This window comes from Anolis carolinensis, chromosome 6 (assembly GCF_035594765.1).
Source record: "Anolis carolinensis isolate JA03-04 chromosome 6, rAnoCar3.1.pri, whole genome shotgun sequence".
In the NCBI taxonomy this organism is placed as follows: domain Eukaryota; kingdom Metazoa; phylum Chordata; class Lepidosauria; order Squamata; family Dactyloidae; genus Anolis; species Anolis carolinensis.
Window position 1 is genome coordinate 22915220 of NC_085846.1, and position 227922 is coordinate 23143141.

The window sequence follows — 227922 nt, forward strand, 5'->3', positions numbered from 1 at the left end:
GAGTATTTTAGGTCTAGGCAGGCATGTTGTATGTGAGAGAGGGAGGGAAGGAAGGAAGGAAGGAAGGAAGGAAGGAAGGAAGGAAGGAAGGAAGGAAGGAAGGAAGGAAGGAAGGAAGGAAGGAAGGAAGGAAGGCAAGCTTAAAAATAGCTATACATTTAAGGCACAGATCAAGAGCATACTTCTGATATCAAAACTGAACTTATATGTCTTGTTCTCCAAATACCTCCTCCTACTTTTTTCATTTCAACTACCCCATATATAGTTGAAGTGGGAGGAGAAGTTTGTTGTTGTTAATGTCCAGTGCCCACCTTCCTATTAGGACTAATAGGTTGGGAACCTATTAGTGGTTCCCAACCTTTTTTTTTTTGACAAAGGGCCACTTGACCAAGAACCACTTGACAAGGCACTGCTTTGACCAGGGATCACTCTCCAACATTAGTACCAAAAGGGTTACGAATCAGTTTTTGGTCAACTTTAGATTCTGTTTGGTTATTTGGGGTGCTGGTTCAGAAAATTGCATTGGATAGACCACATCAGCTCTAGTTTCTGATACAGAACCCAGTAGTCGCCATCTGCTCACCCACAGAAAACCATATTTAATAATCTAGAGCTGATGTGGTCTACCCAATGCAGTTTTCTGAATCAGCGCTCCAAATAACTCCAGGAACAGGCCTAAAAATTAAGACACCAAGGCGCCCCTGCTTCTGGGTGCCACATGGAATGGCTCCACACAGGGGAAGGGGGGGAGGAAGAGAAACAGCAGTCAGGAGGCTTGTTGTCACGCCTTTCATGGGTAGTGAGTCTCTCCCCTCTTGACATTCCCGTTGCCTCGACACTATAAGAGGGTTTCGCAAGACCAGTCACTCTTGTTGCAACAGTGTAGTAATGGTGAGGCCACGGACCATATTTTAGTTCTTGGGGACCACTGGTGGTCCATGGACCACAGGTTGGGAACCACTATATTAGGCAGAGTGGTCACCCTAAATGGCAGCAAACGTTGCTCTAAATCAATGGTTCTCAACCTGTGGGTCCCAAGATGTTTTGGCCTACAACTCCAAGAAATCCCAGCCAGTTTACCAGCTGTTAGAATTTCTGGGGGTTGAAGGCCAAAACAACTTGGGATCCACAGGTTGAGAACCACTGCCCTAAATGACAAGTGGGGTTGTTTGTATATGCGAATGTGACTTCAAGTTACTGTTTGACCTATGTCAACCCCATGAAATTCAGAGTTTTCTTAGACAATAAATACTTAAAGATGATTTTGCCAGTTCTTTCTTCTGAAAGATAGCCTACAACACTCGGTATTCCTTTGTGGCCTCCCATCCAATTTAATTTATTATTGGATTTTCACTACCAGGAAGTAGGAAATTCAGCAAGTTCTTCTCTGGGATTTTTTTTTTTTTTTTTGCCTCTAGGTTCCTTGTTTACGAGAGCAGAAGAACATTATTTGCTGCTTTGCCTAGGCAGCAAATTGCTTTGACCAACATTGTTACTGATGTTGGCAATCTTTTCAGGAAAGGCGGGATATAAATATAGTCAGATATAGATAGATTTTTATTTTTTAAAGGAACTAGAATTCCTTGCTAATCTGGAATAGGTCACCTGTAAATATACTGGTACGTCTCGATTTACAGTTCATAACAGTTGGGAAAGTTATTTTTAGAACCCGGTACTTATCGTTAACCATGTTGGCAAAGGGATGCTGGGAATTGTAGCCCAAAAGCAACTTCTCAGCTCTATACCAGACTTCGTTTTTACAATAAGCTCCAGCAAAAAAATGTTGATAATACATCTTGAAATTTTGAGGCAGCGAGATTAATGAATAGGAAACAGAGCAAAGCAGTTAAGCATATGTGACCTAGCAATAAAAACCTAGTGTTTTCTAAGTGGAATAAGTGGATATGTGATCTGCTAAATGAATATATCCTGTTAGAAGATAGAGAGTGCCAGCCATGGCTTCGTTATAGGAAATGTTTAATTTAATTCAATGTATGCCAGACCTTCCCAACCTGGTGCCCTCCAGATGTGTTGGCTACTATGCAGGCTGAGGATGCTAGGTTTGTAGTTTAGCACATTTGGGAGGATTAAGTTTCAAAAGACTGATGTAAACGAGACTCTTAGACTGTACCAGTATGTCCAAATACAAAACAGGACATTTGTAATATTACCAGCTGCAGCATATCTTTTATCAGTTGTAAAGTCATCTCTTGTATCAGACTCGGGAGCTGTCTTTCCTTCTGCTGCCACTTCTGAAACGGTTGCTTCAAGCAGTCTTGGCCTCTTCCAATGTATTGAAATGGATTTCTAGATCCCAGAATCTAGACAATTGGAGACATTGTGCCTTCTGGATATCTTTGGAATATAGTAAAAAAGCACAATACAGCCAACAGTGTGAATAGTCAGCTTCAATTCTACTTGTAAATTATAGTAGCAAAGGTAATGAAAAGTATTACTAGGGGGAAAGGGGAAATGATGTTCATACAATTATTTAGTTTTTTTAAAATTAATATCAGAATATACAGTTAACAATTTTTTCAAAGATGCGATAATAAAAAAACCAATGGCTATGATGGAAAAGTACATGGTATTTTGGAAAAATATATACATATATTTAACATCTTAATACAACTTATACATACTGTCACTGAGCATATTAGCATCTTGCATACTCTAAACCAGGGGTCCCCAAACTAAGGCCCGGGGGCCAGATGCGGCCCTCTGAGGTCATTTACCTGGCCCCCGCCCTCAGTTTTATAATATAATATATTGTATATACATATAATATTGATAATAATATTATAATGTAATACAAAATAACACTAATAATAATACCATATAACAATATTAATTATATATTCTATATTACATATAATATTACTAATAATATTACAGTATAGTGGTATAGTTCAATATAGTAATATATAATGCTAATATTGTGCTATGCTAATAATATAATATATTGCATGTACATATAATTTGTAAGCCACTCTGAGTCCCCTTTGGGGTGAGAAGGGTGTGATACAAATGTAGTAAATAAATAAATATTAAATAAATAAATTTTAGACTTAGGTTCGCCCAAAGTCTGAAAGGCACACAACAACAACAACAACAACAACAACAACAGCAATCCTAATTAACTTGACTATCTCATTGGCCAGAAGCAGGACCACACTTCCCATTGAAATCCTGATAAATGTATGTTGGTTAAAATTGTTTTTATTTTTAAATATTGTATTGTTCTTTCATTGTTCTTGTTGTTGTTGTTGTTGTTGTTGTTGTTGTTTTTGCACCACAAGACATGTGCAGTGTGCATCGGAATTTGTTTGTTTGTTTTTTTTCAAATGATAATCCGGCCCCTCAACAGTCTGAAGGATTGTGGACCGGCCCTCAGCTTAAAAAGTTTGAGGACCCCTGCTCTAAACTAAAGTAACAATGAACATAATCATAACCTGCTACCCATCTAGTTTTCACTTTTCCCCTCTTTAAACATATTATGCTTATAGTTATTGCAATTTTTATCCAATTATGCATATTCTATTTTATTTTTATGAAATTTGAGGGAATGATAATTCAAAGAGATAGTAAGGAAGAAAATTAAATAATAAAAGGTACAATAAGTGATATTTATACATTATTATTGGATGAAGAATAGAAACAAGATCATCTTACAGAACTATGGGAACAAGACTTTGGAAAAATTTCAAATATTCAAGAATGGAAAAGAATATGGAATGTGCATATCTTTAAACATATGTCTATAAGAATTAAGGAAAACTATTATGAAATAATTTGGAGGTGGCATTTATTTAACCCCAGTTAGACTAAATCAAATAGACAAGAAATATGCTAATCAGTGCTGGAGAGGCTGCCAGGAAGTAGGCTCTGGGAAATAGTTTTTAAAGAAATAAGGGCAATAATAAAAATAGAAATAAAAATGTACCAGAAATAGCATTGTTATCAATATATGACAAGACAATACTTACACAAGAAGAAAAAGAATTGACCTCTAGTTTATTAATGACTGCAAGATTGATAGTGCAAAGAACTGGAAAGATAAAAGGGAATTTTATTTTAGAATAATGGTATAGAGAAATTTGGAATATAGCGATCAATGACAAACTGACTTGTGACATTAAAGTAAAAAGGGGTATTTGGAAACAAACAGATTTTTGGGACATATGGGTTGAATTTATTGAATATATATTAATTAATGGAAAGGGGAAGAAACTGTAACAGAAATACGAGAATAAAATTTTAGGAAAACTAAATAAGACGAGTTGGTCCAGGTGAAGGTGGCACAAATAGAAAGGGGAGATATGGGAATAACAGTAAAATAGTGTTCCTACAGATATGGCATATTAAGGCAGCAGCCAAGCAGGGAAGGGTAAAATGTACTCATATTGCCCTTTAAAAAATCTGCATGGTTTGTTTATTTTCTTAAATGGTTACGTATTTAAGAAAATAATAATTTCAGTTCTAGTGTTACTGCCAGAATGTATACTAGCAGGGTTGTGGCATTGGGCCCTCTATATATATATGAAGACAGCCAGTCATATATATATATGAAGCCAGCCACACACATACATAGAGTCTCGCTTATCCAACCTTTGCTTATCCAACATTCTGTATTATCCAACACAGTCTGCCTTTCAGTAGTCAATGTTTTTGTAGTCAATGTTTTCAGTAGATTGCAATGTTTTGGTGCTAAAGTTGTAAATACAGAAATTATTACTTAACGTTACCGTGTATTAAACTGCTTTTGCTATCATTTTGTTGTAAAACATAGCGTTTTGGTTCTTAATTTGTAAAATCATAATGTAATTTGATGTTTAATAGGCTTTTCCTTAATCCCTCCTTATTATCCAACATTTTCGCTTATCCAACGTTCTGCCAACCCATTTATGTTGGATAAGTGAGACTCTACTGTATATACATACACATGCACAGGTATATTCCAACACCTGCATATGAAATGTAGAACCATAAGCCAGAAACGGAGAGATCAAACCAACTCTGAAGTCATTATAAATACTGACTGGTGGTACGTGTTGATTTATATTACACATTTATTTTGACTTCTTGATGTTTCTGTTACCATTTCTTGTTGCATTTCCATTCAAATACTGTCTTAACTTTAAAAAATTCATTTGTTACATAATGTACATAATGTCCAAATTCAACTAATCCAACAGTTTGTATCCATATTTCTTTTTGTAAAAAGTTCTTGCCTTTCAAGTAGAAACAACAAACTTCAAGGTCCTGCAAAAAAGGAAAGAAGTAGCCTGAAAGAACATGGGCTTGGCAAAATGTCACTTGGTGGTTATTTTCAAAGTAGAACATATGTCAACAAATACTGCCACCTCCTGACATCTTTGCCCCATTCAACTAGGAAATGCTTTCCAAGGAAATTATAATTGTGCGCATGAATATAGAGCGCCAGTAATTGTGTGAATGTTCACCTGGGATTCCAGAAGACCAGGGTTTGAGTCCCCTCTTGGCCATGGAAGCCCATGGGCAAGTTTCATTCTCTCAGCTTTGAAGGAAGGCAATGGCAAATCTCCTTTGAACAAATCTTGCCAAGAAAACCCAATGACAGATTTGTCTTATGGTCACCATATGTCGGAAATGACTTGGAGGCATACAATAGCACAATGAAGTTGAGTTACCATGTTGGTGAGTCAGTGAATGTTAAATCACAGGGCAGAGAGCTAAAAGACAGTAATTCTAGGCAAGCAGTTAATTAAGATGAAGAAATCCCATCTACCACAATAGGAACAAAATCAACTAAAAATAGATGTCCCGGAACAGATGGTTCACATTTTAGTTGGGCACAGAACTGGGCATCCTATGTTCTCCAAAATCCCCAAAGCAACATATGTACACTTCACGACTAGTAAATATGTCTGAATACTCTTTATTTCTCTAATTCTTTGTCTTTCTCCTTTTAGTTTCCTACATGTTGCTACTAGCATGATATACTGGTTTGAGTGTTTGAATAGGATTCTGGAGATGAGGGTTTGAATCCCACTCAGTCATTGAAACCAGCTGAGTGACCTTGGGCAAGTCACACTCGCTCAGCCTCAGAGGGTCATGAAGCCAACCCCATTCTGTCCAAATCTGCCAAGGAAACCTTGCGATAAGTTCACACAAGGATCACCATAAGTTGGAAATGGTGTGAAGACATGAAACAACGGCTTTACTAAAGCCTGTCCTAGCCCTCCCCTCCAATTTTGCTTCTCTTTAATTCATTTCTTCTAATACATAGAACTTGAAAGCATCAAATGACACTGTCACTTGTTCCCTGATAGTGGTGGAGGAGATCATGAGGATGCAACAAAGCCACAGTTCAAAAGTGTCTACTTTTTAATGATTTTCAAAGGTTACTTTTAAAGAACAGTTTTTTAAGCATATTCACAGGAATGTTTCAGTTTTATGTCATTCTCATCAATCTATAGAGTTTTTGGCCTTCAAAAAGGGAAAAAGCAATGGGAAAAGGAACTAGGTTGCTGTGAGTTTTCTGGGCTGTATGGCCATGTTCTCTCTTGATGTTTTGCCCACATCTATGGTAGGCATACACTTTGTGAGGTCTGTTGGAAACTACGCAAGTGGGTATCTGTGGAATGTCCAGGGTGGGAGAAAGAACTCTTATCTGAGGCAAGTGTGAATGTTGCAATTGGCCACTTTGATTAGCATTGAATATTCTTGCAGATTCAAAGCCTGGCTGTTTCCTGCCTGGGTGAATCCTTTGTTGGGAGGTGTTAGCTGGCCCTGATTGGCCCTGCAAAGGAACTGTTAGTAAAATACATAATGTGATTAAATTCCTTGTTTTCATTAGTAGCTGGTTATGTGGTGGAAAAAACTGCAATCAGTAATATAATAAATTACTTTGAATAATAAGAATAATAAATTCTATTTGTTAGCTATCTCTTTTCCACCTGCACTATCTAGGTTTACGTTCTTGCCAGAGAGAAAATGAGAAAGGAAGAAATAGGGAGGGACAGGAAAAAGGGTAGTGGAGAGAGAGAATGGCAGAGAGAGAAAGAAAAAAACATCAGAGAGTGTGAGGTGAAGTGAGAAGAGATCTTAAAATGCAATCTGTAAAAGCTGTCTTTCTACCTTTCATTCTGGATTAACCCATCAGTGGCTTTGCCCCCAATTTTTCTTATGCGGTTTTACTTTACTCTAGGCTTAAGCCTCCAATCTCCATGAAACATATTAATCATAAATAAGCCCCACTGAGTTCCATAACAGCCACTTTCTCATATGTGATAACATATAGCATGATACGATATGGATGTAATTTCCTAGTAGAATGGTCCCCCTTTTCATGCCCCAGGGAGGGAGCTCTGTTTGGATTTTCCGCCTCGTGGGCTGACGGATGTTGGGCTGGCCCTGGCTTGAAAGTTATTGCACAGGAATGGCAATGAGGCAATGTTAGTCATGGCAGTGGCCAAAAGTGCCTCATATCCTCCCTTGCAAAGACATTTCCTAGGGTTGCCACGTTTAGGGTGATATAGAGAATATCTGTCCCTTTCTGGGTCTCTAAGCAGAAAGACAAATCCATGAACAAATGGCACCAAAGAAAAAGTTAGATTTTCATATTGAATTTGAGATTAAAGAATGAGCATACTGTTGTCGAAAGCTTTCATGGCTGGAATCACTGGGTTGCTGTGAGTTTTCCAGGCCTTATGGCCATGTTCCAGAAACATTCTCTCCTGACATTTCTCCCACATCTATGGCAGGCATCCTCAGAGGTTGTGAGGTCTATTGCAAACTAGGCAAGAGTGAATGTTGCAATTGGCCACCTTGATTAGCATTGAATGGCCCTTCAGCTTCAAAGCCTGGTTGCTTCCTGCCTGGGGGAATCCTTTGTTGGGAGGTGTTAGCTGGACAGTAAAATCAGGACAGTAAATAAAGAACAACACTCAGAAAACAGGGGAATTCCAGGCATAAAACAATGAGGGCCAGCTAACACCTCCCAACGAAGGATTCCCCCAACCCAATGAGCATACTATTAGTTTTATCACATCATATGAATAGGAACAATTCCCAAGTCTAATCTCTAGACAAAGCTCTTCTTTAAATCTGGGGTGGCGTTAGCCAGTACCACTAGTAGAATCAAGTTGTTGGTTGGCATGCAGTTCATGTGCTTCTGTGGTGCATAAATTACCAAGAAATTCCTAATGCCCCAAATTGCCTGGAACAGAGCCTCACTTTGTCTAATCCTGCCCCCAAAAGGACAGTGGTATCACCAGCACTACTACTTGATTTCTTGGACCTTGTAAGAAAGCCTGGACATTTAAAAAATGCCGGGACAGAAATTTCAAATCTCAAAACGAAGACACACCCTGGAATATAGTGGTTCTCAATCTGGGGTCCCCAGATGTTTTTGGCCTACAACTCCTAGAAATCCCAACCAGTTTACCAGCTGTTAGGATTTCTGGGAGTTGAACACCAAAAACATCTGGGGACCCCAGGTTGAGAACCACTGCTGGAATAGAACAATGATGCCATGTTGCTTGGCCTGCGCATCCTGAACAACTACCTTTCTGCTCTCAGTTGTAGTAAAGGATGTTGGTCTGTTGCCAATATGGAAGGTTCAGTTTTCCATCCAACTGGCTCCAAACATGGAATTTTAAATGGTGATAGTGCTGAAGAGTGTCTTCATGTCCTTTTTGTTTCAAACAGCAAAGGGCAAGAAGGTGGGTGGACAGCCTTGTTTCTTTTGACTAAAGTTCAACTTGATAGCCCTTAAGTTTCCTCCATCTCGGTGAATCTACCCATTGAAACATGGCCCTGTCTTGCCCTTGGCTGTTACAGAGTTCTTTTCACAAACTTCTTTGTGTGGAATGGTCCAAGTTTTTTGTACCTATACAGCTGCTTCAAAGGAAAGCATCCCATGTGCCCCCCACCCACCCCCCTTTGAAGGCTTTTACCCTTCTTTCTGGTCGGTTTTGTTTCCACCTGGAATGAGACCATTCTGAAAGAAACGCAAGGAGGAGAGGAATATGTCTCTTTCTCTCGTCAATATTTTTTTCCTGGGGAAACTGGAGAAGGCCATCTTTGTTAATTGCTTATGTCTCTGTCCCTCTTTGAGGCAGACAAGGCCGCCCATTCATGCTAACAAAAGCCAAGGGGAGATAGGTCTGGGATTTGCGCTGTCGCGGCCCACCGTTTGATGTCAGGTGCTGAAAAGAGGCAGCTGGCTTTGTTGTCAGGAAATAATAATAATAAAAAGACGCACCATAGGTGCCAGGACTCAACCCAGAAAAGAGATACTGTTATGGGGAGGGAGGGAATGCCTCTGCTTTCCAAAAAGGTGAGGAAAAAATGGGCCCTGATATCACATAGAGAGAAAAATGCAAAATCAGCTGTGTTCCAACGGAGACTTCTCCGTCTAGTAATTGTTCTGGAGATAAAGAAAGATAAAGAGTGGGCTTCATGGTACACAGTGGCTCAAACCAGTAATGAATGCACACATATAACAGGTATCAGTTTGTATATTATATATGCTAATTTAGAACTATATATGCACAAACTTGGAATCAAACTACTACAATAGACACCAAAATCTGTGGATGCTCATGTCCCATTATATAAAATGGCGAAATTGATGTTTAATTTTTGGAATTAAAAAACATTAAGCCATTGATGGTTAACTCTATGGATACACAATCTGTGGATATGATTGTACAAGACATCTCTGCAGAGTGGAGATTGTGACCAGCTGGGCTGTGAGCCAAAGTTTGCTGTTCAGAGCTCAGCATCAAAGGGATGACTTCAAGGCCACAGCTTTCCCTCCTTTTGGATGGTTCGTTGTCTTTAAATCAGATATGGAGTGGACAGCGATTCAAACAAGGCCATCTTCCAGTAACTGCGTAGACTAGGACACTTGTAGTCTCTTTGTTATGGAAGCTCAGAAATGAAAGGTCTTCCCTTGTATTTTATTTTTAGCACCCAATAATTCAGTGGTTCTCAGCCCTGGGGTCCCCAGATATTTTTGGCCTACAACTCCCAAAAATCCCAGCCAGCTTACCAGTTGTTAGGATTTCTGGGAGGTGAAGGCCAAAACCACTCCAATAATTAGAGTCATCTCCTCAGACCGGCCTTACCATTGGGGAGAATGAGGAGATCATTTCAGATGCTGAATAACAGATAATGATAGTAGGGGTAAGAAAAAATATTATACGAACTGTCCAGCCTGCCCTACATGCCCTAAGCTAGTTTCCTGCCCCCAGGTGCAATTTGCTCTCCCATCAGTTGTGTGGAAGTAAGGTCCAACTGACAGGTTGGTTCCTGTATGTTAAATGGAAGGTGTATTTTGTCTTCCATCCCAGGCAGGAAAGTGACTAGGGTTTCCAGAGTGGAAACTGGAAATCTTTCCTGTCTCCTGGAGACATGCAAGCAGCATATCCTAAAATTATCTCATCTACATAGCCATTAGGACCCTTCTCCAGTTTTCAAATGGCAACCTGGCTTGATGAAAATATTGATATTCCTTTAGGAGGCACAAAGTAATAATCAACCATGGCCAAAAATATTCTCCATTTTCTTTTTCAAACTGTAGCAAGAGAGAGTCATTTCGGGGATTTTCTGGAGGAAGCGAAGAAAGGAATCAGAAAGATATTAAGCCACTAAATCTCTACCTTTAGACCTCCATTTCATCAGAAACAGGTCAACAGCTTTGCAATAAATCAAAGTGTTAAGCCTGTTTGAAGTTGTTGACTATATTGGCTTGTTGTGAAGCTGGTAACCAGCTTCTTGATTTGCACGATGCAGGAAATTATAGTTAATTAGAAACTTCTTATGTTAATTGTGACTTGGAAAAGGGAAGATTAATACGCTCGTTCATATTTTAACATATTAAACTAAAATAAGATTGCCAAGTGCCCCTGTGGTGCAGTGGATTAAACCTCTGAAATGCTGAACTTGCTGACTGAAAAGTTGATGGTTAGAATCTAGGGAGCGGGGTGAGCTCCTGCTGTTAGCCCCAGCTTCTGTAAACTTAGCAGTTTGAAAACATGCACATATGAGTAGATCAATAGGTATCACTCCGGCAGGAAGGTAACAGCGCTCCATACAGTCATGCTGGCCACATGACCTTGGAAGTATCTACGGACAATGCTGGCTCTTCAGCTTAGGAATGGAGATGAACACCAACCGCCAGGGTCAGACATGACTAGACTTAATGTCAGGGAAAAACCTTGAACATTACCTTAATATTGCCAAAACAGACCAGGTGTGATAAAACAACAAGTATACACACACGCATAGCATTTACATTATTACTAATCACTAAATAATGTTCACAAATTAGAAGTCCCTGTGCAAACAAGTGCTTGCTGATTAGTAATCATTTGTTTGCTTAAAACCATTCACCATCAGCAAATAAATGTCTCAAGTATTTTTTTTAAAAATCAAACAAACAGAAGGGATAGTCACAGAAACGTGCTTTTGCATCCATTGTGCAGGAGACTTGTGGGTCTGTGAAGGCAGACAGGAAGCAAGGAGAATTTGGGCTGTCTTTTACATCTGTATAAATAAAAGGACTAACTAGACAATGTTCTTTTTCTCTAAGTAAAAGCAGACCTTTGAATGTTCTTGCCCCTGCAGGCCTGCTTCAGATTGTGGCCATGCTGGAACAAGAAGGAAAGCTAATGAATTAGGGAAGGTTTGACCAAGTTGGATGGGAATGGCGGAAGGGCACCAGGTTGTGTTAAAACATAGGGCAGTGTTCTTCAAAATTCCCATATTAAGCTTGAGCAGTGATCTAAAGTCTTAATAGAGACCTCTGCCCACTGATGGTATCATCATCCTGGACTTCAGAACAGCTGTCCTTGAACACAAAAAACTTACAAAAGAAGATTGAAAATGTAAAGGCAGAATTGGAATATATCCACAAACTCCGGCCCATTGAGAGTGGGTTGAAAAAGGACAATGGTTTCTTTGCACATTACACATATAACACATTTGTCAAATCTCCTTTCTGGTTCCCAGCAACATCACACTACATTTCAGAAACTCCCTCCACCAATATGATAATCTTGCCATACATCAAGGGAACCACGAACCGCATAGGGAAGCTGATGAAGAAACACAACCTATAAACTATATACAGATCCAATACAAAAATCCAACAAATGCTACGTTCAGTGAAGGGCAAGAGGAATCTTCTCACCTCTGCAGGAATCTACCGTATACCATGCAGCTGTGGACAAGTCTACATAGGGACCACTAAACGCAGCATTGCCCAAACACGAATCAAGAAACATGAAAGGCACTGCAGACTAATTCAACCAGGGAAGTCAGCCATAGCAGAGCCCTTGATGAACCAACCTGGACACAGCATATTATTTGAGAACACAGAAATGCTGGACCACTCTTAACAACCATCATGTCAGACTACACAGAAAAGCCATTGAAATCCACAAGCATGTGGACAATTTCAACAGAAAGGATGAAACCATAAAAATGAACAAAATCTGGCTACCAGTATTAAAAAAACTCTAAAGTCAGAACAGTAAATAAAGCACAACACTCAGAAAACAGGGGAAATCCAGACAGGAAACAAGCAGGGTCAGCTAACACCTCCCAACAAAAGATTCCCCCAGGCAGGAAGCAGACCAGGCTTTGAAGCTGCAAGGCTATTCAATGCTAATCAAGCTTGCTTATTGAAACATTCTCACCTGCTTTAAACAGACAGGAGTTCTTTCTCCCATCCTGGACATTCCACAGATATATAAACCCCTCTTGCCTAATTTCCAACAGGCCTCAAAACCTCTGAGGATGCCTGCCATAGATGTGGGTGAAACATCAGGAGAGAATGCTTCTGGACCATGGCCATACAGCCCGGAAAACTCATAGCAACCCAATATGGCAATCTGTTCATCTTGCCCTTAGGCAATATCTTGTCTCCTGTCTTTGTGACCCAATGACCATCATGAATATCCCAACAATGTATACCAGGTTTTGCATTGTTATGGCTATTCACACACACAGTCTGCCTATAAAGGTCTGTTTGTGGGCACTTTGCTCTATGAATTTGAAGAAGTAGACAGACACTGTAGAATTATTACAGTTTGACACCATTTTAATTGTCATCGTTCACTGCTATAGAATCATGGGAATTGGAAAAGGAAACCATTTTGAAGACCACTGGTTCCCCCACCTTATAGATCTAAAGCAGAACAGGAGTCATACTACTGTATCCTCAAAGTGTGGTTGGACAACAGCTCCCAACATTCCTCACTGTTGCCTATGATGGTTCAAATTTTCCAACTACTGTATATTTGAAGGCTGCATGATTCCCACTCCTGCTCTAAATGTTGATTTTACATTGGAGAGCATTAAAATGTGCCTTCCCCCATCAGCATCTAAAGTGCTATCTCTGTTCTAGCATCTCATTCCCATTTCATGCTTTTAGATTCCATTTTAAATCACAGCTGCTTTCCACTTTTTCCACTACTAGTTACAAACAAGCCAAGTGAAGCTTGGTTTTATTTGAAATAGATCATCTCCTCTCTGGTTTTAAGTTTTTCTCCTGCTTTTAATTTTATAACATGTGATGTTTCATGGCTTGTAAACTGTTTCAAAGTTTCAAATTTTACAATGCTTCGGGGATCCTTGAAGATGACTCAGAAATAATTTTATAAATAATTAACAGCTGTAGATGGGACAAAGTGAATACAAATATGTCAATACTAGCAAGGCTAACAAAATGTTTTATTTTCTTTTATCTGGGTAGAGTTACATTCAGTTGGAAAGTTAAGTCTTTCAGATGGTTTTTCAATTATAGTTTGTGCATGCCTTTCAATGAATTACATCCAATGAATTACATAAGCTGTTTTTTATCGTGTCAAAAGCAACTTGAGAACATACTGCAAGTCGCTTCTGATGTTTTTTAAGGCGATGAATACCTAGATGTGGTTTGGGACCATCCAAAAGTTGTAAACAGAATGGTACGTGGGTTAAAATTGAGGGAACTGTGACAAAGTGGAGAGAGAATGTGAAAAGGGTGACATGCGACTCTACTGACAATCTGCAAGTCACTTGAAAAAACTATTTTGTTGCGTTATTTATTTTGAAGCCGGGCCAATATCCATCCAGATTAATTCTCATAGCTTCTGTGAAAGCACCCTTTCACAGGGCACTACAATCAATTTGAATGTTTTTACAAGAAGCAAGAAGAGCCAAGTTCAAATCAAATTGTGCATGGAAGCCCATGTTGGGCTTTTTATTTGCATAACAAAAGCTGAGAAACATCTTTAGGTGTCAAATTCCGGGAAAGGGGCGGTGGGGGGGGGGGAGTAGACATATTACCCTCTTACAGCAGAAGACAAGAGTTTTCTGGCAGCTTAACAAGGTGAGTGGTGGCTACAGTCTTAAATGCACTTTATTTGGGATAACTACCGTGTTTCCCCAAAAATAAGACAGTGTCTTATATTAATTTTTGCTCCTAAAGATGTGCTAGGTCTTATTTTCAGGGGATGTCTTATTTTTCCATGAAGAAGAATTCACATTTATTGTTGAACAAAAAATGAACATTTATTATATACTGTACAGTAGTTGTCATCACAAACCAACATAACCAGACAAACTCTGAATCCTATCATGAATTTCTTATTACTACCATTATTTCCATGTACAACTGGTATGTACATTTACCAATCCTGCATGCTCTGGTGTTCTGTTTTGCAGGCGCTGGGCATGCTTCCAAACAAAAATGTTACTAGGTCTTACTTTTGGGGGAGGCCTTATATTTAGCAATTCAGCAAAACTTCTACTAGGTCTTATTTTTCAGGGATGTCTTATTTTCGGGGAAACAGGGTAGGTTTGGAAGTACAGTATGTTGCAAATCTTTGCGAGACCAAAGAGCAAATGCCACCATGTCCTTTGAGCCACTTTGAGTCCCATCTTGTGGGAGAAAAGTAAAATAATAATAATAATAATAATAATAATAATAATAATAATAATAATATCATCCTCCAACAGATAAAACTGGGACACGGATGGCAAAGCAACATCAGCATGTGGTTGATGTAGAACACACAAACTGGCGGAGGCCCTACTCCTACCATTTGCTTTCACAGAAACCAACTAGGAAGAACAAGAGCTTCTCGTGGAGTGAAACCATCTTTTGCAATCTCAACTCAGTTTACATCAATTGAAGTAAGCAGAAGGCAAAGGGCAGATCTATACTGATCCACTATACTGGGGCCTATGTGACATATGCCAGATTGGTTCCAATATGGATCAGACAAGTATTCCCCCAGTCGATGGATGGCCACACTTACCGCCCCCTCCCATCCCATCCTCTATGTCACAGTGGTCTCCGGTCACAATAAGGTTTGGCTGTTGCCTACGGTGACATTGGCATAAGTGATGGGGTGATGACGGAAGGAGAGAGGGGAAATAGCATTTCCTTCCCCCCTCCAAGATTTCCCCATTCCCCTGCTCAATGATACTGCGGTGACAGTCAACAAATATGACTCATATCATGGCTGGAGTCTTCCTGCAACATGGAGGATAGAAGGGAAAAATAAATGTCATCCTGTGTGTCCCCCACCTGCCCAAGCACAGGAAACACAGGATGGTATTAGGCACATTTGTCGCTTGTTCCATTTCTAAACTGTTCACATTACCCCAAAATCAGGGGACACTCTGAATTTTGGGCCAGCATTTTAGACGATCCTTTGATTTTAGTTAACAAAGGATAAAAGTGTATTAAGGTGGCCTTACTCCGTGTTACCCCAGATTGGCTCTATGCAGTGTTCCGATGTGCTTTTGAAAATGGTTATTCCTTGTTCATGAATGCCCACCCCTATTTACCGATAAAGTTGTACTCAGCACTTTAATCTAGCCCTGGTCCTATAGTTCGCTCTTGCGCAAGTCTATGCCCAACCCTCTCTAGTCTAATCATGCCCTAGTCCTGGTTCTGGTTGTTGAGTTTGTTTTACTTTCAATTATGTTTTTATACCCTGCTGTGTTTTTAATTGTTTTAATTAGATTGTTTATATGCTATTATGTTTTTAACTGTGGTTTAGTTGCTGTATTTTGTTGTATGTTCTGGGCTTGGTCCTGATTGTAAGCCACCACTAGTCCCTTCGGGGAAATGGTTGGTAGGGTATAAAAATAAAGTTGTTGTTGTTATTGTTGTTGTTATTATTATTATTATTATTATCCACCTAAGTGATCCGTATATAGGCAGTCCCAAAGTTATAAACAAGATAGGTTCAGTAGGTTTATTCTTAAGCTAAATTTGTTTCTAAGTCAGAACAGGTATATTTTTAAGTGTAACTCCAGACAAATCTTTCTATATACAGTATATAAAAATGTAATGTGCATAATTAGGACTGAGTTAACAACAAAACCACTGGGCCAAATCACACCAAATTTGGCCACAATACTCATCACTTTCCAAGGAGTGACCTTGCAGCTTCAAAGGCTGGCCGCTTCATACCTAGGGGATTCCATTGTTCCCCAACTTGAATACCATTGAATAGCCTCGCAGCTTCATACCTAGGGGAATCCTCTCTAGGCCACCTTGAATGCCACGAAGAAAACCCCCCTTAGGACAACGTCACAGCAATGCGTGGCCAGGCACAGCTAGTATAGATAAATATTAGCTTTGGATAGCATTGAAAAGGGTTAACACCCCTGTGATGCTTTGTTTGCTGTCTGTGCCCCTGTTCAGAAGATTTCACCTCACTTTCTGTCCCTGTGATAATTGGATTCTGAAAAATTTGGCTTCTTGCAAAAACAAAGTTGGTGATAAAGCTTCAGTGGAGACACCTTTTCCTCATGATAACTCTTTCAGGAGTGAATTACCCTTCTTAGGGGTAGGTTTTTCTCACTTCCTGTTGTCTCACCCCCATTCTTATCTATGACTCGTTTGTAAGTCGGAAGTTTGTAACTCAGGGACTGCCTGTAGGTGTGCCCACTTCTTGGAGGGCAAAGTGTAAGTATAATAAATAATAAGCAATGTTGCTGCCCTTCTCTAAGGCTCAAAGATAGCTGGCTGGGGACGCCTCTCGGTCTGCTTAATAAAAGATGTGCCAAGTGAAGGGGAGGAATTTGTTCAGTGGGGTCAAGGGGCTGTAATGTACACATGTCACCCTCTCAGGTGGTTTCCTGTAACATATCCATGTTCACTGTTATCAGTATAAACGTTCCACCGAACTGTGAGATAATATTGTATTACTCATATTTCAAGGCCAGTCCGTTGGCAATCTATATTTCCCACCCAGCCCACCAAGGTGAAGATAACATACTTCACACTACAGGGGAAGTGAACACCATAAATCATTGTGCCAAAATGCACCAGTTAGCCTTTCAGGTGTGGTGTGTTTGGGCCAAGCTTCCGTTTTCAGTCCCATGTGTTGGCAGCATTCACAAGTGATGTATTTGGTACCACATGGAAAATTCTCCCCCCTCTATTTCCCCCTTGGCTTCTATGGCATGCCAACATAGCAGGACTTTCCTCAAACTATTCTCTTGCCTTGCCCTTAGGCTGATTTCCTTCAGTAGTAGTTGTTTTTACTTATACCCCATTTTCCTCTCTTAAACAAGACTCAAAGTGGCTCAACATTAAAAACAACACTTAAAAATGGAACACACGAGAATGATAACCCTCAAGCCGAAAGCAGTGCAAAGCAACCTCAATAAGAGATGGTTTATGACTGTGTTGGAAATGCAGCTATTACAATAAAGGTTATCTGTTCATACCTCACTGCCTTACATAGTTTTGGGCTGGATTTGCTGAAGGAATTGCTGCATTCAGGTCTACAACAGTGAAATTGTATCTAGATGGGATTGATATGGTTCTTTAACTTGTTAGCTTGCAAAGCTTTATCCAAACTATTACAATAACTGCTCTCCCTCCCTATAAAAAAGAAAGTTACTGGAAAGCTGAGCCAAAATGTGACTTGACCTTAGGTTGCCTTCTTGGGCTGGATCTACACTGCACAGCATTACAGGCAGTCCCCAAGTTCCAGACAAAATAGGTTCTGTTGGTTTGTTCATAAGTTGCATCTCTATGTAAGTCAGAACAGATACATTTTCTAACTACATTTTGGAGTGATGACTTTCCTAGTCAACAAAGCTTTTAATTGATTTCGATTTAACCAGTAAAAATTCATGAGTAATCCATGTTTTTTTTTACCTGAAATATTTCAGAGGTGGTTTGAACGCCTAATAAGTCCCGGTGGCGCAGTGGGTTAAAGCGCTGAGCTGCTGAACTTGCTGACTGAAAGATCGGCGGTTCAGATCTGGGGAGCAGGGTGAGCTCTTGCTGTTAGCCCCAGTTTCTGCCAACCTAGCAGTTTGAAAACATGCAAATGTGAGTACAGTAGAGTCTCACTTATACAACATAAACAGGCTGGCGGAACATTGGATAAGCGAATATGTTGGATAAGAAGGGATTAAGGAAAAGCCTCTTAAACATCAAATTAGGTTTTGATTTTAAAATTAAGCACCAAAACATCATGTTATACAACAAATTTGACAGAAAAGGTACTTCAATACGTAGTAATGCTATGTAGTAATTACAGTACTTACGAATTTAGCACCAAAATATCACCATGTATTGAAAACATTGACTACAAAAACATTAACTACTAAAAGGCAGACTGTGTTGGATAATCCAGAATGAAAGCTCTTCGGCTTAGAAAGGGAGATGAGACCAACCCTCAGAGTCAGACATGACTGGACTTAATGTCAAGGGGAAACCTTTACCTTTTACAGTAGAGTCTCACTTATCCAACATTTGCTTATCCAGCGTTCTGGATTATCCAACACAGTCTGCCTTTTAGCAGTCAATGTTTTTGTTGTCAGTCTTTTCAATACATTGTGATGTTTTGGTGCTAAATTCGTAAATACAGTAATTACTACATAACATAGCTGTGTATTGAACTGCTTTTTCTATCAAATTTGTTGTCAAACATGATGTTTTGTGGCTTAATTTGTAAAAACTTAATGTAATTTGATGTTTAATGTTTAATGTTCCTTAATCTCTCCTTATTATCCAACATATTCACTTATCCAACATTCTGCCGGCCCGTTTATGTTGGATAAGTGAGACTCTACTGTACTTTCAAAGAGGGACATATATTTGCAAAAAAACAAACAAACAATCCATAGATTTTCATACAAAGGCTTCCCCCAGGCAGGAAGAAGCCAGGCCTTGAAGCTGGGAATGCCATTAATTCTAAGTAATTCATAGAATCATAGAATCATAGAATAGTAGAGTTGGAAGAGACCTCATGGGCCATCCAGTCCAACCCCCTGCTAAGAAGCAGGAAATCGCATTCAAAGCACCCCCGACAGATGGCCATCCAGCCTCTGCTTAAAAGTCTCCAAAGAAGGAGCCTCCACCACGGCCTGGGGTGATTACTTACAACATTCACACTGGCTCCAACAGACAAGAGTTCTTTCTCCCGCCCTGGACAGTAGAGTCTCGCTTATCCAACATTCTGGATTATCCAACACATTTTTGTAGTCAATGTTTTCAATACATCGTGATATTTTGGTGCTAAATTCGTAAATACAGTAATTACTACATAGCATTACTGTGTATTGAACTACTTTTTCTGTCAAATTTGTTGTATAACATGATGTTTTGGTGCTTAATTTGTAAAATCATAACCTAATTTGATTTAATTTCATACAAAGGCTTCCCCCAGGCAGGAAGAAGCCAGGCCTTGAAGCTGGCCATTAATTCTAATCTAGGTGATTACTTACAACATTCACACTGGCTCCAACAGACAAGAGTTTTTTCTCCCGCCCTAGACCTTCCACAGATATATAAAATTCCCTTGCTTAGTTTCCAATATACTTCACAATCTCTGAGGATGCCTGAAACGTCGGGAGAGAATGCTTCTGGAACACAGCCATTCAGCCTGCAAAACTCACAACAACCCAGAAAGGAATTTCTGCCAATTGTGGAAACTACCCTGTTTCCCTGAAAATAAGACATCCCCAGAAAATAAGACCTAGTAGAGGTTTTGCTGAATTGCTAAATATAAGGCCTCCCTGGAAAGTAAGACCTAGCAAAGTTTTTGTTTGGAAGCATGCACGCCAAACAGAACACCAGAGTATGCGGTATTGGTAAATGTACATACCATAGAGTGTTGCACATGGAAATAATGGCAATAACAAGAAATTCTTGATAGGATTCACAATTTGTCTGGTTATGCTGGTTTGTGATGACAACTACTGTACAGTATATAATGTTCATTTTTTGTTCAACAATAAATGTGAATTTTTCTTCATGGAAAAATAAGACATCCCCTGAAAATAAGGCCTAGCGCATCTTTGGGAGCAAAAATTAATATAAGACACTGTCTTATTTCAAGAAAACACGGTATTATCCTTGGTGGCCAAAATATTTTTTTTTTTTTGTGTCAGGAGCAACTTGAGAAACTGAAAGTCGCTTCTGGTGTGAGAGAATTGGCCGTCTGCAAGGACGTTGCCCAGGGGACGCCCGGATGTTTTGATGTTTTTATCATCCTTCTCTCATGTCCCCGCATGGAGCTGGAGCTGATAGAGGGAGCTCATCCGCGCTCTCCCCGGGTGGGATTATTTATTTATTTATTTACAGCATTTATATTCCGCCCTTCTCATCCCGAAGGGGACTCAGGGCGGGTCACATTACACATATAGGCAAACATTCAATGCCTTTTAACATAGAACAAAGACAAGACAAACATAGGCTCCGAGCGGGCCTCGAACTCATAATTCATTGCAGCTGGTTGCAGTTGTCCTGCTCTCCAGCCTGTGCCACAGCCCGGGCCCAACCTGGCAGGATTCGAACCTGGCAGCTTTCAGATCAGCAACCCAACCTTCAAGTCGCAAGGCTTTAATCCACTACGCCACCAGGGGCTCAAAAGAATGATTCAGGACCTATGGCCTGTGAAGAACCTTTGCACAATGAGGGGAATTTCAGGGCTTTGTGGAGATCAGGAGACACTGGCCTGAAAAGTCCCAAACACCTGGAGGGCTGAAGTTTGCGGATCTCTAGACTAGGAGTTGAGGTCCCTAGGCTGCTTCCTTGCACCAGAGGGGAGGAGAGGTGGGGCCGGGAGGCGTGGGGCGTGGGCTGGGAGGCTTGGCGTCAGGTATGGGCTTCGGCGGGACCTTCCCGCCGCTAGGAAAACCTCCTTTTCCCAGGCAAGCCGGGAAGAAGGCGCAAGGAGGAAGCTTCTTTCTCCCTCCTTTCTCCTTTGCTTCCGTCCACCTTTCCACCTCTCCCTGGGATTCGCCTCCTCCTTTCCTCCCTTCAAACCTGTTCCTCCGGTCCTGGGTCTTTCTCCCTTTCTCTGCTTCTTCAGCTACCCGCCCACCGCTTAGTCTTCGGGCAACGGGAGACGCCAGGGACACCTTTCGGATATGTTAAACTCACAACAACAATAAGGACAACAACAACAACAAGAAGAAGAGCCTTTGCGCTTTCTGGAATGGCAGCGCGGGGAAAAGACAGCCCTAGGCGAGGGAGCCCCCTTTTGTGCGCGGAGGGGAACTGAACAAGCAGCAGAAAGAAGAAGAGGAGGAAGAAGAGGAGGAGGAAGCCTTCTTCTCCTCACCTTCAGGGGCAGCGAAGTGCCCTCCAGGTAGGAAGCCAAGGACTGAAGGCGGGAGGGAGGTATGAGGGGGTCTCTACACTGCAGGATTGGTGCAGTTTGACACCGCTTGAACTGCAATGTGCTCCAAATGCTATGGACTCATAGTACTGTAGGGAAATGGGAACAACTAAGAACACTAATTTAGTATAAGCTTGCTAAACTCTGGGTGAGTCTACTCCAGGCATGGGCAAACTTGGGCCCTCCAGGTGTTTTGGACTTCAACTCCCACCATTCCTAACAGCCGTTAGGCTGTTAGGAATGGTGGGAGTTGAAGTCCAAAACACCTGGAGGGCCCAAGTTTGCCCATGCCTGGTCTTCTCTGTTACAGTTCGACACCCCTTGGTTCAATGCTAATGCAAGTTTTACAAGGTCTCCTCTCTGGCAAATAGTGCTGATGCTTCACCAAACTCTCATTCCTTTGATTCCAATGCTGTAGACTCATGGGCACTGGAATGCAAAAGTATCTTGTAGCTACCTCTAAGGTACTGTGTGGTGGTTTTTAATTGTTTTGATAGTTTTTTAATGGTTGTAGGTGCTTCTAAATTGTTGGTTTGGAGCAATTTGAGGATTAATTTTGTTGGAATGTTTATGTGCTGTAGATTGTTGCATAGGACGAGGACAAATAGGCTGAGCGATAGGGTTTATCCTAGAGCTGTGACTATATTGAACAGTGTGGTTTCACACTGATGTGGCATTAGGGGCTATGCCGTCGTCATTCGAATGTGGATGGATGGGTGTTTTGGATTGCTGTGAGTTTTCTGGGCTATATGGTATGAAGCATTCTTTCCTGACGTTTTTCATAATAATAATAATAATAATAATAATAATAATAATAATAATAATAATAATAATAATAATAATAATAATAATAATAATTTGCCAACTGCAAAAGGCCACCCTGCTGGGATCTGCATGCATCATCTGAAAATACATCACACAGTCCTAGACACTTGGGAAGTGGTCAACTTGTGATTTTGTGATACGAAATCCAGCATATCTATCTTGTTTGCTGTGTCATATAATAATAATAATAATAATAATAATAATAATAATAATAATACATCTATAGCAGGCATATTCAGAGGTAATGAGGTGTGTTGGAAACTAGTCAAGTGGGGTTTATATATCTGTGGAATGCTCAGGGTGGGAGAAAGACCTCTTGTCTGTTGGAGGCAGGTGTGAATGTTTGACACCTTGATTAGCAATGAATAGCCTTTCAGCTTCAAGGTCTGGCTGCTTCCTGCCTGGGGGAATCCTTTGTTGGGAGGTGTTAGCTGGCCCAGATTGATTCATAGCTGGGATTCCCCTGTTTTCTGAGTGCTGTTCTTTATTTACTGTCCTGATTTTATTTACTGTCCTGATTTTTTAAAAAATAATGGTAGCCAGATTTTGTCCATTTTCATGGTTTCCTCCTTTCTGTTGCTTATAAATTGTTGGTTTGGAACAATCCAAGGCTTAATTCTGCTTGAATGTGTATATGTTGTAGATTGTTGTATAGGATGGTAAAAACAAGGACTGAGAGATAGTGTTTATCCTAGAGCTGTGACTATATTGAACTATGGCTTCACACTAATGTGGTATTAGGGGCACTGCAATAGTGATTCGAATGTGGAAGGATGGCTGTTTTGTTTTTGTCATTCTACATATATAATGCATATTCGGGATGGCATTTAGTTTCGTTGTAGAATGTACCGTGATGATAAAGCTGTTCTATTTTAAATTGTAACCTGTGTCTAGTGTCAAAAGCTGCTTTGAGGCTTGCTTGAAGAGAGGAAAATGAGATATAAATTGTTTCCTGACAGGAAACTATCAGGGCCAGCTAACACCTCCTCACAAAGGATTCTCCCAGGCAGGAAGAAGCCAGACTTTGAAGCTGCAAGGCCATTTCATGCTAATCAAAGTGGTCATTGCACCATTCACACTTGCCTCCAACAGACAAGATCTCTTTCTCCCACCCTGGACTTTCCACAGATATATAAACCCCACTTGCCTAGTTTCCAACAGACCTCACAACCCCTGAGGATGCCTGCCATAGATGTGGGTGAAACGTCAGGAGAAAATGCTTCTGGAACATGGCCATAAAGCCCAGAAGACTCACAGCAATCCAGGGATATAAATAAATAAATAAATAAAAATTAATTAAAAACTAACTGTGAAAATTATATTGGTCGGATAATCTTTTGTAGGTTGGGGGTGCGTCACCACTGTAGAATTAATGCAGTTCAATACTATTTTACATGCAGTGGTTCCATGCTATGGAATCCTAGGGGTTGTAAATTTTGCAAGATCTTCTGCCTTCTCTGCCAAAGATTGATGGTGTCTCACCAAAGTACAACTCCTAGGATTCTTTAGCATTGAGCCGTGGCAGCTAAAGTGGTGTCAAACTGCATTATTTCTACAGTTTAGATGCACCCCATGTCAGCTCCTTGTTACTGGCGCTGAGATAAGAAATCTAGTTATCTTCACAGAGCGCACCCGCTGCACCCGAAGGACCTCGGCTTGCTTCCCCTAACACTCCCCACTTTTTTTGCCTGATCATAAAACTGTACTCTTTTAGATTTCAGCAACCTTAGGTACAACTGTCTGCCTAAATATCCTAAAGGCACCAGATCCTGTCTGATCTTGGATCTTGGAAGCTCAGCAGAGCCAGACTTGGGGTGCATCCAAACTGTGGAATGAATGCTGTTTGACATGACTTTAACTGCTGTAAATCCTGGAATTTATAGCTTGGTAAGGAACTAGCACTTCTTTTTGGTAGACAAGGCTAAAATCTTGGTAAAATTCCCATGATTCCGTAGCATTGCGCCATGGCGGTTAAAATGGTGTCAAACTGTATTCATTCAATAGTGTAGATGTACCACTGATTAGTACTTGGGTGGCAGTGCTGTGTGGAGGGTGGCAAAACCACCCCTTAATATTCCTTGTGTAAGAAAATGCCATAAGTCGGCAGGCCACTTGAAGGCGCATACGCACAAACAGGTATGGCAGCATGTGCTCTGAAATAGCCCAGGTGCGCAGGCGATAATCCCCTTCTGAAGCACCCAGGCGCCCAGGATTCCATCACGCTTTCTTCCCTTTCCCGGACAGATCTAAAGAACCTGGGGTTTGATTCCAATAAACCCCTCCCTTCCCCAGCCACATACATATAGAGAGAATGAGATTTTACTCCCCTTCTCCCCCCAAAAGCAGTGCAGTTGGAATTCCAGGAAGCCTTTTTTCAGAGGCAAGCTCCATTCAGTTCTCTTTAGGTCAGCCCAGCTCTTGCCTCTCCTGGCAAGTACATGGGTTGTGTTTGTGAGAGGGATCTAGGGTCATGGTCAAGAGAGTAACCCCCTGTCTCTTTCTTTCCACATGCACACACGCACACGCATGCCTTTTGCCTGGGAGGAAGGCTAGATGGAAACCAGCTGGAAAGAGACGAAGAGGAAAAGCGGAAATATCCCTGCCTTGCTCGCTCTTTCATCCGCCTGGTTTGGATTACCTGCTGCTGATGGAAAGCAGCATGCCTGGGCTCCCTGGAAGGGAGGACAAGGCAACTACAAGGGGAAAGCCAGGGTTGCCCACCGCCCACGCGCCCGGCTGGGGTCGAGACCCTTTCGCTTGCCTTTGTAGACAGGGAATCCAAACCAGCAGCAGCCTACCTGCCCTTTGAAGAAGGAAGATTAGGAATCTCAGCCTTAGAAGAAAACAAAGGCACTTTTCTTGTACTTCTGAACCACATGGATTGCTAGGAGGAGAGAGGGGGCAAGCTTATTTTCCGCTGCTCTAGAGATCAGGATACGGAGCAATGGTTTCAATTTGCAAGAAAAGGGATTCCACCTAACCTTTAGGAAGAATTTCCTGACAGTAAGAGTTGTTTGGCAGTGGAGTATGCTGACTCAGTATGTGGTGGTCTCTTTTAAGCAGAGGCTGGATGGCCATCTGTTGTGAGTGCTTTGATTGTATTTTCCTGTATCACAAGAGGCCCTTGGGGGGTCTCTTCCAACTATATGGTTTTGTTATTTTAAGTCCAATAAGATAGAGTCTTGGAGCCCCAGTGGCGAAGTGTGTTAAAGCACTGAGCTGCTGAACTTGTAGACCGAAAGGTCCCAGGTTCAAACCCGGGAGTGGCGTGACCGGCCACTGTTAGTTCCAGCTTCTGCCAACCTAGCAGTTCGAAAACATGCCAATGTGAGTAGATCAATAGGTACTGCTCCGGTGGGAAGGTAACGGCGCTTCATGCAGTCATGCCGGCCACATGACCTTGGAGGTGTCTACAGACAACGCCAGCTCTTCGGCTTAGAAATGGAGATGAGCACCACCCCCCAGAGTCAGACATGACTGGACTTAACGTCAGGGGAAACCTTTACCTTTAAGATAGAGTCTTACCCCAAAGAGCCCTGGTGGCGAAGTGTGTTAAAGCACTGAGCTGCTGAACTTGCAGACCAAAAGGTCCCAGGTTCAAATCCCGGGAGCGGAATGAGCGCCCGCTGTTGCTCCAGCTTCTGCCAACCTAGCAGTTCGAAAACATGCCAATGTGAGTAGATCCCCTCCGGCGGGAAGGTAATGGCACTCCATGCAGTCATGCTGGCCACATGACCTTGGAGGTATCTACGGACAACGCCGGCTCTTCGGCTTAGAAATGGAGATGAGCACCAACCCCCAGAGTCAGACATGACTGGACTTAACATCAGGGGAAACTTTTACCTTTACCTTTTTACTTACCCCAAATAGAAGGCTTAGATGCAAATATGCTGCTGCACTGCAACTCCCAGCATCTTTTACCACATAGTATGATGGTTAGATGTAAATAAGTAAGTAAACTTTTATTACGGTCAATGACCAGCTCAAGATGGTTAGATGGAGTGGTGCAATGGGTTAAACCCTTGTGCTGGCTGAACTACTGACCTCAAGGTCGGGTTACTGACCTGAAGGTTGCCGGTTCAAATCCGTGAGACAGGGTGAGCTCCTATCTGTCAGCTCTAGCTTGCATCTGTCAGCTCTAGCCTCCCAGCTAACACATCTGGGCATCCCCTGGCCAGCCAATTCTCTCATACCAGAAGCGACTTGCAGTATATTAAATGGTTAAATGAAATCTAAAATCCAACAACTCCACAGCAGTCTGTGTTCGTACTGTATATATGTGTGTGTGCCTTCAAGTCATCTGACTTATGGTGAGCTCTTGAATTGCAAAGGGTTTTCTTAGCAAAGAATATAGAGAGCTTGTTTTGCCAATGCCTTCCTCAGAAATATAGCCATCAGACTAGCCCTGGCTTAATGTGGTGGGATTCTGTGTAGATAAGATCCAAAATCCAGTGTAATAGGAAACACAGAATGTATACCCAGCAAACTAAGGAAGAATTATTTGCCAAGGATTGCTGTGATCGGGGTGGAGGCCCTCTGGTCTTCTATGTGTTTTTGAACTCCAGTCCCATCATCCCAGTTTGTTTGGTATCTTGGCTGAGGATAATCAGGAAGAGTTGAATCACACCTGCAAGGCCCTACCCTTGGGGCCCTATGAAGGATGCTGAAGATCACAACAGTCTCTTTCCCCCTTCTCTCCACCCCAAACACCACTCTTTCCCTTCTTCCCATGCCTCAGAGTTTGTGCGTAAGGGTGCCATTTCGACATACATTCAAAACGATAGGCTAGTTTGTAGCAAGATTGAGAAGATATATTCAAGACTGAACAGAAACCAACCAAAGTTTGCGAATTTAGTATTATGAAGAAGTTATATAATATGACAAAGCCGTCTATACCTGGGACCCAGAGCATCTTCCTATCTCTGATCAGTTATGAACAGCTTCTGCATGACATTATATCCATTTATTTTCTCCAAATTAACTCTCCAGGCTTTGTAAGAAAGCGAGCTGATTTGAAGTCCCCTTCATAATGTGTTGTTTGTACAGTAAGCCAAGACAGAAGCTTTTAATAATAAGATAGAAATTAAACCAGATGTAAAATTAAGTTAGTGTTCACAGGTCAACCAGTGACCCTTTCCTTCTAAAACAAAGCTCTTGCGTTTTTCTGAATATGTTTTGTCTTCCAGCTTCCCATTTTCAACCAAAACATGCTTCTCAGGAGACTCCATGCACCCTTCCCTCAATTGCAACCTAGGGCCCTTCCACACAGCCATAAAACCCAAAGGCAAATAATCCACAATATCTGCTTTGAACTGGGTTATCTGAGTCCACACTGCCATATAAACCAGTTCAAAGCAGATTATATGGGATTTTATACAGCTGTGTGCAAAGAGCCCCAGTGTTCTCTGGATGTTAGATTATAGCTTTTATTAACCTTGGGGATGGTTAGAAGCCATATTTAGTTGGGGCCCAGACTGGCAAAGGAAGATAAGAATTTGCTAATTCTTAGCTGGTCGCGCAATGGATTAAACAGATGAGCTGCTGAACTTGCTTACTAAAATGTTGGCAGTTCGAATTCAGGGAGTGGGGGTGAGCACCTGCTGTTAGCCCCAGCTTCTGCCAACCTAGCAATTTGAAAACATGTAAATGTGAGTAGATCAATAGGTACCGCTCCGGCGGGAAGATAACGATGCTCTGGAGGTGTCTTTGGACAATGCCGGCTCTTCAGTTTAGAAATGGAGATGAGCACCAACCCCCAGAGTCGGACACGACTAGACTTAATGTCAAGGGAAAACCTTTACCTTTACCTAGTATAACAGTGTTTGCAGTGCTGTAGTCTGAACCCAGTTTAAAGCTAATAGTGAATAGGATGAATTGTAGTATGTCTTGTGTTTGTTGTAGGGTCACAATTTGGGAGACATTAATGTTTGGATTATAACTTCAGAATCTCTCAACTAGTATTAGGAATATATCCATAACCTGTTAGGATTATGATACCAATATGGTTAGATATCGGTACAGAATAACAAAAATACAGAAACAATCCCACATTGAAAATGCATGTATGATTGCTGGATAACCCAACAACTAGCCTAACCAGTAGCTAAGATGCTTGACGGATTCTGAGATTATAGTGGTGGTAGTGATGATGATCAAGGTGGCTTTAAGCCTACTCCACAAAGTTGTTTTTCAGGCTCTGAATGGGGAGGTGCCCAAGTCCCCATTCAGTCACTGCTTTTCATGGTCACCAGGTCAATTTTGTTTGGGTGGCTTGTAAAACTAGAAACCCAAGAGTCAGAATTTGTTTTCAATGGGGGAACTGAATTGTAATATAAAACACAACCCTGTATCCATGGGGGGGGGGGGGGGGGGAAGCATTCCTGGACTTTGCATGGATAGACGAAACTGTGGATAATAAGGATCCCTATTGAAACAAGGGACTTTGAGCTCAAGAATACCATGAGATGTGTTGGTGGACCTATCAAGTGCCTAGAGAGGGCATTGTTTATCATGCTTGGATACAGGAATTGTGCTGTAATTTTCAAAGAATACTGTTAGTCTGTATTAGGACAAATATGAATAGGAATAGGAATGGGCAAACTTGGGTCGTCTAGGTGTTTTGGACTTCAACTCCCACAATTCCTAACAGCCTCAGGCCCTTTCCTTTTCCCCCTCAGCCGCTTAAGCGGCTGAGGGGGAAAAGGAAGGGGCCTGAGGCTGTTAGGAATTGTGAGTCGAAGTCCAAAACACCTGGACGACCCAAGTTTGTCCATGCCTTTGTAGAACATGGAAGGAATTCTTGTGGTTTCTTTAAAACTAATTAATTTTTGCAGAAATTTTGATGGATTGCAATCCCAAAACTCATACTGAAACTCCCCCAGAATAAATTAGTGTAAAGATGCCACAAGGCTCTTCCCCATTCCACCTACTTTCTCTATTTTTTTGGCACGAAAGTCCATTCCTGGCAACTCCAAGCATAAAGGTGGAATTTCATTATTTTGTTATAGCTACATTTAAATGACTGGGAACCAAAAGCATTTGCAGATGATCCAGATATCTGCTGGCACAACCCGATTTACCTTTTGCCCAACTTGGCAAGAAAAATGCCTGGATTTCTCTCTGGGGGCATTGTTAGCAAGGATATGACTCTAGAAGCAACTGGGTTTCATTTTAGCCCAAATCTCTTCCATATTCTTTAGACCTGTGCTTTAAATGCTAGTCCCTTTTCTTCACTTCTAACCCTTCCTCAAGTATCTGTACTACATTATGCTCTACCATCAAGTCTTCTCTCTTGGTTTCCTGAACAGGACCAATGCCAGGCATTTCTCTTCCAAAGATAAAGGACAAGATAGCAGCCCTTCTCTAGACCATGTTCTAAAAGGGATCGTATTTGAACGGTGGCTATAAAGCAGTTCTCAGTTCTCCCGTCACCACACCTGAGGAAGCAGGCTAGTTTAGTGTGCCCAGGATTGGCCATGTGATGTACACAGCTCTATCCGCCAATTAAAATAAATCATTTTTGAGTTCATGAAGAATAGCCGGGAGGAGGAGGCCAATGCTTCCTTACCCCAGCATCTGTTGCCTGAGGCATTTGCCTCACTCTGACTAATGAGAGTGTTGGTCTTCTTCCAAGGAGTACAGTCACACCAAGGTTCATCACAAGGTAAACATGAGTTGAAAGTGTGATGTGGCAGCTAAAAAAGCCAATGCGATGCTAGGCAGCATCAATAGGAGTATGGTCTCTAGATTGAGAAGTAGTAGCACCACTCTTCTGCTTTGATCAGCTGTCACCTTGAATACTATGTTCAGTTCTTGGTACCAACATTCAAGAAGGATATGGATAAGCTAGAATGTGGAACCCCCGATAGCACAATAAGTTAAGACCTTGTACCGACAGGACTGCTGATAGACATTTCGGCGGTTCAAATCCAGGGAGAGTGGGTGAGCTCCCTCTGTCAACTCCAGCTCATGCTGTGGTCTTCTCAAGTGTTTTTGGACTCCAGTCCCATCATCCCAGTTTGCTTGGTAAGGAGCCGTGGTGGCGCAATGGGTTAAACCCTTGTGTTGGCTGAACTGCTGACCTGAGGGTTGGGTTGCTGACCTGAAGGTTGCAGGTTCGAATCCACAAGACAGGGTAAGCGAGATGGGGTGAGCTCTTGTCTGTCAGTTCTAGCTTGTGGGGACATGAGAGAAGCCTCCCACAGGATGGTAAAACATCAAACATCTGGGCGTCCCCTGGGCAACGTCTTTGCATGCAGCCAATTCTCTCATACCAGAAGTGACCTGCAGTTTCTCAAGTTGCTCCTGACACAAAAAAAGCTAGAATGTGTCTAGAGAAGGGCAACTAAATGTCTGGTTGTCAAACCCTATGAGAAGTGGCTTAGGAAACTGGGTATGTTTAGCCTGGAGAAGAGAATATTAAAATGTGACTTAATAGCCTTGTTTGAAAGGAGCAGGCTTGTTTTCTGCTGCTCCAAAAACTAGGATATAGAGCAATGGAGCCAAACTACAATAAAAGAAAATCCACCTAAACATTAGGAACAACTTTCTGACAATAAGAACTGTCCAGCAGTAGACTGTACTGTCTCCGAGGACAGTACAGTCTCCGGTTTTTACGCAGAGACTGGGTGGCCATCTGTCAGGAATGCTTTAGTTATATATTCCTGCATGGTCACTGTGGTCTCTGCTAACTCTTATGAACTTTCAGGGTAATTTCAGTTGGCACAGTGAGGTAGTCAAACTATTACGAATGTAGAACTCTATCCCTTTTGGAGCAGAAGAACGAAACAGTAGTATTATTTCATTTGGAAGTCCTAGTACTTGTAATTCATGGCTTGCATGTCTAGCAAACATACAAGATGCTCTGAAGAGGATAAGCAATCAATTAATTAAGCAAGAAAGCTGGGTGAAGTATATAGGATTCTATGGAAAGAGAGATTTTCCAGACTCAAGTGGAAGAATTAAAGAAAATAGATATTTAATTCGCACTATCTATAGGATACACATCTAAAATGTCAACTCAGAAAATTTGGAGGCCTGAGAATCTCAGCTTTCTGGCCTTTGTGAAAAATGCACAAGTGCAATCTCAAAGGTTGGAATGGGGCTTGAGGTGAAGGGAGTATTTGTTTAACCTGTGATGCTTCAGTACTTCGCCTGGATATACACAGCCAAATAATGCCACTTGAACTGTATCATGTGATCAGTGTAAACCCATACTATGCAGTTCAAACCGTATAACATGGGTTTAAACCAGACATTCTCAAACTGCTCATCCAGATGTTTTGGATTTCAGCTCCCACAATTCCTAGTTTGAGAAAGACTGGTCTGTACCAACCATATAATGCAGTTCAAATCGCATTATTTGGTAGTGAAGATGGGTCCCTAATTGCTTCCCACTGTCTTGCCCCTTCCCTCTTTTCTGTCCCCACAACATCTGTTATGATTGAGCCTCATGGCTCTGTTACTGACAGACGTGGGCGTAAGACTCCTCGAGAGTCAGATACTCTCGAGGAGCGAGAGAGAAAAAGACTGCGAGACATATTTGCAGCACCATCTGACGAGGAGTCTTTCGAAGGGTTTACGGAGAGAATGGAGGAGGGGCTGGTTAGCTCAGAGGAGGATGAGATGGATTGGACTCGGGTAAGGGAGGAAGTGGGTGCCACTGGCCATGATGGGACAGAAGATGAATGGGGACCTTCAGGATTAGACCCATGGTTTAGCTGGAGGGATGGGACGGGATCCACAGCTGGAGATGCTGTTGGGCGTAGTCAGAGGTGCTCCAGCTCTGACGAGGAAAGTGATGAGGAAACGCCCGGGTTAAGGAGGACAGCTGACAGTGATGAAGATTTGTAACTGGCATAAAATGGGGCTTGAGAGCAATTGCAAATTGCGTTGGGCAAGGTAATCTGGGCAAACGCTTGGGATCCGTGTGTGTGTGGGACGCTTCCCTGAAGACTTGTGTGCTTTCCTGTGCTGTGACGTAAGTTAATTGGAATCCAGGGTCAGACGGCGGGAGGGATTGTGTGGGCATTTGTTTGTGCAAACCTGTGCTTACTCTTATTAGCTTGACCTTCCGTCGTCTTCTTGACGGACGCCATCTCCTGCTTTGAGAACTCGGACTGAACTGACCACGGCTTGTCTTCCCCCCTTCTTGGACTTGGAAAAACTACAAACGTCTGCTTCTGGCTTTGATCTACGGAACGGAACTGGTCTACTCAACTGCTACAATCCTTGGCTGATTTACTCGTGTTGGAGATCCTGTCTGCTGTGTGTGTGGGGGAGCGACGCAAGTTACTCTAAGCACAGTGTTGGCAGCAGAGAGGAATCTGCTGCCAATTAGTTGCATTCTTTGTATCTTTTGTTCCTTGGCTTTCGTTTCGTTTATACCCAGGCTGAAGCAAGCAGTTTGTTTTTACCCGGATTAAACTCCGGTTTAATCCGGTTTATCTTTTGAACATTTACTTTTGCCCCTTTTTGCTCCTAAAGGCAAAAACTGCCTGGCCCTTGTGTTTTACGGGCATTTTTGAGTTCTGTAATCTAATAAACTCTGTTACTTTGAATCTTGTGGCGTTCTGTCCTTGACAGATTGCCCAACGCCCATAAAAAGTTTATTGCAGCAATAAACCCGTCAGGAAGACGATGGATGAGTTAAGGGCCAAAGTAGACCAATTGCAAACGGCTTTTACCGTTAGCCAAACAGCTCAGGCTGTGAAAGGACATATTTTGACTCCTGAACGCTTTGACGGAACCAGGTGCAAGTTGCCAACCTTTTTGGCACAAGTGGAGCTTTATTTTTCTCAGCTCAGTGCTCATGCTTTTCCTACAGACACTAGCAAGGTGGCCTTTATTTTGAGTTTGTTGACCGGTCCCGCAGGACAATGGGCCACTAATTTAATTTTGGGAAATGACCCAGTCAAGGACAATTTGAATAATTTCAAAAAGTTGTTAACTGATACTTTTGGGGATCCTCTCCGCACGGAGAACGCTGGGTGGGCTCTGTATCGGTTGAAACAGGGAAAGGGGACTGTTTTGGATTACTTAAATAAGTTTAACCTGTATCGCCACCAGCTGGATTGGGGGGAAAATGCATTCATGCTTTTATTTACTGCCGGGTTAAGTGATATGCTCCAGGATGAATTAGCACGCTTGGAGCCGGCTGAAAGCTGGGACGCCTTAGTAGCTAAGGTGCTGCGTTTAGACGCAAGGTTCGAGGCTCGTAAACACTCAAAAGCAATGTGTGCGCCACCCATGCATGTAACCAGGGCACCTGTGGTGATGGGGGAAGAGCCCATGGAGCTTGGGGTCTTTAAAAAGCTGTCTACAGAGGAAAAGAGCCGTAGGAGGCAGCTGGGCTTGTGTTTGTACTGTGGGAATGCTGGGCATTTTGCCAAAAATTGTAATGTGAAACCTTCCCAGCTTTCGGGAAAAGGTCAGCCCTAGTGCGACGTGAGTCCAACGCACTAGGGCTCCTCAAGCAGTCAACTGAGGGGAGGAAGCATGTTTTCGTACCCATTACATTATCTGTTGGGGGAAGGGAACTTGTTTCTACTTTGGCACTGCTGGACTCAGGGGCTACGGTCTCCTATGTAGATATCGAGTTTGCTAAGAAGCATGGCATTCCTAGAGTGCGCAAGGCATGCGACGTGTGGGTGGAAGGAGCAGATGGGAGACTGCTGGAGACTGGGGTGGTTAACCATGAAACCTCAGCAGTAACGTGGGAGGTGCAGGGAGTAACGGGAACGTTTGTGTGGGATATTACGAGCTTGCCTAGATATGATGTGATCCTGGGGATGGATTGGCTAGCTGTAGTAAACCCACAAGTAGATTGGGCAACACGTAAAGTGATCTTAAAGAGGCAGGACTGTTGCACTCTAAATGTTACTCATTCTGATATGGAGGGAGTGCCTGCTGAGTATGGGGAGTTCTCTGATGTATTTTGTAAAAGAGAAGCGGACAAATTACCACCGCACAGGCCATATGATTGCGCCATCAAGTTAGCAGAAGGTGCGAAACTGCCAGCAGGGAGGCTGTATGCCTTGACTGTACCGGAAAGGCAAGCTTTGCGGGAGTTTCTAGATGAAAATTTAGCCAAGGGGTTTATTCGCCCATCTAGTTCTCCAACTGCGGCACCAGTATTCTTTGTAGCCAAAAAGACTGGGGAACTTAGGCTGGTCTGTGACTATCGGATCCTAAACAAATACACCATTCGGGATAGGTACCCGCTCCCTTTAATCTCGGAACTGTTATCAAGGGTGCAAGGGGCTAAGGTCTTTACCAAGCTTGACCTGCGGGGGGCCTATAACTTAATCCGTATACGGGAAGGGGATGAATGGAAGACGGCATTTAACACGTGTTTCGGATGCCACGAGTTCCGAGTCATGCCTTTTGGGCTTTGTAATGCTCCTGCGGTATTCCAGAGGTTCATGAACGATGTGTTCAGGGACCTAATTGACCAATTTTTAGTGATTTATTTGGATGATATCTTGATTTTTTCTAAGGACGAGAAAGAACATCGTCAACATGTCAAGCAGGTTCTGCACCGACTGCGGGCTAATGGGCTTTTCGCCAAGGCTTCCAAGTGCGTCTTTCATGTGCCTGAAGTGGAGTTCCTAGGTCATGTAGTGTCAGGTAGGGAACTTAAAATGGACCCACATAAGGTTGACGCCGTCAACTCATGGCAGGAGCTGAAGTCTAAGAAGGATGTACAAAGGTTCTTGGGTTTCGCTAATTACTACCGGGAGTTTATTCCGAATTTTGCAAAGCTCACGGTACCTTTGACGCAGCTTCTGCGCAAGAAACAGCCATTTGTGTGGGGGCGGGAAGCTCACGAGGCGTTTCTACAACTAAAGTCTAGTTTTCAATCGGACAACATACTAACCCATCCTGATGTTGACAGACCGTTCGTGGTAGAAGCGGACGCTTCTAGCTACGCGCTGGGGGCTGTATTGTCTCAGAAGGATTCCTCAGGGACCTTGCGTCCCTGTGGATTTTACTCGCGGCAACTAACACCCTTCGAGCAGAACTATACCATATGGGAGAAGGAGTTGTTGGCGATTAAGGTGGCGTTTGAGGTGTGGCGGCACTGGCTTGAAGGGGCACGGCACCAGATCGTGGTCAGATCTGATCACAAGAACTTAGAGCACTTGCAAACAGCAAAGAAGTTAAACCAGCGTCAAATCCGCTGGGCTTTGTTTTTCTCCAGGTTTAACTTCAAGGTGCAGTTCGTGGAGGGGAAGGCAAACTTGCGGGCCGATGCTTTATCCCGCAAGCCGGAATTTAAGACCAATGAGCAGGTAGTATGTCAGACCATCTTGCCTACTGCCTCTCTGTGTGTTGTAGATAATGAGCTTGGGTTACATGACCAGATCCTTGAGGCTCAGAAGGATGATGTGTGGACTCAGGAGCAACTGATGCTGCTCTCTGCAGGTAACCGTACCATACTGCCACATCTCCAGGATCAAGACGGGGTATTGGTGCGTAGGGGGCAGGTTTACGTACCAGTGGGGACCCTCAGGTTGGAGGTGATTAGAGCCCACCATGACGAACCCATGGCTGGGCACTTTGGCAGGTTCAAGACCGTACAGCTTATCACCAGGAGCTACTGGTGGCCAAAGATGCGGCAAGACATTCTGCGCTTTTGTGACAGCTGCGCCGTTTGTCAGCAGAGTAAGACGCCTGTTGGGCGCCCTAGAGGGTTGTTATCGTCTTTACCTGTTCCGGAGAGGCCATGGCAAATCATTTCCATGGATTTTATTTCAGATTTGCCTAAGTCTGGGGGTTATACTTGTATTTGGGTGGTGGTGGATTTATTTAGTAAACTGGCTCATTTTATTCCTTGTTCAACCATTCCGGCGGCCCCTACGTTGGCCTTACTATTTACAAAGCACATCTATCGTTTGCACGGAGCACCCGAGGTGATTATTTCAGATAGGGCTCCGCAATTTGTGTCACGCTTTTGGAAACACTTCCATGAGTGTTTGGGGACTAAGTTAAACGTGTCTTCAGCTTTCCATCCGCAAACGGATGGACAGTCGGAACGGGTTAATGGGCTCTTAGAGCAGTATCTGCGTTGTTTTTGTTTAGATCAACCCACGGCTTGGGTAAAGTGGTTACCGGTGGCGGAATTTGCTTACAACAATGCGGTGCACACGTCTAGTCAGCATACGCCATTTGAGCTAACTTATGGTTTTCACCCACGGGGAGGTGTGGCGCCGTCGACCAATGTGGTCTCTTCGGACCCTGTGTACCGCTCTTCGGAAATGGCTGCATTGCATGATGTTGCCCGTCGCTTACTGTTGGAAGCTAAGGCAACGCAGAAGACTCAGGCTGACCGCCACAGGCAGGCAGGGGAGGAGTTGGAAGAAGGGGATTTGGTGTGGTTATCTTCCAAACATATTAAACAGGCTGGGGGAAAGTTTGCGCCTCGGTATTTGGGTCCCTTTCCTATCGTTAAAAAGATTTCTTCTGTTGCGTTTCGTTTGCGTTTACCGTCTAGTTTAAAAGTCCATCCAGTCTTTCATCGTTCGCTGTTGAAACTTGATACCTCTAGTCGTCGTGGTGCTATAGCGGAGGGTATCACTGCCACTTCTCCGCCATCGGGGGAGGAGGCCTTTGTGAGAGGGGATAGTGTTATGATTGAGCCTCATGGCTCTGTTACTGACAGACGTGGGCGTAAGACTCCTCGAGAGTCAGATACTCTCGAGGAGCGAGAGAGAAAAAGACTGCGAGACATATTTGCAGCACCATCTGACGAGGAGTCTTTCGAAGGGTTTACGGAGAGAATGGAGGAGGGGCTGGTTAGCTCAGAGGAGGATGAGATGGATTGGACTCGGGTAAGGGAGGAAGTGGGTGCCACTGGCCATGATGGGACAGAAGATGAATGGGGACCTTCAGGATTAGACCCATGGTTTAGCTGGAGGGATGGGACGGGATCCACAGCTGGAGATGCTGTTGGGCGTAGTCAGAGGTGCTCCAGCTCTGACGAGGAAAGTGATGAGGAAACGCCCGGGTTAAGGAGGACAGCTGACAGTGATGAAGATTTGTAACTGGCATAAAATGGGGCTTGAGAGCAATTGCAAATTGCGTTGGGCAAGGTAATCTGGGCAAACGCTTGGGATCCGTGTGTGTGTGGGACGCTTCCCTGAAGACTTGTGTGCTTTCCTGTGCTGTGACGTAAGTTAATTGGAATCCAGGGTCAGACGGCGGGAGGGATTGTGTGGGCATTTGTTTGTGCAAACCTGTGCTTACTCTTATTAGCTTGACCTTCCGTCGTCTTCTTGACGGACGCCATCTCCTGCTTTGAGAACTCGGACTGAACTGACCACGGCTTGTCTTCCCCCCTTCTTGGACTTGGAAAAACTACAAACGTCTGCTTCTGGCTTTGATCTACGGAACGGAACTGGTCTACTCAACTGCTACAATCCTTGGCTGATTTACTCGTGTTGGAGATCCTGTCTGCTGTGTGTGTGGGGGAGCGACGCAAGTTACTCTAAGCACAGTGTTGGCAGCAGAGAGGAATCTGCTGCCAATTAGTTGCATTCTTTGTATCTTTTGTTCCTTGGCTTTCGTTTCGTTTATACCCAGGCTGAAGCAAGCAGTTTGTTTTTACCCGGATTAAACTCCGGTTTAATCCGGTTTATCTTTTGAACATTTACTTTTGCCCCTTTTTGCTCCTAAAGGCAAAAACTGCCTGGCCCTTGTGTTTTACGGGCATTTTTGAGTTCTGTAATCTAATAAACTCTGTTACTTTGAATCTTGTGGCGTTCTGTCCTTGACAACATCCTTTTTTTTCTCCTCTTTTCTCCCACAACTGCATATGCTTCTTGGTATGTATGTACAGTAGAGTCTCGCTTATCCAACGTAAACGGGCCAGCAGAACGTTGGATAAGCGAATATGTTGGATAATAAGGAGAGATTAAGGAAAAGCCTATTAAACATCAAATTAGGTTATGATTTTACAAATTAAGCACCAAAACATCATGTTATACAACAAATTTGACAGAAAATGTAGTTCAATACGCAGAAATGCTATGTAGTAATTACTGTATTTACAGAGCAGGCCCTAGGTATTTTTTCAAGTGTAGGCAAACAGAATTTTGCCCCCCCCCCCCCCAAACCAATCACTGCAAAATAAATCGTTGGATAAGCGAAAATGTTGGATAATAAGAAGGGATTAAGGAAAAGCCTATTAAACATCAAATTACATTAAGATTTTACAAATTAAGCACCAAAACATCATGTTTTACAAGAAATCAACAGAAAAAGCAGTCTCGACTGCGCCCCCGTATGTTTTGCGCCCAAAGCGACCGCTTAATTCGCCTCATTGTTTGACCGGCTCTGTGTATTTACGAATTTAGCACCAAAATATCCCGATATATTGAAAACATTGACTACAAAAATGCATTGGGTAATCCAGAACGTTGCATAAGCGAGTGTTGGATAAGTGAGACTCTACTGTATGTGTTAGTGACACTTTAGTCTTGAAACCAGTTGCACAAACTAAGGTTTTTTTTTCTATGTCAGGAGTGACTTGAGAAATTGCATGTCAATTTTAGTTGAGAGAATTGGCTGTCTGCAAGGATATTGCCCAGGAGACACCTTGATGTTTTATTATCCTTTGGGAGGCTTCTCTCATGTCCCTGCAGGGGAAGCTGGAGCTGACAGACAGAAGCTCACCCCACTCCCTGGATTTGAACCCAGTCCTGCTGGCACAAGGGTTTAACCCATTGCGCCAAAGAAGTCACACCAAAGTGTGTGAAAGTTGGCGTTAAGAAAAAGAAAAATACATAACAACATAGGCCCCATCTACACTGCTATATAAAACCCAGATTATTTGCTTTGATAATCTGAATTATATGGCAGTGTAGTTCCAGCCCTAGTTTGTGGCCATGCTTGTGGGGGAATTCCCTGTTCAGATCCAAGAAGGGAATTTTTTCAATTTGATGTCATGTAATTTGGCTGCAGGATCTCGATTGCTTTGCACAGCGCAAGGGGCTCCTTTAATACAGACCTTGATACAATAGTTTGCAAAAATTGCTGCATGTTTTTTTCAGGTGGGGAGGAACAGAAATGAAGGGAACACCAGGAGCCAGAACGGTGGCCATCCTTGACAAAGCCAGGGCTTCCTGCTTGTTGATGATCAGCATCGAGGCTGGGAGGCGACAGGTCGGAGCCTGCCCGGTGCTAAGCTACGCATACCTCCTCGGAGCAGGGGCTGGTTCCCTTGTGTGGAATGCCTGCCGTTTCGCACCACACAACTCCTGCGCTCACCCCCCCCCAACCCTTCCTCATGGGAGGGAGCAAGGTCATGGGCGCCAGGCATTTATTTTGGGGTGGGGGGGGGGGATGATGCTTATGCAAATAGCCTACAGGTCAGGCTTAACTATCTCTTAAGACTTGTTTGCTTAGCCACTAGGCACCACTCCCCTGCCGAAGAACCCAGGAGTCCATGCCTCACCCTGTTTCAAAGCCAGCGAACAAAAGATGACCGGGGTCCACCCTGGGTTGTCCTTATTGATAGGAAGGGGGATTTGGGAAGGGTAGTTCTCATCCCAAGGCTGGGATCCCGATTGTTCTGCAGTCCTATGAACTCACAACCCTCTCTCCTCCCATCTGCTAATCAACACACTTTGTTGGGTTACTGTGAGTCTTCCAGGCTGTATGGCCATGTTCCAGAAGCATTTTCTCCTGACGTTTTGCCCACATCTATGGCAGGCATCCTCAGAGGTTGTGAGGTATATTGGAAACTAGGCAAGGGAGGTTTATATATCTGTGGAAGGTCCAGGGTGGGAAAAAGAACTCTTGTCTGTTGGAGGCAACTGTGAATGTTGCAATTAATCAGCTTGATTAGCATTCAAAAGCCTTGCAGCTTCAAGTCCTGGCTGATTCCTGCCTGGGGGAATCCTTTGTTGGCAGCTGTTATCTGGCCCGGATTGCTTCATGTCTGGAATTCCCCTGTTTTCTGAGTGTTGCTTTTATTTACTGTCCTGATTTTAGAGTTTTTAAATACTGGTAGTCAGGTTTTGTTCATATTCATGGTTTCCTCCTTTCTGTTGAAATTGTCCACATGCTTGTAGATTTCAATGGCTTCTCTGTATAGTCTAACATGGTGGTTGTTAAGAGTGGTCCAGCATTTCTGTGTTCTTAAATAACATCATCAAGTGCTCTCCTATGGCTGAATTCTCTGCTTGAGTTAGTTTGCAGTGCCTTTTATGTTCCTTGATTCGTGTTTGGGCAACGTTGCGTTTGATGGTCCCTATGTAGACTTGTCCACATCTGCATGGTATACGGCAGACTCCTGCAGAGGTGAGAGAATCCCTCTTGTCCTTTGCCGAATGTAGCATTTGTTGGATTTTCTTACTGGGTCTGTAGATAGTTTGCAGGTTGTGTTTCTTCATCAGCTTCCCTATGTGGTCAATGGTTCCCTTGATGTATGGCAAGAACACTTCTCCTCTGGGTGGATCTTTGTCTTTACTCTCATGGCTTGTTCCTGGTCTTGCAGCTCATCTGATGTCTGTGGTGGAGTATCCATTGGCCTATAGAGCCCAATTTAGGTGGTTCAGTTCATTTTGGAGGAGGTGGGGAAACAGGGGAATTCCAAACATAAAACAATCAGGGCCAGCTAACACCTCCCAACAAAGGATTCCCCCAGGCAGGAAGCAGCCGGACTTTGAAGCTGCAAGGCCATTCAATGCTAATCAAGGTGGCTAATTGTAACATTCACACCTACATCAAGAGTTTTTTTCTCCTGCTCTGGACAAACCCCACTTGCCTAGTTTCCAATAGACCTCACAACCTCTAAGGATGCCTGCCATAGATGTGGGTGAAACGTCAGGAGAGAATGTTTCTGGAATACGGCCATAGAGCCCAGAAAACTCACAGCAACCCAGTGGTTCCAGCCAACACATCAACACACTTTGCTAAATAGCTTAGAATGGCTGGATAGTGGCTCTTTGCCTTTCACTAGTTCTTTCTGCTTTGCCTTATTCATTTTTTATCCAGAACCTTTTGGAACTACAAATCCCAGACTCTCCAGCTAGCATTGGTCAATAGGAGCAGCTATCATTCTTCTTGTAGTTAGCATTGGACAGGTATTTATATTGTAGTAGTCCATAAGCAGCATGACCTAGTAAAGTTGATTCTACTTATTGTATCATGGCTTCAGAAGTCAAGAAAAACCAACAGCATAAGAAGGGATGCATGTGTACATGCTCAGAGGGGCACATGGATGGTCAAATCCTGTACCCTTTCCCAGACATTCAAATGAGGGGATGAGGTTTATTTCTCTGCCACACAGACATTGTTTCCTATAGAAATGTGTCTATCATTGGAGTTGGCATAGGTAATGAGTGCAAAAGAAGGCATCAGAGGAAAGGGATTAAATACTCCATCAGTGTCAGTTTTCAAAGGCAAGAGGGATTAGCCCCCTTCCCAAGCCCGTTCTCCCCATAACAGCTTTCCCCAGATGTTTCTCCATCTGGATCCCATTCCCTCGGCTCCTGTCGGCAGCTGTAGAATGCTTAGCTTCACCTGATGTTTCCCAGCTGCCCCCGGGATGGGTCAGGGGCAACATTTGGGTTCAGAACGTATTTGGAAACCGCATTTTCCTTCCACAAGGGGGTCAACGGGAGAAGAACATGGGGATTTTTATGGATTATGACTTCCTGAATCATAAAGATTCTACATTGCATTAATTCTAGTGTAGGTCAGGCATGGGCAAACTTGAGCCCTCCAGGTGTTTTGGACTTCAACTCCCACAAGTCCTAACAGCCTCAGGCCCCTTCCTTTTCCCCCTCAGCCGCTTAAGCGGCTGAGGGGGAAAAGGAAGGGGCCTGAGGCTGTTAGGACTTGTGGGAGTTGAAGTCCAAAACACCTGGAGGGCTCAAGTTTGCCCATGCCTGGTATAGATGAACTCTAAGTCCCATCATCATCACAGGAGAAGAACTGGGGAAGGCCTGGGAGAGTCGAATTTTCTTCTGCAGGGAGGGTAACTTCTTACTGCTTTCTTTTTTGCTGGCAGGCAAAGGCCTTTTTATTCAAAGCAGGCATTTAATGATTAATTGGTTTGAGGGAATGTGTTTTATGGAGTGTTTGTACTGTATTTTTAACTTTATTGTTTTGAACCATCTTCCACTTTTAATGGTTTATACTTAATAGTTTAATATGATAATTTGTTTAATATGTTTTAACTTTTTTATTACCAAGGGGTGGGGTTAGCTTTTTTTTTTTTTTGCTCTGGCTTTTTTTTTGTAAGCTGCCTTCTCTGGGAGAAAGGCAGCATTAAAATAAATAAAATAATAACGCAAAATGTAATTGGTTTTAATGTAATGGGTTATTTTATTGTATGTTTGTTCGTGGCATCAAATTGCTGCCTATTTTGTAATGCCATGCTGAGTCCCCTTCAGGGTGAGAAGGGTGGGATATAAGTGAAGTAAATAAATAAAAATACAGTAGAGTCTCGCTTATCCAACCTTTGCTTATCCAACGTTCTGTATTATCCAACAGTAGTCAATGTTTTTGTAGTCAATGTTTTCAATACATTGCAATGTTTCGGTGCTAAATTCTTAAATAATTACTAAATGACGTTACCATGTATTGAACTGCTTTTTCTGTCAATTTGTTGTAAAACATGATGTTTTGGTGCTTAATTTGTGAAATCATAACGTAATTTGATGTTTAATAAGCTTTTCCTTAATCCCTTTTTATTATCCAACATTTTTGCTTATCCAACGTTCTGCCAGCCCGTTTATGTTGGATAAGTGAGATACTACTGTAGAATACATTTGGTGCCCTTCATATAGGTTGGATTAGAGCCACTCCATCATCCCCAGACCACAGTTGGCTGTCTGAATCCATAGATTCTGCACCCACAATTTAACTATCCACAACTTGAAATTTTTTTAAATTCCAAAAGGGAAGCCTTGAATTTGCCATTTTATATAAGAGATGCCATTTTACTATACTATTATGTAATCCTAGTGGTGCAGTGGGTTAAACCGCTGAGCTGCTGAACTTGCTGGACATAAGGTCAATGGTTCGAGTCCGGGGAGCAGGGTGAACTCCCCGTCAGCCCCAGCTTCTGCCAAACTAGCAGTTCAAAAACATGCAAATGTGAGTAGATCAGTAGGTACTGCTCTGGCAGGAAGATACAGCGCTCCATGCAGTCATGCCAGCTACATGACCTTGGAGGCGTCTACGCACAACACCGGCTTTTCAGCTTAGAAAGGGAGATGAGCATCAACCCCCAGAGTCGGACATGACTAGACGTAATGTCAGGGGAAAATCTTTACCTTACCTTTACCTTTATCTTTACCTTTACCTTTATTGTGTATAATGAGCATCCATGGATGTGATAGCCAACTTTCACATGCTTTGCTGTGACTTCTTAGGGTGGACTACACTACCCTGTATTTCAGGATCTGATCACAGATTATCTGGCAGTGTAGGACCGGACTCTAGCACAGCAGGTTAAACCACCAGGTGCAGTAAATCTTGTTAATCAAGAGTTTGACATTTTGAAGCCCGGGTCAGGGTGAGTTCCTGGCCTTTAGCCCAGCTTCTACCTACCTAGTGGTTTGAAAGCAAAATATTAATAGATAAATAGGTACCGCTTAAAAGTGGGGAGGTATTTTAAAGGCCCCCATAATGAAATGCTAGAAAAATGCCGGTGATTTGATCAAAGGAGGGAGTTTACAAACAAAGCTCTTTGGCAGGGAGATGGAGCAACAGCACACACCCCCCCCCCCCTTGGCCAGAACCGAGCACAAGCTTCCAAGATGCCGAAGATGGGGAAAGCCTATATACCTGTTTCTATGTACAACTGTCTGTCTTGTCTTTATATTAAAAGGCATTGAATATTTTCCGCATATGTATGTTCTGCGATCTGCCCTGAGTCCCTTTTGGGGTGAGAAGGGTGGAATATAAATGCTGCAAATAAATACATAAATGAATAAATATAATCTAGTTCAAAGCAGATAATCTGGGATCGGATTCTGGAATATAGGGCAGTGTAGATCCACCCTTAGTAGGTTGAAACAAAGTGAATAGTAACCTTCAACTCCTAGGTCCTATTCACTGAACATTTGTCTCTTTTGCCAGGTTGGATGAGTGACATCAAGCCGTCAGTCCAGTCTGCATTTCTTGATATCCAATTGTTTCCTGAGCCAGAACTCTTCGCCAAGAGTGAGGGAAAAAAATACTTACCTCTCGGCAAAGGCCTGCTCTGCTTGCTCATCCCATGGAGAAACCAAGATGTCTGAGATTTGCCGAGACTTTCAGGAGTCCAGACTTTCCGGCACATGAACTGCGAAGAGACACCAGCATCTGTTAAGGATAAGGCAGCAGAAAGTTATCGTCTCAGTGTTCCCAGATTTCCTCGCATCAAGGAGTATCCAAACAAGGTCATACTCTGGAGGGTCATGAATAAAGTTGAGGACTTGCTTGGCTGTGATATAAGGAAGCACTGATTGTACAGGTAATAGCCTCACCTGTCCCAGTCCATAAACCTTCTCGCAACTGCCTTCGCTTTCTTTTTCCTTGTCATCCATTTTTCTTTCTCTTTCTCCTAAATTCATCTGCTTCTATGATTATCTGAAACCATGAATATGACCAAACACCATTACATTGGGTTGCTATGAGTTTTCTGGGCTGTATGGCCATGTTCCAGAAGCATTCTCTCATGACGTTTTGCCCACATCTATGGCAGGCATCCTCAGAGGTTGTGAGGCCTGTTGGAAACTAGGCAAGTGAGGTTTATATATCTGTAGAATGTCTTAGAAAACAGCGAAATTCCAGACAGGAAGCAATCAGGGCCAGCTAACACCTCCCAAGGCCATTAAATGCTAATCAAGGTGGCTAATTGCAACATTCACACTTGCCTCAAACACATTCACATTTTTCTCCCACCCTGGACATTCCACAAATACAGGGTGTTTGAAAAAGAACTCCCTAGTTTTAAGTACAAATACATTTAAACTAGGGAGTTCTTTTTCTTTTCTTTCTTTTTAAATAATTTTTATTGAAGAATTTCTTTACAAACACATAGACTGAGACAGGGGAGAGAGGATGGGATAGGCGGGGGAGGGGGAGTGACTTGGGGTGGGGTACCGTAAAGGGTGGGATGGGTTAGAAAGGGGTGGAGGAGACATGTAGGAAAAGGGGTTTTTAGGTTGGGTTAAACAATCGGGGGAGAGGGGTAGGGTTGACTTCCGGATAGTTTCGTCATGGTTCAAACACCCTGTATATAAACCTCACTTGCCTAGTTTCCAACAGATCTCACAACCCCTGAGGATGGTTGCCATAGATGTGGGCAAAACATCAGGAGAGAATGCTTCTGGAACATGGCCATACAGCCTGGAATATTCACAGCAAACCAGTGATTCCACCCATGAAAGCCATTACATTCTCTGGCTTGTATTACCTGTGGTTTTGAGTATCCACATGCAGTCTTGGAATGTATCCTCCATGGATACGGAGGTTGCACTGTATACCCCTGCACCCTTGCAAACAAGCATTTAAAACATAATGTATTTCTTTCCACCCAGGTTCCCGCCGTGCAGGGAGGGATGCTTATTCTGCTCCATGCCATGATCACCCCACTGCTCTCTATCATCCGTGCTGCCCCCGTTCCCAATGCCAGTGCCCTTCCTAACACCACAGACATCCTTTGGGCTGAGACTCCTGTACAGGACTGGGACCTCTTCTCTCCCCGCGTCACTCTTTCCCACCATGAACCTGAAGGGCCACCATTGCTTTTCCTCATGGAGGACTCCAATGCCCAGCAAGGGCAGGCTGCTAACCAAACGCTCAAGTCCAAACGCTCCGTGGACAGTTCTGTACGCCGGGGAGAGATGTCAGTGTGTGACAGCGTCAACGTCTGGGTGACAGACAAGCGCACAGCTGTGGACATCCGTGGAAGAACTGTTACAGTGCTTTCTGAAGTCCAGACGCTTACGGGCCCGCTGAAGCAGTACTTCTTTGAGACCAAATGTAATCCAGCTGGGGGTACAGTGGGTGGATGCCGAGGTGTTGACCGTCGCCACTGGATCTCAGAGTGCAAGGCTAAGCAGTCGTACGTGAGGGCTCTCACCATAGATTCCGACAAGATTGTGGCCTGGCGCTGGATCCGGATTGACACCTCGTGTGTCTGCACCCTACTCACTCGCATGGGACGGACGTAGGGAGGGATGTATCATGTGGTTGTCACATTGGTTCATCAAGACACGGCCAACTCTTCGGCCCAGGTTGTGCTTGGTGTGTTTCCCTGGTCAACATGGTCTCTCATTGGCCAAGGGGTGTGTGCAGTATTCCCATTGGGCAAGAGGAAGTGGCTTTGGCCCTGATTGACAGGCACTTGCTGCAGTGTCTGTCTCTGTTTCAGCAAAATTTAGGAGCTTGTATTGACAGAATACAGCACCATGACTACAAGTTGTAGCCATCGTAAGGATGCCACTGTGGTGTATCATTCTTTGGGAATGGAGACACAAAGGTTGAACTTCGCTGGTATAGCTGGACACCTTTTGTGGACCAGAAGGCACCAATGTTTCTTATTAGATGGGAGATAGCTACAAAGACATTTATGGGTCCAACATGGTCAAAAGATGTCTGTGGACACTTGCTGTAAGTCTTTCACCCCTCTTGGCTTTCACTGCCGGTTCTCACCAACTCTCCTTTTTACTGGCCCCCAATTTTTGCTCCTTGCTCTTTAGGCTCAAGACTAAGGTCTTACAGATCATCTATTCTAGGATAATCTTTTCCATCTCAAAAAAGCTACCAGATTCCCAATGCATAATGTGGAAAGTGGGGGTCTAGAGCATGTCTTGGGGTGCATTGTCTGTATGTGTGTGGACCACCAGCCACATCTACTAGGCTTCACTATTGCTTCATGCACACCAAAGTTGCCTGAGACTCCCTCCTGGCTATGCAGTAAAGTGGAAATTCACTCATTGCGAAAGGTTTGTCCATCATGAACAACCTTTTCATCATGTAATAAACTCATGAAAAGCCCTTGAAATCTTTCGGAACTCACTTTTGGAAATCAGTGTGCAAGGTGGTGTACGTTTACTTCTGGAATTTAACTTGTTTTCCTCTCTTCATATTTATTGCCTCCCTTCCCTCCTGATGCAGTTCTGTGTCTTTGCCCTTGTTCTGTCATTTTAATTATTAACTTATTTGTGTATTCTCTTTCTGTGTGGGTAATTTCTAGGAAAACTGTATGTTTGAAGGTAGGGAGTGGGGTGGAGATTAAAAACAAAAGAGGTGCCTGCAATTTTGTTTCCAGTGTCCTGATGTGTTACTTTGGGAGTGGTGGGAATATGGGAAACAAGGATCTTGGAAGGGAAAAAAGGATGACAACCAGAGTTCATGTTTGCCGCCTTCCAACTGTGCTGCTGCTTGGAGATCCAGTAGAGAAGCTCTACCCCTCCCCTGAGTTCCACCTGATGATCGGAAGTATGACAGCAAAGCCTTGTTTTAAGAGATATTGCAGGCAGAAGATAAACTAGGTCTTTCCTTTAGAGAGCTCTGGGTGATTTGTAATACATGAGGCTTGTTACATGAGGACATTTTAAGGCCTGAATATTATTTGACTGGCTTAGGTTTTTATGCCTTCACATATTGGTGATAAGCCTTTGCATCAGGCTGCAGGAATCAAATATAAAACAAAGTAGATCCTATAATCTGCACAGCTCTGGTAGGAATCCTGGTTTGGTTGTGTGTGATAACTCTTAACACCACCACTTTTCTTCTGATCTTGGAAGCTAAACAGGATCAACTCTGGTTGGTACCTGGAAGGGAGACTTCCAATGAATTCCAGGTACTGTCGGATATAATTTAGAACAGTGGTTCCCAACTTTTTTTTGGCCAGGGACCCCTGACACGGGACCACTCTCCAACATTAGTACCAAAAGGGATATGAATCAGTTTTTGGTCAACTTTAGATTTGGTTTGGTTATTTAGTGTGCTGATTTAGAAAATTGCACTGGATAGACCACATCAGCTCTAGTTTCTGATACAGAACATATGCCATCCAGTAGTCGCCATCTGCTCGCCCACAGAAAACTATATTTAATAATCTAGAACTGATGTGGTAGTAGTAATCTTTTGTGGGTAGTCGGCCTCTCCTCTTCTGACATCCCAATTTCCTCGGCACTATAAGACGGTTTTGCGAGACCAGTCGCTCTCATTGCTGCATGTTTTCGAGGTAATAGTGAGGCCGTGGACCATATTTTCATTCTTGTGGACCACAAGGGACTATCGTGCATTCAGTTATACAGAATGAGAGAGATACTGAAACAATGTGATGTTGCTATCTGGGAGCAGGTGTTCTTGCACAATTTTAAAGGACTACAGCTGTGAACACCCTGAATAAATTGACTTGCAGATTTTAATTTCAGTTTATGGATTCATTTATTGGTGAAGAAAGATTAAACTGTTGTTGACCCCTTTCAAGCACCTGGTGTATATTGTGAGTGTATATACATATTTAATATCCTTTTAAAATATCTCTAGGTATGGTGTTAGTGGAAGGAATGCCAAGTGTGCATTCTCCATGTGCATTGTTTCATAGGGAAGACAGAGTATCAGGCATTCTTAAAAGGAACCGCTATAAAGGACTTTTTTGCTTCTTCCCCATGCCTTTTGAAGCTGTTATCTCACTACTTTATGCAGAGAACTTAAATGGTGGCCCTCCAGATGCTCTTGGACTACAGCTTCCATCAGTCATAGCTACCTTGGCCAGTGACATGGGACATCTGGTAGACAGCTATGCATTCCCTGTCCCTGCTCCACAGTTAACCTGCAGTCATTCTTAACAAACTAAAACCAGTATGCAATGATGTCACTAGTTGGCCAGAAAATAATTACTTATTTTTAGCTGCCATGAGATCGACAGAATGCATGTTTATGACCAGACTTCAAAGAAGCTGGTCAGTATTTGGCATATTATCAAAAGAATTGTTATCTGGTGTTAGCCAACTAGTAACTTCAGAAGATCCTGATTTTAGATAGGGACAATTGAAAGTTTAACTTTAGAGTCCTATCTGCAGCACCAGTGTAGAATCGCTAATATATCTCTACTGTAATTAAAGGCAGTTACATTTGTGTTGTGCTATTCAAATCAAAGACACCAAAACTGTTGTGTTATCTAGTGGGACAAACAGAAAAGTTTTGGAATGGATTCATCAAAGAAACACTTCAAATTTATGTAACTTTTGATTACATTTTAATTCACATTTACAAACAGATTTTTACAAAACTTGATTTAGATATATATTCTGAACACTTCGGAGCAAGTTTGGGACTGACTGACAAACTTTGTGTGGACTCCCCTCCCACCACCCCCTGCCCAGAAAATTGCTGAGTTTAGTCCATTGGGTATGATGCAAATTTTGAGGATTATGCATACTGTCATTAGACATTTTGTTTCATTGAAATATTAAACAAAACAACGCTGATTTGGATACAATTCCAAGTCTTGAATGCATTTCTGTGCCATTAGATTCTTGTTTAGAGCTCTCAGATGCATCAAGTTGAGAGCCCATGTGGTGTGAGAACACTATGTAACATGATCCCCCCCCAGATTATAAATATCATGTCCCAATTGTTTCTATCATTAAAATATAGAAAAGTTTTATTAAACTGCAAAACTTTGTTTTTGTGGGACACTCTGCAGCACACTTTGCTATAATTTTCAATTCATGTCTCATAGGGGCCCTTCCACACAGCCCTATATCCCAGAATATCAAGGCAGAAAATCCCACAATATCTGTTTTGAACTGGGTTATCTGAGTCCACACTCAGATAATGTGGGATTTTCTGCCTTGATATTCTGGGATATAGGGCTGGGTAGAAAGGGCCTATAAAGTCGCAACCAATTCAACATAGTTTGAAGCAACCACAAAAATAAAGTTTCTGGAGTATAATAACTGCACAAATAAACAAGAAATAACACTTTCAAACCAGGAACAGATTTTTTTTCAAATGTTATATTGTATAATGTGAACATTTGACTACCACTGTGGTGACCAGGGTTCGAATTCCTGCTCAGCTATGGAAATCCATTATAAAATGACAAAGTGTTGTAACAAAGACAGCAGTGTGTCTTCTGGTACTGTAAAGACTAACACATCTATTATAGTTTTTGGAGACTACAGACTACTTCATCAAAGGTATGAAGCAGTCTCCAAGTTGGTATACATAAATACAGAGACAATTGTGTGTGCTGGAGCTGGATGGGAAATAGAAGAGCCTTATGTCTGGCTATATACATGCCAGCATAGGACAACACTTCTTGCATCTGAGGAAATAGACTCCTGGTCATGCAAGCTTGTTGTTGTACGCCTTCAAGTTGTTTCTGACATGGCAGTCCTAAAGCAAGTCACTGGGTTTTCTTGGCAAGATTTCTTCAGAGGGGCTTGCTTTTGCCTCCGCCTGAAACCAAGAGTGTGATAGGCCCAAGGTCATCCAATGGGTTTCTCTGGTTGAGTGGGGATTTGAACCATGGTCCAACACTCAAAGGCTAAAAGTCCAACACTCAAACCACTATACCACATTAGCTCACATGTGTCAGTCTTTAGAACATGTCCTTTAAGACTTTAACGATCTCCAGCTGGAACATCTGTTTGGTATAGCAAAGTAAGGACAGGTTCAAACAATGGATCCAATAAACGAGTGCATTATTTACTATCTGGTGTGGGAGTCTGGCAGATTTTCTCCTAATGGCAAAGAACCAGCATCACATTTGTGGCCATTGACTACAATTTTATTTTCTTGCGAATTTACTATGGAGAGGCAGCTGATGCCTCATAGATGGTTGTTTGTCCATTGGCTACCACTTTGGGTTTAAAGAAGATAAGACATGATGGAGAAGCTGCAAAAACTCCTGAAGCCCGTTGACCATAATCTTTTCCTTCTGAATCACATGACAACATGTGGTACTGCCATACAGTCTTGAATGCATTACAAGTGACTATGAAGATTTGGATAGGAAGTGGAAGGAGCATGGGACACAACTTGTTATATGACCCATCGTTCATGATCCCAAAAAAGGCAACAATATATAAGAAAACAATTTGCTGCTCAGACAATGTTGTCAGGAAAGATTTGACTTCTTGGGCCATTGTCTGCATGAAAAAGTGTCTCTGGCAAGATACGAGTTGCATCTCACAGCAGCTGATAGGAAATAATGTATTTCTATGAGTCTTGGCGTCAGAATGGCTTTAACATGAATGGCTTTAACATGTTCTAATCTCCAGAGCAGCAGAAAACAAGCTTGCCCTCTCCTCAATGTAATATCCTTTCAAGTATTTAAACATGTGTATAATGGCCTCCTTCAGCCTTCTTTTCTCCAAGCTAAACATATCCAGCCATTCCCTAACCCATTCCTCATGGGGCTTGGTTTTCAAATATTTGATTACTTCGGTTGCCCTTCTTTGGTCACATAGCAGCATGTCAATATCCTTGTGGTGCCCACAACTTACTTCTTAGGCGATCCCTCATAGCCTGAGGATGATGGTCCTCCAAGTGTCTTGGTGGTGGATGCATAAGTGGTTGTGGAGACCTATTTTTGACCCACATGTTCTTCCATTGGTTTCCAGGTGGAAGGCAGTCCCAGTCAGGATTGGCTTGATGTGCCTTCCTCTTGGCACGTCTCTCCCTTAATCCCTCCATTCGTGCCTCTTTGACTTCTGTAGCACTGCTGGTCACAGCTGATCTCCAGTTAGAGTGCTCAAGGGCCAGGGCTTCCCAGTTCTCAGTGTTTATGCCACAGTTTTTAAGGTTGGCTTTAAGCCCATCTTTAAATCTCTTTTCCTGTCCACCAACATTACGTTTTCCGTTCTTGAGTTTGGAGTATAGTAACTGCTTTAGGAGACAGTGATCAGGCATTCGGACAACGAGCCCAGTCCAGTGGAGTTGATGGCATAGGAGCATCGCTTAAATGCTGGTGATCTTTGCTTCTTCCAGCACACTGACATTTGTCCACCTGTCTTCCCAAGAGATTTGCAGGATTTTTTGGAGGCAACGCTGATAGAATCTTTCCAGGAGTTGAGTGTCACATCTGTAGACAGTCCACATTTTGCAGGCGTATAGCAGGGTTGGGAGGACAATAGCTTTATAGACAAGCACCTTGGTATCTCTATGGATGTCCTGATCCTCAAACACTCTCTGCTTAATTCGGAGAAATTCTACACAACTGGATACAGTATTCCAGGTGAGGTCTGACCACAGCAAAATAGAAGGGCACCATTTCTTCCCTTGATCCGGACACTGTACTCTTTTTGACACAGCCTAGAATTGCATTGGCTTTTTTTAGTTGCCATATCACACTGTTGATTCATGTTCCACGTATGGTCCCTTCCACACAGCTGAATAAAATCCCATATTTTCTGTTTTGAATTGGAATATATGGCAGTATGGACTCAGATAACCTGGTTCAAAGCAGATATTGTGGGATTTTCTGCCTTGATATTCTGGGTTATATGGCTGTGTGGAAGGGTCCGAAGACTCCTATATCTCTTTCAAATGCAACAGGCATGTGTGTGTGTGTGTGTCTACACACACACACATACACACACACACACACACACACTCATATACATACAGACTTAGCAGGAAGAAAGGGAGAGTAGTATTACATGTAAAAAGATGTGTATTCCTCTAAGGTGACCCATGGAACATTGAAGAAATACAAGCATTTGAGTAAAAATTGCAGGAAAGAAAATACTGACATCAGTCTTGGGATCTACAACAGACTTCCAAGCCAGACTGAATACTCGGATGGTGTTTTTCTGGAACATAATGCCAAATGTTAAAAAATGCAGAAAGAAAGAGAGAATATTAATGGGAAATTACTCTTATACCTTTTGGTATAAGAGTAATTTCCCATTAATATTCTCTCTTTCTTTCTGCATTTTCTTTCTGCAAACTATGTTAAGAATGTATACTTCTATAAATTCCTTGTTTTCATTTTCCAGGAGAGGGGAAAAAAATAAGAAGGAATGGCTGTCTTTGATCTTCAATAACAGGGAGAACATGTCAATGAGAAGGAATAGTGGAAGCGGCCATGTCCTCCTGGAAAGGTTAAATAAATGTGCAACCTGAACTTTGAGAAAGTAACTCTCAATAGGCTTCAGGAATACTATGGTCAAAAATATTTAAAGAAAAGGGAGCACATGATGGATGTCAGGTCTTAAAGGTGAGAGGCTGAAGGCACAGCTGCAAACAATTCCAGTAAGAGGGCAAAATGGGAAATGTCTGAACAAAAGGAGGTGGCTCCATAAAGAGCTTTCAGATGAGCTGAGCTTAAAAGAGGGCATTTATAAGACCGAGAGGAAGAAACAAAGCACCAAGGAGGAGGAAACAAGCTAGTATATTTAGCCAGGAGGCTGAAGTTAAGTATGAGTGCAGGCTTACAAGCAAGGTTAAAAATAATACAAGTGTAAAAACAAAAGATGGCAAGATGCTAATAAGTAACAGAAAGAAAGCAGGACTGCTGAATATCAGTTTTCTCCTGTCCTCTCTCAAAAAGAAAAGTGTTTAACCTGTTCCTGTATTCACACTATGTGCCTAGGTAGAAGTTAACTATCACTTGGCATTTTTCTCCTAAACCTGAAATTGTTTTGTCATTTTTTTTATCCAGTCAAGTTAGAAAAACAATCCTGTTTTGAAGTAGTCTGATATTCATCTTTCAATTATAACAGAAAGTCCTGACACCTTAAAATAACTAAAGTAAACTAGTTTACTTTAAAAAATAACTAAAGTAAAATAACTAAAGTAAGTAGAGGTTTTATATTTTTATCATCCTTTCGTTCTGTCTACCAAAACTATATCCATCATCGAATCATCACAGGCTATCACTCAGGGCTGAGCTTGAATGTCTTCCAAGGGTAGAGTCTTGGCGGTGGGTCCATAAATGACAACAGAGATCTATTCTTTACAGTCTGTAAATTTCTTTTGCTGTCCAATGACATTCCATTTTCCCTTCTTGAGTTGAGAATAAAATAGTAGCTTTAGGAGATGTTGATTGGCTGGTTTAGTGAAGTTGATGGTGTAGGATCATTGCTTCAGTGCTGGTGATCTTTGCTCCTTCCAGCATGTTGACATTTGTCCACCTGTCTTCCCAAGAGATTTGCAGGATTTTTCAAAGGCAATGCTGATGGAATTCTTCCAAAAGTTGAGAATGAATATTGTACGTAGATAGTCCATATTTCACAGGCGTATATCAGAGTTGGGTGGACAATAGCTTTATAAACAAGCATCTTGGTATCCCTACGAATGCCCTGAGCTTCAACACTCTCTGCCTCATTTGGGAAAATGCTACACTCACAAAGCTCAGACTGTTTTATTTTTGGTGTCAATGTCAACTTTTATAGAGAGGCTGCTGCCATGGTCAACATTTCCTAGTGTTACACCGTGTAGTTATATTTCTGCCATTGCAGAGGGATTGTCTGGTGCCTGCTGAAAGAGCACTTTGATTTTTTTCCTTATGTTCAGTGGGAGGCCGAGCTTCTCATATGCTTCTACAAATGTGTTTAGAGTGGCTTGTGAGTCTTCTTCTGAATGAGCACAGACTACATTATCATCAGCATATTGGAGTTCTATAACAAGTTCTATAACAGATGTTGCTGTGACCTTGGTTTTGGCTTTCAGTCTGCTGAGGTTAAAATGCTTGTCATCTGTCCGATAGGTGATTTCCACATTGATGGAAAGCTTCCCAACAACAAGGTACAGAATCATAGCAATGAAGATGGAAAATAAGGTTGGGGCAATAATGCATCCCTGTTTGACACCTAATCCCAATTTAAATGAGTCACTTTGGGAGCCATTGCTGTGCGAGACTGTTGCCATCATGTTGAAACTGCAGGATTTACCAGGGCACCCAATTTAGTCCAGAGAGCATTGCAATTCACTGTGCCAAAGGCCTTTGCAAGGGCAGTGAATGCCATGTACAGAGGCTGATTTACTCAGGCCCCTTCTACACTTCCATATAATTCAGATTATCAAAGCAGACAATCCACATTATCTGCTTTGAACCAGATTATATGGGTCTACACTGCCATATAATCCAGTTCAAAGCAGATAATCTGAATTTTATATGGAAGTGTAGAAGGGGCCCAGGAACTTGAAAAGCACTGCAGACTATTTCAGCCAGAAAAGTCATCCATAGCAGAGCACTTGATGAGCCAACCTGGACACAGCATATTATTTGAGAACACAGAAATGCTGGATCACTCTCACAACTATCATGTCAGACTACACAAATAAGCTACTGAAATCCACAAGCCTGTGGACAATTTCAACAGAAAGGAGAAAAGCATGAAATGAACAAAATCTGGTTACCAGTATTAAAAAAACCCTCTAAAATCAGGTCAGTAAATAAAGAGCAACACTAAAAAAAACAAGGGACTTCCAGACAAGAAATAACCAAGTAACAATAACACCTCCCAGCAAAGGATTCCCACAGGCAGGAAGAAGCCAGGCTTTGAAGCTGCAAGGGTATTCAATGCTAAGGTAAAGGTTTCCCCTGACGTTAAGTCCACTCATGTCTGACTCTGGGGGTTGGTGCTCATCTCCATTTCTAAGCAGAAGAGCCGGCGTTGTCCGTAGACACCTCCAAGGTCATGTGGCCGGCATGACTGCATGGAGAGCCGTTACCTTCCCGCCAGAGCGGTACTTATTGATCTACTCACATTGGCATGTTTTCGAACTGCTAGGTTGGCAGGAGCTGGAGCTAACAGCGGGCGCTCACGCCGCTCCCGGGGTTTGAACCTGGGACTTTTCGGTCTCCAGCTCAGTGCTTTAACGCACTCCGCCACCGGGGTTCCATTCAATGCTAATCATGGTCATTAATTGCAACATTCACGCTTGCCTCAAGCAGCCAAGAGATCTTTCTCCCACCCTGGACATTCCACAGATACATAAACCCCACTTGCCTAGTTTCCCACAGACCTCACAACCTCTGAGGATGCCTGCCATCGATGTGGGCGAAACGTCTGGAGAGAATACTTCTGGTACATGGCCATACAGCCCGGAAAACTCACAAAATCCAGTGATTCTGTCCATGAAAGTCTTCGACAACACAGTGTAGGCTCAGATAACCCAGTTCAAAGCAGATGTTATGGGATTTTTTTGCCTTTATATTTTGATTATATGGCTGTGTGGAAGGGCCCTCAGTCCTCCCATGGAGGCTCAGTGGGTCCCATTGCTTTTACTGGGACAACATAATGGATAGCATGCTCTGGCCTTGAGTGCCACCTAATGGCCCAAATGTGTAATTGCACTGCGTTGTTGATCAGGCAAAAAAATTCCGAAGTTACTGTAATTTTTATTATTATTTATTAATTTGCTTGAGAGTTTTAGTTGCTTGAGTTCCGGCGCATTGAGAGTCTACTGCCTTGCCTTTGACTAGTGTCAATAGCACCGACTGGGCTCTACACGCCTCTCTTGTCTACCAATGAATGCAGGCATCCCGGCTGCTGTTTCTAAGGCTCCGCCCCTTTTCCCGGGCTCACAAAGGACGGGATGAGGCGCTGGGCTGCTGAGCGTTCCTGTCCCCATGGCAACGATTGTCACCAAGGCTCCACGGCCACGCCCCTTTGCCCGGGCCCTCCCTTCTCGGTGCCTTGACTAGTAGCAGCCCGCAACCATGGCCCAAAAGCAGGCGGCGCCATGGCGGACGCCATCCCCGTCCACTGGGAAGCCGAGCCCGGGGCCCTGGTGCCCTTCCAGGGACGCCGGCAGGACTGGAAGCTGACCAGCAGCGGAGTGGGCCTCAACTATATCCCCCCGTTGCCTTTGCTGCCGCCTTATGCACGTGTGAGCAGATGGGAGGAGGAGAGGGTGCCTCAACACTGCAGGATTAATGCAGTTTCATACCACTTTAACTTCCAAGACTTAAGGCTATGGAATCATAGTTTTGTGTACAGTAGAGTCTCACGGCGCTCCATGTAGTCATGCCGGCCACATGACCTTGGAGGTGTCTACGGACAACGCCGGCTCTTCGGCTTAGAAATGGAGATGAGCACCAACCCCCAGAGTCGGTCACGACTGGATTTAACGTCAGGGGAAAACCTTTACCTAGATCAGGGGTTCTCAAACTTTTAAATCAGAGGGCCGGTCCACAATCCTTCAGACTGTGGAGGGGCCGAATTATCATTTGGAGGGAAAAAAACGAACAAATTCCTATGCACACTGCACATGTCTTATTTGTAGTGCAAAACAACAACAACAATGAAAGTACAATGCAATATTTAAAAATGAAAACAATTGTAACCAACATAAATCTATCAGGATTTCAATGGGAAGTGTGGGCCTGCTTCTGGTCAATGAGATAGTCAAGTTAATTAGGATTGTTGTTGTTGTGTGCCTTCAAGTCATTTCAGACTTTGGGCGAGCCTAAGTCTAAAATTATTTATTTATTCATTTATTACATTTATTTATTACATTTATATCCCGCCCTTCTCACCCCAAAGGGGACTCAGAGAAGCTGTATGCACATACAATATATTATATTATTAGCATAGCACAATATTAGCATTATATATTACTATATTGAACTATACCACGATACTGTAATATTATATGTAATTTATAACATATAATTAATATTATTATATGGTATTATTAGTATTATATTGTATAACATTATATTATTATCAATATTATATGTATATACAATATATTATTTAAAATGATATAAAATATTATATTATAAAACTGAGGGCGGGGGCCAGGTAAATGACCTTGGAGGGCCGCATCCGGCCCCCGGGCCTTAGTTTGGGGACCCCTGACCTAGAGTCTCACTTATCCAACATAAACGGGCCAGGAGAACGTGGGATAAGCGGATATGTTGGATAATAAGGAGGGATTAAGGAAAAGCCTATTAAATATCAAATTAGGCTATGATTTTACAAATTAAGCACCAAAACATCATGTTACACAACAAATTTGACAGAAAAAGTAGTTCAATATGCAGTAATGCTATGTGGTAATTACTGTATTTATGAATTTAGCACCAAAATATCATGATGTATTGAAAACATTGACTACAAAAATGCGTTGGATAATCCAGAACGTTGGATAAGCAAGTGTTGGATAAGTGAGACTCTACTGTACTTTGAAAATCATTGTTATCCTCCAGAAACGTAACTTTTGTGGCTGCCACAAACTATGTTGAATTGGTTGAGATGCTGCAAGATATTCATTAAAAATCTGTAGCAAAATGTACTGCAGAATGTCCTGCAAAAACAATTTTTTTGCAGTTTAATAAACCTTTTCCATGTTTTTATGATAGAACCAATCAGGAAATGACATATATAGCCCAGGAACAAATGCCATGTTACATATCGGTATTATTATTATTACATTTATTTATCTCCCTGTTTTGAATGTAAGACTCAAGATGGCTTACTAAACACGTAGATAAAAATTAACAGCATACACATGTTTGAATAAGAGAACTAGGATGTTGGGTCATTTCTTCAGAATACCTTTGTTAGACTTGTAACTTCTCTCGACACACTTTTAGACCATCATTGCTCTTTTGTGTGTTTGTGTGTGTGTCCCCATTGTCAGTCTACAGTCCAGGAGCCCTTGCCCCCTGGCTCTGAGAAAGGCTACCGAGATGAGATTATTCCCCGCTTGACAACCACCTCGCAGCTTGCCTATTGTCCCAAGAACCACAGCCGGGTCCTGGCTCATGACCGGCACTTTGTTGCTGACGCACACAACAGTGTCCACTATATTAAAGATTTGAAAGAGAAGGTAAGAGACTCTTTTGAGGGATGGTGAGTAGTAAGGCCTGGGTATGGAAAATGTAATGTTTACATTGTGCGAAAATAAAAAAGGAGGTGGGATCCTTGTCTCCAGAGAAATAGAATACAGGCAGTCCCCAAATTACAAACATCCGATTTACATAGTTAAGTCAGTCAACACAAAATGAGATAAATCTTCCCCTAGGAAGGGAAATTCACTCCTGGAAGAGTTATCATGGGGAAAAGGTGTCTCCACTGAAGCTTTGTCAGCAATCCTTCTTTCCACAACAAGCCAAATTTGGCAAAATCCAATTCTCACAGTGACAGAAAGTGAGGTGAAATTTTCCGACCGGGCACAGACAGCGAAACAAACACCACAGAGGTGTTTATCCTTCCCTGTGTAACTTGGGGACTGCCTGTATAGGCAAGCCCTATGAGGAGCAGGTTGTCCTTACCTTGGAGAAGAAAAGGTTAAGAGGATACATGATAGCTACGTGTAAATATTTGAAAGGGTGCCGCATTGAGGAGGGAGCAGGCTTGTTTTCTGCTGTTCTAGAGACTAGGTCACAGAGCAATGGATTCAAGTTGCAGGAAATTACTACTTTCCCGCTATCCAGTGAAAGAGTTGGTATGCTCTGTAACCACATGAGATTGGGAAAGGGTCAGAGAAGACTAAGTATGTCTGAATTTCCTAAGCTTTTTGTCTGGTTTTACTTGCCCAGATCAGCTTCCTCTAGTTGTACCAAGAGCAGGAAAATGAAAAACAAGGGGGTGAGAGAGGCAGGAGTCCCAATATCTCTGATTCCATACCCTCCAAAGTTGGGGGTCATAGTCTTAGTGGGTTGGACAACTGCAGTGGGCTTAGGAGCATTTTTCTGCTCCTAATGCTCCTTTAACACTGCCATGTAATCTGGATTATGAAAGCAGATAATCCACATTACAGTAGAGTCTCACTTATCCAACGTAAACAGGCCGGCAGAACGTTGGATAAGCGAATATGTTGGATAATAAGGAGATATTAAGGAAAAGCCTATTAAACATCAAATTAGGTTATGATTTTACAAATTAAGCACCAAAACATCATGTTATACAACAAATTTGGCAGAAAAAGTAGTTCAATACACAGTAATGCTATGTAGAAATTACTGTATTTACGAATTTAGCACCAAAATATCATGATGTATTGAAAACATTGACTACAAAAATGTGTTGGATAATCCAGAACGTTGGATAAGCGAGTGTTGGATAAGTGAGACTCTACTGTATCTCCTTTGAAGTGGATTATATGAGTCTACACTGCCATATAATCCAGTTCAAAGCAGATAAACTGGATTTTGCATGGCAGTGTAGAAGGGGGCTGACACTTTTGAGGACCTTAAGAACTGCCAAAATGACTTCCCCTGCCCAAGAAAAGCCAAGAAAAGTGGAAGTTGGTACAAGTCCACTTCTGGTTTGGAAAAAATAAGTATTTGTTGATATTATGTAGTGCATGGAAGCTTTGCTACCTTTTTTAAAAGTCTAAATTATATACTTGCAAGCTTCCATATGAATTATTTCACTCTTTGGATCACAGAAATATGATTCTAGTGAGACTAGAGGAGCTGCAGACTGCAAAAACAACATGGGAGGTTGCTCTTTGACAAACCCTTATCTAAAGATCTCAAATGACAACATGCTGAACTTTATTAGAAGTTCTCAGCACTTTTGCACAGGCTCCAAAAATTCTTGCCACTTTTTTTGTTTTCCAGTCCATTGGGCTAAAGAGAGCTAGGAGAAGTCTTTGTTGACATTTTGGGCTGAAGCGAGAAGCCCTTTGCATACCAGGGGCCCTTCTTTTATACAGGTCTCTGGCCTTTAGACTTTACAACAGCCTGAAGAGTGTTGTTTACCAAGGTACTAGTGTCGTTGGCCCTTCATCTGACATCAAGGAAAATACATATTTGCTGTTATCTTGATGATCACCTAATCCATTCTCTATCTCTCAGTGAGGATTCAAGGATGTTCAAGCCATCGTTTAGCATTACACAGCTTTCTAGCAAACACTCAAAAGCGTCATTTTACTCTGGCAGCTGCTGGGGTCATCATCAGTAACTGTGTGGAAAACAAGATAGAAAAGATAAAGTACTGGCAAGGTTGTTGATCAACAGGAAGTTGTTAGACTGATACTGTTGGCATTATAATCTCTTGGTGGCTTCATACTGTGTGTTTTGTGAGCCAAAGGTGACCAGAGAACACAATCATGCTTAATTCTGGCATTTCAGAAGGAAAGTGCAGAAACACCTATCCGTTCAATATCCTTGGCATCAAGGAAGTCATTCAACTCCATCATAGTGCCAAAAATGATTCAAAACACAGCAGATGTAGCCTGAAAGTGACTGCTAAGAGTTCAAAAATAACTTCCCCTGAGACTAAGATACTGCAAAGTAGCTTGTCTCTAGGTCACTAAATAAACCCACGCAGAGAGGTGATCCTCGTAGTTCTTAGCAGAAGATGCCTTCACTTGCTTCAAGGAAAGTAACCCTTGGTATTTACTGAAAATTACACTATGTGACAAACTTTGGAAAAAAATCTGTTCCCAATTTGAAAGTGTTATTTCCTGTTTAATTGTGTAGTACTTACTTTGAAAGTAGTTGTTATACCCCAGAAACTTTGTTTTTGTTGCTGCCACAAACTATGTTGAATTGGTTGAGATTAAAAAAACTATAGCAAAACGTGTTGCAGGATGTTCTGCAAAAACAAAGTTTTTTCAGTTTAATAAACTTTTCTGTGTTTTTATGATAGAACCAATTTATAAATGATATGTATAACCCAGGAACAAAAATCGTGTTACATAATGTTATTTTTCTCCAGAAAACTGAGTGTAGACCACTCTTCCCTATATGACCAATTGTGGGATTCCATGGGATGGAACTATGGCTCTCGGTATGGTTTTTCGTTGCTTTAATTGTGCAACAAGAAAGGGCTTCTGGAGTGGGATAAACCACCCAAATATTTGCATAATTGAAATAAGGATAAATGTTACATGGCACCCCGAGTTTATTTATTTATTTATTTATTTACAGTATTTATATTCCGCCCTTCTCACCCCGAAGGGGACTCAGGGTGGATCACATTATACACATATAGGGCAAACATTCAATGCCCATAAACACATCAAACAGACCGAGACAGACAGACGCAGAGGCAATTTAACCTTCTCCTGAGGGAATCTTCGATTCTGGCCACAGGGGGGAGCAGCTGCTTCATCATCCACTCTGACGGCATTTCCTCATTCCAGGTCGTAAATTAGTTAAACTTGCCTCCCCACTTTTTTTTATAAATGGTACCTTATTTCCTACTTGATAGATGCAACTATCTTTTGGGTTGCTAGGTCAGCAACGAGCAGAGGCTTTATATTTTTTAATTGACGGGTGCTCACCCCGCCACGGGCTGGCCTCGGACTCATGACCTCATGGTCAGAGTGATTTATTGCAGCTGTTCAACAGCCTGCGCCACAGCCCGGCCCCCAGAGATATTCTCTGATCTCTTATTATCTTAAATTTAAAGAGGCTAAGCAGTTAAGGAGTATGAAGCTTTTCTAAACACATTCCTGTTACATCCTGTATTGACTACTGCAACACGTTCTACCTGGGGTTGAGTTTGAAGACTGTTTGGAAGCTCAAATTGGTCCAACAGGAGGCAGCATACATGGAGCATACAACTCTCCAGTTGTGTCAGTTCCACTGGCTGCCAGTCTGCTGCAGAGCACAGTTAAAAGTGCTGGCTTTAGCTTATAAAGCCCTAAACAGTTCCAGCCCAGTTTGCCTATCCGAATGCATCTCCCCTGTGAACCATCTCAGTGGTTAAGATATTCCGGGGAGGCCCTGTTCTTGGTCCCGCCTCCTTCGCAGGTACGGTTGGTGGGGACGAGAGACAGGGCCTTTTCAGTGGTGGCCCCTCCCCAGAAACTCCCTCCCCGGTGAAATCAGATCAGCGCCCCCTCCTCTTGGCCTTCAGAAAGAAAGTGAAGACATGGTTATGGGACCAAGTCTTTGGTCAGTAAAGTAATGCCATACTAGAAATGGATATGGAATATGTGCAATTGACAACTGGAATGGCTCTGGATTACAATTTTGGACTGTTTGGTTTTTAAATGTTGTTGCTAAGATGTTTTAATTTTATGATTTTAATGTTGTTTGATTGTTGATTGTTTGTTTTATATGGCACTGAATTGTTGCCTATCTGCAAGGCTGCTTTGAGTGAGAAGGGCGGGATATAAATATGGTAAATAAATAAACAAACAAACATTAGTGTTTGCCAAATGTAATATACAGAATATCAGTGAATGTTTAAAAGTGTGGATTGAACTAAATGCTCCTTATCCGTTCCAGCTTTCAGATTATATGATTGTATGTCTTATTCAGTATTTTTTTTTCACACATAGTGGCAAGCGAATGTAATTTATGATGGTAGATTATTTTGGTTTCTTCACATCTGTTTCTCATCTAGAGCTTGTTGCTTGAAAGTGGAGTAAGAGAACAGCATAGCATTTGGGAAAAATTTAGTCAAAATACCTTTTAAAGTACCCTTTAAAGGCAACTTGTAGAATAAGTACTTCTACCTGTAAAGAAACCTCATTCCCACTTGGAAAAATAACTTCATAATGTTCCCATTACTAATCTTCACCTGCAGGAACTTGTTTCATATACAGTAGAATCTCACTTATCCAACATAAACGGGCCAGCAGAACGTTGGATAAGCGAATATGTTGGATAATAAGGAGGGATTAAGGAAAAGCCTATTAAACATCAAATTAGGTTATGATTTTACAAATTAAGCACCAAAACATCATGTTTTACAACAAATTTAACAGAAAAAGTAGTTCAATACGCAGTAATGCTATGTAGTAATTACTGTATTTACGAATTTAGCACCAAAATATCACGATGTATTGAAAACATTGACTACAAAAATGTGTTGCATAATCCAGAACGTTGGATAAGTGAGTGCTGGATAAGTGAGACTCTACTGTATCTTGTTTCTTCCCAGTGCTGGGCTTGCAGTGTAGAACTGGTAACTCCTGAGCCTTACTATTGCCAACCTGACCATTTTGTAGTGAACCCACCCCCAGCTCTCCCAGTGGTTTTTCTTCTCAACAGCTGAAGCAGAGAGCATGGAGGTTCCCACTGACTCCGGGCAACCAGAAAAGTGAGATGAAGGACCGCTTCCCAGGCTGGCCCAACCTGCCACAAGAGCCCACCTTTCATGCTGGACCTCAGCCCTTTGGACTGGCTGCGCATCATACAGATGGAGCATCCAAGGTAACACTGGTATTCCATTAGGCAGCATTCGCTTGGAGTCAGCCACCTTCCCAACTGTTTCCTCTAATGTGGTGGGAATGCCAGCACCCAGATTCTTCCTGCAATAGTGGCGCTTTGTTCTCTTGCAGTCCATTGTGGCCAGCACACGGAATGAAGAGATGGCCGGCAAACCCTTCTATGTCCGGGACAAGGCAGTTTTGCGGCTCAATGAACCATATATGTCTGTCACCACTCGAGACTTCCATCCCTTTACAAAGTAAGTAGCATTTCCATCACTCTCTGCCCTTGGCCTGTTCCGTTTTATACATTATGTTTTTCTAACATCACCTGCTGAGCTCAGTTGATTATACACACCTATACAGAATATCCTCCTGTAACAGCGCTCCATGCAGTCATGCTGGCCACATGACCTTGGAGGTGTCTACGGACAACGCCGGCTCTTCGGCTTAGAAATGGAGATGAGCACCAACCCCCAGAGTCAGACACGACTAGACTTAACGTCAGGGGAAACCTTTACCTTATACAGAATATCATTTCAAATCCTACATAAAGGTTTTCCTTATTTGTGTAATGAGAAGATCCGGATCGGGTTCTTGTAGTGAACCAGGCAAATGAGTGTTAGAGGCCTTGTTAGCATCACGCCCAGATATTAACATCAGTCCATTTGCATAAAAGAGTTAACTTATACAAATCACGTCATTAGGTGCCTTTGTCATTGGCTTTGCAGTGTCAGGATTGAAGATTTGTATGAAGGGTGAAAACCAGCTGACTGAGCTAATTTTTCTCCAATGCTAAACTGCTTGCATAGTTTTCATATCTTTTATGGGGGGAAAAGCTCATTCTGGTTTTCTTTATGTGCTTCTGCACTATATAACCCTTCGGATCCCATCTTTACTTGGGTTCACCTTGGGGAAGAGAGTACTCAAACCTAGGATCTTCTCGTGTATCCTGTATTGTTGCCCAAAAGATGGGTAGAATTTCTGGTGCCAAGTACTACAAAACGACTGAAGGGACACTATATTTCAATATTTGATAAGAATCATAGAATCATAGAATTGGAAGAGACTTCATGGGCCATCCAGTCCAACCCCCTGCCAAGAAGCAGGAAATCGCATTCAAAGCACCCCTGACAGATGGCCAGCCAGCCTCTGCTTAAAAGTCTCCAAAGAAGGAGCCTCCACCACACTCCACGGCAGAGAGTTCCACTGCTGAACAGCTCTCACAGTTAGAAAGTTCTTCCTAATGTTCAGGTGGAATCTCCTTTTCTGTAGTTTGAAGCCATTGTTCCGCTTCCTAGTCTCCAAGGCAGCAAAACACAAGCTTTCTCCCTCCTTCCTGTGAGTTCCCTTCACATATCTATACATGGCCTTCATCATGTCTCCTCTCAGCCTTCTCTTGTGCAGGCTGAACATGCCCAGTTCTTTAAGCCTCTCCTCATAGGGCTTGTTCTTCAGACCCTTGATCATTTTAGTTGCCCTCCTCTGGACACATTCCAGTTTGTCAACATCTCCCTTCAATTATGGTGCCTGGAACTGGACACAGTATTCCAGGTTTGGTCTGACCAAGGCAGAATAGAGGGGTAGCATGTGTTCCTGGATCTAGGCACTATACTCCTATTTTTGCAGGCTTTTTTGCTGCCATGTCGCATTGTTAGCTCATGTTTAGCTAGAATGCTAGAGCAATCCCCTGTGAAGAAAAGTTTACAAAATCCGTGGGTGTTGAGTTATGAAAAGAAAGAGACAAAGTGGAGTCTGAATAAACATGATTGAGATTATAAAACTTGTGCATAGTTCAGAAGACACAAATAGAGATACATTTCTGACACTTGCAGTTTCAACAACATTTGGAGGAACACACGATTTTCAACCCTGGATCTAATCCACCAACTGCTCAGAGTTCTGTGATTTTGGAAGGCATAGCCCACACATTTTCGAGGTTAGAACAGGCATTGGCAAACTTGGGCCCTCCAGGTGTTTTGGACTTCAGCTCCCACAATTCCTAACAGCCTACCGGCTGTTAGGAATTGTGGGTGCTGAAGTCCAAAACACCTGGAGGGCCCAAGTTTGCCCATGCTTGGGTTAGAACCTTTAAACAAATTAAGAAGCACATCTGCAATGCTCCTTTGTTTCCCAAGAAGTATCTTTGAGGTTTATTTGTTAAGCAGCCGCATGTCTCCCTCTAGGCATTCATAATCCTAGGCTACTCTGGTTTAATCCTCTTTGGGAGGAAGCAAGAGCTCTGGTTCTACCCCTCCTCCCTTTTCCCTCTCCTGCAGGCACGAAGTACTTGACTACAATAAGGAGAACCCACCGGCATGGTATTCCCACCCTTTGATCCGTCAACCTGGGCCAATGCGAGACATCCAACTGTTTCGCAAATCCACCCGGGTACCCCGCCTGCCCCCCAATATTCCTGCGGTTCCCCACCTTGGCCTGCTCAGCCTGACCAAAGCCTCCTACCAGCCTCCCAATGATCACAAGCGCTCCTGGGACCGCTACTGCCCGGTGGAGAAGCCACCCACCGTCTCCTGCCGGGTGCCGGTGGTGGAGATCATGTGTGTGCCCCGCATGTACGAGACGGAGTACAAGTGCTACGGAAGTGGCAAATTCATGCCAGTGTGAGAGAGCTTTCTTTGCAGCTGTTCAGCAAACATTTAGGTTTGCTTCTTTTCTCTTACTCAAAGAAACAAGCAGAATTTTGCTATTCGTTATTTGCCTCTGTGTTCATTTTGCTAAGGACAACCAACTGTCTTCTGTTTTAGAGCAGAGCCTCCAAGTGATATTGTTTGCCTTACAAATCCCAGAATCCCTCACTGACCATTCTAGTTCAGAAAATTAAACTCCAGAAATTAAACTCTGGTTTAGAGTAGGGATGAGGACTGTTGGAAACTAGGCAAGTGGGGTTTATATATCTGTCCAGGGTGGGAGAAAGAACTCTTGATGGTTTGAGGCATGTGTGAATGTTGCAATTGGCAAGCTTGATTAGCACTGAATAGCCTTGCAGCTGCTTTCTGCCTGAGGGAATCCTTGGTGTGTTAGCTGGACCTATCCAGGACAGTAAATAAAGAACAACACTCAGAAAACGGGAATTTCAGGCATGAAACTATCGGCCAGCTAACACCTCCCAACAAAGAATTTCCCCATGCAGCAAGCAGCCATACTTCAAGGCCATTCAGTGTTAATCAAGGTGGTCAATTGCAACATTCACCCCTGCCTCGAGCAGACAAGTTCTTTCTCCCACCCTGGACATTCCACAGATATATAAAGCTCACTTGCCTAGTTTCCAACAGACCTCATAACCTCTGAGGATACGTGCCATAGATGTGGGCAAAATGTCAGGAGAGAATGCTTCTGAAACCTGGCCATACAGCCTGGAAAACTCACAGCAACTCAGTGTGCATTCAGCTCAGCAGGGAGGAGAGGAAAATATGAAATCTTCCTCTGTCCTGTAATCTCAGGCAAAAGCAAATTGCTGCAGTCTCTTTTGACTCGTGTTCTTCCTCATAATTATAATTCTTGCTATATTGACTAATAATTTGCTGGTACCACACGTCTCATTTTTCATCTGTGAAAGGTGGTGTGATCTAAAAATCTATTACAAACTCAAGTTCTTTGTAACACGCTCTTGCTCAGAGGTGTTTCACTGAGTGCGTTTTACTGGAAGCATGTGAAACCTATTTGTATCGATTGATCTTTATTTTATAGACTTCCTATAAAACATACATACGCCCTACAAGCTTTACTGCAACTTTCAAAAATGGCTTATTATTAAGGCTTTTAAAACAAGGTTTTTAAACAAGACTGCTGTGTCTCAACCAATAGCAGAGTATTTAACATCTTCTAGTACAGGCCAAAAAAGGGTATTGAAGGTAGATATAATTAAGGTTGGATATAATTAAGGGCAATGGGAAGTTAATAAAAAAATTAAAAATATTTCAGTTTTCATTTGATTCCTCTTCTAAATGGGAGGGAAGAGGGAGGCTCTTCCAAAGAGACTGGAGACTCATCTTTCACAAAGAGCTTTTCTTATCACCATCCTTCCATCAAAAAGCTTCAGGTAGCACGCATAGGATTATCCCACATTATCCTCTCAATAGCCCTGTGAGGTAGGTTAGGTAGGTAGAGCGGCTTGCCCAAGGCCAAGCTGTAAGCTTCATGGCTGATAGACTACTTCCCCCTCCCATGTATATTAGAGATGGATGACCCTGGTACAAATATATTACCTTCTCCCACCCACAACTGGCAATACCTTTTTAAAAAACCCTCTTCATCAAAAATCTGCCCACTTCCATCCCTGTTACACCATGAAGGCCAGATGTGGTAGTGGGTGGATTTGCTTCTAGTAGGACCTTTATCCTGTTTGTGAGCCCTGGAAGATTTGCAAGCCTGGGTGGGCAGATAGTCTCACTTATGAGCAGGGCAGCTAGACCTGGCTACACATTTTAATTTCCTGTAATTCCTGAGAGCAACATATCGGGCACTGTGGAGAATTAAAGGGTTATTGGGGCAGGGCAGATTTTCCAGTACTTTCTAGCCAAATTGTTGAAGGGATTCTAGGAACTGTAATAAAGAAAAACAAAAGAGTAACTTTCTCAAGATTCTTCACATATTATAGCTGCTGAAGTATACCAACCTGTTGGTAGTGTATTGTAGGACCACTATGCTTTTTTAGAGCAATACTACTCAAATCTGTGATCCATGGGTACCAGTGTCATATGCTTGCTTATCCCTGCAATACTTTCAGGAAAGAAAGAAAACAATTGGCCTTGAAGTCAAAAATTCAGCTAGCTGCTTGAGGAACGGTGTGGATCCATTGTCCGACACACCCTGCTACCTTGACTGCCAGATGATAAAACGCAGATTGGGTTTGAAGGCAACAAACAGAGATTTATTAGCTTGCAGGCCTGAAAGAATGTCTGATACTTGGGGCCCTTCCAGACAGGCCCCATATCTCAGCATCTGATCCCAGGCTTTCTGCTTTAAACTGGATTATATGAGTCTATTGCCAGATAATCTGGGATAAACAGAAAACCTGGGATCAGATCCTGGGATATAGGAACTGTCTAGAAGGACCCAGAGTTGCAACTCAAAAACAATTGGACATACACTTGCAACAGAGTGCAAGACATTTAACCCCCTTTGACAGCCATTAAAAATACCTGCTCCATCCTCTGATTGGCTGAAAAGCTGTCAAGCTAGGATTCGGGCTTTAGCTGGCTGGGGACTCTTGTTGACATCAGAGATTGATAAGAGTTTTCCTCATGGCGGGAAGAATGTAGAGCTGTCACTTGTCCGCTTAAAGTTGCAGCCATTCAGATAGTCTGCCCAGTCTGGACTAACATATGGTTTGAGGCAATGTAAAGAATTCATGATAGGATTATAGGCAAAGTCCAGAATACACAAAAAGAGCCAGCCTCTAAAACAATGAAGAGCAGCAGTTCTCAACCGGTGGGCCCTCATGTGTTTTTGGTCTACAACTCCCAGAAATCCCAGCCAGTTTACCTGCTGTTACAATTTCTGACAGTTGAAAGCCAAAACATCTGGGGACTCACAGGTTGAGAACCACTGATAAAGAGGCAAATAAAGACAGTTGAATTGAAAGCATACAGAACAATACAGGTTTCATCAAAGCGCTGTTTGTGTCTGACCTTTCCCACCACCTGGATATCCTCAAGAGTCCAATCCCCTTTGTGTTTTTAAATGAGGTCTTTCCTGCTTGCTCTATTCACCTGGATGAATTCACCTCTTAGCACAGTAGCACTGTGGGTCCCCAGGTGTTTTGGCCTACAACTCCCAGGAATCCCGGCCAGTTTACCAGCTATTAGAATTTCTGGGAGTTGAAGGCAAAAAAATCTGGAGACCCACAGGTTAAGAACTACTGTCTTAGCAGGACATAGAACCAGTTTCACAACACCAACATATTGCTATATTATAAAGCTCTTTCAAGGTGCTCTGGATCATATCTGCCCATGTCCCACTTAATATAATACATAGATGTAAGAATCCCACCTTGTTTATATCCATCAGTAGATCATAAACATGAATTCAAAAGGGGAAACGCAAGATGCGTAGTATCTGGGGTTTAGGGCGTAACTTTTTGGGTGTGAGGCTTTGGGATTAATGTATTGTCCAGGAACATTTCCCTCCCACCTCCCCTGGGGCTTTTCAGTTTGGCAGATGATTGATTTAATCCTTCTTGGAATGTTCAGGCTCCAGGCGGCTGTGGGAATGAACTCCTACCAAGGATCAGAACAGAGAGCTTTTGCAACAGCAGAACTTGTATCAATTTAATAAAAAAATATTAACTAGAATAAAATGTTTAATAGAATATTCTTTTGGGGAAGGGATTCGACAACAGTCCCATTTGGCACAGTTGAGTAAAGTTACTTTTTGGCAATCTCTTGTGGCTGAGTATGACTGACTTTTTGGACTACAAATCCCACAATTCCCCTGCTAGAACAGCTGCAGTGTTCCAGGAAATGTACTCCAAAAATGCAACATTTGTAGTTTCTTATAGCAAAGCAGAAGTGGGGAAGGAGATGAATTCTCCCAGATCCTCCTTGGAAAAGTCAGCTCTAGAGTGTTGTACGTTCTCCTGAAGCCTTGTGCTTGCAACTCCACAAACTCCTGCTTTTCATAGCAAGCCCACTTGGGCTATTGTTACAAGTGGGACCAGGGTAAAAAATAAACACCAAGCAGTTCGGGTGGGACGCGACAAAGGTAAACAGGGATTTCTCACCTAGCGACACACCTGCGCTAGCCCAGAGCTAACAGCCTTGTAAACCCCAAGGCCTCATGGAAAATCTCTGCTTCATTTGTCACTACTGCCCTGGGTGGGAAAGCTCTTCCCATCTGGCAATAGCTGCTCAGGATTAATTCAGTCCATAGCCGAGGTTTTAAAAAAATATATTTGAAGCCAGCTGAGTCCTTGAACACTGCAGTGAGAAATGAAGACAAGAATACCCAGAAGCGTGCCGAGTTGCTTTCCTGCCAGTGGATCAGCACTTTCTGTATCTTCACCCAGGATCATGTATGAAAAGGAAGGCATTTCAGGGAAAATGATATTTCCTGTCTGGGTTGAGAGGTTCAGAAAGTTTATTTCACCTAGCACACATTTGTCATTTTACATTACCCGCAAGGCTTTCAATGCCAGGGCAACATGGTTACATTCATACAGTCTTACAATTACAAGCAGCCCTTTGAAGGTAACCATAAAACTAATGTGGCCCTAGGTGAAAATGAGTTTGTCAGCCCTGACCTAGCATTATTATCTTTGATATCCCACCAGGCTAAGGCCTGTGATTCAACATTTCTTCATATGAATATCTTCCACTTGATATCTAACACGCTATAGCTTAATTATGCTATCTTCTTTTACTAGAACTCCTAAATCGCCAATCTGCATGGCTGCTAACCATGCCGACTGAAAAATTCTCCGAGTTGTATTCCCCAAAATAAAGTTTTTCAAACTCTAGCACAGTGGGCTGTTGTGCATTTTCCGGGCTGTATGGCCAAGTTCCAGGAGCATTGTCTCCTGACGTTTCACCCAAATCTATGACAGGCATCCATTACCTCACAACCTCTGTGTATGCTTGCCATAGATATAGGTGAAACGTCAGGAGAGAATGCCTCTGGAAAATGGCCATACAGCCCGGAAAATGCACAACAACTCCGTTATTCCAGCCACGAAAGCACAGTGGTCCTCAACCTGGGGTCCCCAGATGTTTTTGGCCTTGAACTCCCAGAAATCCTAACAGTTGGCAAACTGGCTGGGATTTCTGGGAGTTGTAGGCCAAAAACTTCTGGGGACCCCTGGTTGAGAACCACTGTATCAGATCCCTCAAAAGGCCCTCCAGCATGTGATCCCATTCAGAGAACCCAAACATTCTTGCACTCATGTCTTAATCCAGTTTTCTCTCTGGCTAGCAACTCTTATGTCTCCTTTTCTCAAATACAATTTTCCAAGAATCTAGAATGCACCAAATTATAATTTCATCACAAATTCCTCAGGCTTCTAGTTTTCTGCATGAAGATGTCACATAGTGTTAAAAAAGAATGCTTCCTGTGTGTTGGCTAAAGTCCATGTCAAAGAACCTTGACTTTGGTTAAAGTTAGGTCATACAGGCCAAGGTATATTGTATCATACACTTGTGCCTTATGTTTTCTACTTAAGGGTTATTGGACTATTTGGTGGCAGCAACTACACTATGTAACAATTTGGGGGGGGGGGAGATCTGTTCCTGGTTTGAAAGTGTTATTTCTTCTTTAATTATGTGGTATGTACTTCAAAAGTAGTGGTTATCCTCCAGAGACTTTGTTTTTGTGGCTGCCATAAACTATATTGAATTGGTTAAGACTCTATGAGATACTCATTGAAAAAACATAGCAAAATGTGCTGCAGGATGTCCCACAAAAACAATGTTTTTGCAGTTTAATAAACTTTCCCCATATTTTGATGATAGAACCAATTAGGAAATGACATTTATAACCCAGGAACAAAGTTTGTGTTACATAGTGTAATCTAGGGTATAGGGCTATCGTGATGAGAAAATTTTGGAATGAAACAGCTTATGAGACACATGGACCATGTTGAGTTCCTTGCAAGAAAGGAAAGAAATCCTAACAATAAACAGGAGGGTATATGCAACATTGCCACAGCCTTTGATTATTCAACACTGGCTGAAACAGAATTTAAGAACAAAAGCCAGGGCTTCCAACAACAGCAAGGCTCTGTTAGCATCTTTGAAGCTGCAGCATGGTTGGGTCACGAGAGATGATATCCCTCTTTTGCTCGTCCTTGAGGCTCCTGATGGTTGGGTGACTCGGAGGAGGGGGAAGATATATATATAAAAGAAGATGGAAAATAGGACGGTAGAGCTCTTCCACAGCTCAGGAGACGGAATGAAGTTGATACAGGTAAGTGCAAATGCACAAGCTGAATGTGAGGTAGATGTATGGCTCACACTGTCACACATAGTTGTAGGCATGCTTGGAAGATAGTGTGAGCTACTGAGATTACACGTCAATGGACGTGCCTTGTTCTTCTGAATGTGAGATGTGTGCAGCACTAAAGCTAATGAACTGGGAACAGCAAAAAAGCCAGTTTTTGGCTATATAATAGGGCAACCATTCTAACTGTGACAGGTATTTAACAGACTTGTTTTGGGAGGTGGTGGACTTTCCTTTATTCCAGTTGATAGCTTTCTATCTGAGACTGCTTAAGTAAAGGATTGAATTAGATGACTTCTAAGATTCCTTTCAAATCTACCACAATAGTTTCAAGTGTTTTAGCTCAGAAGAAAAGCAACATCCAGTGAAGTGTTCAGCCTTCGGTAGACATCTGTAAAATAAGGCCTGTCGAATATGATTGCGCAGTATTGATCAAGCATGCAAAGCACAGAGTGTGAAGAACTTTATAGAGGAAGTTATCTGGCTGTCCGTCCAAACAAAACGTATATATTTTATCATGCATTCAACAAATGTTCACAAGAAATTTAAATATATATAATCTTTGATCTGGGAGCATCCAGTGGCAAAGCAGGTTAAACAGCTTAGCTGCTGAACTTCCTAATTGAATTTGCATGATGAGCTCCCACCATTAGCCCCAGTTTCTGCCAACCTAGCAGTTCAAAAACATACAAATCATCATCATCATCATCATCATTTAATTACTTATTAATTGCCCTCCATCCAAGATGCTCTAGGCGATTTACAAGATAAAATTGTAAAGGATAAAAATATGAGTAGATCAACAGAGTAGATCCCTACTCTGGAGGGAAAGTAAAGGTGCTCCATGCAGTCATGCTGGACACATGATCTTGGAGGTGTCTATGGAAAACACCAGCTCTTTGGCTTAGAAATGGAGATGAGCATCAACTCCCAGAGTTGGACACAACTAGACTTAATATCAGGGAAAAACCTTTACCTTTATCTGATCTTTGGTCTATTCATGCATGGGAACCATACAATATTGTACTGGGAGCTGCAAGTATCCATGTGTCTTCAAGTTGCTTCTCAAATTAAGGTAACTGTGTGCAGAATCACAAAACTGGAATAGACTATAAGAGTCATCCAATTCATATTTCATAGGATTTTCTTAAGCGAGGAATACAAAGAGGTGGTTCAATCATTGCTTTCCACTGAAATATATTCTATAGTACTTGGCATTCCTTTGGCAGTCTCCCATCAAAATATTAACCAAACTTGAGTGGGATCTGGTATTTTCAGAGTCTTTAGATCTCTACAGTGTGAGAATTAGAATGTTTAAATCTCTTCGTCCACTAACACTGAAATGGAGCAAGTTCGCAGTCCGAAGCTGTAGGATGCCCCCAAACAAGGATAGTACCATTTCAAAACAGGGAAGTCCCATTTCCCCATAAATAGTTAGCAGTAGTCGTTGCTTCTAGCTTTTTTTCTGCACAACACCAGTGTTTTAACATAGTTGTTTTTTTGTTGTTGTGTGCTTTTGAGTTGTTTCTGACTTATGGAGAACCATACACATTGTTTTCTTGGTAAGATTTGCTGAGAGGGGATTACCTTTGCCTTCCTCTGAGATCAAGACTGTGACTTGTCCAAGGATACCCAGGGCTCTTCCACACAGCCATATAACCCAGAATATCAAGGCAGAAAATCCCACAATATCTGCTCTGAACTGGGTTATCTGAGTCCACGCTGCCATATATTCCAGTTCAAAGTAGATAACGTGGGATTTTATTCAGCTGTGTGGAAGGGTTCCCATCGGTTTCCATAATCGAGCACAGATCCAAATCCTAATCTCCAGAGTTGCAGTCCAAAACTCAAAGAGCTACACCATGCTGGCTCTTTAAATATACATGAGTGAAACTGTTATTGATAAAATATTAGATAAGAATCTATATGCATGAAATGCTTTCCAGTCATTTCAGTGATTTTGCACTCAGTGTGCTAAAAATTGTAAGGAGGTTAATACATTTCATTCTTATTGGAAAACTGAGTAAATCAGTGTTTGCATTGCCTTTATGTTATTATTATTTTCTTTTAAATTGGTGGGGGTGGGGAGGTACAATGACAGTAATTAAAATTTCAGGTATTTAATAGACCAAGAAGACAAGGCCCATCTAGCTGCTACCATAAATCTGGCAACCTGAAGATTTACCGGACTACCATTAGATAGCAATAGACTTTGGATGGAGAAAATTCAGTAGATGCTGAAGCTAACAGAATGTGATATTGGGCTATTTTTCTTTCCAATAAGAGATTATGCCCCAAAATATTTTTTCCAAGCATTAAGTTCAGAACTTTTCCTCCTTCAGAATATTTTTGACCTACAACTTCCATCATTCCCTCCCAGCCAATGATCACAGTTGTAGAAGTTGTAGCATAAAACAGATGCAGCAGTGAGATTTCTTTCAAGAACTCTGACGAACAAAATATGTTATTCTATCCTGGAATCTCTTTAAAACTTTCAATGAAATCCTTGGCTCAGCTCTCCACATTCATTTTTGTAAGGGGCACAGAACCCCTGTGAAAGGGAAAATCTTTGAATTAAAAATGCTAATTCTTTTAATGGCGAGAATACTTCTCTAGGAATTTCTAGGCTCTACAGCAGGCCTGCATGACCTGTGGCCCTCCAGGTGTTTTTGACTTCAGCTCCCAAAATTCCTGGCAAGATATAAAAATTGCGCAATGGGGAAAAATGGAAGAGAAGAATGAAGTACATGGCATGTCAAAACCTAAAAGAAAACGTCTACAAAATGCACCTGCGATGGAGTCTCCCTCCAGAGAGATAGCAAAGATGTACAATTGCACCGACAAATGTGGGAAAGAAAAAGGCATTTTTTACCACATGTGGTGGTCATGCAACAAAGTACACAACTATTAGAAACAGATCCATGTATATCTCAAAAAAATATTAAACACAAAATTCCTGGTTATTGGAACACTTGGCTAGAGCTTCTGTGAGTTGAAGACCCAAACATCTGGAGGGAGCTGGTTGTACAGGCCTGCTCTACGGTCAACTTCTGCTAAAGAGGTGTGCTCTGGGTTCTCGAGCATGATAGACGTTGACAAAAATCCCACTAGAGGACCTAGAGGTTCCTAAAGAGAATGTCTTAATAAAATTAGTTAAAAATCAAATTTGCAAAAGCTAAATCTACAAATGTGGAAGGTTGAATGTAATTCTCATCCAGAAATCTCTAGTGCCTCACCAAACTATAAACTCCAGGATTCCATAGTGCTACAACTAAATGGTGTGAAAGTCAGTATAGCCTTGTTTTCCAAATTCCTCAACACTTATTTCTGGTCTCTTCCTGCCTAGGGAAAGAAGCCTTTGGTTGTAGCATGCTTTCTCTTGGCGGCCACTCTCTGTGCCAGCCGCAGGAGCAACAGCCTGGCCTGCCACCCTGTCAATGCCACCATAGCAGCTGAGAAAGATGACTGCCCTGTCTGCATGACCATCACCACCTCCATCTGCAGTGGTTACTGTGAGACTAAGGTGTGTATGTCTGCATCAGGGGCAGGGAGGAAGACTGGGTGAGAGAAGATCCTATCATCTCACCCAGACACAGGGAAATGATACAATGAGCCTCTACAAGCTAGGACTGACACCTTTTAAAAAAAACTATCGGTATTTCCCTTCCCATCAGACATTACCAAGGTGAAGCTATTCACATATACTACCCGCTTCCTTATATTTGCCCAACTTTTACAGGAGTTGTTATGGAAGACTATCCACTCAACCTTCAACCAAAGAGTCTGCACCTACAAGGAAGTACGCTATGAGACCATGCTCCTGCAGGGATGCCCATCGGGTGTCAACCCGTCCTTCACGTACCCCGTGGCAATCAGTTGCCACTGTGACCTTTGCAAGATGGATTCCAGTGACTGCACCGTTCAGAGCACTGGGCCCAACTCCTGCAGTAACCAAGCCATCTTTGCTTAATAAAAAGTGATGATGTTGGACAAATAAACATCGGCAAGATTGATTGCTGGAGTGTTTCTATCGATGAACATCAAGAACACAGGCGTCCTGACTTACAAACCTCTTTACATGCTCTAGCCCCCCTGCTCCCTTTCCGTTATTCAACCAGGCACATAATATCGTCCTGAATGAGCTTTGGTTACCTCTGTTCTAAATCTATTCCTCTTCTGTTTCAGCCCACATGGACCAATTGTTCTTATATTTCATCAAGACTTACAGAAACCCTATTATAGTTTCTTGTGGCAAGATTTATTCAGGGGATTTAATCAATGTCTTCCTCTGAGGCTGAGAGAGAGTCAGTTGCCACGCAGTGGGGTTTCATGTATGAGCAGGGATTCAAGCCCTGGTCTCCTGATGTCTGACCCTAAAAGTCATACTATTAAACAATGTTGGCTGCCTTTGTTGGGAGGTGTTAGCTGGCCCTGATTTATTCACATCTGGAATTCCTGTTTTTTGAGTGTTGTTCCTTATTTAATGTTCTGATTTTAGAGGTTTTTTAAATACTGGTAGCCAGATTTTGTTCATTTTCATTGTTTCCTCCTTTCTGTTGAAATTGTCCACATGTTTGTGGATTTCAATGGCTTCTCTGTGTAGTCTGACACTGTGGTTGTTTGTGAGAGTATTAGCCAGGAGAGTGGCGCAGTTTGAGGAAGATAGGCTCAAGGATAAATTCTAGAATGATACTGCCACCTGAAGCGCCAGCCACCCAGGTTGGGATCCACTGACTGACAGGAACAATATAATGATTCTTGGGGGAAGGGGCAGTTGAGTTGAATTTTATATAAAATTAAATATTATTTAAGAACACAGCATTTCTGTGTTCTAAAATAATATGCTGTGTTCAGGTTGGTTCATCAGGTTGGATTCCCCCAGACAGTAAGCAGCCAGACCTTGAAGCTGAAAGGCTATTCAATGCTAATCAAGGTGGCCAATTGCAACATTCACACCTGCCTCTAATAGACAAGAGTTCTTTCTCCCACACTGAACATTCCACAGATATATAAACCCCAATTGCTTAGTTTCCAACAGGCCTCACAACCTGAAAATGCTTGCCAGAGATGCAGGTGAAATGCCAGTAAACAGGATCATACACCCAAAAAACTCATAGTAACCCAATGATTCCAGGCGTGAAAGCCTTCAACAACATAGAGGCTATCACTATTACAGAAATGGATAAAGAGAAGGATAGACAGAGGAGTTACTGCAACTGCAGAGGAGCAGAGAACTCTTTCATGAAGCACCAGGACACAGAGGGGTGTGGATGATAATTTTTTAACAAGTGGGAAAATATATTACACACAACAAAGAACAAATCAGTAACATTCTCCAGAAGGGAAGCATCTCAGCACTAAACAGCGTTGGTACAGGGACTCTTGTCCGCCATCAGATGAGGTCTCTAAGAATGTCGTCCTCCATGATGCTGGGAGCTGGGACTTGCTGAAGACCTGGCTGTGGTACAGGTCCCCGGGGCCCTGGGTTCATCAGCATCTGACCTGGGAGAGATACCAAGAGGAATGGCACAGGTAAAAAGGAGAAAGTACTTCTCTCAGATTAAGAGTTAAGAGAACTCAATAATGTCACAAACATTGTATCTAAGTATGTGTAATACAGGCATGGGCAAACTTCAGCCCTCCATGTGTTTTAGACTTCAACTCCCACAATTCCTAACAGCTTACCGGCTGATAGGAATTGTGGAAGTTGAAGTCAAAAACACATGGAGGGCTAAAGTTTGCCCATGCCTGTTGTAATACATGCTTTATATACTCAAATATATTTAATTTTATATAAAATTCAACTCAACTGCCCCTTCCTCTAAGAGGCTAGATGGCCATCTGTCGGGGGTGCTTTGAATGCGATTTCCTGCTTCTTGGCAGGGGGTTGGACTGGATGGCCCATGAGGTCTCTTCCAACTCTACTATTCTATGATTCTATGAATTATTATATTGTTCATGTCAGTCAGTGGATTCCAACCTGGGTGGCTGGAGCTTCAGGTGGCAGTATCACTCTAGAATTTATCCTTGAGCCAATCTTTCTCAAACCGAGCCACTTTCCTGGCTAAGACACTTATAATCCCCAGCAAACATAGAGGGCACCACATGTTCAGAAAGGCCTCACCTAGGCATTATGTTCATTTATATATAGCATAACTATCTCAAGTTATGGCACAGCAGGCTTAACTGCTGAGCTGCTGAACTTGCTGACTGAAAGGTCAGCCGTTCGAATCCGGAGAGCAGGTTGAACTTCCACTGTTAGCCCCAGCTTCTGCCAACTTAGCAGTTTGAAAACATGCAAATGTGAGTAGATCAATAGCTACCACTCTGGCAGGAAGGTAACTGAGCTCCATGGAGTTATGCTGGCCACATGACCTTGGAGGTGTCTTTAGACAACGCCAGCTCTTCAGCTTAGAAATGGAGATGAGCACCAACGCCCAGAGTCAGATATGATTAGACTTATTATCTCAAGTAAGAAGGTATGAATACCCTGTAATTGCTCAATTAAGATGCATACATGCTCATATGTGGCTCCCCACTTGAGTTTTTCTTTCCTGAAAGTTAATGACTTTTGATAGTTGTGACAGAGAGATCCCTAGCCTTTTAATAAAACTAGAGATCCTTCCCTAACTCCCAGATTCAGGTAGTTATGAGGTAGTTCTTTTTTGCAGTCTTCTACTATTTTACACAAATATGGCATATTGTACCTTGCAATGGTGCCCGGGGTGCCATCTGTCCCGGCCACTGTTGTCCGGGGGCTTGGTGCATGAGGGGCTGTCCAGGGAGTTGGAGCTGCTGCTGTCCTGGAGGCTGGTGCCCTAGAGCCTGCCCCATGTTTTGGTGTGGTAACATTCCCGGAGAACCTTGCTGGAGGTGGTGGAGGGGCTGCTGGGACTGAGGAACTCCAGGTTGGGGCTGTACATGAGGGACAAAAGAAAGGAATAGCAGATAAGACCCGAAAAGTCCACTTTTTTCACCCATATGACCAACCTGATTGGCACATTGCCATTCCTTACCTGAGAAACGGATACATCAGATATATAAAGAGGATGAAGAACTTAGTACACAGTGACCTTGGAAATTACACTAGAGGTTTCAATTAGATCTGTTATCCTGATGGGCAGGGTGTGAGAAGAAATGTGTCGTATAATCTCCACTAGAAAGGGATAGAGTCATTTTCAAAATCTATCCCCTGGATTTATGGAAGGATGTGCCCTCTCAGTGAAACTCATCCTCCACTAAGAGAAGTAATGAAATTTCCACTAACTATATTTTAGAAACGAAACACCAACGCCCCCTAATTTTGTAATGACTTTTGAAACATATTTTTTATTGCTCGCACATGCCTAATAAGCACTTACCGGCTGCTGGCTAAGGAGGAGACTTCGAAGTTGAGGATTGGCGCCTGGGTTTTGGGGTCTGAGCATGGCACCTCCTTGTGTAGCCTGTGGCCCAGCTTGTGGAGGGACCTGCGCTTGTGGGGGCTGGCTGGTGGGAGGAGCAGTGGGCTGAGGTTGCTGAACTCGGAGCTGTAACTGAGAGGGAAAAGAAAGAAAACAAACTAACACATAATCCAGCTTTGCCAGAGTTCTTTCAGCAGGTCACATGGACCTTGAGAGTCACATGGAGAACCTTTGTATGGAGCAAAGAAGAGCTCCATATGAAGTTGTTGCAGACATAGCCATTAAAGAAGAGCTGGCATCAAAAAGGTGTGTGCTACATGCTGGACAGAGACCGATTGCTTCCCACCATGGTTTGTAACTATATTTACAGAACCTTCTGCAATGACCAGATTACTGAAAGGGTAATCGATATTTCTGCAGAAGGGCAAGATAAATTTATAAAATCCTCTTCCATGATAATAAGAATCTTAATTTTAAAAATCTATAATACTAGTTCACTTTGCAGCCTATCTCATCACTTGACAACAGGAGGAAAGGAGAACAGCATCGGAGAACCCATCCCAAAGTGATGCAACTCAAATGCAAGCTGCAGAAGTGAATGTTGGCCTTCCTTCTAGATTTAGGACTCAACATGGGGAGGGAGAGGCTTCTTAATCAAAGCAGCATAAACCAGAGGACTCCAGAAACAAGATAAGTTCACCTGTAACCTGAACAACCTTATCATTTAACAGAATAATATTTTAAAAGGCCAGCAAATTATTAACCTATTTGTTTTTATTGTACTTTTCCTCAGATGCTCAGATGTCAAAGTAACTTGAGAGGTTTGGGATATTATGCACCTCAAATAAAAACCAAACCAACAAATAAAAAAGATCGCAATTGTGCCATTTTCTACTCTGCAATTTTTTTTTTCGTGTCAGGAGCAACCGGAGTTGCTTCTGGAGTGAGAGAATTGGCCGTCTGCAAGGACGTTGCCCAGGGGACGCCCGGATGTTTTAGATGTTTTACCATCCTTGTGGGAGGCTTCTCTCATGTCCCCGCATGGAGCTGGAGCTGAAAGAGGGAGCTCATCCGCACTCTCCCCGGGTGGGATTCGAACCTGGAAGCTTTCAGGTCAGCAACCCAACCTTCAAGTCACGAGGCTTTTGTCCCCTAGGCCACCGGAGGCTCCTACTCTGCAAATATCTTGGGTAGTAAGCACGCTCCAACCTCTGCTAAAAGACTCACCAAGCCTTGCTGCCGCTGCTGTTCTTCCATAATCCCGACCTGAGGCATACCAGGGCTCACCTGCTGCCCTCCCATCTGGAAGAAAAAAGGGGGAAGATATCAGGCCTGGCAGAATGAGGAGAAACCAGTGATGCAACTCCAAACCAAAACTAGCTCCCACTAAGTAGCTTCCCTTCTTTGTGTATCTGTTCCCCTGCATTCCTCTCAATCCATCTTCTCACCTGCTGCTGGACTCCCTGTGTCACTGGTAAAGTGACAGCCTGTTTTGTCAGGAAAGGTTGGGCATTGGGTGTTGACCCCAAAGGCTGAGGGCCCCCCATCTGCTGTAAAGAAAGGAAACATAGCAGGAAGCAAACAAAGGGGGGGGGGAGTCAAGGAGAAAAGATAGTGAAGATGCAAAGCCAGGAAAAGGGGCCACTGCAGAAGTGGTGGCTGACATCATGTCAGCAAAAAAGGCAGCCCAAGTTTCTCCACCATTAAGTCCTCAGTGGAGCAGAATTAGTCTAAGATAGTGCTACTAAATGCAGTGGTCTATGGATCGGTGCTGGTCCATGAGTCATCAGCTGCTCGTCCCGGGAGAGTTTCAGGACTCTCCAATGGGCAGAAATATGGTATCCTGGAATCCTCAGGAAAAAAAATCCTGCCATTCCTCTACATCAGATAACTTATAGAACACTGATCTGGTTAGGGAAGATAGCACCCTTGAGATGTTGTTGGACTGTAAGCTAGTGGTGAGGAATGATGGGAGCTGCAGTTCAAAAATATAGGGATCCACATTTGTATACCCCTGGTCTAAAAGCCAACTGGCACAGAAAACTGGATCAGGACTTTAAAATTGCTGAATTCCAGTCTATGACTAATCCAAAATCTATACACATAATGTGTGTATGTGGTGGAGGTGTTCATTTACACAGACAGCTTCCTGCCTCCACAAACTGCTTTAATCCACAGTGCTGAGGAGCCAATAAAACCTTCCCTCCAAGGGCACTGTAGGTTATAGCAAGGTACATCCCACCGTTGCTTTCTCTCTCCATTGGTGTGGAATTTGCATAACCCTGCCCACTACCTCTCCCTTAACCCTTTCCTATTCTTTTCTATGGCACATAGCAACTGAACATACTAGAGAGAGGTTTGGGGAGAATTCACCATGATTTATAGGAGTTATAGGGACTGGGATGTATAGTTCACCTGCAATCTAAGAGCACTCTGAACCCCACCAATGATGGACCTGGAACTAACTTGGCACACAGACCCAACCTAGTCAACTTTGCATACTGGTGGGGTTTGGGGGTGATTGACCTTGACATCCAGGAGTTATAGTTTACTTGTATTCAGAGAAAAATGAACCCATCTGATGATGGATCTGGACCAAACTTTGCACGCAAATTCAACATTGCCAACTGGGAATACTGGTGGACTATGGGGGTGATTAATCTTTAACTCTGGGACTTATGGTTCACCTGCATTCTGTGAGCTCCCTGAACCCCACCAGTGATGGATTTGGACCTAACTTGGTACACAGACCCAACGTTGCCAACTCTGTATATTGGTGGACTTTGAGGGTGATTGACTTAAAAATCTGGGGGTTCTAGTTCACCCTTTTCCAGAGAGCACTGAACCCAGCCAACGTCGGATCTGGTCCACACTTGGTACACAGACCCAACATGGCCAGCTATGCATACAGGGAGGATTGACCCATGATTCTGGGAACTGTAGTTCACCCACATCATTATGTATTTTCTAATGGGAGAATTTATAAAAAACAAAATCAAAGTATTTTTTTCTAATAAATAGTGTTACTCATTAACTAAATGATATTATCTAACACCCCAAAACAAACAATGCCGTTTTCAAATAACCCGGGTACCACCGGGTACCCAAGCTAGTAATAATAAGAGACGGGGAGCTATTGTTGATTTTTCCAAATGTAAATGCATACAAAATAGCTTATATCTGACTATCTCTCACCTATTCTTATTAAGGGATGAGAATAAATGCTTCAAACATGAGTGATATGTGGTGTTGGGAATTGATGTGCCATTATTGTTTTGGCACAAACTTGAGATGGAAGACGGTGTGTTAGAAAGGTAAAGAGAGTTAAAAGATTCAGCAAGATCCAGTGCATCTGGTTAAATGGTCCCCAAGACCCTTCTCTCAAGATGTCTTGCGTGTCAGCCGCCTACCTTTTGTTGCTGAACTTGCTTGTGATTGGTGATGACCTGCCGGATGCCATTGACGAAGCCACTCTGGTCATAGGGAATGAGCCCCATGAAGATTTTCTTCTTTGAAGAATACAGCAGCATCAGCACCCGCACCTCACAAGGCGTAGTGTGAGGGAAGTGAACACAGCCCGCCTGCTCGTATGACAAGAACGAAACATCTGCTAAAGAATCTGGTTTGACAGATTCTTACCCCTCACAATTACCTAGTCCAACCTGAAAGAGTTTTAAGAAATCTGTTTTATAAGATTAAAGCTTTGCTCCATAGCTAAGAAGCCCTACCCATAAGAAAGACACTATTCGCTGAAGTCAAATATCACTGGCCACAATGCCAAGACTTAACCCTGAGCAAATGTCGCCATCATCAATGCCCAAGTAAAAGAGCAAAGTTTCTCAGTGGAACTGGAATAATTGAATTGGAAGAGACCACAAGGGCTATCCAGTCCAACCCGCTGCCATGCAGGAAAAGCACAATCAAAGCTCCCCTGACAGATGGCCATCTAGCCTCTGTTGAAAAGCATCCAAAGAAGGAGCTTCCACCATACTCCGAGGCAGTGAGTTCCACTGCTAAAACAGCTCTTATGGTAGGAAGTTATTCTTAATGTTCAGGTGGAATTCCCTTTCTGTAATCTGAACCCGTTGCTCTGAGTCCTAGCCTCCAGGGCAGCTGAAAACAAACCTGCTCCCTCTCTTCCTTTCAATTATTTAAACATGATTATCATGTCTCCTCCCGCCCTTCAATAGAGTACCATTAATTGTTTGACTGGTTTAGTGATCAAAGAGGTTTTAAATCTGAAAGAAGGCTGACTGACTTGACTTGATCATCTGGGGAGATCTGATCTTCTCCTGGAGGAAGTCAACTCTCACAACCCGCCCCACACCAACTATAGTGCCTTACAAATCCATTGCCCATGATGCGGTAGAGTCCCTTCAGTGATTCCAGGTCCTTGTTGGTGAAGTGAAATTGAACCATGCGTGAGTTTCGGAACAGATGGCCCAGTGTTGTCTGTAAGAGACCAACAGAAGTTAGCTAAATAGAATCCAGAGCCTGCATAACTCCCAAGCCATAAATGATTATAAATAGACAAGGATAATGAATTTAAGCAGTATTCTGTAACACAGGATGTTTCCAGAAGCAAATCTGAATTGTTAAGAGTAATCTAACCATACAAACCTCTACAAAACTTCTAGGAATTACTGTATAATATGTAAGAAAATTCAATATCAGGTTAATGATATTGAACTGGTTAACCCACTTGTATTTTATGGGTGCTAGGATACATCTTAAATGAATACTGCTGTTAGCTATTTAAAAGCCATTTTAATGTAATTGTATCTTAATTGCTTTTAGGGTATATGTTGTAATGTTTACTCATGTTTTAGTTTACTGTGTCTTATTTCAGTGGTTTTCAATCTGTGTGTCCCTAGGTGTTTTAGCCTACAACTTCCAGAAATCCCAGCCAGCTTACCTCCTGTTAGGATTTCTGAGAGTTGAAGGCTAAAACATCTGGGGACCCACAAGTTGAGAACCACTGTCTTATTGGATTGTCTTTGATTATTTTAATCTCAGTGCTTAATTTTTTGTTGTAAGTTTACTGTTGTTACGGTACATTATCTTGTATTATTTTGATGTGTTTGTACTCATTTGAGGCATTGAATGTTTGCCTTTTTGTTTTGTGTCTAAGATAATTTTTTTAAGCAGTGCTTTTACTGGGATGGTTGGTTTTTCCTTTAAAACTTTTGTTTGTTTTAAAAATGATTTTTTAACTATTTATGTGGTGAATTTTTTATTGCAAATATTTTTAATCAGCTATTTCTCAGAACTTCCTTGGATCCCATTATGGAAGAAAGGTAATACAGAAATAACATAAATACATTCCAAACCCATAGGCCTATCTGGTTTGATAGAAAAAGATTTATGCAATCAGTCCTCCATATCCATAGATTCTGCATCCATGAATTTAATCACACATGGCTTAACTTTTTTTTGAAAATCCTAAAAGTAGACCTTGATTTTGTCACACCATTTTACTATGCTATTGGATATAATGGGACTTGAGCATATACATATTGGGAAACTCCAGTGGATAGTAAGGGCCAACTGTACTGCATCTTCTAAGTATCCATGGTTAAGAAATATATGATTCTTTAGAGAGAAACTATTAGATCAGACCATACTCATAGCCAGCACAAACACTTTATTTACCAAGAGCTGCTGTGGGATCAGCTGCATGATGAGCTTCTGGGGCCACTGCTCAGCCTTCCTGGAATGGAGCAAAATAGAGACAGTCAGCTCTTCTTCAGTGTCAAGATTACATTATCATATTACAAATGCTGAAATCTGTGTAACTTATGCAGCAAAAACAGCACCATCTCGCCCATGGCAAAGATAGCAGCAATCTCAGGGAAGCTCCCAACACTTACAGAAATGTAAAAATAATATTTCAGGAAGGGAAAACACAAGTGGAGAGGATCCACACAAAGAGCCTAATGAGGAATGAGCATGCTCAGAGGCTACAGGATGCTGACTGGTTGCTGGTGACATAAACAGAGAACCGAATGAGAGAAAAAAATTGAATCGAATGCCCAAATAGTTGGCTGGCTGAAGTGCCAAATATGTTACACAGTGCAAGGTTTTTTTTGCAGATGTTACTTGCTTTAAGAAAACTGCCTGTTGAAATTTATTCAAAATTTATTTTAAAAAATAATTCAATTATGAAATTAACTAATTTAAACAATAATTATAAAAACAATACATTACTTTAAATAAAGAACAACAATGGAAATACAATATAATTCAGGTATCCATATTTGGGGGTGACCATGTTGAAAATCGGCCCAAACAGTGGATTTTGCTGGGGAACAACAGCAGCAATCACTGAAAAGACCCTGCTCCAAAAATTACACAAAGTCTAATTTCTTGAACAATAAAGCACTTTCTCCAATCAGCTTTCAGTGCTTAGATGTGGGAAATCTTTGGCTTTTTAGCTGTTGCTAGAATATTATTATTATTATTATTATTATTATTATTATTATTATTATTATTATTACATGCATTTATACCCCGCCCTTCTCCCCGAGGGGACTCAGAGCGGCTTACATTCTGCCACGAATATAACTTCCATTATCTGTACATATAGCTATGCTGGTTAGGACTGATCGGACAATATCTGGAAGGCCACAGTTCTCCATTCCTAGTTTAGTGGCTCTCTCAGAGTACAACAACATACACTTCATGAACCAAACAGAAGAGGTAGCAATTGTACTACTACCTTAAACATGGGACATGTGTTATTGCACCCCAAGACGCATTTCTTTACATACATAAAAAACCCAAAACCTTACAGTGATCGTACTGATGTGCTGGAGTCAAGAGTTTCATTTCCACTACAGTTCTTATAGTGTCTCCCCTTACTTGACCATACTTCACTGTCTCTCATTGTCCCACCAATTTACTTCTATACTCAAAAGAACAGGATTTCTGTCTGAAACCTTTATGCTTCCCTTGTCCTGCAATAATGCTTCTTCTTGACAGCTGTGCCCTCCCCTCCACACCTTTTTAATGACAAAAGACAGACACTCACAAGTTTTCTCCTTGATTGACGTACACTTGACAGGGCAGGGAACGAGTAAGTTTGGTGTTGGAATCCACAGAAGCTGGCTTGGGCTTCTGAGGGAAGAGGCACGGCGACAGACGGTCAAAACATGTCAGGCGAAGAATTCCCTATTCTTAGTGTGCTCCCACCCGCCCTGGTTCAGCTCTCACCTCCTGCCATTCCAGCACACCGCTCCATGCCATCACCTTGTTGGTAACTGATTGCTGTGTTGCGCCTATCTGTGGCTGTGAGGGCTGATTCACCGTCATAGGTGGAACAACACTGGGCTGGATAGAAGCAGAGGAAGAGGTAGGGGATGCTTACAAGGGCATCAGCAACTAGAAGGCTGGCAAAGTTACTATTTGGGATGAAACTCCCCCAATTCCTATCAGCATGACTCTTTTTTTAAAAAAACACATCTCCAATCTTTGAAAGTGAAAAACCAATACACATACAACAAAATTTTCCTCTTTGAAATGTCAGCGCCTATACAAACCATGGTTGAGGCACCAGACTGTGGAGGGGCTTGTACAGGTGGCTGGACAAGAAGGCCGGAGCCTGTGGTTACTGTGGAGACCAGGCTGGATGGAGAAGACACAGGGAGCTTTTGAGGCATGGCTGGGACAGAGCCTGTTTGGAGCGTCTGTGGGGGAGCTTGGTTGAAGGCCGGCTGCATGGGGTTCATGGGGGTGACTATGGACAAGAAAGAGAAAGCATGGGAAACCAACATCCTTAACTTCACCCAGTTCTAGTTTCACTTCAACTGCTCCTTCCTCTAGTCTCACAGAGACCCTTTTGCACCATTCCTTCAGGTTTTGCTCCCTGATTCAACAGTAGGAGCAAAGGGCCCCAAATTGCTATTAGCTGTCTGCAACCACTATTAGAAGATTCTTTGACTTAGTGTGAAGTCACTGAGCTGTCTAACTTGGTCTTTGTCCACCTCTGAATTTGCAGAGATTTTCTTCCACATTAACTTATGAGCACCAATTGCAGGCATATACAAAAAATGGATAGGAGAACTTTTAGGACAGCTTTTATTCTGTGCAAGAAAATTGTATGTTAACAAATGATATAATGAAGGAATTTTCTTTCAGGCCAGTGCATTTTACACTAAGACTTTTGTGTTCCAGTATCAGTACCTTTTTTGTGCCCATTTGGCTACTATTGTTTATTCTTGGGGATTTACCTAGGATGAGCAGCCAATGGCTCAGGGAGCAGCATTGGTCCACAGACTACAACAATGAATAGCATTGCTTTAAGTGTAAGTTCAGAATAGTAACTGTATATATTTATCAAACAGTCTCAAATTACATTTGCCTAAAATCCCACAAGCCCCCAATATGACTTGATTCCTATTTTAATAATGATACAATTGACATTCTGGGACTCCAGACATTCAGAGGTAAAATAGGAGTTTGGATCTTCCTATCCAGTCTATGGCCACACTTCCTAAGTAAGGAAGACAACACCTCTCTTACACTGGTATGTATCCTAAAATGTCTTTTTTGCATGTCATGGCAGGATGTTGTATAATATCTCATCCTTGAAGTATCTCAAAGTTTTAGCACTTTTTCTCAAACAGATTACCCCACTGGCTGATCATCCCTTATGCTTTTTCCCCCCTCTGCAGATTCTCTGTCATTTTGTCCCCAAGTGTAACCTAACCCTAATATTATCAATACTTTGGCTACTTAGAGGGAGCCTATTTTGCTGACAAAAACAACGGCAAGGTGCCATTATCACACCACCATCCTGAGAGGGAGACAAGAACTTACAGCGGGTGCCCTGGGCTTTCTGGTTCTTGGCAGCTTCCACAGCAGACTGAGCTGCTGCCTGGGCCGCAGTTAGAGTTGTAGACGCTGCCACCTAAAGCAAGACAGCAGAGGTCAATATCAAGAGTGAGCTTTTAGGAAGCAATATCATTTTCTCCCCAGCCTTTGGAAGCAAAAGATGTACCTGGTATGGCTGAGAAACTGCAGGCATAGTTTGTGGTGGGGCGGCCGGAAGCTGTGCTGGCACCGGGGGAAGCTGGGTTTGGGGGACAGTCTGTTTGGGCTGCAAAGGGTTGGCAGTGGTTCCTCCTCCTACTGTAAACAAAGAAGCAAAGGGTGGCATTTGTCATCGTCAGAAATGTGTGTTCCTCTAGCTTCTCCCCCTCCCCATATCCCCTCACCCAGACCTCTGTAGTGCTGCTGATCCCCGGAACGTCTAACGACATTCAGCAGAGCGCGGAAGCCTCCTTTTTCTTTTTTAAAAATGAACTAAGCACTCATTGCAGATTTTTAAAGACTAACCCAGGCATGGGCAAACTTGTGTCCTCCAGGTGTTTGGGACTTTGACCTCCATAATTCCTAACAGCCAGTAGGAATTGTAGGAGTTGAAGTCCAAAACACCAGGAGGGCACAAGTTTGTCCATGCCTACTCTAACCCCTAGCCTTCTCCATCACTATTTTTAGGTCTAATAGGAATTCAAGTCCAACAGCATTTGGATGCTCACACTTTTGCCACCACCATCTTTATCATGAGATTTACCATCTTTATAATGAGATTTATGTACAGATTGAGTGCAAATGCATTTTGTTAACGGTCACCAGTCAGCTTGAGTGTATGAATGGAGAGGAAGGGTGCATTTATTTATTTGTTGAAGGTCAGTGGTTAAAAATCTAAAGCCTTGATACTTGCTATGCATGCTACGAGGCTGGGTAGACTATTAAAGAACATTAGCATATTATTTATCTGTTTTGAAGGAGCTCCTGGTGGTGCAATGGGTTAAACTCTTGTTCTAGCAGAACCACTGACCGAAAGGTCAGCGGTTCGAATCTGGGTGTGGGATGAGCACCCGTGTATCAGCTCTAGCTTCCCATTTGGAGACATGAGAGAAGCTTCCCACAGGATGGTAAAACACCAAAACATCTGGGTGTCCCTAGGGCAACATATTTGCAAACGGCCAATTCTCTCACACCAGAAGCAACTTGCAGTTTCTCAAGTCGCTCCTGTCATGGAAAAAAAAATCTGTTTTGAAGCCTGCATCACCATCCTCATTCACTAGGAAGCAAACTTCTCTAACTGCCAGTAGTATGTAAAACAGTAGCCACCTACTTACTTTCAAGCCAGTTTCTTACCTGGGAGAACCATGCCACGGATAAGGATCATGTGCCGAGGGTCCTGGCTGTAGTCTTTGAGCTGGACCTCCAACATGCCCCCTGTCACAGCCTTCTCAAAGAGAATTCGCAGAGCTGGCAGTTTCCGTGGGGAGATAATGGAAAAGTGGATCCCACGCTGAGGGAGAACAGAGCAGATGGGCATCACTATCTATAAATTCCTAGTTTTAGTTGACAAATGGTTGTCTAAAATTCAATTTTCTTTCAAAAGCCTGTTCTTTAGTAATTAGAACCATACAGACAAGATCTCACCATGCACTGAAGAGATGCATGGCTGTAAGAAAACAGGGTTTGGCTTTAATGCTGAAATGAGAAGTTAATTTACTAATACTTTGACCCTGCATGCTTTCCTTGTTTAAGAAAATATTCATAAGTTTTAGAATTTCTTCTCTTTCCAAATTTTCTGTTAATGAAGAGGTAAGAACACAATTCAAAAGTATTAGAATTTCAGGTTGAGCAATTTTCATTTCTGTATCCAGAATACATGACCAGCCATCACAAACTTGCTCTTTCAAACTGGTTCATGTTTGCTGACTGGTTATATCTACTTACTTGACTACATCAAAAACTGTGCTTATCATAGAACAGTATGTGGATCTATTTGTTCTTTTTTCATGAACTATTAAGTGTGGATGTCTCCATGGAAGAGATAGACTTCCTGAGCAAGAGTTGGAACAGATGGGTGGCAGACATAAAGTTCTTTTCAAGGGTTGTCTTAGCAACTGTAACTTCTCTCTTCAATTTTTTTCTGACACAAAATGGTAAGTGCTCTACTGAATCAAACCAAAGCCAACAAATTCTGTATTTTGTTCACACAATAGTCAATCACGGGTTTTTTGAAGTTTTTTATGTGTGTAAAGCACTATTCATGTACCCCGACAAGTAAGGCACAAGAGACACACTAATTATCGTACCAGAGGGAATATATCACTGTCCTGATTAGCAGCCAGCTGGACTGAAATCCTCCCTGCTCTCATTCACTGGGTATTTGAATTTCATCAAGTGAGAGTTCCAGAATTTAAGGTTTTTCAGCTTTAGGCTCAGCCATGATCTTGCTTACTGGGAACTCCATATACCTCAAAACTACACTCTGTTATAATGGATCAGATATTTGGAACGACTGGGATATGGCTAACAAAGTTATAAATACCACCATATGCCACTCACATTTTCAGAACCAAGAACCAAGACTATCAACGTGCATCTCTACCCACCTCACCAATTTTCTGCACCAGGTTCTCTGTTGTATAACCAGAGTATGTGGTACTCTCCACTGCAGGAAGCAGATAGGGAGGAGAATTGCAGATAAGGATGCAGACTTTGTGAGTAGGGCCTCTGTGTGGAAGAGAAGAAAAGACACAAGACCCAGGTGAAGCCTGGCTGGGAAACAATAGCTAGAAGCCTATTTGTTAGTCCCAATTATCAATTCAATCAACTTTTCAGTAATGAGTCAAAACACAAGTAAATTAAATCACTTCAATAGCTCTCCTGTAGTTGGGACTTACAAAAGGATTTAGGCCAAAATGTCCACTCAAGCTGTGCTTTGGTTCGTTGCATGGATTTCTGTAGTACCACGTTATTATGTGTTTTCCCTATCTTGATACTCCAATTACTATGGTTTTGCATGAAGAAATTCCAGCTGGAATTAGAGAACACTCATGTTGCTTTAGTGTGCTATGCATGCTCCTGAAAAATGAAAATCACCCACTGATATGCAGGATGGTTTCGGACCAATATTCTGTATTTTTCTGTGTATCCTGTCCTTCCTTTAATGATCCTAAGGCCCTGGATACAACTCCTTCGCACTCCGTTGTCATAACAACCCTGTTGAGGTGAGTTATTCTGAGTTGGTGATTGGCCCAAGGCCAGATGGAATTTTTCATGGCTCGGTAGAGACTGGCCTCAGGATTTTTCAAGACCAAATGTGATACACTAACCATAACACTGTAAAAGTGTTTCCATTTTGTGAATCTATATCACAAACATCCAGAAGTTTGGTTTCATAAATTAGAGCAGCTTAATTAGGGGTGACAGAGATATGATCTCATTATCCTTAATGAAACTGCTCTGATTTTTGAGATAATCTGAAATCTCATTAAGCACATAATGGAAGAATGTAATTTCACTGCACTCAATTTTTCTGCTCCAAAACAATCTGCTAAGTCTGAGAGCAACTTCAATGTTAAAGAAAGAATATTTTCAACAGCTCTAATCAAGAAGCTTTGGTTTGTTTTGGCTCTGAACCATTGCTACTGGCAACATATGGCAAGTTGGGAGTTCAATGTAGTCTTGTGGGAACCTATACAAGTAATTCTCTAGGCATGTACAATTCATGGACTCAAGTACATGGAAGTAAGTCCCACTGACAGAAGTTCTGAACAGAAATTTGCAAACTATGCTGCAGAAATCTAAGATAGGTTATACTGTCTGTTTTCCCCAAGACTGTCTTGGGAATCTGTCTGAATCTGACCTCAGGGCTTCTTCTTGTGTTTTTAAAATATAGTTGTTGTTTTGTTTTATCAAAATATCTTTGTAAGTTGGCCAGTTTGTATTGCTTTGGTAACTCTTCTGGATTGCTTCTAATGGCAATAACCACATTGGGGGTTTTGGAAACATCCTTTTTTTGTATTTCTCCCAAATCTTGTTTAATGAAGTTCTTATTGTGTGATTGTCATTTTGAATTTTTATTTGGATCTTCTTTTTAAAAAATCTTGCTGTGAGTATCTGTATTGAGAGTAAAATAAGCTACAAATAAAATAGTAACATTTTAAAATAGCATAACTAAAAACACTTCAAGAAAAAGCTTCAAGAAGTGTAAGAAATGCTTCACCAACCTCACCTCTCAGTCTTTTATTTTTATATGTTGTCATGATTTTCCAAAGGGACCCCAACCCCAAAAAAGAAGAAATAAAAAATCAGTGTCCCCACAAATATTTTTGGGCCACTGCAAAGCAATTCCAGCTGCAAAAAAGAGAACAATTTTAACAATTTTAACATGTTATGGTAATGTGCAAATATGAAAAACAAACAAGAAGCTTCTCTTTTGTCAGTTGAACCCGGGCATTCTGCCTTTCTTCCACATCCACCCCAACCTGCTCTCCACTTACATTTGCTCTCTCATCTTCTTGAAGTCATCAAAGAGTTGCAGAGCAGTGCTGAGCCCTTCTGAGATGAGACTGCAGCTCTCACTGCCTCCTCCCACAAATCTTAGATTGGAAAGACAAAGAAATGATCGATTACCAGTACTAGGGCTGAAAACCCACACTGGATGCATTTGGACAGAACTTAGAAAGGCCTAAAATCCCCAGAATCCATGTTTCCTTTTCCACTCTCTGCATATGGATAATCAAAGCATTTTGCCTAGGCATGCAGTCCCTTAGTTCACCCCTTCACTCCAGGAGGAAACAAACAAGGATGTCTTCTATTAACTATGGATTTCCATTTCATCTGGACACAGAATCCCAGGTTAATTCCTTGGGAACAAGTCAGGAAGTAAAGCCATGGTTACTTATCTTGGCTTCTTCTAACCTACTAGCTGTGGTTTCTTCCTCTGAAGAACATGGGAAACAAACCTAGAATGAATCAAATATTGGGCTGGTTTGTTCACTCCCTCTGTAAAAGAAGGGCACCCATGAAATCTAGCAGTTTCTCTTGATTAAAAACTGGGATATTATCTAAACATGCTCATTCTTCCCCAGATATTGCTGGGGCATATAAGAAGTTCCCATATAAAGTGAGATCTTTGGCCCACTAGATTTCACATCTTCTATTCCAAGGATGGAAGAATTTGGCTATCTAATGCTTCGGAATAGCGGCAGTGAGACTAAAGTAACAGATACCATTTCCCCAACAATTTGGCACACTAACCTGTTGAAACGTATTTTCTGATCCAAGGTCAACAGCTAGGAACTGTATTCCTTTACTGTTCCAAATTCTTATACAGTGACACTTCAAACATATAATTAAATAGAATGGATATAGAACATCATGGAAATCCTCAGACTCACTGGATGCTGTCAAGCCATGTAACAAATTCATAAGCGCTGCTAGTTGGTGCATGGCACTGAACGTATGATTCGGGTGCGCAGTCAACTGTATTGAATACCACTAGGCTGTACTGGGTTCCACCATACTGCAGGAGATAAAGAGTGGAAGAGAGAAGTTGGTCAGATATACCTATCTGGGTCAAATATATATTTTTAGAGGCAGAACATATATGAATAGGTGCATTGGATTCTGACTAGCTGTGAGGTCAATCAGGGACTTGGGCTGTAACCCTGTATCAAATATTGTCATCAAGTCCTCTGTCTTTGTAGGAGATAATGTTATTTGTTTTTATGATAAGAGATGCAATTCAGGCAATTACAACACTGGGAAGGGTTTTGAAACTATATTATCTGGGAAGCCTTCTAAGAAAAAATATGTTTTTTGCTTATCTCAATATCTAATATCTATTATGACTAAAAAATCTAATTATGGACTGCTGTTCAAGCACACATCTACTTACAGGTTGCGGCTTCACTGGTGTGCTATACATCCATAATTTTTGATCCTTCACACAATTTGGATTTTAAATCCCAGAAACCCTAGTCAATGAACAGGATTATGGGATCTGTACTTCCAGGCTTCTCAAGTGTCAAAATATCAATATGAATGTGTTTGAATTTACTCCTGTTGTGTAAAAAATAATTTTGTAGACCTGTTGAGGGCAAGGGGAATTGGATCCACCCGAAATATATGTTCATCTGGTTAATGAGTACACAGCTTGATGCAATCCCCAGTGAACTATGGTTTATTGTTAGTATACTGGCAAAGCAGAAAAACACAGAGATAACCTGAGCATACTTAGAAACATATTATATTTGAAAGAAGTTTTTACTCTAGAAAGTCCTGCTATTTTTATTAATTGCTACAGACAATTAAGTTTGCTTCTTGTTTCAAAAAGCTCAGAACTTACAACTTCTTGGGCTTTGAACTGAATTATCTTTTTAAAAAATATATTTTTATTGCAATTTTTAGATAGGTATACATATGTTAAAGATGAGGGGAAGAAAAAAGAAAGAAAGAAAGACAAGATAAAAAGAGATACATGCATAAACCTGTATGCATCTATAACTAGATATTGGGTGGGAGGACGCAAAGGGAGAAAAGGAAAGAGTGGGGGGGGGGGGACAAAAAAGAGAAGAAAAAAGGAAAAAAGAGAAGAATGAAAAATGGTAGAATATGAAAGATTGGTGGATGAGAAATCCTCTGGTCCATTCCGCAGGGACGTTGTCTTCTGTTTTTCCTTCCTTGTTCTTTGAAGTTTCCACTCCCTTTCCCTTCCTAGTTCTTTCTTTCATTTGTTATCTCCTTCATTGTTTCCTGACTTCACTATGGTCTGATCTGTCTATTCAAAACTAATCGATTTTCCTGGAGGTAATCTTTTAGTGGTGACCAATCAGTCCTATGTTCCCTGTTCTGAGCTTGAAGCAGAAACGTCAGCGAGTCCATATATTATATTGTTGTTTTGATCTTATGTTGTACTGTTTATTTTATGTAATGTATTATTTAATTGTATTATGTTATGGTTTATTGTATTGTCTTGGGCATGGCCCCATGTAAGCCGCCCCGAGTCCCCATTGGGGAGATGGTGGCGGGGTATAAATAAAGTTCTATCTATCTATCTATCATATCCATATACTCCCTTATTTTTATGATCCACGTGTCTACGGACGGAATTTTGTCCTTATTTCTTCCTAATTCGAAATCTGTTAAATTTAACAAGTACAGTAGTACTCCGGTTTCAAGTCATATTTTGTCTTTAGTATTTTTTTGTGAGTGAATTATCAAATAAACTGAATTATCAAATAAATTTCAAACTGACATTGGCCCATGCTGCTCCCTCACCATGTTTCTAAACATTGCATTTTGCTGTATGGATGAAAGCAGTGGAGTAATTGTTTACAGAAAAATATTAAAAACCACAAAGCGAAAAGTGACCCAAGAAAAAGAAATTTTAACAGAGCTAGAGTTCATGCACTTTTAATTATTATTACTTAAAAATGGCTTCTAAGCCCATGCAACTCTCAGAGCAAAAAGTAAACATAGTCAAAGAGATGATGTCTCTAAAGCCATTTACAAACAACTTCAAAAGCATATTCCCATACGTACATCTCCTCCAAAGTCTGTTTCAGCTGGGGGACCACCATTAAAATATCTAGAAGTAAAATATAAATTTTTCAGTTAGCTGAAAGTGAGGGAGAGTTGCTTTACATTCGACATAACACCAAATAAACATAATGAACTGACAGGATTATTTTTCATGATTTCCATTCCAATTAATTTCGCCACCATGTACATTACTTGCCTATTTTCCAATTTAAGAATTGTAAACACGTTTGCTGTGTTCATATTTTGTTTGCCCCTAAACATATGAGTTAATTTATCATTTCTAGTTTAATCCCGTAAATGTATTTTCCCTTCAGTTAACTTTCTTTTGAATATCCGGAGACTCTACATTTGCAATCTGCAATATTAGTAACAATGTGAATTTGCAGATATTTCTTCAATTGAAAAAGCGCTTTTTGGACTATTATATTACTCTTAAGACTAAGCAATCAACTGATTATGGATTTTAAATTGGCATTCATGTTTTAGTTGTGTTTTGTATCTATTTGTTTATTTTAATCTGCTGCTCTGAACCTCAATCTGTACGGAGAGACAAGTGGTAATAATAATAATTCAGAAGTAAAACTCATTTATTTCAATTGAGCCTACTTCCAAGTACACCACAATATTGCAAATATTAAATATTGCATGCATATGCATTTTTACTCAGAGAACAGCAGCGTGATACTATATTCAGTAGAGTTGACTCTAGGTCAGGTGTGGACATAAGATACATCAGTCATATACAGGTTGACCTTTAATTTGCCCAGAACAACAAAGGTTCCTATTCAAAAGTAACAATTAAAAAGTATTTCTGCACTGAATTTAATTGCTAATACAATTACTTCAGGGGAACTTGGTGTACATTTTTGTGTGAAAAGATTGGTATGCTTGATTCTTATGTTGACCATAAATTCTACAGCTGATCATACGCTTAGAGTCATCATGCTCTTTAACTATCCACCTATATACTTAATTCTTAGCACAAGTCGAACTACTTGACCCAGTACTTTGCAAAAATCTTTGATAATTAAACCTTAGGAATTTAGTAAAAAGCAAATCTGCACGCTCTTATGGAAATTCTACATCAGGAGTGGGAAATGCATGACCTTCCAGATATCTTTGGACTAGAGTTCCCATCAGCCTTAGCCAGTTTAATTAGAAGTGAAGGATTTGGGGAACTGTAGTTCAACATGTTCTATTGTATGGAAGCGGCATTCATTAAAAACCTATGCAAATTTATTTGTGAAAAACCTCAAATATTTGGACTTACTGTCCTATTTTGTAATAAGTAGTAACCTATTTGCACAATCAAATATTATTTATGTAGCATCTTTATAAATTGACGCACTTTATACTACTTCACTTGCTTATCCAGCAAGCCAAACAGGTGATTGTAGAGATATGAACACACCCAACTCATGTCCAAACTAATTAACCTCCTCATTGAGTCATACTCATGGGAAGCAAGGCTTCCGAACATAAAAATGCATAATACAGGCAGTCCCCAAGTTACGAACAAGATAGGTTCTGTAGGTTTGTTCTAAGTTGAATTTGTTTGCAAGTCAGAACAGTTACATTTTTAGAATGTAATTCCAGCCAAAAATATCTCCCTTTTAGCTTTGGATGGCATAGGGAAGGTTTCACCCCTGCAGTGTATGATTTGCTGTCTGTGCCCCTGGTTCAGAAGATTTCACTTCACTTTCTGTCCCTGTGATGATTAGATTTTGAAAAAATTGGCTTGTTGTGGGAACAAGGATTGGTGAAAAAGCTTCAATGGAGACCCATTTTCCCCATGATAACTCTTCCAGGAGTGAATTTCCCTTTCTAGGGGTAGATTTTTTTCACTTCCTGTTATCTCAGCCTGTTCTTAAGAATGAATCATTTGTAAGTCAGATGTTTGTAACTCAGGGACTGCCTATATAGTCCCCTATTGGGTGAGAAGGGCAGGATACAAATACTGTAATAAATTAATTAATTAAATAAATAAATAAAGGACTTTTCTGGAACAGTATCATAGAATAATAGAGTTGTAAGAGACCTTGTGGGCCATCCAATCCAACCTCCCGCCAAGAAGCAGGAAAATTGCATTAAAAGCACCCCCGACACATGGCCATCCAGCCTCTGTTTAAAAGCCTCCAAAGAAGAAGCCTCCACCACAGAGAGTTCCACTGCTGAACAGCTCTCACAGTTAGGAAGTTCTTCCTAATATTCAGGTGGAATCTCCTTTCCTGTAGTTTGAAGCCAATACATCATCAAATAATAAGAAATAGTAATCAATACTGTAACTGAAATTTTCCCTCAAATGAAAGAAACACTTCCTCAGCATTTTCTTTTCCATATCTGTGTCTTTTTATGCAACAAAGCAAGCAAAGGCACTGTTGCATCCCAGGATGCCAAGAACACTCACTCAATGGCAGGTAGAAGGTAATGCTTCCGCAGGGACTCAAAGTAGGGCCCAAGATTGGCAGTTCCCTCAATAACGAAGACTACATCAGCAACCATTCCCATAGGCTGAGCAGGCATATCCAGCGTTGGCACCACCATCTCCTCCAACTACTGAGATGTGGATATACAACAGCAACATAGTGACAAATTAGTAACAAGAGGAAAGCCCAACAATCTGTAACTATTTAACTTTAAATCCACACCACAATAACACTCAGTACTCTATAAAAATACAAGACTGATCCCGGTTTTGGTCAAATGTAAACAAGTGAGACATAAAGAGAGGAAGGAACTGACAAATGAATAACAGGAATATAAGCAAGTAAAAAAAGGGGGGACTTGTAGATAAGGGAAGGACAGAATGGTGTCAGGAACAGAGATGGGCCATAATCAAACAATTTCTTTGGTTAAATTTCAAATCTAACCAGAACCAATATGAAACAGAAACTATGGGGGTAGGGAAAGAACTAGAGGCATACCATTCTGAGGCATATTTTTTGAAAAACTGAAAAACTAATATTAGCTTCTTTACAAATTGAAGGTTGCTTTGTTACTTTAGGAACATAAATCTTATGATGTATGACATGGTTTGTCATAATTTATTCTTGGTATATTTAATTTGAAAAGTGTGGCTCCTCTGCACAGCATGGAACATTAGGATTACAAAACTTATATGGCCAATTGATAAGGAGCAGACAAATATATATAAATAAAAGTATCAATATTAGTAAAACAAAAAAAAACTTTCTCTTATCTAGTCCTTCATAGAACCAAGCAGATATTGAACACTATTCCAATTAATACAATCAGAAAAGGAAATCAATACTGAGAGTTTTAGGGAAAAAAATGGAGAAAAGCATGTGTGTGTGAGTGTGTGTGTATGTATGTATTATTTTAATGTAATTATTTTATTCATCATTCTAAAACACATCCTTCCATGGTGCAATTTTTCAGTGGCAAAAAGATTCATTTTTTCCTGAAGCTTTCCAGCCCCCCCCCCCCCAGACCTTCACATATATAGAGAGGATGGATGAAGTCAACACAGAAATTTGTTCTGAGTATTACTATCAGCTATGATGTTCTTTTATTCAAAAATCTACTCCAGTCTTTCTGCAAGTTCTGCTTTGGAAGCCTAATGTGGAAGGCGTGGAGCACTGATTTTGTTTCTATTGTTACTAAACTAGGAGGCAAAAAAAAAACAATACAGCAACACTACCAGAAATAAAACCATACCAACAATTTCCAATCCATCTTCTGTCTAGAGCAGTGATTCCCAACCTTTTTTTGACCAGGGACCACTTTGACCAGGGCCCGCTCTCCAACATTAATACCAAAAGGGTTACGAATCAGTTTTTGGTCAACTTTAGATTTGGTTTGGTTATTTGGGGTGATGCTTCAGAACACTGAATTGGATAGACCACATCAGCTCTAGTTTCTGATACAGAACATATGACATCCAGTAATAATAATAATGATTATTTTTATACCCCACCTCCATCTCCCCAAGGGGACTCGGGGAGGCTTACATGGGGCCAAACCCAGACAAATACAATAACAAACATAAAACACATCAAAAAACAGAACCACGCGCAAATATAAGATTTAAACATTAACATAAAAGGACAAAATGGCAAACATTAGTAAAACGATTTAAAACATAAAAATAGAATCATAAAAACGAACTGGGCAAAGTGCGCCAAGTGAGTTTTGTAAACATGAGGTAGCTGATAAAGTGCTACAAGTTCGTGAGAGAGCACCTTGGAATGGGATGGACCCTGTGGCTATATAAAAAATTAACAAAACAAAAAGTGCAATCAGGAAGTGGTCACAGATACAAGATTTAATCATGAAGATGGGCAGTCCTTATCCAAAGGCCTGTGTGACGAGCCAAGTTTTCAAGCTCTTCCTAAAAACGCTACCAGGGTGGGAGCTTGCCTAATTTCCCTGGGGAGCAAGTTCAGAGCCAGGGGGGCCACTACAGAGAAGGCCCTCTCCCTTGTCCCCACCAACCGCGTTTGTGATCGAGAGGAGGGCCTCCCCCGAGTAGTCGCCATCTGCTCACCCACAGAAAACCATATTTAATAATATAGAGTTGATGTGGTCTATCCAATGCAGTGGTCAGCTCTGCGGAAAGAAGTGGAAATAAAATAAATAAATAAAGAGGAAAGAGGTTCATGGACTGGATTTTTGTTCTCATGGCCCACTGCTGTGCCACGGCCCACAGATTGAAAACCACTGATCTAAAGGTTCACCTACACCATAGAATTAATGCACTTTGACACCATTTGAACTGCCACAGCTGAAGGCTATGGAACCCTAGGAATCATAGTTTGGTGATGCAGCAGCATTATTTGGCATAGAGGGCTACAGACCTTGCAAAAGTACAACTCCCCTGATTCCCTAGCATTTGAGCCATGGCAGTTCAAATGGGATCAAACTGCATCAATGCTGCAGTGTTGATGCACCCTATGGCAGGTGTCATTGGAAGAAAATTCAATTTGGTTTGGCTAGTATTACACTTCCCAAAGTGTTCAGTCAGAACCTTCCAGGAAGCTGACAAAGGAGGAATAAAGGCAAAGGCCTTCCTTGCTATCCTCCAAGCAAAGTGCACGTCTGCTGTGGCAGTGAACTCCATAGTTATATTCTGTGTGCAGGAGGATTTGAAGTTGTTAAAGGCTTTCATGGCCAGAATCACTGCGTTGCTGTGAGTATTCCGGGCTGTATGGCCATGTTCCAAAAGCATTCTCTCCTGATATTTCACCCACATCTATGGCAGGTATCCCCAGAGGTTATGAGGTCTGTTGAAACCTAGGCAAGTGGGGTTTATATATTTGTGGAAGGCCCAGTGTGGGAGAAAGAACAACAAGTGTGAATGTTGCAATTGGCCACCTTGATTAGCACTAAATAGCCTGGCAGCTTCAAAGCCTAGCTACTTCCTGCCTGGGAGAATCCTTTGATGGGAGGTGTTAGCTGGTCCTGATTGTTTCCTGTGTGGGATTTCCCTGTCTTCTGAGTGTTGTTCTTTATTTACTGTCCTGATTTTAGTGGTTTTTGAAATATTGGTAGCCAGAGTTTGTTCATTTTCATGGTTTCCTTCTTTCTGTTGAGACCGAGGAATTCCAGACATAAACCAATCAGGGCTAGCTAACACCTCCCAACAATATATTCCAGTAGGCAAAAAGCAGCCAGGTTTTGAAGCTGTAAGGCCATCCAATGCTAATCACGGTGGGTCAATTGCAACATTGACACTTGCCTCCAACAGACAAGAATTTTTTCTCCCATCCTGGACCTTCCACAGATATATAAACCCCACTTGCCTAGTTTCCAGCAGACCTCACAACCTCTGAGGATGCCTGCCATAGATGTGGGCGAAACGCCAGGAGGGAATATTTCTGGAACATGGCCATACAGCCCGGAAAACTCACAGCAACCTAGAAATAACATGATGTAGGGCTATGGCCACTCTTTTCCCTCCTCTGCACTTCTGTCCCTCTTCTCCTCAAATATCCCCCACAGGCATGGCATGGAATCCCCTCCCTCCTCCACTCCCTCAAGCGCATACCCGACGCTGACATCCGGATTCTCAGCTTTCCGTGGGTTCTAGCCACCGGAAGTGATCCCCTTCAGGTCCGCTTTATATTACACATGCGCAAACACCGAACGGAGGGGAAAATTCTCCTCTGTTTCTTGCTGCGGGAGAACAGACGAGCTGTGGTCACGTGAGGCGAAGAAGTGGGCGGGGAAAGAAAGAAAACGAAGTAACCAATACTGCAGGCGCCCCATGTCGCCACGACAACACCGGGAACGCACGGAAAGAGCCAATCACGGAAGTGCTCTTGTTGCCAAGACAACAGCGCGGCTGGCATCCCAGGATGCAGTGGGCTTCCCCAAGATGGCGGCCTTGAGGAAAGGCTGAGGAGAAGGAGTAGGAAAAAAGGGGGAGGATTCCTGCCGGGCTCACCATGTGGGAGGAAGCGGCGGACTCCGTGACGCTGCTGTGCCTCACCTCCAGCAGTGGGGTGCCCCTCTTCTGCAGGAGCCGGGGAGGCCTTGCCAAGCCGCAGGTGAGGCGGTGGCGTCTCCTCTCAGTGCGTCTTTGGGCCCTTCCACACAGCCATATAACCCAGAATAGCAAGGCAGAAAATCCCACAATATCTGCTTTGAACTGGTTTATCTGAGTCCACACTGTCATATATTCCAGTTCAAAGCAGAAAATGTGGGGTTTTATTCAGTTGTGTGGAAGGGGCTCATATAATACAGTTTAAAGCAGAAAACCTGGGCTCAGAACCTGGGATAAAGTGCAGCCCTCAACCTGTATTCTCTTTTTCTCTCTCCTCCTCCCTTTCCCAATGCATTATTTTCCTCTCACTTTTGCCCTTCCAAAACATATAAAATTACCTTCATGCAACAAAGATGCATATGAAATATTATTATTATTGTACCCCACCTCCTTCTCCCCAAAGGGACACGGAGCGGCTTTACATATAGCACAAAGTGCCTAAAACACAGCATAAAATAAGCACACAGTACGATACAATAAAGTAAGACAGATAGCATATAAAGCAACTGTTTAAAACTCAAAGCAGTGCCCAAAACTTATGGTGACAACTATCATAGGACATGGTCAGACTGTAGACAAGGGAATGGGATAGTGCAAATTGTAGCTAAGGAACACGGGCATGGGATGAAAGTGCAGTGTTGTGCCATTGATTGTGGACCTTTGGGGCTAGATGTTCTCAAAGGCTTGTTTAAACAACCAGATTTTCAGGCACCGTTGAAAGGTGGACAGTGCTGGGGCCGGAGGGGCTCCACCGGGAAGGCCCTCTCTTCCCCACCAACCATGCTTGAGACAATGGCAGGACCAAGAGGAGGGCCTCCCCGATATATCTTAGAGCCCGTGCAGATTCATAGGGTAGGATGCGGTCACAAAGATAGGCAGGGCCCGAAATATAATATTCTGCTTTCTCCCTAGGCCTTTCCATACAATCATATAATTCAGAATATCAAGGCAGAAAATCCACAATATCTGCATTGAACTGGGGCCCTTCCAGACAGGCCCTATATCCCAGGATCTGATCCCAGGTTTTCACTTTAAACTGGATTATATGAGTCCACACAGCTAAATAATCTGGGATAAACAGAAAACCTGGGATCAGATCCTGGGATATAGGGCCTGTTTGGAAGGGACCTGGGTTATCTGTGCCCACACTGCCATACATTCTAGTTCAAAGCAGATAATGTGGGATTTTTTTCAGCTGTGTGGAAGGAGCCTTTGAGGTCCAGAGTCCTTCTTTCCTCGAGGCTGTGCATATCTTGGGGTGTGTCTGCACCATGGAATTAATATAGTGTGACCCTACTTTAACTGCTATGGCTCAATGGTTTGGAATCCTGTGAGATGTAGCTTAGCTTTCTCTGCCAAAGAATACTGATACATCACCAAGCTACATTTCCCCATCATTCCATAGCATTGGGCCAGTGCGGTTCACATGGTGTTAAACTGCACTAACTACACTAAAATATTTTTAAAATACTTATCCCTGCCTATCTCCCCAAGAGGACTACATAAAACGATTATTGTTCCTGGGTTATAAATGTTATTTCCTAATTGGTTCTATCATTAAAAACATGGGTAAAGTTTATTAACCTGCAAAAACTGTTTGCAGGACACCCTGCAGCACATTTTACGATAGTGTTTCATTGAATATCTCATAGAGACTCAACTGATTCAACATAGTTTGTGGCAGCCATAAATACAAAGTTTCTGGAGTATAACAATAGTAATAATAAATTTTATTTCTAAACCGTGCCTTTCTTCCCAAAGGGATTCAGGGCGGCTTCCAAATATAACACAACAGCATGGCAAACACTGAATGCCGTAAAATCAAACACATTCAAAACATTTTAAAATATTTACACATAAATGTTCAGCCATTTATATATACATACATGAATATATACATACACTAATGATCTAAATTACAATTAAAATCAAAATTTTATACCTTCAGAAAATACATTCAAAGAATAAAGGAATGAAAAAATACACATAGCCAAAAGAAAACATGGTTCTGACACTCATATAACTATCCTAACTGTAATGAAAATAAGAAAAGTAATATTATTCTATATTACAGATTCAGCTTAATCCTTCTAGAATCAGTGGTCACTATCAGAGCCAGTGAGATGCATGGGTTGAGCATTAGACCATGACTGGAAACCAGGGTTCAAATTCCTGCTATCATGGAAACACACAAGGTGACCTTAGACAAGTCACACACTCTCAGCCTCAAAAACCTCACAATAGGTTTGCCTTAGGATCAACAGAAGTCAGAAACGGGTTGAAGGCACACAGCAATAGTAGACAGTACTGGCATGGAGAGACTGGTGACCTGGTTAAGTAACTTCATGTATTTGTGGTGATGAACATCTCTGGTGCATCTGAAGAAGTTATGCTTTGCAGAAAGGCCATTTTATCCAGCTCTGAAAGATATATAACTTCCGGAAGCGTTACTGTTTTCAAATTTGGGTACTTTTACTACAAATTCGCAAGGTAATTACAATGTTGGCACAATGACTTTTTGACATCAAAACATTGGGGTGGGGAAGAGCGGTATATAAATAAATCAAATAAATAAATGATGTGTGGAAGCAATCCAGTGAGAACTGGGAACTTTACTGGACAGGTTTGGATTACTGAAAAATAAAACCGGAGGGGAGGAGAAAAATGAAGGAATCCACACTTTTAAGAGAAGGGCCAGATAGAATGGAGACTGGAATAGGAGCTCTCCTATTAGGTTGGAAAGGCACTCTGCAACATTTCTGTTACAAGTCCCACTTGGTGTGTTAAGATTCCTTTTTTGACAACTGTTCCATGATAATAAGTTTCTTGTAAAGGTGAAAAACTCCCTACTATATAGGATTTTGTGTGCTGCAATAATTCCAAGTTACACAAAATTACTCATGCCATCAGGGCGGAAGAGCATGTAATCTCTCTTGCATCTTTTGTTGAAAGAGATATCTCTGAGAGGTGAGAAAAATCTGTGGTGAGGATTTTGAAAAATTGTGAATGAACCGGTAGACTAATCAATTGATACAAATAGATTATTATGTATTATGCTAATATTTTCCTCATTCCTCTTCCCCCAACCCAGCTGCCATTCTCTGTGATTGGCTCCCTAAACGGGGTTCATATGTTTGGATCCAACCTAGATGTTCTGCTGACAGCTGCCTGTACAGAGAATACTCGTGTGATGTGGAAAGTATTTCACAACAGGTGAGCAGGAATCTATGCCAGGTTTTACTCCTGGAATTGCCATGCCCCTAGCAACCTTTCTTCTGAATCCATGAGGGATTCATTAGAAATGGAGGACTGTCCTTTTTAGACACTTGAAATTGAGGATCTGGTGGCCTACTGTGCATGCTTGTTCTTGTTTTGTGGTGTATTTTGTTTGTGTTTTCAGTATCACGCTTATCGTCTTGTCCTCGGATGAAGGTGCCAGTGACTTCAGCCTTGGGCGACTCCTTGAGAATGTCTTCAATGCCATGGTGAGTTGTTGAAAGAGAGGGAATATTATTTCAGCCGAAGTCTTCCTGAACTGTAAGGGAAAGTCAATTATTGGGAAGAATAAATCATTTTGAGAGAAGCAAGCATCACCACTGAATTGGGGATGGAGGGCATGGGGCATGTTTGACTTAACTGTGTTCTGTGGGTTTTAAAGTTATGCTAAGTTGCGTAGTTATAAGTTACTTATTTGCATGAATCAGTAGGGGTTTTTCATTATGACATGGGCTATGGTAGTAATATAAAGAAACATAAAATCATACAGTAATAATAATAATAATAATAACAACAACAAACAACTTTATTTGTATCCTGCCCCCTCTCCAAAAAGGGACTTGGAGTGGCTTACAACAAAAATACAGTATACATAGTAATGGTCAGCAACCAAAGCAACACAAATCAACAAATCATAGTACAAAAACAAAAGCAACCATAAACATATTAAATTCTAACATCAAAACATAACAATAAATATAAAATTATGTGCTGGAATAAAATGTATTATACAGAAGAGGCAAAAGCCAGTGTCTTGTACTTGTATAGGAAGTGTCCTGTTGGGCTGAGACACAAGAGATGGTAAGGCCCCCAGTCAGTTCAAATAGTAGATGATATAGGTCAAAGTGTAGTTGAATATGGATTCTTCGCAGATATGTATTTAGGCAGAGTACAGATTCTAGACTGCATTGTAATTATGAGTGTGGAGGAGGTGCTAGATGGCTCTAGATGGAAGCGAAAAGGGAGCTTGTACTTGATGCCAGCTCAGTCTCCCAAAGCTAGGTGTGGAGACATTTTTGGCTTTGCAGGAACTGGCAGCTTTTTAAAAAAATGGTAGACCAGCAGGATCTTTCTGACGTGCATTTTATTGTAGGTACTGATATTAGGCCTGGAGGAACTGGTAAATGCCCGTAATATCGAACGTCTCAAAAAGGATCTGAAGGTAACACTTGATGAAAATGTAGAGTGGAAGGAGGGGAGTGTGGGTGCAAACTACATTTCTGTGAACTGAACACAGGAATATAATGTCTAGGGAACTTTGTAATAAAACAGGGGAGAGGGGCACTTAGAAACTGCTCTATTGCATGGTGTATGGTAAGTTGATGGCATCTCCTGCTTTTGTTATCCTTGCATCACATTCTGATGATAGAGGCATCTTTGATGGCTACCATCTGGATTTGAGCCTTCTTCCTTCAGCCTGATCTAGAATGCGTTCTTGAAGCATGTGAAAAGCAGATATTAGGATGTAAATAGTAAATTCATAAAAAAAGATTTTTCAGAAATTGTTCAGAAAATAGCTGAGTTTTTTAAACCCTTGAAAGCTTAAATATGAAATGTACCACCCTGCAGGCATGTTATAAATTGATTGACAGTTTCCTGGAACCAGGCAAATGCAGTGCTGACTTGACTCAATGTATGGAATGTGCTGTAACGCCCTCCAGGGCAGTACTGCAGGTAAGTTGACCTGCTTCTTTCTGTCATTTGCAAGTTCCAGCACACACTTCTGGTCCCCACACAACCATGTTTTGGGCTTGTAAAAATATCCCTTTGTTTACCCTCTTTTGTAGAGACTGACCTGTTTGTCTAACATAAAGTGCAGAGCGGCATTACTGGCATAGGATGGTATAAATCAAATTGAGGGAAGAGCAAGTAAATTTATCCCATTCCCAAAGCTGTATAAATATGCTTTATACATAACGCTTTAATATCACTGTATCTTAGTTTGCATCTAAAGAACTGGATTTATATCCTCAAGGCTCATGCTAAAATAAAACCAGTTGGGCTTAAAGTTGCTGATACATTCTTCCCCCCAACTTTTTTAGGCTTTAGGGAAACATGGTTGCTGGTCTTTTTTACCTGGTGATCCCCATTCAGTGGACGTCTGGAGGCTTCCCCAAATCTTTTGAAATGCATCATGTCACAGAACATACTTATCTATTTTTCTGGTGGACATTCTGGCAGACCGTGGACACTCCATGGTGGTGATGGTCTCATGCAGGAAGGGCATACTATCTGTTCTTATAATTTATCACTGAGTGGGTATTCCTGCATGGCAGGGGGATTGACTGGACGGCACTTATGGTCCCTTTTATGACGTTAAAGAATGAATTCATTTTAAGGATTTGCTGGCACAGAGCAGCAATTGATAGTAACATGGGGTGGTGTGTAGCTGTGGCCTGCTGCTTACACCAGTGAATACCCATCGCAGTTCTAACAAGTAGGTAGTGTATATGTAGCTTGTACAAGTATATAGGTAAACCTCTGTGCTGTTATTTTTATTCCTTATTCAGGAATGCCTGGAAGCCTTTGCTTCAGCAGCAGAGTCACGCTTTGGCTGCCTGCTTGTGAGTGGCCGGGTGCTGTGTGCAACGGAGCAGTGGTGGCAGTTGGCAGCCCCGGAGGCAATGCTACTGGTGTGGCTAGTGCAGTCGCTTCCTCCCCATGCCTCCCGTGACCTCCCTGTTTATCTTCCTCATGGCAGTCCCACAGTGAGTGGGTTGCTTATTGGTGGAGGTGGGGAATAGTAAACTTATCTTTTGTGACTCTCCGTGGTCTTCTTTCCAATAGGTTCCTCACCGCTTCCTGACCTTCCAACTTGTGCCTGGTTTGGAAGTGGTCCTGTTGTGTGGGCCTAATCCCTCCTTACAGTGCATGACTGATGAGGTAAGGGGAATAGCATTCTGGACTTCAAAGCTCAGATGTGAAGCAGCTTGTCCTGTTTCCTCACCAGTTTCTTGAATCAGGAAAGATCCGTCCAGTGCCCTACAGCATCTTGCACCTACTGACATAGGGCTGACCCATTTACTGGGTCCTTTCTTGCCATTATCCCATGACCAAAGCATGGAAAAGTAAATTTTTATTACAACTCAGAATATATTAACTAGACTGGATCTTCACTGCAATGGCTAGGAAGTTCTGAGAGCTTCATTCCAAAAGATAACTTTTATAAACTCTGCTGGTGGCTTATTTTAGAGGACCCAAAAAAGAAGACAGGCCTTGACCTTGTTTATAGAGTATGCAAATGACAAGTCTGTTCATCCACATAAGCAGATCGAATTGGGAACATTTTTTTCCTTTCCTCCCATAGCTAGTGAGGCCATTTTGGCAACCTTTGCTGGACCTTTTGAAGGCAAGTGCTGGAGCCCCTCTTCAATGCCTGCCTCCAGGCATTGCTCTTGCCCCTGAGATCCTTGGGTAAGTTTCACCAGTTTCAATGATGGGGACCAGTTTTGAGGAATTGAGGCCCTACAAGGCACTTGGGTTCATGTTTGATCCTCAGCTTTTCATTTCAAAATGTGGCTGCTAGTCTGAGTCATCACATTCACTTGCTTGTTGCTCACAATCTTTTACAGGCTGTTGCTGATCAACCAAGATCAGAGGAAAAGTCTCTTCACAGTGCATCCTCATGGAAGCTGGACTGAAGGTATGAGAGAACTCATTATCAATACCCTTACTTAACTAAGTGGGTCTGCTACCTCTTCACCCAGGCTATTGCATACCTTTTTACATCTTAAAGGATCTGAAATGTCCCTGAAGGATCGACTCCGTGCCCTCCGCTCCTTCTATGCCTCAGCCATTTCATTGTACTTTCCCTCTGAGAAGCCAGAAGAGAATACAGGTGAGTTTGTGGTGCCTCCTCCTTTTGGGCATCTATTTGTACTGTAGTTGCAATTTAATATATATGAATGCTATGAAAGTGGAAATGCATCACCTCTGATATCATCAGAAAATTCCTTGATCTTGAAGAGATAGTTTGTACCTGTGTGCATACTGATATGACCCTTCTTTCAGCTGCTCCTGTAACACACTGAATCTTTCCTCAGCCCCTTTCCAGGAGGACTTTCAGACCAGCTTCTCTCATTCCCCTCAACACTGCTATATGGTCTACGACACACACAAGGCCTATGCAATCCATGGGAGACGGCATCAGCTCTTCCTGCTTATGAAGCCAGATGTGCCAACCTTTGCCTTGCGGTCTCTTGCAACCTGTACCTTACAGGCTCTCACAGTTGAGGACTCAGCCCTTTGAAGGCAATGGTGGACAAAGGTTTGTTACTGAACTCAGCAACCAACTGCTTTGTATTGCTCTCATCAGCCACCAGAGTGGAAGTGATGAGATGAATCCCTTAATGACTTTGTGTGCAAGATGTAATTATCCTGCACAGAGCACAGGGTAGAGCTATGAAGTAACTTTCACATTAGAATTCTGTTCACTCATCATGAGAGGGAGAAAACTTACAATTTACAAGTTTGGGCCTCTCAGCTCTCCTCCATTTTTTTAAAAAAAGTTCATAATTATGCATTTACAACTGTTGTCTAGACATGTGCGCATTAAAAGAATGCACATGGATTAAAATACCACTGACAACATGGGATTGGATTTGCTTCAAGGGACATTTGGATATTCATCTTTACTAAACCTGTAGCAGTAGCAGATTTTTCATTTAAATGTAACTCAGCAAAACTGCATTATGTTGGATGATGGTGCATGTAACGGAAAGTAACATTGTTACATTACCAACTCTTTCCACCATTGCACATTCGCTTCCATGTATTTATTCCACATAATTTCTTACTACCTATTTGTCATAACCAGTTTCTCCCTTTTCATTGGGAATCTATTTCATCCTCTTCAGTACCAAGGTATCTTCTGTCGTCTTCATGCTATTTCAAAACAAGTAAGCTGCCTGACTTGCATTCATATGCTACAGATTGTAAAACCAAGCTGGTAAATCTGATTCAGGCCCTGCATGGGTTATTAAACAAGTCAAAATGCCTTAATTATTTTACAGCTACAGTATTTTTAAAGCTGTTGTAAGCATAAGTAAAATAAATACTAAATAGTGTAAAATACTCTACATAAATACCAAATCGTTCAAATATCAGCCCTGATTTCTTTGGGATTAGTAGAATTAATTTGGATTTAGAATGTAATCCCATATACAAGGATTTCAAATTAATTCCTGTCAAAATTACAGATAATTCAGTATGGCAGAAACATAGGTCAGCTCTCCTCAAGCTCTTAAAGCTAGAGAGAATATAGGCTGCTATGCTCTGTACTATAGACACAAATTACAAAATTCGCAATACTTTGCTTGCAGGATATTGTCACCTCTTGGCATATCTGCGCTGCTAGCAATTTCATACAGCTCAAGTTGAGCCCCATTCAGCAAGTGTCAGGGCAAACCAACTCTTAAGAAATGTCTTGAATATTTCTTAAAAGGCCATGTATTCAAATGGTCTTCTTATTTACATGTAATTGGAAAAATGTAGGTTTTGTTAAAAGCACATGATAAAATATGCTAGAAACCTTGGATCAAATATACAAATGGAGCAGTGGTCAAAAGGAAAGGATGTGGTCAAATGGTTTGAGTTTGACTTTGTTATGATCTTAAAGAGAACTTTATAAAATGATATGCTATTGATACATTACACCAGAGAAATTGTGTAAGATGTGTAAAGAAACATTGAACGTATGCTTGAAATGTGAAAAACAAAAAGTGACTTTCTATCATATGTAGTGGACCCGTGAAAAGTACGGGGCCCAAATACATAGTTTGATAGAGAAAAAAATTTAAAAAATTGATATTCAATTAAAACTTGAACCTTTCCTTTTGGGAATGATGGATGACTAGACAGGAGCCAAGAAAAAAAATACTTGAACATGTGACAACAGCTGCAAGAGTGTTATATGCTCAGAAATGAAAGAGTAATTTATTTCTCAGAAGATTAAAATTGATTTAGCAGAAGTTGATACATTCTCTATTTTAATTTTTAAAAATCTGTTTTTGAAAAATTGGAAACACTGATCTACCTTTTGAAAAAAGTGATTGTAATCTCATGTTGATTTTGTTTATTATAATGAGTTCAATGTATAGATAAAGTGTACTTTCTAAACAACGAAGAGAGAGATGGGAGACTATAACTGACTATAATCACAGGAAAGAGAATTGAGACTCCTTTAGTTTGTGAGATGTAATTTTTTATATACTTAGTTTATATTTGTTTGTAGGTGATGTATCAAGTTTTATATTTTTTCTTTAATTGCTCTTACGTATTTTCTGGTGTTGGGTTATTTTTATAGTTTGTTTTCGTTATATGTACAGTATGTATTATTTAATAAAATGCTTTTTTAAAAAAAGTAATGTAATAGTCCCAGCTGAAGAACAAAACATTTTTAAATGCCACCTTGCAGTGACTATTGGACTATATTTCAGAAATTCACAGCATTTCCTCATCCACAATTAGCCATGCCTCTACTCCAGAGGTGGGATCAGTTGCCTTATCTCATTCATAGAATCATAGAGCTGGAAGAGACCTAATGGGCCATCCAGTCAAACCCCCTGCCGAGAAGCAGGAAATCGCATTCAAAGCACCCCCCACAGATGGCCATCCAGCTTCTGCTTAAAAACCTCCAAAGGAGGAGCCCCCACCACACTCCAGGGCAGAGAGTTCCACTGCCGAACAGCTCTCACAGTGAGGAAGTTCTTCCTGATGTTCAGGTGGAATCTCCTTTCCTGTAGTTTGAAGCCATTGTTCCGCATCCTAGTCTTCAGGGCAGCAGAAAACAAGCTTGCTCCCTCCTCCCTATGACTTCCCCTCACATATTTTTACATGGCTTTCATCTTGCAGACAAAGAGCAGCGCACAAACAAGTCAGTCAGCGGTGTGGGGGTGACCCAGCCTGGCTTGATTCTGGCTCCCCCCCGCCCTCACGGCTTTATTAGAGTCACATGGAGATAAGATACAGGCATTCAAAACCCAGATAAACTAAGATGCGCTAGATAACACCTACACAGCAGAGTAACATGGAGCCCGGGCCAGCATGGGAAGCTGGGACACCCCCAAACTAGCATGAACTGAACCCTCCCCCCAAATCCATGGAGGGCAGCATTCTAGAGTATCCCCCCCCCCCCCAAGCTTACGGCTGCTTGAGGTTCCTATTAAAACACCCTTTCCAGGGGTGGGAGAAATGAGTCTGGAGAGGAATTGGCAGGCTTCTCTTCCCTGCAGTCTTCTCCACCTTCGTGCAGTTTTCCTTCTAGAGGCGAGAGACTCGGGGAAGGAAGGAGGAGCCCTGCTCTTGAGCAATTTTGCTTCCCCACAAACACACGCAACTATAACACTGGAATGGTCTGTGACAAAGGAAAGGAGAATTCACGCCCCCCCCCCCCCCGAAAGTACACAAGGCAAAGAAACAAAACAATTCCCTACAAAGCTTTTCCGCATACACACATACACACACGCGCACACCCATTCCTCCCCCCGCCCCGCCCAGCAAGCTTAGACAGAAGCAAGGTAGCTGACATGTATATTCCACCTCCCCAACAGAAAGGATGAAGGCCATGGATTGGGAAAGCAGGGGTAGATATTTGTAAACAAAACCAAAATGCCAGACTAAATCATACAACAGGGATTTGGAAGGGGGGGGGGGTTAAGACCACAAATCTCAGCCTCATCCTGAGTTAGACCAGACCAGGCTTATAGGGAAGGTGAGATCCTTGGTTTTCTTCCAAGAGTCATCCTCCTGGGAAGGGGAAGACTACTCCCAGAAGAATGCATTACACTGACACACAAGTCATCCCTCCCCAATTCTACTTTGGCCATCCCAGGGGCCACATGTTTGCTCCCCCACTTGGTGCTGACCCGGGCTAGGCAATGAGAACACAGAGGTTATCACGACAACAGGCAAGGAGCAGTACAGTCTTTCTGGAGGCCCCCGGTTTGGGAGGGAGATGGGAGGGGCGGACATAGGCATCCAATGTGCAGGAACGGCCTTCCCCCCCCCCCCCCACCTCTCTCTGATGCGGCCAATGACTCAGAACTGCTGAGAGAGCAGCTCGCAAAGGTGCTTCGAGACTGACTCCTTGCTGGTACGGAGGGTCAGCCGGTACATCTGCAAGGAAGAAGAAGAAAAATGGGTAAAAGGCCCTGGCAAGTTTTGAAAATGTCATTAGGTGGCTCAACTTTCCCCTTTCATCTGTTTTTCTGCCCCCTCAGGAGAGAACCCTGCAGTCTAATTTGCCTTTTATAATGCCCCAGTATCCCCTGTCCTCCTCTTGCTTCCCATTAGAACTAATATTCCTCCAATCCTCCACTAAACTAAAGGTTTCAGGGGTCCTTCCCCCCCCCTCACCTGTGCTTGGGCATTGGGCTCCAACCGCAGCAAACATCCAACTTGCAATGCCTTCGTCTGGATGATCCCAGCTCCTACGTAGTTATCTGGGTTTGGATCCACCTTGTCCAAGAGTGCACTGCCAAACCCTAAGAGCTGTGGAAAAAGGAGACTAGTGCTTAACTATAACGGTTGACTAGTTTGCAGGAGAGATGCCAGCAGTGCCCTTCCCTGAGAAAGCTGATCAATGGGAAGAGGGGGAAGAAGTCTGAAAGCTGCAAAAATCATAGAGCTATATTGTAGTCAGCTGAGCAAAAGCTGTGGCTGCTGGCACTGAAAGCACTTTATATGACTGGTTGGTTATTAATTTTATGTCTAATTACTGTAACATTTTATTGATGTCTATTTTAGGGTTGATTGATTTTATTGTGGTATTGTTTTATGTAGTGATTATGTAAATTATGTTTTTCTTTGATATTGATGTATCCGTATTTATTACATCGTATGCATTGTTCCATTACAAGCGCTTTGTAAGTCACCCCAAGTCCCTTTTGGGAAATGGTAATGGGGTAGAAATCAAGTTTTTATCCCCCCACCACGGCAATAATATTATTATTAAATTATTATTATTATTATTATTTGAAACACAACAAGATGAGTCCACAGCAGACACTCTGCTGGCTGTTGTATTGGGTCACACGTCGGACACTTCCCAAGTGTCTACGACTGTGTGAAGTATCAGCGAATAATGCGTGCATATCCCAGTAAGGTGGCCTTCTGCAGCTGGCAAGTGTTGATTTTGTCAGCGCCGATTGTGTTTAAGTGCAGGCCAAGGTCTTTAGGCACTGCACCCAGTGTGCCGATCACCACTGGGACCACCTTGACTGGCTTGTGCCAGATTATTATTATTATTATTATTATTATTATTATTATTATTATTATTATTATTATTATCATTATCATTATTATTGATGCCATTCAATAGTGGTCCCAGTCCCAAAAATGTGGGGGCGCTGCACAACTTTCATTAAAAAATATGCTACCAAAACAAGGGGGAAAAAACCTGAAGATTTTACATTCTGACACAAATGATATTTTGCATCATCATCATCATCATCATCTTTATTTCTATCCCACCTTTCTACCCATAGGGATTCAAGGTGGCTAACATTAACAGCATAACCCAATAAAATTTAAAAGCAAGGCAAATACAAAAATTTAAAAAACTATTAAATATTTTTTGTTTTTGCTACTCTCATAAATAAATTATTCAAATTATCTGAAAACCTGAAATCAGGGCTATGCCATTTGTCACATTCTTTCATTAAAACAGGAGTTTTTAAAATCGTGTCAAAAGTGAATTGAGAATATACTGCAAGTTGCTTCTGGTGTGAGAGAATTGGCCGTCTACAAAGATGTTGCCCAGGGGACGCCCAGATGTGTTACCATCCTGTGAGAGGCTTCTCTCATGTCCCCACATGGGAAGCTGGAGCTGACTGACGGCAGCTCTCCCTGTCTCGCGGATGTCAACTGCCAACCTTCAGATCAGCAGTTCATCACAAGGGTGATTCCCAGGAGGGGAATCAGACAGCCCTCTCAATATTGTTGATTGTTAGTCTCAGCATTCCTCATTGGTGGTCATGCTAAGACATTACTCCTACCTGGCTTAAAGCATCTGCAGAACATCACTTTGCCTATTAAATCAGAAGAAAACTAAGCTCTACTAAACTCTATGGAATGTAATCACAGATATACGCCGGGGTTGTAAAAATTACTTTCTGAATCGCAACTTTCAGAGGCACATAGGGCATGCTGAGGAATTATGGGTGTTTTTTATCTCAAAAAGTAACTTTATTTAGGCCTGCAGCTTACAGCACAATCCCATACATGTTGATTTGGAAGTTGGTCTCCCCTGTGTTCATTGCTGCTTATTGCCATATATACATATGTAGGAATGCAGCTAAACTGAAGAAGATGAATTCCTGCCAAAGCAGAGAATGGAGGGAAGGAATAACTAAATTTACTGCCACGTTTCACTATGAACTTGACTTAAAAATAGTGTCAAGGAAATTCATTGATTATATCAACTTACAGATGGCTACATCCTTGGAATGTGTCTATCTGAGGATGATAATGTAAAGAGAAAATTATTGCATTAGAAATAAATTATGGGGGGCTTCAAAGAAATTTAGGTTCCAATAAAAGCTATGGGTGAAAGGAAAAATTGCACTTTAAATCTGAATCAAAATTTAAAACAGATTACCACATATGCTCTTATTTATTTAATGCACCAGAACAAATTTATTTCAGAAATAAACCAGCTAGACACCTATCATCATTGTGGAAGAGAAAGGTTTTTAAAAGGAGATGGATGCCTGAGCTACTTGTAATACCAGCTTCAGTTGTCTTGTTTTTGTAAGAAGAAAGCGGTCATTTTTTTCAGTTAGTTTTAAACACAAGCTGAGACAAAACCATCCCAGACATTCCTTTGGAAAACCAGAAGTTCCAATATCTTTGCCTCTCTCCAAAACGAACTCAAGAAAGCATTTTTATTGTCAATTAAAGCTTTCGTTGACTTATCAGAGTGACTTTCCTACAGCCTGCAGTTCTTTTTTTTACAGAAATCCAAGAAGTAATTTGTGGGAAGCAGGTTAGAGGAAGACACAACAGAGATTGCTCACCTTGGCCTTAGTCACTTCTGAATCCATGGGATGATTTGCCTTGAATATTTTCTGAGCTTCTTGCTGTGGCCTATAAAGGGAATTGGCAGAGGATGAAACTGGTGATTCAGTGCCTACTTTTCCAAATGGCTTGTCGAACAATCTTGTGTTGCCCACACCTCATTCCTTTCCTGCGTACTATTGTTACTATATCACTGCAACAGTGGCAAAATGTGCCTTGAGTGAGGAAAAACACATATGGAAGCAACAAAGTTACCAAGATCATACTGGGGCAGTTCCTTCAGTCCTCACATGTATTTCTCAGGTTTTTGTCTCACTAGGGTGTTAGCCCTTTATGAGTTACTCACTTGGAATTAAAACATTTGTATCTTTATGAAGGATGGCAACTGTACCATGCTAAGTAGCTGGCTAAAAAATAAACTCATCATTATCACCATCACCATCATCATCATGGCCATCATAATGTTGCTACATTTTCACTCTGCTTTTCCAGTAGAACATTCTTAAGGTAGTTAATAAGCTTCATTAAAAACAACTTACAATTATCACATTAATCAAAGCTATTAAAATCATCACAGTAATCAAAAATGTCTTCTAGCAACAGGCTCAACAAAGGAACGTGAAATGCATCTCAAATGGGTTTGAACACATTTTGGAAGGATGATGGAAGATACAAAAGATGGGGGAAGTGTCATAGCATTACCGAGGGAAGTCACACAATCCCCTTCTCTCTCTTCCTAGCTTCAAATGTAGAAACAACCATTTATGAGCTCCCATTTTTAAAAGCTGACATAGCATTGCTACCGAAATCCATATGCATATACAATTCCACTTACAGGCTGAGCTGTTTCCAGCGCTGGAAAAAGTCTTGTGATTGCATCTCTGTTGCCTGGAAAAATTTGTTGACTGTTATAGGCAATTTGAGGGTGAGGTTCTGCAATGTCCCGCCATATCTGACAAAAATGAGAGCAAAGAGACAGATATTAGATGGTATTAAAAGAAATGCCTTTACTTTGTTACTACCATTACATCTCACTACTGCAAAATATATTGACAATCAACTGAGGACAACTTCAAAAGGGGAAAGAACAGGGGTAGCTTTCTACACTGCAAAAGGAAGTGTAGTTCTACATATTTCAGATGTTTTATTCAACACTAACATTATGCACATATAGAATGAAGCAAGATGGTCAAGCAAGCCTTTTGTAAGTAAATGCAATCATTTTGAACTTTCTAGCAATGGCTTCTTCCAAAATGCATCCCAGGGTGACCTTTTCTGCCACCAGCCTCCTCTTTTCTTATAATTTGTCTCACCACCTAATGCCAATGCTCCTAAAAGGTTTCCACCTATTTAAAAGAGAAAGGAGAACTGAACCAAAGACAGTGTTTCCCAAACTGTGATATTTCAGATATTTTGGACTTCAGCTCTCATAATTTCTGTCAGTTGGACAAGATGGATCAGCTTCTGGGAGCTGAAGTCCAAAACATCTGGAGGACCAAAGTTTGGGAGCCAATGGTCAAAGGAAAGGACAGATGCAAAAAGACAGACAACTACTGGAAACATCACATTGGTCTTGTTTCATTTGCCCCTATACGGGTTTTGGTTAAGTTCTCCACAAAACTGAGGACTAGAAGCTTGTGTTAAAACAAAGAAACCTCAACTTCTCTAGCTTTTCAGACTTATGAAACTGCGCATCAATGTTTCTTGCACCAGACAGTAATGAGGTGTCATGCAGATTCAGATCCACCTTGGCTTTAGTCATTCCTGATCACCCTGAATTGTTTAAACAACAAGAACTCTGTTTGAGAGCAACCAGAGCTATATACCGGAATTTGATGTTGATGAGCGGGGCTTCCGTGAAGTCACTCAGGCACTCAATGTTCAGGACCTGTTGAACTTGAGCACCTCCTTCCACCAATGGCTCCACTGCTTTCGTTTGGACGTTGAGCTGTGAGCTTCACTAAGGAACCAGCCACCATCTCCACCAAGGAATGAATAAAATAACAAAAGCAGAGTGTCTCAAACCCACCAGCTACAACTCTTGCCCAGCCTACTTGTACACCATTCACAAAAAGGATATGGCTCTGCAGGTCTCCTGGGTAGCTGACTGTAGGAGTAAAGCTCTGGAACTGGACGGATGTTTTGTTCCCATAGAAGAGATACATCCGGCCTGGAGGGGCAAAGAAAAGATGGTTTATGGAGTTTCTTGATGTGTCTGAACATCACAATTCCGCTGTTTTTAAATGCGAAGGGAAAAGGTATTGGGGCAAATGGAAGTGCTACACTCCAACTCGATAAGACATCTCTGCTCACAAGTTTTACCAAGTCTCAAAAGTTAAATTTCTCTGAAACAGGAGTGGTGTTTTTTTTTTCTCGTTCAAGGGCTTCATCCTTTTAAGACATAGATGCCCAATTTTGGTGAATCTAGGGAAGCACTAGAAATGATGGGAGGGCAGGGGAATACATTAGCCTCCCAGAGATCTCTAGATGGTACATGTTCCCCTGCAATGTCATTATTACCCCAAACCAGTTGGAAAGAAACAGCTTTGGTCCCTGAGGTCAAATAGCATAGTGAAATGGGAAAACCTGATTCTTAGTCTTTTGTGGACTGCAGCATATGCCACAACCTGTGTAGAAGCACTCACCCAAGTTCTGCCGGAATTCTGATTTCACCCCGATTTGGAGCAACTGGTTCTCAAAGAGCACGCCGTTATTCTTACACACGAACCTATAATGAGCCAGAGAGGGTCAATTAGAGGGAGGTGGAATCCACGAGGCATTTCTGTGAGCATTTCTTCCAGTCTGATTTGTCAGAAGCTTCATCACATTAGTTTCTGCTGGGTATCTATCCATTTGGGTACAAAGTTGGCCAGCCCCTCCTCTTGCTCTCTTAAGATGACTTCTCATAGTTCTTCTTTCCCAGTAGGATGACGCACCAATTAAAACAAAAAATAACTAATTGAGGGAGATCCTGTGATTTCCCCAGAAGATAAAGTTATTTTATGGACTACAACTCTTAGGATCCAGAAACCCATGCTACCTGGGGATGCTGTAGTCCAGAAAGTAATTTTCTAAGCTCTGTTTCCCAATCTCCACACTACAGGACACAGCAAAAAAAGGGTGTTGGGTGAAGCAAGTAGCAAAAGTAGAATCAGGCAGGTGTGGACGCTTTCCCGCTCAAGTGTTAAGGAGGAGCTGCATTCCATGCAACCCCATAGCTGCCCCCCACTGCCCAACCCATCTAATGTCTAGGAACCGCACAGCCCTACCGCAGGATCTTACTTGTGAAGCAGTTCATCGGCCTCAGCAATAGGCAAAGCTGGGTCCTCAGAGACAGGAGCGGCAGCCCCTGAGCTGAAGGTGGTGGCCAAGGGGCATAGCAAAGGGGCCAGCAGTTACCAGAGGGAGGGGAGAGAAAGAGCAGAAAAGATGAGTCACCAGGGCGCAGCACCATGTTAGTACCAGAAAGAGGCAGGAAAGACACAACGACCAAAACACCCCAAACACACAGAGAGAGACACAGTCGCATCATGCAACATGGCAAGCAAGGAGGCAGAGGAGGAGTGGACACCATTCCTAAAAGACCTTGAAAGCAAGGGCTGGCAACTTAAAAACCATTATTATTATTATTACAAACAATGCTGGAGTAGAGCTGCCATCACCGCCTGCAATGATGCTGACTGGTGAGAGTTTTAGTCTAAGAACAACTTGCAATCCTGAGTTGAAAATCACTGCAAGGGATAACAGCAAAAGAGGGTTTACGTTTCTATCATCATGAGGATGTTCCCTTCCTTATTCTACTCCATTCATATAAGTACTCTAGTTATCCTAGTATGCAATCAAGCTATCTGAATCTCTTTTTTCCTGTTAGAAGCGACTTGAGAAACTGCAAATCACTTCTGGTATGAGAGAATTGGCTGTCTCCAAGAATGTTGCCCAGGGGATGCCCGGATGTTTGATGTTTTACCATTCCTTTGGGAGGCTTCTCTCATGTCCTTACATGGGGAGCTGGAGCTGAGACGAAAGCACAACCCGCTCCCCGGATTCGAACCATCAGCCTTTTGGTCAGCAGTCCTGCCAGCACAAGGGTTTAACCCATTGCGCCACCAGGGGCTCCTACCAGAATCTTTGACTTGTTAAAACATTAATTTTACCTGAGTTTCAAAAAACCCAGAACCACATCTCTCCTGACTGAAAATATTCCCTGGAGTTTGGGATTCAAGGACTCACATCTGTGTAAGATACTCATGCCCATATTGCTAAGACTCCAGCAGTCTTACAGCCAAGGGATCTAACTAGTGTTGAGGCAACTTGTTTTAGTCTACAATCCCAAGAATCCCCCAAAGGCATGTTTCTTCCAAGCATTGACGCTAGCTTACTTCTCTTCCCAACACAAAATGAAATCCACCCCACCTCTAGATCTCAGTGTCCTGCTCACAAAATGAAAAATGAAAGTGTCTCAGGCAATGATGAGCCGTAATAGTTTTTGAAAGCTGCAAAAAATTCTGACAACCACAGTCTAGAAGGATTTTTTGTAGCACCAGGAATTTCCTTTCAGAGGCTCACCTTGGTTTCACTATTTATGGACACAGCACCAGCCCCTGCCTCAAGCAGCTTACCATCCAAACATTGACACAGAAGAAATAACAGAAAACAGGAAGGAAAATGGAAGTGGAGTAAACAAAGAAATCATATGGGTTTGCTTGTATGGACATATTAAACCTGAATTAAAGGAGGGCATGGGAACAAGGTGGCTGTACATATAGTGTCATGTGAAAAGACAGGTTTTGAGGAAGCAAAGTAGAATCACAGAAGTATTCTGGAATGCAGCTCCAAGCACATGGGACAACAGACAAAAAGAAAAAAGTAGTCTTTTGAGGGATCAGGAGTCTTTGGGAAGGTGACGCCAAAGGCCATCGGCTTTGGATGTTATCTCTACATAAAGGTATAGAATGGTGAAGGGAGAAAGCAGGGAGAATGGGAAGGTTTCAATGGTAAGGATAAGGAACTTGTGTTGAATGAAGTTTCCCGTATTACCTTCACAAGGCGTAGGGAACATTTAGCCCTCCAAATGTTTTCTGAGCAATAGCTCAAAATGGCCAGGGGTACGGGAATGTGGAAGATTAAATCCAAAAATGATCTGGAGGCTAAAGGATCCTTACCCTTGACTGACACAAAGCCTGAGAGAATCCAGCCTTTTTCCTTTTGAAACTTCATGTCCTCTCACCAGGTACAAAAGTCAAGTCAAACCCAGACACTAAAGAAAATCCCTTAATCCTGCTATGAGGAACCTGAATGGAAGAACGGGACTCATCAGGAGGCACCTCTGAGGCAGGGGACCGAGAACAGGGAGGGCAGAACCAGCCGAGGGTGAGAGTGTTTCAGCCCCTTACTCTGCAGGCAGGTCAGCCTCCACCAATAAGGACGCAGGACTCTCGGGAGGGGGCTCCAAGTCACTGCTTCATCCAAGGCAGAGCGAGAAACAGAGAGAGAGAGAGAGAAAGGGAGAAAGAAGAAACCATTCCCAGAAGGCAGTAGACAGAGAGAAAGAGAGACAGATAGATATACACACATGGACACGAAGGCTGAAAAGGTGGCAAGACAAGGCTATGAGGACTAACACGTGCCTCTCTCCCAAGAAGACAAAAAAAGCCCACAAAGTCCCCAACCAAGTGGAAACCCATAAAACCTGCCAAATTGAAAGAAATATCTGGAGATGGGGGAATACCCACAACTCCAACTGGAAAAGAGGAAAGTGCCTTTTACATCAAGTCTATCTCATGTTGTATTATCTATTGGGACTCCCAGGAGTTCTCTTTTCCATCCCTGGCTATTTGGGTCCTTCGTAAGATGCCAGTGTCTGTACCACTACAGCATGGTTCTCCCCCAGAATCCCATAAACCATCCATGCAAGGGAAAAAACTCATAATCCATTGGGCAAGCTCTCTCTCCACTCCTCTCCAGAAATAGTTCAGAACTTTTTGAAAGAAGAGGCATTTGTCCTGACCCAGAAGCTTCTGTTACGTGCACCTGAACACTTTCTGAACTGCTGTGGCACCATTATTCCATCCTGAATTAAACAGAGAAGAGAGCCTCTATCTGAGTGCTGCCATTGCAACCTCACCTCAGGAAGTTTTCTTCAGCCCCAGGCACAAGGCCTGTTGTGGCTGAGGGGCTGTCAGAGAAGACATCCACCAGAAGGTTGCCAGCACTGGTTGGGGCGCCAGAGGCGGAGGTTGGGGCTGCGCGGAGGCCTAACAGGTCGGCAGAAGGAGATGGCGTTGACTGCAAGGCAGAAAAGGGAGAAGTTTAAAAAACAAGACAGTGCCCCCCTCTCATGTTCCTGATTTGAAAACTGAACCAAGTACACTGGGCACTAAGGAAGAGACATGGGAACCTGTACTGTGAGAATACACATTAAACAACCTAGAAAAAACCCCAAATTCTGTAATAGGACTATTTGCCCAAATTTAACATATCTGTATCAATTTCAGTATACCTCTTCAGAGGATAGGTAAGGTCAATTTTTGCTTTAAAGAGAAGCTGAAATAGTCTGAAATCAGATGGAAAAGGAAAAGGGTAAAGGGGCTACTCAGAACCTAGAATAGGTCTGAGGCTACATATCATTCACATCCTGTCCCTAATCTTCATCAAGATATAGATTTCTCTTTCGGCAAAAATTAGGGAAAGAAAAGAGCAAAAGATTGTGACAGTTCCAGGGCACCTATTTGGTCCAAGGTGCTTTATTTGGAGACTATGGGGAACGTAGGCTGAAAGAAACTGTTAGAGTCTAATGCAGCAGAAATGTTGATAGAAATTGTCTGCCATGACAGAATCCTAATCCCCTTCAACTCTTCTTTTTCCGGACATGTCCAAGTGAATGCATGGGGCAATTCTTAGTAAGCTGTGTACAGCCAAAATATGATGAACTGCAAAGTCTATCATCTCCAAACAACATGCTGTATTGAAATGTGGGAGTCATAGCTCAGCACATCTGGCATGCTCCAGCTTGGGGAAAAAACTGGCATAGAGCTCACAAAGTTCTACTTTACAACAAATATGCTTACAATCAAAACCAGGACTTACAGTTCTCAATACCACCCAAGTTCTTACTCTTGAGCTTTTTCTTTTCCAGGAAGTACTGGTCTAATACACAAAATGCCATTTTATCTGCAAAAAACATCCAGCTCCCATCTCCTTCCATTTCACTCACAGCAGTGCTGGCTGAGGGCTCCATGCCCCCGTTGATCTCAGAATTGGGGTCCTTTTTGCCATCATCCAGCTCACTGCCTGCTCCGGGGCCCTTTTTCTTCTTGAGTTTCGCCAAAATGGACGACTCTCGTTCGGGGAATGGAGGCATCTCTTCCAGCACTGTTGCCTATGTGAAAAGGAAAGCAAATGGAGAACAGTCACCAATAATGACACACCAGGTAGCTTTGTGGCTCTGGTACAAGGTTAAACCATGGGCTCTTTCAAAGACTATGTAACCATTCCCCAGTGAAATGGATCAATATGTCCAAATGGTCAGGGCCTGCGTAGCCAGATACTTTTCACATGATAGCAATGATAGTCAACGTTTTCTCTTATTTTCTTTCCAGAATCACCCAAAAAGGAGAAATTTCCTCTGCTAAGATATATTATGGCAGAAGTGGGCAAAAAGGGGTCTACAGACTCCATGTACCTCCCACATTTTTTTTGTAGCTTCCATTCTACTTTTGCCTTGTGACAGTAGTAAACCTGCAGTTTTCTGTTAAAGCAAAGTACATGGAAAGCATACATCAATTTTTCGAATTATTTTGTTCTGCTGGAAGGTGGCTCAGAGGTCCGTCTGGAACTACCCCTTTTCCTATTGAATCAGAAAGCAAACTGTGTACCTACTGGAGGTCCTGCAACATGCAAACTGAAAACATAAGGTTAACTTTTGTCCCTGAGGAAGTGGGACATTGTTGTGATAGTTAGTCCCACTCCTCCTCCTAACTAGGGAAGGTCAATTCAGCTTGAAAATAAGGCATATGCTTCCTCTGAAACTTGTTCTAAAAGTGAATTGCTCTAGATTTTATGACACCATGATTGTTTTAGCATTTAGAGTTGCTACAGTAATAATAATAATAATAATAATCATCATCATCATCCTGTGATACACAACAAGATTGGTACACAGCAAACAAGATCACTATGTTGGCTGTTGCATTGGATCACACATCAGTCAGTTCCCAAGTGTCTAGAACTATGTGATGTATCAGTGAATAATACAATAATAATAATAATACAAAAGGGTGGCCTTTTGTAGCTGACAGATGGTAATTTTTGTCAGTGCTGATTATTTTTAAGTGCTGGCCAAGGTCTTTAGGCACTGCACCCAGTGTGCCGATTACCACTGGGACCACCTTTACTGGCTTATGCCAGAGTATTTGCAGTTTGATCTTTAAAGCCTCATATTGTGCCAGCTTTTCCAGTTGCTTTTCATCAATTCTGCTGTCGCCTGTGATTGCAATACTGATGATCCATACTTTGTTTGTTTTTTTTCACGATTGTGAGGTCAGGAGTATTGTGCTCCAAAACTCTGTCAGTCAGAATTCTGAGAGTAATTTAACATATTCATTTTCTGTAACATTTTCAGGCTTGTGATCCTACCAGTTCTTTGTCACAGGCAGATGATATTTGTGGTACAAGTTCCAATGGATCATCTGAGCAACAGTATCATGCCTCTGATTGCAGTCCATCTGTTCGATCTTCTTGCAGCAGCTGAGGGTGTGATCCATTGTTTTATCTGCTTCCTTGCAGAGTCTGCACTTGGAATATGTAGTCAACTTTTCAATTCTGGCTTTGATGGCATTTGTTCTAATTGCTTGTTCTTGAGCTGCAAGACTCAGGTCCTCAGTCTCCTTTTTCAAAGTTCCATTTGTGAGCCACATCCATGTTTTTTTCCTTGCCAATTTTGCTCTCAATCTTTTCCAGAAACTGTCCATGGAGAGCCTTCTTTTGCCAGTTTTCTCTTCTGCTCTGCATTGTATTTTTACGGTATTCACTCTTTGTCTTTTGCACTTTAAGCAGTTTTCTCCTATTGATTTTCATCAATGTTGGTTCTTGACTGTCTTTCACATAATCTGCCAGTGCATGTTCCTCCTCCTCCTCCTCTTATTCTTCTTCTTTTATTTCTTACCAGCGTTTCCCCTGTGGCTCAAGATGGGTTATAACATTGCTAAAAACACATAACTAACTAAAAACAGTCTATTAAAACACATATTAAAATACACAGAACAAAGTTTAAACATAAACAAGTTTAAAATTCTTGATTAAAACTGACTGGGTATGAAAGTAAGAAAGCAAGACAAATCTCTATCTAAGAGCTCATTAATTTAAGTCACAGAAAATTCTTGTCAGCTGTAAACACAACTTCATAAACTGGCTAAAGAATACATAATTTATAGGGCAAGCTTCTGAAAAAGATCTTCCCATATTGCATTTTCTGAAGCAGTTTATCTCAGATGAGGGTTGAACTGATTGCCCCCCCCCCCCCCCCCCCACAAAAGGCAGGGACACTGATATTTCCTCATGAGATGACTGGCTTGCTGAGCTCCTTGCCCAGCCCATACACTATCAACATTCCGTTCCCCTTTCCTGCCCTTACCAAAACATCAGTGCTAGCAATAGAGCTGAGCTTGAGGTATTCGACAGCACGCTGCTGGAGCTCTACATCAGCATTGCGGATCTGGCTGTCAGAACGCAGCACTTCCTGGATGGTGCCCTTGGTCTCGGGGAAGAGATTGATGAACTTAATGTAGGTGGAGAGAAGCAGAGCTCGCGTGGACACACTGCAGAGGTGGAATTTGGAATGCAGGAGGTTGAACTGCACAAGCGGGCTGTTGGGAAATGAGGAAAAGGAATGGAGGGAGCAATTAGTTGCAGCTTAGTAATCAGTGCACCAGGCCAAAGAGAATGAAAGGATGACATTTGAACTGAGGCTTTCTAACATGCTCCACCTAGGCAAGAAGAGAACAAACTGAGACTTCCTCAGCTGAACGAAATAGCAGTCAATGTATGTCAATGCAGAGAGCAATTTGCATGGTTGAATTATCCTCCATAATTAGCAGTTCCTTACATAGAGAAAGCTAGTGTATCAGTAGGAAGTCTGCACTAAACTGTTCAGTGAATATGAAAAATGGGGAAATGATGAACCAGAACCTACAACAATCGCCCAATTTTCCCCCTTCAAAGCGACATCCCTTCAGCAACCCTCTCACAATTCCTTACCTGGAGCGAGGATCTCCAGCAATAAGGTTCCCAAACTCTCCTAGAATGTAGCCTCCAACCTTCACCATGTTCTCATGACAAGCAGGAGCCTGCAAGGCCTATGAAAAATGAGAGCATATGCAATTCAGTGTGGATAGGTAGGGGGACAGCAGTGTGAAATGATGCTTCCATATAGTATCCTATGCAATTAGTTGCATAGTTTTGAAGAGGGCCCTGCTAAAAATGGGGCAGAAAGAAGGTAAATTTCTACGTAATTTGCAGTACATCACATTCCAATTTCTTTTCCATCTAAAGTAGACTCTTAAACCAAAAATGAAGGGACAGATTAATGTGCAAGAGCTTTTTTGGGGAGTGAATGTCTGTTCCAATATGGAAAACAAACTCCTGGGCTATGCTTAAAGGAATCTTTTCCCCTTAATCCTATTCTATTTTCCTGAGACACTCCTGCCCCTAGCTCCAGTTGGTAAATATCAATTCTAGTAGGGAAAAGATGTAATTTCTGCAAATCTGCCCACTGTGCTGATATGCAGCTTTCACAATTTCCCTGATTAAGTCTATAAAAAAAAAAAACGCCAGCAAACTGTGGCAATTGCCAGACAGATATAAATGCAGCAATAAACCTACAATGAAACTGCATTTGGGGCATGTAGCCATTTCTTTCAAGCAAGTTTGCTCATACTTGTGGCCATCACTTAGTTAGTAAGTCCTCATTCTCTTCAAGCAGATTTTCAAATGTAGAAATAGAGGGAGATGGACTAATAATACTGAAACAGAAGAAACCTTTAACTGGATATAACACACCTTCAGTGCTGACAAATCCATAAATAGAACACGCAGCTGAATGGAGAACAGTCTGCTTATGCCCTGGAGCCAGGTATGTGCATCAGGAGAGGAGAAAAGAATTGGGAAAGCTGAACTGTCCCCGCCTCCACAGCTGCTCCTGTTAGAGATGACATCTGGATGCAGCCCATATCAAAGATCTGAAGGCTCATCCAGGATTTTAAAACCCCTGGGGCCAACTCTTAGTTTTACATATGAGTATTATGAATAAATGAAAACCAAAAAGAAAGGACTCCGCCAGGGCCACTGGGCAAGGCTATATGAGGAATTCAGAAACTCTTTCCACACAGCAATATGTTTTGGTCAGTAAGCCGTGCCCACCTCCAGTACACTCCATGCCATCCCACTCCCACCTGGTTTTCCATTCTCAACTTTCAAAAACCACTCAGCATTCAATGACTACTTTTGGGGAAGATGGGTTTCCCTCCTTTGCATTTTCTATCCTAAAGAGTTGTTTGTCTCTTTGAGAACCTTGGGAGTTCCCCAAACCTACTGAAACTTTTCACTTTACATGTACTGCTGTTTTTGCTGCAAGAACAGTATCATGCATGGTCTAAATCTTGGAAACAAAGAGAGAATGATTCATAGATTGTCCACAGAAACAGTTCCTCTTGATGTTTCTTCGTGTCAGCGGGTCTTCCTCTAGCAAAGTAGCCAGACATATGCATCTCATGCTCTCATAAAGGAAAGAAAACACCTTTTCTCTCCTTTACCACATACGGTCAAAGAAAAGATGTCCCACCCACCTCAAAGACAGTCTTCGCAGCGTAGCCTTGAACATCATCCCGGTTGATGACAATCTGGATGACACGATACCACACCTCCTCGCTCACATAGTCGCCAGCAATACGGATCAGGTTGAGGATGGTGTCCACGTACCAGCTGTAATCCACTGCATATTTCTCAGCCAGGATAGCCACCTTCAGCACCTGAGAGGCAGAAAATGAAATATTTTCTGCCACTCTCTATCTGGCTTTATGCCACCAGGAATCCTTCTTTGTTCCAGATCCAATTTGCTAGGAAAATGTGAAAACCCTGCAATTCATCAACTCTTAGCATCTCAGAAATACACCGAGACAAATAAACAAGGTTCAAAAGGGTGTCAAAATGAGAAAGGAGCAAGGCTGAATCGCCATATGTCAGGAGTGCTTTGGTCATGCATGGCAAGGGTTTGGACATGTCCCTTGTGGTCTTTTCTAAATCTATGATTCAGGCCTTTGTTTTTGAGACCCTTTTCCCCACTCCCTCCCCTTGTGCTCTGAGTCCCTACTCACAATCTCCTCACGGATAGAATAATCGGCTGTCTCTAGGTAGCTAAGCATCTCTGAGACAATCTGTTTGGCGTTTGTTCGATCACACATGGCGTAGAGGAGGTCAGCAGCCCGCTGGCGCACGCTTACATCCCGTTCCGTCTGAGAAAGAGCAGGAAGAATGCAGTGTGAGCTCAGGACAACCAACCTGGCTCATAAAGAGAGAGGTAAAGAGCAACTGACTGTCCCAGTGTCACCCAGTTAATTTCATGACATGGTGAGGATTATTTTTGAGGGTCTCTCATATTCCATCATAACACATTAATTAATCACTACATCACAGTGGCTTTTTTTCCTGGACAGGTCTTTGTGACTTCTGACCTTGAGGGCATTGATGACTGTTTCAATGTGGGTCTTGACGGCCTCGTGAGAAAATTCGGAGCTAGCCAGGGTGCACATGCTTTCCAGGGCCAGGTATCGCAGGTTGGTCTCCCGATGCTGTAGGAACTGGCCAAGTTGATTGCATGCCCGCACCAACAGGTTGGGTTCGCTGTGGGTTGAGAAAACAGGTTTAAGTAGGTCAGGGCTCAAGGCCAAGCCATTCAAGTCCCCCAAGATTGCCAGCAGCGTGTCTTTGAAAATCAATCTGTTTATCTACCACCTCAGTTTCCATGACTTCTCCCTCTAAGATTTTCATGTGGCTAAATGGCTATTAAAATGTTCACTTCAAACAAAAGCCACAAGTCATGCTTTCTCAATGTTTTGCCTCATCTGAAGAAGGACCTTTCCCCCTCCTTAACCTGTCTATCCTGTAAGATCATCATGACACATTATATGAGCCCTTTGTAAATTACATAGCTAGAAGGTCAAGGGTGCAATTAGAGGTCTGAGTATAACATTATCTTCTTTGCTATCTTTAGGTGGGCAAAACCATTATATTGGTGTCACTGCCACCTTCCATTATTATATTCTAAAACAGTTTTATTAGGATTGCTTTCTTTTGCTACAATTTGTCACCTGCTTCTGTGTGATAACGTGAAATACAGCAGGCCCTTGCTATCTGCCAGAGTTTGGTCCCAGAAATCCCCTGGGGATACCAAAATCCATGTATGCTTGGGTCCTATTATACGGACATGGGCAAACTAAGGCCGGGAACAGGATGCGGTCCCCTGGGTGAGTACTTCAGGCCCTCCTCATTTTCCCTGTCCTTTTGACATGAGGACATGGTGGCCCACTACATCCTTATATAGAAAAGACCTGGGAGAAAGAAACACAGCAGCTGAGAACCCTCTAGAGTGCTCTCAGCCACTACCTGTCTTGCCCTCCTTCCAGGTTAAGGACGATGTGAGTGACCCCATCCTAATGCTGAAAGGATGGCCCGAGGTAGGCACGTAGTGGTTGAGAGCCCTCTGGAGTGCTCTCGGGCATCATCTGTCTTGCCCTCCTCTCGGCATAAGGCCAAGACAACAGCCTAAAGATTGGGGGGAGCATCAGGGAGGAGGATGATCAAAGCAGTCGCCACATGTCTTGTTTTCCTCCCATCATAAGAATGGGGCAAGCAGTCCTGTCTTTATGCCAGGTGGACAACCTGAGGATGACCCAGGCCCTGCTCCACCTCCTTCTGGCCTCACCCTTTCCCAGGCCCTCCCCCTCCCAGACCCATCCCACCCAGCACGTACTTGGTTGCCTTCCCTCTCTGCTGGGCCCACAATGTGGCCCCAAGGCAAAAAAGTTTGCTCATGACTGTATTATATACAATGTGTAGTAAAATAACATCGCTTATAAAAATTGGCAGCCTGACGATCTGTGAAATGGCAGGAGGCCACCACAAGGTCTGCCTACATATTAGTATAGTGCTCAGCATGCACAAAATCAAGGTTTGCATTAGGAATTTTTTCTTGAGTATTTTCAAGCTGTAATTGGTTGAATTCGAGGATGCAGAACCCAAGGATACTGAGAACAGGCCATATAAGTATTTATATTTTAAGCATTACTTATTTATTCAATAAATAAATACAACTTAGGAGGATCTATATAGCTGAGAATGAATAAGCTGTGCTCTGTGCTCACCTGTCATAGTGGATGATAAGACTGATGGCTTCAAAAAGAATTGCGTTCTTGGCATTGGAGTGCTGAACTTTCTTGGACTTGGGCGGTTCCTGGGCCTTGTTGAGAATAGTCTCTAAGCACTCGACTAGACGTCCTTTCACTGCTGCATCTTCTGTGGGAAAAGCAGAAGGTAAGAGAGAGATATAGCAGCACATTAAAAAAGACACTGGTTCCCAGTACTTATTGCTTGGCCATGGAACAACATGGGCAACTCACATGCACTCAGCCTCAGATGAAGCCAATAGCAATCACCTCCACAATAAATTATGCCAAGATAATTTTTGAGTGTCCAAACTGCTCAAAGCTGGTAACATAATTACTGGGCCTAGTTTTGCTAACAATCTATTGTTTGTATAAGATTTGTGATATAATGGCCACTCCAATATACGCACAGAGAAGACACATAACTGGGTTGCTGCAAGTTTTCCAGGCTGTATGGCCATGTTCCAGAAGCATTCTCTCCTATCTTTTCACCCACATCTATGGCAGACATCCTCAGAGGTTGTGAGGTCTGTTGGAAACTAGGAAAGTGGGGTTTATAGATCTGTGCAATGTCTAGGGTGAGAGAAAAAACTCACTTGTCTAGGTGAGAGAAAAAACTTTCTCTAGGGTGAGAAAAAAAACACTTGTCTGCTTGAGGCAAGTGTGAATGTGGCAATTGGCCAGCTTGATTAGTATTGAATGGGCTTGCAGCTTCATAGTCTGGCTGCTTTCTGCCTAGGGGAATCCTTTGTTGGGAAGTGTTGGGAGGCAGCCAGATTTTGTTCCAGAAGAGAATGCTTCTGGAACATGGCCATACAGCCCAGAAAACTCACAGCAACCCAGTGATTACAGCCATGAAAGCTTTTGACAACACACATAATAACTAATTGATTGCACCCTTTTCTGATTTTTTTCTCCCCTCCCCATCTTACACCTAGGCGTCTTCCTACCTGGAGGAGGATAACATTGCAATAGTCGCAGGAGCTTGACGGAAAGCCAGGGAGCTGGTACGAAATAATAGGTATAGTCCTGCAGGTCTGTGGAAGCTGAAGATACAATCTATAGGGGAAGAATATATGTATTGTAACCAAAAGTGCAAGTGAGAGAACTCTCAATGACTAGGGTAAAGCACCCTTCTCTTCCCTGTTAGTATCTACTTAACCATCATAGAAGTCTGTAAATCTAGCTCCGTGGGCCAACTTAGATGTGCTTACAAGAAGTCTAACAGGGAGGTGGTTTAGATCAGAGCTATCCTGCTGGAGGAGTTCATTTCCCACCATGCCATTTCTCCCAAGTGTTCCCTTTCCTCTCACTGCTTCCAATGGCTGCAAAGGTGTGACACAGCAAAGCAACAATGAATCTTATCGTGACTGTTCCAGCTAGAGAAGTCTGTGGACAGGAGCTAAAGGAGTGTTGTTCTAAAGGCTGAATGAGGCATGCCTAGGCACAGAAAAATGGATCATTTACACCAGACTGTAGTGCATTCACTGGACAAGGTTAAATATTCTGTTTTCCTAATGCTTCCTGCTAGAAATCACTGCCCAGCATCTGTTTTTAACTTCAGGAGAAAAGCTCCACTTTGCACCACTGGGAGTGTAACTTTCAGGATTAATAGCAGCTAGCAAGTTGGGGTGGGAAGGGAAGTTCCAGTAGCAGCTTAAGAGAATGTTTTCTGGTCTCATAAATCATCCTTCAAGCTCTTCCCAGTTTTGCTGTTCCACTACCAGATTTTTTGCTCTGTGAATATGTCTGTACTCCAAAGCAGACTACGGTGATTACTGTTTAGACAGGCCTTTAGTGAAGGAAGCTAAGCTGGAATGATAAGAAACACCATAATGTTTATGGACTGGAACGAAGTACAATATAATCTGACATGATGCCACAAGAATATGAATGTATATTATTGTTGTTTTAAATTGTTTATTTTATGTTTATTATCAATGTATTTGGATTGTTTACATTATTTTAATATGTTGTAGGCCGCTTTGGGTCCTGTGAGAGAAAAAAGCAGGAACTAAATAAAGATATTATTATTATTATTATTATTATTGCTTCTGCTGGGGCAGCTATTTAGGTTGTAGTAGCCATAGATTCATGCCCCTTTGCACCAGACAACAGAAAAAAAATAAAGCTATTCAGCATCTCCTTAGCTGGACTACTGGTGTTACCTCAGTCTGCTCCTCCTTCCTTTGGCTCACTACGTGCCCTATTTCTCATTAGGTCCCTATATTCCATGCAGTGATAAATCTCACATCCCATTCATGGCAAATATTATAGTGCAAACTGGGAAAATAAATGTATTTTGCCTGCTGAATATAGTATGACCCCTCCCCCATGTTTGCAGCACCAATATTCACAATTTCAAATGCAGAATTCTTGGTTCCCATATATACAACAAAGACTCCCACAGAAGTAAAGCAAAAAACATAGAAACTTAGGGCAAATGAAATTACTCCGAACTATTCCTCAAAATACAGGACTCACCCTGCTAAGCCTGGAGACAGCCAAGGATACACAGGTCTTGAAATCATCAGGATTCTTCTTGCAGAGGCAGGCGATGAGACTGACAGCAGCAGTGACTACGCCCTGTGTTGAAAGAAGAAAAAGGAGAGATGACACCACTATTTCAGTAGAGAGACTGTAAAAAAGGACAAGATGTACCACTGTCTGTCCCTATAGGGTACATAGTGTAAGCCAATGGTGTTCAACCTTTTCTTCATTATGGACCCCCTTTTAAATACTTTTGTGGTTGTGGACTCCCAAGGCTAAACTCAAGATTTAAGGCACTAGCCTGTATCAAATATTTATTCCAATTTTCTCATGATCTGTTAATACACACATTCTTAATATTATATTTTCATTATGATTCCATATGAATTTAAAATAGTATCAACACTAATAATAGTCAAGAGTTAATAATTTAATAATGAAATCCTTAATGGACCCCCTGAGACAATATCGTGAGAACCACTGGTGTATCATTATGACAAGGTAGGAAACGCAAAGGGTTCAACATGTAGTATTACCACAGAGAAGCATTTGGAGAAATTTTGGCTCTCTGGATACTTTGGTCTGGAACACCACCACTCCCAATCTTTTATCATTAGCCATTGATTTGGAGCTGATCAGGCTCATAGGTCAAAGCTTCTGTATGACCAATGGCTTCTCAACTCCAGATTTAAGCATGTGCAGAATGAATCAATTAATCACTATAAAAAAATCAACAGGAATATGTTCTCCTCTCAGACAATAGTATTTTGAATAAACTTCAAACTAGATACAAGCTGATTGAAAAGTCCTGAATGTTTTCTATCATACGAAAGAGACCAGAAGTTGGATGGGATGTATTTTAGGCAAGTTATTTCAAAGATGTAGAAGATTTCATGGACTGACTATCTGAAAGAAGTGGGGACGGGGCACTGAGAGAAGATGTACCATATGCTGATCATTCAGAAGGTGCACCACACGTGATGTCCACTCTCCCATGGGCACCAGGTCGGGTGAGGTCTTGTACAAACGCAGAAGGCAGAGGGCAGCACTCTGTTTTACACTATCCATGGTGTCTCTAAGGTAGAATAATTAATAAATAGGCAAGTCAGACAAATGGATACTATAATGGGGAGACTATAGCTCAGGAACCAGAACACTGTGCCCAGGCTGGTTATAAAGAATGCATAATAATAATAATAATAATAATCATCATCATCATCATCATCCCCACCACCACCACCACCACCATCATCCTTTATTTGTACCCCGCCCTATCTCCCTGCGGGGACTCATGGTGATTTCCAACAACAGTAACAAAATGGCAAACGTACAATGCCGAAAACAAACAATAATAAATCAGATCAAAACAGTGGATAAAACAATCTCAAAATAAACTTATAAGACTAAATAAAAAATACATAATTAAACTTAAATAAACATAATATAACCTAAATAAACTAAATAAGCTAAGCTCAGTCATCAGTGATAAACCTAAAATTAAGACAAGTCTCCACACAAAATAAAATAAAAATTTAAAAAATCTGAAATCAAAACAAAAAAATAAAAACAAAACAGAAGTCCCCACTAAAGCCCAGGAGGTACAAGGTCAAAAGTTGAGCATCAGCAGAGAAGTCAGCGGCCCCAATCCAAGCCAAGTCCGGTTTCAGTACTAAGTCGATGGTCAAAGGGGAGCTGGTTGGTAAAATTCCCCAGTACTGTTTTCCTATAAGGTATCAGTGACTTGAAGTAACTTTGGGCCATGGCTAGTTAGCTACATCTCTTGCATCAACTTCACTGGCTAGCGGTCTGTCTCGGAGCACAATTCAAAGTGCTAGTTTATCATCTTTAAAGCATGTCATGGCTTGAGTCCAGATGATCTGAGAGACAGCATCAATGTGAACCTGCCCAACTTTTAAGATTGTTGGTGGCAGGCTTTCTCTCTGTCCCACCATTACAGGAACGTTTTGTGGCTGTCTTCTTGTTAGCTTCTTTGAAGTGTAGAAATTCTCTCCAATTGAAAGTTTGGCTAGTAGCTAGCTCCTATATGTTTTCTTTTCACTGACAGGAAAATGCCATTTTATTTAGGCAGGACTTTGACTTAGACTTACTTTTTTAATGCATTTCTTATCATCGATGTAAAGAACACTTAAGAGATAAAAAATTTGCTCCATATATGGCAGCTTGCTCTGTTCATATACTTTTGTAAAAACACCCCCATGCCCTCCCTACTGCAAGCTCTTTCCCCAACCGAGCCAGCTTACCCAGCCACCAGGATGCGTGGGATCTCAGAGGCAAAGGCCTCAGCCATCTCACGGCTGCCCACGTTGGCGATGCAGTGCAGGGCCAGGCACATAAAAGTGGGGTTGCGGCTCGCCAAGTCATTCTTGATGGCATTGTTGATGAGACGGATCAGCTCGCTGTTAGAGTTCACCAGCACTGAAATGAATAAGTAGCCCTGGAACAGCAGATGAGAAGAAAGAGGCAGACAGATTTTAGTGAGCTGACAATTGTGCAAGGGGCAAGAGCATACCTTTGATGAAGCAAATAGCATACCGAGGCACTTCCAGTGCCACCACTTTGCACTTCAGAAGAAAAAAGGCCGGAGTAAAGCAAGACAGGGCTCTCAAGAGAGAGAAGCAGTGTTGTGGGCAGATCAGTGAATGAGGCCTCACCATCTGCTTTACAGACTCTGCAGTGGTAGCTATTCTGACATGTCTTTGGGTGAAAATAGTCAAGCTATTTCCAGCCAAAGTACCAGAGGTTTAATTGTAAAGTGCATTGGGTCAGTATTTCTGCGGTTGTCAGAAATTGGAGATCCTGCATTATTAAAGAAGATTTCCCATACCCTCATGGACACAAATTACTCAAAACACAAGGAGAGCTGTGGAATACAAAGGCTTTTGAGGTCAAGCATCCATCCAAGTCTAGTTCAAAAAACAACTGATGGATGGTAAAATTGCTCCTGGAGGACATCAATTCAGACTGCAGTGTATTAAGGGCAATGGTACAGCTGCATGTTTGGGGCATTTTGGTAATAAACAAATACATAAATTAATGGATGCAGTCTTCCAAGATCTCACAAGGGCACAGTATGGCAAACAGAAAACTAGAGATCAGAGGAAGAAATATACCTCGGCATTCTCACAGATCTGATTTTGTATCATTACGGAGTTTTCTCCCAAGCAAAACCATCTAAGAAAATCCCTACATATTTTCTCCGTAGTCCAAGAATTGTTTCAGTACTCCATTCACTATTTGAAAAAGGATTTGATGATGGGAACCTTGCTGAATGGCTTGGGAGAAATTGCTCTCTGTTTCCTGGCCCCTGAATTAATTTAAGAAGGAAGCATGAAGTCATCTCATGGAGATTATGCAGAGCTGCTCGGGCAAAACTCCTGCCCTACACGTTCTACTGCCATGTAGGTTTCCCGAAACCCCAATTTTTAGCTTTGCTGCTATTAATCTTATCTGAAGTTGCTTTAACAGCAGCTTCAGCAGGAGTAAGGTACATGGGTCCCCTAGAAATTGTTTTTCACTATAAATCTCACCACGTATGATAGTAACTGAGACTGAACAAGGTATGACTCCAATGCCATCTGGAGAGCCACATCCCCCAGTGATCACAGAAAGAATGTAATAAATTTAAAGCAGAACAAGTAATTAATTAGCTTGATAATGTCTACTATAATTTGTTACACTGTAAATATAATCTGATTTGCCCGGTTTTAATTTTATTATAATTTATTTGAGAGCCATTGTGGCACATAGTTAGGGTTGGGATAGAATGTGGGAGACCAGGCACACAACTGTGACTTTCATTGGAATACACTTTGTTATGTGCGTGTCCATGACTGTGGTGGGTAACTGTAGGAGACTGGGGGAGGATATTTGTTTCTCAGAAGACTTTGGGAGGGGGGGCTGTAACCGCACAGCATCCAACACCCTGTAGGAGCTCTGTGGGTCAATTCTGCCATCTTTCTAGACCCCTCTGGACCATTTTAGCCCCAGAAAAGGCCATTTTTCAAAACAGGAAGTAATCAGAATTACTTCTGGTTTACCTTTTTAAAAAATTGCTCCCTTGGTCCTATAACAGCCCTTGGAGGTCTCAAAACATGGCAAAACACAGCCTCTAGAATAGGTATGGGCAAATCTCGGCCCTCCTCTGTGTTTTGGACTTGAACTTCCACAATTCCTAACAAGCTTAGGCCCTTTCCTTTCCCCCCTCAGCCACCTAAGTCATCCAAATCTCATTGGAGAAAAGAATATAGCAATATAAATTGATATATTAATAAATACTATCGTCTTCCCAAATAAGTTATCTACCAATGGAACTCTGGGAAGTAGGTTACTATTCTTCCTGTTAGTTTGTTGAACCAAGTCAAGGAATGGCAGGACTTGTTATTTGAAAGAAGATCCCCCCCTCCCTTAAAATGCCATCTACTCACAATTTGCTTCTCTGTGTATTTATTTGAGCTGAGCAGGTTGACAGCCTCCATGTGCCCAAAGTCGATGTCATGGCCCAGCAGGAAGATGAAGAGCAGCTTACAGACATATTTCTTCTTGCTGTAACCATCCAAAGCTTTATCTCCTGAGAGGGAAGAGAGTGACAGCAGGGAAGGGTGGAGAGGCCGGAAGGTCATTGCTGGGAGGACAAAGGTGACTGCAAAGCCACTGCAAAGCCGCTGCAAAGGGGGGGGGGGAGCTGCCTGGAGCCCCCAAAGGAGCCAAGATCTGCCTGTCCTGAAATGTTTTAACATTTAACATGGAAGGGAAACAGATATATTCCAAACATCTTCCAATTTTCTCCTTATTTCTCTGTGGCCCACAGTTATTTAGTCCCATAGCCACCCCTTAATACTTTTCTTCTTGTTCTGGCTCTGTTTATTTCCTCATGATGAGGAATGTGCAGGATAAGAAGCTCAGAATTGAACCAGCAGGCTAACAGATGGGCCCTGGAAGCTCTGCCAATTGGCCAACAAATCAGAAGACTACTTCAACAGTTGGCAAGTAATTTGTGAAACAGCCCAGACTGGGGAAGGAAGACTTTATCTCTTTCTAGGCTAATCTAGTCAGAGTTAATCTATTCACAAATGGAGGAGAGGTCTTTTTTTGGATTCCTCCTCTCACCAAGGAGAGAAATCGTGTGCTCTGGCATCTATATATATGTAAGCACTTAGGAAAGTATGGGAAACTCTGTGCTCAAGAATATTATAAACACATTATTGATGCAACTCTCATGTCATTATAATTATAAGTATATATATAAAATAAAGCTTCTCTAATTTGGGATCAAAAAGATCCAGACTAAGTACAAAAAAGACCAAATCGCTGCTCTATTTTCGTTCCATAAGTATTCTAAACCAGAAATGAAGAAAAGGAACAAGAATTCATCGAACCTAGAAAGAAGGAACCATAGGGATCAAAAGAAATGCTGACTAAAGAAATTGCTCCTAGCTAGCACAGCTACCAATGTCTGAGATGCTATTTAAGAAAGGGAGTGAGGTGTTGTTAGTCTTTTAAATAAAAATCAAACATTCCAAAATGACAGATTCAACAAATTGTTAACATGGCAGTTCAGAGCCACAGAGACCGTAACAAGATTATGTTCTACTTTGAGAGACGAATAAGGTCTAGCAGAGAAAGAAAGCATAAGATAAAACAGCTAGATTGACAGGAGCTAGGGCTTTGAGGTTCTCTGGAAGTAGATCTACACTCTTTAGATCGGTTCCCAACCTTCTTCTTGCTGTAACCATCCAAAGCTTTATCTCAGTCAATTCTGTCTGAAGATGCACAGATGTTTTCTGCTATCCTCTTAACCCAAACCTCCTCCTCTTTTTATAAAATCCCAAAACAGAAGCTTGGCATGAATTGCACATCAATTCAAATGGCAAGCATCAATCTCTCCTTCCTGCTCCTTTTAACCTCCCAATCACACAGAGAGCCAGCATACCGAGCCTGTGAACTCCTGCTGTTCTCATTTAAGCATTCTTGGGGTGAGGGAAATAGGTTGCTGGTAGAAGCAGGGTGAAAATTGCCCCAGCACAAATCAACTTGCATCTTCCTGAGTACCCTGGCAGGTTGGAAATGTATTCCACAATGCTCACATCCACAGATCCACAAACACAATCTGGACCAGGAGCAGAGCAAAAGGCATTCAGTACGTTTAAAAAAGTCCTAAGTTCCATTGTAACAGATGGGCTTCAACAGTGGGATGTACAGGGCTGGCAGTAGTAACTATTTTTGTCAGGAGGAAAAGGGAGCCTAGTGGTTAGAGCAGAGGGCCTGAGAATCAGACCTTTTCAAATGTCTTTCAGCATCCCATCTGGAACAATCCAGCTGTTTCTGTATTTCCACCCTGAGTACAAGGATCATCCTTCATCTGCTGTCTGCAGATACAAAGCATGCTGTACCTTTCTACAGAGCACTGCTGACAAGGGATTACAAAAGATGGATGACAGAAGCTGAACCAACCTGGGCAGCGACTATAGATAAGCATGGCCATGAGGTGGGTGAGGAGGAAGAGAGAGAAAGAAAAACGAGAGGTAGTGAGTAAGCTGGGCTGAGTCATGGAGTTGCTTTAGGGAGCTGAAGTTTCCTGCAGGGTCGGAGGAGAGAGGAACAAAGTGTGTGTGTGATATGGAAAGACAGTGACAATAGACAGTCAGACAGAGACAAACACACACAAGGAAGCTCACCTTTGAATTTGGACCGGATATTGGCCAATTCCTTGTTAATTCTCTTAATTTCAGCCTCTTTGCTCTTACCTGAAATCAGAGATTAAGGCATTCAAATGAGGGAGACAACATTTTTCTCTATTCATCATGCGTTCAAACAATTTGGTCATATGCTTGGTATTGAATCTCTATTTACCACTCCAAGGAGCATATCAAGAAAATCTGGGAATTGGAACAAGGGTAGCCTGATTCTTCTCTCCAGGACCAAGCAGAGGTTGCACCAATCCCCAACTTGCAGAAATTAGTCCATAGAAGGAAATAAAATCCAAAAGTAGCAGGAAGTTAAATTCTGGTTTAATGGGGTAGGAGGCCTGAGAGAAGACTGTTGCACAATCAGTGCTCCCAGGAACTTCCAAGAGCAGAAAAAAAAAATCTTTTTTGTGTACATGGAAAATAAATGGAAGAGTATCAAATTTTGATATGGAAGCAAATAAGAAAGGAGTCTGTGAGCAAGAAGCTATAAAAATGTCCCCAAGACAATATATAAAACCTAGATAACACACTGGCCACTCTGGGTTGAAAAATATCAATAAATGGAAGCAATCGATGTCACATTAGATATGGACAAAACTCCTAGTTTAGATGTCCTCCATATGCAGAAACTTTAAACCTCATGCACCCAACATCCTGATTACCAGGATTGCAAATGTTGGTAAATACTGTACTCCAAAACTAAACTGAAACAAAATTCTCTTTCATATGTAGCAAGCAAATTTCACAGCATGGAGATGACCATGTTGTTGTAGTTGTTTAGCAAATGGTTATTACAAATGATGAGTTGCTGGGGAGAAAAAAGAAGTATGGCAACTATAATTTAGTATCTCAAATGTAGCTGAATTCAGAGCAATTCAAACCCAGTCTTTTAAGAGCTATTCACTTATAGCTCTAGGCCTGGATGGCCAAATTCATCAGTGTAGATTTCTCCCATGTTCAAATTTCCCCCACAAATGATGAAATCTACAAATCTGGTGCATTTTTTTCAAAGGAAAATGCAATACAAACTCTCACCCAGCTATACATCACATATAGAGATGTTTCATGCATAAAAATGCATGAAAAATAAAGTTCAGCATTAGAAATAACCCTCCTAGAACCCATTATCTGCTCCTCTAGGACTTCCCAATTATAGTACTTCTTTGCCAAATCTCAGAAAAGTTACTGTTTTAGGCTGCCAATCCCAGAATCCCTCAGGTAGCATGGCCATACTGGCTGGACATTTTCATGAGCTGCAGTTAAAAAAACAGTATTCCCAAAATTCTGTACAAATCTTACATGAAACACAGAACATGAGGTCTACGTTCAGAACACTGCTTAAAGGGGAAAAAAATCACTTCCAACCTGAAAAGCAGTGTTGGGTAAAGGAGAATTTAATCCCCACTTCTGTTTTTACAATATAAATCTCCTTGCTCATCCAGCAAAATTATTATATGTATTTCCATCTCAAGGATTAAATTAAACATGGATGGGTGACTTAATAATAATAATATAATAAAACTTTATTTCTATTTCACCCTATCTCCACAAAGAGACTCAGGGCGGATTCCAACAAACAATGGCATACATTCAATGCCTTCAAAAAAACAGATAAATATTGGCATAAAATCCCAATAAGACCCCACATATGAATACAGCGTTAAAAACCTATTATCAAATTAAACCCAATGCACAGGGAAAGTTAACATCAAATTAAATCTAACACATGGGGAAAGGATTAAAAACTAGTAATGTTGCCCTTCACTGAAAAATAAAATATCAAAATATCTAATCACGAACCTCTCACATCTCACACTATTTGGCCTTTACATAAGGTGAAAAAGTTCACATGCATAATCTCTAAAGAGGACAAAGGCTAGTGTAGTTTTTCCCTACAGGTACTGGGCCCAGTCAATCCCATACCAGAAATGCAGAAAGGGCAAACAGATTTGTAAATTGTAGAGATTTGAGATGGACCTTGATCCAAGTAATGTCAAACTAAAATAGTGCCTTCTGTAGAGAAGAGAACTCTGCATCTTCTTCACACATTGGCACAAATCATTACTAGTTCCAGGTGAAATAAATCCATTGAATCAATGGAATTAACCAATGTGTTGACTCACCATTCAACAGATTGTATGGGTCTGGGTTTTTTTATTAGCCAACAGGATTTAAGCCAATGTCACATGAGCCAAGGTGGGATTTACCCCATCAAGTAGAAGACAACTCATAAACAATTTAGCTATGAAAGAAAGGGCAGGAGGAAGCACACACAGATCCCATATATATACAACTGTTTCTCGTAAGTGCTTGATTTGTGTATGGATTGCACTGACTGGCATCTTGGGGGTGAGAAGGAAGGAAGGAAGCTGTTTATATAGAGATTCTTTGTCAATGTTTGGAATTCAGCCTGCTCTAAAGTAGGAGTAGCCATATAATGGAAGGGCAGGGATGACAGCAACTTCACACAATGCAGGAAAAAGTCAGGGGTCATGTTTGCACATTAATTTAGGACACAGCTAAAGAACCTGTGGTCCTCCAGCTTACGTCCCTCCATCCCTGGCTGTTGCCCAAAGTAACAGCCATATATTAGAGCTAAAATCCAAGAACCCCTGAAAGGCCACAGCTTCCCAGCGATTGCTTTAGATTAAAAACAATGCCACAGTGAACCAGGATGTAAATAAGGAGCATGCTGCTCCACGCAACCCATTTCTTATATTTATTTATAGCCTGCCTTTTTCCCTGTCCAGGGTAGAAGGCAGCTTACAAAGCCAAAAAAAAAATCACATCATACAAACATTAAAAATAGGATTAAAAGCAGTTAAAAGCCTGATAATTTTTTAAAAAATAAATAAATTCGCCTGGACAATTTGCCTCAAAGGCCTGCCAAAACAAAAAGGTGTTTACATGCCTACACTAGGGTAGTAAAGAGGGTCTAGCTTCTCTAGGAAGTGTTTCAAAGTGAGAGCAGTCACCAAAAAGACCCTCTCCTGTGTTTCCACAAAAGCAGTGGGACCGAGAGGAGGGCCTTCCCAGGCCTCAAAATGCAGTAAGAATACGGTTCTTCAGAAAACTGGATCTCAGCCATGTCAGACTTTATAGATCATAATCATCGCTTTGAATTGTGCCTGGAAACAGAACGGCAGCCAATCGATCTGACACAACAAGGAAGTGGCCAACCCTGCTTAACAACCTGGCTGCAGTCTTTTTTTGGACCAGCTTAGGTTTCTGAGCAGTCTTCAAAGATAGTCCCAGGTACAGGGCACTACAGTAATCCAAATAGGTGACTAAGGAATGTGTTGCTGATATCTGTACAAATAGGTGCAGCTGGCATACAAGCCTTAATTGTGCAAATGCACTCCAGGCCAGTACTGAAACCTGAGCTTCCAGGTTCAAGGTTGAATCCAGGAGAATACCCAAGAAATGAACCCGGGGAAATGCAATGCCATCCATCATGGAATGAATCCCTATTTTCTGTCCTGCCTTTTGACTGATCAGGAAGGGGACAGACTCTCCTGAATTCTGAACTCATGATTATGGTTTAAGAATCCAAAGAATTCAGGATTTTTGGTTTATAAATTTCAGCTAATCTGGGGTCACTAAATTCTCATTCTGGTTTCAGACATCATGAGACATTATACTCTTCCTGGCTATTCTATCTGCTCCCATAAAAGGGGATGCATGAGCTTCAAGAACTCTACCTATTTATATCTTGGTTTGTTAAGCCATTTTTGAGCTTAAAGCATAGCTAGAGAGTTACCTTTTGGGTGGAGACAAGTATTTATATGAAACAACAGAAGGTGCTCTTTTCTGAAAGGTCTCGGTGTTCACTGACACCTCCCCTTTGTATGTTTCAACTAAAAGCGGAGACAGACCTAAAATATATTCTCCCATTCTTTTACCTGCCACAAATAGAAGGCTACAAATGCAATATACATACTGTCTTCTTTGGGTTTATTGGGACAGTATCCAATCAAGATTACTTCTGCTGCACTGTCAACTTACTGTCAAACCTCACAAAGACTGAAAGCATGAACAGTTCTTTGAAAGAGTCAGTTTGCATCATTTCAACCACTAGCTGTTCTTGCTAAAGCCTGATGGGAGGTGAGAGCCTAACAACAACTGGTAGGCCATACAAGTTCCTGTGCCATGGCTTTATATGATAATCCATCACTCCAATCAGAAGATGACTGGATGCTTAATAGTGACACGTTGGTATATACGAGGGAAACTGTTAACGTGGAAAGGCAAAAAGTATGTGAAATGAGTGTATTTGCAATATCCCAAGATTTTACAAAGAGCCACTTCCAGTGATCTTTCATCCAGACTTGCCCACAGCTTCCTAGCCTCACCTCTACAGGATCTAGAATCATAGGATCATAGAGTTGGAAGAGACCACAAGAGCCACCTAGTATAACCCCCTGCCTGAAATACCCAAGCTACAAAAGGGGCCTATTATAAAATTCAAGAGTTCACAGGTCTACAGCCTGTAAGCCTCATGCATTCACACCGGAACAGACTCCTACGTCTCTGAGTAAAGTGGCACCAGGACTCAGCCTTCTCTCTGGCTCAGACACTGCAATGCCCACACATTTCTCAACGCTTCCTTGGCTGCTGTCAACTGCATTCACTGGTGCTAGAAAGGGAGAGCCCAGCCTGAACTGTTGTTCCTTTTAAACATATTTGAAATTCTCTCCACCCCCACAACCACCAACATACACTGCTGTCTTTTCAGGAGAACAGACATTCGTGACTCAAACATCTTCCATGCAACAGCCCATCACAAAATATCAAATATAAGGCCTCAGGAAACACTGCTCAGAGACCTCACAAACATACCAACCTCTTATAACTAATAGCACATTGAAATTACAAAGTGGTTTCACATCTTTGTTCTATTATTTAATCTCACCCCACCTGTATTCTGTGCTTGTTTGGCAACTGGAAATGGCAGGTGAATGGGCAATTTTTACAAACAGAGATCTAGACTTTTCCAGGACTAGAATGGCCAGCTGCCAAGGTGGACAAAGTTTTTTTGCACCTTTCATAGTTATATCCACAAAAGGATTTTGGCAGATATCACAGCCTTTGTTAGATTTGAATGGCAAGCTGTACCAAAAAATTATGTCCTTTTACATAGCTAAAAGAACTTCCGCCAAAGTTGGCCATTTTAGGGCAACACGACTGGAGGGGCATGTATCACTCTCAAGAAACCAGCTGTGGCATTTTTTCCTCTGGAGCAAAACTGTCAAGACATTGGAACCTCTAAGTCAGGGGTCCTCAAACTGCGGCTCTCCAGCTGTTTGGGCCTCCAACTCCCAGAATTCTGGACCATTGATCAATCTGGCTAGGGTTTCTGAGAGTTGGAAGCCCAAATAGCTGGAGGGCCGCAGTGTGAGGATGCCTGCTCTAAGTGATAAAGAGTGAAAGGCAAGCATGTGAAATTTATAACAATGTCAAAGATCATCAGAAAGAGTCCCAAGTAGAGATTTGAGCTGGGATATGCTCTTGCAGTTTTAAAGTAGAAGACAGAATGAACATCTGGATCACTAGGTTGATGTCTGGCTGTTTTCCCGCAGACTGACAAAGACCCTTGACTCCTTGTGGTGAAAAACAATACTCTCTCCACATTCCCCTAAATTATACTGTTGGAATGAAGCTTAGGCTTTCAAGGCATGAACACCTGTGTGTGACTGTGAAGTCAGTTCTGTTCATGCATTGGAAACAAATCCCTGAGCAAGGAATTCTTTTGAATCTTTTGCTCCAGATTCCAAATGGTATTGCTTGGAATTCCAAAAGATACTAAAATAGTTAAGAAAAGCCTGAGATCTGCCTAACATTGGCCTAGAATCTGATGAACATATGAATTACCTTATTCCAGGACTGTTATCTGTGCAGCCACCCAATATTAGTACTAATTTGACTGAAAGCAGCTCTTTAGGTTCACAGGCTAGAAAATATTTCTGATAATAGGGACTGAACTTGGTATCTTTTACATACAAAGCGTGTGTTCTACCATTGAGCTTACCATCCCCACAAAAATAGTATTTTCAGAGGCCAGCAACAAAAGCCAAAGACAACTTCAAGACAGCAACTTCATGCTTGGTAATCTCAATCTTCACTCAGGACTGCAAGAAAAGAGCCTATAATACTCTCCATTGGCCTTGCAATGATTCACATAGTCTTAAGCTACGTCAAAATCACAACATAGTCATCTTTTTCCTGAAATTCCAGTGCAGTGAAGTTATCTTAAGCCTGCTCCAACCCATGACATAATTACAATTTCCCACACCCTCTGTACATTCAGTTTGTGTATAGTTTCTAGGATGGCTTTTGCTTTCAGATTGACTTTCTCCCCCAGGGATGTTTGGGTGGTGGGAGAGGGAGAAGAATAAACTACGGTAGGATCAAAGTCTAAAAAGGACTGTTTGAAATTAGCCCTGAAGACTGCTATCCATGGAGAGCCACACACTGGCAATCACCCTATTGGTTTCATGTACAATCTTTGCAAAAACTCGATGTTGCACAACACTGTGAGTGTGTGAGCCAAAGAGAGGAAGGGTGGGGTGGAGGGGAAGATCAGGATTCTTGAGAAGGAAGTAGGGAAAACTAACGGAAAGAAACACTTTTGGCCACACTTGAACGCCCCCACAAAAGCCTAGAAAGAAAGACTTGGCACTGAATGAAGATCTCCTGGATTTGAAATGTAACATCTTCATCCTTTCAATCACCACTAGCATCTTTCCTATTACTGCAGAGGCAAACTGAAAAATGACAAGGTTCCTATTTATACTTACTTATTAAGCCCAGTGATTGCCAATCTTTTTTTCCAATACCACATAATGCTGACAGCTATGAACATATACTTCCTATCAGGATCATCCATTTGCTCTTAAGACAAATGGATGATCCTTATAGGAATTATATGGTCCATTAGGCTCTACCTGATATGCATTGGGGGGGAGGGGGGGAAGAGAGAGAAAAATTGATTCACAGCAGCTAGGAACCTCTCTAATTTATTTTGTGTTCTCCAAGCAGAATTCAGTATATTTTTCCCCCTTGCTTTTTGTACACAGGATGTAAATACTTGTTTCTTACTTTGCTCTCAACAATATCAGTCCAAGCCCTGGGTGCCAATTGATGAAGATCACCTTTAACCCTCTATATTTGTACAGCTCCAACACAAATACTTCCCAAGAAAAGTAATTCATACTATGGAATGTGTCCATCTATTTTTGGATGCCCTTGTTGTGCGGACATGGGAATGAAGGAGGGTATTGAAACCCATACCTGAACAAACATCCAGTCTAACCCCCCTGCCATGCAGGAATACATAATCAAAGCACTCCTGACAGATGACCATCCAACTTCTGTTTAAAAGCCTCCAGAGAAGGAGACTCCATCCCACTAAGAGAGAGTTCCATTGTTGAACAGCTCTCATAGTCAGGAAGGTCTTCATTTTCAATCATTTGAAAACAAAACTTGCCTGCTTGTCAAGATGACATCCTTTCAAATATTTAAACATGGTTCTCATGCCCCTTCCTCCTTTGCTACTCTTCATATTCTCTGACCAGGAGGTCATGACCAGGACCACAACATGAGGTCGAGGCCCGCTCGGAGCCTATGTTTGTCTTGTCTTTGTTCTATGTTAAAAGGCATTGAATGTTTGCCTATATGTGTAATGTGATCCGCCCTGAGTCCCCTTCGGGGTGAGAAGGGCGGAATATAAATGCTGTAAATAAATAAATATTCTCCAGCACCCATTCCCTAGTTCACCTCCACACAGGCCCCATTCCGCACTGACCATTTAATGCAATTCAGAGCTAGAGTCAAACTGCAGCGGCAAGACAACAAAGTCTCCCAAAAGTGTGTGGAAAAAAACCCTTTGCGTGGTTTGTCTTATCACCCTCTAGATCTCACACTGGTTCCAGGGTTTCTTTTCTGTAAACATCTGCATGGCGAAACCACTTTCTTCAATACCGGTTCGAAACTGCATTAAATAGTCAGTGGAGATGAGGCCACAGTTTGCAGCCAGACAACACCCATCTTCCACATTGGCACCCCACAACTCACTCTCTTTTTCAAGTTAGTTCCAATAAACTGCTCTGCTATAACAACAACAACAACAACGCTATATTCCGCCCTATGTCCCCGCAGGGACTCCCTTCGGATGTTTTGGACTTCAACTCCCACAATTCCTAACAGCCTACCGGCCATTAGGAATTGGGAGAGCTGCAGTCCAAAACACCCAGAGGACAAAAGTTTGTCCATGCCTGACCAATGACCACACAATGTAGTTCAAACTGCATTATACAGTAGTTAAAGTGGTTCCAAACTGCATTATTTCTATAGTGTAGATCAGGGCATGGACAAGCTACTGGCTGTTAGGAATTGTCGGAGTTGAAGTTCAAAAACCCGGAGGGCCAAAATTTGCCCATGCCTCCTCTAAGGTGATATGTTGGGCTTAGAAGTCAGTGATAACAAGGCAGTTTATTGGAATCAATTTGGAAAAGAGTTTGCTCATGCCTGCCTTAGTCAAATCTCCCCTTGCCAGCCAGTCAGCCTGAACTATATCCACACTGTAGAATTAATGCAGTTTTGACCTCACACTTAATTGCATCACTCAATGCTATACAGTCCTGGAGGGTTGTACCCTTCTAAGGCATTTACCTTTCCCTGTCAGATAGCTCTGGTGCCCCAACAAACTGCAACTCCCAGAATCCCATGGCAGTGAAAGCAGTGCTAAAAGAGCTATAATTCTGCAGTGTAGGCACAGTTGTAAAACTAGTTTAGCAAAAACGTGGGACTCCTATGGCTCAGTGTTATGGTATCCTGGGAGCTGTAGTTTCACAAGGTATGCCAAAAAGAGTGTTGGTGCTTCGCCAAACTACAACTCCCAGGGTCCCATAACTCTGAGCCATGGCAGTGAAAGTGGAGTCGAACTGGATTAACTCCACAGTGTAGATGCCCCCACAATCCTTTACCCAGGGGCCTCTACACTGGAGCCAAGGGGGCCGAAAGAACCCCTCCCCAGGGCCCTCCATGGCCTTGCCCCGCAGCCAACCGGTTTCCTGCCTCCCTCACAGCCGCGATCCCACCCGAGGCCCCTTTCCGAGTCCTCCCTTCGGCCCGACCCCTCCTTTTCAACGGCCCCTCCCTTCTCCTCCAGCCTTCTCCAGTTGCTCACAGTTTCGGATATCGGAGATAAATACGGCCAGGCCCCGCATCCCGTCTCCCTTGGAAACGGCCGGCATGGTGGCGGTGGAGGATCGGGACCCCGGCGACGCTCCGTTCCGCTCCGCGCCCGAAACCTGGCCCAGCAGCACCGAACCGACCAGGGGGAATCCCATTGGCCACTCGCTGCGTCTGTCGTAGGCGATTTTGTATCCAATTGGCTTGAGACCCCGCCTGTTAAGTCCATCCCCGTTCCTATTGACCGAAGGCAAAGCATGATTGGCAGAGAGAATTAAATCCCGCCTATTTCTCTCCCTATTGGCTCCGCCAGGCCCCTTATGTCAAATAAGTCCCCTGCCGAACTGCATTTTCCATTGGGCGTAGGTTAAGATATATCCCGCCTATAGTTCTTTCCCTCCCCGCCCCTTGGTAGCCAATCTCTTCTTCTTAGTGGTGCTGGGGAATGTCCTTCAAGGGATATCCCGCCCTTTTTCTCTCCTGCTTCTTGCGAAATCAGCAAGCTTAGTTCCCGCCCCACTGACGAACAGTCAACACTTCTTCTGGGTTCTTATTGGAGAAAGAGCCCCTTGTCATTCAAGCCGCAGGCTTCTTTTTATTGGTTAAAAGAGGTGACAGCGGAACGGCGGCAAAAGGAACATAAGGGAGAGGAGACTTGGAGACTGGGCTGGGAGAGGCAGATGACGTCACGAGGTTTGGGCCAATAGGCGCAAGCGAGAAATGTAAAAGGATGGAAAGGCATGGATTCAAATCCCTCCACCATGTGGTTCGAGTTCTTCTAATCTAAATGTACGATTAATTCTTCTAAATGTATTGTTGATGTTTTTAGAAGTAGTATTTAATAATAAAAATGGGTTGCTGTGGGTTTTCCGGGCTGTATGGCCATGTTCCAGAAGTATTCTCTCCTGACGTTTTGCCCACATCTATGGCAGGCATCCTCAGAGGTTGTGAGGTCTGTTAACTAGGCAAGTGGGGTTTATATCTCTGTGGAAGGTCCAGAGTGGAGAAAGAACTCTTGTCTGTTGGAGGCATGTGTGAATGTTGCAATTAATCACCTTTATTAGCATTTAAAAGCATTGCAGCTTCAATGCCTGGCTGATTCCTGCCAGCGGGAATCCTTTGTTGGGAGGTGTTAGCTGGCCCTGATTGTTTCATGTCTGGAATTTCCTGTTTTCAGAGTGTTGTTTTTTATTGTCCTGATTTTAGAGTTTTTTAATACTGGTAGCCAGATTTTGTTCATTTTCATGGTTTCCTCCTTTCTGTTTAAATTGTTTACATGCTTCTGGATTTCAGTGGCTTCTCTGTGTGAACACAGAAATGCTGGACCACTCTAACAACCACCATGTCAGACAACACAGAAAAGCCATTGAATCTGCAAAGCCATTAAAGGCTAATCAAGGTGATCAATTGCAATATTCACACCTGCCTCAGAAAGACAAAAGTTATTTTTCCCACCCTGGACTTTCCACAGATATATAAATCCAACTTGCCTAGTTTCCAACAAATCTCATAACCTGTGAGGATTCCTGCCATAGATTTGGGTGAAACATCAGGCGAGAATGCTCCTGGAGCATGGCGACACAGTTCGGAAAAGTCACAGCAACCCATTGATTCCGACCATGAAAGCCTTCAACAACACAATAATAACAATAATAATATACGTATTATAATCAATATACTTATTTACAATAATAGTAATATTTTGACATTATCATTCCCAATATTACTTAAGTAGGGAGATCTTTATTAAAAGAAGAATTAGTCAGTTTTAGGTAGCACCAAAATTACAACTCTCAGGATTCCATGGAAATTAAAATCATGCCAAACTACATTAATTCTACAGTGTAGATGCACCCTGAATCAACCCATTCCCATGAAAAAATAACATAGCATCAGAATCGGCTGGTGTTCCTTGTTCAAAACTCAAAGGAGTTAACTCGCAATGTGAGGATGTTTTTATATGACAGGTTTTGCAAGAAGTATTTAAATGGGGAAATTGTTTATCTATGGGTGCTGTCATGTATATTTTGGTTCTTAGTTTGCAAAGCAAACAAGCTTTTGATCTTCATCTACAGTAGTTACTTTGTCAGATATAGAGAGCAGGGGAATGTTGTTTTCTGTCAAAGCAGTTATGTTTACCAGGGAAATCTGTTCCTCTTAAATGCAGAGGCATAGGGTGAAGTGCATTAATAGTGCTCATTTACATCAGCCTGTGCAGAAACAAATCTTAGGAAGTACTTCCTAATGGTAAGAGCTGTTCGGCAGTGGAATATACTGTCTCGAAGTGTGATGGAGCCTCCTTCTCTGGAGGTTTTTAAGCAGAGACTGGATGGCCATCTGTTGGGAATGCTTTGATTGTGTATTCCTCCATGGCAGAATGGGGTTGGACTGGATGGCCCTTGTGGTCTCCTCCGACTCTATAATTCCACAATAATTGGCATTCCTAGCAGGTGTATAGGCATGACATTGCAGCCAGATTTGAGATTTTGATGGCACTGAATCTTCAAATTTTGGCACTGAGAACCCATTGTGGGATGCCCCATGATTGGATATGTGTGGATCAGGAGTGTCAAACTCATTTACATTAAGCGCCACATTAGCCTTATGGTTGCCTTGAAAGGGTCATTGAATCCATGAACAGAGAATCCTTACATACAGAAGGCTCACTATAACTTTTTGACTTGATGGTAGGTGCTCTTTTTCTTTTTACTCAGTTTGAGTCTCCAGATCTTATTGAATGACAACTCCCATCACTTTTAATTATCTGCTATGCGGACTGAGGATAATGGGAATGGCAACCCAACAGCACTTGTGGTTCTGAGGTTGGGGAAAGGCTAAAGGGCATTTTAAAGGCAGACATCATATCCACAAGCAGGCATGTAGCCGGGGGGAGGGGGGGCTTGAAGGGCTTCAGCCCCCCCCCCCCCCGCCCCCGAAATTCTCAGGGTGGTCCGCAAGAAGGCCTTACATTTATTATTTAAACTGTTATGTTTTTTCATATCATGATCTGATCACCATGCTCAATATATCTCATATACATGGGGGTATTGGGATAACGATACAAAAGGTTTGCTAGGGTAGATCCTCTCTCACTCAGACTCAGCCCCCCCCCCCAAGAACAACCCCCACCCCCAAATCAAAATCCTGGCTACAGGCCTGTCCACAAGCCTTGTATCTAAATCCAAACCCCACTCTCCTGACTAAACAGAAGAGCCTTCCAGATGACCAGCATCTGGAAAGTCACATAAAATGACATGGAAAACCAGATTTTGACACATGTGGTGTGGATTTTTAAAATGGAAGTGAAAAAGCCAGCAAGATGATTCTGGTTTGTTTTATTAAAACAATTGGGGTTTAGTGTACTGCACTCCCTTTAAACCCCAAATTGAACTTTTTGTAGCATCAAGGGGATGCTATATTGGTATAACAACAACAACAACAACAACAGTAATAATAATAATAGTTTTATTTCTTACCCGCCTGTCCTCATGGCTTGAGGCGGGTTACAACATAGTTCGAAACACATAATCATTGTATGCTATGGCTGCTATGGCTGACTTCTCTGGTTGAATTAGTCTGCAATGCCTTTCAAAAATTTTATAAATACGCATATTAAAATACACACCATTCTGCATTCAAAGGGTATATTCAAAGGGTGCATCTACACACTGTAGAATGAATGTAGTTTGACATCACTTCAACTGCCATGGCTCAGCGCTATGGAATTGTGTAAGCTGTAGTTTTACAAGGTCTTTAGCCTTCTCTGCTGAATAGTGCTAGGGCCTCGCCAAACTATAACTCCCGCAATTCCATAGCCTTGAGCCTGTAGCAATAAGTGATGCCAGACCATTCATTTTACAGTATACTGTAGAGATGCGTTCTCATCCAGCATTATGGCCTTGGACCCATTTCCTCTAAAAGCTGCTCTGACAACGTAGAACCTTGGTGGCAAAAGCCATGATGGAATCTTGGAGAAGTCATGTGACCTTCGGCGCCATGGCGACGGTTGTGATACCATAGAGTGCAGCTGGGAGACCCCTTGCTCTCCTTGGAGAGCCAGTTGGCTCAGAGATGGTCGATATCCCTCAGGATAGCATCGGAAAGGAAACCCACGTTTTGAGCCGGATTTTCAATGCTGAACCCAGCGATGTCCAGCTTTGTGGTGAAGACTATTTGGCAGTCCAAGGAGATCAACGAGGCTGGGGACACCCCGCCGTGGGCCTGCAGTCGACCCCATGGAAGCAAGGAGCAACTGGGGAGCAAGCCTAGTGGCACCAAAGCCTTCCCCAAGAAGAAGAAGGCTGTCTCTTTCCATGGGTGGGAGCCCTGGGAAGGAAGGGGGTGGAGGTGGGGTGCCATGCGCTATTTGGGGCACCCGGAGGGAGAAGGCAATAATAATACTTGGTTACCTGCTTTTTTCTCACAGTTCAAGGTGGGACACAACACAGTTAAAATCCCTAGATAAAACACAGTACCATGAAATACATATATTAAAAGACGTATCAGTAGTACAAAGACTTAGACACAATGCTAATATAATGTAAATTCATAGTTTAAAATTGCATCATTATTATTATTATTATTATTATTTTGTTACCTGCCTCTTCTCACAGTTTGAGGTGGGGCACAACACAGTTAAAATCCCTAGATAAAACACGGTACCATGAAATACATATATTAAAAGACATATCAGTAGTACAAAGACTTAGACACAATGCTAATATAATGTAAATTCATAGATTAAAATTGCATTATTATTATTATTATTATTATTATTATTATTATTATTATTATTTTATTGTATGACACAGCAAACAAGATAGATATGCTGGATTTCACAAAATCACAAGTCAAACACTTCCCAAGTGTCTAGGACTGTGTGATGTACAGTAGAGTCTCACTTATCCAAGCTAAACGGGCCGGCAGAAGCTTGGATAAGAGAATATCTTGGATAATAAGGAGGGATTAAGAAAAAGCCTATTAAACATCAAATTAGGTTATGATTTTACAAATTAAACACCAAAACCTCATGTTATACAACAAATTTGATAGAAAAAGTAGTTCTATACACAGTAATGTTATGTTGTAATTACTGTATTTATGAATTTAGCACCAAAATATCATGATATATTGAAAACATTGACTACAAAAATGGCTTGGATAATCCAGAAGCTTGGATAAGCGAGGCTTGGATAAGTGAGATTCTACTGTATTTTCGGATGATGCGTGCAGATCCCAGTAGGGTGGCCTTTTGCAGTTGACAGATCGTAATTTTGTCAATGTCTATTGTTTCCAAATGCTGGCTGAGATCTTTTGGCACGGCACCCAGTGTGCCCATCACCACTGGGACCACCTGCACTGGTTTCTGCTAGAGTCTTTGAAGTTTTTATTATTATTATTATTATTATTATTATTATTATTATTATTATTATTTTGTTACCTGCCTCTTCTCACAGTTTGAGGTGGGGCACAACACAGTTAAAATACCTAGATAAAATAACATGATATACGTACGTATACTAAACTGCTAATAGAATGTAAATTCATAGTTTAAAATTGCATTATTGTTAACAATAATAATAATAATAATAATTTGTTACCTGCCTCTTCTCACAGTTCAAGTTGGGACACAACACAATTAAAATACCTAGCTAAAAAACAATAACCTAAAATACGTATATTAAAAGACATATCGGTAGTACAAAGATTAAGACACAATACTAATAGAATATAAGTTCATGGTTTAAAATTGCATAGGTAATAATAACAATAAATAAATCTGAATAACTTTGTTAGCTGTCTCTTCTTATGGCTCAAGGCAGGGTGCAACACAGTTAAAATACCTAGATAAAACTCAATACCATGAAATACATATACTAAAATACATCTTGGTAGTATAATAATAATAATAATAACAAAAGCAACAACAACAACAACAACAACACTTTATATTCTGCCCTTCTCCGTGTGGGAACTCAGAGTGAATTACAGTGTAAACAGATAAAACCAAACATTAAATGGCTTGTTACAATACAATGAGACACATACACAAACTAAGGCAAAGTCTTCTCCTTTCATTTCCGGCTTTGGAGATAGTGCTCATCTCTAACTCTGGGGAAGGTGTTCTCAGTTTCCAAGCCGAGTTCCCCCCTTTTCTTTTTTTTCTTGCATTCGCCATCTCAGCCCAAATGAAGAAAAAGAGGGAAGCAACATCACGACATTCTGGTTTTAGGAATGATGTTTGCTAAACATCAGTTTAGAGCAGTGATTCTCAACCTGTTGGTCCCCAGATGTTTTGGCCTACAACTCCCAGAAATCCCAGCCAGTTTAGTAGCCGTTAGGATTTCTAGGAGTTGAAAGCCAAAACATCCTGGGACCCACAGGTTGAGAACTACTGGTTTCGAGCTTACATCTAGGGAAGTGCGCTTAGGACCACATTCTTAAGTTAATTGATCCTGGGAAATGTTGGAGGGTAGAGAAGAGGGAGCAAGTGGCTGATTTACATGCCGTTTTCTCTACTCCAGTGTTGAACCACACTTGGCCAGTGAAAACTCCAAGCTCAACTTGAAGCGGTCTTCTGCCTGCACCAATGTTTCTCTGCTGAACCTGACTGATGGAGAACGTGATGACTCCACCACAGAAAATGAATCCACGGATGATGGCAGTCCTCCTGGGGGAGCAGCCGGCGAAAGAAGCGCACCCCTGCCCCCCATCAAGTCAGTTTGGTCTGAATATGATGATGATGATGACACCTCCAGCCAGCAGGTGAAGAAAGTATAATGTGTTTGTTGTTGATGAATATGTCCCCTTGGATTAGCATTGTCCAACGACAAAACAGCCAAAAACTCTCAATTCTTTGAAAATGGGCTATTATTCTTTCAAGGGCTGAGTTGTGTGTATCGTCAGATGTTGTTGAACTTCCTAACAGCATCCCTTACATTTGGCCATTTTAGAGGGCCATAGTAGGCTGGATCTACACTGCCATATAATCCAGTTCAAAATAGATAATCTGGATTTTATAGGGCAGGGTAGATGGGGTCTTATTTTCACCCTTGGACAAGTTCTGGACATTTTATTCCCTGAGCGCAAGGACAAAAATTGATTTTTCTCATTCCATTTGCAGAAGGTGGCTGAAGTGACGGTTGAATGTTACTTCCATACTGGTGTTTTGGTGAATTTTGGAATTAAGAAAAACCATTATAAATATAGGAAATTAATCAGACTTTATTTTTTGGTGTTTTGCAGAATGGAGGGGGGGACCCTTGAAAAAGATGTTCTACGATATAGTTGTTCCCCAAAGTACAGCAATCTGAACAAGAATGTTTTTTAAATTATGTTTGTTGAGAGTTTTTTTACAGTAGGGTAAAAGTAAATTTAAAACAAAGAAAAGCTAAATCAAAGTAATAAAAAGAGAGGGAAGAAGAGAAAAATGAATTTAAAAAGAAAAAAGAAAAAAAGGTTGCAAGGGGAAAGGAGGGCTAGGGGATGGGTAGTGAGTGGGAGTGCTGGGAATGAAGTAAGGGAAGTAGTGGGCAGAGGGAAAGGTAAGAAGGGGTAGTTTGTTGACCTCCATTCTCTCTTATCTGGGTTTTACATGTTCTTAAAGTCCTCTTTTTGTGTTTCTTATACCTCCCTTTAGTCTGATTCAACATGTGGATCCATCTCCCATGTATCTTCTTTTTAATTCGATTATCATTTTCATTTTTTTCTTTCATATATGTTTTATAACTAATGTCCAATTCATTATTTTCCTTAGTATTCCCTGGTTATTTTTCAGCTGTCGAGTTAAATTGTCCATATTCATGATGTCCAATACTTTGAGTAGCCATTCATCTGTTGATGGGGTTTCTTTCTGTTTCCATTTTCTAGCATACACCATTCTTGCTGCCGTTACCAAATAGTTGAAAAGTACATTTTGTTTCTGTCTGTTTCAAAATTAGTCATTCCTAAGAGGAGGTATTCTGGGTTCATTAGAATTCTGGTCTTTAATATTGCCTCAATCTTTCTATGAATATTTCGCCAATGGTTAATTGCTGCTCCCTCGCAAGTCCACCACACGTGGTAAAACGATCCCACATGTGATTCACATTTCCAACACCTTTCTTGTATGTTCTTGTAACATGTGGCCAATTTCTGGGGTGTGATATACCACTGGTACATCATCTTGTACCAATTTTCCTTGAGGTGGAATGCGTATTTATAGTTGAGTTTTTTGTTCCAGCACCTTTCCCAATCTTCCACTTTGATCGGGTGTCCTACATGCGGAGTCCATTTTGTCATGCATTCTTTCACAACTTCTGTCTCTAGAGACCATTGTAGTAAGGTCTTATATATCTTGGTAATTTCTTTCTTTTCCAATTGTATTATTTTATCCCATATAGAATCCTTTTCCATAAATCCTAATCTCTTATCTTTATTATAGTACTAGCTGTGCCCAGCCACGCGTTGCTGTGGCGAAGTATGGTGGTATGGGAAATAAAGTATCTTATATTATCTGCTTAGAACTGGATTATATGAGGCCCCTTCTACCCACCTGGATAAAATGCACACTGAAGTGGATTATATGGCAGTGTGGAGTCAAGATAATCCAGTGCAAAGCAGATAATATAAGATTATAAATGGGTTATATAGCTGTGTGGAAGTGCCTTGAATCTACACTGCCATATAATCCAGTGCAAATTAGATAATCTGTGGAATAAGACTAAGTGAGGCCTAAATCTGCCTGTCCCCTAACTGAACCCTGGCTGTCCCCTGGACTGAGTTGGTTGCTAGGAGACCAAGTGGGCAGAGATTAGCCCTCTAAACTGGCAACAATTGGTTAAAAACAATTATTGCTCTCCCTCTAATTAGGACTTTATTTTTCTTTTCTTTTTGTTGTATCAACCTAGAGGCATGGATGATGGATTGTGTTGTCAAATTTCGAGGTTGGGGGGCCTGTAGTTTTGTTGTTTTGTGGGTCGCCATGATGCCATCACTCATTTATATATATAGATTCCTTTATTTGCATGTATTGAAACCAAGATAAATTTTTATATTGTTTGCTGATTTCTTCTTGAGGTCTTAACATATAATTCCTGTTATGTTATCTATATCTATTCATCAGGAATAATCCAGATAACAGGAAATTAACATAAAATTAGCCATGAATACTTCTTTGAAATTAAACAAAAGAATGTCTTATCAGAAGGTTTTCAAGTTCCTTTGCTCCTAAATTTCCATACTTTCCTAATTGCCTTGACAGGTTGAGAAAATATCTTTCTCCTCTCTGTGTCCTTTTCATTGTCTCTCTGTGCTTTCTTTTCAAAATAGGAACTCGTGGGCCAGCCAGTCTCATCCTCTTTTTGCCAAACAAAAATGTAAAATCACATCGCTATCACTGGCATGGCACAGGTCCTGCTGTACCTGAAAGCAGCAGGCTAGCTTAGAAAGGGTATAGTGCAAACTCTGTGGGATATCCAGATCTTTTCCCCACTGTTTCCACCATTTGCCATTTAAGTACCTTCCATACTTTGCCTAGGAGAACATCGTGCCTTGCTATACATCTTAAATCCATATCCTAGCATGTCGATGTTGCGTCTAGCCCACCTATTGTAGAACCCCAGAAATAGACTCTGTTTTGACTTTTAGTTGAATTATAGCAAAGCCATATTTCTAAGACCGAATGAAATTACAATCTCCAACAGCCAAATTCCAGCACTGAGGAAAGAATGGTTACTAGAAGGCCACAGGATGTCCATGTTGATTCTGGAGCTGAAATGTACAGCTTCTGTGTAATGTGATCCCACAATCCTATACTGACGGGGAGGATAGTTTCATACATGAACTATATTGTGGTCTCAGGCCAGACATCCAAGGTGGAGTGCAGCTGTAATGCCAGCAAGAGGTTAAGAAGGCATCCACCTCAGTCTGGTATGCTTTCTCGCAATTTCTGTCAGACTTTAAAAATCTGGTATTGCTTGGTAGCTACAGCTCAACCAAATGTTCAGACATATTGCTTCCTGAGGCTTAGATCCTGCCTCCCACCCCTATTTCATGTTCAGAAAGTAACCAGGAAGCACCAGTGAAGGAAAAACATCTTTCACTGTACCGGAAGGAACAAGCTAATTTAGGATATTTAGTAGGAAAGATTGCATGCCACAAACAGCTTTGTCTACTTTCTGCTCCTCTGTATCTGTTTCTAGAATTGGATGCCTCAGCCTACCATATGAGAGACCCCAGCCCCCCCCCCCCCCCAGGCACCTGTTTGATCTATCCACCTATAAAATAGGGATGAGATTATACACAGAACTGAAGAAACCCTAAGAGGGACTCAATTGTCATTTCAACTCTCTGAGTGACAAGCTCATGTGGCAGAAGAATAGAATAGCTTTGTTATTGTACACTGTACAATGAAATTAAATGCTTTCCCTAGAACACATAACAAACAACACACTCATCCCTCCACACTCCAACCACCACCGCATAACCCCCAATGCCACATCAATGCGAAACCATGGAATTCAATATAGGAGAAGACAGTCTATACAAGCTCTCATTCTATGGGGCAATCCCTTTTGGCCCAGTTTTGACCACTATCTCAATATCCTCAGTCAGAAGAAAAATAGGAAGCAATAACAATTGTATTTGGATTATGATTCCTTATTTACGCCAGCTCCTTCTTCAGCTATGTATCTGATGCAAGGAACTGGCATCTACCCCACCCCCCCTAAAGCACCATATTTGTGCCCATTAGTTATTGGTTTGGTAACTACATGGTGGCAGATAGGAAGGCACTCCAAAAGGTCACCATGACTGCACAGAGAATTATTGGTTGCCCTCTTCCCTCTTTGGAAGAACTTTATAAGTTCCGGAGCCTTAAGAAAGCTCAGAACTTCTTAAGGAACCCGTCTCACCCAACATATTCTTTTTTTGAACTATTACCCTCTGGCAGATGGTATAGGATGAGAAAGACAAGGACAAATAGACTGAGAGATAGCTTTTATCCTAGAGCTGTAACTATATTGAACTTCATGGTTTCCCATTGATGTAGCATTGAGGGCTGTGCTGTGGTGGCTGGAGTGTGGAGTGATGGGTGTGTTGTTTTCTGATGTATGCTGGGGAAAGCATTTAATTTCGTTGTTAAATGTACAATGATAATAAAGTTATTCTATTCTATTCTTTAACAGTTCCTTTCTTTCCTGGTTATCTTCAGGGACAAGTACCAGCATATGGCTCACCATACTGAGTAGTATGAATTTAGATCACAAGAAGCCTTCATTATACATTATTCCTGTACATTTTAGATAGCTACCCATTATTTTCTGACAGATTCTAATGAACAGAACATTATTCCTGTGGGGTTTAGACACCTTTGTATTATATTTCGACAAATTTTAATGGGCAGTGAAAAATACAGGGATTGTAGTTATGGTAGGTCAAATTGGTATATTTTGATCCAATACCACTTCTGAGAAGCTTGGCATGGTATCAGCGATTCCGTACTATCACTTTGATACACCAACTCTGTGAAGTAGATTAGATGGAAAGATTAGCCACCGTTATTCAGTTGTTAATATGTTGTTAATTTGTTGCTTTAATCTGTTGTCCCCGGTTCTGATCCAGTATTTTAACAACTAAATGACAAATGCGTTGCACTTGAATCATTGTATCAGATCTCGCCATCTCAAAGTTTGAAGTTTTCTGTAAAGTGGTTATGATCATCCCTTACTCTCTTTTATGTATCTAATGACTAAGAAAAGGTATTAAATAATTAGTGTGTTCTACAGTTACTAATTAATAGATATTGAATGAGACCTAGAGTATCATATATCTAAATCTAGAGTGGGAATAATACACTTGTCCACAAGCCAATAATGAAGAACGCTGGGAGTTGTAGTCCAACAACATTTGTAGGGCCATATGTTTCCCATACCTGATCTAAAACAAATTTTTTTAAAAAATAAGCTTACCAGGGTTTTTCTCTCGCTCTTTTTTTCTTTTTACTAGCCTTACTCTGCTGCCTTTGACAACAGCCCAACAATCAGAAGTACAATAGACTTAAGATTTTGTCACAATTTTTCATGCCAAGTTTTTTTTTAATCATTTTTAAAATTTGGTCATGGCACATTTTAGAGACTTTAGACATGGGCTAACGAAAAGCATTGGCAGGAGGTTGTTTAGGATGGAAGTTGAGCTGTTTATATCCCAAAGGTTTTTGGCTGTTCTGGTCTTGCACAGAACTTGCAAAAGGGAGAGGAGTAAGGGATTATTGTTCTATAATTCTTTAGCCAGCATGGCCATTTGCTATCTTGGATGTGGGATTCTGAGAGCTATAGTCCCCATAATCAACTCCGTCAAACTCTATATAAACATTAGGGAATTGAGCAAGGATATTGCCTTGTAGAATTCTGAAATAGAGAGTCTGTGCTTTGAATATTTAGTGTATATTACTCTGAAAGGATATTCCTTTTTACTGTTGGTAGTCCCCTCACTTCCCCTGCATTCTTTTTAAAAAATCTTTCCTGGCATATTTTCACCCTCCCCAGCTTCACTGTTGGTTGCTGTACTTCCCTTAAATTTCACCCTAATTTCCTAGTCTCTTAAACTTGCCCCTATACATTACAAGATTAGCGTTCTGCTCTCTTTCTCTCATTTAATTTGAACTGTGGGAGATTTGTCACACATGCATGCCTTCTTTTACCTTGGGGGAATTGTCTCTGGCTTCATTCACACTGCCATATAATGCTGTTTAACTGTGTTGAACTTCATTATATGGCAGTGTAAACTCATATAACCCAGTTCAATGCAGTTAAACTGCATTCTGAGGCCCTTTCTACACTGCCCTATATCCCATGATCTGAACCCAGATTATTTGCTTTAAACTGAGTCTTTATATGAGTCTCCACTGCCAGATAATCTAGGATAAACAGATAATCTGGGATCACATCTTGGGAGATAGGGGCAGTGTGGAAGGGGCCTGAAACTGCATTATATGGCAGTATAGATGGGTCCTCCGTGTCTCTCATTAATTCATGATAAACTTCAAAGATCTCAAGTCTTAGACTCCCTCACTTAAAGGACTGTATTCAGGTGTACCCTGCCAGTCTTAAAGCATTTGGAGTTGAAAGCAATGCCCAGAAAGTCTCAAGAGGTCAGAATTAACTGGACTAGTCACCTGACCTTGACTCCTCCTTATGATCTGTTCCTGCAGGAAGTGAGCAATAGCGGCCTGTTGCGAGCCAAGGACTCCATCACTAGCCTCAAGGAGAGGACGTCCAAGGTCAACCGCCATGTTCAGAACCTGCAGGTCTGGAGACTGTTCCCCTCTCACCATCACTTCCAGTAGAGACCATCTTTCCAAGGGCCTACAGCTCCAGCATGGGCTTGCTCTCTTTTGCCCTTTTGGCCATCAAGTAAACCATAAACTTTGGTTGCTTTGAGAACTACTGTGTTGGTTTGTTATATTCTTTTCTAGACTACCACATTTCCTTAACTCCTTCCAGGTAGGAAGAAGTGGAAAGGGTTACTGAATCCAAAATCAGCTGTAGTTATTGCATGTAGCTGCATATCAACAAAGCAATCTATGCATAGTTAGGACTAAGACCTCACAACTGACCTTTCCATGGCAGCTTCTTGAGCTCCTGAAAGGCAAGAATTTTTAGTTTATTTTGTAAGGTGTTTTATTTAATAATCAACCCAATACATTTGTCTGATCAGTATTTTCACTTGCTATTTTTAGTGGGTCTTGCTCCACCTCAAGCTGGAGCAAGGCTAACATTTAAAAGCTAGACACACAGCCCAGAACCTCTGACCCTTTTGCTCTAGGTTCAGCATTTTGTAACCATGTCCTCTTGTAAGATTAAGTTAGTTGTGGGTTATGCCCCAGGATAGCTTGTAAAATTCAAGGTCTTTTCCTCAAACTACATTCCAACTGGAGTCTCATGTACTCTTCAGAATTCTGCTGCAGAAAACAACTGGTCCAAAAAAATCTGAAAGTATTTGGGTGGATTCTTTATCGTTTAGATAAGATTTAATCCAAATGCTGTATGATTTTTAATTGTTTGTGTGGTGTTACTCATAATTTTTCCCCCAGTGGTGTTTTTAATCTTGTTTGGATTGAAGGAGAAACAAATAAAAGCTCCTTCTGACCTTAATGTGCCACTAACAGAGCTTCTATGTGGAGGGAGGTTGGAAAGGCTGAACTTCTAGAAAGGGAAGGAGGGCTTACTGTCTACAAGGCTGGTTGATCAAGATAAGGCAATATGGCCCCCTCGTCCTATTTGTTTACCTTTGAAATGCATTAACTCTTGTGCTCTCTTTATGTGCAGAGTGAGTGTACAGTGTTGTGTGAAAACCTGGAGAGGCGTAGACAGGAGGCTGAGGACTTGGAGGAGTATTGTACTCAACTTAAGGTGAGGAGTGTGGAAGGATGTGCTGGTTTAGCAAAGCCTTGTTCCAGGAATATCAGGAGAGTCAGTTGCCAATTGGTTATGATCAATGTTAAAAATTTTCCCCTTAGTTCACCACACTGTATGGAAACATCATCCTTGAGTGGGAGACCTTTCTTCTCTGTGAGACCTTTCTTCTCTGCCACAGGGTGGCAGAGAATTCTTTATTAATTCTTTATTAATTAATTGCGTGCCCATCTGGCCTTTCCTGCAGTGAGCTCATGGCAATGTACCAGCCTTCCTTTTTCCTCAGTTTATCCTCACAACAACTCTGATATATATCAGGTTGGGAAGGAATGATTGTCCTAGTGAGATTCATGTTTAGTGGGGATTTAAGAATGTTGGCCTCACCATCAACTAGAATGAGACAGATCCCTCAGTCAGTGGATTTTTAAGAGGCATCAAAGAGCAGCAAATTATTATTTGTTTACTTCCTTTTTTTAATGCAAGAGATATAGAGAGGTTCTTGTTGGATGGTCTGCCTTCTGACAAAATAACCTCTCTGGCTTTGCCAGATACCTTGTCTTGCATAAGGTACACTCCATTTGCTGCACTACTTCAGGCAGCAAAATGTCTTAGAACAGCCATAGATTTCAACCTGGATTCCCAAGTCTCAGTCTTGATACTTGAACCACCAAACCACATAGGCAAGCTTTTTCAAATGTAGTTTTCTCCATTAGAGTCCCTATCATCCCAATTAGAATCACTTATGGGGATAATGAAAAGATTTGTGGTCCAAGACACCTGGAGGAAAATAGAATGGGGGAAAGCTTGTGTGTTGGAAAGCTGAATCACAGCAAGAGTGGAATTGGAGAAGAGACTGTGTCATTACATAAAGCTTAAGTGATACACTTCTGGCATCAACTCTATATTGAATTAGATGTGACTTAAGTTCATATTGGTGTAAGAAAAGCCTGACAGACTGAAGCAGGCTTGAGCTGACATATTATCTTGTTTCCTGAGTTATCGAAAGAAGAGAGAAAAAGGGATTTCATTACAACAGAAAGCTGAATATAATATTCAGACAGGCTTGCCAGATCTGACGAAGATCCATCAAGTCTGACATCTTGTTTTCCACAGTGACAAACCAGATGATCCTTGAAAACTTACAAGCCATGAAGGCAATATCATTACTCTATCCTTTCTCTCCAGCCCCATAAATGATCATTTGTTAGCTGTGCTGAAGCCTTGTGGCTGAAGAACAGGGTATAAGTTTTCTAAATAAAATAAATATATAAATATGTTCTGTAGCACACTGCTGATAACATGGAAGCAGAATGTAATTGTCATGATGATTAATAGCCATCGAGCTCTGTAGGACATAGACATTAGAATCATGTACAGGGCAGAAATAGCTTGCAGTATCAATGGTGTGTTGGTTCAGCTTTATGCTTAGAATTGTGTCCAGCAGCATAACTGTAGGAATGTGATAATAGTCCTGCTGGTGTCACCTAAAAACCCACCTAATCCTGGTTCCAGCAGATGTCCTAAAGGAAAGCTATGAGAGGCAAAGCACATTCTTACTCAGGCACCGAGGAGCTGATCTTCACAGACACACTACTTCTGATATTGAAGATAGTGTGCAGCTATTATGAGGAGTGGGCGTTGATGAAAGCTATGCAGAGGGGAGGGGATTGTGAACTGCAAGTGATTAATGCTAACTGGAGATTCTGGGAATCATAGACCCCAAAAGTTAGCTTTTTCAAGCTCTGCTATCGACAAAATGTTTGCTCCTTGAATCTTTCTGATCCCTGTTTTAAGCTCTTGAGAGAGGTAGCCCATCACTATATCTCTTCTATAAATTAACTCCTCATTGTGCAGCAACTGGGTTCTCCCCCCCCCCCCAAATCTCCCAAATCCTCTACCCATAATTGGTTTTACCTGGTGGTCACAGTTTTAATTGCGTTTGGAAAGAAAAAGAAGATGGAAGAGGTACCAAGAATTATCTGTAAAACCTTACACTCCTGCTAGTTGTAGCTAAAACAATTTTGGGAGATGACTATCCAATATTTGCTTTAAAATCTTCACAATACATGCTGCTTATACACTTTTATGATAAGTTGGGGAAACCTCTGGACCTCCCGATGTAATTGGACTTCATTTTCTAGCTTCAGCTAGCATAGCTAATGATCAAAGAAGATGATTATTTTAATCTAAGGTCCAACAGGCCGCATGTTTCCCATCTGTTCCTCATATCTGTTAATTGTCCTTCATTAACCTTTTCTTCACAGCAAATGTATTTTTACACCTTTGATCATTTTAAATGACCTTTTCTGCACCTTTTTCTCCTCCGTGATATCTTGGCTAAGATGAGGTAATCAGAATTGTACACAGCATACCACGTATACCAACAAGTATGTTACTTCAGTTACACATTTCAGCTTCATCTCCAAGAAAGTACTTTATATAAAACATATAAAAGTCAATGCAATTACAATACAAGCATTAATGTTAAGGCATTAACCTTAACCCTGTTGCTTGTTCCAATTAAAAGAGCTCACTGAATTAATTTAAATTTGTCAAGTCAACATTTATGTAAGCTTTGTTGATCAAATCAGTCTCTTTGAATTGAAACTAACCATTGGATTTATACCATTCATTTCAAACCAATGGCAGCTAGAATTCTTCAGACACAGTGCATAAATAAATGCAATCAGCAATAAAAAGCTTCAAACTACTTTAAAAAAAATCAGTTGATTATGATACACTTTCTCAAGAGAAAGTAAGTTTGAAGCATAGGAACTTCAACTGAGGGCGAATTCAATAGTCCCTGTTGTAAGATCATAGGTGTATTTCATGTTACACAAATATAGCACTTTGACTCCGCTTTAGTTGACATGGTGCCATCGATGGAACAATGGGATTTGTAATTCTTTGGGATATTTGGAATTTTCTATCGATGCACCCTAGTTCCTCATGAAAAATACAAATCCCAGGACTTCAAAAGATGTAGCCATGGCAGGTAAAGTAACTGTGTAGCAGGAAAAAGACTCAGATGTTATGGACTGTTAAAATGGTTTTATGGTAAAGACAGTTTTATTTTCAGTCTATGTCCCAGCAATTCCACCTTAGGTTAATCAATTAAATTAAAGTGTATTTAATTAAGTACTTCCTTTTTGTTAGAAAACACCTAGCTTAACTGGTACTTAGAATCATAGAATCATAGTTTTACAGTAGTTTCCATCACTGCTCTTTGTCTCATTATCCCTAGTGTGAAATGTGCCCTTTTTCATAATACTATATCTCTATGGTGTTTCAGAGTGTGGCATCTTTCTTTCTATTCTACTATTTAATCTGATATGTCAGCTTCACACTTTTTTTCTGGTTGACTACATTGTGTGTGTATGTGCCTTGAAGTTGCCTGTTCACTATGGCGACCCCTCGAATTTAAAGCGGTTTTTTTGGGCAAGGACTACTCAGAGGTGGTTTTGTCAGTTCCTTCCTCTGAAATATAAACTACAGAACTTGTTGTTCTTTGGCAAACACTCATCCAAGTACTAACCAGAGCTGACCTTGCTTGGCTTCCAAGATGAGACAGGAACTGATACCTTGAAGGTATTCTCTGCCTGTGCTTAAGGTGCCATGTGATTCTGTTCTATTTCCAAAGCAATGCTATCAGAAAAGAACATTGATAAAATTAAAAACAAAGATAGCCAAATTATTTTTCTAATTGATCGGTCTCTTGGCAATAGAGGAAAGAGTTTTAATGGTGGATGCTGTACTCCTCCCATTATGTGCTTTTAAACTGTTTTTAGGTCATTTGCATTTTAAATATGGTAATTATTTATTGAAATTATTATAATTTATTCTAGTTTTAATTTGCTCTGTTTTTAATTGTTTACGAAACACTTTGGGAGCAGAGGGGGTAAATAAATATATGAAGGCATGGAAACTAGAAAATCCACAACTAATCAATACCTTTAAGACTAACCAAAATAATATGCAAAGTTTTACATTGTTTAGAAATTGTTGTCAGACTAAATGGTAGAAAAAGCAGGCAGCATGGGAAAGAAGATCAAACAAGTACAAAAGTTAGACTAGATGTCTAGCCATAAGGTTTGCATTTAGATCCAGCCTCCAGATGGAGATTGAAGACTGAAAGCATTAGTCACTGGTAGGTGCTGCAAGCATCAAGTTACACCAAGGATTTGGGGACAAAGAAGCAATGAATGACCCAGCCACCAGGCCGATTATTATCCAAAGCTGTCTCTAGTCTTATATGAAATGCACAGGATTTTGGTTAGAAAATTAATTTCCCTGCTTGAAAATTAGTTTTTGACAGGTTCTAAAGTGCTTTCCAAATGAGAGATGATTGAAGAGAGAGACACAGAGGGAGCAGCAGAGATGCCTGATAAGGAGAGAGGTCTCCTTTTGCTTTCTGGCCAGAAAAGAGGGAGTTATAGCCAGGTTATATAGTTGTTAAAAGGTTGAATGTAGACTAGGGAGTTCTGAGATAATATCTCTTCTTACCCAGGAAAAGCATTGATTGTACATACATATAGTTCTGCCTCAGTTCAGCCCACCTTACAGAGTTGTTATGAAGATGGAATTTGGTAGTCTTGGTATATTGCCCTGAGCTCTGCAGAGAACAGTTGTGCTATAAAATGGAAAAAACAATTACAGTTATAATCAATGCTTTTAGTCAAGAGCTGAAGCAGCAGCTGCCTTGATTTGGCACACAGGCTCTCAGAGAAGAAGAGAAGCTAAAAGCTGTCTGCCATTTCCCAACATGAAACAATAAGAAGGGCTTTGGTCATGCCCTCCATTTACTAGACATCACAACCACTTACAGACATCCCAAGATGTATTGCTAATGCCTAAGGAGAACTGCAAATGATCTCCCATGCCCCATTCTGTCAATTCAAGGTACATAGAAGTTAAGGCTCACCAAATTATTTGGATACCTGATTCATCCCCCTGACCTATCCCTCTGTGATAACAATTCTGATAAAAAAAAAACATTATATAGACTATGTTAATTTAAAAATAAAATATTATATTAAAATAAAAAAGATTAAAACTAATTTCATAATTATCAAAATGTGTGAAGCAGCTTGAAGCAGCTGCCACATCTTGTTACATGAAAGGACTAGCCATGGGGCCAGTACACTCCAGCTCTAGCAGAATGTGCTTTAATTCTCTCTGATATTTAATTTTTTTTATATTAAAAGAAACATAGCTATTACCAATGGCATTCCCATCATAGGCATGTTAGCTACTGATCTTTGTGTATAAGTAAAGACATAGGTATGAATCTGGTGATTCAGTCCCTGTACAGTGTGGAGAAGGAGAGGACACTTGAGCTCCTAGGAGAGACTAGTATTGGTACAAAGAGATGTCCTTTGGCAGAGCAGCAACCTATGTTCCTTTCCCTCAATTAGGTAAGTAATTAGGCAGGAGACATCTACATTTACAAAGGTGAACAAAATTGCACTTTTCTACATCTTCTCCTTTTGTTATACATCTGACAAGATTGCCTGGACAAGGACAACTATTAAAGCAGATTCCTTGTTTTTATTCCAGGCAAAAGTGATAATAAATTAGGGTCTTGACTGTGGCAGGAGGATTCATAGTGCTGGTAAAGCTGGATTTGTTTGGTTTGCAAAAACTGGCAATGAAAGTTTAATGTCAGAATGACATCAGTCTGAGTGAGTTGATTGGGAGTAGATTGAAGCAGGCAAAAACACCACAACACAGTTTGTGTTTGTTTCCATGGCTACAGGAGAGCCTCCAAAAACCTAAAACAAATGGCAATCCCCATTCTTTTAATCAGATTTAGAACAAAAATATCTGCAAGAGTCCCATTGCCAAAAAGAATATTTAGATGACTCAATTCTCTGGGATTATTCTTTCAATGAGAATTGCCTTCCCTTTCTTTGCCTGACTGGCTAGCCTCTGAAGTGTACCCTGCACCCACTCACATCTTTTCCTATAGGATTGCTGTCGAAAGGTGACAAAATCGGTAGAGGATGCTGAAGTCAAGACCAATGTACTCAAGAAGACTTCAGTGATCCTGGAGGTGAGAAGTACTGAAAGACGGAGAGTGGTGGGGATGACTGGCATAGTTCCTGTTGCTTGCATGAGTAATACAACTCCATGGGGAAATGTAAGGACAGCAAGAGCTTCATAATTGTCACAAATTAGCATGATTATGCTGGATCTGTGTAGGATCACAGCTGAGGACTACAGCCAGTATTACCAAGTTCTAGAGAATGGCAGAAGCCAGATAATTCTTTTTTAAAATTGAATTTCTAGATCTCCCTGTAGCAAGGAGGGAAAAAAGGACTACATTTAAAAATTAGAGGATCTGATCTGAGATTTCTAGGAGAAACTTAAATATCAGCCTCTTGCCATTAATTACAGATTGAGTGTTCCTTATCCAAAATGTTTGAGACCAGAAGTGTTTTAGAATTTAGATTTTTCATATTTTGGAATACAGTATTCATATTTACACACACGTACATCATGAGATATCGTGAAGATGGAACCTATGTTTAAACATGATGTTTGTTTATGTTTCATCTTATATGCATATGGAATATTGTGGATTTTGGAATTCTGGATAAGGGATGCACTATTTGTACTGTCTTCCTTGCATTTTAGACCTTCCTTTCAGTTTTACCATTGGATAGAGTCCCTGAACAACAAAACTTTTTCCTAAAGATGTACAAAAATCAATAATAATAAAATACTAGTGCTGCAATGCTAAAATCATTATGTGAATAACATGATTGTGTCCATTGAATATGTTTAGGGATATTCTATACTTGATACAATTTATTCTAGAAACAATATTGAAGAAGACATAATATGGAAAAACAGAGTATGGTAAAACACTTTTGAGAAGGTGTAAGCCTAAATACACAAGATTTTGTCTAATTGTGAAAGCTATATAGGATCAGCCCATTTAGGACTACCAGGTGCTGTAGGCTATACTGTATTTCAGAGGAAGGAAATAGCAAACTACCTCTGAGTATTTCTTGCCTATGAAATTCATGGAGTGGCCCAACAGGCAAACTGAAGGCACATATACCCAGTATCCAGAATACATGGGTTCTGGGATTCTTAGAGTTGTGGTCTTCTGTGGAGAGGCACTGATTATTCTTTTGCATCTGTTGAATTGGACTACTTTTGCATGCTCCTATTGCTTTGTCTACTGATTTATTACTTGCATTTCATTTTATATGCCACTTTTATTTTGTTGCATTTTTTTAAAATGACGCAAACTGCTTTGGCAGTTTTTAAATTGAAGAGTGACACATGCCTTGAATTAGGGATGTAAATTCTTCCCTATTTTGTCCTTGCATACAATGATAAATAATTACACCAGTAGCTGCAGGAGAAAATGAATATGCCTCTGCAGTATTCTTCTGTATCCAATTCTCTGAAGTGTTGTGGAGGACTTAATCCTGTGGTGAAATCCCAGTAGGCCTGTTTTCTCAGGAAAACGACATTTTAGTGCAAAAACGTGCTTTTCACCACAGAATGATTCCGTCACAATATTTTGGGATGTTCAGACTTGGACAAAATTATTCAAAACTCTTCAACCAGTGAACCAGTCACGACTCTTTCTATCCCTAGCTTTAATATCTGTAATTTCATTGTTGCAGGTAACCATTGATGGAAATCGTAACTATTTAAAAGCATTATTATATTCATAGAATTATAGAATAATACAGTTGGAAGAGACTACATGGGCCATCCAATGCAACTCCCTGCCATGCAGGAAAAGCACAATCATAGTGCTTTTCCTGGTCGGTTCATCCTCTGGTGGTCAGTCTTCTTCTGCTAAGCAAGACTGGTCTTCAGATTCTACGTTGGGGCCAGATATACTCTAAGGTTTACCACCTGTCACTTCTTGGTCTCTGCTGGCATAACCTTGAAGAATGCAGACATAGCTCCCACACTATGATGAGGCATCAAATAAGACTTTGGTGTGGGGGGCAGCATGTAAAAACACCAAATAAAAACATAAGAAAACAAACCCACAATGCTTTCCCTTTCTGCTCCTTTTAGGAGAAGCTGCGTTTCTTACAGCGGCAAGTTCAAGTAGAGGACCTCAGTCGCCAGGGCCGTGAATGGCAAGAGCTGGAACAGAGGATGGCATCTGGAATCTCCAAACAACTTCTGGATTTGGTCAGCAATGCAACAGCAATAGCCTTGAGACCTTCCAATTCTGAGGAAGGTGAACTGCCACCTCCCACTGCTGCTATCCTGGCATCCATCAACAACCTGCGAGTGGCTCTGGAGAATGGGCACATGCGAGCAGGGCTAGGGGATGAAGTGAGCATTGATGGAAAGTCAAATACGGCTTCTACCTTGGCTTGCATTCCTCTGCTGGAAGAGATCAGGTAGTGTGGGGAAGGTGTGGGAAAAGCGATGTCTCCTTCAATACCTATGTCCCACTGATTGGTTTTGGGCTACTACTGCCACAATCCTTTACTATTGGGCATCTATCTAAGGCTTCTAAGAGCTGAAGTCCAATGTAGTGTCAAATATTTCCCTGCCTATGTTGGAGGCGTGAACTCCCTTTCTCAATGCAATGGTGTCTTTCCACTGCCCTGCAGGAAATGTGTGCTGGAGCTCTCAGGGCAATCTCAGAGGGAGGCACTGACCCAGAAGGAGGTGCTGCGATTATTGGCCCAGCTGGGCGTGCGCCTGGAAGGGCTGATTCCACAGTGGGAGAGGACACAAGTGGAACATAGCCAGGCACTCAGGATGCTGCGAGAGGAACTGGATGAGGTCTCTGCCACGTACGTGCATCTCCCACAGAAATAGGCTTTCCATTTCTCATAGTGCCATCTGCCCACTAGTGATCAGGGCTCTATTGCAATCTCTTGGTTCCTTGCCTGGAGAATCCAGCAAAGGAAAGGCTAGGTTTAAGCAGCAGCAGGACCCAATCCAACTCCTTTTAGACTGGATAGTTTGGAGTTTTAAAATACAGGTTGAGCATTCTTTATCTCTAAGATATCTCATTATGTATTATGTATTCCGAAATCTGAAAAAAAAATCCAAAACTTCTGGTCCCAAGTATTTCAGTTAAGGGTTAAACAACCTGTATATCCTAGGGTGTAGTTAGGTAATAGATGCTGTGAATCCTTTTGCCCTCAAATAAGCTGATCAAAAGAGGACAAGTAAATATAAACCTACTATCTGGGTGATGAGTTTTACAAAATGAAACAGTGACACCCTGCTTCCCTTGATCCTGAAATCAAAAAGCCCTGCAGATTTACACAATTGGTACATATGCCTTTTAAAAATCATGGAACCACATAGTTGTGCTTAAGGCAACTGCCTTTGACTTTTCTTCTTATGCCAGGGTCAAGCGGACCTCGGTGTCCCTCACTCAGCTTCGTGCTGACCTAGATGGGGTGCGACAAGTAAAACCATTGCTGGAAGAAGTGTCTCGGCATCTGTCAGTGCTCAAGCCCTTGGAAACACCTGAGAGGCAAACTGTCAGCTGTGCCAGATGTTCCAGGTGCTTTTTTCAATTATGTGAGGGTTCACATGGGTTTTAAAGATCGAGAACTATAGGCCAACCTGAGAGCAAGGAGGCTAAGCAAGGCCAGGCTAAGTGAGGGCAGAGACAAGGAGACCGAATGTGGGACATTGGAAGAAAGACTTGGTTTCATCAATTTCAAACATCTTGCAAGGCTATTCTGGCAATACTGCAAGAGGCTTTTAGCAAAATAGAAATACCTACCCAAGCAATCTATATATTGCTCTATAAGAGTGAAAAATATGACTTGATAATCGCTGGATTGCCAGTCCCAATATTCTTTACTATATGCTGTGCTGACAAGAGCCAATGAGAGTTGCAGTCTAAATACCTGTCCATCCTTAGCCAGTATTACTGTAACATTAGAGCAACAAACACAGAGATCTTCTTTTCCAAATCATAGGCTTTTCCAATTCCCAGGAGAAAGGGGGCCATGCTATGTAACACAAGGATGCTTCCTCGAAGCACTTGTGCTGTTAATCCTGGCCATTGCTTAACAGACTGTTTCATGCAAAATCTGATATATCCCACAGTTTCTGGAGTTCTGAGAAACTACACATTCATTTCTTTTAAGAAACACATTGTCTTCATCATATATTTTTAGAATATTAAGAGGAGCAAGAACTGTTCAGTCTTTAATGGCTAATTAGTTTTCCCTTATGGCTTTCTGGTCATATCGCATGCATGCAGGCTGCATTGCCTCTGTTTATTCTGTCTACCTCCTGCTCACAAGGCATTCCTTTCCTGGTCCTACAATCTTGGATTTATACCAAAGGAATGCAACTCTGAAATTTGTGCAAAATAAGCACTGTTTTATAGAAGTGGTGGATTTATTTTTTTTATTACAGAAATATGTGTCTTTGTTTTACTCAATTGGGGATCTTATTGATGCCTTAATTTGGGCTGATCTGAGGTGTGTTTTTTCCTTCTAGCAGGACATGAAAAGGAGTAAACAAGTTGTTGGTTCCAGTCCTAATGTAAATTGTACCCTCTCTTTTTTCTCTACCTTGTTCCTGGCCACAGCTATAGTTTCGTGAACACAGAGTCACTGCGACAGATGGTTGAACAGGCTGTGGCACCCATCTTGGAGGAGCTGAAGCAGAGGACTCCACCCCCAGGCACATGCCCCAGCTGCCAGCTTTTACAGAAGAAGATAATGGTACCGTGAGAAACAGAGTACGCCAACCCCATACCCCTTTCCCTCCAATAAAAAGATATCAGAGTGCAGCCTTGCTAGAGCATTCTTCTGGCCCAAACTGATATCAGCCCAGATAGATAGGACAATACCACAAATATGCTATGGATATGCTCATATGAAGTGACCTTATACTAACTAAAAGCATTAGCCCATCTACACTGTAGAATTAAAGCAGTTTAAACACCATTGCCATAGTTCAATGCTATGGAATCATGGCAGTTGTAGTTTTACGGGGTCTTTAGCCTTCCCTCCCAAAGAGTGCTAGTGCCTCGTCAAATTGCAACTCCCATGATGTCCACAGCATTGAGCCATGACAGTTAAAATGATGTCAAACTGTATTCATTCTACAGTTTAAAATCACTCTTAATCATTGTTTTCTCTGACTGGTCAGTCGAACCCTCCAGAGTCTCTGGTAAGGGTTTGTGAATATCATCTTTACCTGAAAATTTCAAGGATTTAACCTGAAACCTCCTGTGCTAAGCAGGTGCTCTCTCACTGACCTATAGCCACACATAAGCTCAGCTTCTCCACTAGCCACTCCTTATCCACGTCTTAGTACTCTTTCTCCCCAAGAATAATACTCAGCCTGTCTTATAGGAAGGATATTGGGAGCAGGGGAAGAAGAGTAAAATACCTTTTATTTCACCTTCTAAGGTGACAAATTTAAATATGTCAGGAGTGGAAAAGATGCTTCAAAAATATATTCTCCTGCCCAGTCTTATGATACAGTATTTTTTTTCAAATGCATACTTCTAGGGTGTTTACTTATATGCAGATTAATAGCATGTGTCCTTTTCCAGTACTCTCCTCACATCTGTCTTCACAAAGCTCACTTTTTGAATGGTTGAGATTGCAGTCCTATATACATTTACATGGAAATAAGGATTGCACTGTAAGTGCCTTGTTCTCTTGTGCCCTATTCATCCGCTCATCCCTTGTGCAGTGCAGAGACCTTTTAGCTTCTAATGTGTTTACCTCCAATTGGTTGTAACTAGGGTATGCGAGAACAGCCTATGGTTTTTCCAAATCCCTTTTCAGGAAATCACATTAAGCTTCTGGCAGGAGTAGTCTGTCCCTGACTAGGCATAGAGGAAAAGAGGAAGCCTGACAGATTCTCCATAGGAAAATGTGCCCCTGCTCTAGGCCCACAGAGCTATTGTGGGAGCTGAATAATAAAGATGGGGTGAGAATGCCGGAAAGCGCAACTACACCAGCAAAATTAGCTGTGCTTATGGGCTTCCGGTTGGTCACTGTGGAAACTGAGTGCTAAACTAGAGAGAATGTTGTTCTGATCCAGTGGGGACTCTTCTTATGTTTTTGCACTGGTACAGTGAAACCTTTGTCTCTCTTCCAGCAGTAGGTGTCATGCAAATGAAATTACAAAGTGGAGGGAGAAAACGGGATTTGGATAGGGCAGAGGCTAAATTAAATCCTTCCCCAGGCTTATAGCGCAACAGGTGGCGTTTAGCAGCTCTTCCAGTCTGGTATTCTTGCAATAGGGATGAGTGGGTGATGAGCATCAATTAAATACAAGTTCGCCCCTTAATAGTGGTGGTGATGCCTCACATCGTCAGCCTGCTATTAAAAGACAATGCAAAATTGCATTGGTTTGTGCTAAGTAGCCTAACTAATTGTTTTTTCTGTGCCTTACACTAAAAAGTTTCCATACACTAAGCATAATTTAGGAGCAAAGGAAAGTACAGTTGAGTATCTCTTATCCGTAATGCCGAAATCAGAAATCCAAAATCGTCCACATAAGTGGCTGATAGTGACTCCTTTACTTTCTGATAGTTCGATGTACACAGACTTTGTTTCATGCATAACATTATTTAAAAATTTTGGGTATAAAATTACCTTCAGGCTACATGTATAAGGTGTTCAAATGAATTTTGTGTTGAGACTTCACTCTCATCTCCAAGATATCTCATATGTGTATAAGTGCAATTGTCCCTCCACATTTGCAGTTTGGATCTTTGCACATTTGATTATTAATAGATACGATTTAAAATGTTCCCTCTAGGAATCTCTAGGTCCTTCAGTGTGACTCTGTGGCCAGTTTCCTCCAGTCATGCTGGAAGGAACTAGAGAACAGCTCTCTAGAAACGTCGAAGTCTTCAATGCAGTTCTGTGATCAGCTTCCAGAGGAAGTCATGCTAAGAGTCCCAGAGAAGTGTTCTCTCAGGCACTTTCTTTATTCATGGGTTTTCATTTTCATGGCGATCCTATGACCCTATCCTCAATGAATGTGGAGGACTGACCAAATCCAAAATATGGAACACTTCTGCTCCCAAGCATTTTGGATAAGAGATACTCAGCCTGTACAGAGACAGGCCCTTGATCCATATTGCCCTGTATGATCAACATGACAAAGAGCTTGGGAAAGTTGCTAAATTTTTTGGACTACAAGTATCAGATGCCATGTTGTCTGGGGGACTGTGGGAGTTGTTATTTGAAAAAAAAAAAGCTCTTTATGAAAGAAAAGGAATATCTTCTAAAGTCTCAACCTCTCAGGGAAGACTGAAATCTGAACTCCAAGAGTGCTCCTTAAGATTGCAATTTAGTTGGCTTTTCTTCTCTGTGCTTTTCCTGGCTAGGGAAGTGGAAAAGGGACAAATGCAGCAGTGCACAAAACTCCTAAAATGCTTTTCTGCAGCCAGTTCAGCCTCAAGTCAGAAAGTGTTCCGCACTCCTAATCTTTGCCGACTGGCAGCTGCTCTAAAAATTTGCAGACAGGGAATTCTCATGTGCTGAAGCTTTCAGTTATAGCTTTTCCCTGTCTGCCAAGTTTGGGATCTATTTGAGAGGGGTTCTCTATCTTTGACTTTTTTTTGGGGAGGTGATGTAGTTGATTTCCCCATTGCTGTTGGGACCAAGGTGTTTCACGTGTCTCTGTTCCAGCAAACATTCCCTTGCTGTAGGCATAGTCCTGCTTCCCCCGTTATCCTGATGGGTGGTTGCCATGGGCACCTCACTGCCATTAGCCACTTGTATAATGAACACCCACACACTCCTCTTTGAAATAAGCAGAACCACGTGGGCACTCCTTCACATAAGCAGATAGCCAGACAAAGAGACAGCACAAGGTTTAGTACTTAAAATGCTCAACCAATGCTAAACTAGGGGCATGTTTCCAATTATTTCTGCCCATCCTTTGCCACCTGTTCTGACAACAGTCTCTTATAGGAACAGTCAGCCTGATGCCCTCTTGTGGCTATATTTTGGAGCCACAGATCTGGTACTGAAATATTTTTAGCTGCCAGGCTGTGTTCTGTTAGCTAACCTGCACCATCTTATATCCTTCTGCTTCCACCAGTTATTATGACTCCTTTTGCTCGTAATATTTTACTTACATGGGTAATATTGAGAGACATGCATGGCCTGCAAACTGTTAAGGGGGCAAAAACTCATGGGCTCTATGCTGAAATACCCCTGCTGCTCTAATAGCTGTGATACTAGCAGCTCTCACTGAAGGTAAAGATTTCTGGCTCTTGAGATGCTTTCGACTATAACTCCCATAATATTGTTAGTCACACTGTCTGGGGCTAAAACATCTGCAGAGCCAAAGGTTTTCCACACCTTCCCAAGAGTTGCAAGTTGATCGTGCTGCCCAAAACTGATAGCAGTAGTAGGTGAGCATGACAACAGCTTCAGTTGTCTGTGCTATGTTCACTCATTGTCCTAGTTGAGTGATGGGCTCTGTAGTCCTTCCTTTTCTTTCTCTCTCTTTGTACTCCCAATCGCTGGGAGGCAGGATCTGGAACAATCAGCCCTGGATATTCATGCTCGAGCAGAGGTCCTGAGCTCAAATGTACGTCTAGCTCATGACGAGGCCCTGAGAGCCAACTATCTGGAGCAGGCAAGAATTGGCACAGAGTGAGTAAACACAGAAGTATCCCTTGATGCAGTCTCCCTTTCCCCATCCATTCCACATCCCATGAGACATGCTCTGAATGAACTCTCGCCTGCCATTGCCAAGCTTTTAAATAAAACAAACAATGCTTCAGTCACAATAAAGCTGACTCAAAGGGTGACTGTTATTGCCTACATTACCAGTGCCAAATTAAGTACATGTTAGTCAGCGGGAACTCAGTATGAGTTTTAACTGGTTAACTGGCCAAAACATATTTTGGCTAAACAGTAGGAGAAAATACCTCACAGTAAAGAGATGTTCAATAGTGGAATAAACTGCTTTCCTTTGTCTAGTAGTGGTTGGTCAGCCATCTGCCTGGGACTACAGCTTCATCCTGCTTTGAACACTGAGTTTAACTAATTGAACTCCAAGGTTCCTTGAAACTCTTTTGATACCAAATCCAAATGTGAATATAATAGAGTTAGTCCTCCACATTTGCGTGTTTAACTTTTGCAAATTTTATTATTTATAGATTTGATTAAAATACTCTCTAGGAATCTCTGGGTTCTCATGTGATGCTTTAGTCAGATTCCAGCAGAAGTTGGCCAAGAGTAGTTTTGGAGAACCTAGAAATTCCGAGATAAGTGTTCTCTTAGGTTAAAAAAAAAAGCTATTTCTTTACTCATTTTTTTATTTCCACAGGGGCCATGTGCCCTTAGCCCTAGCAAATGTGGAGGCTGACTGTACTCATTTTGAAGTTGGGGAAAACATACACAATTGGTAGGAGGTTCACAAACTGTGACCAGAGAGGTAATCATGCTTTCTCCCTGCATACGCTGATTCTGACAAAAATTCACCCCACTTATCCACTACACAGCAACCAATAATTTAAGAAAGCATCTCAGGTGATACATTAGTATCATATCAAGTTTGGCACTAAAATGGTGGTAAGCAAGCTACAAAAAAGAGTTAAGCAATGAATAAAGATAGGACTGAATGAAAATAACCATCTGGAGAATTGAATGATGAGACTATCTAGGATATATAGAGTGACTTGAATGGCAGACTTCTAAAATCCAGTGCCTTCCAGATGTGTTGGACTGTAGGTCCCACTATCTTCAGCCGGCATAGCTATTGGCACCAGATTGGGAAAATATGATCTTGATTATGAAGTCTTCTCACTTTTTTTCCTCTTTTCTTTCAGCAAAGATAAATCCAGCAGCCTGGATTACTTGCAGAACAAGCAGAGCTCTCTCAATTCCCAGCTGGTACTGGTCTCTCAGGAAGGGATGCCTCAGTCCCCAGCAGTCTCCCTTGCTGCTAATGTTGCTCTCACCAAGCGGAGCTCTTGCCCTGGTGAAATGGATCGACAACCCCAATAAAAAAGAGAAACAGCCACAATTTGATGCTGCTCTCTTTCCTTTGGAAACCAAGAGATAACTCCAGGAATGAACCTACCAGTTGAGATTTGCTAATCCTGGAAATTGCTTGTTCCTTTGCATGAATAAAGAATTAACATTTTTTTGTTCTTTTGAAAACAATTTCTTGGGGTTATTGGGGTTTTTTCATATTTTAAGTGTATATTTATAGTAGAACAACTTGGTGCTTGATCTTTCTCTAGCCATTGCTTGATTCTTTTCTAGTGGAATCTATCTCCTTGCAAACCCACCAGTTTTTCTCTTAGCAACTTTCAAATACAAAAAAATAATAATGTTAGAGTTGCCATTGAAACCCATTCCTTTTTCATTCCTCAAATTAGCTTTTCTTCTTCTAAAAAGAGGCATCGATCTACCATTATTCATTTCGTGTAATATTGTGCATAATTTGGTTTCTAGTGAGTAATGTTCTGTTATAATATTTGGAAAAGGACCTGTGACTTTGACCATTTGTTTTCTTTCGTGTGTTCCAATGCTAAGCAATATCAGGCTTACCATTAGGCCATGGGAGGAAAGAGCCTTTGGCAGCACAATTTGTGGCAGCCTCCAGCTTTCTCCCTGACTATTCTCTTCTCCGTGCAGAGCTAAGCGTAGCAAACAGCCTGTCCTACACCCCTTACATAACCTTGCCATACTTTGGAGGACCTTGTTCTGTTGCCTTAGTCTAGTGAAGAAAAATTCAAGTTCTGGTCTATGAAGGAGGTGGAGGGGAGGTTTTGGATGCAGTGCAAAGGGCTAGAGAATAACACCCTGCATCCTATCCAAAAACAGACATGTGCAAACATAAGTGTGGCTCATATGTGTTTGGGGAGGCAATATGGGCATGAGCTAAAGTGCTCTTTTTCCTATGTGTCTAGCATTCTGGAATGAGAGTTGGTTCTCACCATAATAAAGAGTCAATGGGACTCCTTCAAGATTTTATGTGATGTATAAATAGCCCCTTTGCTTAATTATTCTCAAATGCTAGATTGTAGAACTGCTGGAGAAGGATGCTTACCAATATTCTTCTGCTAGATTCAGTCCTACCCTTTCCATAAAAAGAAGGTTTCAGTATGGCAAAGGCTTATGTTTCCAGAGCTGAACCACACAATATGCTCCTTTTGGCCCACAAACTCAATCAAGTTTCTGCTTCAAAGTAAACCAACATTGTCTTCCCATCACAACTCACCAAGGCCACACATGCTTCCTTTTTCAAGTTCTCCCACCCTGTGGTTTTATTCAAATCTGAGATGCTAACAAACCAAAACAGAAAAAGACCAACCTGTTCTTCTGCATCACCTTGCAGACCCCCACTTCATCCTTCCCAAAGGTATATCATGCTCGACAAAACCCTGCAGCAAATTATGAATTGCTTTCCCTGCATTACATTTAGCATACCTCTTATCCCAGACTTTTGTTGGGACAAGGAGAAATTAGGATCCCCACCAACTCCACTTTAAGGTCAGACCCATTGAAATGTCTCATGGGAATAAGATGACAATTCAGCAACAGGAACACAATCTGTTGAAAGTGAAGCGCAAAAGAGGAAATGCAGCCAGCTGCTGTGGACTGAGAAAGGAATGACAAATGCAAGTAAAAGAGAGTCTGAGCTGTGGGAGAAAGAAGGCTGTGGAAACATCACTTTCAAGTATAGCAACAGGAACATAGAAGAACCTGTGTTTTTGTTCTAGTTCAATCACAGACCTCCATCCATCCATGTGCCCTCAATCAAGCCTAGGCTGTTTGGTTATCATATGCAACTCTGTGCTCTCTAGTATCCTAAAATCAGTACAGAGATGTTTGGAGGGGTGCAATTTCCTTAACAAGTTATAGTCTCCAGTACAAAGTCCAAAGCCACCAAATCCGAGAGCAGGACAGTATCTTGCCAATCCATTGTGCTTGAAAGAATCTTCAGCCCTGAACTATGTCCATTCCCACCCCAACCCATTTCAGGATGTCCCTGCATATCAGAGCACAGAAAAACACACTCAGTGTGTCTCTTGGTGGCTGGCTGTACAATTCTGCTGGGATTTATTCAGTCACTGGTCACCTCTGGCAGCAAATTTTTTGTTCGCTTTGAACAAGAGTGCAATGTCTGTCATCGCATTCCGGATGTTCAGTCCAAACCGGTGTGCATCCTGTAAAAGGAAGAATGGAAACTAAGGAAATGTAGAAACTCAATATATCCATGTATATCTTGCATGTAGAATATGTTCAAACCCAAGCTTAAAGCAACACAAAAGGTTTTGACTTTTAGTTTCAGAAAATAATTCAAACTATCAAGTTGGGAATATCCTAACAGCTTAAATACTGGTGGTGGTGGTGAGGTTCAAGGAGTCAGAGTTCTTTGTGTCTGATAGAATACTATGGTTGGAAAACGGTGAGAAAGTTGGAAAGAAACTAGCTTTTCCATCTGATGCTGCCCCATTATCCCTATATATACTCATATCTACAGTGTATGTCATTTATATGAATCTGTACGCATAGTAGAGACAACATACAGCTATCCCATCCTGACCTTTGGTGCCAGAAAATGGGCCCACCCATACATTTCAGTGCCCCAAAAGTGCTGCAAGTGGGAGTAGCAAGGAGCACCACAATCTGTTTCATCAGATGGCTCAAGTGGAAAGGGAAAAAGTAAAAGCACAGACTGAGTAAACAATCTGATATAAAGGCAGAAACTTTACTGAACTCGTAGCCTTCTCTAGTCTATATCTACGGCTTGTAGGAAACATAGAATAGATGTTAGCCCTGATTCAGATGCAACCACCCAAGTTGTAAACAAACAAAGAAACAAACTATAAATAAATAAGTGCTCTAGCCTCCTTAGCACATTCTCTTCTCCCATTCTGGCAAACTTATCCTAGCATTAACTCACTGTCTCTGGGCTGGAGACTTTGCATGACACATGGAAGTTGATGAGATCTTCACCGACAATGATGTATGAAACGCCATAACCATTATCATCAACCTACAATAAAGAATAGATGGAAAGCAACATGAGACAGGACTTCTTCCAGGTGTCCACCATCTCTCATATTAAACAAGCATTCCCATAGAACTTAGGAAATCCCATCTATCAGCTCTTACGTTGATCAAGCCTCCACTTTCCTTCCCACAAAGACCCTTAGAGTCTTGGCTCTAAGTCATTCATTTTCCACATTTCTTCCTTCAGAAAATCCCGGTGTAATTGACTCCACTCACCGGCCCAAATCCACCACCACAAGAAACGTAGTCTGGATGGTTCTGAAGGTCAAACAGTTCCAGCTGCTGGATGGGAGTCTGGCTAGTGGATAGACGCCATGGCTCAGACAGCACCTGATCAAGGCCAAAAAGAACTTTGATCTCAGACATGGAGACGAGGGGGGGGGGGGGGTGCAAGTTCTGTCTTTCATTCACACAAGAGATAGGCTGATCTTATATAGAAACTCTGCCCTCTTCTGGTACTTTCATGGAGCTCTGAATTCTCAACACAAATTCTCTACTGCCTAGAACTTACTTCTAGTCTGAATTCACCATCCTTATGTGTAGCATAAGTCTAAAGTCAGCATGGCCTACTCAGCCTTGAGGTAGTGCACCATAAGATACAACATAATGTATAAATTTTAATTTTTCATACAATATTAACATATTGTTATTCATATATGACAAAAATCTTAGGAATGTATGTTATTATCTTAGGTAAAGGTAAAAGGTAAAGGTTTCACCTGACGTTAAGCCCAGTCGTGTCTGACTCTGGGGGTTGATGCTCATCTCCCTTTCTAAGCCGAAGAGCCGGCGTTGTCCGTAGACATCTCCAAGGTCAGCAAGACTGCCTGGAGTGCAGTTACCTTCCTGCCAGAGCGGTGCCTATTGATCTACTCACATTGCATGTTTTCAAACTGCTAGATTGGTAGAAGCTGGGGCTAACAGCGGGCGCTCATTCTGCTCCCCGGATTTGAATCTGCAACCTTTTGGTCCGCAAAATCAACAGCTCAGAGCTTTAACACACTGTGCCACCAGAGTCCCCGTGTTATTATCTTACAAATCATATATTTTAAATATATACCTTAGAAATGAAACGTTTTCATGTGATACACTGTGTCCTCATACAGTCTGTATGTAATTTTTGTATGTGCCCATATATCTCATAAGGAGATCATGTGAAAAAGGAAAGATCGGTGGAATTATTTTAAAACCCAAAAGAGATGCAGCAGGGCAAGCAGAAAGAAAATTGAAAAGTGATTGTGGGGATGTAGGCATTCAAGAAAATGCAACACTCCCAGTAAGCAAGCAAGGTGAACACAGCTTCTAACTTTGCTTCCATAGGGCATGAACTGATGACATAGAAAGAGGTGGAGCTACTGACCAAAGTTGGAAAGTTACTTTTTTGATCTATAATTCCTAGAATTTCCCAGCCATCTTAGCTATGTCTTTGCAAACTTGCTTTAGACTTGGTTGAAAACATACTTTTTCAGCAACCTCTTTATACTGTCTTCACCTTCAGAGAACCCTTCTCTTTGGATAGAAAAACAAACCACACGATCCCACACAAACCCAGCGACCCTGACACAACAGAGCTTACCTCACGCAAAAAGGGGGAATCTAAGCCAAGATATTTGGAGACAACGTAGAGGCAGAAGAGGTGCCTGTCAATGCCAGCACCCGTCATGGCTTGCCGGTAAAGGTTCTGGTGTTTCTCAGCTGCCACACGGAACAGATGTAACCTGGCACTATCCTGGAATGAAAATCACATTGGCATGTCTAGGAGAAGCTCTGCTGATCTCTCAAATCTCCTAGACCGGAATGGGTGACATAAAGCCTTTGTCATGGCTCTTTTATGACTATCGGAAGCCAAAATCTTTTTTCTTCTCAATGTGTGTGGGCAGTTATGAGCCACTCTGGGCAATTTTAGGATCAGTAGGTGCCTTTTCTCCTACAGAGAAGAAACCAGGGAATGAATGACCTGTTGGAAAAAAAATCTTCTCTTGCCTCTAAAATGGCCCAGATAAGGCCAAATTATGAGAAATTGCCCCATCAAAAATATTTTGAGATACTGAAACCAGCCAGGGCTCCTAAGAAAATGTTTGAGTCCCTGGCCCCCAAAAGTTGCCAAGAGTGTAGCTCCTCCTGGGTCTTTCTGCCAAACTAATGTAAAGGATCACCTCTTCACGTGTGTGCCTACTCAGACCTTGAGTCCCTTCAAGATGCAAAGAAGCCTAACCTTTAAAAAAATATTACATTTCAGACTGAAACCCACTTGCATTTCAGGACTCACATCTTGGGTAGGGTCCATCATGGCTTTGACAAAGTTGCAGGACTCAATGGTGCAGGAACGGACTGTTTCTGTGCGGCCCTCCCGAAAGAGACGGGTCATGGATGCCTCATATGTGAGGCAGAACTTCTTCTTGTCCTAGAACAACAGGAGGAATGTTGGTCAGGTAGAAAGGAACCATCAGATGAAGATAAGGGTGAGATGGTCTCTGGATGAAGGGCGGAGTTGGCAACCCATATCCTAATTGGGATCAACTGCAGTTGTCATTAATGCAAATCCATACAATAATCACATCTTCTAGGTGAGAGAACAGCTTGGAAACAACAACAACAACAACAACAACACTTTATTTATATCCCATCTCCTTCCCCAAAGGGACTCCATAGTTCTAGGACAACTCATATCATTTATGGCTTGAGGGCAGAAATCTATCACCACCTGATTGTGTCCCTTTGCCTGCTTATCAACACCTCCCTCGTGCCAAATGCCCTACCCGAAAATGTGCCAGCTGGAGGGCAAGCTGGATGAAGCCGTCTGGACTGGTGCGGCATTTTTTGATGAGACCTTTGCCGAAGTCCTTGAAAGTAAAGGCATGGAAGTCTATGTCACTGGCGAGGTTATAAGCCACTCTGAAGGACTGCATGATCACTGCCTCGCACTGTGGATAAGAGGAAACAGGAGACGAAAAGGTGTAAATGGGGGGAATCATTCTTTTCTATTTCCCCACTAAATTTCCAGGCTGGAATCCTGCTGTGGAATTACAAAAGCTATGCATCAACACAGTGACTCCCAACCTTCCCTCCACACTTACTAGGCAGCAATTGCTGCAACTGACAGGAGTCCATTCCCCAATTGCTCCAAAAGCAGCTGACTAATGCTCACACCTCCCCCCCCCCAACAATCCTGAACTCACCTCTGGTGGGATCTCCCACTGCAGCTTTTGGGGTGGGGGGACGTTGGGATCCATGTCGCCTTTACAGTTCCCATAAGCATCATACCCCAGCGTAAAAGCATCAGTGGCAAGGCAGTACTATGGAAAAAGTACAGCCAGGTAAGAGGTGTTCATATATTACCTTCCTTCTTGCACTTCCTGTCCCAGGCCAGGTTTGGGAAAATATGGCCCACCAGACGTTTGGGACTTCAGCTCCCATAATTCCTTACTTTTAGTCATATTGGCTACTGGTTCTGAGAGCCAAAGTCCAAAATAGAGTCAATAAACACTCCCTCCCGCACTTGCACCCCCAGCAATTTAGGGAGTCCTTGCTTCCAAGCCTTCCCCTCCACCTCAAAATCTCATTCTTGAAGATTCATACAAAACCTACCTCCCAAAGGTGCCCCACGATGGGTGCATCAGCCCACGAGTGCTCAGCATTGAGCCCAGACTTCCCATTACGGTAAACAATCAATGTGAAAGATTTGTCAAACCATCTGTTAGAAAAGAAAACAAAGGGCATTTTTATCATGCCAACTGCAGTCAAGAATTCCTCTTAAGTTGCTAGGAGTCCCCGGTGGCGCAACGGATTAAACCCTTGTTCCGGCAGGACTGCTAATGGAATTGTCAGCAGTTCTAATCCGGGAAGCAGGGTGAGCTCTCGTCTGTCAGCTCCAGCTTCCCATGTGGGAACATGAGAAAGGACAGGATGGTAAAACATCCGGGCAACAACTGGGCAACATCCTTGTAGACGGCCAATTCTTTCACACCAGGAGCAACTGACAGTTTCTCAAGTCACTCCTGACAGGAAAAAAATTAGATTAAATGTCTCTCTGATACATTCCAAGTCAGCATGCTCATCCATGGTCAAATTCTGGATGGCTGTTGTTTTACCATTCACTCTCCTGGCATGAAGCAGGAGCACTTTCAACTCAGGGGGACTGGGCTGCATCTACATGTTCATCTTATATGTCTGCATTTTGTCAAGGGATGTATATTCTTAAGCAGGGCCCGTGGGCTGGATGCAGCCCTCCAAGGTCATTGACCTGGCCCCTGTCCTAAACTTTAGATGTAGGGTTGACCTAAGTCTGAAATGACTTGAAGGCACACAACAACAACCATCCTAATTTTGGACTATTTCATCATAGTCCGGCCCCCAACAGTCTGAGGGACCATGAATTGGCCCTCCACTTAAAAAGTTTGAGGACCCCTGTTCTTAAGCATATTGAGACTTGGACTTCCTGGGATCTATGTGTGCCTTTTGATGGGATCTTGCAAGTCGGAAGGTTTGATGTGTAAACAAAGCAATGCTTTCAGGACAAGGAAGTACAAACCTGTCACAGCAGCGTCCATGCAAGAGGGACTTGGCATAGGCATCCAAAGATTGGCCTGGATTGGGCTCCCTCAGCCCCTGCTCACTGGTGTCCAGAGTGACAAAGAAGGCAGCTTTCTCAACTATGCTCAGCGACTGCTCGTTCTGTCCTGTTTGGAAGAAGGCATTGCGGGCCCGAGCCCAGGGGTCTCTGCAAAGAAATTAGGCAAACATGCATTGTTGGGGAGATAGGGAAAGTGCACTGTTTTGGATATGTAACTGGTTCAATGGCAGAGGACATATGAAAAAGTTCAGGGTTGGCGTGTTCTCTTACCTTTCACCCGCAGTCAGGGCAGGCAATTTCTCCTCCCCAGGAGAAGGAGGTGTGGGATCTCCTAGGATGGACTGGAACTGTGCCTGAAGCTCCCGTGGGCGAAGCATCCTCCCATTGTGGTACAGCAAGACCCGAAAGAAGCGCCCAGCATGGTATACAGCAATGTGCCTGCTGTCCTGCAGATGTTGTATGCTATCTACAAAGGGAGGAACGTAAAACCACAAGACAGTGCTGGTGAACCATAGGTTCGCCACTACTGCCATAAGAGCTCTGTGAAGATTAGACTAAATGGCCACCTAGAACCACATCTTGCTTCTTCCCACAGTGAACAACCAGGAAAAAAGAAGGCAAGACATAGATTGTTGCTCTGCACAAGATTCAGAAATATGGACATTATTTCTGGTTAAAGATGAGAGATAGTGGGCAGTGGGTTCATCTGGGGGATAGCAACATTGTCTTGATAAATCTGTCCTGCATCAAACACTTTCTGAGGCTGAAGTCAGACTTTCCTGTACCAAGGGACAAGAAGTAAATAAACAGATTCTGTCACAACTAAGAATAAATCTGAAATGTAGATTTAATTTTGCAGTGCCCAGGCATCAGCTTGGCTTAAAGGTGTAGATGAAATGTATCTAGGGAACATGTGGACCCTGTAATAGACTTTGGACAGCCATCTCCACATCAGACGCCCAATCCACTAGGAAACATTCCCTATACATTTTTGTAACACTGACTCATCCAAAAACCCATTTGGGGTGCAAAATGTTCTCAGATAATTGCCCTCAACCTTTTTTTAAGGCAAAACTACAAATAAGGATTGGGAATAATGAACGCAGATAACTTTGGTACTTATATCTGGCTTAATACGGACCAACATCTAGGAAACAGAATTGCCACAATATGCCACAAGTATGGCCATATTCCAGAAGTATTCTCTCCTGATGTTTCACCCACAGCTATAGCAGGCATCCTCAGAGGTTTTGAAGTCTGTTGGAAACTAGTTAAGTGATGTTTATATATCTGTGGAAAGTCCAGGGTGGAAGAAAGAACTCTTGTCTATTTGAGGCAGAGGTGAATGTTGCAATTGACCACCTTGATTACCACTTAATAGTCTTGCAGCTTCAAAGCAGGCTGCTTCCTGCCTGGGGGAATCCTTTGTGGGGGAATCCTTTCTTGGGAGGTTATTATTTGGCCCTGATTGTTTCTTGTCTGGAATTCCCCTGTTTTTGAGTGTTGTTCTTTATTTACTGTCCTGATTTTAGAGTTTTTAAAAATACTGGGAGCCACGAATATGTTTATTTATACAGGCAATCCCTGAGTTACAAACATCTGACTTACAAATGACTCATAGTTAAGAATGGGGATGAGACAACAGAAAGTGAGAGGTTGCTCATAAAGGAAGACTGATGCTTTAGCAAGTACTTATTTGTATGGAGCCTGAGTTTTGTATAGTAGGGGTATCTGAAAAATGAGCAGCAATGACCTTCTTGGCAACCATGCCAACATACTATTCTGTTGATTTCCATCTATCAAATTTCACTTATGGATCAGTTTGACCAATCCTGGCGCTGCTTGTTTTGGCTCAGTTTTCCATCTGCCTACCTTCTCTATACAACTTTCCCCTTATTTTTGTCCACTACTCAGAACTCATCCAAAGTCTGACTGGGCAACAAATTCCTTTTGCTGCTTAAAACAGAGAAACAGTAGAAATGATTGGCAGAAGCTTTGCCTTCCTAGATGTTTTGGACTTCAATTCAGAAAAGTGATGGACTGTAGGATTTGTAACACAAAACATCAATTGGATCAAAAGCTCTTCATTCATGCAGTACATGTTTGTACTTACTTCTATACAGATTATGGGGAGGGATATGTGACAGTTTGGAGATACAGTAGAGTCTCACTTATCCAACATAAACGGGCCGGCAGAACGTTGGATAAGCGAATATGTTGGATAATAAGGAGAGATTAAGGAGAAGCCTATTAAACATCAAATTAGGTTATGATTTTACAAATTAAGCACCAAAACATCATGTTATACAACAAATCTGGCAGAAAAAGTAGTTCAATATGCAGCAGTGCTACATAGTAATTACTGTATTTATGAATTTCGCACCAAAATATCATGATATATTGAAAACATTGACTACAAAAATGCGTTGGATAATCCAGAACGTTGGATAAGCGAGTGTTGGATAAGTGAGACTCTACTGTACTACTTTGTGGTTTATGATGCCAGGGCAGGGGAGCAAGTTGCATGAGAACATCCTACCTCCCTCCATGCCTGGTATACGGGTGGTATTAAACATGCGTTCCCACTGAGCTGAGCACATAGGCAGACAACCTTGGATCAACATCTGGAAGGGGGAGAAATGAGGATAGAAAGAATGGGAGGGGGAAAGAGAGATAGAAAGAACAGTCAAGAAGATATGCCTGCAAAGCAGTTGAGAAGCAAAGGAAAAAAGCGTGGAAGAAAGAACCAAAAAAACCTCTTCTCAGCTATGAAAGCATTACATATTATCTCAGGGCCCAGGTAGTGTATCCCAAAATTGAGTCAGAATCCCAAATCAGGCAAGCAAAGCTCAGAATGCAATGACCTGGAACATTATCCATATGCAGATGGCTTAGAAAAATGACCTTTTGGACTACAGCTTCCAAAGCATCCCACCACCATGATCATGAATCTACTACAGTGCAGAAACTGGAGAACACAGAATATATATACATGTAAAGCCACCCTAAGGATATGAACCAAGTTGGAAAGATGACCCCACAAAGAAGACACACCGAACAAAAGGCTCCATTGTTAGGGATGCTGCTGCTTCATTTCAGCCCGTGTTTCACTTACCCAGCCCCAACCCTGGCAACCGGGTGGTATTGAAGAGACGTTGCCACTGAGCCGTACAGAGGGGGATGACGGAATTGGGGACCATGCTCTGTTTCAGGTGGGAGGGAGCCCCAGGATTAGAGGGGTGGGGAAGAAACAGAATTGTTGCAGTCATATTTAGGACACTTGGCAAACCTAGCAGAGTCAAGGAATCTGTGAAGCCCATGACAAAAATGCAATTCTTAAAGGAACATAGAAGCCATTTATCAGCCTTATGGTGCGTATACACTGTAGAATGAACACAGCTTGACACCACTTTCACTGCCATGGCTCAGGTTATAGAATCCCGGGATTCGTAATTCAGTGAGGAACCCACAGTCTTTTGTAGGCCTTGCAAAACTACAGTTTCCAAGGCTCCAGAGCATTGAGCCATGGCACCTAAAGTGGTGTCAAATTGCATTAATTCTGCCATGTAGATGCACCCTTACTTAGGTTTGTAAGATATTTATCACTACTTAAGTGTCTGTTGTGAATATAATCTTCATTCATTCAGTAGGTTGAAGGCAACTTCCCACATCCCATCCTCTGCTCAATTTGACTCTACCTCTCCATTTGTCTAAAGCAGCTATGCTCTCTACTATGGATTCTGATCTCACTCACCGGCTTGATCTCCTCCTGGACAAGCTTCCTTCTGTACATCATCATAGCATAGACGAGATTGCCAGCACGAGCAGCTTGGACTGGAGTGGGGGTTACATAAATAAAATCCTAAAACAAATGGACACGAAGAAAGGGGGAAAATGTTTGGATGGGTCAGGTGAGCCTAAAATGAAATTTGTCCTCCCTGAAATCATATTTTTCTCCCAGTTTCTGAAACTCACCATGGCATAATAGTTGCTATTTACCATCAGGGGACCTCTTCCGCGGAGATAGACATATTCTTCCCACCAGTCACTTACCTGGCAAAGGATTGGGTAAAACAAAAATTAAAAATATACAGAAATATATTTATTCATTTATTTATTTACAGCATTTATATTCCGCCCTTCTCACCCTGAAGGGGACTCAGGGCAGATCACAGAACACATATATGGAAAACATTCAATCCCTTTATACAGACAAGACAGACAACAGATACAGGTATTTATTGGCATTTCCCCTTTTTGGTATCCTGGAGGTTGTGCTCGATTCTGGCCACAGAGAGGTGCTGTCACTCCATTGTCCATGTCGAAGAGCCCATGATCACAAATTTCCTCCTTTCTTTGATTGCTGGAATTTCTGGTATTTTCTATTTATGGTGCCATAAAATACCTCCCTGCTTAAACGGTACCTAATTTAGTTACTCTTAGCTGTTTTCAAATTGCTTAGGTGGGCAGTGAGCTGGGCTGAAGGTCGGGTATTCACCCCGACCCAGGCTTCAAATTGCCAACCTTCGATTGGTAAGATTTATTGCAGCTGGTGCTAAAGCCCGGCCCATAGAACCTTTATTTTCCTCACCAATGCCATCAAGTGTGAGGTTTATCCCCCATACCACCACTATGGTATCAAATGGGACCTTCTGGATGCCATCGTGGTTCCTGTGATAGACTTCCTTAGTCTAATCCCAGCAAAGGAATGGGATCCATGAATGAGAATCCTCTTAAATAACACAATGTAACACAATTTTTGTTCTTGGGTTATAAATGTCATTTTCTAATTGGTTCTATCATAAAAACATGGGGAAAGTTTATTAAACGGCAATAACTTGGTATTTGTGGGAGGGACATCCTGCAGCACATTTTGCTCTAGTTTTTCAATGAACATCTCATAGAGTTTCAACCAATTCAACATAGTTTGTGGTAGCCACCAAAACTAAATTTCTGAAATATGACAATTATTTTCAAAGTAAGTACTGCATAATTAAACAGGAAATAACAATTTCAAACCAGGAACAGATTTTTTTTCCAAATTTTGTTACATAGTGTAATTGCTGTTACCAAATAGTCCAATAACCATTATGTAGAAAACTTAGAGACACAAGTGTATGGTACAAAATAAATTATTAAACAGAAGTCCAACATACAAATAAAATCTAACTAATTCTAACACACATCTTTCACTCTATTCCTGACTCTGATACATACATCTTTCATTCTTACTGTCCTACACACTTCCTTTCTAAAAACCCCTCAAATATTCGCCCATTCCAATATTCCATATTCTTAAACTCTCTCAACAAACCTTATTACATATCTATACCTCACTGACATAACCATATTTTATATTAATTTTTCTAACAAACAAAACACAGATACCATAGGTCCATATCATCACCATTTCCCCTTCTCCACTCACATAGTTGGATGCCCACCAAGACTTGAGCTTGAGGTACCACTGCAAGCGAGGTCCAAGGGTTTGTTCAAAGTCACGGGCAAGAGCTGCCATCCGCTGGAATTCGGCATCTGTCGTAAGTGGCCGTATGGACTCCAAATACTAGGGGAGAAGAGAATTATGGGATCTGAAGATCATGGTTTGTTCTTTGTCCCAGGTCATCCCGCTCTCCTACAGCCAAGAGAATACATCTGTCCTCACACAATGATGGTACAATGCAAGCTTTGCATGTAGAAAGGCACAGGTTCAATCCCTGGGAAAAGGGGGCAAACCATTACACCACACTGACTTTCACTTTCCCAGGATACTCTGTCTTATTGCCCTTCCATTGCTTCTATCTCCAATATTAGAACGCATAATGTGCCTACTAAATGTGCAAGGTCAAAGAAAAAGATAAGACACACTTAAGCTAAAGAAGACAATTCTCTATGTGATGGGACCCTACAGCCAGGGTTGAAAAGTAGTCAAGTCAACCCAAGTCTGGATGATTGCAATTATGAATTTCAACAAAAGGGGGCAGTGATCAGCAGTTCCTGATATTCCTCTAGATCAGGGGTCCCCAAACTAAGGCCCAGGGGCCGGATATGGCCCATCGAAGCTATTTATCTGGCCCCCATGGCACAAGGGCAAAAGGGGGTTGGGCTAAATGACCCAAGGGGTCTCTTCTTCTCTTACAACCCTTATTATTATTATTGTTGTTATTATTATTATTATTAATATTAATATTGAGGCTGGATGGACATCTGTCAGGGATGCTTTGGTTGTGGTTTTGGTGCACAGAGGCAGAAGGGAGTTGGACTAAATGGCCCAAGGGGTCTCTTCCAACCCTCTTTATTATTATTATTATTATTATTATTATTATTATTATTATTATTATTATTATTAACATTGAGGCTGGATGGCCATCTGTCAGGGGTGCTTTGGTTGTGCTTTTGGTGCGCAGAGGCAGAAGGAGGTTGGACTAAATGGCCCAAGGGGTCTCTTCCAACCCTCTTTATTATTATTATTATTATTATTATTATTATTATTATTATTATTATTAACATTGAGGCTGGATGGCCATCTGTCAGGGATGCTTTGGTTGTGCTTTTGGTTTAAATGGCTAATGACTAAATGACTAAATGGCCCAAGGGGTCTCTTCCAACCCTCTTTATTATTGTTGTTGTTGTTGTTATTATTATTATTAATTATTATTGCTCAGTGGTCAACTATAGTCCGGCCCTCCAATGGTCCGAAGGATCGTGAACTGGCCCCCTGTTTTAAAAGTTTGGGGACCCCTGCTCTAGATAAAAGGTAAAGGCAAAGGTTTTCCCCTGACATTAAGTCTAGTCCTGTCTGTCTCTGGGGGTTGGTGCTCATCTCCATTTCTAAGCCAAAGAGTTAGCGTTTTCCATAGACATCTCCAAGGTCATGTAGCTGGCATGATTGCATGGAGCGCCATTACATTCCCGCCGGAGCAGTACCTATTGATCTGCTCACATTTGCATGTTTTCAAACTGCTAGGTTGGCAGAAGCTGGGTCTCACCCCACTCTCTAGATTCAAACCACCAACCTCTTGGTCAGCAAGTTCAGCAGCTCAGTGGTTTAATCCGCTGTGCCACCAGGGGCTCTGATAATCATCTAGATTACCAATGCTTTTATTCTTTGGACCAAACAAGACCTGACAATAATGCCTTTTTATTTTCAGTGTGTGAAAGGTTTATTCTTCTTAATTAACTAGATTCAGTGGAATGCTGAAAATTACTGGGATTTCAAGAAGCACAAAGGAGCAGTTACGAGGACCATTTATCGCAGAACCTTTCATTTTGGTGACACATATTTTAGACATGCATCATTTCGTGACACAGTAATTCCGTTTTACTAGCGGACCGGAGGTGAAACGAATCCCTTACAAGAGAGACAGACACATACAGAAAATTGTAATAACAAAATGTATGGGGACAAAACATATCTCATGAAAACCTTTCCTTTATGGTTTTAATAATATATGATTTATTGCTTATTTCACATGACTCAGAGGTTTCTTGTAACAGGCATGTGGCACACAGATATCTACTCACTGCATCAGAAACAATAACATGTTGCAACACACAGTTTGGAAAACTCTGGTTTATCTTATGTATTAGTATTTGCCTTGGAAGGCTATCCTCCCAAACTCCCAAGAGACAACCAAGCAGGGATTTCTTTATGTGTGTGGGAGTTTTTTGTTTTTTTTTTGTTCCATGAAATTTCAAAACAACCCTTGTACACATATGTCACCCTTTTCAATGGCATAGTCCAAGTCCAGCATCTTTTACTCTGCCTTGCTGTTAGACTTTTGCTAGACAATTGGGAGCCCGATACCTTGCTGATTCTTATACAAATTGTTCAGAAATATAGTCTAAGAACCCAATCTCATTGCTGAACTCAAGAGAGAAAGTACAAGAAACAAACGCACCTTCTGCATAGTATCCTTGAGGGCGGGGACAGGCAAGCGGGGCAGTGAAGCCTGGTAGCTATACAACATCGGTTTTCGCCCAGCAAACATCTTCACCAGTGCCTGTTAGGGGACAAGCAATGGAGAGGAGAAGCTTAAGACAGGCATAAAAACAGAACAGTGCTCTCTTTTCCTCTGCATCACTATTATTAGCCTAATAGGCAGCTTTCTACCTCAATATCAGTAGCCTAGTCCAGAGCTCCTTAAACTTTTCCATTTGGGACCCGTTTCGATCTGAGAATTTTTTATGTATATAGGTATATTAAATATATTGAAAACAAATCAGCATTTGCAAGGCTTACTAAACAAGCTGAATTTCCTTCTTGTGAAGCACAGCTGAAGGATCTCCTGTAAACACCGCACAACGGTTTTGTGTAAATGTCTAAAACAATCGCTCAGTGTGACGTTCCAAAAACCTTTTCCCCCCAAATTTTTCAGGACCCCAACATTGAACAAAGGCAAAACTTTCCAAACTGTGTATTTGGGTTGCCTAGGTGTGTTGCATGAAAAATGCTCCCCCATTTTTGCCCCCATTGTTGATTGAGTTGCAGTAATTACAATTAAAATGGATGTTTCTAATCAAGAAAGGAAAACCTGTTGACAATGATGTTTGTGATGGACCACATGGAGTGGCTAGCTACAGAGGAAAGGACACAAGAATCAACTGTAACATGTAAGTTTACAGGAAAAAATACAAACCTCAGGCTTTAGCACAACAGGTTAATCACCAAGCTACAATAAATCTTGCTGAGAGCTTGAACCCTGGGTCAGGGTGAGCTCCTGACCTTTAGCCCAGCTTCTGCCTACTTAGCAGTTCAAAAACAAATGTGAGTAGATAAATAGGAATCGCATTAAAAGCGGGGAGGTATTGAGGCTAGGTGTTTGATCAGAGTAAAGGAGGAAGTTTGGGCAGGGAGATGGAGCAACAGCAATCCTCAGTGGCCGGAACCACGCACAGCCTCCAAAAGATGCCAAAAGATGGAAAAGCCTATATATACCTCTCTCTGTTGTCTGTCTTCTCACTGTTATAATCGGCATTGTATGTTTGCCATATATGTGTTCTGTGATCTGCCCTGAGTCCCCTTCGGGATAAGAAGGGCAGAATGTAAATCAATTAATTAATTAATTAATGTATATATTATATAGTATGAAATTTTGCCTCCAGTGGTGCAGTGGGTTAAACTGCTGAGCTGCTGAACTTGCTGACCAAAAGGTCGGCGATTCAAATCCGGGGAGTGGAGTGAGCTCCCGTTGTTAGCTTCTGCCAACCTAGCAGTTCAAAAACATGCACATGTGAGATCAATAGGTACCACTCCAGTGGGAAGGTAATGGCGCTCCACGCCAGCCACATGACCTTGGAGGTGTCTACAGACAACGCTGGCTCTTTGGCTTAGAAAGGCAGATGAGAACCAACCCCCAGAGTCAGACACAACTAGACTTAATGTCAAGGGAAAACCTTTACCCTTTACCTTGCCAGTAAAACTGAATTACCATGTCATGGTAGGATGCATGTGTAAAAAGTGTTCCACCAACATAAAAAGTTTGGAGAGGTTTGGACTAAGGGGACCCAATTTGGGCTTGGGACCCAAGGTTTAAGAAGCAGTGGTCTAGTCCTCATTGAATCTCTGGTAAATCTCTGGGCTGGACAAGCGCAGATTAGATTGTGGCTCTGGAAAATCTCTGGCCTACATAGTCACTAGCTATGCTAGCTGAAGATTCTGGGCGAATGACAGCAAGCCCTTTCTGCAAAACATACCAGCCAAATTTTTGTGGTGTTGGACATCTTCCCATGCTCCTCATACATCCAGCCATGATAGCACAGCAGCATCTTCAATATGCTACGCATTGTCATAATGAGGGCCAGCCAAAGGACTGTGGAAAAGGTTGCAGCGCTGAGGATATTCATGCCCTGATCTGACAGATAACCACTGGGTGGAACATGGAGAGAAAGAGAAAGGGAGGAGAGAAGAAAAAACATATAGAGAGTTCAAGTCAAAAGGAAACATCTTAGGAGAGAAGAAAGTTCAACCGTCCCTTCTAGCCCCACTTCGCTGGACTACTAACACGTATAAGAATTCTAAGAATGTCAAAGAAACATATTTTCAGGCTTTCCAAGCCTGGAGCTCTTCAGATAATTGGATTACACCCTTCAAAATCCCCTAACCGGTCTTGTCTACCTAGTACAGAGAAGGGCAAAGTGTGCCCACCCCAAGGCTGCTTTTGTGGATATTATCAATTCTAGATTCCACAGAACAACATTTTGTTGTCCCCAAGAAGAGTGAACTGACTCATGTGGAAGCCTCCAGGAGTGAGAACACAAGCAACACAAAAGATCCATTTTTTCCCCCAAAATCAGAAGTGAACTTCAGCCCACCTCCAGTTGTGTTTATTTTCTTTTTAAGGCATTTTGGCTATATATGATGCCCTTGATGGGTCTCAGGAGCACAGAATTGGCTCCAGATTCATTGCAGTTGACCACCCAAGTCTAGAATGTTGATCAATATCCAAGAAAGTTAGTGGACAAATATTTCTGGGAAACTAATAAGCATGGTGTGATGGAGAAAGGCATCTTCCACAAGTCACCTGCATTATGGAATCAGATAAACTCTCTGTAAGCATGGAGAGGTCATCATGTTGAAAGCTGAAACAAAGGCAGAAACTTCTCTAAAGTCACTGAAGCAGATGCCATTGTAGGAGCATTTTTGGTAGCATCCTTTTGAAAACCTACTGGCGGTACTGTCACCCAAAGATCCATTGTTCTAAAATTCTGATGGGGAAAATAATTTCTCTTTAATCACTCCACCATGTATAAATTCCAATTTACGCTGTAAATCTGAAATCAAAAAAAGTTCTGGTCCTCAGCATTTTGTACAAGAGATACTCAACCTATATCTATTTTTATTGGTGGTGGAGTAACAATAGAGACGTGGGCATCCTCAGCTGGATGGAGAGAGCATTCAATCCCCTCCAACCTGAATCTGATCAAGCAAACCACAGTTCCTCCCATTCAGGTGTCACAATAAACAATATTTTGTTTCCTTTTGGAAATGAGTCAGAAGGGGGCAATCTCATTAATGTGAGACGCACTGTAGAATGTTCTCGTAGCAAGAAACCACTACTTCCCATTGTTGAAACCAAGTCATCTCTCCAACCCCAACAACTTTAAGTCTTACTAACTAATCTGTGCTACACATCTACTTTTCCCTTCCTTAACATACCTGACTGGTAGGTGTTCCTTGATCTTGTCAATCATGCCCATGGAGGGGTCAAGGCGAGAGTATTGGGTCACCAGGATGGCAGTAACCATGAAGAGCCAACTGGAAGGGCTGGCAGGGTAGACTCCTGTCACGAAACCATTCTGTTGGAGGTAAATGAATGTTAGGAACAAGAGAACTAAGAAAAGGTTCAAATGTTTGTTGAATTGCAAGAGCTGTGCTTTATGAAACCCCTTTCCTGGAAAATATAACACTGGCCAACACACATTTTGGTGTCTCAAATGTTAGGCCCGTTTCTGGGTATATTTGACCAATTGATACCAAAAATGGCACCAGTTCTAGCTTTTGTGATACAGAACATATGCTGCTTAAAAGTTGCCATCTCTTTGTTTTTGTTGGGCTGTTGGAATGTTTTGTCCAGTTTACTGTTAGTTACAGACTTCCTTGCCTATTCACTTTTAAGGAAGTCAATGATACGTTTCTTGCTTCTAAAAAACAAGGAGATTGTACCTGATAAAATAGCTGCTGCTGTCTTAAAAGTCACAAGACAGTCACATTCCATCATCTGGATGATGAAAACATTTTTTTCTCTGCTATTTGAAAGTAGACTAAAGTCCTTTGCACTCCTCCTAACTTAATTTAGTTTTACATGAAGTTGCAACATGTTGATCTTTACTTGAAAAATGGTAAATTTTGAATTGAAAGAGTAAAGCCAAAATGTAGCTTTCAAGGTCATACTTGACTGAATGGGGTATGGTGTAATTATATTGTCTTTCTATTTATTTATTTTTTGCAAATGGAAACGTCTACATTTCAAAGCAAGAGCGACACTGAGCTTTTTATTCATTTTTTCTTGCTGATAAGCATTGCATTATTGACTAAAAAACTTGGTAGTTACTTTCTAACCACTCCCATTTCCTATAATGCAGGTTATAGGCTGCTTCTACAGTGCCATATAGTCCACATTATCAAAGCAGATAATCCACATTATTATCTGGATTATATGAGTCTACACTGCCATATAAACTGTCCAAAGCAGGTAATCTGGATTTTATCTGCTAATTGGCACTTACTTGCATAATGGCTAAACTCTGTCATTGCATGTTGAGTAAAAGTGACATCCAGCAAAACTGTGCTAATGTAAATTTAGGTTACACTAAGCATGTATACAATTTTGGCTTAAAAGATTAGGGCTGGAGCTACACTGCTCTATATACCAGGATCTGATCCCTGATTATTTTCGTATCCCAGATTATCTGATAGTGTAAACTCATATCCAATTCAAAGCAGATAATCTGGGATCAGATCCTGGGATATAGGGCGGTGTATATTCAGCCCTAATCCTTCAAGCCAAAATCCTATACACGCTTAGTGTAACCTAAATTTACATCAGCACGCTTTTGCAGGATGTCACATTTACTCAACATGCAATGACAGAGCTTTCCCATTATGTAAGTAAGTGCAAGTTAGCTTTGCCAAGTCAAACATGAAAAAGGTTTTGTGTCTTAGGAAATGACCACACTTAACACAACCACTTGTGCAATTATTTTTACACTAGCATGATGCCCCAGTAAGATTCCACTCAATCCCATGAAACAGTTCCAATTTTCCCACACAGAGAGATAGTATTCTTTTCATGTCAATAATAGAAATAACACACCAAAAGAATACTTAGATTACTGAATAAGATGTTAGATACATACTGAACTTTAATAACTGGAGAACAAACAGTGGGTCATACTTCATACTGATGGTTGTCTTGGTTCTCTGATAAACCTATGATTTCATTCTCTGAAGGTTATTACTAAAGTGTCCCAGATCTTCAACTTCTCCAAACATCTTACTTCAACTTGGACAAACATCGATCACAGCAAGTACGTACAAATCTGCTGGATTACAATTTAATCCTTAAAAGTCTACAATGAAGCATTGTGGTTTCCAGGAATAAACAGATATCAGAAGCTCTGAAGTCTTTGGGTTAACATTTATGGTCGAATTTTCATTGCTCAAACTCTATGTGTTTTTAGACCTTTGGTTGTTCCCTAAGCTCATGCTTCAGGTACTACTTACAACATGTGTTTGTTTTATACAAACAAATTCATTGTTGCTTGTTTGTTTTGTATTTTGGTAGCCATTTGTAATTTATTGGGAGCCTCCAGTGGCACAGAGGATTAAACCGCTGAACTGCCTAACTTGCTGACCAAAAGACTGGTGGATGGAATCCGGGGCACAGGGTGAGTTCCCACTGTTAGCCCCAGCTTCTGCCAACCTAGCAGTTCGAAAACATGCAAATGTGAGTAGATCAATAGGTACCGCTCCAGCGGGAAGGTAACGGCGCTCCATGCAGTCATGCCAGCAACATGACCTTGGAGGTGTCTACGGAAGCTGCTGGTTTTTCGGCTTAGAAATGGAGATGAGCACCAACCCCAGAATCAGATACAAGCAGACTTAATGTCAGGGAAAATCCTTTACCTTTACCTTACCTTGTAATGTATTGCTTTAGATATCTGCAATGGGTGATTTTTGGATATTTGCCATTTGTGCCTTTTCACTACAGGCAGTTCCCAAGCTTGGAACCTGATAGGTTCTAGAGGTTTGTTCTTAAATTGAATTTGTATGTACATTTTTTCAATGTAACTCCAGATAGATAGATGGATAGATAGATAGATAGATAGATAGATAGATAGATAGATAGATAGATAGATAGAAGCAAGCTTTGGATAGCATAGGGAAGGGTTAACACCCCCGTGGTGTTTGTTTTGCTGTCTGTGCCACTCTTCAGAAGACCTCACTTCACTTTCTGTCCCTGTGATAACTGGATTTTATAAAATTTTATTTGTTGTGGAAACAAAGATTGGTGAGAAAGCTTCAGTGGAGACATCTTTTCGCCCATGATAACTCTTCCAGGAGTGAATTTCCCTTCCTAGGAGTAGATTTCTCTCACTTCCTGTTGTTTCACCCCCATTCTTAACTATGAATTGTTTATAACTCAGACGTTTGTAAATCAGGAACTGCCTGTATTTGTTTTTATGTAGATGGTTGGCTGCCCCGAACACCTTTGAGGAAGCGTGATGCTGATGCATAAATCAAATTACCGTATTTTCTAGAGTATAATCTGTGCATTTCATGTAATGCGCACCTCAAATTTGACAATGTACTTTAGCCAAAAAAAACAAGCATTAGACTCGGGTAAACATGGCAATAATCATAAGCATCACTGCAAATTGAATTTCTGGACCTGTGACTTACTCGTAGCTGGTTACATTTCTTCTTCCAGGATCTTACGCCCGAGAGATAGATCTCCTTGAAAGCCACATGGCTGAGTTGAAGGTCGATCCCCTCCGGAGAGACAGTGAACTGGAAAGCCACAGCCTGGTGAGCTTCAGCCATCTTAAGGGGATGCTAACTTATTAGCTAAGGAGAAAGACCAAAAAACAGAACCACGTCACATAAAAACCACACCTAATCCCCTCTTCAAATTTCCTTTTCTGTTTTGCCTTGGGAAAAAGATTTATTTATTTATAGAATCCATATCCCAGTTTTCTTCATCTGCTTCAATATGAGGCAGAAAATCAGGCAATGTGAAATACGGAAACAATAAAATAAACATGAATAAAAAGAATATGAAAACAAGAATGTGAATATGAAAATGAAATAAGTATTGTTTGATTGGGCATTTCATGCTCGCAATTATATGATAAATCACATCAGCAAAATATTCTTTCCAACCTAATTTTTCCGGGGCAATAGATCTAGAATATACTATCAACGTCAGAAGTATGAAAACTTATTCCTTGTGTTGTCGAAGGCTTTCATGGCCGGAATCACTGGGTCGCTGTGAGTTTTCTGGGCTTTATGGCCATGTTCCAGAAGCATTCTTTCCTGATGTTTTGCCCACATTTATGGCAGGCATCCTCAGAGGGTGCGAGGTCTGTTAGAAACTAGGCAAGAGGGGTGTATATATATATCTGTGGAAGGTCCAAGGTGGGAGAAAGAACTCTTGTCTGTTGGAGGCAAGTGTGAATGTTGCAACTGGCCAGCTTGATTAGAACTGAATGGTCTTTCAGTTTCAAAGCCTGACTGCTTCCTGCCTGGAGGAATCCTTTGTTGGGAGGTGTTAACTGGCCCTGATTGTTTCATGCCTGAAATTCCCCTGTTTTTTGAGTGCAGTTATTATTTGTTTGTTTGTTTGTAGTATTTATATACCACCCTTCTCAACCCCGATGGGGACTCAGGGTGATTCACAGTGTTGTCAACAATTCAATGCCCTTGATAAAAAAAACAGTATAAAACATCATAGTTGACCCTCCCTTAATAAAACATTAAACATTATTAAACACATCACATAAAATACCATCATATATCACACAAAGACATAGCCATTTACTGCCAGACTTTGCAGCTGAAAGGCTATTCAATGTTAATCAAGGTGCAGAGTTGGCCCTAGGTATTTTTCAAGTGTAGGCGAACAGAATTTTGGCACACACCCCCCCCCAAACCGATCACTGAAAAATAAAAGCGTGGATAAGCGAAAATGTTGGATAATAAGGAGGGATTAAGGAAAAGCCTATTAAACATCAAATTACATTAAGATTTTACAAATTAAGCACCAAAACATCATGTTTTACAACAAATCAACAGAAAAAGCAGTCTCGACTGCGCCCCTGTATGTTTTGCGCTCGAAGCGACCGCTTAATTTGCCTCATTGTTGGACCGGCTCTGTGTCTAATTGTTCTCTAGGTCTATAAAACAATCAAATAATCTGTTGAGAGAGAACTTTATTATCTGCCCTGTTCACAGGGCATGCAAGCTAGAGCCATTACCATGTTAGCCACCATGAGTCCCTATATTGGGGGGAAAGGGTGGAATAAAAAAAATACATCTCACATAAAGCAAGAAAAACCCAAACATCCCGATTCTTCCTTCTTGCAAATGTTGGTTGTTAATGTGAAGCAACAAATGCAGAAACGGGTTTCAAAAGAATCCTCCTCCCCACTCAAACACCCAGAATTCCCTCCCTCTCCAAATGTGAATTTTTGATGAAAGCGCAATGGGAAGAATTAATTTCCAAAGCAAGCACTTGAGCCTTCTGCATAAAAAATTACTATATACTTCCTGCCAGATGCAAGCTTGGCTGCTATGACAACAGTCTCCTCTTGCTAGGCAATGAAAGGGAGTGGTAGAAATGCTGGCATAGGCAGGGTAAGAAAATACTTAGCTAAGTACTTCAAGAATATAATGGGTTTGCAGTTTCCTCATGTACAACCCCTCTTATGTTTTCCCTTGTCAATGAAAGACACTATTATCATATCAGAAACTCTAGAAGGTTTGAGCTATCCGAGGTTCATCTACACAGTAGAATTAATGCAGATTTTTTATCGTGTCAGGAGCTAATTGAGAATATACTGCAAGTCACTTCCGGTGTGAGAGAATTGGCCGTCTACAGAGACGTTGCCAAGGGGACGCCCATATATGATAGCTGAGTAGCTTCTCTCATGTCCCCGCGAGCTAGAGCTGACAGATGGGAGCTCATCCATCTCACGAATCCAAATCGCCAACCTACAGGTCAGCAACCCAACCTTGAGGTCAGCAGTTCAGCTGGTATAAGGGTTTAACCCACTGATACACTCTGATACCACTCTAGCTGCAGTGGCTGAATGCTATGAAATCATGGGAGTTGTAGTTTCACAAGAACTTTAGCCTTCTTTGTCAAACAGTGTTGGTGCCTTAGCAAACTAAAAATCCCATTATTTTAGACTTGACTCAAGTGATATCAAACTGCATTAATTCTACAGTTTGGTTGCACTTCTGGTCATCTAAAAATAATACTTTTTAATAATTAAAAAAAATCAAATCCTGATTGCTATCAAAAGTTCCAACCATTGAATTTCACCAGTATCTTTTCACAACTTGGTGTCAGATATATCAAACTACCCCAGCCAGTAAACCTAAAGGTCAGCTGTTCAAATCCGCGAGACAGGGTGAGTTCCTGTCTGTCAGTCCTAGCTTCCCTACTAACGTAACAGTTCAAAAACATGCAAATGTGAGTAGATAAATAGGTACCGCTTCTGCGGGAAAAGGCAAAGAGATACTCCAAACAATCTTGCCAGCCACATGATCAGGAGGTAACGTCGCAGACTCCTGGTTTGGAAAATGGAGAGCACTATCTGGAGCCAGAAGTTAACATCGCCTCCAAAGCTGGAAATGAAAGAAGTCTTTGCCTTTGTCTATGTTGTATGTCTTATTGTAGGTAAAGGTTTTCCCCTGACATTAAGTCTAGTTGTGTTCAACTCTGGGGGTTGGTGCTCATCTCCATTTCTAAATCGAAGAGCTGACATTGTCTGTAGACACCTCCAAAGTCATGTGGCTGGCATGACTGCATGGAGCGCCATTACCTTCCCGCCAGGACGGTACCTATTGATCTACTCACATTCGCATGTTTTCAAATTGCTAGGTTGGCAGAAGCTGGGGGTAACAGTGGGAGCTGACTCTGCTCCCCAGATTGGAACTGCTGACCTTTCAGTCAGCAAGTTCAGCAGCTCAGTGGTTTAACCCGCTACGCCACCGGGGGCTCCTGTCTTATTGTATGTCTGTAAAATAATGTTTGCAATCCACTCTGAGTGGAGAAGGGCAGGATATAAATAAAGTGTATTATTAACCCCTGTCTATTCTCAGAAATATTCTGGGGCTACAATAAAGATATGGGGCTGCGGTGGCACAGTGGATTAAACTGCTAGGTTGCAGAACTTGCTGATCAGAAGGTTGGCGGTTCGTATCCGCAGGATGGGGTGAGCTCCCGCTGTCAGCCCCAGCTCCTGCCAATCTAGCAGTTCGAAAACATGCAAGTGTAAGTAGATCAATAGGCACTGCTTTGGCGGGAAGGTAACGGTGCTCCATGCAGTCATGCTGGCCATGTGACATTGAAGGTGTCTACGGACAATGCTGGCTCTTCCATTTAGAAATGGAGATGAGCACCAACCCCAGAGTCGGACACAACTAGACTTAATGTCAAGTTAAGTTTACCATATAATAAGGATGAGATTCTTAGAAATAGTGTTACCTGGCTCCATTTCCCAGCTGTACATTGTGCTGACTACACTGGCAATGCCAATGTGAGGTCACAATACAATGTCTGGAGGACATGACATGAAGGATTAAGTGTGAGACAGCGTATAGAAATGGGAAAAGAGGGCATCCTTGAACTCTACAGGATTATCATGGAACAAGACTCATTCCGTTTTGCTTCGCATGTATATTGGTCCCATTGTAGCCAGGTTTGACTCTAGAGCAGGCCTTGGCAAACTTGGGTCTTCCTCCATGTGTTTTGGACTTCAACTCCCACCATTCCTAACAGCCTCAGGCCCTTTCCTTTTCCCCCTCAGCCGCTTAAGCGGCTGAGGGGGAAAAGGAAGGGGCCTGAGGCTGTTAGGAATGCATAAAACTTTTTTTGTTGTTGTTGGTACTGAAATTCGTATGTGTCTTACAATCAGTGGCATCTTAGAATGAAAGAAATACAGGAGTTATGCCATAACAAGGAAGTATAATGGCTCACACATGTAATAGGATTTTCCCCGCTGTGTACTGTGCTTTGTTTATAAATAGTGTGGTATTGCAGATTGGCAGCACACTCATAGATACCTCCCATGGTGCCTTGAAATCTTTGCCATACCAGCTTTTAAAAAAATGTTTAAACTTTAAATAAAAATGAGTCACCAAATGTGCTTGAGAATGAACCACAGTCTCCAACACACACTGATTTTATTCTCAGTGTAGCTGCACTGTAGAATTAATGCAATCTGATACAACTTTAAATGCCATTGCTCAATGCTATAGAATCCTGGGATCTGTAGATCTCTGGCCTCTCTGAGTATAGAGCTACAGTAGAGTCTCACTTATCCAACATTCGCTTATCCAACGTTCTGGATTATCCAACGCATTTTTGTAGTCAATGTTTTCAATACATCGTGATATTTTGGTGCTAAATTCGTAAATACAGTAATTACTACATAGCATTACTGCGTATTGAACTACTTTTTCTGTCAATTTTGTTGTATAACATGATGTTTTGGTGCTTAATTTGTAAAATCATAACCTAATTTGATGTTTAATAGACTCTTCCTTGATCCCTCCTTATTATCCAACATATTTGCTTATCCAACATTCTGCCAGCCCGTTTATGTTGGATAAGTGAGACTTTACTGTATCTTCTTTCTATGTGAAAAAGATAAGCAAATACTATAAAGGTTCAAAACATAAAATGCACTATGTTTTGAACCTTTATAGTATTTGCTTATCTTTTTCACATAGAAAGAAGATAGCTCTATACTCAGAGAGGCCTGACTATTTCTGTGGCCTTTACATGTCACATCTCTTTTTATGTTTTGAACCTTTATAGTGTTTGCTTATCTCTTCGACATTGTCTAGTATAGACATTTGTGTGTATTTATCATTATCTGTAGATCTCTGTCAGAGAAGGGCAAATAGCTCACAAAACTACACATCCCAGAATTCCATAGCATTGAGCCATGGCTGTTGATGATGTCCAACTCTTATATTTTACAACCTAAATACACAATGGCTTGATTTATAATAACAATATAGGTAAAGGTAAAGGTTTCCCCTGGCGTTAAGTCCAGTCATGTCTGACTCTGGGGGTTGGAGCTCATCTCCATTTCTAAGCCGAAGAGCCGGCGTTGTCCGTAGACACCTCCAAGTTCATGACTGCATGGAGCGCCGTTAGTCCCATTGTCCAGTGTCCCATCGTCCATCCTCCCCCAAACTGCACCAGGATGTAAAGTGGGCCACCCTGCACCTGCGTGTCAAGTTTGATACAGTTTCATCATGTGGGAGGTGAATTGGATGAAGGTACTGCAAATCCCATAATCCTTGGTCCTTCCTCTGCCAAACTGCTGCAGCATGTAAAGTGTGTCATTTGGGATATGTGTGCCTGGTTTGGTTCAGTTCTGTGATTGGTGGCAGTTGCTGTGGTCTCAAGAAGTGAGGGAAGGTACTCCAAATCCCATCATCCTTGGTCCATCCTGCCCCAATCTACACCAGGATGTAAATGGGTCATAGGGATTATGTGTGGCGAGTTTGGTCCAGGTCCGTCCTTCCTGGCGGTCCACAGGCCTGTGGAAGTGGCGTCCAATCAGAAAGCTGCCACATACAGACATACAAACAATGACTTTTATTATATACAGTACATAGATTTTCCCATTGTACTTTGTTTTAATCTATGTTGTAATCTACCTTTGGTTCCATTTTGGAAATAAGGCGAGGCGTACAATGAATGAACAAACAAATGAAAGAGAATATGAATGCGTATAAAGTAATTAAGATGCTGTTGTTTTCACTGTCTCCTTCCCAAGAACCAGGGTGTGAACCTCAGTGTTCTGGCTAGAACCCAACCAGGCAAAAGGTGAAACTAACCTAGATCTCCACCTAGAAAAGACCTTGCACAATCTTGTTATTCTCAAGGTGTTCAGCTGCAAAATCCAGAGCAGCCTTCCTCAACCTGGTGTATTCCAGATGCAACTGACTAAGGGCCCTTCCACACCATCCCTATATCCCATGATCTGATCCCAGATTATCTTCTTTTTCCATATTATCTGACAGTGGGGACTCATAGTAAAGTTAAAGTTTTCCCCTGACATTAAGTCTAGTCATGTCCGACTCTGGGGGTTGGTGCTCATCTCCATTTCTAAGCCAAAAAGCTGGCATTGTCCGTAGACACCTCCAAGATCATGTGGCCAGCATAACTGCATGGAGTACTGTTACCTTCCCACTGGAGCAGTACCTATTGATCTACTCACATTGGCATGTTTTCAAACTGTTAGGATGGCAGAAGCTGGAGCTATTAGTGGAAGCTCACTCCGCTCCATGGATTCCAACCATGGTCAGCAAGTTCAGCAGCTGTGACATGGGTGCCTTTTCAAGCTTGTTCTTGGCTCACATCTCTGCTGAATTAAGGATTCTTGAAGTATCTATGATCTCTATCTTCTCTTTATCTCATTCTCTGCCTCCGTGTCCCATTAAGATATAGAAACAGTCATGCAATCTCTTTCACAGCATTATTGCAATGATCAACAAGTGCAATACCGTTGACTGACAACAATCTTGCCCTTCCCTAGACCTCATCCCCAAACACAATGATGTAATCTTGTATCTGGCAATGCTCTCCACTCCAGAAGCAGATGCATCTCGGCATTTGGTGCGAAAAATCTGAACACTTAAGAGAGGGGTGTTAATTGGTTAATATCTGCTGCACACACCGCCTGCCAAGAATGGGATGCAGCTGGGTTGGAAGGAAAAAGCAAACAACTGGGGGAGATCCCACCCCACTGCAGCCTGAGCAAATATTGCTGCCTTGGATGAAAAATAGTTCATATCACCTGCATCATAATAGGATCAGGGCTAAAGTGTGCATAACCCAGGACTGGAGTCTACAGTGCGAAAGAAGGATGAGAACCAGACACCATTTAGTTCATTAGACTGCCCCATATCTCCCAACTCATGCAAGAAACCTATGAGATCTGCATTTCTTCAAAAGATGAAATAGTAGCCTCAATTCAGCACATCTACACTGCCATTATAATACAGATGGAACTGCATTATATAGTCAGTGAAGATTCATAGAACTCCATTCAAAGCAGTCAAACTGCATTATACACTGTCTACACTGACCATATAATTCATTCAATCTGCATTATATTATCAGTGTAGATCAAGCTTAAGCAGCTGAGGGGGAAAACGAAAGGATCGTTTATGTTGCCCAGTGAATCAGAAATGAAATGTGAAAATAGGTATCTAAAGCCATCCCCTCATCTTCGCTATTCAATGTGCACAAACTTCGAAAGAAATGAATTCCTGTCCTAATCCTTCAAACCTAGGCAAGCAACTTCTCAGATCTGAAAGCTATATAGGAGCCTCCATCATACCTACAAAAATTTTGGGTCTATGATGTCAGAAGACACTCCATAGGACCTTGCAGAATAGCTACATCCTTTCTTAAAGTAACAAGATGAGGCCACCGTGATGTGATTTTCTCGCATTGCCATGGGAGCCACAAAAGGAGGTGCAGGAACCCTGTGTTGTCCAGTCCTGCCTTTAACTTTTGTAGTCTCAAGGGCCCTTCTAGACTCCAGATCCAGTGGCCTTCATAATATAATTGGATCCTTATAATCAGAATCCATCGTAAAGTTGCTGCCATCTAACAATATGACTTTCATGGTCAGGAGAAGCAAGGAACAGAATCTTCACAAGTGCTATATTTTTCTACCTAGGCTGCTTGAACTCTATTCCTGATGCCCAAAGAGATGTAAAAAAAAAACTGTACAGTTTACTAATACATTACATGAACATTAGAAGTTATTGCTAGTGAACATAATTTGGAGGAGTTTGGTGCTTTTTTAGAATAATTTGACAATTCTAAGTGATGTAATTCAGAGACATGTTGTTTGGGTCATCAAATATTCAGGCCCATTGACAGGATGGTTCTATGGTACATTGGCTGAAATACTTAATTTATACTTCCCCTTAATCTTTGGGCTCATTGAGCCTCTCCAGCTAGGATTTTGCCATAAGAGCATGAGATTTATTGGGGTCGTATAAAGCAGCAGATAAATATTTTGCTGGAGCTGCTGTCCATTGATAGCTAGTGCTGACCTGCCCATGCAATTTGTGTTCCATTTCCTCTGCCCAGCTGTTTTAATGTGAGCTGGAGACTTCACAAATGAATTTTATATTATTCTGCACAGACTTATCATGTAAAATGTCTTAAATGAAATTTGGCCAACAGAGAGAGGGGGAACAATGAGCAAAAATAGTCCCAAACTTAACAGAGGGCACGTCTACACTGTAGAATTAATGCAGTTTGACACCAGTTGGCTCAGTGCTATGAAATCCTAGAATGTATAGTTTGGAGGTGCACCAGCAATCTCTGGCAGAGGAGGTTAAAGACCTTGTAAAACTATATCTCCCATGATTCCATAGCACTGAGTGGTGTTGAACTGCATCAATTCTACAGTGTAGATGCACCCAGAGTTCCAATGTGCTCATAATTTTTAAACAAACAAGGAAGTAGGTCTGTTTCTGATTCCTCCAGGCATGGGCATACTTTGGCCCTCCAAGTGTTTTGGACTTCAACTCCCAGAAATCCCAGCCAGCTTACTGGTTGTTAGGAATTGTGGGAGTTGAAGTCCAAAACACCCGGAGGGCCGAAGTTTGCCCATGCCTGAGCCCAGCTGCTTCTCACTGTACCCCAAGAGGACTTGTAACTGGATTCAAGCTGTTGCAGCAAAATGCAGTAGAGCTATGAGCAGATAAGCAGAATTGCTCAAACCAATCCTGTCAAATGGAAGGAGGAGATACACAAAATCAGGGTTGAATCACAGCCACAAATTCTAGCCTCTCTAAAAGTTCCCACCAGGTTGAGATAGGGAGAAGCACTGATATCTAGGTGAAATGTCAAACGACAGAAACAAGATTTAACTAGCTTTGTTGTCCTGCCCCAGGAGCCCATATATCATTACGTGGGATTGGAGAAGACAGAACTGGTTTGAAACCCTTGAGCAAACATTTGGCACAGTCAAGCAAGACTCAGCATTATCTTCAGATTTAACTTGTTTTTTTTTTATAATGATCCTTACTGAGTATTTCAAACAATATACATAAATAAACAACCATGGAAAGGAGAGAGAGAAAAACAAACAACAAACAAACAAACAAAACTCCGGGGGGTCCCACCCTTCACCCCAGATTTCCTGCTAATTCTTCCTCTTACTTCTGTAGTTCTATGTGTGTGAGCATCTCTTATGTAGTAGTATCATACACTGAGACTCAGATATTGTGTAATATATCAACAGAGGGGGGAGAGGAGAAAGAAAAGAAAAAAAGAAAAGCGGGGAGCAAAAAGAAAAAAAGAAGGGAAAAGAAGAAGAAAAAAGAAAAGGAAGAGAAGGCAGGAGAATGGGGGGGGATTTTAAAAGGCCTCTGGTCCATTCCGCAAGAAACAATGATTTTCTTAATTCCTTCCTATTTTGATATTTGCTCGCTCTTTATCACTCCCCTGTTCTTCCCTAGTACCATTTTTAGCATTGTCGGAGAAGACTACTCAAAACTAATCTGCCATTTATCCTGGAGATAGCTTTTAACAGGAGACCAGTCCGTCTTGTGTCTTTTGTTCTGCTCTCCCAGCAGGAAAGTCAATGAGTCCATATCCATATATTCCCTAAGTTTTATAATCCATTCTTCCACAGTCGGAATGTCTTTAGTGCACCACTTCTGGGCCAAGAGTCCACGCTGCTACTGTAATATAGAGTAAGATTATGTCCTCGTTTCTCCCTAGCTCAAAATCTGTAATGTTTAACAAATAATATTCCGGTTTACAGTCAAATTTTGTCTTTAGTATTTTTGGGGAGTGTTCGTGGATTTTTTTCCAGAATCCCTTCACAACCTTGCAGTCCCACCACGTGTGAAAAAAGGTCCCTTCTTTATCGCCGCATTTCCAACACTTCTTATTTTGATTCTTGTAGTATTTTGCCAGTCGTGTTGGAGTGAAATACCAACGAAAAAACATTTTGTACCAATTTTCCCTCACCATTATCGATCTTGAATACTTTATTTTTACCTTCCATAATTTCTCCCAATCCTCTAACATGATAGAGTGGCCTATGTCTTGTGCCTATTTGATCATATTATCTTTCACCCCTTCCCTTTCCGTGTCTCATTCAAGAAGTTTTTGGTATAGTATCTTAATACCTTTTTTCTCACATGTCATTATCTTATCCCATATAGTCTCTTGCATCATGAAATCTTTTTTCTTGTGTTCTACATAGCATTCCTATATCTGTCTGTATTGGAACCAGGTTATTTTCTTCTCTGTTTTCCTAAATTCGTCTAATGGTTTAAGACTCTAAGTATTACCCCTTTTTTCCAATAAATGCTTGTAGGTTAACCAGTTATCTCCTGCTATTTCTCTAATCTGATAAGCCTCCCCTGGAGAGATCCAGCTCGGTGTTTTATTGTAAAATCTTTCCCTGTATTTAATCCAAACCTTTAGGAGTGTGGCCCTCACATAATGATTTGTAATTTTTTTTCAACTTTTAGGTACGCATGCCACCCCCTCCTTATATTGTGGCCTTCAAGATTGAGAGCTTTCGTTCTAGTTATGGTGGCCCAATCCTTCACCCAACCCAGTGCGCATGCCTCAAAGTATAACTGAAAATTCAGGAGAGATAAACCTCCTCTTTTGTTGGAGTCTGTTAACAATTGAAAACTGATCCTATCTTTTTTCCCAGCCCACATGAACTTTCTGATATCCTTTTTCCATTCCTTAAACCAATAATTAGTCCTTATAATCTGGATCAATTGAAAAAGAAATAATAATTTAGGTAATAAACTCATTTTGATTAATGAGATTCTACCTAACAGAGATAGATTTAAAGATTTCAATTTTTCTAATTTTTTCTCATCTCTCTCCAGGTTGTCTCATAATTATTTTTAAGTAGTTGGGAATTATGAGCTTTTTATTTGGATCCCTAAATACCTTATTTTTTTTGTTATTTCCAAGTTGGATCGTTCTTGCAACAAATCTCTTCTGCTTTTAATAATATTCTTTGTTAATATTTTGGATTTATGTTTATTAATTTTAAAGCCTGCCACCTTCCTAAACTCCTCTAACTTATCCATCCATTTCTATACCATTTCAAGGGGGCTCTCCATAATGCAGAGCATGTCATCTGCAAAAGCCTTAACCTTAAACTCATCCTTTCTTATTTTTGTCCCTTTTAGCTCATCATCTTCCATTAAAACTTCCAACACAAAAATAAACAGAAGAGGGAACAACGGGCAATCCTGCCTGGTATCCTTATGTAAATGTATCAGTCCTGTTTCTTGACCATTAATTAGTCAATTAATTAGGCACTTTGTTTAGAGTAAATTGTCTTTATCGCATTTGCAAAATAAAAGCCCATATCCATATCCCTTATAAGTTCTAACAAAAATTCCCAACTTTTATTGTCGAAGGCCTTCTCTGCGTCCAGAAACAGAAGACCTACTTCTTTTTGCGGGTTGTTTTCATAATATTTGACTATATTTAACACAGTTCTTAGATAATCTCTCTGGGGGTTGGTGCTCATCTCAATTTCTAAGCCGAAGAGCCGGCCTTGTCTGTAGACACCTCCAAGGTCATGTGACTGGCATGACTGCATGGAGCACCGTTACCTTCCTGCCCGAGTGGTACCTATTGATCTACTCACATTTGCATGTTTTCAAACTGCTAGGTTGGCAGAAGCTGGGGCTAACAGTGGGAGCTCACCCGGCTCCCCGGATTCCAACTGCCAACCTTTCGGTCAACAAGTTCAGCAGCTCAAAGGTTTAATCCACTGCACCACCAGGGTTCCAATTGCACATATTTCCTATTTATTTCTTGCACTGCATTACTTTACTGGCCAAACGTTTGGTCTCATAACCATGTTTTCTTTCTGAAGGCCAGGAGAGAGGGTGCTGATCTAATCTCACTGGGGAGAGAGTTCCAGAGCAGAGGAGCCACCACTGAGAAGGCCCTGCCTCTCGTCCCCACTAACCGCACTTGCAAAGCAGGTGGGACCAAGAGTAGGGCCTCCCCAGAAGATCTTAACCTCCATGATGGTTCATAGAGGGAGATATATTCAGACAGGTAAGCTGTGCCGGAACTATTTAGGGCTCTATAGGCTAAAGCCAGCACTTTGAATTATGCTCAGCCTCAGACTGGTAGCCAGTGGAGCTGACATAGCAACGGGCTGTGTGCTCCCTGTGCTCTGGTAAGAAATCCGACTGCTGCCTGTTGGACCACTTGGAGCTTCTGAACAGTCTTCAAAGGCAACCCCATGTAAGCTTACAAATCCTTCATATACACCCGATCTTATTTTCAACACTAATTTGAACAGAAGAAAACTTTTTGGTTGTCTAACAGCAGCAGAAACTTTCTAGATTTCTACAGATTGCTCAGAGATCTACCAATAGATCTTCGCCTACTTCGGCCCATCCCTGCAAGTAAAAAATGTGGAAGAACCAGGGCTTTGTAACCTACCTGCTCAAATCCAACCAAAAGAAACCCTTCATTTCCTCCTCCTCCCTCTAGATTAATTAGGACTAATTGACAATGTAACCTAATATTTATATATTGTTTATGCTTTCTAAACATTTCATGTGCCTTTTAATAACTGTAATCCTTATAACAAATCCTGCAAAGTTAATCCTTATCATCTTCCATCAGTGGCTCCCCTCGGGGAATCCTGTCTGACAGAGTCACCTCATACAACCTGTTAGTCCACTGAATCCCATAGCTAGCAGTACACATCACCTTTCACCCATCACTTTAGGGCAATCTCTGAAAGCCAAAAGCAATGAAGAAATAGCTGTCCTGGGTTCAACACAAACAGCTGAAAACGCTACAAATAGTCAAACTTGAGACAACAGCATGTGTCCAATATGCCTATTGGATTCCTCTCTCATCCGATGGGTTTAAAGATTTGTGAATATTTTGTGCAAGAATGGCAGTAAAAGAACAAAGATGGAAATGTAAGATAAAGGACTGAAACATAATTTCTTATCTTAGTCATCAGAAGCCCTGTCTGTGGTTGAAATTAATAGGGGTCATTTTTTCCTTTCCGAAAGAAAAGAGCAACAATTAAAGTGAGGTGCTTTTTTATATATAAAAAAAGAAAAGACGAATATTATCAAATGTTCCATAAGAATATTTTTTTAATCGTGTCAGAAGCAACTTGAGAACATACTGCAAGTCGCTTCAGTGTGAGAGAATTGGCTGTCTATAGAAACGTTGCCCAGGGGACGCCCAGATGTGTTGGCATCCTCCTGGGAGGCTTGTCCATAAGCTAGAGCTGACAGAAGGGAGCTCACTCTGTCTCAAGGATTCGAACCGGCAACCTTCAGGTCAGCAATCCAACCTTCAGGTCAGCAGTCCAGCAAGCAGAAGAGTTTAACCCATTGTACCACTGCAGCTCTTAATAAAAAGATTAATATTACCTGAGATGGAAACGGTTCTGCCATGACTTTAAAAATCCCTCTAATATTTTGCCATGGCTCAATGCTAGAGAATCCTAGGAATTGTCATTTTACAAGGTCATCAGATGGCTCTGCCAAAAAGTGCTATACATTCCCAGCTACAAATTCCCAGAGCATTGGAGTTAAAGTGGTCAAACTGCCTTAATTCTAAGAAGCAAACATGAATAAATAAATAGATCTGAAACAAAAAACCTCCGTATTTCTTTCAAAATCAGCTATTGTGCTTTCTTTGAGTTATTCAACCTTCTTCCACCCTCACATTAGCATTGAATGGTCTTGCAGGTTCAAAGCCTGGCTGCTTCCTGGCTGAAAGGAGGAAACCATGAAAATGAACAAAATCTGGCTATCATTATTAAAAAAAAACCCACTAAAATAAGGGCAGTAAAAAAAAGAGCACCACTCAAAAAACAGGGGAATTCCTGACAGGAAACAATCAGGGCCAGATAACACCTCCCAAACAAAGGAATTCCCCAGGCAGGAAGCAGCTAGACCTTGAAGCTGAAAGGCTATTCAATACTAATCAAATTGACCAATTGCAACATTCACACTTGCATCAAGCAGACAAGAGTTTCTCCCATCCTGGACATTCCACAGATATATAAACCCCACTTGCCTAGTTTCCAACAAACCTTACAACCTCTAAGGATGCCTGCCACAGATGTGGGCAAAACATCAGGAGAGAATGCTTCTGGAGCATGTCCATACAGCCTGGAAAACTCACAGCAACCCATTCCTCACAATCTTAGCATTAAAAAATTAATTCAGCAATCTATCTGCCACATGATTATTCTGTTTGCCAAACAACACATATTTTATTTACACCTGCCAACCCAAAAACTGGAAACTCTGATGTCTGATTTAACAAAACCAAAAGAAAGGAGCAATGTGCTATTTGTTTCTTCTGCCAATGTATATGCATGTTTATTTCATTTGCTTTTACCATATAGAAGAGCACGTGGACAAATCAGAAGTCACTTTCACGCAAGAGACAATTACCAGTATAATTTTCTAATCAAAATAGAAAACCAACCACAAATTACAGAAATGGATCTACAGCTCCACTGAACACCTTGCTAGACTCCATACTATGATCAAACAAGCCAAGAATCTTTGCAAAATCCCACTCCTATTCCCCCAAAACTGTTTCCACCTAAAATATTGTGTCTTCTAATCAGAGCTTGAAAGCATTACCTTTTTTGGAATTAGGTCCCAAAGTAGGCCGTGGTGGTGGCAAGATTGTGAGACATGCATCTCCCCGAAATAACTCTTTCAAGTGCTCCATATGTATTATCAAAGCATTTTGCTCTGGCATTCAGCCTTATCACTTCATGGCAAGAGCAAATAAAACTCCCACTAACCCTATTTCCACAGCGTTTTCATAGGGTTAGCAGGATATCCATTAACTATAGTTCCCTTCCTTTTCAAGCTCCGATAGCAAACTTCTGACCGAACCCAGGAAACCCAATTCCTTTCTTGGTCCTAGATGATTTACAAATATGTCCCAGAATCATTTCTCCTAGTCAGCTCCACATTCATCCAAATTATTCACCTCCCAAAGCTCATCCCTACTAGTCGCCACTCTCCAGGTTTTCTTTTAAAGAACCCCAAACTTTTAGAACTGCAACTTGACTTGCTTTGATCTTCCAGACCCTAAATCAGTCCTAACCACTCTCATTAAGCATATGAGAGAAGTAGTCAAAGAAAATCTGGGAGAACATCAAAAAGAGAGCCTTCCATCTCTCTTCATTCCTTTGAGCTGACAATTGATTCTGGTGAATTTTCAACTCTTTTGCTAACATGTGTTCCCATCAGAGTCATCTTCATCCCTACTATCAATATATAGCCCTGATTCCTACCTTATTCCCACTTAGGACATCTGAAAGCCTCCACTGGTTCTCCAGAATCAGCTCAAGGGAATGTGCTCTCAGACTCTTCCTTCTAATCTCCTCCTCTCTAGAAACAAGTTGGACTTGTTTGCCTTAACAGGTCTGACGCTTGGGATGGGATATCTATTCAGTCCACACGCACACGACCTGCACATGTAAGAGAGAGGAAGCAAAGAAAGGAAAGGCAAAGGAGCCGCCAAGGTATGGAAGACCAAAGCCCATGGAGCAAAAGTGGATGGGGAGCAGCGAGCCACACCTTTGCATGAAGCAGTCTGTCCGAAATACTGCTGTCTTTTGCATCATCATTTAAGTTATCTCTATCTGTAATCCATAGGCTCACACACATAAGATTATTTTATTTGTACACCAAATCTGGGCTTCTTAAACTTTTCCATTTGGGATCCCTTTTGGCCCAGGAAATTTCTACATGACCTCAGGTATACAGATATATAAAATAGGTATGAAAATCCAACATTTACCAGTAACAAATCAACATTTGCAAGGCTTGTTAAACAGGCTGCTTTTGTGGAGTACAGCTGAAGTATTTTCTGCAGAATCCACTGTATACACTGCACATGATTGCTAACAGATTGTGTAAACAGAGTGGCATTCAGAAACCTTTTACTGTTGCTAAATTTTTCATGACTTTCACATTGAGCTAAGGCAGTGGTTCTCAACCTTCCTAATGCCACGACCCCTAGTACCTCAGTGACCCCCAACCATAAAATCATTTTCGTTGCTACTTCATAACTGTAATTTTGCTACTGTTATGAATCATAATGTAAATATCTGATATGCAGGATGTATTTTCATTCACTGGCCCAAATTTGGCACAAATACCCAATACACCCAAATTTGAATACTGGTGAGGTTGGGGCGATTGATTTCGTCATTTGGGAGTTATAGTTGCTGGGATTTATAGTTAACCTACAATCAAAGTGCATTCTGCACTCCACCAACGAAGGAACTGAACCAAACCTGGCACACAGAACTCCCATGACCAACAGAAAATACTGGAAGGGTTTGGTGGGCATTGACCTTGAGTTTTGGAGTTGTAGTTCACCTACAACCAGAGAGCACTGTGGACTCAAACAATGATGGATCTGGACCAAACTTGGCACGAATACTCAGCATGCCCAAATGTGAACACTGGTGGAGTTTGGGGAAAACAGACCTCGACATTTAGGAGTTGTAGTTGCTGGGATTTATAGTTCACCTACAATCAAAGAGCCCCTTGAACCTTACCAACTATAGAATTGAGCCAGATTTTCCACACAGAATCCCCATGACCAACAGAAAATACTGGAGGGATTTGGGTTCCTAAGACATCAGAAATATATTCGCTTATCCAAGATATTCGCTTATCCAAGCTTCTGCCGGCCCGTTTAGCTTGGATAAGTGAGACTCTACTGTAATAAGAAAAAAAGAATGTTAACTTAGAGTAACTCAGTGTTGATGTTGCTATGTACTTTCAAGGTAACTCCAACTTATGGCTACCCTATTTTAGGGTTTTCTTGGAAGGATTTATTTATGTTTGCCAGTGTCATCCTCTTGGGTTTAGTGAGTGTGACTTTTCTAATCAATAAACTCTTTGGATCGTTGATATTATCTTTCAGCCAAATCCACAAGCAATGCTGTGCTCAGTTTTTCAATACAGTAGAGTTTCACTTATCCAACACTCACTTATCCAACATTCTGGATTATCCAACGCATTTTTGTAGTCAATGTTTTCAATACATCGTGATATTTTGGTGCTAAATTCGTAAATACAGTAATCACTACATAGCATTACTGTGTATTGAACTACTTTTTCTGTCAAATTTGTTGTATAACATGATGTTTTGGTGCTTAAATTGTAAAATCATAACCTAATTTGATGTTTAATAGGTTTTTCCTTAATCCCTCCTTATTATCCAACATATTCGCTTATCCAACGTTCTGTCGGCCCGTTTATGTTGGATAAGTGAGACTCTACTGTATTTTAGAAATGATGTGTGCATCAATAAACAAATAGGATACGTATGTGATATCCCATTAAGAAAGTGTGTTTCCCAAGGGAACAGGAAGTGGCACTGTAATTTATGATATCAAAGGTCCTTTGGTACCGCAAGCCAGCACATCTCATGGGAATGCTGGACTCAGTTAAGTTGACTTAGCTTAAATGCAGGCCTTTGAAGTGATGAAGGACCTACCCAAATGTTACATGGCCAGCCAGTATACTGCTATATTATAGCAAAGTACAACAGGCCCTTGGTATATGAATATATTCGAGCTGCAGTTGGTTGAACCCATGGATACAGAGGAACAACATACTCTGAATGTTGCACCTGCATAGGGGGGACAAACTTAATCCCATTCTCTTTTTTCCACTCTGGAAAAAAACTATTTAATTTTTATATATAAATTGACCTATGGGGAAAGGAATTTGCACACACACACACATGTGTGTATATATGTGTGTGTGTGTGTGTGTGTGTGTGTGTGTGTGTGTGTGTGTGTGTGTGTATATATATATATATATATATATATATATATATATATATATATGATATCACTTTTTTAAAAAGGACACCAAGGAGTACCTAATAAATGGAGAGTTCTTGTTTTTCTTCCCCTTCCCTCATGTCCATTCTTCTGTAAAGTAGATTAACTTTCTCTAATTAGTATTTTCTTTATTAGACCGTTATGTAATATTTCACTTATTACAGAACTAAAAAAAGCTAATGCACTGTTCCCAGGTGTCTCCACTGAGGCATAAACCAGGGTCACGTTTGCTTAGTTTCAGGAGGTAGCTAAAACATGTGCTCTCAGAACAAACCTGAGATCTCCTGAGATCCAGTGGTTTAGGCAGTATCTTCCCTGATTTCTTTAAATGCAAAGGATTAGCACACACAATGCAATGCAATACAATATCCAAGGAACTCATATATACATTTCATTTATCCACGGTTTCACTTCTTCTTAGGGCCTCCTACATAAGCTACATCCTTTTCTCAGTACCTCCATTATTCATCCCACTGAAAACAATAAGGTTCACTATTATTTGCAGTTTCATACATCCATATGAAGTTGGGGAATGTTTCCTATGCGGATCTTGGGATTGACAAACTACGAACTAGCTGAAATGGTAAACTGACGATTGTGATTAAGGAAAAAGCTTTGATTAACTTTAAGAAATATTGGGATTTGTTTAATCACTTCTCCACAACAACATTGGGAGCAAATGGCATTTGTGGGATTTATGAATTAGATGTGTGTTACCAAAAGCAGAAGTGTGGTTATAAAGTGCCATCTAAAAGGCGTAAGCATTGAGTGTGGGCTTCCTAGAATTATCTCTGTGTTTGTTTGTTTGTTTGTTTGGTGTGTATCTGTTAATGTAGGTGTGCATATTATTGGTGTGTTGTATGTTGTGAGTGTGCATGTTATTAATTATTGGAAATAGCAACTTTCTACAAGCCTCCTATACTAGTTAGTTGCTATTTCTATAACTGCGATTGCTTACTGTATTGTATGTATGTATTGATATGCAGTTTTCTCTTAACTCTATATTGTGGGAGGGACTGCAGGCCGTGTGACCAGACCTGGGCCTATTCAGACTGAAACCCCATTTTAAAAGTCAGTACAGTTTCTGAAGTAGTCAGTGTTAGTATGCAGTTGGTAGTGTCAGTATGCTAAAGTGAGTAGTCAATGTTCAGTAATGTATTAGACAGAAGAGAGTGTTCGTCTGTGAGCGACACTGAGATTAAAGCAGAATGCTTTAGAGAACTTACTGTTTAAACTATCAACCAATAAGAAATGCACCTGTATGCTGAATACATGGAAGTTTGTAAGGAAATCAGCTATGTTACTTTTAATGAAGACTACTTGTTTTTGGTCTCTTGAAAGCATGATTTAAAAGCAATCTGTTTTACTGTAGATGTTTTTGGGCAACTGAAATGACACTTCTGAAGATCTGCTATATATTTTGTGCATTGGCATATCTTTGTTCCTAACAGTTCAGAGATTTTTTTATTGTGTCAGAAGTGACTTGAGAACATACTGCAAGTTGCTTCTGGTGTGAGAGAATTGACCGTCTACATAGACATTGCCCAAGGGATGCCCAGATGTGTTACCATCCTGCTGGGAGGCTTCTCTCATGTCTTCACAAGCTAGAGTTGACAGATAGGAGCTCACCCCATCTCGCGGATTCAAACCAGCAACCTTCAGGTCAGCAACCCAACCTTCAGGTCAGCAGTCCAGTCGGCACAAGGGCTTAACCCACTGCACCATTGCGTTTCTAGTTCAGAGAGATAACCAGGCATATCAGTCTAACAACTGAGAATCCTAATTTGCCTTGCATGAATACTATTGGATATTTACCACTAAGAAGAAGATTCACTCAAACAAGTATTTAACTCTTCTTAGGATGATCATACTTTACAAAAAGTTATGGTTATTCCAAATAGTGTGAATGCCAATGAATCTCCGAAAGGGTCATGCTTCCAATGGGCTATGGAGATTTCCGGTTTCCCAAAAAGTCATGCCTTTCCAAAAAATAGTGTGTTGTATGTTGTGGTAGCTAGTTTGATAGAAACATGGTTTTACTGTTATATATTATACAAATTCTGCTTCTTTCTTTATTTTTTACTCTGTTTTTTTCTATATTAAAACATAGTTTAGAAAAAATATGGGGGTTGTACTGTACTTCATTTTGCGGATTTTTTTTTCGTGTCAGGAGCAACTGGAGTTGCTTCTGGAATGATCAGAGAGAATGAAGCAGGAAAAACTGTCCTACTGCCCTTCCAGGCTCCAGGGACAAGCAGCTAAATCTACACTATCCTCACTGTAGTTCTTTCTCATTATTGTACCAAGACAAAAGCAAAAACAGATGAGACACTTACAATGTATGCCTATTGAATTTGTTCACTTGCAGCCTCCTCAGACTCCGCGCATCCACCACCATTTCCCCAGCACCAACATAACATTGATCATTCTCTGTCCCATCTGAACAGCTAGCATTGGCCTGCCTATAAATAGCATTCAGTGTGATTATGCCCTAAGGGAACCAACACGGTCAGTTGTCAAGAGACCAACTCACTCACCGGGCCATTATTTTTATTATTATTATTATTTCCTGCTTTCATCTCTTGATTGAGATGCAAAATGGCTCACAACATTAAAAATCAATGCAATTTAAAATCCACAACATACACATATTTAAAAGAGAATTAAACATACAGCCAATTAAAATCACGCAAAACACTTTAAAAACTGTTAAAATAATCTAATACCCTACAGCAACCCCTTGGCTTGTTCTTTCAAACTTACTTCTTTAAAACTTGTCTAAATAGCATCCTCAATATTAGCCCCAATTTTGCCTTGAGCTTCCACATACCTGTTCCACCAGTAAATTACATTAGGACCATCCAGGTGAGCCAGGCTACCAACTCTGAGAAAATAAAACACACACCCCAAATGGAAGTTAGATTATATATCAAGCCTTAAACAGGTCAAATTAAGCCCACTAGAAAAAGTTAATTTTAACCCAATGTAGACAGCGTTCAGCCGTGCCACCCTCCTGCTGCTCCCACTAAAGCTGGATTTACACTGTTTTATATCCCAGACTATGATCCCAGATTATGTGCTTTGAACTGGATTATATGAGTCTACACTGCCAGATAATCTGAGATAAGCATAAAACTTGGGATTACCCTCTGCAAGTACCCAGACTCCCTTATTCCCATCGCTGTGGATGCATTTACACTGTAGAATTAATGCAGTTTGACACCACTTTAACTAGCATAGGTCAATGCTATGGAATCCCGAGAGTTGTAGTTTGGTGAGGCCCCAGCTCTCTATTGTAGTTATAAAACTACAATACCCATGATCACAAAGCAATAATCCATGGCAGTTAAAGTGGAGTCAAACGACATGGGAATTGTAGTTTTACGAGCCTTCTCTGCCAAAGAGCGTCCCAGGATTCCAAAGCATTGCACCGTGTCCATCAAAGTGATTTCAAACAGCAATTATCCTTATGTCATTATATGTTTTTACATTATACAATATGTAAAAAAACGAGGCGACCTCTCGTCTGTCAATTCCTACTGTTAGGAATTGTGGGAATTGAAGTCCAAAACACCTAGAGGGCCCAAGTTTGCCCATGCCTGGTGTAGATGCACCCCCAGTTATGGGAAGGAGACATTCAGGACTCTACAATGTATTTTGATATGTTTACATTTAATGTCACAAAGAGTTTAATTTTTTAAAAAGAAATTATTCTCATATTTTAATACTTTTATGCCATTTTGATTTGTATTGTGTCACAGTTGTTAGCCGCCTGAAGTCTCTATATTGGGAGAGCACTGCAATAAAAATAGGCAACAAATAAAAATAAATACAATAGCCCCTCAGCTGAATTGCACTCAGAGGGGTTGATAATTGCCATAAAATGTAGTTTCTGGTTGCCTGAGAATTACTATTAATAATAATGATGATAATAACTTTATTTTTATACCCCACCATCATCGCCCCAAAGGGACTCGGGGCGGCTTACATATGGGACAGAAAGTCCAACATACATAAAAACAACAATCCATTAAAAATAAAGCACCAGTAAAATAACATAAGCCTAACTAAATACTATACTCCATACTATATCACAAATTCTGTATTGACTTGATACTTATATTGAAATGCAGTACGTAATTAAAAGCAAATAAAGGCAACTTAATGTGAAACAGTTTTGCTGTATTACAAAAATAGTTTTGGGATGTGTTGTCGAAGACTTTCATGGCCAGAATCACTGAGTTGCTGTGAGTTGTCCATGTTCCAGAAGCATTCTCTCCTGACATTTCGCCCACATCTATGTCAGGCATCCTCAGAGGTTGTGACATATATTGGAAACTAGGCAAATGGGGTTCATATATATGTGGAATGTCCAGAATGGGAGAAAAAATCTGGCTACCAGTATTTTAAAATCTCTAAAATCAGGACAGTAAATAAAGAACAACACCCAGAAGACGGGAATTCCAAACAAGAAACAATTAGGGCCAGTTAACACCCCCCAACAAAGGATTCCACCAGGCAGGAAGTGGCCAGACTTTGAAGTTGAAAGGCTATTCAATGCTAATCGAGGTGGCCAATTGCGACATTCACACTTGCCTCCAACAGACAAGAGTTTTCTCCCACCCTGGTCATTCCACAGATATATAAACCCCACTTGCCTAGTTTCCTACACCTCACAACCTCTGAGGATGCCTGCCGTAGATGTGGGTGAAATGTTAGGTGCGAATGCTTCTGGAACATGGCCATATAGCCTGGAAAACTCACACCAACCCAGATTTGGGAATGAATATGCAATTTTAGTTAAATTATTTTTACCTGCTCCTTGAGAGTTCTGGCTGCTTGACTTGCTTAACTGAAAGTCTATTGTAAATAAATAAATACAGTGTGGATACTATGAGCGCCAGCATAGGCAAACACCTTTTCCTCTATAGACCCAGTACATGAATGTTCTCTTCCAGAAACCACCCTACCTCCCTTTAACCCACACTTTTCTCCTGTCTCTTAGCCATAAGGCCCCATACAGGTTTCTCTTTTTACCTCAAAAGCATTAAGCGCAATCTCAAGCACTCCACTTTCATACTCACTGTGCCCACACCTCCTAGTGAACCCAGGAGTCCTAAAATGTATCTACACTGTAGAAATAATGCACTTTGGCACCCTTTTAATTGCCATGGCTCAATACCCTGGAATATTGGGAGCCATGGTGGCCCAATGGGTTAAACCCTTGTGAGGCTGAACTGCTGACATAAAGGTTGGGTTGCTGACCTGAAGGTTGCCAGTTCAAATCTGTGAAATGGGGTGAGGTCTTGTCTGTCAGCTCTAGCTTACGGGAACATGAGAGCAACCTCCCAGTAATACATCCAGGCTTCTCTGTAGACAGCCAATTCTCTTACACCAGAAGCGACTTGCAGCATGTTCTCAAGTTGCTTCTGACATGATAAAAATACCCTGGGATCCTGGGAGTGGTGGTTTTACAAGGCTTATAGCCTTCTCCGCTAAATGGTGCCGGTGCCTCACCAAACTACAACTCCTATGATTCCATAGCATCGAGCCATGTCAGTTAAAGTGGTGTCAAACTGCATTAATTCTACAATGTAGATATACTCACCTTGCCAATTTGAGGTTGACCCCAAAGAGTTATGAGTATCCTGGCCCACTTGTAGGGCTGAGCCATTCCCCGAAGCTCAGCATCTTCTTCCTTCTTCAGCACCAGCAGCATCCCTCTTTGCTCCTTCTCCTTTCCATCTCCCTTTCATTCTTTCTTTCTCTACCTCCTCCACTTCGGCTCTCTCTCCCTTCCTTCCTCTTGCAACCCCTTCTCCTTTCCTTCTCCTTTACCCACGGTTCAGGCTTTTGCTTTGCTCCCCGGCATCCATCTCTTCTCTCCCTCGCTGGCCTTGAGCATCCCTCTCCATCCTTGCCATGCCGGCTAAAGATTTTCCCAAAATGCCCTGCGCTGCTGTCTGTCTCTGCCTTCTTTATACAGTCACAATATGGGTCTCGGCTTCCGGAGCCCGCCTGCAGCAAATTCGGAGGCTTCCTGGAGTTCAGTCCTCCCTCCTGACCTCTTCAACTCTCTCTTTCTGTGATCTCATTTTGGAGACAAGACACCTTCACTGCTCTGCATCCCAGAAAGTCCCAGGCGCCTCTCACTGATGCTCTTGCATCCTTCCCAGGGACCATCTCAGTTTTCTAATCTAGACTCAATGAAATGCCATCCTTATTTTTTGCCTCTGGGTGGTGCTGTTTTTAAAAAATATACAGGTTCAGCATCCCTTCAACCAAACGCTGTGCTCCAGGAGTGCATCTAAACTAGTTTCCCTGCTCTAAATTTATATATGCTCTCTTGATTTTGACTAGATAAGACACTACAGCACTTAAGCCCAGGTTCCTACAGATTTTATCCATGATTTTATCATGATGTACTGTATGTGTTTTTATAACTTGTTTTATTGTTGTTTGATTTGTTTTACTGCTTGTTTTATAT

General features: G+C 41.7%; 8 protein-coding genes across 30 annotated transcripts; 5 read left to right on the top strand and 3 right to left on the bottom strand.

The window, feature by feature from the left end:
* The first annotated feature begins 21062 nt into the window (after positions 1 to 21062).
* ntf4 (neurotrophin 4) lies at positions 21063 to 48847 on the top strand. The gene is made up of 3 exons (XM_008113593.3): positions 21063 to 21608; positions 44559 to 44934; positions 46004 to 48847. The coding sequence occupies exon 3, from the start codon at positions 46025 to 46027 to the stop codon at positions 46637 to 46639; it is 615 nt and encodes a 204-aa protein (XP_008111800.2). The 5' UTR covers positions 21063 to 21608; positions 44559 to 44934; positions 46004 to 46024; the 3' UTR covers positions 46640 to 48847.
* Positions 48848 to 57008: 8161 nt separating this feature from the next.
* On the top strand, positions 57009 to 68441 carry saxo3 (stabilizer of axonemal microtubules 3). Its single transcript, XM_008113594.3, has 5 exons — positions 57009 to 57272; positions 59031 to 59219; positions 64348 to 64509; positions 64638 to 64765; positions 66785 to 68441. The coding sequence occupies exons 1-5, from the start codon at positions 57126 to 57128 to the stop codon at positions 67128 to 67130; spliced, it is 972 nt and encodes a 323-aa protein (XP_008111801.1). The 5' UTR covers positions 57009 to 57125; the 3' UTR covers positions 67131 to 68441.
* Positions 68442 to 72741: 4300 nt separating this feature from the next.
* LOC100566112 (lutropin subunit beta) lies at positions 72742 to 77455 on the top strand. The gene is made up of 3 exons (XM_003222722.4): positions 72742 to 73424; positions 76804 to 76980; positions 77197 to 77455. Exons 1-3 carry the CDS (start codon positions 73365 to 73367, stop codon positions 77425 to 77427), a joined length of 468 nt encoding a protein of 155 aa, XP_003222770.3. The 5' UTR covers positions 72742 to 73364; the 3' UTR covers positions 77428 to 77455.
* Positions 77456 to 78722: 1267 nt separating this feature from the next.
* Positions 78723 to 103363, bottom strand: med25 (mediator complex subunit 25). 7 transcript variants are annotated; one of them, XM_008113599.3, is made up of 20 exons: positions 103224 to 103360; positions 99624 to 99772; positions 97217 to 97262; positions 95071 to 95195; positions 94171 to 94269; positions 92278 to 92398; positions 91025 to 91181; positions 89859 to 89986; positions 89678 to 89768; positions 88399 to 88595; positions 88073 to 88189; positions 87891 to 87976; positions 86513 to 86570; positions 85205 to 85312; positions 84271 to 84444; positions 82309 to 82410; positions 82088 to 82162; positions 80819 to 80992; positions 80165 to 80372; positions 78723 to 78959 (listed from the first exon to the last, which is right to left on the bottom strand). In XM_008113599.3, the coding sequence occupies exons 2-20, from the start codon at positions 99758 to 99760 to the stop codon at positions 78850 to 78852; spliced, it is 2313 nt and encodes a 770-aa protein (XP_008111806.2). In that variant the 5' UTR covers positions 99761 to 99772; positions 103224 to 103360; the 3' UTR covers positions 78723 to 78849. The 7 variants fall into 7 exon arrangements, with proteins under 7 accessions (XP_008111806.2, XP_062813724.1, XP_062813725.1 ...); XM_062957654.1 differs by having other exon boundaries at positions 87891 to 87973; positions 89859 to 89989; XM_062957655.1 differs by having other exon boundaries at positions 84271 to 84441; positions 87891 to 87973; positions 89859 to 89989; positions 103224 to 103359.
* A 76-nt stretch (positions 103364 to 103439) lies between these two features.
* fuz (fuzzy planar cell polarity protein) lies at positions 103440 to 114390 on the top strand. Of its 2 annotated transcripts, none has more exons than XM_062957656.1 (11): positions 103440 to 103725; positions 106813 to 106934; positions 107122 to 107206; positions 108091 to 108159; positions 108567 to 108671; positions 109508 to 109705; positions 109785 to 109880; positions 110305 to 110411; positions 110570 to 110640; positions 110734 to 110835; positions 111041 to 114390. In XM_062957656.1, exons 1-11 carry the CDS (start codon positions 103624 to 103626, stop codon positions 111244 to 111246), a joined length of 1263 nt encoding a protein of 420 aa, XP_062813726.1. In that variant the 5' UTR covers positions 103440 to 103623; the 3' UTR covers positions 111247 to 114390. The 2 variants fall into 2 exon arrangements, with proteins under 2 accessions (XP_062813726.1, XP_062813727.1); XM_062957657.1 differs by lacking the exon at positions 103440 to 103725 and adding an exon at positions 103742 to 106211.
* Positions 113873 to 150990, bottom strand: ap2a1 (adaptor related protein complex 2 subunit alpha 1). 7 transcript variants are annotated; one of them, XM_062957648.1, is made up of 24 exons: positions 150833 to 150990; positions 141634 to 141702; positions 139384 to 139526; positions 137200 to 137393; positions 135884 to 136013; positions 134933 to 135034; positions 133399 to 133507; positions 132428 to 132575; positions 130739 to 130907; positions 130382 to 130519; positions 129854 to 130036; positions 128268 to 128365; positions 127645 to 127876; positions 125227 to 125391; positions 124138 to 124298; positions 123407 to 123472; positions 121296 to 121367; positions 120659 to 120741; positions 120093 to 120183; positions 119840 to 119962; positions 118849 to 118965; positions 118013 to 118082; positions 115353 to 115487; positions 113873 to 115112 (listed from the first exon to the last, which is right to left on the bottom strand). In XM_062957648.1, exons 1-24 carry the CDS (start codon positions 150897 to 150899, stop codon positions 115035 to 115037), a joined length of 2943 nt encoding a protein of 980 aa, XP_062813718.1. In that variant the 5' UTR covers positions 150900 to 150990; the 3' UTR covers positions 113873 to 115034. The 7 variants fall into 7 exon arrangements, with proteins under 7 accessions (XP_062813718.1, XP_062813717.1, XP_062813716.1 ...); XM_062957647.1 differs by having other exon boundaries at positions 123407 to 123469; positions 132428 to 132578; XM_062957646.1 differs by having other exon boundaries at positions 132428 to 132578.
* Positions 150991 to 151472: 482 nt separating this feature from the next.
* On the top strand, positions 151473 to 181331 carry tsks (testis specific serine kinase substrate). 5 transcript variants are annotated; one of them, XM_008113604.3, is made up of 12 exons: positions 151477 to 151626; positions 154759 to 155154; positions 157362 to 157602; positions 164027 to 164122; positions 165144 to 165227; positions 171199 to 171282; positions 173280 to 173614; positions 173831 to 174016; positions 174583 to 174741; positions 175786 to 175921; positions 179712 to 179833; positions 181015 to 181331. In XM_008113604.3, exons 2-12 carry the CDS (start codon positions 154970 to 154972, stop codon positions 181190 to 181192), a joined length of 1806 nt encoding a protein of 601 aa, XP_008111811.1. In that variant the 5' UTR covers positions 151477 to 151626; positions 154759 to 154969; the 3' UTR covers positions 181193 to 181331. The 5 variants fall into 5 exon arrangements, with proteins under 5 accessions (XP_062839830.1, XP_008111815.1, XP_008111814.1 ...); XM_062983760.1 differs by lacking the exon at positions 173831 to 174016 and having other exon boundaries at positions 151473 to 151626; XM_008113607.3 differs by lacking the exon at positions 174583 to 174741 and having other exon boundaries at positions 151474 to 151626.
* Positions 181332 to 182429: 1098 nt separating this feature from the next.
* On the bottom strand, positions 182430 to 227623 carry cpt1c (carnitine palmitoyltransferase 1C). Of its 6 annotated transcripts, XM_008113612.3 has the most exons (21): positions 227044 to 227622; positions 224266 to 224319; positions 218862 to 219038; positions 203191 to 203355; positions 199945 to 200084; positions 198483 to 198654; positions 196688 to 196789; positions 194215 to 194352; positions 192762 to 192839; positions 192541 to 192648; positions 191326 to 191410; positions 189057 to 189252; positions 188745 to 188933; positions 187802 to 187907; positions 187393 to 187509; positions 186973 to 187137; positions 186483 to 186617; positions 185790 to 185942; positions 184430 to 184543; positions 184104 to 184196; positions 182430 to 183363 (listed from the first exon to the last, which is right to left on the bottom strand). In XM_008113612.3, the coding sequence occupies exons 4-21, from the start codon at positions 203329 to 203331 to the stop codon at positions 183265 to 183267; spliced, it is 2331 nt and encodes a 776-aa protein (XP_008111819.1). In that variant the 5' UTR covers positions 203332 to 203355; positions 218862 to 219038; positions 224266 to 224319; positions 227044 to 227622; the 3' UTR covers positions 182430 to 183264. The 6 variants fall into 6 exon arrangements, with proteins under 6 accessions (XP_008111819.1, XP_062839824.1, XP_062839829.1 ...); XM_062983754.1 differs by lacking the exon at positions 218862 to 219038; XM_062983759.1 differs by lacking the exons at positions 196688 to 196789; positions 218862 to 219038 and having other exon boundaries at positions 227044 to 227623.
* Positions 227624 to 227922: the final 299 nt, after the last annotated feature.

Bases quoted from the DNA above. Each gene is read 5' to 3' on its own strand.
- LOC100566112 (XM_003222722.4), top strand. From the start codon at position 73,365: ATGGAAAATAGGACGGTAGAGCTCTTCCACAGCTCAGGAGACGGAATG. The intron at 73,425-76,803 runs GTAAGTGCAAAT...CTTCCTGCCTAG, and splicing joins ACGGAATGAAGTTGATACAG to GGAAAGAAGCCTTTGGTTGT. The intron at 76,981-77,196 runs GTGTGTATGTCT...CAACTTTTACAG, and splicing joins GTGGTTACTGTGAGACTAAG to GAGTTGTTATGGAAGACTAT.
- ntf4 (XM_008113593.3), top strand. From the start codon at position 46,025: ATGCTTATTCTGCTCCATGCCATGATCACCCCACTGCTCTCTATCATC.
- saxo3 (XM_008113594.3), top strand. From the start codon at position 57,126: ATGGCGGACGCCATCCCCGTCCACTGGGAAGCCGAGCCCGGGGCCCTG. The intron at 57,273-59,030 runs GTGAGCAGATGG...CCCCATTGTCAG, and splicing joins TGCTGCCGCCTTATGCACGT to TCTACAGTCCAGGAGCCCTT. The intron at 64,766-66,784 runs GTAAGTAGCATT...CCTCTCCTGCAG, and splicing joins GACTTCCATCCCTTTACAAA to GCACGAAGTACTTGACTACA.
- cpt1c (XM_062983757.1), bottom strand. From the start codon at position 203,331: ATGGCTGAAGCTCACCAGGCTGTGGCTTTCCAGTTCACTGTCTCTCCG. The intron at 200,085-203,190 runs GTAAGTCACAGG...TACCTCCAACAG, and splicing joins AGAAATGTAACCAGCTACGA to AATGGTTTCGTGACAGGAGT. The intron at 185,943-186,482 runs GTGAGTCCTGAA...TTTTCATTCCAG, and splicing joins TGATGGACCCTACCCAAGAT to GATAGTGCCAGGTTACATCT.
- ap2a1 (XM_062957646.1), bottom strand. From the start codon at position 150,899: ATGCCGGCCGTTTCCAAGGGAGACGGGATGCGGGGCCTGGCCGTATTT. The intron at 132,579-133,398 runs GTAGGAAGACGC...CTTTTCCCACAG, and splicing joins GCAATGTTATCCTCCTCCAG to AAGATGCAGCAGTGAAAGGA. The intron at 130,520-130,738 runs GTCAGAAGTCAC...GCTCTTTCTCAG, and splicing joins CAGTCATCAATGCCCTCAAG to ACGGAACGGGATGTAAGCGT.
- tsks (XM_008113604.3), top strand. From the start codon at position 154,970: ATGCTGAACCCAGCGATGTCCAGCTTTGTGGTGAAGACTATTTGGCAG. The intron at 171,283-173,279 runs GTGAGAAGTACT...TGCTCCTTTTAG, and splicing joins AGACTTCAGTGATCCTGGAG to GAGAAGCTGCGTTTCTTACA. The intron at 174,742-175,785 runs GTGCTTTTTTCA...TCCTGGCCACAG, and splicing joins AGCTGTGCCAGATGTTCCAG to CTATAGTTTCGTGAACACAG.
- fuz (XM_062957656.1), top strand. From the start codon at position 103,624: ATGTGGGAGGAAGCGGCGGACTCCGTGACGCTGCTGTGCCTCACCTCC. The intron at 106,935-107,121 runs GTGAGCAGGAAT...TTGTGTTTTCAG, and splicing joins TGGAAAGTATTTCACAACAG to TATCACGCTTATCGTCTTGT. The intron at 108,672-109,507 runs GTAAGTTGACCT...TTCCTTATTCAG, and splicing joins CCTCCAGGGCAGTACTGCAG to GAATGCCTGGAAGCCTTTGC.
- med25 (XM_008113596.3), bottom strand. From the start codon at position 99,760: ATGGTGGTGCCAACGCTGGATATGCCTGCTCAGCCTATGGGAATGGTT. The intron at 95,196-97,216 runs GTACGTATGGGA...TATCTCCTGCAG, and splicing joins AAACAGACTTTGGAGGAGAT to TATGGTGGAACCCAGTACAG. The intron at 91,182-92,277 runs GTGGGTAGAGAT...GTTCTCCCTCAG, and splicing joins TGGTGCAGAAAATTGGTGAG to CGTGGGATCCACTTTTCCAT.